Below are 248974 nucleotides of genomic sequence, written 5' to 3' on the forward strand. Positions count from 1 at the left end.
CTCCATCCCAGCCAAAACCAGGACAACTAGTAGCTTACAGAATCATTTACCTGGCGTCAGTGTGACCTTAAGGAGCAAATAGCCAACCTGCTCTGGCTTCCTAACAGTAATTGCTAGTTCTTTAGTAAGAAATACATTTCCTTTTTGTTGATCCTAATCTTTCTCAAAGAGATCCTAATCTCTCTCAAACCACAGCACTGGAGAGCTTACCTCTGAAATACTCAGGGAATGACTTGATCTGCAGAACAGGAACTTTCACTGCACCAGCTGACAAATCTGAAATGAAACAGCGTCAAGATCAGTAACTCATGTAGTAAAGGCATTAGCTTGAAGTAATGACAATTAAAGAACAGCAGAAAAAAGTAATTTCTGGGGGTTGACGGCTTTATTTACAGGTTACATTTGCTGTGACAGAACTGGGTGGAAGAAAGGACCAGGTATTCCTGTGCATTTGCATTTGTAAGCAATTCCAGCTGAGATCAGCATTGCAGAAACCAATGAGAGCCTTCCCGGTCCTTTTCAGGAGAGTCTGAGGGCAAGATCAAACCAGCACCCTTCCTCTAAAGAAAAGAATTACTTCACGACCCCTGCTCAGAGGGTGCCTACCTCGACATTTTCAGTCCCCTCTTTGCAGAGGATAAACCAGGTGCATGTTTTCTGCAATCCCTGTCTCTGCAGATACAGATTTATCTGCTGTAAGTCTGTCTGTTTTAGACAAAAGCTTGGTTCTTAAATCGCATTCTTCTTCTAAAGACTTAACCTCTGCTGGAAATAGCCTGTTTGAAACTTCCTGCCTGCTGCTTTAAGCAAGCTTGTCAGAAGGCCCAGAAATAATCACAGCCCCTCTTTGCCCAGTGGTGGTAGGAGAGGGTGCAGAATGGCAATGACCGTGTGGGATGTTCACATTAATAAACACAGGGGAACCTCATACTCGTGGCTCCCCAAGGTCTCTTACGATAGCTTGATTCGGGAAATCTGATCCAACTAATTGCTTCCATCCCCACAATCCAAGTAACCCAAAAATCAGGGGCTACTACCCTGGCTCTGCAAAGAGATCACATCACTCCAAGGGGACAGTGCAGTCACACCCATACTCTGCGTAGCCTAAACTATAGGGCAGCACAGTTTGGGGTAACAGGTGACAGTGTAAGTGAGGCTTGGACCCCAGAAAGCCTTGCTCCTTCTTGAGGCACAACCTTACCCCAAGATCCCTTGGCACTGAGTAGCTCCACATTACTGGGAGCTGCAATTCAACACACAGCAGCCCAAGACAAAAAACATCTCCAGGTCTGTGGACACATAGAGACCTCATTGGCCTTTGTCTTAAGTGTGATCTTCATCCTTCTTTGTGCTGAAGGTGATTTTCTTCTCTTCCAGCATACCTGGAGATATGAATGACACCCTACCAAGAGCAATATCAATAATATCAGCACAACCGTGGAACTGTTCCAGCTCATCATGTACACCCCCACATTTACCCTAGGATTGCTGTTTAATGTGATGGCTCTGTCATTCCTGTTTTTTAAGGTTAAAAAGCTGTCAGAATCTACAATCTACATGATAGCCCTTATTTTCTTGGATACTTTGCTGCTGTTTACTTTTCCTTTTAAAATAATTTCCTACCACCTTCAGGACAACTGGAACTTGGGGTCTGTGTTTTGCTCCACCTTGGAGAGTCTTTACTTTGTAAACATGTACAGCAGCATCCTCATCTCCTTCTGCATCTGTGTAGCCCAGTACATCGCTATCCAGCACCCCTTCATGGCTCCCACCCTGCGATCTACCAAGAAAGCTGCTATGGTCTGTGCTGTCATCTGCCTGGGCACCTCGGCCGGGACAGTCTTTACTTTCCAACTGCATGGAGAGGGCCACAACATCTCATCCTGCTTCCATAACTTCTCCAAGAGCACGTGGAAAAATGCAGGCCTGTTCAGCGCCTTGGAGACCACCTTCTTTGGCAGCATGGCAGCCATGACCTTCTGCACCGCTCAGACCATCAGGTGCTTGAGAAAGCACAGAAAACGAGTCAACCCCCAAACACACACCACTAGAGCAGAGAAGATATTGGTGACAAATGTTGTCACATTTTTGGTCTGTTTCATGCCTTACCACATGGCCTATTTTGTGTACTTTTTGGTGAAGAATAACATCATTCACACCAGTTTTCAGCAAGTGCTACGAGACATCTTTCAGGGCACCCTTTGCTGGGCAAACCTGAACTGCTGTCTTGATGGGGGGTGTTATTATTTTGTTTTAAAGGAGTAAATTCTGTTGCCTCCCTTGCCCTGATCATGTATGCTTGTGCTCACATACATGCACATCTGTCAGGTTTAGATTTGCACATGCTATTAAAAAAAAAAAATAAAATAATTATTGTAACTCTAAATCCAAAGGCAGCTTTAGGTAAACGGGTAAATGGGTATAGCAAGATCTCCATGCCATTCCTCCACTGGCTGACTTGCTTTGCAAGCTGCAACACTTGTTTTACCAACAGGTCCTGTGCCTACGACATCGCACTTCTAACTAATATTGCCACTAGCTTAGATTAATTGACTATCCCAGTTCCAGGCCTCCTCACCAGCTCTGCTCCTACTCGCAGGCTTTTCACGTATCTATTCCTTCCTGCTTGGTTACAAACTTAAGTTTCATGAACAGAGCCAAACCAACAAAAGCATGAAATAAGAAGTCCAAGTCCAACACAGTGGCAAACACATGAATCTGAAGGAACAACCCCCACCTTACCGAGGGATACTATAAGAGCAGCCCTGATCCCTAAAGCAGCAGCCAGCAACACAGGATCCCAGTGGGAAAGCAGCCTTTCAGACTTCAGAGCAAACCGAGTGCTACCACTTCCCAAACAAACAAGGCAATAAAAAATAATCCACCAGCAGGAGCCTAACATGCCAGTCAGTTACTTCTTATCAGTGCTCACAGGCTGGAGAGAGGCAGCTTATGGCTCTGGGGACCTCCACTGGTGCCTCTACCGCTACCCCGGCAGCTAACTGCCACTTTCCTGAGCAATGAGGATGATAACAACCAAAGCAATTAGTTTTCATATTCATGTTGAGCTGGATCCTTGCAATACCTCTTCTTGGCAGGGATACTAATCCCATCCTTTGAACTGTCTTTTCTCTGTACGCTTTTGAGAAGGATAACGCACAAACCATGTATTGATTTCTTCCCCGAGCTGGCGACTTTGCATATGGAAACTCCAGTCCGCAAAAGTGAAATTTTTTGGAGTTGCTACATCTGTGTATGAGGCTGTACCAAAGTCCAGTTGCTGAGGAGGGAAAGTCTGACCCAACATAGATGTAAGTGTGTGGTGGTGTTTAGACAGTCCTTTGGTGTTCAGGTGATGAACAGTGCTTTCGAGGATACAAGGGTTGTGCATTTACACTAACCATGTCCTGGTTATGTCCAAGTGCATGAAAATAAAACCCACCAGGATATTCCAGCAAGAATTCTCTCTCCATATCAATTGCCATTTCCATTGATTCCCTCAGTAAACTCAGAATATCTGACTAGTTTCCCTGCCAGCAGATACTGAATCCTCATCATATCCTTGCTCATAACTTCTCTCTTAACTAACCATGCTTCAGTAGACAAAAGGGTTTTACTACTGAGACTTCAGGCTCCTTTTGGAAGCAGAGTTAACAAATAATAGAAGAAAATAGTGCTGACGCAGAAGATTTATTTTACGTCTCAAAGCAGTGGGCCATGCCAAGAGGGCCTCCACTTTGATTGATAATGACTGAACATAGGGAACAGGGATTTTGTCAGTACCTCAGGAGGCAGAAAATGCGAAAGTACATGAGAAAACTATCTCAATTGCTTTTCTATACCCTGAGGCAGCTCTGTTAGTTCTACCCACATGACTTTGGGCTTACACTGCTATAACTGAGACTAGAAACTCACCTGCAGTTTTATGCTTCCTCTGTTGCTCAGCTGCATTTTTAAGTATGCCTGTTCTTACTTGTTTGTTACTCTGCTGTCCTTGCTCCCACAGATCATAAAGTAACTTGCACAGTAATTTCATTTAGAGTGCTGGTAGACAGCAGTGAAATGAGTATTAAATTTAGGACACTCTGGCTTCTTGGCTACCTACCTCAGCAATAACACACTGCTTAGAAGACCAGGAATGTTGACCAAATAAGCATAGTTAAAACTGTAAGAAGGACAAGTTAAAAGTGCTTGAGGCATTTCTTCTCCCAAGCCTCTCCCCTATGTTTCTCCAGTGTTTCTGGCCATTGATTTTTCTAGAAACAAACAGGCTGGGGTGTGGAAAAGCTAGTACCCGCCTATAGACAGGGTACAGCCAACCACTGTCTCAGCTCCCTGCCTCTACACATGATTCTCAGTGCCTCTGCCAGCTCTAAGAGAGCACTAATTATCAGGGCAGGGTAACAACTTTCATTCCCGATTTCTAGGGGAAATGATAATTTTGCAAAGGCAACAGTTTCTACTCAAAAGTTCTCTGCTGGATCTTATTGCTTGTAGGCCTCTGAACATTCACTTTCCAGGTCAAGTCTGGTGTGGTCTGATCCCTTCTTTGCTCAGGTGGGTAGCTGTAACAGCTTTTTCATTTCTAGGGCTTTATATCCAAATCATGACACCGGCTATCTAGTGAGACTACAGAGATTTCTCTTTCCACCAAGAGAATGTTAAAGACAGAGTGCTAAGAAAAAAAAGGAGAAAAAAAATCTGAAAATTTGCAATCTAAAGCCATCACAGGCTTTCCAGAATACAGGTAATGATTCATCTGGGGAAAAAAGAAAGCAAACCTGAGGATTTGTTTGGAAATTATTCACCTCTAAGAAGTGAGGACTCATTCTGAACACATACAGTTCTTAACTAAAAATCATTAATTTATTCTGAAAGAATGAGAATGGGGGCTAGAGAGCTGTTATGGAGCACTTTTTCCACTTGTTTTTGCATTTGGATAGTGAAAGGGAAAGGGCTTAAACCAGCAGTGAAAGCATAGTGGGTCATGGGAGATGGTGAAGGTGCTCTGCTGGGGAACTTCATCCTGTGGGCCAACCAAGCCACTTCATTTGAGAGGCCTTTCACAAAACGCACCCTGAGGCTGCCAGATTTCTTAACAAGAGACTTGTCTTGCAGACATTCATGCCTGTATTCACATAAGTAACTTTCCTACTCACTTATTTGCATGTTTCACTAAGAGACTGGGCATGTGTTTCAGCAGCTTTGATATTTCACACTTAAACAAGCCAAATATCATATTTCCTGCAGCCTCACTCACCTGGGAAAGCAGTAAAGCTCAAACTTAGGTATCAACTAACTCTGCACATCTGTCCTTTGCTCTCCACATTTCTTTTCTTCTAGTACAGCTATTATCTTTTGTTTCAGGCTCAGAAAGTATCTGTTTGGATTGGGGAGGAAAAAGGCTTATAAGAAAACATCACTGATGATATAACCATGGAAATCCCAGCCAAAGCATTCATCTCCCAAAAAGGAAGAATCAGCACAGGTACCAGGCATGCCGTATCTCCTACAGATTTCACTATTGCCTTTTGTGTTTTATGAGAGATGTCCACATACAATGAATGGAACAAAATATTTACCATAAGCAATGCCGCATCTGTGGTCAGTGATAATGAGAAAAACCTCAGCAAAGCAAGTCTCAAGAGAAATGTATAGGCTTTTATAGACATTTGCATATGCCTACACTTCTCAAAGTGTTTTTAGCATTTCTATTGTTACTAGAGAGAGTTAAAATTCTCCATTGTTTTCTCTACAGAAAGATAGCACCATGAGCTAAAGATGAATTTGTAGCACTCTAGATGCTAGGGAGAAGCCCTCTGAGAAAACTCGCACAGACAAATGTGAAATAGTTAATTTTGCTGTGAAAGTGGAGCACTCCAGCTAGGCATGTGCAGAAATTGCACCCCAGCTCACTTCACAGTTATTTCCCCACACAGCAAAGCTCTTTGTGTGCCATTTTCATCTGCTGCATTTACTGGTGGTATGAGATAGAAGTCTCATAAAGAATTAAAAATGTCCTAAGTGACACAATAAAGTGATGGAACATTCCCATTGCTGACCTTGGTGTGATACAGATGTGCAGAGTCCTGAATGTGTCCAGTTTCGGTGGGAGGATACTCTGAGACTCAAACTCAACTACAACTGGCCAGTGCAAAGCTACAATTCGATCAAGTGCTGCAGCCCACCTGCAGACCTGTCTTCATCCTTCCTTCCCTTTCATATGCCTCTGTCTTCAGCTTTTTGAAGGCACTGAATTCGCTAGAAAACCTGAGACTTTTCCCTCCATTGGGTTTCTTGCTCACTGAGAAACTTCTACCATAGCAACAAAGCCTAAGGAATCAGTGTCTTTAGCTGCTGTGAAAGGCAAAGGACACCTACAACCTCCTTCATTTTCTCTCATGTATCCTTCTTATTCTGATTTTTATATATAGTCAGTCCATAAGAATGACATTCACCACATCATCTAAGTGATAAAAAAGTTGCTGCACAATACTGATACAATCAAAAATCTATGAGGAATCAGAAATGTTTCCCAGGAAAAGTTGAATCAGTGCCATTTGCAGACACCAAAGGATGTAAAACCTCACATCTACTGTATGCCACAGATTCCCATTAATCAAGACAAAAAAAGCATTAAACTGGGATTATATTGGAGAGCAAGTATCAGCAGTTTAGAGATACAAACACTGCCAGGCAATCGTTAATCCAAAACTAAGCATTACAAACCCAGGAAATGCAGTTTAGATTACACTTCAGAGTACACCAACACAATCCCAGCCATTCCCTGTTAAGTATTAACTTTGTAACTACAAGTAATGCCACCTCCCAGACACCAGCATCTAACCTGGTCCCACTCGGCCAGCCATAGTATCTGAGATAATGAAGGACACTGTTTGAAATAGATTTACTCAGTTTAGAGAGGAGCTTCGGAAAGCATGAGAAGTTGCAGACAGCAGACACCAGTCTGACTTCATTCTTGCTAACAGGAAGCACAGTGGCTTTAAAACGTCACAGGTGGAAGGGGGCAGAAATAAAGGAATGGGACTTTCAACAGACCAAGGTCGGCATGGCTGTAAACACCCTGCAGATAGATTTGTTTCCCTCATGCAGAGTAAAATTACATGGTATTAATAATAAATATGTTTATGTAGACCATTTTATATGAGTAGTGAGAAGATAAAAGAAAGCCTGAGCTATAAAACAGTCTTCATCTCACTCTGAGCTCAGGCTCTTGCTACTGCTCCTGCCTGCAGTGGCTGTGCAGAGACCTGTTGGGACCTTGGGGCAGGACCCTGCTGTGAAACGAGGGGTGTTTGCTCCCATTTGAGATGCGCCAGAGTATCCCACCCAGCCTCCAATGCCAAATCAAATGGGGATGGGCTACTCCAGGCCCTTCTCACCTCTACCTCTCTCTCACTGCAAAAATCGAGTCAGACCACACTTAATTCAAACCTACCACCTGACACACCTTGCCTTATGATTCCTCAGAAAAACACATTTAGGCTGCCAGGAGTGGGAGGAGGTAAAGCAATGGGCTGGATACATTTGTATCTGTAACCAACTCAGTGCTATAATGGCAAGACAAAACTTAACCCTACATTTTGTAGCAATAGTGAGACATTTAATGCCCCCACGCCTTTGCAACACAAAATACAGAGGCCAGAATAGTATGTTCCCTTGTTTTGGAGCAATGGGGCACAAATCAAGCAGTATCACTGGGTCTTATCCTAGATTTCATTTCTGGACATAATCACACGGTTCACATTGTTATTATACTTCATGCTATTATGGGTTATTGCTCTCTCAAATTAGCCAGTGTCACTTGCCTTGGAATGCCTACACACACCTATCACAAAACATATTTAAAAGAGATCCCAAATCTCTCTTCCACTTTTTGGCAAAAAAAAATCTGATCCTGTGGGTAAATACACCCATTCTAACTTTTAGTCTATCAGGTTGTCGAACTTGCACAACACAGCAGCCAGACTCCCATACTGAAAACTACTTTGTTTGCATCAGATGAAGTGTTTGCTTTTCCAGAACTCTGCTGCATACACCCAAGAATCTTATTTTCAACATTCTTCCTAGTCACATTAAGTTTCCAATCCAGTTCCTACTCATGTTTACATGTCCTTTAAACACAGATGTAAACAGAATGACATAGGTCATACTCTCTCTTACCAAAGTTTTGGCAAAACTGTTCAGGGTACAAATTATTATTTTCTTGAATAAATACAAAATGTCAAAGCACTAAAGCTTGAAGGTCATCCTGACAGGGAGCCGAGAGGAAGGAAGCACTTTGCTGGGCCATTCGAGGACACCTAGAAAAGTCTTGCGACATTTCAAATATTAATGAAGGCAGCCCAAAGTACCATTCAGCAAGTTTCCAAAATCCAACGAAATGAAGAGGTGGCACCACAAGCCTATAGCAGGTAAAAAACCAGCTGTGGAGCAGAGCCATGTTGCAAGTGGCCCACTGGAGCAAAGGGGCAGCAGATCAGGCACCTGCAGCTCCAGGATTCACAGCTTCCAGGGAAAAAGTGGGGTTTCAAACATGGACAGAAACAGCACATGCAAATTTCAGTTCTATAACAGCTACATTTGCCCTTTGGAGGGCTCTGGGGAAGCATCCCTGTCAGAAAGGTAATTCACCAATGCAACTTATATTTTCTGTACTCCTGCACCCCACTCTCCATTACAACCACGTTCACTCAACTTCTACTGCATACTTAATCCACCTGAAGTTAGAAACCCTTTTCTATATCACAATCAGTTGCTGTGGAAATGAGCCCAGTATCCCAGAGGATTAGTCTGGAGGCTCTGATTTAATTGCACTCCCTGGACAGACTCAGACTCGAATTGTCAATGTCCAAATAAAAAATAAGTAATAGGGATGGATCAGCTCTTGAGAAACAAAAGGTCTCGTTTTCATGCTGTATTGGTTTTGTTTGGCAAGGTTTTGGTAGTGGTGGGGGGGTTACAGGGGTGGCTTCTGTAAGAAACTGCTGGAAGCTTCCCCTGTGTTCGAGAGAGAGCGAGCCCATACCAGCCGGCTCTGAGACGGACCCGCCGCCGGCCAAGGCCGAGCCAATCAGTGATAGTGGTAACGCCTCTGTGATAACATTTTTAAGAAGGAAAAAAAGTTGGGACGGAGAGAAACTGCCGCCAGAGTGAGGAGTGAGAACATGTAAGAGAAACAACCCTGCAGACACCAAGGTCAGTGAAGAAGGAGGGGGAGGAGATGCTCCAGGCGCCGGAGCGAAGATTCCCCTGCAGCCCGTGGTGAAGACCCTGGTGAGGCAGGCTGTCCCCCTGCAGTCCAGGGAGGTCCACGGTGGAGCAGATCTCCACCTGTAGCCCGTGGAGGACCCCACGCCGGAGCAGGTGGGTTCCCGAAGGAGGCTGTGACCCCGTGGGAACCCCACGCTGGAGCAGGCTCCTGGCAGGACCTGCGGATCTGTGGAGAGAGGAGCCCACGGAGCAGGTTTTCTGGCAGGACTTGTGACCCCGTGGGGGACCCACGCTGGAGCAGTGTGCTCCTGAAGGACTGCACACCGTGGAATGGACCCATGCTGGAGCAGTTCATGAAGAACTGCAGCCCGTGGGAATGGCCCACGTTGGAGGAGTTCGTGGAGGACTGTCTCCCGTGGGTGGGACCCCACGCTGGAGCAGGGGAAGAGTGTGATCAGCCCTCGTCCTGAGGAGGTGAAGCGGCAGAAAATAACGTGTGATGACCATAAACCCCATCCCTGTCCCCCTGTGCCGCTGGGGGGGCTTGGTGGTGAAATCCGGGAGGGTAGTTTGTGCCCGGGAAGAAGGGAGGGGTGGTGGGAAGGTGTTCTGAGATTTCATTTTACTTCTCATTACCTTGCTCTGGTTGATTTGTAATAAATTGAGTTAATTTTGCAAAATTGAGTCTGTTTTGCCCGTGACGGTAATAGTGAATGATCTCTCCTGTCCTTATCTCGACCCGCGAGCCTTTTGTTATATTTTCTCTCCCCTGTCCAGCTGAGGATGGGGGAGTGATAGAACGGCTTTGGTGGGCACCTGGTGTTCAGCCAGGGTTAACCCATCACACATGCAAATAGCATTTGTAAGGAAGAACAGTAAAGAAGAAATAACGAAAATTCAGAGACAAAGCAACAGAATCCTTCTGGGCTGAAGGTTTTTCAAGAGTCATCAGCTGCTCTTTAAACTGTAAACAAGATTTCAGAGCGTTTTTAGATTTGGTTTGCATCCCTAGGAGGGAGTTGGTAGATGCAACCAAAAGCAAGCATCCAATTTGCTTTAACTTTCTTTTTGTCACTTATCTCCTATTCACACCCTTAGATGGGAATGATTTTCAACACCTGTTACCAAACTTTTAAAGGAGAAAGAATCTTTAAAAAAGAAAGAATGAAAAAAAAGAAGGAAAGAAAAAGGAAGTAAAAAGAAGAGTGGTGGCAAATGACAGCAGCTCTCCTCAGCAGGTGCTGGCTGTGAAAAGCTCGTTTGGAAGATGCAAGCAAGTGCTGGTGAAGGCTGGTGGTGGGAGATGATGGAGGGCTGAGGGAGCATCTCGGAGCAGGCACAACGAGCTAAGAAGCAGTGAGGCAGCAGTTGGTAATGCCTGCAGCAGAAGGTGGAGAGCATTTAAGGCCTTGTGCAAAGGACTGCTACATCCATGGGGAAAACTCCAGGCTTAATCTGCCATAGAGGGAAAATGCCAAGAAAAGGTACACACAGTGACAGCTCTTTGAATAGATCATGTGTTTTGCATGTATTTCTCTCAACGGCTTTGCAATTTTTTCTGTGTTAAGTCCTGGTGACGTAGGACAGCCTTTTTCCTTTTTTTTTTTTTTCCCTTGCAAACTACACCATTGACATCAGAGCACAGCAAGAGCAAGTCAGATCCAATACCCACATTGGGAAAGGCTCCCTGCTACCCAGAGTTTGACTCTGACCATGCCAGCTACTCCTTTTACCACATTTTTCAAAATGACAAAGCAACAGCAAATGACAAAGAAATGCTGCCCCTCATGGTGCCGCACGTCCCCTGAGAGCAGGCTGCAATGCCTTGTTTAAAAAAACAAAGCAAAACCAAAAAAACCCAACCACCCTCAAATACTTTCCTAAATACACCACGACATTTGGGATTTTGTCTTCACAAGATGACCTGGGGATCCTGTTTTTGCAATGGCCCCTGACAAGAGACCAAGGGAGCCGGAGGGCAAGCCCACCTGTGGGCAGACTGCACCTCGACATGGTGGCCCTACAGGTGTCTTTTAAATACAGACAGCAAGGGATTTAACTTCTTTCTCCCCAAAGCCATTTGCCAAATTCAGAAATAGTTTGAGTCAGAAAAGTAGCATTACTTTTAAAAGTTTCTTGTACTGAGAGAGGGTTTTGCACAGAAACGCTCACAGCTCCAGTGACAAAACACTGCCCACAGGGCCACATTTCTGTGAGGAAACAATACAGTTTTCAACGTTGAACTATTTGTTTAAGCTTCCCCCACTTACTTCATGTCTGGGTGAATGCCAGGACATTAACACAAGCAAACATAAAACAACATGTGAGGAGGATCAAGGCGTGGGGCATGCAGGCCTGAGGCAGCAGCTCCTGCCTTCCCTCAGTGCTGCTGCCATGAGCCACAGCCCCCACCACGTGCTTTGGCCGGCTGAGAGGAGTCGTGGCCAGCACGGCCAGGAAAACTGTTGAATGATGGGGGGCATTTCATGAGTTAAAGACATGCTAATTTATGCAAGCAGCCCCATACGCTATGGCACAGGCACTGAGCAGCCCTCAGCCCTGCTCACTGCCCAGGACTGGAGCCGCGATGGTGCGGCCAGTGAGCCCTCAGAGGCAGGTGTCAGACATGGAGAGCCTTCTCCTCGCTCAAAAAATTCACTCTTTTTAGCCAAGCTCGTGGACGCAAGCAGCACTCACCCTGCCCTGCTACAGCTGCAGGGGGCTAAGGTTATGCTGCCCACAGGTTTCACAGCAAACGAACTGAACGCGCCAAGAGGTGCAAATAGTAGAAGGCGTTAATCGATTTTACAGTTTCTGCAAACAACCCCACATGGAGCTGCCCTTGCAGCAGTCATAGCATAAAAATAGTCGCGCACTTGCTATTAATAAAAAATTTTGGGAAAGAAGTGAACTGAAAATTTAAAGACCCACCAAGTCCCTATGGGCAAGCACAAAGCACTGCTCTGGCAGAGGTGGCATTTCAGAAACAGATACACTGGATGAATTCAGATTGTTAAGCAGGTCGATAACAAATATTTACCTTTTAGTGCAATTAAACAACTTCATCAAAAGCACTGAATGAAAGCAAAGTGCATTTCCTTTGCAAACCTCATTATGGAATTGACATGCCTTCCTCTCCCCGCTTAACATTTCAAGCAGCCAATTCAATATTTGGTACCTGCTGTTATAAAGGCAGCTAGGTCTGACTTTGTTGTTTGCTCATGCATTTCATGGCCTAACACTAAAATACTGGGGTGGCGAGAAAGAGAAACCATTTATATCCATGACATCTTGATTGAATCTTTTTTTAAAGCTGTTACAAAGCTCAGAGAGAGATGGTCGAAAATCTTCTTGCAAACTTGCCTCACACTTCAGAGGGGCCCAAGCTACGCTGCAACTATCCATACCTTTGTAGCACTCATGTTTCTTGGCGAAGTGAATAAGCATCAGTTTTAAAGGCCTCCTTTCTTTCCAAATACTATAAAATGCTTCTCAAAGCACTTTTATCAGGCTTTTTTTTTTTCTCCACTGCTCAGCAACCCAGCCTGCTGCCACCAAGAGAGTAGCCCCTCCTGGCAGTGCAGAGGACCTGGATGTCTTCAATTGAACAGAGAAGTGACAAAAATAGGGCAGGAGACAGAACATCCTTAATTGGCCCTCATTTCTTTCTCAGGTCCTGGGCTCAAGCAGAGGCGAGACTGACAGCTGTGACCCCTCAAATATGGAACTGTCCCCAAAATACAACTAAGTGCCTGATAAAGACCTACTTAAGGGCTGTCTCTGCAGCTGGCAGGCCAGGGAGGGAGCACACAGCCAGCCAAAGCACAGGGGCTTTGGATGAGGTCAGTACTCATTCCCAACAGGTCATCATCTTGCATGACAGAGGCAAACCAACAGCCTGCCCCAAAACCACTGCCATTTCACCGTGGCCATCCAAGCAGGTCCCAGGGGCTAACCCCACTTGTCCTGACCCAGACCCCTGACTTATGGGACAGTTTCACAACAACCTTGCCCACAAGGGTAACACAACGCGTTTAAACAGAGTTACTGCGATGGAGTGGGAAATCACCCGTTTGCGGTTCCCAGCCACACTCATTGCCCCAGGGAAGAGCAGATGAACCCTCCTGCTCTGCCTCATCTACACCACGGGGACCTGTGCACAAACAGGTGCTGCTTGTGGTGCTGTGGGATTTTTCCAGCATTGCTCAATAACTGGGTATGCTATTAGTTTTTAAGGAGGAGGTTGTGTTAGCATCTTAAGACCCCAGCTGGCAGCCTCAAATGCAGCATGCAAGCCCTTTGCAGTATGTACCCTACAAAGGGACTGAGCCCCCCAGCAAGCTGCTTCCATACCATGTCGCATCTGAAGGGGCATTTGAAATACATATCAAATGCAGAGAGTCTTCAGTAACGCTGGGGTAAGGCCAAGGATGGGGAGCGCTTTCTGAGGTTTGGAACCAGCATTCACCCCTCCACATCGAGCCCCCTACTCCCTTCCCCCCTCAGCTAGTCTGACAGCCCTAACTCACTCTGAGATCTTGCTAAAATCATTGCAAAACCAAAAGGAATCAGCTTCACAACCTGCAACATGAACAAGCTGGCAGCGTGGGGCTGCCAACCCACACAGCCTCCCCTGCTTCCCCCACTAGGAGCTGTGGCTGCAGGTGGCCATGCAAAGCCACTCACAGCTAATTTTAAAGCCAGCCTGTAGATGTAGGTGTCTGTGCATGGTTTATTCCATCCTGGGCATTTATTCCACTCCCCCCGCCCCCGGACATATATGTAGTGACCTCCAGTGCTCATCCTTAGCTTGTATAACAACAACACATCAGTCTACTGGACTGCTCCCAAATATTCAATCTACAAGATGATCAGTCCATTTGGAAATGAAACAGAACTCAGCCAAGTCATATAAAATGCTGCCTAAAGTTGCTCCTTTCAGCACTCAAAACCACAGCAGTGTCCGGTCCAAACCTTTACTAAAAGGTAACTCTATTGGTCTGTATTTTCCAATACTCCCCCACAGAGACCATTAACATGGTGCTGCTGGTTTAATTACCACAAAGACTGCTATGTGTTCAAAAACACTGAGCTATAATTTTCTTTCATTTCTCAAATCCAGCTTGCCAAATTTCTTAATGTTAAGTAACTGCCCACTTGCCCCCAGACACTTCCCAGGCCTCCTTGGTACTGTCGGACCCAGCCATGCCGCAGGATAAGGTACCTGGGGACCAGTGGCAGGCTGCACCCCCCAAAACCTCTGCAGACTTTGCAGAGGTCAATGCTCTGACAACACTGCTGACATAGGGGTGTTTTCAGAAGGCAGCCCCATGTATCCATAGCGCCAAAACAAGTAAGCTTATAGCTTCTTATTTGAGTTTTAACATGCAGTTATTTCTGGAGGAGGGAGAATGGCTCATGAGAATTGACTGTCATTCTACCAGTGGCAACCACAAAATCAGCATCTGAAAAGAGTGAGAAATGAGTTGGGGCCTGATCCAAAGCCTTCACTGTTACTTTACTGAGAACCACTTCCTCCATGAATTAACGAATGGGAGAACAGAGTGACATCCTAGAGAAATATCTTTAAAAGATGACAAATTTTCATTTGAGCATCAAGCTGTCTTCTTTTTTGAAACTCTTTCCCTGGTCAGACCATGAGAACATTTCAATCATTGCATAACAATATTTCAGTTCAGTTCAAATACAGATCTAAAAGTTCAAGTATGAAATTACATACTTGGCCTTTTCACATTAATTAATCCAAATGAGTAGAATAATATACAGGCTTCCAGTGGAGAACATCTTTGTGCTAGTGAGAACAGCTAATTAGCACTGGCACAAAAACCTTCCACGTTCACTATGAATAATAATATTCCCAGAGCAAATATTGTCAGCAAACTTAAGGAAACATGTGATTCTCGATTCTTCAACCCACCCATTTCTTTTACGATTTTAGCAAGAATGAAGGAGTTGAAGTGCTGGGAATTGTTGAGCAGCCCCTGCACTGTGTGCTCTTCCTGCCTAACGCACCCAGCTCCAGCCCATCCTTTGACATGACCTGCCTACAGAAGAGGTGTGTAAGTGTATATAATCAGTCCCAGTTGCAAGGCTGCCTTGCATGTTACATCACCTCTGCAGTATCCTCCCCTTGCCTCCAGCAGGCCATTAGTCACAGCCCAGTCGAGGAGAGGCGGAGGGCAGGGGCTGAGGCTGTGGGCTGTGCTGCACTGCTCCCATCTGCAGGCTTTTTGTCAGATGACACTTCTTGGGGACAATCCCCTGCAATGGGGCACTGTCCCATGCCACCTTGCTGAGGAGAGCTCCTCCCCACAAGATCCACCTGGGAGCTGTGAGGACCTCATGGAAAAGGGACTATACAAAAGGAGACTGTGGGGATGGGGAAGGTCACGTAGTGCAGCTGAAGCTGCTGTAGAGGTGGCTCCAACCTCAATCAAGAGATTTTCCTTTGATACAACAGAAACTGTGAAAGCAGCAGCCACAAGCCAGCATGCAGTGACACCCAACTGGTATTTCTGCTGAGTGCTTACCTCCTTACCTGCAGACACAGCAAGTCAGAGCCAACTGCATTTCAGAGCAAGCAGGTCTAGTCCTCACCCAGAGAAGCAGGAGTGTCCTACGTACAAGGGGCCATGTACACAGCAGCCAGGAAAAGCATCAGCCAGTATCACCCCATCCTAAAGTCAGTCTTATTTTAAAAAATACCAGTCATTAAAAATACTTGACACATAAGAGTGTTCATATTGTCTAACTTAGGAGACTAAAGTATGCAGAAACTCCTAAACTGAGCACTCAAAATCTCAAAATCATCCTCTAGAGATGTCCTTACTCTTTAGGAAGCCAAGGCTCCTAATTTCAGTGTAAGTTGAATGGTCCAAATGCCGCTCCATGCTTCAGTTCCCTTTTCAGTCACATTAGGCCCTGCTAGCAGTAAGGGAGGATACTGAATAGAAAATAAGGGACTTTCCCTGTTGAGGTATGAAGCAAATTTAAAAAAAAAAAAATAAAAATTGGATTGAACCAAAATTAGGTTCTTTATCTCAGGTTTTTTCAGCACAAAAAAACAAAGTAGTAATGTTTTGTTGACATTTATGAAAAGCGTTTGTTTTATTCCCATGTTACTTGACCATTTTAATTCAGCATTTTTAGATAAAAATTGTTTCAAAACAAGAAACAATAACTTAATTGCTAAAATATTAATACAAATGCTTCAGCTTAACATCAGGAATTTTTAGGTGCTTTCACCTACCTTTTTATGCTATGACTTTTTGTTTTCCCAGCTGAAAATATTCACTAAAGCTCAACCCATGTTTGTTAGCTACTCTCTCCCCCCAAACTCTGCTTTCTGTTAATTTAATCCAGAAAACATTCCCTCCAATAGGCCTGCAGCACCTCATTGATTTCACTGGGACATGAATGTCATCATCAGGAATTGTACTTACCAAAAGGATGAGAAACTGGCATTTTCCTGAGACCTGGGACGCTAACTTGGGAAGCTATTTTTGGTATATTATATAGCTTTTTTTCCCCTGGGAAGCTGTCACAGCATCCACAATATTTTCTTTTATAATGTCCTGGGTAGAAATCAGAATGATGGCAGCAAAATGCTCGGGAACAACTTGTACATCCTAAGGCACATACATAGGTACGTGTAAGAGTGAGAACGGGCTTTCATCAACTTAATAGATCAGACAGCTTTCCATGTTGAGCTAAACAGGCTGTAGTCAATTCCCAGTAAGGACAACTGAAAGTCTTATAAGCCATAATAAAATGGGGACCACTCAATTTTCAGACATGTGCATCAGGGAGCCATTTCGCAGGTTAACACTTGACAGATATTTTCACTCTTCACAGCATAGAGGTGGCCCAACAATCCCCCTTCATCCCCAAAGCCAAAAGGCAATTTGTGGAGAGCAGCTTCCTGCTGCTCATACCAAGACAGTGTGGGCAGCATAGCCTTTCAGACACCCAGGACACCCTGTGGACCAGCCACACCACATCCGTGCTGGCAGTGGGCAGCCAACCCCCAGATGAGCTGCTGCGTGGGATGCCTGCAAGCGCAGAGCTTCCCATGCCTCATGGCATCACCAGGCTGGCAGTGGACAAGTGCGCCCACTGCCTATGCTTCGCTGCCCCTTACCAAGGGACATAGGAGCCATCCTGCCACCTGCATGGAAGCATGCACAACACATCAACAAGATGCAGCCATTACCCCCACCAAAAATGGGCTCCCCATCATGCTGGTGAAAAAACAGGTCCTTCAGCCTCCTTGCTGGAGCCTACGTGGTCCATCACAGCCAAAACATTCCTCGTCCGAAGGCTGCAGAAATCCCAGTGGGCTGCACTTCATGGGATGGGTCTGGACTGTAAACATAGCTGTAGAAGACTTGTAACAAATAAAGAGCTCATTTATGTTTTAGAAGAGACACTGAGGTCCCTCCTCTCAACTGCCAAGTTAACAGGTTTCCATCACGTTTTTTTAAAAATCCACCAGAGCCTGGAAGTGGATGCTCCCAGAGTTAAAGCAAAACTTTGACTTACTGAACACTGCTTGGCAAAGCTAAACAACAACCACTGAGCCATACTGCAATATGCAAGTATGAAAAAGTAAATTATATTAGGTGTTAGCTGCTGTCACAGTGACCCGTATCTTAGGGTTTCAACTGCATCTCTGCCACACAGTCCTCCTAAAGCAGGCTTTATTACCAAGCTTTTATATGTGCCACTGTTCAATCAAATAAAGCAGCCTTCTGCCAGAGTGTGAGCAACATTAGGAAGTAGAAACTGACTGATTTGGAGTCTCCTAAGAGCAGGGAGCAATGAATACAACGTCAGGAAATGAAAAACTGAACCAAGAGTGAATATTCAAAAAGAAAATATGAACTTTCACAATACAAGCTTGTTTTCTTTACACTGGACAAGTCTCAAGGTGGCTGACTTACTGGTAACTAGATATAATGAAATGCATCAGTCATGTTCTTGATATCAGCATTTCAGCCTTCAAAAGGTGAACACGCCTGAAGGGGTCGGGTTTCCCATGGGCTGATGCAGAATTGCTTCCTCAGCCTAGTGCCGATGGAAGGAGAGGGCCGTCAGGCAGAGCTGGCTCAGCCAGTCCAGGAGAAAATGCTTTGGCAAACATAATTACTGTAAGATGCAGCTCTTCTGCAGAACTCCAATAATGGAAAAAGCATCCAGACACTGAAGAGGTAAATGCAAAATGCAGCAAAAATGACTGTAACAAGCAAAACGTGAACGTCTTCACTGATTGACCAGAGACTAATTGTGGAAAGAGGAACAGTGAAGTTCAGGAACAATATTCTGACACTTCCCTACCAGGATGAAAGAGGGGAAGAGAAAAGTCAGAAGAGCACTAAGGCACCCACGTTGCTGCATGGAGCAAGGAGGGAAGCCCTCCCAGGGCCTTCACTGCAGAGCCAGCCAAAAGGCAACAGCAGGCTTAGGCCACTTGCAGACAAATTTTTACTTAGAAGTCAGGCAGCTGGAGAAGCAAGGCTGACCATGAAGATCAGACACCCACTAGCCACCCAAGCTGCAGAGGTATCTTGCTGCTTCACAGACCTCAGTTTGGCAGCAACTTCCCCACCATGGGCTGCCCTTGCGTCTCCCAGGGAAGTGCAAGGACAGGGGAAAAGCCCTGCAGAGCCTGCAGGCACAGGCAGGCTCCACAGCAGGCGGCTCAACCATGTCCCCACGCAGCTCTCCCATCACCATGAGGACGGGCCTCCACACTGCAGCATCCTCCCACAGCCTGGCTCTAAGATGCTGCCAGGCCAGCCCCTCCAATCTGGCTGTTGACAAGCAACAGCTTCATGGAGGGCATGTGCTTTTCATTCTGAACAAACACACGCTTTACAGATCAGAGGTAAAAGATTTTATTATCCCATGGATTTTTCCTAAGAGGTAAGAGTCCTACCAGACAAAATATACAAAGCATCTTATGTTTTCTTTCTAGACAAACGCATTCTCATCCTATGAAACAGTGACCACATTAGTTCACCTTAAAGAACCAAGGTTTGTCCTTACAGCTGCAGGATTGCATGGAGTCAGCATATTCAATGACTAGTTAATTCATGCAGAATAAGAAGGAAGGGGAAGAAGGTCTGTATGCTCACCTGAGTGCAAGCTTATGTTCCTAGAAATGAAGAGAAATGTGGGGCTTAAATTTACCAGTTTGTGGCACTTTCATTAAGCGAACCAATTCTCTGACCCACTTCTTGTCATCCACTCCACAATGAAAGGTTAGGGCTAGCAGCAAGTTATCGTTGGAAAAATGCAATACTAGAAAAGCAAATACCCCTCTGGCAGTGGGAAATTTCCTTACTAACCTGCATGAAGTGCACCAAGCTTAAAGCAGAATGAAACCAAAGTGTCCTCCTTTACTCATTGAAACTTAATGTTTATAGCTGACCATGTTTTACATAAAAAAAGAAATTCTCAGCCTCTAAGGACATACTAACTCCTATTGCATTACATGACCATTTTGAGATCCCATTTTGTTTTCACATAATTAACTCCCAGTATTATTACTTGAAAGTTTTATTCTAAAATATATTCCCTTTTTTTGGTTCTGCTGAGTTAATGATTATACTTGCACTTATTTTATCCTTCCTCTTCTGAAACAACAAGCTCATTTCAACAGATGGTGAACAAGTCCAGATTTGCTGGAAACCAATTAGCAAGAATGTGCCAAGTTGAAACTCACCCCATTCTTTCAAGCCAAAAAACTGCCTGCATTTCAAGAACCTAATTAGCTTTAACTATATTTACAGAACAGAGGGAAAAATATTTAATTACTCTGCAATTCTTCTGTCTGATTATCAATAGAAATGCAGTTTCATTCACACAATTTCTCTGCAGTATATTGATCAGCTGAATCTTGCCTTGTATCAATATCTGTACTACAATGGTGCCTGCAGATAATGTGATACATGGCTGGACTACAGTAATTACTATCAAAACAGCTTTCATCAGAGGAGTTATACAAGAATACACACTCTGTTAAAAAAAAAAAATCTGTTTCCACACTTGCCAGTAACTACCAGTTCTGCTGCTGATACCCCTTTGTACGTAGGCATGGCACCCTATCTGCACACAGATGGGATCTCAACAACTCAGGAAGACAGACCCCATGTGAACATAACTCATCTTCCCAAGCAAGCAAGGCTGGCCAGGACAGACAAGGCTGGAGTAAACCACCCGGCTCCACTCGCAGCCACAGCCTATAGATGGGACATCAGTGGAGCTTTGGCACCTTGCATCAAAGATTCACCTCTTTATTTACTTGAGCAAAGTGACAGCAGATCTGCCCTGGATCCACAGCCGCTGCAACTGTGTGTTAAAGGGTACGCAGCCTTGCACTTCACCCTCTGTTTTTTGGTCATGGAGCAGGGACCTGCTGTGCCATTCCCAGCCCACCTCATTGCCCCTTACCCTGGCCTCCTACCCACACTGAACACTCATCAGGATACCCTGCATTGCCCAGTGGGTCATGCTGAGCCATGCCACATTCAGGAGGAGATGTGATGAGGGGTGAGTCCAGGAGCCAGTCATAAAAAAACCCCACATAGTGGTTGCTTCCAACATTTGAAATCTGGTCTTCAGGGGAACAGCACAGAGCAAGCTGGGACCACCACAGCATGGTTTGGGCAGAAACCCTCCCTCTGCTGAGCTTTCTGAACCACCCTGTCTGTAGCCTCACAACTCTTCTTAAGTGCATCTGGTTATGTATATTTGGTCATTACATCAGCATCAAAATGGTAACCCTCCCCTCTTGTGCATACACCTTCTGTCCCAGTGCCAAGGCAGCCCCAAAGCACTGTACCAGCCTGAAATCGCTCAGCCAGGAAAAGAGTACCTATTTCCAGCACTCCTGTTTCTCAGCCACCCCTTCAACACCAAACCTGCTTCCAAAAGAGATTTCGATCCTGTGGTGTGGGAGAAGCTGCATCTACTACCATGTTATCTTCGACCACTGTGTAAATTTAAGCCCAGCAAACGTCTCAGGTAGGCCTCATCCACTGTGAGGCCATAATAGGCCCAAGAGGTTAGAGCTGCACAAGCAGGGGAGTAAAAAAAGTAAGACAGATTACCACGTCTAAAGAGAGGGCTGAGAGCATGTGTGTGCATGTGTATGAAAGCAAAGCCAAGGAAGGTTACATCTGGAGAGTGGCTTCATGACTTTTTGCAGATAACAGTTTCAACCACAAAAGTGTTTTCAAAGTGACGAATATGATGACAGTTTCCAGCCTCGCGTCGACTGATACCTAGAAGTGATTGAAAGAGAGGAGAGGGGAAATTCAACAAATTATAATCTATAAGAGCTGCAGCAAGTGGAGAAGGAAAGCAGATGAGACGCAACAGCGGAACACTGAAATGCAGCAACAACATAGCCCATATGAAAAGCAGCATAATCTGGTCTTTGGAAGAATAGCCATATTCTCTAGGCCATGGTCCTGCAGTAAGAGCTGTCATGAGCTGTGGGAGCCGCCTGGAAACAGCTGGTTTCAGCTGACAGCATCTCAGTGTTAACTCAGAGACCAGAAAGCCTCACGAAACCAGCAGAAGTCACAGGCTGGTACAGAGCACAGCTCTGAACGCAGCCAAGGAGGGCTTAAAATCACCACTCCTCTGGCAGTTTGTATGTCTGCATGCACTGATCCTGCTATGGCCTCAGCCTCTCTGGGAAACAAGTAATGCTCCCCATGCCCTTAAACTGCAAGACCTCAACTCTGGGCAGCTCTGCCAGGCAGCCACTCCCCTCTTACAGCAAACCCAGTGGTGCCCTGCTGACAAACAGGACCATGCCAGGGCTCCACAAGAGCAGCAGCCAGTGTGCCAGCAGCCCCACACACAATTGTGCAGATCCTGTTGGGAAAGCAACCACGACCTACAGCCATGGTGACTTCTGCACTCAAATGCTATCAGCACCCTGCAGCTTCCCCAGAGATCCAAACCCAAACTGACTATAGGTTCATGTTTCAGGTGAGCCTTTAAGTACACCAGTATCTAAAACCAAATAAATACAAATACTGAAATTAAGGATATATAAGGATATATTAAGGTATGTAAGATACATATTGCTGATTTTCATTAAATCATTCTAGGGTAGTCAAATGTTCTATCTTCAGAACTTTTCCCATATTATTAGGAACTTTATTAAATAAAGGCAATTTGCAGATCTAATCTGCTCTGAATAGTTGCCACTGAAGCAGGCATTTCCATTAGGAAAATTTTCCAAACTGTTCCCAACAGCACTGCTATTAGTTCAGCCTCATGAGTCCACATGTAAATGAATTGCTGGGTCCCCTAACCATTTTCTCAATATTTCTTTTAGGCTGATAGATGATAGAAACACAGCAGCCTGAACCCATTTGCTGCAGCAGCATCCCGTATTTGGGTTTAGATTAATTAGATGAGAAACACTTCAAGAGATCTCCTGTGTGCTTACACCCACAGTGAATCCTCCCCTCTTATCATGAAGAGGCCAGCAAGGCTGTAACAGCAGAAATAATGATTGTGATGTGGGGGCAGAGCGAGTGAGGACAGCTGAACACAGGAAGGCTCTTACGTCTCCTCGCACTCCTCCGCTTCAGCCTGTAAGTCTCCTTGTCGCTGCAGAGATGGTAGATGAAGGAGCCGAGCTGCTCCATGTCACTGACATGCTCAGTTGCGATCATCTCCTCCTGGATTATGTATGTCTGAGGCAGGTATGTCCCTTTCTGAAACGACACAGTTTCCACCAAAATAAAGCACAAGTGGTGCCATGATCTCCTCCTTGAACAGAACTGTCTCACACAGAGCACCAAGAACAGCCAAACTGCAGAAAATTCACTGTTTGAAGGCTCAAACTCCACTTACTGAGGCCAGTTAACATGCTTCCCTGTCCTTGCAGTAAACTGTCTCATGCTACTAGCACAGGGCACACAAAACAAATTAGATCCAAGAATTGAATATTCACATAGATGATTAAGCCAACGTAGGATCAACCCTGTTATAAACTAACCCCAGTTTTCAAGGAGGGTGTGCGAAGCTGTAACTCTGAGAGCACAACAAACCCATCTGGAGAGGGATCAAGGCTCAACCAAAATGCCAGGAACTCCACTGAAAACGTGGATTTTACACTTACTTCAAAAGGCAAAAACCAAAAATGCCAGCCCTGCTCAGATTCCAACAGTTTCCCGAGTTTTTCACATTTCCCCCTCCTCCTTGGTCCATTCAGCACAGCCACAGTGATCTCCTGCCCTTATAGCCCAGAGGAACAGGGACTAGAGATGGACACCACATTCAGAGACACTGCCCTGCATGATAGTGCTAGGCAGTCAGGGGAAAGAGAGCTCTTGGCACACCTGCATCACCCAGCAACATAATTCAGTGACTCTGGGGCAGTACAGGAAGGCAGCTCACTCCAGGGACCGAGCTGAGGCAAAGCAGCACACACGAGCTCCCTGCTGTTGGGGTGGAGGCCGCTGTGAAGACTAGGGTGATGAGTGGGGTGCCTGGTGGGGGGACATGGCAGAAAGTAACCAGGGGCTGGAAAAAATGGGGAGAGAGAAAATGGGGTACCTGGGAGCACCCTGGGGATGGAAACTACCTCTTCCCCTGCAGGAAAGAGATCTGCTTAGCACTGAAGACTCTCTGCAAGCTGATCCCTGGAAGCTCAGGGCATCTCGCAGCTGTCTGGGCACCACTGTGGCAATAAGCAGCTGTGTTACAAGGACACCTTGGGCTGGGGGGCACTTCTGAGCAGGCTAGACGCTAACTAGGCCGTGAAGCAAAGACTCACTTCTGGCCCCTTTCGCTTAAGAAGAGACAAAGAAATAAAAGAACCAGCAGATCCTGGGTCCACTATAAATGTAAACAAGGGGAAAAGCAAGCAACAACAGCACAATTTCAAATACCACCTCTTCAGTTTCCACCACAGGGCTGGTTATCTCCATAGAGATGTGCCTGGAAACACGCTGTCTTAACTTCATGCCGTGCTGTTGGGCTGGCATAGCCTACTGGATCGCTAAAGCTCTCCTCTAATGCTGGAGGACTAGACTATCAGTGGAAGTTTGTACTACACTAACACAACAGTTCTGCAAGAAATTCAATTATTGATTCTCAGTGGGAGAGTGCAAGAGAGGGCATGCGATATGTGCAGTTACTGGCAGGAGCTATCATGTTAACTCTCAAGGCTGGGGCTCAGGATTTGCCATATCCTTGAACTGTTGAGAGGGCTTAGAGAGACAGACACATGCACACAATCCAGTTTCTTCATTGTTTTGGATTTAAATAGCTGTGGCACCTGAAGTAGTCAGGAATAATCGCTCCTCCATCTCAGGACTGTGCAACAAGGACAATACCTTCAATTCTCCACCAAGAGTTTTAAGAAAACTAAAGCTTTGAGCATTTTGTGTTCGCATAAGGTGTGGATTGTCCATCATTTAACTAGGTCATCTCCAATTTCCTGCTGCTGCATGAGGGGAGCATCCCTCCATTCTTTTCTCTCATATTTATGCAGCCCTAAACTGGCTAGTTCACTAAACTGGCACACCTATACAGAATATAGCCTGTAAGAAGGGACAGAGCTGCCATTTACAGGCAAAAAAATCAGACACAAGAGGCCTGGTAATGCATACACGGTGACAGCAGGGCCAAGACGTGAGCAGGGTAGACATGCCCACACACAGCAAGGATTGCAGAGCAGGCACAGGACATGTGACAGCCACACTGCAATGGGGCACCTCAGCACCAGACTGGCTGGGGAGAAAAGTGCAAAGGAGGTTCACTGACTCCCTGTGCTGCCACAGTCTGCTGGAGCAAACCGCTGGTGTTATTTGCTGGACTATGGTTTGGTCCTAGAAACAGGACTGAAACCACTGAACATCTTCAAAAGTAAACTTTCAGCTGGAAATTAGTCTCATTTATTAGGGGCTTGACTGGATTCAGAGATGCAGGGAAGGCAAAACTGTCCAAGTCCAAGGACCAATGCAGCATCCAAACAGGAGCACTTCTGAGCAGGGGGGCAAGTCATCAGGTAATAAAGGTCCCTGCAGCAGGAAGAAATTTGCCCTCTCTGCCTGACACAGGCCACCAGCAAGGCCCTACCTGTGGACATTAAGATCACGGGTTCACAGGCTAATTCAGCTGGGGAGGGACCTCAGGGCTTTACCCAGTCTAGTCTTGAAAACCTTTAAGGATTTCAAGGAGGCAGCACAACTTCCACGGGCGACCTGTTCACTGCTTCACTGTCCTCATGGTGATAAACTTTTTCTGAGCTCAAGACCAAACTAAACACTTAAAAACAATAGGTGCATGTTAAAACCTCCACAGACAGATTAGACCCTTACCCATCCCAATGATCAGAAAGTTATTTAAACCCATATCTGCTTTGTACTCCCTTTAAAGAATAAAACACGTAAGACCATTTTAATTGTATTTTTATCCCCTTTTTAAATTTAATTTCTGATAAAGACAAAGCATCATTTTCATTGACTGTGAGTTTATACCTGTTATTTTAGGATGTGATCAGCATTCCCAATCTCTCGGGTTTTTTTCTGGGGCTCTGTTGTCAGGTTGTACAATCTTGCCTTTTCCATTTCCCTCTGCCCCAGGGCCTGGTCACCTGCCATGGTGAGAAGCTGTGGCTGGTTTGGAGCTAGTTGTAAGTAATGTGTGTTCTACCTCAGCAGGGTTCCCAGCACATTTGCCAGATGGTCACAGTGCAAGAAATTGCAAGGAAAGCTAGGAAATAAACTGGGAGTTTGACAAGGACTGGAGATCAGGCATCTTTCAAGGCACAACTTTTTGCCTCTGAGCTTTTAAAGTTCATCACGCTGCATGTAGCAGCAAGTAAGCAAAGGGAATTTAAGAAAGAGAAAGAGTTAGATTGTTAGGGGTTTTTTTCTTTTCTTTTAAACAGACCATCACAGAAGGGAGTCAGAGACCCAGGCTCAGTGCTTTGCTTTACCTGGAAAAGACTGAGATAGATATGCACCTTCTGCAGTCTGGGGTTTTTTCCTGCTGCTAAGATTAAATAACACTCTATTTTAAGATCACTGTTTCCAGTCACTGCAATTGTGGTACAGGCTTCTGAACTGAACAAACCTGCTGGTACTAAACCCAATTAGTGCCTGCTGTGAGCAAAACTGCATGAGCCCAAGTCCGGTGTTGCAACCTGCAACACTGTGGGGAGGGCAGAACAGATTCCACCCCCAAAGGGTGACAAAGCTCTGCAAATGGCAACCTGCAGCAGTAACCAAGGCAAGAGTGGAAGGAGGGAAATTTTTCTTTTTTTCCTTGATTCCTATTATCAGTAAAAACCAGAGGGAAGGAATCTGCTGCTTCTCTGCATCACCCTGGTCAGGCTGATCCATCATGCCAGTGCTACTGTACTGCCTGCAAAATTAATATTTCAGCTAAACCCCCTGAAGGCCTCGCTCTATGTGAAGGCTCAGCTCTGTCAGGGCCAAGGCTTACTTCCACAGACACAGCAGTTTTGGTTTCCCATGAGATTCTAGCTGGCACTCAGGAGCCAACTAAAGAAAAGCATGCAAAATAAACAGGATCGCAGCTGTACCTTCACGTTAACCAGCAGCTCCCACAGGTTGCGAGGAGGCATCACAATAGTGGTGTTCAGCTCGATAACGTAGCACTTATCCAGCGTTATGTCATGATAAGCTGTCAGACCCTGCATTCCAGGCAGAGAAATTTAGGAATTGAGCTCTTTGCAATGAAACGTGGCTGGGAAGATGGGTGAAAAGAGGAAATTCAGGGAAGACAGGAAATTGGTTTAAGCAACAAACTTGTCCAAGGACCTCCCTACCAAGCAAGACGTGCAGGTTGGAAAATCTCAGAGAGGGCCTTGGGAAGGAGGACAGCTCAGTAACAAGATCATCGTAGACATATGTGACACGAGCACCATGCTGGTGCACCCCAGCTCAGTCCCGTGCTACGCCCCCAAAGGCCCCAAGAGCTCCTTACTCGCTGGAAATCATGGATGATATCCGCAGGGTCGCTCCCGCCAAACTGGGGCACTGGGACATTGATTTGCTCGTAGTTCTCCTCAATGTAAATCTTCACATCTTCGTGCAACTCCAGCTGCCCTTTGAATGGCGAATACAGCGAGTCTTCATAAAGGACGCCACAGTGAAACACGCTCTCGCGGGGCAGCTGCAGGGACAAGATCCAGGTGGAGATACAACACTCACATACCCCACACCCCATTAACAGCTACAGCAAACATGGGAAGAAATGTACCCGTACTATGTAAAAAAACTCTTTTCAAACAGATGCTTGAATATATTTCAAGATCAGTCTTTTTACCAGAAAATATTCTTGATGAAGATATAATGAAAAACACCCTTGTGAAATGACCACGTCTCCCCTCCTGCTAGACGGGTCCAAAGGGAATAAAGGATTCCCTGTGGGAATCCTCCTCCTTTCACGAGGAGGAATTCAGAAAGGCAAACTGACTGCCTTACATTTCATAACCAGGCTGTTCACATCCATCCATAGACATGGCTTCCAGTAACTGCATTTTTCTACATAAGGCATATAGGCTTGGGGCAAGCAAAGCACCATTTCTAAAGGCACTTGTAGCTTGGATATGGAAAATGCACCAAAACAAACCAACTTCACCTCACGGCAAAACAGGAGCTGCTGCTCTCCAGGGCTCCAGAAGCACAAGGTATGGGTAAGAGAGCTAACGCATGGTGAGAAATCAAGTTTGAGCATAAGGATCACAGGGACGAACTGCAGCCATCGGAGACTGAGACATAAAGGCCCTGTTCCCTTGGTCTCCAAAGCATCTCTGACCTCGTTGAATGGGCTTTGCTGTGTAATTGGGTATGAGCTGTCATTTGGTATCCCAGGCAGGCAGTTGGGGTGACAACAGGTGGCCCCAAATGGACCAGCGTGCATTTCCCAGTGCCGTTCAGCACACACCAATGGTAGGTACTGACTGGGTGATGGACTGAAATGCAGGCCATAAGCCGGTTGACAACCTTCCTCAGTGTCAGCGGCTTCATCTCATAAGGAAGTGTATACACCAAATGCCCTGCAACAGGGTGCCATCACGCTATCACAGCAGTGTGGGGGAGGGTTGAGCAGCCCTATGGTTGTCACAGGGTTTCCAGATCAGGTATAAATGAGCGCAGGTGTAATGGGTTTGTGTGGTGCGTGGGTTTTTTTTGTTAGCGGGGGAGGGTCCACCGGGCCGGCTCCTGCTGGCAGCTGCTGGAAGCTCCCCCGGCTCCAGGCCGGACCCTCCTCTGGCCCAGGCCGAGCCCATCGGTGACGGTGGTAGCGCCTCTGGGAGAACACGGGGGGACCCCACGGTGGAGCAGGGGAGGAGCGAGGAGTCCTCCTCCCCCTGAGGAGGAAGGAGCGGCAGAGACCCGGGGTGGCGAGCTGACCCCAACCCCCATCCCCTGTCGAGGCGGAGAGAACCGGGAGTGGAGCTGAGGCGGGAAGGAGGGAGGGCTGGGGGGAAGGTGCTCTAAGGTTCGGGTGCCCTTCCCAGGCTCCTCCTTTGGGTTCGATTGGTAGCAAATGGAATCGATCTGGTCTCTTCCCCAAGCTGAGCCTGCCTCTTGCCCGTGACCCTAAGTGGCGAGTGATCCCTCCCAGCCCTCATCTCGACCCGCGAGCCTGCCTTGGTATTTTCTCCTCATCCCGCCAGGGGCGGGGAGGCATGTGAGCGAGCGAGCAGCTGCGTGTTGCTTTGTTACCAGCTGGGCTTAAACCACGACAAAGGGTAATAAAGCACTGATGTATCTTAAAACAAAGATTGCAAATTAATTTGAAAGCAAGAAAATTTATGAAGCAAGGGAGTGTATAAAAAGACTATATTGCCGAGCGGCTAAGTGTTGGCTGCAGAGACAAAGGCAGCCAGTGGTCTTGGGAGAACTCAGTCACTAATAGCTGCTCTGCAGCAGAACGAAGGCTTCAGTGCAAATTGATGCTCTGGGGTTTCTTGGCAAAACACTCGGCAAGCCACAGAGCTCAGCAGTTTCCTCCTTAAAAAGCAGCTCTGCCCCGTCTCATTCAACTATGCTCTGAGTCACCACATTGCTGCCAGCCCAGCACCTCAGCTAGGCCAAGTTTTGCAAAGACTATGTGGAAGAAAAGGTGCTGAATGTAATGGACGTCAAGGGCTCACCTTCCATACCATCTCCCACTTACTTTTCACTTCTCTGCCTACTTTATTAATAGTGGCACCTATTTTTGTCACACCTACACAGTTTTGCTGTGCTATGGCCTAAAAAACCTACTGCAAAAAGTTGTTCCCTTGCCTATACCTCCCTGCTCTCTCCAAGGCTTGCTCTCCCCTCACAATAAGCCATGTTTGCAGACTGCCCTACCCCTGACAGCAGTGACGTTGGGTTTAAAAGGTAGAACTGGCAGAATATTTTTATGGAGTTAAAAAAATAAAAAAGTCAAAACAAAGCCACAAGGGAGGGCAAGAGGAGGGTTTCTAGAAGGCCTTTCCTAGCAGTCGGGACGGATGTGAGCCTGAGCCCACCACTTAAGACATGCCTTGACTGCAGTGCCCAGAGGACAGGCTCCCAAGTTACCACAGTGCAAAGCAATAAAGAACAGCACCATCTCTTTCAAAGGCTGAAGCGGCTTGTCTGGCTGCTCCAGCTGAAGAACCAGCAGTCCTTCCAAACTCGCCCCTACCTGGGTGATGAAGAAGTATCTGTACACATACATCGATGCAAAGACCAAGCCCAGGAGCAGTACAAGGAGACCCATGGTCAGGTAGCACACCCCGCTGAGCGATGACCTCCTGCCCTGCACCGTGGGAGCTGGCTCCTCCTGTGAGACAAAAACAAGAGTATCTGCCAGCTGCCACTGCAAGGGATCAGAAAATCAACTGTATTTTATGCAAAGGCTGTGCACAGGTTTGCGGTGTGCAACTGAAGAAGGCAGGCACCGTCCTGAGAAGTTACTTCACATCTGACAGCATGAATAAAACACTTCTTGTGCATTTTGATCTCCCACCCCCCCAAACATACATTTTTTTATATAATATATAAAATATATTAAAAAAAAAAGTGTATGTGAACATACACATATATATGTATACTCTGCTTCCTACCAACTGCTCAGAACAAAGTCAAGCTTTGTTTCAGTGGGCAGTAAGGAGCGACTGAAAAAAAGGAAATCAGGAACTAACAGTTCCTGGCTACTGAATGTAACAGAATTTATGTATTTATACTCAAAATTTTTTGCTAAAATGCTGCCACTCTAGCAGAATTTTTCAGGGGAAATTTCTGAGGTGGAAATTACTGGTCTCAGAGAGAGACCTCCTGGCTGTGCTGGGGTGAGCCTACCCAAAGTTGATCTCAACTTCATTTTCAAGAAGATCCCAATACCTTCCAGGAATATGGTCAGAGCATCAAAAGAAAACATACTCGCCATTTTTTGTTACAGCCCTCAAAAAGGCAGTGCAAAGGCAGGGTTACCTCCTGGGGACCATTCATCCCAGCCTACGATGTTCTTGGTTTTACTACAAAAATAACCCTCCAAAATGTTAAGCAGGAGGATGTAAGGCCTTTCAGCAGCAGATGAAAGAAGCTGGTTCAGAGATGCCCCAGTTTCCACACAGAAGAGCTGAAAGCTGCCCTCAGTTGAGCAGGCAGGCAGGGGAGAGAGGCGCCAGGGAGGACTCACGCAGATTAACTCCCTCTGTGCAGTACGTGATCGGATGTGTTTGATTAGAAAGACACTCTCCACAGCTAGCCAGAGACCAGTATGAACTGGAGGAACAGTTTTAAAAGCAAACAACAGCCTCTTATCACTTTTTAAAGAGATGTTACTCCAGGGTAACATGGCCAAAACCTGCAGGGTGGTGCAGGTGCTGAAGGCCCAAGGGGAGATGACCCTAGGTCCCTGCCACCCTCTGGTGGTATGTGATCAGCTCTGCCCAGCAGAGCTGGCAGCAAACACCTCTTTCCCCTTTGCCCACCATGGAGCTGCCCTTGTGAGAGCAGCAGTTCAGCCCCAGGCTTGGAGGTATCAGATCACTCCTGCCCTGAGACTAGAGCACCCCACCATCCCTGGGGCACCCATGGGGAGCCCACCAGGCAAGGATCCCCTCCACCTTCCCAGCACCTGAGCTCCAGCGAGGTATGGAACAGGGGCAGAGCCAGGGTCCTGCAACCCCTCTGCTATCTGCTTCACACCCAGCCAACGTGGAATGCTCTAGCCATTGACTTTTTCTTTTCTGGCCACATACAGACTGATAATTGCAAAGACCAAATTGCTTTGGGAGAGCTACAATTCCAGCACACCTCCAGGAGAAACTAATCTATATTTATTTCTCCTTCATCCCAGCTGTTGAAAGATCTGCAGCACCTTTGCTCACTGCCAGCTCTCTACACTGAAGGATCAGTGTAACCAGTTTGTTGCTGCTCCTCCAGCAAATAAAGGGATGAGCAAACTGAAGAATACCACATTTTAAGTTCACTTCCAATCTTTCCCTGTCTCTCCTCCTGCAGACGAGGGGCAGCAACTGTGAGAAGCCACAAAAAAAAAAAAGTCACATTACTAGAGGAAGTTTAAAGGCTCTCTGACATGAACTGGTAGGACAAGAGAGTCATGCTGCATGTCAACTGTTTCACAAAAACAGATTTCCCCAGATACATGTCATCAGAGAAAGAGTGCAGACAGTGGGGGTGAAGAGGAACGAAAAGATCTCCTGCTACTGACACTGAAGCAAGGCTGAGAAAATGTTTAATGCTCCACAAGCGAATTACATCCAAAAGATGCCAGGTTCCCATGATGGATAATGCACTGCTCACTTCCTCAGTGAACTGCAAGTGCTAACCCCATGGAAAGCTTGGGGAGAGGGTTCAGAAGGACACAGGGACTCAAAGAGGAAAACAAATACTCCCAGTAAAAAAAAACCCTGTGATTGAAGAATGGTAGGGAGGGGCAAATAAGCCCTTGGTGGTTTGCTATTTGCTAAAGCAGCTCTGTGCTCTTTGCACAGCCAAAGACAGAGTGAGACATCCCACCTCTCACTGCCAAAGGATATGAGTTCAGCTCCCTACAAAGGATTCAATGGCTTCAGGAAAAACGCCTGCATTTTGCATCTTGGGAGAAGGTAGGGGAAGTGAAGGAGAGCTTTGCCCTGGGACAAGTTACAAAACACCAGGAAAAATTAAAAAAAAAAAACTCAAATTCTGAGCGGGGAAAGAAAAACTCAGCAGCAACCATTCTGATGGAGCGGGGATTAAGGCAGTGAGGTTAAAAAATGCTGCCAGGCAGGCCAAGGGGAACAATTAACCACAGTCCTGCAAAATATTGCATAAAAATCACCTGCACAAACCGTCACTAAAATATGCATCTCCATCCCCCAGCCCAGCAGATTGAAAGGCCATCAGCCGTTGTCACTGTGAATGAATTACAATTTAAAAGCAACTACATGCGAGTTGGCACTTCGGCTTCAGGCTGGAGGCATTCTCCGTGCTGACAGCCTGTGGACGGTGCAGCGCGCAACCTGCTTTAGCAGCATTTCACCCAGGATAACAAATCTTTACCAGGCTGGAAAAATCCAAGAAGCTTCTTCCACAGGCTGCTGCACCACTCATGCCACAATGTACCTCCTGCCCACAGGACTGCCACTCCCTGCAGTTGAAATGTGGGTATTTTAAAAAATGGGCAATCCATTGCAGCTGATTTCCATCTGTTCTTGCCATAGGAACACCTGGCTCTCCAGCAAGGGAGCAGTTTTCCCCTAAGCTAACCTTATCACAAAGAGAACCAGGCAGTCCCAGCAGCAAGCTGCAGGAAAGCCATCCGTGCCAGAAAGACACCAGGACAAACCAGCAAACCAAACCACGCACCACGCTCATGCCACGTGGCAGACTCTGCAGATTTGGCAGCATTGCTGGTCTCCATGAATTTTGGTGGTGGGGAAAAGAATTAAACTCAGCAGCAGGGTTCTCCTGAAGAGCAGATCACACCTTCGAGACATGCATTTCCACTGAAGACAAAAAATCAAAATATTAACACACAAAAATGCTGCACATTCACCAGATGTTTAACAATATTCCGTAAGAATTCACTAACCAGATACTCTTCTTGCAACAAGCCATCCTACTAATTCTCTGCCTCAAAAAACTATGGATTTTTTTGGCCAAGAGAAATGGCAAAAGTTGGTGTCAAAACCATCCCTGGGAAGAGGCAGAGACAGGTATTTCAGTTCAGCAAATGGGCTTTCCTTTTGTTATCATTTTAAACATGATATTCCAACAGATGGGCATATTTTACACAAAAATCAACATAAGGTCCTTCCTCCTCTCTCTGGGCGGTGCAGAGGACAAGCACTCATTTGGTCCTCCATGAACAAACAGATAGAGAAGTGACAGCAGTGGAAGAAGAGCATGATGTCCCATGGTCCAGGCGCTATAGATGTACACAGAAGGAGGATGCACAGACAGATCCACAGCTCTGTGGAGTATCCTTCTGCTATTTCAGGGCAGGAAAACCCTGCCGCTCCATGCGATGATCCTTTCTTTGCTCCATATTTCTTGGCACCACCACATGCTCCAGCACCAGTGCAGGCAGCAGAAGCCACTGCTGTGCTGACCCTATAGAAAGGGCTGGGCTGGCTTCCTTTCCACTGGGAAAACTGAAAGAAGCCGTGGGCAGAGCTCCTTCCCCTGCACAACCCGAGGGGAAGGCACAGCTCGCTCTTCTTCTGCATGGGCAATGGGGGAAAGCAACCATCTCTCAAGAAGAGTGCCTGCGTATCTTGGTTTTCCGCCAGGCATTGTCCTGCTAATACTTCATCCCACTGGGTGGGAGACAGAGGAAGCTCCAGCATGCAAGCCTGGAAAACCAGACATGCTGACTCCGCTCCAGTTTGCGGGCATGATTGCTTCACAGACACTCAGCCCAGTGCCTGGCAGCAGACAAGATACTGGAATATAAAAAGGAATTCCTTTCCTTGGATAAAAGAGGCTCTTCACTACGCTTCAGCACCCTGCCTGCTTGCAGGGCTAGCACAGGAGCAGAGCACAGCCGGCAGATACCTAGATGGGAGAGGATGAAGTTATGATACAGACCATTTGGTAGAGGAGGCTTGAAATTAACCTGAGGGAGGAGAAAAAGTCCTAATTCAGTCTTCGTGGGTTTTCTTCAGAATTTCAGGTCTTGCTGAGGACATGATGAAAATGGCTGGTGTCCTGTTATCCCTATTTGTTACTGAATGGCTAAGGAACATCTCTACTACAAGGGGCTGGGGGACAAAAGCCTGGCTGTGCTTTACAGGTACAATGTCCGGTCCATAGCATGGAAATCAAGTCCAAAGGCCAGAGTAAGACAGAGCAGGGAAACCGTCAATGCCTGCCAAGCACTGCCAAGGGCACCTACTGCTGAGCAAACCCTCCTGGCTTCACGGCACTGAGCCTTTGGACACACAAAACTAGTAGGAGCTGCTAGCAAGAACCACACCCAGTGACATGCTGCCTTTGATATTTCTCATGAATACAGTACAGGGTTATGAAAAATAGATATTTGATTCTATTGCTTCTTCATCACCAATGTCTTCCTGAAGATTACAGAAGTGAGGAAATTAAAGGTGTCATATCATGCCTTGTTCTCTCCTGAGTTGCACACTGCCTTGGCAGACATGGACTCAGTTCATAGCACTTTCCTGCTTTGGGAACAGCTGAGTTCTCCACAAACCACTTTCCCTGCATTTCTGAAACACACAGGTTTGAAATCTTTCATTTTAGGTGTAGCAGGGCCTGACAAACAGGAGACAAAGCTCAGCAAGTGTCTAAATATACACCCCCAACAGGCAAAGAAGCTTGGGGTGACTAAAAATAGCAGATATGATTTTGATGACTGACAAGTGAGGAGAGAAATGCGATGCAGAGTAAATACTCAAAGGGACGTGGTTTGGAGATGAGTACTGTCTGAAAGGCAGCAAAATATGTCATCGCTCTCTGGGAAGTTGCTTGTTTCAAGGGAGCAGCAGCCTGAGCTCTCAATGTAGAAGATGTACTGACGTAACTACAGACACTGCCACAGGCAGCCACGGCTTCTTCAAAGGATGCAGGCTCGAAACCTAAGAAACCCACATCAGAAAATCTAACTAACCTCACCGTTTACTCATTTCTGGTAACTAAAGGCCAATATAGACTATGGGAAAAGAAAAAAAATCAGTTCAAAGTCTCTACCTCCAGCACATCAAGTCCCATATTCACAGTCAAAATCAGTTACTGCTTTACAAAATTTAAGGACTTTCAATAGCAGCATCTCCATTGACTTCAGATGGAAAAACCCCACAGCTGACTGCTGGAAAACTGCATTGCTGCTGCAATAGGCATAAGCTAGTACAGACTGACCTCTCCTCTGATGTGCTGAGCCTGGCTTTGAGTGTCACCTCTCAGGATAGCGACCCCCCATGTCCTCACCAGCACAGGCTGCTCTTCTTGCACATGAAGCAAAGCCCCCTCATCCAGCCACCCCACAGACAGCATCCCTACTGCCTGCAGGTGCTGGGCACTGCCAGCACCTACTGCTGCTGCTCTGTATGAGAAAAAGCACTGGAGAGTTTGTGGGATAAATTGTAGAGCAAGGAGATCCAGACCTGCCTCTCGGAGACAACCACTCCTGTATTTAGGCATTCAGATCCAGGGGAGCTTGGTGGTGAAGAGCCCCCAGGGATGGCCAGAGCACGCAGGGGTGGCCAGCTAGGGTTTGAGACTGGAGCACTTGCCAAGCTAGAGCTCTGGAGAAGGAAACTGAGAGACTATGCACAGGGAAAAGGCAGACGAAAGGAAGACAAGACGGGGGAGAGAAATGGAGAGAGAGAAATCATCGCAGCAAAGGCAGTTCATCCTTGCATCCACCAAAGCATCTCCCATGCTCCAAAAAAAAAGGCTCCTCTGCCACATGAACAAAAAAGGAGTCCTGTCCTCAAGAGCAGTTACACTTGGAGGGAGGAAAGGGAGTGAAATGAGGAGAAATACCAAGTGACACCAAGGGGGGAACAGTGCCTGGGCCATCGCCCTGGCAGAGAGTCACAGGGGTCAGTGCTCAGCACTAGCAATGAGATGCCTCTGAACAAGCCCGTCACCTGGAAGGAAAGTCCTTCCAGGTCAGAAAAGAAAATAATGTGTGCATGCCTGGGGAGGGGAGAGAGAGATACACACACATATATGGCATACAGTTTCCGAGGCAACTGAACTCCCTGCACACTGTACTTGAGCAGTGCTTGTGCAGGGCACACAGCAGCATTTCCACAGAGAACACAACTGATGGCTTTTGGACTCAAAGACGCCTGGAAGCCAAAAAAAAAAAAAAAACCCAAAAAAAACCCAAAGGCATGTAATTAAGAGACTATCACAGTCGAAGGCAAAAAGGTTGCAATAAATGAATCTAATCACATCTTTAAACGACAATGACACCACAGCACATGACTAGCAATAAAGCCACCTGCCTCAGGAGTCCCTTCGCAGCACTGGAAATTAGAATATCAAAACCAACCACTGGCTAATTAAAACCCGCAGCTTTGTTGCTATATGACAAGGACAGCAGGATGTTAAAAACACAGCCTAGCATATGGGAGCTCCTAAGTGCTCAGTGATCATATTTTCCTTCTCCCCTGTCAGCAAGAGAGATATAAGCCCCCCCTCTTTTCTCCTTTTTCCATCCTCTTCTGAAACTAGGGGCTGTTTCTCCTCCCTCTTTGCATAGGGTTGAGGAATTCATTTCCATATTTTTTTAATTTTATTTTTTGGCAGAGGCACAACAACTGCCAGCTGGAGTTTTTCCAGCCTCCCTCTCCTCTTTCCCAGGAGTAAAACCATTCACAGCATTAGCAGAACCAACAAAGCCCCCTGTAAAAATACAGCTATTCTTACCAGGCACACAGCTAAAGCCGCAAGTGTCACACTGAACAGGCAGAGAGGAAATAAACAGCTGTGATAGAGAGGCAAAAAATGTCCCAACCTGGGTGTTTAACAGCCTGACTGCCAAAATACGGTGTCTGATCAATGGCCTGATTTCCAGATATCAACAGGAACTGCACCCACTCAGTGTGACAATGGGGAAAAATCAGTCCCTGCCCCCGGGGCAGCTCCACCACCACAGCTGAAAGGCTCTGGAGCACCTGGGCAGACCTCACCTGGGAGAAGGAAGGAATCAGAACAGCCAAGTGAAGGCCAGGGGTTTTCTGCAACCCTGAAGTGGAAGGTAGCATTAAAAGAATAGGAATTTTCCTCAGCAGAAGAATGAAGGTTAAGCTTTGGCATTGGGTCTCAAAACCTATCTAGAGCAATTAAAGACAAAAAGGCAGCTCAAGCAAGAGTGAAGCACAGCAGCTGCTCTGGGAATAGGGGAAGCTCTTAAATTGAGGGGTTGGCAAAGTTAAAGAGAGACTTGATTCAAAGATAAAGACATATACAGGTGGGCAGACACCTGACTTCTTAAAAGACCTTTGACCAATGCCAAAAATATGAAAGAACATTGATAAACTAAGGCAAGGAAAGGCCAACAGCTTTCAGCTTGTTCTTCGTGTAGCTGAGTCTTCCCTCTCCTCCCAGGTGAAGAGAAGCTGCTAACAGCTGCCCACAAAAAGAGTCTGCTTCCTTCCACCTTCACATGTGGCTTGGGAAGAAGCAAGCCACAAGCTTGACTGCCCACCAAAGTGACAAGCTGTCCTGTGGCAGGAAAGTGGGACCATGTGCTTGGGAAGGAGCTGGACAGACTTCCCTTCCAACAGCCACACACTCACTTTTTCCTGGACTAAAATTGTACAATTGCTCCAATAGAAAACAAACATACCTACCAACCTGTGCAAGAGGCCCGGTGAATCCTGGGCATAAGCCAAGAGCTAGCGACAGATTTTTGCAAAAGGTGTGAAGGATCAGGTGCTCTCTCAACATATTTGAAAGCAGAAAATGTGACAGGGAAAAGACCTCCACACACACCAAAAGGTTTCACATGATTTCACCATCAGTGACAGCTTTGGATCCTAATGAAGCACCAGAGCAGAGCAACAGTTGGGCAGAGGACTCACTTGAACACCGCCACTGGGCTATAACCACTGCTTCCCTGCAGGAAGCTCCATGTCCAGATAGTTTTGGAGTCCATGCAAACATACAATTTAAAACGATAGCACCCACCTTTGAGCTTCTACAGTCAGGCAGGCGGAGATGGTCAAGAGCAAATTAGCCAATTTGGATGTCACCTAGGGCAAGCCAAGCACTGCTGATCTGGTTGTGGCCAATTAAGTCATCACTGTCCCACCTCACTCTTTCACTAGAGGTGACTGATTCTCAAAAGGCTGGTAGAAAGGAGGACACAGCCATGCCCAAGACGCTTACAAGCTGGAACAGCCAGGGTACTGTCTTCTGCTGTCTCTGCAGAGAGTGGGCATCAGAGCTGTAAACCCATACTGTTCGCTTCAAGCAGAGGGGTCAAAGTCCAGCGTTTCCTGGAGTACAAGCTGAAGCATCTTAACGAGGAACCAGATTTCAGGTTACAACATTTGCCTGTTCCCTGAAAACCAGGACTTACACAGTATCACACCACAAAATGAAGTCACTGCTCCCTTTCAGAACACTGACTGATTACCTCTTCTCCCAGCAGCAGCGTAGGAAAACCCTGACAGTCAGTCCTACACTCGAAAATTCACCACAAAGAAACAGTGTCTAGTTTAACAACAGCAAGAGAGAGGAGGCAAATTTACCCTTCTCTGCTTTGTTGCTCAAACTGACTTCAATGATAGGGCATGGCAGCAAGGAAGACAACTCTGCAATGCAAGTACAGAGGGATGAATTAAAAAAAAGAAAACAAAACCCCTCAACACTGTCCTCCCTCAAATGGCAACACTGTCATTAAAAAAAGAACAAAATCCCCATGCCTAGGTTCCCACACATCACCTTGGAAGAAAATACCCATCCAGAAGCGAAAATGCCTTTTCCATCTCCTGTAAACCCAATAATGAGCAAAGATTTGGTAGCACAGAAGTAGGAATTGCAAAACTGCACACAAGGACAACTCATCCTCTGCAGATGCTCCAGCTCTCCAGACCTAGAAGCAGGGCTCTGCTGTGGAGGAGCTCCCCTCCTCTGAGCAGCCATAGACACAACACCTGCCAGGCCACCTCTTCGCAAACCTCCACGCCAGCAGCACGCTGCAGTGACAGGGTGGAAACCAGCGTTCTGCGTATCACTGCACAGCACTGGGCTTCTTACAGCAGAGCAAGGATGTATTAATACATGCAGTGTGTGCAGCAAAGCCTCCACCTCATACTTACGTTTTGTTCATTTTTACCCTTTAAAGGTGCTTCTTTTTAAAGATATTTCTTGGTTTTCTGTGTTTTGCCAAAGAAATTGCTGCACCCAAAGGGGGTAAACGCAGCAGGTTCTTCCCACATAGAGAGCACCTACATGCAAAGCTGCGTTGGCTTTGGCTCTCCCCCAGCTTTGGGAAAATGCACACCTCTAGACAGACATTTCAAGTTTCTCCATCTCTTCAGTCTACATCTCCTTCATCAGTGAGCTCCATGTTTCCAAATTCAGTCACATTTATAACATTTTTGCTAGAAACAGTCATTCCCTCTCCTAACTGCCCCACCAGTTTTAGCCAGATCCTTTGTCATGCTCAGCTAGAATATCAAATATCCATGTCCAGAGTCCGGTAAGATACTCAAGTCTAGTATTTCACTAGAGCAGATCGTGTAAGGGTCCGGAGATGTTTTTTTCCAATTCAGTCCTTTTCCTCTGCTTCCAAGGCATTCCCAAACCACAGAGGACTGAGAACCAGTGGCAATGCTTCTTTTTAAGCTGCTGACTCCATACAGGACACAAAAAGAAGTCATCACTTCAGCCCACATGGATATGGGAAGGTTGGGCAAAGGCCAGGAAAAACCTTCTGTTACAGGAGGCAGCTTCCATGTTTAGGTCACTAAATCAAGACCTCAACATGGTGAAAATACCCACAGCTCAGGGGCATGAAGCCTGGACTCAAGCCAGCAAACATGTCAATGAGCATAAACAATCCACATTGCTGCCAGCTAGTTTTTCTCTTTCTCTCTGGATTTACAGCTTGCTTTGTGAAAAAGCCTGTTTAAAAGACTTTTCCTCACATCCCCTTCCCTCACCATCTGTCTTCCACCTCACAGCACCCTGCAAGGAAGTCAGTCACAAAACCCAGCCCTTCATTGGCACAGCAGCTTCTACCAAGCTGGTGTGATTCCACTTTACAGGGCTGGCAGAGATGCCTGCATGGCCAGCAAGAGCCACTGCCTCTCCACCTGCCCCATGTGCTGGAGCCCAGCTCTGGAGCATCACTGCTCATGATGCACCGGTACCTCTGGGAAGACCAGAAGCAGCATTGCTGCCTATCCTGCTCTGATCTGCTGCCACCTCCCATGAAGCACATGTCCTCTTGTCTTGTTCAGGCAGATGCAAAGCAGTCACGGCTCACATGCTTGTCTGAGTGCAAGAAAAGGCAGGGGAGTGGGAGCACAGCAACACCCCCAGCAGCAAGACACTATCTGTCTGCTAAGAGCTCTGCATCCACAGTGGACCTGCTCCTCACTGGGGAGTTTCACAGTGGCAGTGACAGGAAGGAGAGCTTCCCAGGCACCAGAGAAGCAGCCGCCCACCCAGACAATACGCTCCCCAAGGGTTTCAGGGCTTTCCCCTGCTATTTCTGTACAAACAGGGCAACAGCGCTCAGTGCAGGAGCTGCCACTGGCTGCCCAGGGAGCGGCAGCCCTGCAGCCAGGAGGTTGAGGCACCCCACCAGATGGTCATGCTGAGGTGCAGCCTACAAAGAGACTACACAGAGACAGAAGGGTTGGACAGATCCAGCGCCAGACAGCAAGGAGCTCCTTGTAGGAAGCTTTTCCATATGACCAGGAAGGACGTGATCCAAAGCCCACTGAATGGAAGAGTCTTGTCAAGTCTTGGGGAATGCGGACGAGTTGAAAGGCACGAAACCAAAGCCTTGTATTACCACAACCAACCCACAGAAAAACATCAGTCACACCCACAGGACACCATTGTATGCACCCTGGAAAGCCCCTCACAGCCCCCAGGCCTATGACCCACTGCCAAGGTGTTTCCAGCAGGCTTGCCAGGCCTGTAGGTATGGAGAGAGCTCTCCCAGTCCTCCTGCTTCACCCATAAAGCCCTTATCTCCCACCAGCCAGACCTAGCAGTCACGGCCTGAGCAGACATCGCCCTCCCTTCAACGTTCATCCTTCTGGCAAGCCAAAGATGAACACAATCACACACGCCATCTCAGCACAGCCTTTCCCAGATGCAGGACAATAGGTTTTGCTTTCTGCTTCCTCTACCAACAGGTTTCTGTGAAAGCAACCTCCAGTGCACACAGATGTCTTCCATCATGCGCAAACCATCCCAGTCTCCACAAACACCTTGTCTGTGCTGCAGCATTTGCTGTAAGGTACGATTCACTCCAGGCCAGCAGGGAGGAGTGTCTAGCAGAGCCCTTGGCCAGGGCAGCTGAGCAGCCAGTCTGCTACATACAGAGCAAGGGGGATGAGAGGTGCCTCTCCCCTCCAATACTTATCATTTACATCTCGTGAAGCAGAAGATTTTAATGAAACCCCTTCTCCTCTGGCTCTCACAGTCTCTGTAGAATAACTAGCTGCAAGTATTAGAGGGTTTACAAGGAATTGACCAAAAAAAGAACCCAAACCAAATTTTGACTGGAGAGCTCCAGCCATCAGTTTTACTTGATTCCTGTGGATTTCAACGTCCATCACAAATGCAAGGAGCATATTTCCCAGCACAGTTAAAGACACAGCTTATGTATTTATTTCCATTTCAGACTGTAAATCTGGAGTTCAATTAAAACTCACTGAATACTAGTTTGCATTTGAAAAAATATTTTCCAATGAACACAACAAATTTTTTTCTGACTGAATCTCAAACTGCCTTCTGCTCGAGGCTGCTACATCCTCCCAGCTCCTACAAGATTGTTTCTTTTATAAGTCATTAAAATGTTGCCATTGCTTCAAAATTACATGGATTTTTCTGACAGAGTTCAAACTGCATATTCTTTCCAATCCAAACTGAGCTGCACAGGGGGGAAACAAGGCTCAGCACATGTGAACTTGCTGCCAGGACTCCTCACCTACTACTTTTCAGGACACATTAGCATCACAGACATCTTCCTGCCTGCCACATCTTTGCATTCATGGAGCGCCTGCCAAAATTCACAGGCTGCGGAAGCTGCCGCTGAATCATTGCCCAGCTCTGGCTCCTATCACTGGGATTGAAATTGTGAGATCAAAGAGGAAAGGAATGAAGAGCATCTTGTTTGCATGTCACCAATGCCATTTTGCTGCGAGGCAGCTAGAGAAAGACACACACAGACAAGAATTATTGGCAGCAGGAGAGAGAGCACAGCAAGAAAGCCTGGCTACGGAAAGACCAACCCCACAAGTTGGGTGTTTTACAAAGCAGCACACTCCCGCGGTCCAGCTAAGTACAAACTACACCAAAGAATCCAGTGTCATAGGTGCCCTGAAAAACAGCATCAGGAAAAGGCCACCTTCTTGTCAGTGGATGTGCTGCTCCCTGGACACCCTCATGCTGCACTGACTCACCCCAACCTGCTCCTGCCCTTCTGTCACAGGTCTTACGCTGATTTTCTTACATGCCTATCCGCTGGAATTAAGAGACTGTTGAAGAGTCTTTGTTCTAAATTCATATTTTTAAGTTCCTCTATAGTTCACATGGGCTTAAAAGAACAACATTGTGCCCCCCACGAGTCAGAGAGAGGCCCAAGGCAACGTAAAGAACCTAAAATTTATTATTTGTTACCTAAGCCAATTCCATTCATCTGGCAGGACCTGAATCGGAATAATTTTGATTGCTGAGATCTGGCAGCACTAATGATGGAAATAAGCTTCTGTCACTTTTATTTTTTATTAATTTTTAAACCCCTTTTCTCACAGTGCTCGTGAGAAGGAGCTGGATCCTGCCCGAGCTTATGCACAACTGGCAGAACAACCGACTTCCCAGATGCGGAAAGCTGGTTTAAAGGCAGCATGAGCTGGAAGTCCAGTGTGATAGTCAGCTTTCAGGGTTGAATATCAAAGGTGGGAAGAAACCTGCCACCTTCTTTTGTTTGTAATTAGGAAAGATGAAGTCTAGAAATCACTGAGAGATCACAGCTGGCCACATTCCCCCATTACAGGTTTCTGTACAGCTTCTAGGTGTTAAAGTAATAGATGCAATCATGACAGACAGAGCACATTCAGACACTAACAGCACAACTGAGAGCTGCAAGCACATCTGTGCATGATGTATAAGCAACTCCCTGAACTGTCTGCAGAACTGAGCAATCTCCTGAAGCCCCTACTGCAGAGCAACTCTCCAGGGCAGGTAATTCCCACTCGCTTGGTAAGACACATGAGGAGGGACACTCTGCACTGCTGCAGGAATGGAGCAAAACCACAGCTCCTCCATAGTTTTTTGAGTCAGGGAGATACTACGGTTCATCAAATGGCCAAACTGCACGCACAGTCTGAGGCATTTGAGGAATACAGAACTGCCATTTAAGTCTCCTGCTCTGAGACAGAAGCACTGTAACAAGGCAGACTTGATGCTGTGGGTCAGGCCCACCTCTCTGGACAAGACCCTCCCACTACGCAGTGTGGTATTTACCCCAGCAGGTCCACCCTCACAGAGAAGCCTGCAAGCAGGGGGTTCTCTAGCACAAGAGACTTCAGAAACACTCAACTCCTGGCCAAACACAACAGTGTCCCTTTCACCTTCCCCTCCTCAAGAGGGGCACCAGCCATACCACCACTGCTTCATGCCCAGCACCGCCTGCCAGTGCCTGCCCGTGACTCAAGCCGTCTGGATGGGACTCGACATAACTCTACCCCAAGGCCCCAGCCATGCTCTGCATCTGCTAGGGATGCCCCAACGCCTTCATTCACCTCACGCCTGGCAGGATCCCAACCTCTGCAGCCATGTGCACTCGTTCCCCACTGATACCCATCACCTGAAGCCAACAGAGCAATTCAACTTCAGCATGTCAACTCCCATCTTGAAAACTGCAAAACATCCAGAGAGCTGCACATGCTCTTATCTCCTTGCTTCTCATCCTGCTCCAGCACCAGCCGTTTTGTTCCTCTCGCCTCTTCTCCATGCCAACCCTAAGCCTCCAGCGATGTTAGAATTTGAAATCCACCCACGAATGATCTATCCCAAATCACAATCCCCCAGGCAAAACCACCTAGACCAAAGGGATGAGTTCTGACGCCACCTGTCCACACTGGCCATTTACTTCAGTGCCTAAGGATGGCGGCTCCCTGTAATGGTGCAACTCCCCTGCCCCATCCCCTCCCTGCTTCTCCAAACTTCCGATGCCTTCGCACCCTCTAGGAGATGAACTAACATCCATCAAACCGGACGCTTTTATCTTTCCCTGGGCGCCTCTCCGAAGAGGAGCGAGCACCGAGCTGACACCCGACCCCGCGCACGCACCTTCCTGCTCTCATCAGCCCTAACTTCGCAGAAAAGGGAGAAGACCCGGCGCAAAGAGGGCTATCACCGGCGGCCCCCACGGGGGCCGGGTCGTACAGCCCGGGCCGCGGCGGCCGCCCGCCCGTCCCCGCCCGCCCCGCACTCACGGCGCCCGGGGGCAGCAGCACGGTGCCCGCCACCCCATCGCCCCCCTCCTTCTCCTTCTCCGGCTTGAGGGCCGCCGGCGGCTGCTGGACACCGATCTTCACCATGGCCCCGCGCCGCCGCCTCCCGCGCCGCCGCCGCCCGCGGCAGCGGCACCGGCACCGCCCCGGGGAGGGGCCGCCGCCGCCGCCCCCGCCCCGGCAGACTCCCCGGTGGGACCGGGGAGAGGGCTGTCCCCCCAACCCAGCCCCACCCAGGGCTGCGAAGGCAAACGGGCGTTTGCAACCAGCGGAGGGTGCCGGGGGGGCGGGGGGTGCCGAATGCAGCACCGTCCGAGTCTCGGGCGATAAAGCCGCCCTCGGGGATCTGCCCGCCGACAGCACCCACAGCTGCTTCCCGACCTGAGCCGAAAGCCACTCGCTCCCCCCACCAGCCACCGTCAGGTCCTGCTTTAACACAGCTTTCGGCTGCAGGTCTCGAGCCCTTCCGCAGGTGTAGGGTAGGGAGGGTGCAGCAGCAGCCCCAGGAAGCCCTGGCTGTTGGCGGTGCTAACTTTTTAGTACTGAAGTGCCACTGCTGAAATGGGGTCAGCGAACATTAGAGAACAAAGCAAAACAAAACTAACAACCCACCAAGCCTGAAGACGCATCAGCCTGGAGCAGATGCACACAGAGAGCAGAGGTTGCTCTGGGGAAAGCTGGGAAAAACCCAGCTGCTGTTCGTTTCAAGGCCTGAGACCAGAATCTGTAGAGGAACCGAGAGCATTCAGGTGGTCTCTCCCTCAGGATCAGCTCTGGGCAGCAGAACAGATGGATTACCTTCATCATAAGGGATGGTGACAATGATCTAGAAAAAGCCCTTCCTGACAGAAGCAGAGTGTGGCATGCGGGAGAGAATTTGGAGGGGTTGCTTTTGTGCATCTTCCACCATCAGATGCTGGCTGGGGAGCAGCAGGGAGCAGAGCTGCCTGCAAGGGGCTGCAGATACGAAGGCTCTCTGAACGGCAGGAACAGCAGGGCATTACCTGGCTGTACACAGGATTCACTGAAGCATTTGCACAGCAAGGAGTAAGGAACACATGTTGACAGTTTTGTTAAGGTAACAAAATAGAAAAAAAACTATTAACAAAACCCTCTCTGCCAGCAATGGGTAGTAATGAAAGTAGCAAACTGGCAGTGGAGAAACACAGCAGTACCCTTACATTGAATTGGTCCACTTAAACATAGTATTTATTTATAATAAAGGCGTTATGAGCATTTTCTTTCAATCCAGAAGGAGTCATTATGTACTGAGTGCTTTACATCGTGTTATGAGCTAACCCATTGATAAATTAGTGCTAAATTTTATTTGCAAAAAGGCATCTTTGGCAGGGATTCAATGTTGACTCACAATTGCTCATAGTGCTGACTTGCCATTGTTCAATATTTAGAGCCGCTCAGTCCACCTGGCATCCTGCCGTGTGGGTAAAAGTTACACTGGTATTGCAACTTTTATCTCACACAGAGATAAGGGGCAGCATTTCCAAAACAGCCCCTAATTTTAGGAGCTCAAACTGAGACAAGATGGTCCCGAGTTTCTCACATCAGGAGTGTTCACAGCCAGTTCAAAACATCTCACACTTAACATGCAAAATGAAGAGACACCATCAGGATCTTCTGTGACAAAAGCTATAAGGCAATTGTTAACTACTCTAATAATGTCTATCCTAAATGACATGTAGCCTGAGAGCAAGGAAACATCCAGTACAAGAGCAGAGGGGCAGAAATCCCTGTCCCCCAGTCCTCTCAATCCACCAGGTTATCCTGCTTTCTACCCCTTTCATCACTCTTGGGCATAGCCTTAGCCCTGCCTACACTCTGCCTCAGGAGCAGCTCTCTGTACAAGAAACACTATGTTACCTCCTTTGTCTCCGGTCCAGTGGTCCACTGGAAAACTCTCATCACAGAGATGAAATCTAAAGCCGGGATGCCAGCTGGGGAAAAGCAATACGAAGTCTCTCAATACATCTGATAAATGGCAGAGAAAGCATGACACAAAAAAGTCTTTAGTTTAAAGGCAGAAGTTGTAGAAAATTGGGGTTTGTTCTTTCCATTCGTGGCAAACGCCTTCAACCCCCATCTCCAATCAGTCTGTGGGATTGGTGGGACAAGCCTGCAGTCAGGAGAGCAAAGGATCCTCTTCTAATATTTAGGTCATTTGTGAAAGATACTGAGAGAAATCAACATAAGGCTCCTGATGTTCATCACGGCTCCTGACAGAACCAGTCTACTGATTTTTGCAGAGGTGAACAGACTGAAAGACAGCATCACACGATGCCAAGCCAGCAGCAGAGCACCAGCCAGCAGTGACAGTGGCTCTGCCCTTTCTATGCAAGTCAGGTGCTGGCCTGTCAACTACTGAATCAATCTGTACCTTCTCCGGAGTACAACAACTTATCTCCTGTTTTAAGTGCAAAGTAGTATTGATCAAATATACGAGACTGACATCAGAGCGTATGTGTTGGGAGAGTCCCCTATTCACATCTCAGAAGCAGCCTGCTTGGACCAGTCTGGCTTTTCTCCATCAGGAAGCCCCACCTGACAGCCCACTGCCCTCCCTCGCTGCTGGTCCTGCAACTCATGCCCAGGCACAGCTTAAACAACGTCACCCTGTAAAATATGAACTGGCCCCCAAAAGCACCTGCAGAGCAAGAACTGCTCCCCATGAGTTCAGGAATCCTGCAGAATGCTGTTAATGCTTTTTAAAAAAATGCTTTTTGAAAATATTTTTTTCTTTTTTTAATGGAAATATGCATAAGTGCCTCAAACAATCTACCAGTTTGCAGTACTTGTGAATACAACTGGAATACTCATATTAATTTTACTGTACCACAAAAAAAAATTTGCTGGACTGGCAAGGAAGGCAAGTTATTCCAGCATAACAATGAACCCAAAACAGGTAATTTAAAAATTTATAGGAAAACATCCAAATGATTATAAAATGGGTCAACATTAAAGTCTAAAACTTTAAGCATCTTTAGTTATTTAAGATTTCAAAATTTAGTAGCAGTCACAGCCATGTTGTTCTGAGGCATCTCCTGATTTCAATTACATGTCTGGATAAATGGCTTTGCAAGCATTAAGAAAAATCACCCTAGTCATCATATGCCCAGTTGCAGACTAAAAGAATTTTTCAATAAGAAATCTCCCTCCAGCTACAGACCCTTCAGTCTGAGGCTTAGAGGATAAACACTGACAATGAACTTAACGTTTCTCTCTAAAGCGGCTTAAAAAATGTGTCTCTTGCCTTGTGGTGGTGAAGTGACATGCTGCTTATAAAACATCTTGCTCAAATCTACTGTCCCTTCTATTATTAAGCAAGCAGGTTTCAGTTTAAAACTGCCACCTTACTGACTTCATTAAAGCCACCTGGTATTTTATTAGTCTTCAGTAACAAAGTTTCCATCTCTTGCATGTAATTAAGTTGAATCACAGGAACAATTTACTTGACTGATTTTTCATTAAGCATAGCAGCACAATAGCACTTCTCGAGTAATGGTTTGGTGGAAACTTTATAAACCTTTGTTAGAGAAACTGTCTGCTATCTTGCCACTTTTCACTTTTCAAAAAAGTACCACTTTATGTAGGAAAAAAAATATAGTGAAGAGAAAGCCCAAGATAACTGTCTTAATATATTCGAAGCCAACTAAAATGTGTTTGTCATTTACTGAGCTGCATCTATTTCAGAGGTCTGCCTGGGGTATTAATAGTCCCTCACTATAACAGGCTGGAAGAAAATGTGAATTTTAAATCATTCTGCTTTTCCACTGCAGTTCCAATAACAGCTTGTACTAGATAGCGTGCTGTAAAAATGAACAGAACTCAGGAATGTGCTGCAACTACACTTTTATTTTCCCCCTCCTATGCCATACTGATCAGCTGGGGTAGAAAGCAAGAGACAGGTTGGGCTAAAAAAATGGTTAAAAAAATCATAATCACTCTTAAAGAAACAGACCACAAATGCAGAGGATGCAGTGATGGTTTTTGCTATTCCTTGTATAATCTACTTCTAATTACCCTACAGAATTGCATGAGGCAAAGCAATTACCTGTAGCCAAAGGTAGAGAACCAATCCAGTAGTTTCCATGCAAAGTTACAGCATTCATCTGCAGCTGACCTGAGCTGAATTTCTTGTCACTCCTGGGTGCGCATGCCACAGCAGCTGGGGTAACATGTCAATCCCTACTGCAGCTATCATGGATCGAGTCTTTTGTTCCTTCTCTTCTTTTCTTTGAAACAAAACTGATGGTTCAGCAGCAGCGGGAAGCCCTGGGCCATCTAGAAGGGTAAATGGAAATCTATTACCATTATGTACTTCAAAAATAACAAGTGAGTAATTTTCTTCTAATAGTAAGAATTATCCTGGATTAGTCTCCCTCCTGGAAACTAGCGAGCTCCAGGTATCTCAGTTATCTCTCTTTTATAAACTCTAGTCTATAAAAGGCTAACAGCATCCTTAGCATCCTTCAGTCAGTATTAAAAAAAAAAAAAAAAAAAAGTAGTATCCACATTTCAAAAAGTATGTACAGACCATGTACATTCATAGTGCATGTACGATGGATTTGACCTGAACTATGTTCAGTTAACCACTGGTGGCAGGACTGTTTTAAGCCAGAGCCAGGAAGCTTGTTACCATTTGGTTGCCTGCTGTGGCACCAAAACCCCCTAACAGGTATGTGTGAAAAAGTAGGGAGGGATGGTGAGAAAGGGAAAGAAAAAGGTGGCTTAGAGACAGCACCCTAAATACCCAATCTGTATTTTTATGCCATAGGATAAGCAGGAAGCATATCAGAGACAACATAATTACCAGAAATGTTGTACAGTTTATACTTTTTGTGATTTAGAATGAGGTTTTCTATAGGGGTATCCTCAATTTAACTAGAAACACGTTAGGGGGCCCACAAATTAAAATACTTTGGAAAACTTTGCAGAGTACTTTGTATCACTTCTGGAAAGGCTGTGCCAGCAGGGAGAGCATTTGAGTTGGTGGGAAAGCACTAGTGAAAAGAATGGGATACAAGCGTAAAAGCCAAGAAAGCCCAGTAAGTGGCAAGGGCCCTATTCCTCACCTTTACATATGAATGCAAGTGTTAAAATACAGATTAGGAGCAAAAGCAGGAGAAAGGAAATGTAGGGGAGATGCTGGCTTGAGAAAATAAAAGGCATGGGACTAGATTTAAGTAGTTGTGGGAGAAGGCAGGTGGGAGGTCTCAGCCCCACAGAGTTCACAGCTGCATCCTTCCCCAGTTCCCAAAGAGTCCCAAAGGAGGACTCCAGAATACAAAAGAAGATGTAATCTGAGCTTTTGCTTTCCTTTTCCCTTCCGTCACCTCATTTCCAGTTCTGTATTCAAGAACTGGACTTTTTGCTCTACTTGCACCAACCTTGTAATACTCTTCTTGTCTGATATTGAAAGAGGCCAACTGATGTGGAAAAGGCCAGGGCATCTGTCTTCTCTGGAAGCAACAAACTGAACCAAAGCCAGGGACCTCCAAACCACAAGAGTAGGAAGGGATCTTGGGAGGCTGGCTGATACCCCCCTCACCATAAGGACTAGTATCATGAAGTCATTAGGCCCAGCAAAAACTATCTTCTGACAGGTGCAGGCAAGCATTCCCTCGTCATGAGCTCTGCCAAAGCAGCATTTGAACCAACAGGCTCATCACATGAAGTTACCTAGTGCAGACGCAGCATAGTTTCCGTCTTAGATGTGGGGAGTGAAGCACCATTGACTCCAGTTTCTATGGTGTCAGGTACCTGGCTCCAAGAAAACGAGCCTGCAACTACAGTTTTGAGCACAATGCGTACTTTAGTCAGCTACAGAAAAGCTGGGTAGTTTCAAGCGGTGTGTATTAGCTCACACCAGCAGCCCCCAGTTTTCACCAGCTCATGCCACCCATCATGCAAGTAACACACTGTGAGCAAAGGCCACTCCACCTTTTTGTTATCTCTCAGTTTTCCTCCTCTTCAGGGCTTGCTAAGAGTGAGTGGGCATGTTCAGCCTGAATAAAATGCTTTCTGGCAAGAGCAGAACACACTGAAGAGAAAGGAGTGTAACACTAAATGCCAGCACCAGTTCTCCAGCAGGTTTTATGCAGGGAAGGAGGAAAGAAAATGTCATCTCTTTCCAGGAGTTTGACTGCTGAAGAACTGGTTTTCAAAGCTCAAAGATAATTGCTGTGGTTTTTTGCGATAGCCACATCCTCTAGATGAGTCTGCTGTCTCTTTAACTAGCAGATCTTGACAAACATCTCAGGGTTTTGTTACACGCTTAGAAAACTACCATTACCTTGAACCCAAGAGGGATGAAGTATCACAGGACACTGTAATAATACTAATAATCCTTAGGAAATGGAGACTTCAATATTAACTGGCTGCAGGACTGAGCAAGACTCTCTTCCTCCCCCCTTTTGCCTCTTCTGTCTTTGTTGAAATTTTTGCCTGGTGCCCAGTTGTTGGCCAAAATATTTGCACAGCAGGCACCCTCCTTCTTGCCCTGGTTCCTTGGATTCAGTACTTCTTTTTGGTGCCTTGCCTTTGAATGCAGTACCGAAAATACACACCAAAGTGAGGACGAAAAAACAAGAGCAAAGCCATGGCCAGCATATTAGAAAGACATGCAGACAAAAATGTGTCACTGAGAACCCAAGCCAAATAACTGCTTGGACATCCTCAGTTTTGCCTTCTTTTTGGGAGTGTGACTCAGTAAGCAAACCTTTTGTTCAGACACCTTGTTTCTCACACCCAAACCTACTGCAAATTGGGTTGGGTCACACTGAAAGAGTCTGCCACCCCTCCTAGCAACACATGGCATCCTATATATACCTGCAACTTTTAATTAATACCTAACAAAATCTCGGTATTGCATGGATGACATAGAGTTTTCAGCACAAGAGACAGAACTGCTTTTATTTATAGCATCAGCACATTATACAAATTCAAGCAAGCTTGGAGTCAGCAACTGGCAGAAATCAATCTAGCCTTTGCTATGTAAGTATCCTCTTCTTTGCAGCCCAAATGAAATAAAAGCCAAAGCAAGCAAATTCAACTGCATCTACTAATTGCCATGCTCCTGTTCAGAAGGTCCCAGGAACAAGGCAACAAAGATGACATTTAAGACCACCTTCACCAAAAATAGTTTTCATTCAAACACTAAGTGTAGGCGTCTGTATCTAGGATAGCTGACTTCTGTAACCTCAGAAACCTCTTTTACTCTGAGGCCAGCTACCTTTACAGAGCACCAAGCATGGCCTAGTCAGCTCCACCTTCACCCTCAACTGCTGCCACCAATTTGGGTGGCTTGGCCCACTCACCCATCAGCTTTCCTGGTGAACAAAAAAAACCTGCTCTGTAAGCAGATCTGCCCACAAGCCACTACTCCTCAACTCTGAGAGAGGAAAATTATTGAGAAGAAAAAGGGTACCAAAATTTATTCTTAGTCTGAAGTGATGGGAATGATCTGTCCACTTCCCCTTGCACTCACCAGCTGAAACACGTTCAAGCATTAAAGAAGCTGAAGGGAAACACCTGGTCTAAAAGCCTTCAGCTTTACTTTGCTTCAGCTCTACAAAAGTATAAGCAATTCAGTATAGGGCTAGAAGCATTACCTATTGCCACCTATTAGATTTGCTCCCTCTTCGCTTATTATCACTATTAACTATCCTTGACAACTTTAAGATGGGAGGTGGAACATGAAATTCAGCTGATGACATGGAAATTGGGTTTATCTTCCAAGGGATTGAGGAAAAGCAGCTGGCTTTCCTTTGGGGAAAAAAAGGGTTGTAGCTACTCACTCCTATTTAGTGTTTGGTACACTCACAGGACAGGGCTCTGGCTTCACAAACATGGCAGCAGCACTTTAGTTTGGTGATCTTACAGGCCAGGGATTGAGATCAGGGTCCCTTGCAGAATTCCATCATGAAGGGTATTTTTCCAGGACTTTCATCCTCATCCGGCTTGCCAGCCATAGGCAAATTCTTTCTGCCAGTCTGCCTCCCAAGGGACTGAGGAAGAAGTAATATTTAATGGTGAAACACTTAGGTTTCATAGAAGCTTGTTCTACTTTCTCAAACACATACACATTCATTGCTTGTTGTTTCTTTGAAAACTGGCCTCATCTCACACAACACAAAGGGCAGCTGCTCATTCATTAGAAGAGACTCTTTCATGGGGACTGCTGGACTCCACCACAATTAGAAGCCAATAGTGCCAATGGACAAGCAATGAAAAATGTAATTAAATTAGCTCTAATCCAGCTAATTACATGGGGCCAATAGTCATGCAGCTAAAGCAAGCTCTCTACACTCTCTTCTTGTCCCCCTACACTGCTTGACACCTTTCTGCCCAGGAATAAGGGCAACCCAAATTACAAACAGATGCCCCAGATTACAAGTAGATGCCCAAACTCTGCTGCCATCTTTCTCTATCCACCCTATCTTCATAGCATAGACATAGCAAATCCAGATGATTTTATGTACAGAGCATCCTCCAATGGCAGCCTCCATTCCTCTGTGTTTCTGTCTTCAAGGCCTATTAAACTGTACCCCTCCCCACCAATTACCCCCATTCCCAAGAATGTGTATTCTGCTTTAATCCTACACATAAGAAAACATCAGCTAGCAGATCATATGGACACAGCTAGTCCCTGTTCTGCCAGTGAAGATGCTGGTCAATAGAGCATTTAAAGAATCTTGTTAATGCCCAGAGGCAGTATTTTCAGGTTTGTATTACAGCTGGAGTGCCATGAACATATTTTCTTCTCAGGCTTTTTCAAAACATATAACACAGCTGCATCAACAGCCATGCAGCTGGCTGTGCCAGGAGCAGGCAAAGCTTCAGTACTGTAGGACTGGTGGGACATCAGAGCACTCTCTTGGACATTTCAAGCATGACTGGAGTTACGCTTTGGGATATTTCCACAGATTTGCTTCTGATGAATGGGCTGCTGTATTCTAAAGCTCCCCATTTACATTGAGCTTTATCTTGGTGAAGTCTTGGGCTGCACACGCTGGCCCTGCTCCATCTTCATGGTAAGCCTAGAGTCTCCTGTGTAAGTGGGACAGGAAGTTGGCAGTCTCGTTTTTAATCACTTGTGGTTTTGATTTCATTAGTGCTTTCCAGATTTTTATTCATCCCCTGTAAAATTTTCCAAAAAGCAGAAAGTCTAGTTCAGCCAGGTCAGATTATGGAGGGTATACCAGTCTGCCCTTCCACAAGTCATCAGAACATACTCCCCTTGTCCCATCCTGCTCTGCAAAATGAACCTAAAAACCGCTCTTGCATTAAGTGTCACCGTATGTGAATTAAAAAAATCTCCTACTATCTTTATTGTCCAAGTGAAAAAGATGACAAACTGTGGGTAATGGAGAGGATATTCTGTGGGACTCCTGAAAACACACAGCCAATATCTATATAGTCATCAAAAAGAAAAATCAGTAGTCTTATGAGCTGATCTCCCACTCTCCCACTCTGTGCTCTTTTGACTTCTGAATCATCTTTCACAAGTCTCTATGAGACACACAAAAACATGCTGGTGTCTGAATCCAAGAAAATCTCTTACCCAGCAGCATATAAGGTTGCATCTCTGAATGAACATACTATGCTGCTAATGAGCTGAAAGCACCTCATGTCTTAAAATCACTTCTTTTCTGGGTCAAGAAAGAGAAGTTACAGTGTCCCACAATCTACCACAAGCCATACACAGAATATCCATGTCCCAGACACGACCCTGGACCAGCAAGTGTCTGCAGGTATGCATGATGGCATAAGTATATGAAAAGTCCATGTGGATACCTAAAGATATGTATCTTGAGTTGGTTCAAACTCCTCTGGATACAAGTCAAAATATCAGCTTCCCTAGTAAGGGACAGTCCTAAGACAAGAGTTCAGAAGGCGATAAGCAATATCATTACTTTTCTTCAAAAATCTGTATCCTAAGTTTGATGCTTGGGCATTAAAAAAAAGGGGGGAATAAAACCTTTACTTAAAAGTCTCGTTTTACAATTCTTGTAAATATTTTAATAGGGCAACAAACAGTTACAGGGGACACAGATACAAACACCTTAAAACATTCCTGTTTATTAAAATTCATATTTGGTGAGTAATGTAGCCTCCAGGTTACTGTAGCAGCAAGATCCATCACCTAGGTGACCAAGCACTAATGATGTCAACATTAACCTACCCCTACACACACTCTCACACTGTGCACATTATCAGACTTTTATTTCCTGCAAGATATGTGTCTTCATACCAACAGACCATATGGACAGTCTCCATGAGGAATGAGCTTTCCTGACACCATCAGCCTGCCTTATTAAGGAGGAGGGCATCACCTGCATAAGAGCTGGGCATCTTAGGCATCCAACATGTGCAACCTGATGTACTACCAGAGTAAGAAGTAGCAACAGAACTTGCATAAAAGCTCTTTGGAAAAGCTTTGGACAGACAAAGAAGTCACTTAACATACCAGAGGGTCTGAAGTATAGATCTGCACAAAACAGCGGGAATCTCTTGGAAAATGCATTGGCAAGGTCTTTCCCCAAATAAGCATTCCTTTTGGGAAGTCAAACTTTCACCGAGGAACACCAAACCCAATAAAATAAATTCCCAAATCAATACATTCTCTATTCCATGGGGATGATCTATTCCAAATAAACCTGTGCTTTCTATCTGTTTAAGGCCTTGCAAGCAAGTCTTCACAACACAACACAGCAGAGCAGTTCAAGAGCTTGCCCTGAACCACTAGCTGGATGACAGACCAGGAGAGCTGCACGAGGTAATCAGACTGGTGATGTCACTCAGAAAGAGTCTGTGTGTCTTCATACAGCACTGCATACTGTTGAGGACATGCCCTCCGCTACATGGTTTCACTAATGCTGTTTAACTCTGGATATCTGAGAAACACCAATGAGTACAGATGTGTTTGTTCACAACCAAGCAACATATCACTTTGATTACAAAGAAAGATTAAGCTCAAGATTCCTGAAAAATACTGATCTTTTTTTTGGTAACAACATTACAAAATTGGTAACTTCCACAGTCTAAAAGGGATTTTGGTTGGTTGGGTTAAAGGGAATGAAACAGAACTGGGATTTTTCCCCCCTTTTGTTAAAGGCTGTCTTTATATCCCAGAGAGAAATTAATGGAGGCAGAAATCTCTTTCCCTCCACTTTAATAAACAGGGATGATTCATTATTTCCCCATTTTGCTTTAAGTATCCTGTCATCATTGTGATTTGCTTTGTTCAGCTATTCTCTCAACTTCATACAGCACCCGCTGTGATGACACAGGAAGTCCTCTGTGGTTCTTTTGCCCTTTCAATACGTCTCTCTTATCAACAGAGTGCTCTGACCTTTAAACATCACTTACTTCACTTGCCCAGCAGATACTTACAACCCCCAAAGACAGTGTTTCGTTGATCATGCTTTCCTAGACAGTAGGAGATTACACTGTCTTGACAGAACCAAAAAATTATGCCATACCTTTGCAAGCCTTTACCCTTATCGAAGCACACTCAGATTTTGTGCTGCAGTTTAAATTTTCACAAGTACAGTGAGCTGTTACAGCTTCACTGATGCTTCAGTAGGTAGGGAAACCTCTTGAACCAAATTTATTTGTTTGAAACCTAAGTGTTTGCTTCCTTATCTTTTGAACATCTTTCACTGCCTATTGCCCCATGTTCCTTAGGCTGAGTAAAGCCACAGTGTCTTTTACCTGCTTATCCATGCATAGGTTGAGCAAAGACCATTAGAAGCCAAGCCCTTCATAATTCTGGGGAACAAAAGAGTAACTCTGTTCCTGATAAAGCCACTTTTCTTATCTGTCTCTCTCTGGCTGACAGTGGGATAACACCAGCAGAAGAAAACAAGATCAAACTAGTGCTGGATCTGAGAAGATAAAAGAAGAGACAAAATTCAGAGAAAAAGGAACCTTGGGCAGATGAGAGAAATAAGAAACACATTTCTACAGCAAAGGATATTTTACACTGCGGCTAGACGAGGGCTAAAGATGCTAGGAGAAAACAGGGCCTCTCTGTTTCAGGAAAGACAACATCTGCTGGGAGAGGGCTACTGGGCCCTAAGAGATTCAACCTCAACACAGAAAACACTTGAGCAGTGGAAAACAAAAAATAAGAGCATGGAAATGAATAAATGTTTTATTGTTTGCGGAGAACTGTACATTCTTTGTTGTGGATAAATGCAGCTTGAATTTTGCAAAGCTTTTGCATCTGCTTGCTTCCATCATGAAAACACCCTTCAGAGGTGAGCCACTAACCAGGAACGCCCAAGGGCTCCCACCCCAGTCAAAGGAGAGGCTGGAGCTGTCTGGGGGGGCTAAGGCTCAGCCCTGGCTGCGAGAGCCACTAATGGCAGTCCAGATTCCATGAGAGAGACACCAAAGGACAAACATGCCCTGATTTGCTGATACCAGGCAGTGAACAGTGTCACTTGGTGACTGTCAGATGAATTAGCCGAGGTGAACAGGATACAGCTATGTAGTTAATGGGCCAAGAAACTCTCCATGTTTTTTTGTGTGTGAATTATATGAAATAATGTTTTTCTAGTTTATATCCCTAACCATCCTCTTCAGAGGATTGTATATCCAAGGTCAGCATGTCTTTCTGGACAACTGAGTACCTTTTATGAATAACTGAACCTCAAACAGTGAATTTAATTAAAATGCATCACTTCACAAGTGCTGAATATTTTCTATAGTCACATGACGCAATATTGACCTCAGTGCAAAGACAAGATAAACAAGGAACATCTGAGGTTTGCATATCACTCTGCATGACTTAACTTCCTATTACTTTCTACCTTTTCCTTTTTAAATATGTATTTAGATTTGTATATTTAGAAGAGATAACAGGCTAACTGAACATTTCAGAACCGCCAACAGCTGCTATCGTGGTTTCAGCCCGGCCGGTAACAAAGGACCACGCAGCCGCTCGCTCACTCCTCCGCCCCCCTCCGGTGGGATGGGGAGGAGACGGAGGAGAGAAAAGAAAAAGGAACTAGAACCTCGAGGGTTGAGATAAAGGCAGTTTACTGGGACAAACACAAAGAAATTACAACAACAACAACGGCACTAATGAAAAAGTATACAAAAAAGAGTGATGCACAGTGCAACTGCTCACCACCCGGGACCCGACGCTCCGCCACTTCCCCCACCGAGAAAAAACGGAGACCACCCCCCGGCCCGCTCCCCATTTATATACTGAGCATGATGGCACATGGTATGGAATAGCTCCTTGGCTAGTTCAGGTCAGCTGCCCCGGCTATGCCCACCACCCCCAAGGTTCCTGTAAAAATTAACTCTATCCCAGCTGAACCCAGGACAGCTGCTCAGGCGGAAATCTTGCCATTATGAGGTTGCAACCATGCTCAACTCTTCAGAAACAATACTTGCTTCATTAAGCATTTGGTTGGTCCTTCCTGCAGGAGCAGTGAAATGCTGAGTGCTTCCAACTCTGTAACTCTGAGAAACAAAATGGGTCCTAAATGCTGTCATCCCATTTTGACTTCCATTTTTATCACTCTCAAAACCAAGATGGAACAACAGGAAAAGCCAGTAGCATTTTGTCTGTTGTTTCAAAGTGTAAGAGCAGCTCATGATGGCACCTGAAAGGCAGTAGCATAAAGCTTCATATTTTACATAACAACAAACAAGAGAAAAATTATTAATTTGTTTCTTTGTGGGAACGGCTCACGCTAGAGAAATCCCCCCAAACAGGATAGAACTGCTTGAACAAATCATGAAGGGAGACCTTCAAAGGAAGGGGGCACAGAACCTTTGGACTACTCTTCTTTCCCCTTTTTATAATGCACAGAGGACACAAAAGGGGGTTTTCGGTAGTTCATTTTTATTCTAAAAGGAATGTTTTGCTGCTTCAATTTTACATTAAAAATTCAAGTCTTGCTTTGAACAGAAGGCTCCGAGGCAAACAGCATCAGACATGCACAAGTCAGGATCAAGCACACTGGTAAGGACATTTGGTTAGTGCCCATCTTACACTGGATTCTCAAGGTTGCAGATGAAAGTCAACAAATTTGAAGATTCAAAAACAAAACTAAACCAAATCTGAATTGCTAATGGTTCAGCTTTAAAATAAAAATAATTCCCTCCAAAAATTCGCAGCTATCTTTGGGCAGAGGAAACCTGTCCTTCATGCTTGAAGAGAAATTAGTGATAAATGCCTTTTCATTGCCTTTGACAACAATTTATATTGATGGGTCTGTGGCTGAATATTTATTGCAATTTGGTCTGTAGACAGTCTCTCTAGGTGTGTCTGGAAGAAGTCCCTCTTAAGGAAAAGGAGTAATCAATTTGTTCATCCAGTAAGATCTCCTGTGCTATTGGGACTTTCAGTGAGCAGCAGTGTTTCAAAATAAGTGTTCTGCCCCGAAGCTGTGCTGACAGAGCACTGCTGGGCTGCTGCTAAAGACCAAGTGCTGGCCCATGACAACACGTATCCAAACCAGAACCAGAGCTGCTCCTTTTGTTCAGTTCATATCAAAGGCAGGCAGGCAAGCCAGTAGTTTTCACTGAAGCTAGAGAAGGAAAAGTATTCCAGTGTCTGGACAGGCTTAAAATACGCTAAAGTCCATGTTTGGGACACAAGTTTGAGATACTTGATCACAGCCTGTGAGCTCAGCCCTAAAAGAGGAGCCTGTATAGTCCACACAAAAAACAAAAAGAGACCCATCGACACACTGTGGAAGACACTTAAGCACTACCACGTCTTGAAGCACTTTACCTGCCTTTCTCCCTCTTCTCCTCTTCCCAGCATAGTCTTGCACTGCCAAGCCATGTTGCCTGCTTTTTTTCCAGGATGTGTGCTAAATCGGGCAGTGCTCTCATAAACAGGCTGTAAGTTACCTTTTGAGACAGGCTTGAATCCCAAATCCTTTTTCTGCTGAAGAGAATAGTACTTCCTCAGTCAGCTGGTCTCTCTTCCAAGTAGAAAAGCAGCAGAGCTGTGGGAAAAGGACTGGAGACTATTATTTCTTGTGCTTCAACAGAACCAACTTCAACATTTAAGTCTGTTGTGCCTGCAAACATGCCAGAGAATTTTCTCCCCAGCATACTTCTTAAAGGAGGAGGAAACCTTTTTCTCTCTGAATGGTTGTTGGTGAAACTATCTGCTTTAAAAAAAAGAAAAAAAAAAGGCATCTTATTTGTAAAGCAAACACTTCAGTTTTGAAAGTCAGTAAGAGGAAGCATATATGGTGCATTTGATGACATTTTGCCAGTTTCTTTCTCAGGGTAGGACTGAGCTTTCGTAACTGAAAATTATTATAACTCTTTTACCCTGTTCCGCATCTGTGTTTTTGATGGATTGCCTACTGCATGTTGAGTTAGGGATGGTGAGCACCTGCTCATGTTCTCAAATTCATGTGGCTATGTTGCCCTAGTTAGGATTAAATGATACATTACACCTTGAGTCGCCCTCTGCTAATGCCTGCTAGACGTTTTCTGGCATCAGGTTTTAGAATTGGAGCTGGTTGGGAATTTTCCACAGGGGAGATCTTCTGAAAGAGAATTCTGTTTCTGAGAAAACAGAAATTTTCTGTGAGGGGAAAAAAAGTTGTTTCTGCCAAAAAAAATTTTAAAAGCTTGGTTTGTAAAGAAGATCGAAACATAGTATTTAATTTCATTTTTAATTGACTTGGACTAACCAAACTGCACAATGTCCCAGAGGATCCACATCAATTTTGGGTACTTTCAGATGGAGACAGTCCAGCCAGAGAGCCCAGTCTCAGACAAAGTGAGGGCTGTGATTATAATTTTCAGATGGCCCTGTGTGACTGCCTCATTTCTGACAGCCATGGCTGCAGTGTCACAGGTGCCTGCTGTGCAGGGTGGGAGTTCAATAATCCTCCCCGGCTAGAGAGCGGGGTAGAAGGTTGCACCAGCCCCATGCAGAGATCTCCACCTGCAAGACACAGGCCCAGACACAAGTTTTCTGGTGAGGGAGGAGGCACCTCCCAGTAATCCCCAGATGCCTTCTGAGCTAGCATTTCCATCTCCATGTCCTTTCCTCCCTGCTGGAACCCTCTCCGCCACTGGAAGGGAGAGCACCCTTATCTCTCCCATCCCCTTACTCTCTCAGCTCCCATCCCTGCTCCCTCACCCCTCACACCCCAGCTCCCCTCCAGAGTAACATACCTGGCGGCTGCTGCCACTCACCAGCTCCACATTGACACTGGGAGTAGCTGTACTTGTCTTCTCCTTCCCATCCCACTTCCTTTGCTGGCTGCCTTCACCCCACACAGAGACACAAACTCTGCTTGGCACCACTAAACTGGGCAATGCACAGATGTAGAGCCACAGTGGCCCCCTCCATGCTGGTTCCCACCTGTAAGCCTGTCACAGGGAACATGAGTGGGAGACAAATCCACTGGAAAGCAGACTTCTCCAGTCATTTGCTCACAGAGCAAAAGTTTCTTCTACAGCTGGGAATGCTCCCAAGGCTTGGTTTTCATTAATTTCTTTTTGCATTATTAACAAAAATGCCTGACCTCTTACATTTGGCTAAAAGGTCGCCCTCCTCTGCCCACTGAGTACTGATCAGCAATGTTTTGAGACATGGACTATCCTGAAGGCCAGCTCTGAAGCCCTCCAAGCCACCAGTAATAATCTTTTACATTTCAGTGGGCTCTCGATCAGGCCACAATATGTACAGAAACATCAAGGAAGCCAGATCCAAAACCTGAAACTGATGTCACCATGAACAACCAGTGTCCGGCCTGGATCTGCTTCTGTACCCTCCACTACTGTGGAGGCAAAAAGGGACAGAAAATTACCCACTTTGGCACAGGCGTTTTCTTTGAGGTGTGGTGAACCTCAGATCAGAACTGCCATATCTGGGTGGAGATAGCTTCTCACTTACCTTCTGCCTCCTGAAGTTAAAGGCCACACTGTAAGATGAGGACAATCGAATTAAAACCATCTCCTGGCTGTCACAGGACTTTTGACCCTGGATTTGTGGATGACTCCCCCCCCCCCCCCCCCCCATAAACCAAAACCTTCCTGTACAGTGAATGTAAACCTGTAGGCATTGCAGACCTCTCAGAAGCAGACCACACATGTCCAGAAGTTCAGCAGCTACAGAGTGACCTCACTCCAGCAGGGTGCTCCAGACAGCGTTATTTCCAGCAGCCTTCAAACAGCTCTAAACTCTGCCAGAGGATAAGGTTGGAGAGGTGTGGAAATGTTGACACAAAAAGCAGTTTCACTCAAGTAACAAATAACAGTGACACAGGTATCATCACCCAGTGCTCTCCAGGAGAGGCTGCAGGCCAGTCCTGAGAACAGCCTTCGTGTCAGGCCATGAAGTCGTTGTCTGGGCAATGTTTTGAGCTCGTTTGTCCCTTTGGTGTACCAATTTAAACGCTGTTTGATTTGCAATTGCCTTTTCTTATCCTGAGAGTGCTAATGAATAAGACAGCAGTGGAGGGAAACAGGGTCTGGTTTAGCTATTGACGCTGTATGCAAATTGCAAGTGTCAGTCTGAACCTGGGCTCTAGGCGCATAGATTAGTCCTTAAACCTGTCACTTCTGGTAGCAGCACAGCAAATCAAACTGCTGCAGCAGAAACAGTCTTTTTAGGACTAATGAATCGAGAGAATAGGAAATCAAAGATCTGATCTCCTCTGCTGAGTTCAGAAGATTCAGTGCAGACTGTTGTCTAGTCACAGAATGATACAGATACCATTTGACTGGAGAGCAAGGTTCACCTGTAATAACACCCTGCCAGCTAGCTTAAGATCAGAAGGAGACTGTCCCAGCCACCTGCCTACAGCACAGAACTGACAAGAAACAATTGCGAAAGCTCACCCACTAACAGAGCCCATCACTGACATCAGAAACCTAAATATAAGGGTTTATATGAACAGGGCAGCATTTTGAAAGCAGAGGTAAAACACTGGCTGCTTTATAAATCTGTTACCAACTCCAGGTATTTAGTGCCCCACACAGCTGTGTGTGGGTGTTGATAGTACCTGGCTTCCTACAGTTAGTAAAGTTTACTCTAGTCAACGTATGCTAGTGCTGCTCCCATCCCTCTCCACATCACCATCAAAATTCTCGTGTGCCTGACACAGTGCTGTGAGCCCCATATGTGATGTATTCATAATCTACTCTTGCTTTGCCTAGTCACTATTTTCTAATGATACACAAATAGTGGCCTATAGGAAACCACGTTGCCTGTAGCAATGACAGTGTATGATAAACTCTTTACAACTGGAGAAAAAATCATTAGACGTAAATAACTGCACTTCTTACATGAGTTTCAGCAATTACAGAACATTTCCCAAAATATCCAAAACAGCCCCTTGTAAAAAAGGACTGAAAAGACAAATGGCAGAAATTGGAAGGCAAGAACAAGAGTGGAAAGAAGTGATTTGCCAAGAAGATTGGGATTTTTTAAGTGACGAATCAGACTCAATACGAGAGGGAGTAACTAACAGAAAACAGAACCGCAGAAAATGTCCTTTATGGACTTGGAAGTTCAGAAGCAAGGACTGGGAGCACCAGAAGAGATAAAGAAGATTTACAAACCATCATATGCCCAGATCAGAAACAGTTCGGCTTATGTGGCTGACTAAACACGGTTATCCGAGTCAAAGACAGGTAACACAAAACTGCTGTTCACACTGCAGTGCTATGTTACGAGAATGCTGACAGCTCTGCTGCAAAGCTGTATCTTTTCTGACCCTTTGCTTCACTGCCCTATCTTGCTCAATGTTCTTTTTCCTGGAGGTTTTTATCTAATGTGAAAGAAGTATGTAGGATTAGGCAACAGCCAGGTCAGCCAGGAGACTGCAGAAAGCTGACACCACAGCAAGGGGCAGCTATACTGGCAGCAGTGCCAACTGCCCAGGAACAGGCAGCAGAGCCTAAACAGCTGGTGGAAACGAGCTGAAACCACAAGCCACACAGTAATATTTCACTTTGGGTGTTACCTGCCCAGCAGATGTTTTTCAAAACTAGATTATGGTTTACTGCTGATTCTGAAGAGCCATTAGCCAACAAACATCAATACAATTATTAGCAATTCCTAGGTTTTGCACATCTTTATTAGTAAAATAAGAAGGACTTTCTTTTTGGAACTGGGATGTCTAAAACTGTCAATAACACACTGTACTGATGAATTTAGCCTACTTGCTTTTTCCCATATTAACCTTATACCAGAGCACACTACAAACTATAATATCACCTGTGCACAGCTGTCACGTGTTACTAATTACCAAAAGTGCAATGTGTAGTCAAGGGAAATTTAATTTACACCAGTCAAGGCTAAAATAAAAAACACAGCTCAGAAGAAATATTCAGCTGAAAGAAATGAACTCACAACTTAATGCTCTTTTAAAAGTTTCTGTACAGAAGTTTAAATTACCTCATGCTAACTTTCAGTTTATTCTCATATCAAAGATATAAAGAGGAAACATTTTAAAATTGTAAAGTAGCAGTAAGGAATGAGACATGTGCTTTCCCCTGATATTTTAATAATTTCATTTTTGTCACCATACCTCTCCCCTTCCACCTGCAGTTTCCACCCAAACTGGGTGAGTACCCAAGAGAAGGGAAGATTGGCATTAGAAACTGGAGAGCTGGGCTCCAGCTTCCCAAGCGACACCAAGAAACAAGGATACTTTCAGCCACTGTCCATCATAGCTCTTTCACTCTTTGTTCTTTGTAAAATATCTGTTTCTTACATTAGATAAGCTGAAGCCAAAATTCCAATCCTGTCTCCGTAGTGTATACCATATTACATGTATTGCACTCTGATAGCCTACAACCTAGTATGGCACACCATTTCATCTTTTAAATTAAATAGCAGATATTTACAACCTATTCACAACCTCCAATGAACTCAACTTATGCTTCTCTGTAGGTTTGTTACTGTTTCTGTTATGTTAGCTTTATCTGTGTTGTTTTTTTTTCTTTCTAGAACATTGCTCTGATATGACTTACAACCAAGATTCAACCCTAATTTGCAGGCCTGTGTTTCGTAAGTGCTCCTCAAACATGAAGCACATGCACCATCACAATGTTAAGCCTAAAGGATTTCCCTACTGTTTTAACAGCCTGAAGAAACATTACAAAAGCCTAGCTCTGCCAATACACTGGTGGTGTTTGTAAGATTGTTCTCCTACTTCTTTAAGAAATAACTTCTAGGGCAAAACCATTTTATGTAAAAATGTAGTATTACTGTAAATCCTTAAATGCTGTTTTCATGTAATTGCATATTAGCTGGCATGACCCACCACTCTAATTCCAGAGATGGAAAAAGATGAGAAAATCCAGCTGCTGCAAGCTAAGTTTTACAGCCAGGTGAACTTTTGCACCTTTTAGTCTCTCCAGACTGCATTTCTTAACCTGTCTAGATGCCTAGAAGGCTCCAATACAGCCTGATTTCTCTTAGTAACACATTTTCTTTTAATTCTGTACAATCTGTAGAGGCTGCTAAAGAGCTAAGGCCAAAAACTTAGCTTGCTCACATCTCAGTTGTTTAAACACTATACTACACATACTGCATGCCTTATTTAGACACCCTGAATTATATTTATGAAGACTTATTTATTAATGCTGGAATACACAACATTCTTAAACTTGCCAGAACAGTCCTAAAAATCTATACAGCTTCTAACCTTGCTTTTTGCTCAAATTAAATGCAAACCTAATACTCTCATGCAAGTCTCTAAATATTACTAAGCAATATTAAATTTGGTTCAACATCTGTTTTAATAGCAGAACCTTGTTAAGCAACTGACATTTTTACCATTCTGAGTTTCTTCATGGTGGGACATGAGGCATTCCCAAAGGCTGCCACAAGAGGAAGAAACAAGAACTGTAACAGGATCCTCCATGACAGTTCAGTACAAGGAATTTGCTGGGGAAGAAATGGAAAAACACCTGATGTTGATTTAATTTCAGGCAAGGACAGCAGACAACTCCAGTTGTAATCGTTTACCTTGAACAGTACATACACAGTTGTTCCAATAGATATAAACAGTAGCATATATATTTATCCCTTGTTTTTTCCAAACAGATCCACCACCCCCAAAACATATCTAAACTATATATTACACCACATTGTTTATCCTCCTTCACTCCAAACATGGCATCCTGATCAATCCTTTAGCACTACCATTATTAAGAACACATAGGGCAATTCAGTTAGTGTCACCTCCAGACATGTGACACCCTCCCTTGGAGGATATAATCCTGTGTATCGGAGTTACGCTTAGCTCCACCACAACACAACTGGAAGACTCTCCTGCAATAGATGGTGAGGAAACCTTTAGCATGAAGGGTCCATTTATGAAAAGTGACAGAAAGCCAGTTGTGGCCAGGGCATTTCTGAGCAAGAAAACAAAATTTCCTGACTTTTGCCGTGTAAGAATCTCCCATACAAGCCCTCTAAAAAAGAGCTTGCCTTTATGTTTTGTTGTAAATACAACACACTCACCAAAAATCTAATTATATGTCAGCTGTATAACTCAGGGTTTGGTGGTGGTGGTTTTTTCAATAGAGGTGAGTCAACAGATAATCTTTAAATAGGAAGCAGAACAGGTCTTTTCTATCATGAAATAGCCAATTTTCTTCAAAGAATGCAATATATTGAAGTATCCCTCTCCTCCCTCAACTTCTTTGCATATTTTGATTTTTTGGATATTTTGACCTGCCTCCAGTCACGTGCAATTTAAACTGGATGTACCCAGGTACACTTGTAAATACCAATTACATACACTGGAAACAACTCTTCACAAGTTCAGCATGCTCAGATTAAGTTGAACGCTGATTTAAAGAGATACCATGCAAAAAGAACAGCATTGTTTTTTCCTCAGTATGATACTAACCATCAACTTGAATTACAATATGCTGAAAAGCTACAAGAAACAACACTTAAAACAGCCTTACAAAGGCCAAAACCTTTGAAGAAAAGAATACAGATATATCATGAGAAATGACCAAAATGACAACAGAAAATAAAGGTAGTGCACCCAATAAGATGGCACCAGCTCAAGTGAACAGCCACGTAACGGAAAGCAATACAGACAGGAAACTTATTCAACAAAGCAGCCAGCAAAGGTGTAGAATAAAGGGGGGGGGGGGGGGGGGGGGGGGAGAGGGGCAAAGGTAGCAGCAAAAGGAAAACCAATGAAGTTGCCTGCTAGGAATAACTTGGCAGGCCACAAACAGAAGCAAACTTACTGAAAGCAGCTTTGTCCACGATCTGTTCCCATGGGCTCTGAGGGCAACTTTTACTCTGGTTCCTAGAGATGGTAGCTCATTAAGGCAGGTCCTGCTGATCAAGTCTGCCAGGAAAACAAATTTTAAGAAGTCAGTGCAACATCTCCTTGCATTTCCCATGCCTCCTCCCACCAGGGCCATTTCATCCAAACACTCAGTCAAGTACCCAACTTGACCACTCTTAATTAAAAGATGCAATTTGTTTGACTGCAAGTATAAAGTACTCCTTCCCCTTGTAACCTGTAATCTTACTGCCAGTGAGGGAGAAAAACACTAACATTTTATACAAAGGCTCAAACAGGTGTAGCCTCTAGTGGGGGCTATAAAAGACCAAATAGTTTTGTCTGCAAGGTAAGTATGTTCCTGGCAGGAAATCAGATTTTTCAGTAATTTTGCTAAACAAAACCATCTGAAGAATCTGCATCAAAAACTCCTGAAGGTTTTGGGGGTTGTTTTTTTCCTAATGTAACACACTCTCGTGATAGCTGCCACACTGCATAACTTGGGGTATTACCTGTGAAAAACAGACAGAGGCAGACAGCTTCAAAGGCAGAGAGACTACAGGATTTCCTAAGGAAACGGTTAGCAATTGCACACAATTTCGGCTCTTGAAATTCAGAGAGAAGGAAAAGGCCAAAAATTATCAAGGATTCACTTCCACTAATCCTATCAGGTCCTGTCTCTAGATGTGATGCAGGAAATAGCATCTCCTCTCTTTGCCTTGGTCATGCAAGAAAGGAGTAGAATCAGCAAATAATGCTACAAACAGCCAAGACAGGCTACCATCAATTAATTAAAATTGACTACATCTCTAATACAGCACTTTGTATTAATTCCTTAAAAATGTTTTTGCAAGCCAGAGTTTTTCATGATTTAAAATTATTTTACATTTAAAAGGGAGAAAGCTGAACCCCTCTAAGGCAATAAAGAAGAACGGATACACATTCACAAGAAACTCATCCTCTTCAGTAACACAGTAAAGAACACACATTTTTCTTCAAAACTTTATTTCAATTTAAATTATGGGGCCAGCCAGATTTTTTGGATAAGAAATGCATTTTCCTTAGAAGAAATGAAATGCTACCACCGAAGTAGATTTATAATTGTATACATCTCTTATTTAAAAAAAAAAATAAAATAAAAGGAAAAAAGAGCCAAACCAAAACCCACTCACATTTAAATAACTTTTAGTAATACCCTTAAGCCTTCAAGCAGATAAGAAACCACTTCCAGAACAATAGTTTTTTAATACGAAGAGCACGTCAAATGAGCTTTAATTTAAATACAACTTTTCGAAAGCCAACATTCAAATGTTTCCACATATTAAAAAAGTCACCATAGCCATTGTTTCCAAGGCCTAATATAGAGTAACCTCTATCCCAGTCCAAATGTTTTCACTTTTTTACATATATAAATCTTTAGCACGTCTACATTTTTCTGAAGAGGAAGCCTTATACGTTATGGTGAGTAACTTGGCAAATAATGTTTTCCTCCACTCAGCTATGATAAACCAAAATATAATAGACTGTTAGTACTGAACTATAATACCATCTCATGGCCAATTCTGTGTGCCTGTGATCTTCAGTAAGAGTAAGCTATTTTCTTTCCTGTAGGCAAAATGAATCGGTTTGCAAAGGACATGTTAAGAACCTTAAAAGACCAATTATAATGTTGAGAACAATCTTAAACAACTGAGTGAAAACACTCAATTTTCTGGAGCTGACTTCCCTTGTGAAGGCTTTCAAATCAGCTTAAACCTCACTTAGGAGTTTCATCTTGCTGATTGTGAAATATTTTAATCAGGAAGAGAAGAGGAAGCAACAAACATTTTCTATAGCATTCGCAATCAGATTCAGCCATGCAGAATTTGAACTCTCAGACTCCGATCTGTAAGTTTGCTTGGTTGTGATCTTAGCATTACTATACGATGGATAGATACAATTTTAATAACATCATTTAGCTATATTTAGTAGATTCCTTTTGTATGGTCACAGTAACAAAAACATGGTGCAAAATCAGTTGGTTTTTTTGTTTTTATAAATACTGATAGTTTGCAGCATTAAAGAACAAAATCAACAAAACTAAATCATTTTGTTACCCTAAGACATCTATGAAATTGTTTCTTGAAGTCAGAGGGAATTAAATCATTCACTTACAACACAACTACTGTACTGAGTTATTTACTGTAAGAAAGAAATGATGCACTGCAGGCTCCCCAGAAGTAAGAGGAATCGATATTAATTTGGCATAATCTTTGCCATTTGCAGAGCTGGTGAGCACAATGATAGTTTAATTGAATAAGGCCAATATTATCCAGTAATAACATAGTATAAAGGGTTCCAGTTCTCTATTTCAGCCTACCCTAATTGATGGCACCCCATTAGACAAGTGAATACAAAGAATTTGTTTGTTTTTCCTTTTAATGCTGCAGTACTTAAGATTGTTAAATCAGCATTTCCATGTGATCTGAAGTATTCAATTACATAGGAGCATTCATTTTGCAAAACTCAATATTAGGTAATAGTTACAGACTAATACAATAACATTCCTCTGCTGTACAAATTAAATCATATTTTAAAGAAATGAGCAGCCTAGGAGTTATATACAAAAGAAACCAGCAAGCATTGTTGAAATGAAATGCAAAATGTCACTGCTAGGTCTACTGTCTGAAATACCTTTAACGTAAAATTAACAAAAATCCTTAGAACATATTTCCAAGTTTACAGAAAAATCAAATCAAGTCAAAAAAAATTCTATAAAGCAGTGAAAGGCATATATACATTTTCCTTATGAACCTTGAGATTTCACTCTTTTAAAAGTTGCTAAGTTTCAATATCAGTTTATTTGCAAGACAACTGTTTAACCCAATAAGCTCACATCTTAGATACATTTCTCCTTTGATTACAAATAAAGCACTGCACTTTTTTTTTTTTTTTTTAAATCAAGGCATATAATCTTATACTATGGTGCCAGGTATGCACAGGTCACATTGTGCTCGTATCTCAAACAAGGTAAGTGCAAACATACAGATTTATTCAGATTTGCAAGCATGCAACCTGTTACTTAACTACATTAATACCTTCTCTCCTAAACCAAACTAGTATCTATATGTTTGCTTTCACGAACCTAGAATCTTTCTTTTCAGGACTCCTAAAACAAGCAGTGTCTTTGAATTCTGAAATGACACAAATATCAAGAAAGTCCACATTGTGCAAGAAAGCAGCAGCTATGTTTTTCAACTTGGACTAAAAAAGAAAAGATAAAAACAAAAACCGTTCACTGAACAGCAGATTAGCAGTAATGTTCCTCATGAATCGATAAGAGTGCCTGATGCTGAATATCTAACAGCAAATGCTGAATTTGGGTTTAATATTTTAAGGGTTTATTGGAGATTAAGCTTCTTGCTGTGCTGGTCTCTTCAAATCCCTGATCTGTTTAACTAAATAGGTCTTCTCATCATTAAATTGTTCATCCTCGGTCCTGTCATTCTGAAACTTGCTGAGGAACTCAATAAGTTTGGTCTGGTTCTTTAGAAGGATGTCTAATATAGGCTGTGTCTTATTAGGATTGGCTACAAACACCTGCAAGAAAATAAAAGGCATTTAGCACAATAGTAGGAAACAGAAGGCTAAGTTAAAAAACAAACTAGCCAACAAAACAGTGATGACAGTAATTTAAAATGATGTTTTATATATCCTGTATTCCAGTATCTCTACAGAAAAAATAATGGAGCACATGCAAGTTTTAAAATAAAATCACTCCATTTTTTAAATTAGAATAAAAGCTTTGCTTGCATGTGCGGCTTTTGCTATACCTATTAAACTGTCTTTGTCTCAGCCCACGAGTTTTCTCACTTTTACCCTTCTGATTCTCTTCCCCATCCCACCATGCGGGAGGTGCGTGAGTAGCTGCATGGTGCTTGGTTGCTGGTTGGGGTTAAACCAAGACACCACCAAAGACACCTCACTGTTAAGTTCTGTAGCAAATGCATGGTTTCATATTATATACAGCATCAGACAGGTATCTTAAGGTTCACTGAAAACTTTTATACCTCAAGTTATATGTCCAAGCTCTTAGCTATTTGCTTGTCTGCTGCAAAGTCAGAATGTATCTTGTGCAAATTGCAATTTAGGCTTTGCAATTTAGGTGACTTGACTAAAATACTCCTATCCTTCATAGATCATGTAGCATGATGAAAACACTTTTGAACTCCAGGATGCTTCATGGTTTCACATGAAATCATGCATTCCTCCTTATCTTACTGCACTGCACCTTTCTTAATTCCAAAATTTTCTGAGAGAAATTTACATTGACAATCATATGAAAGCCCCCAACTGGTTTCTAAACATTTTCTGAAAGATGCAAAGATAGCTATTTGTAAAGATGGATCGTAATAAAGACAAACGCTAGCTGTCTCTATTTAACCACTTAGCAGACATTAAGATAAGCTCCATTTAGGCTCAGCTAAGTAGTTTGCTCAACCAAACAACTTCTGGTGGGCTGCTTTTGTTGTTTATTTTATTAAGGTTTTTTTTAAACATACCTTAAACACATGAAAGGCCTCAAACTGAATGTTACGACTCTTGTCTCGTAGAAGGTTCATCATTAGTTTGAGATTTTCAGGTTTACTGATGTACTTCGTCATAATTGTGAAGTTGTGTCTGTCCAATAACAATTCACCAAGAAGCTAAAAGTGGAAAACAAGCCCAATGAAAAAATGACTGACATTGGACATAAGAAACAACTTTTTCATAACTACTTTCAAACAGTTGACACAGGTCTATAAATATAGTAACAATAGATCTCAAATGTCCTGAATTTCTAAGTGCAGGGTGCATTTTCCTCTTGTTTCGATGATACAGTCTTTCATTGTCTTCCCCATGACTTCATTATTTTTTTCATTTATACAGAAGCTATACATCACCAGTAAGAATGTGTTTTTAAAAAAAAAAGTTAGGACTTCAAGTGAGAAATATTTACACTTCTTTTTCTACCTTCTTTGTCCAGAAGGGAGTAGGAGGATATTCCCCACAAGTACCACCCTTGCTACAAGTTATGTATTATTTTAACATTCACTATTTCTTACCTACTTGAATGTAAGATTAGTATTGTTCTAGGCACATTATGTGAATCTTTATTAAATTATTTAAATGTGTCCAGATTTGTCAAAGGGGAAAAAAACCAACAAAAATAAACATACTTGCATATAGCCATTTCTACATAGGGAGAGAAGTGACTTGGTGTGTGCTGGACACTAAATAATGGAAGGACTGGACTAAAGAAAAGTAGCTGATCCCAAGAATTAAAACATATGAAAAATTAAAATAAACGCTATCCAAGGCAGTTACTGAAGCCATTTCAACTAAAGACAACCCACCTTGAAATTAAAGGAATTCTCTAATTTTGCATTTAAGAAGAAAATAAAATTGCCTTACCTTAAGTGACTGTCTCTTCGTCACATAATTTTCCGAATGAAGTAACTTCTCATATTCACTGAAGAACTAAACACAGAATAAAGAAAAGGGTTAGGACCTTCCCAAGTGTCATATGTGCTCTTCTTCCAAATGATTATACCAAACTGGAGGAGACACAAATCCGTAACAAAAATGTAAACAAAAATCTGAAATCTCAGTAGGTTCCTGTAAGTCACTACTGTTTAAACATTGTATATGCTTTAAAAAAAAAAAATTTACTCTTTTAAGAGCTTTTATAGTTTAGATTGCAAAGTGGTGGAAGTAGTTATCTCATTATTTCTTAAACTAGAATAGTTTCTGGTACTGAACACTGTTGATTAATTTCAGGAGTCCCCAGCAGGTGGAGGAGGTCTATGTTGTATTCTTTTGTTATTATAGGTTAATACAGACAAAAGAAAAAGACAAGGAAAGGGTTCCCTCTAGCGGAAAAATCAGATCTAGTTTTCACAGAACTAGATTTCTACCACCTCTTGTTTTTACACCTTTCTACATTCAACAATAAGGTCTTGATCTTAATTTTACTGCTTGGCAGAAATTACTGTAAGTTCAATTGGTTTAATATTCTGTGTAAATTTCCAAAACCAAAGCTAAACAAGGAAAGAAAATACTGATTTCTTCAAATAAGATACACAGCACTAGAAAATTCTGAATATTAAAATGTATCTGCTCACCCTATCATAATGTTGTTCCAAAAATTCTGCACTTAGCAACTTGTGCCTTGTAAGCAAATCCTGTAAAAAAGCACAAAACCAGTATTTTCACTAAAATATTTAAACAGTACATATACATACTCATTAAACAGTGAATACACGTAAGACATCCAATAGAAAATTTTGCTATTTCATTAAATGAAGAAATTTAGGACATGAATACAGTTACCTGGACATTGCTAAGGATCCTGGCATCACTTAGGAAAGGTCTGCAATGTGTTATGTTAATTCACACATGTAAATAAATAGCCTGTGGAATTATCACTGAAGAATGCCATTTACGGATCAAGGCTATGCTCTGCACAGAACTATACACAACCAAGGTTGAGACCCACTATTAATACTATTCAATATTATGCTTATAGTCCCGTAACTGGTTGGTTTAGGCCAACAAAAAATTTCCCCATCAGTATCAAATATAGTCAGGTTCATAACAGAATGAAAAGGAGTTTGCTCAATTGAGGAGTTGGAGGCGCAGATTTAAAAGCCCCTGGCATGGAAGTGCACATATATTCAGCTAAGGCATGATAGTTTAAATCTTGCTTTCTAGAATAAAAGTTATTGGCACCATAGTATATGTGTGTGTGTGTGTGTATATATATATATATATTTTTAAAGGGATGTCTTGCATTCTGAGAAATAAGGAAGAACAGTGTCCAGCCTACCCATTTGCATCACACCTATTTTCTCCCCTCTCCCTAAGCTTGTTTTGCCAAAGACTGTAACACACATCATCTGGGTTCACAAAGCAGAGAACTACAGAAATAATAATTCAGATGTTGTACGTAAATTACCTTGAATGTGGCAAATGCATCCGAAGCAATGTCAAATGTTGACATTTCCACGTATCTGAAGAAATCATAGAACTGTTCTGACCACAAGATTATTTTAGCAAGTGGCTCATGCCTGATGCATTCTCTAAGCATTATTCCACAATTTAGAGCAATTTCTGGAGATTCGTACCTTTTTAAAACAAACAAACAAAAAATCACAAAATCACAACCAAAAGAGTCTTTATAAATACTTTCACAAGTTAGCACTGCAACACCACATTGCTAATTGCAGTTTTCAGTTCTACCAAGTAAACAAAAATTCAAAAAGCTAGGAGATACTTATTTCTACATTAAACTCCACTTTTAAATACTTCTATAAAATTTTACTGAAATTGTTGCCAGTTAAATGCCAAATAGCCAATACAAATTACTTTCACAAACTGAGGAACAAGACCAAATAAAAGTGTTGTTTTTTTTTTTATTCTCAAAATCAGTTTTCTTTTTCATATTGGTGGGATTGCAGACATCTGGAAAAACAGTAAGTGATTTCTGTCTTGAAAGCTGTTTGCTTAAACATGACAGCAATTTACATAAAACTATCCATGATATGGGTATGAAGGGTTAATAATATTGGACAAATTCATATCTCCTCTTTCATTATACCATTTTTCAAGCATCACCAGCTGCTCTACACATCACGGGCATCAAGCCTGTAATGCTGACAACAGTGTCCTCTGATTGTAAGGCCAATATTCAACACCTTCTCTGCTCCTGAGTCTAGTGAAGTACCTGAACCTTCTTACAAGAGACCTCTGGAACATGTCCATCACTGATTTAATGGAAGTGACGAAGCCACCCCTGATGGCTTCATTTAGAAATTGTTGCTACACTTCCTTGGCAGGCTTTCTTGCTCAAATGCTACACGGTTCTCTCAGCTGATTTTAGCATACACCAACAGCAGCTGTCAAAATCTCACAACAGTGTATTTAAGACACGTTCGATAGAAATACACCTTTGTACTTGCTACTAGCTCCTTGTTTTCCTAAGCAAGCTAATAGTAGGGCCCTGGAGGAAGATGGAACTGCCCTTCCAAAGCAAGAACTTATCTCAGCATGTTGCAATGTAAGTTACACCAGTCTACAGAAAAGTTACGTTTGTTGTTACCTACCTGCTTCTGGAGCAGTCAAAGCCTCTTATATACCTTCCTGCCTCCCACCTATAGAATCCTTCATCCTATAGCACTGGAACCTAATTTAAATTCACCAGAATAATTCAGGAGCAAAGTATCATTGTGCATACTAAGCATTAACTATATTACTATACAAAAACATTTTCTTATGAATTACTTTTCAGGTTTAATCCTGCAATACTTTCCCATTTAACCTGTCATGGAGATTTGAAGCCTACTGAACTTTTTGCAACTCACCCCATAGTTTAAATTTACATAAATTTGACTCAGTGGGATACCATATGTAACATTTACATCACTAAAGCTAACTAAATGCCCATTTCAAACATCCTGACTTATGAATATGTGTTTCAACAATCCCTGTCAGAACAATGCTCTTTGAAGAGTGACAACACGGACTAAAAATTAGGATAAATATGTTACAGCCCTCATTCAGTCACATATCAATGACAACATGCCGAGAAAGTAGTTTCATCCCTCTGCATCTCAAACATCTTTGCCTACTTTTGAAAATTATTTTGAAGAAGTACTGAATCACTATTTTCTTTTGTGTTATGCCAAAATTAACAATCCTTTTGTCCCTCTAACATGTAAATCTCGCTTCTCCCCAAAATCAGGGCGGTAATGCGCGGGGGGTGGGGCGGAACCCAACAAAGCATTTCTGGCAGATGAGTGTAGATCTTAAGACTCATATGAACTGAAGCAAATATTCCATACTGCTTCTGGTGTTAAACCTTTGGAGTCAGCATGAAACTAAACGACATAAAACTCCCACTTTCTCCACAGAGAAAGTGTCTTGTACAATCCGTTTTCCAGTGCCTTACACAAATGGTGAAGATTAGGTAAATGTAGAGATGTTACAATAATGCTAAATAACCTAATACACCATGTATGTGGCAGGTTAGTCAGCATCTCTAATGACTACTATGAACTAGGAGGAGGGAAAAGGAAAGATATAATAAAGCTTCCTGTTTAAAAGTTAAAAATATACTTCATTATCCTCACATCTCAATGCTACCAACATAACACAGGCAAGTATCTCACCAAGAAGTATGGCCTTTTCATACATCCTCTAGCAGTCCAGTAGGTGGAATAAGTACTCATCAACTGCAGCAAGGCTACACAGCAGCTTTAACACAAATTATAAAACTAGTACTTGAAATACCTGCATTTTTAAAATGGTTTATTAATGTTGAACTTTTCTATCCCAAAATAACATGTTGGAATTGCCATTTTCAGAACTTCCTTAATTAATGTTATTAGAAACATGAGCAATTCTTTTTAAATGGAGAGAGCATAATCTCCATCTTTTTAATCTTATTTTAACATGAAAATTTTAACACCACCTTTCTGCTTTCATGTTTGAGATCCGCAGCTCTACATGTGCAACCACATGCAATCACTATAGCATGATTTGCCAATATCCAGCACATCAGATAATACAAGAATAGAGGAACAAACAGCTGTCTGGCATGTACCATATGCCCCAAATCATTCTTTGTCTGCTCAAGTCTGAGTTGGTGCATTTGTGTCACTACAGGAACATAAATCACTATGAATAAAACGTCTAAGACCAAACCAAGAAGGAGGGGATAGGACAGCAAACTGGAAATGACAGTGGTTAAAGGAAAAAAAAACCCCAGCCTTTAACTCTTGGTGAATGAGTAAATTCACAAGGAAACAGTTTAAATAGGATCAAGTAGTATACTGAAAGGAAAACATCTGCACTACCCCAGTAAGAATATTTTAGGTTACTAACAGTTCTCAATTTTCAGTCATTTATCATGCAAAAAATATATTTTTGGTGTTTTATTACTTAAATTTTCCTTTACTTAGGGGAATTACAGGCCCCAAGACAAAAAAAAAAACCCAAACCACAAAACAAAAACACGCTGCTGCCGCCAGCCCCCCCCCCTCCCCCAAAAAGCATACTGCAAAGGAAGAAAAAACATTTTAGAACTCACTACTTCTCCATGAATTTAAAAACTTCTTACTTCATGTAAAAACATATTTATGCTTCACAGCGTACATACCCTTTTAATAGCATGAACAATATATTCTGTTGAGTGCAGATGTATTCAACTGTGGGGGTTCTTGTACCAATCTGCCTTCTGAGAATGTTGTTGAAAATCTGTGCAACATCTTTTTTGCCCTGTCAAAAACATCAGCAGTTAAACACATAACATTCAAGTCTACTAGGCAAGTTAACAATTAATCATCATCATCATCTCATGCATTTATACCATGTGAGTTCTGCAGTTCAGTCATCCTCTGTACTCTGACCTTAAACAGATCAAATATTCTGCTTCTTTATACCCATTTCAAATATACCAAAGCACTCAAAATATTACATCATATTGCAGCCAGATCACAGATAATTTACATTAAGAAGTAAAGCCAGTTGACGTTTCACCAGATACTTCTATGTAGCATCAATCTCCTGAGCTTGTTTTATACTTGTTTTTGCTAATAACATACCAGTTTTTAACTGTGCTCTTGCCTGAAAGTGTGTTTCTTCAATATTCCATTATCCTCTCCCCTTCTCTAGGAATACGTAATGCCACCATCAAGAGTGTGCAGAGCATTTCTGACTGCAGTGTTAAAATCCAACTTAAAACTGTAACTTATGAAAGTTAAATAAATAAATAAAAACTACAGAGAGCAATCATCCACTGACATAAAATGCAAGTTTCACATTTTTCAATGGACAAAAGTATAAGTAAGACCAGGATGCTGGAATTCAGCACAGATTATACACAAAAAAATGCACAAGGATAGCACCAGACAGTATTAAAGAAGCTGGGAATGTTCTCTTTGTTGAATATATATATATATATATATATATATCTCCTATTATTTCTTCTGTCAGACCATAGCTAAAGATGACAAATTGGTATGGACATCTAACAAAAAGCTGATTATAAAATACAAGCACTTTTCGTTGTCATCCACATGCACCATTTAAAAGCCAGATTTCTGCAATTAAATTTCCATTTTGGATTGCCATAAAGACAATTTCAGGACTATGTGCCATCAGACCTAATCCAGAAAAAGCTTAGGCAAACTTGTACTAAGCCTGGACTTGCAAACAAAGGCCTGTTAAGCAACTCCACCTGAAGGTTCCCTGAATGTTATACACAAAAACCATTATCTAGATAATGTTTCTTGACAATCTCTAGCTGTACTATAAATGCCCTGAGTAGTACCAGCAAGCTTTTGAGTAAAATGCAGTGCATGTTTAATTAGCAAGAATTTTAAAAACAACAGCAATTACTCAAAATTATTTCAGTTTTCTAATCAACATCAAGATGACAGCAAAAGAAAAAAATCAAATGTTTATAAAAATGTAGGACTCTACTTTTACAAATGGCATGTTTGTGAATTACCATGGACAGTTTTGTTAGAGCGTTGTTTTCAGGATATAAGAGTTTGTTTGTAAACGCTTGTTTTCTCAATTACAATTCCATTGAAAGCCAGCCCAAAGCAACACCAGAACTCTTTGTTCTGAAATGAGTAGAGCAGTGTTTCCAGAAATTCTTTACTCAAACTCCACATAATATAGTCATCAACTCTCATTCACTAACATTGCCAATTTTGCACTGGATCTCACAATTTGCTTTGGATTCACCAGCAAGAACAGCGTTTCCTTATTATGCACATAATTGAACTGATAGTGGTACACAGTAATACCAAGGCTAGTTATTGTTTGAAGGATGTATTACTACGTGATCTCATGGCCTAAGAAGAGCAAACAGACACTGAACCCTGTGCCAATAGTCACGACTGCAAGAGGTGAGAGGGAGATTGTGCTAGTATTGTCTTCCGAGCAGGATTCAGGCTCCCTTATGCAAAAGGCATTTTTGTTTTGGGGGTTTTTCTTAATTTCAAAAAATAAGAACAAAAAAACGCAGTTCCACAAGGGATACCATCTCTCCTACAGACACACTAGTGCAAATCAGCAGGGACGTAACTGGCAGATTAAGTAATAAGTGGATGGTTGTGCTGACTGCTTTACTTGGAAAGAAAGCTTCCAGATAAGGATATCATTTTAAACAGGCCTTTACATCCAGCAAGGTCTGGACAGTCAGACTGTTTCTTAGTTAAAACATTAAATTTGTAACTTTTCTGGTTTTTACCTTGTTACTTCTCTGGGGTTTTTTACCATACTGTTCAGATTCAAATACATTTGAGACAGTTTAAGAGTCAGTGTGAACAGTCCCTGTCTATTAATTAGCTGCCTATTCCTGCTCTACAAGGAAAGCTTCTTCAGGAATGACAGTGAAGTTCTTGACAAAAAGAGATGATGTTTACTTCATTGTTGAATGACCTCAAGCTGTGGTGCGCACCAGAAGGAAGAAATGCTAGACTCATCAAGCTTAAGAACCAACAGGAAATCAAGTTTGTATCTCCATCAGTAATGCAGAAATGGTTTCCAATGCAGTAAACCCCCAACCATAGGGATTTGGGGTATCAAAGCCAACATTTGATTGACTTTGTAACAGCTGGGAAGCTAGTGCAGGTTGGAGCACAGGTGTGTTGACATTAATTCCGGATAACAACAATAGCTGGACACTCTGCCAGATCCCATCCTTAAAAAGCAGATGTGGTCCAGCCTAGAAAGCGGCGTGAATGACTTGTTCTCTCTCAAGGGGGAAACCGTCATATCCTCGTATAACAAAGCAGCAGAAAGTCCACAAGCAGGAAACTACTCACAATCTTTTCAAGTCCCCTTAGAATAAAATGAATAGTTCTCCTTAATGAGACCAAGCCTGTACAAATTGTTATCATTCTTCATTACCAGGAGATAATGAAGGTTTCCTTCGCTAATAACTGGGCTGAGTAAAGCTGATAAGAATCTAGAGGTCAGCAGAATCCAGATGACATTTCATGATTTCCTTTCTTCAGCAATTAAAGGCCATCATATTTCAGCATTCCCTCTCAGCTTTCCCAGGTCTCCTTGCTTATTTAACAACCTGAATGTTTTATGCTTGGTATAAACACTTGTGTGGGTAGGGAAAAAAATACCACCGTATTACAATTAAACACAAATCAGAGGGAGTTATGGGGTTTGGCTCCTTTCCTAGACAACCACACGCTTCTTGTGGGGCCTCAGGGAAAACAGGTAAATCCAATTGTATTGCAATTTCTTATCACTAAATAGTGTGATTTTTCACTGTGGCACTGAGAAGCTAAATTATTCTATGTGATGTGATGACAAACACCAGATAGAGGTTTGTATAGAGATACATTTGAATAGAATAAGTATTGATATTTTGAAGCAATCAATAAAAACTTGGGTTTGTTGTTTTTTTAAAAAAACAGAAAAAAAGATGAGGAAAACAGAAAAAACGTTGCACCACTTTTTTCTAAAGGGAGGGAGAAATACTGGACCATTAATAAAACTAACAGCTTTAACTTAAATATTTAAAATTCTTCATAAATGTTACAATCATTCTCTTACTTTTCCAAGTAATTTAACAAGATGAAAATACAGACATGCCTTGTAGTATTATAGCTTGTGCTCACTACTGTATTACTACTAAGAGATTAACCCTTCCGTGTATACAACAATTATGAATTATTCTATAATTTTAACAGAACTGTATCATCAGGACTAGGGTTTATCTACTTCAATTTTGTGTGGTTTATGCACCTAAATTCATAGATTTCATATTCTATATTTGCTTAATTTTCTAGGTAGTTTGGAACAATGAGTTCTCTTTCTAATGGTTTTGTCCCAGCCAGAAAAGAAAGCTGAAGATAGAAAAATGTCTTAACTAATTAAAGCGCCAGGAATTCAGATGTGTTTATTTTAACATATACAATATAAGAAATGTCAAACTTCTTTTCTTACCTCAAAATCAATTAGCTGCAAGTCAGCTACTAGGGTACTAAGAAGACCACTGTTGTACAGCTCTTGAGCAAGCTGTGCTACAGCTTCTGTCTGTGGTTCTTTTTCATTTGTGCCATACAAGATTTCTTTCATGGCAACAAGGTTTTTTGAGACCTCCTCAGTGGCCTAAAGAAAATGGGAAAAGAATACAATTAGAGCACAATGTCATTTGTCTTTGTGACTGCACACTCTATTATTCCTAACATCTGCAAACTTCCATTAAGGGGGAAAAAGTTAATCCGGAAATGACAACCTGTTAAAAAAACAATAGATAATCTTTCTGCAAATAAGACTGTTAGATGTTATTAAAAAAAAAAAAGCAGAGGTAAGACACACACAATTTATTTGACAATTTACCAAAAGTAAAAATCGCTTCCTTTTACTGCCTTTAAACATCCCATTAAGAAATCCCCTAAAGAATAGGAATGGGATGAAAAGAACCCAATAAAATTTTCATTCTGTAAAAGAGGTACACACGATCAGATTGGAAAACATAACAAGGAGACACAAGCCTGTCTCTAGTGAACTGCTCAGAGACCAGATGTATCCCTTCTACAGATTCTGCACTCATCAGGTTTTGTCAAATGCTAGGCTCCCATTCCCATCAGTGGGGATGAAATTTTTTCCTCTCCAACTAACAAAACCTCAAAGAGAACCTCCTCTAATTTTCAGGTTATCTCAGTATACAAGACCAAACTGGCAAACAGACCCAGAAAGAGGGGCACTCAAAAGAACACGGCAATACAGGAGACAATTAAAAGTCTAAGATGCTTCCTACTTGAAGTCCATCTTACAGAAGACAGACAGGTCTGACCTCTCACTTAGGGAAGCCAACATAAGGAATTCCTAAATTGCCATGATGGGCTGGAGCAGCATTTAGCAGTGGAAGCAGAGTTATCTTATGAGTAAAACTAAACACAAAAAAAAAAAAACCAACACAAAACCACCCCAAATAAAACAAACAAAAATCAACAAGAACACTTTTAAACACCCACCTCTGAATCTTAAAACACAGTTATCTTGGAGAAAAAAGAACTACTCCTTTCAACATATATGTTTACATAGCTTGGGGGCAAAATGCTGAAAATTATCATCATAAATAGCTGGTTTAATTATACTGTACTAGTTCTTCACATGTCTAAAAAGTATGAATAATTTGTAAGTGCACTAATTTTTAGTAATTAGATGAACCTGCCAACAAGGTATGCATACACTTTAATGTAAAGTACTTATGATTGGTAGCACATGGAAAATTAATGAAGTGGATAAATGATCCCTTTCTGGATATTGCCTGTCTTATACAGGGTATGTAAAAAGATTTCTCATTTGTGCATTATATCTAGAGAGGCTTAAGATCAGCATGAACCATGCACTATTCAAGCCAAAGCCATTCCAGCTTTGCTAGTTATGCAAGTTAAGGATTCCATGACCTTTAAGGAGGCTCCATATCATTTTTAGCTCCTCCACAACTTTCCACTGCCTGCTGCCTCCCTCTTCTTGCTAACTGCAGTTCCTAGTCCCAGTTGTCTCCTCCTCAACTGAAATTCCAAAGGATTTTCTGTGCACTGTTAGTTAGACACCAAGAAGCAGGTGTTTGGTAAGACTCCTTAGATTCATGACAGCTCCTGAAGACGTAGTGTGAGAAAGCCAGCTCACCATATTGTATTAGTAATATGCCACACAACTGTTCTATTTCTTTAAAATTCAGAAGAAGAATCTCTTTACTAGGAAAGGAACAGGAACATCTGTCAAACATGGAGATATGAAGAGATGCCTTTGATGCATGGCTACCAAGAAAAGAGGAAGCAGTAATAAAAATTCTATTGCAGTTTGTCCCTGCACACTAATTTAGAAAGCAAGAGGAAAGAGGAAGAAAGGCAGAGGTTCAAACAGCTACCTATTTCAAGTAAGACAGTGGCAATACTGAGGGCATGCCTGCAATTGAAAAGAATGCCAGTGGAGAATTTTTCATTTCATTTCAAAACCCCAGAAAATAGAACAAGCCTCCCAAAACTTTAATAATCACACTTGAAGGCTCTCCATCACCACCATCCCAAGAAAGACGCTAGTAATGGAAATGCTTACAAACCAGGCAGAAAAAATAGTCTTTCCAAGCATCAAGTGCCTTTTAAAAAAAAAAAAAAAAAAGAGCGCCTTTTGGCCTAACATGAACATACAACTCAGTAACTTCAAGAGGAGACACCACCAGGACTTAAATTTATTTCTCATGCTCTTGACAACTGTCAAGACCATCTAAATGTGCTTCACTTGAACTTGGGATGACATACAGCTTTAGTGGGAAATAATGGTTAGAGACAGAAGCAGAGAACAGCTTAGGTTGGAAGGTACCTCAGGAGGTCATCAGGGTGCAAGCACCTGCTGAAGGCAGGGCCAACCTCAAAGTTGTATCAGGTCGATCATGCTCACAGCCATCCATGCTCTGAACAGCTCCATGGATGGACACTCCACAACCTCTCTAGGCAACCTGTACGAATGTCTGACCACCTCCACCATGAAACAAGACTTCCTTATATCACTTCAACTTAGGCCAAACTATCTCTGGATACAGACTACAGAAATATGAGGTCCTCTGAAAGTATTATATCAATAACTCAGGTCTTTTGATGCACTACAATTCCATAAAACATGACAATTCTGTACTCCCACCTCTTCTACTCTAAACCTCAAAAGGACTAGAAGAAAACTCTTACAATCTTGTTCTAGAATCTCTCTACTCTTCTATGTTCCATGAACTCCTGAACATATTCCAAATACGTGATGTGCAGAGCTATTTTTTGCCATTTCAGATGCAGAATGGAATTTAGATAGCTACACTGAAAAACATAATGCTACATTAAATATCAATGTTAAAAGCTAAATGAAAAACTAGTAAAAAAATTCAAGACAAGAGAAGGCTGGCTAGCATTCCTTGCAAGATTTCCTAAGATACTGAGATCTAAATAATTACCTAATAAGCTGCTATCTTTTAACAGGGGGGAAAAAAAAAAAATCTCTAGAGAAAAATCAAAATGCACAATGAAGTTCATCCAAAAGCCCACGATCAGAAGTCAATTAAAACAATCAGACAGACACCATATATATATATATTCTAATACAATATATAAGCAGGGTATATTTTATATATACAGTATATATATACACAGAATATATATTATAGATCCTACATATTACAGTCTATAAATAAATATATATTTTATATACTAAGATTATATGTTATATATTTATATATACTACAATTTTTATATATATATTCTCAACACTGAGAAGGAGCAACCATGGAGAAATCAGAGTTCTAGAGAAAAATTCTGAGACAAGTCACATTTGAAATTCAATGGTGCCAGACAATCAATACCATTTGAGGACAAGTCAAACTATAAAAGTAAAATGTAAAGTAAGGAAAACAAAGAAAGCACTTATTTCTCTATTTTGATCAAAGACAGGAAGATATTATTTAAAAATAAAGACACCATGAAGTCACATGTATGACTGTCACACCAGAATAGCTGCATGTCTTTATAGCTATGAACCATTATGATTTATTCCACTCTCTAGGGTATTTCACTGATATTTCCAAAATTTATTATTTCCTTAAATGCTAAGCAGTGCAAATACCAAATACTTAATTTAGACTTGCACAGCTGGAGTATTTGAGTTTTATGAAGCAACACTTGTCTTTACTTAGAGGAACAGTAGAGAAAGATAAAAAACACATTGTCAGTCCTGCAGTATTTAAGATAAGCTCAGCAGGCTCCAGGTCTATGGCTAGGGGTTCTATCCACATCAATAACACAGTTAAACGAATTGCACTATTAATGAAAATATCCATCAAAAAGGTAAACTTAGCTATTGTTTTGAGACTGTACTTGGTGAATATTTTTACTAGTCTAGAGCAGTATCTATCATAAGTAACAAACACCATTTTAATAATTCTATTTAAATTGATTGGATTTCAAAACACAAAAACATACAATTCTGTAAATGTATGATTATCTACATCAGTGCCAACAGTTAATTTTAAAGGCCAAAAATTATTACATTATTTTTCAGCAGACATTTAGCAAGAAGATATCATTAAAGAGCTAAGTTCAATTAGAACAGAAGCATGTCTTCTCACCCATTACTTCCAGTAGCCCCATCTTTACCCTTCGAATAACAGCCCCATACCGTAGGCAAGGCAGATTACTTAACCTTAAGCCTTCTTTCAACCACGAATTAACTGTACACACGTGCATAACAAATTTTAAATTTTACTGCTTTGTAAATGACAGCCTTAACTCACTGAATAAAATCTGATCGGTGGCAACATGACACAATATTGCATTAGGACACTTGAATCAAAATAGCATATTGCATTGTCCCATACATATAGTATACTGTCCATTGCATTGAGCTGGTAACTTAAAAGAAGAGAGACCAGCCATATCTGCAGTAGTCAACCCATATGGGTTAACAACATGGCTGAAACATCAGAAAGCCAAAACTGGAGCTGTTATGAGCAGGTTAACCCAAGGTCAGAGGGTAGGGAAGAACAAGTTTATTACATGAGTAAATATTTACCTTCACGACAGTAAACGTGTGCCACAAACCAAGTGAACTGGTAGTATAAAAATAAATGCTGATGTCAGCCAAAGAGGAGGAAGAGATGTGAATAAAAGCCTAACTAATGGGCTAGCTCAAGGGTAGGCCCCATTTATATGAAAAGAGTTTTCCTTCCCTTTAGCCCCTCTTTCTGAAAAAACACATGTAATGGAAAGCTAACAGCATATGTGAGGAACACGTTTTCAGTTATTAAGCAGTTGACATTTCAAGTTTCCCTTCCAAAATACTAACAGACAGCAAGCTATTGCCTCTATCCTAAGTACAACACTGCAGCCAACAAGCACCCAGAGCCACAGTACACAAGACAGATTGTCAGCAGCAAGACACAGCCCAGCTTTTACAGACACTTCAGACCTCAGTTCCTAAGCAGGTACCACAAACTCAAAGAACATTTCAAAATGACCTGGAGAATTCCCTGGTTAATTTTTCTCCAGTATTCACAGAGCTCAAAAAAAGGTAGATTAAATAGAATTCACTTTTTGAATTTCAGGTTTTTATTTATAAAACAAATTTTCCAGTATTACAGGGCAGAATATTTCATAATTGAACAAGATGTATCACGACCACTCCTGTGCATGAATAAATGCATGCATAAATGAAGCACAAACTGGGGGACGGATGGGACTGTATTTTATACAAGTCTAATCATTAATAAAAAGAAGTGCTAAAAAAAAAAAAACAAAAAAAACCAACCCTAGCATTCTTCTCCCCTTTTCCTAAAGGGTAATAATTTTTGTCTTTTACATGCATTGAGTTTTTCTTTTTCTGTTCCACTACTAGCCACAGAACTCACCTTTTCATCAGCACAGAATTCTTCTCTAAAGGAAGGCTAGAAAGTTACACTGCAGAAAGGATCATAATAATGAAAGGCATAGCGAAAGACAAAAAGATGCCTGAATGTTGAGATATGGGCATGTAGAAATTTTTCTTCTTTTTTAATAATGGCTACTGCTCAGACTCTTGCTGTCTTTTAACTGCAAAGTTACTCCAGTCATTTCTATAGACTGGATAGGAAAAGGGCACAGATTTAGGGTGTTCAATCAGAGCTGTACCCTCAAAGATGCGACGCCAGGTCTGTAAGATATTGAAGAACTTTATCAAACCAGCAAATAATTTGAGAATCTGAGATAAACTGCCACAACCACAGTCACCTTCATGGAAGTCTTGGTTTGCCAATGAAACAACTATTTCCTGAAGAATCTCTGTATGCAGATGTGGACACCGGTGTTGTGAATGTTCAGATTCATCAACTGGTATCCTTTGTGAACAACCAGGATGACAGAGGCCAGTGCTACCATAGCCAGCTCAGGCTTGTGAATGTCAGTATTTAACCCTCTTCATTTTTAACCTAAGGAACATGGGTTGGCTTCTTTTCTCCTTCAGTCAGAATGTGTTGCTTCCTATATGACACACAAGAAACAATTCTACAGGCTTAGCATATTATTTCTTGTCAAAGCAGCAGCCTCACATAGATGAGGTCTTTAAAGAAGGTGGAGGTATGGTATTAAAGGCCAGTAAGAAGCAAATGGTACATAACAATCTTCAGCTACAGCATCTAGAACACAGGCATGTGATACAGCATACAGCTATGCACAGTGGAATGAAGCTGGTCTGTTTCCCACTAAAGGTCTAAGCAAAAAGAAAGAGATGACACAAAAGAGCACAGATTTTAAGATCAATCCACACCTCCAGGATTAATAATGAGGCTGACATGAAGGAGGCAGTGCCATGTCTCATCACAGACTCTTCAGAATGCGCCTACTCCTCCTCTCCTGACAGATGTTTTTATTAGAGATAGAAGAAAAGCAGCAGCAAATGAAAATCCTCCCAGCCTCCATACAGGCCTGCATAACAGGCCATAACATTTTTCTCTCCAGCAAGAGAGCAAAAGCATCAGGGAAAAATACTATGGTACACTGCAAAAGACCTGGAACATACTGCATGCTGGCACTGGGTTAGAAAATGCTCATTTTAAAGAATATCAGGATAATGATGACAATTCAGTCAAGATCCAGATTCTCCTGCACTTAAAGTAGTAGTGCCAAATCTAGGTGAAACTGGATGCAGAGAGGCTGGCCACACTCTACTTAAAAATACTGGTGAACATGAAAAAGATTGTGACTAACTCCTACATGCGACTCTGTAAGGACGCCAAAAATGGCACAGAACAGTTAAATGATGCTGGGAATGGATCCAAGGAGGATATCATAGCCTGCTTCAAAAGCTGGTAGATTCAAGAGGGAGATGTTTTGCTTGCTTGGTTTTTTTGGTTTGTTTTTGGGGGTGGTTTTTTGAAGTATTGAAATCTATGCCCTTGTGCTGAGTTTATCAGGAAAAACTTCATCTAAACAGTAAATATCCCTGCCATATGAGTTACTAGATGGGATGCAGCTGAACACAGACTGAACTTTTAGTATAGCTATCAAGACTACCAGTCAATAAGTAAATGACTGTTGACAGGTACAGATCCTGAAGTAGCAAACCATCCCATCTAAAGGGAACTGCACCAGCACAGTAACTTTTCACCACATCTTCCTGTGGGCTGAAGAAAAGGCAAGGAAAGGTAAAAGTATATCCTCTGACTGACATCCGCAGAGACACAAGTTTATTGGTTTCAGTAACAGTCTGCTCTGTGAACATTTGCATGGACAAGCACAGACAGAACTACTGTACAGCAGTAAAGCCACTATGGTGGACACAAGCACCAGAACACGGTGTGGCTGTGAGCTGCTTATTAAAGAATGCAATGACCTACAGTTCCAAACCAAATTATTTTAAGTACCACATCAGCTGCCAGTGGCATAAAAATGCCAAGCCAAGCAACATGAAACACACCTGTTCAAAGGTACATAGTAACTTACCCTTTATCAGAGTATAAAACCTCAAAATAATTCCTAATTGATTCAGTTTCAACAGCTGTAAATTTCTTCCCCCCCCCCCTTTCAATTACTCTTTAGCAATTAGAAAGTCCCAACTGTACCTTTTCTGCCTTTTTGTCAGAGATATCTTGCTTTTCTAGAACTGCCATACTTTCCTTCAGGTTCTTCACTATGTCTGCAGGAGACTTGTGGGACTTGCCAAAGGGGAATGGCATGATTGCGAGCCACAGGGTCTTCCTTCTACAGCTCCTGCTTCACCTGGAAAAAGAGGAGAAAAAATAGCACGTCAAAAATAGAAACATGAGGCCAGTATAACAACACACATGAAGATCAAGAGAGAGTAGCAAAGGTATTCATACGTGGAATAACCATCCTTGACAGTTGAACTAAAGTGTGCCATGACAAACTTAAATGCTTGCATTTCTAATTCTTTTAAAACACAAGATACAGAATCTAAGAATTCACATTAAGATCATCATCTTATGCTATGGAAACAAATTAAAGAGTACATTAATTATATCCAAAGCCACATACTGTACAAATGCCACATATGGGCAAGACTAATAAGAATAAATTATTCCAATTAATGCTGTCAAGCAAAATGCCTTTTTACATTAGGTGTTTGACACACAAGTCATCATGTCTCACTGGCTCTGCAACGACTGTGCAGGTACATGCTTTTACCCATATTCATTCCATTACAAATGCAAAGGAGACCGCAAAGCCTGTGCCTTAGTGCAGCAGCAATAAGCACAACGCAGATGAAGCTACAGATGGCAGTTTATTCCTATGTCAAACCACTTGGTATGTCCTGGCTTTTTCGTATCAGTATTACTGTAACTTCACACTGAACTACAGTCTCACCCCCACTCATTTTAGGGGAAACAAAATTTGTCACCAATAACAAGGACATAAATAAGGAACATTAAACCCCAAACACTAGATATGTATCTTTTTCAAAAAGATGAAACTTGTCTTATGGGAGCAATTTTCCTTTCCTAAAAATATTTGGCTCTTGAATCCAAATACATTCATTCTTCTGTGTATTTACACACATTTGCTTTTACACACACACACATATTCACTTCTGTATACAAAATAGAAAAGTATTACTAGCATAAATGAACATAAAAAAAGCTTTTGTTACTAAACACATACACTCCTAATTAAACAATAATAAAAATGTCTTACAAGTGAATTCCATAAAGCATACTTCTACATACTCGTACTTCATACTTCTACAACTCTAATCTAGACAGAAAAGGAAATCCTGCATTAAAAATGCTGGCAGTGCTACTTCTGCTAGACACAAAAGACAGCTGAAGCTGACAGAGCAGAGATTACACTGTCATTACAAAGAAGGGATATTACCCTGAAAGTTAGTAATTTCCATCTCCACACAATGTCCGTGAAGTTATTAACAAGTTAGCTATAACCAGTACATGTTAAAGTTTATTATGCACTTTGATCCTTGATTAAAATACCAGTTCATTCACCATGTACTCCAAAATGTTAATCCTGATCTTAATTCAATCAAGTTTTGATCAAGGATTAAAAATACCAATTTGATGCTGGTTTTGAGTTATTTTGATTTTTAACACAAACAAGTTGGGTTGGCCTAAGGGCAACAATTTAAAGGTGAAGAACAGAAGTACTCAGATCTTTAGCCAAGAAAATTTCCATAAATAGGTATTTCGGGTAACCAGCTACAGAGGTGATACTTTCACTGTTCCATGCCTGCAACTGACCTAACACAGCTGATAGAAAGCATAAAGCAGGTAGTTTTTAATTAGATTACTTTCAGATAACAGTATCAGAATGAAGGTTGAAACAACACCTTCCACCAGCCATTTCCATTCTTTAACAGATCACAAGGACTTTCTGTTGCTTTTATTTTGTAGTATAATAATTGTCTCATTATAGTAATCTCTTGTTCATAATCTGCACAAAGAAGGGGTTGTAACACTGAAATTACGAGTGCAGGGCTAGTACCCTAAGAGATAAAAAAGTGTCCAGGTTATTCCTTAGACAAGAGAATTTTATGCCTCAACTTTGACACATGTAGTGGAACAGAAACCTACCCTTAAGAAAAGCATGACTACTCATTGTTATTTAACAAAAACATAATGGCATTTAAAACAATGTGTAATGAAGATTATGTATTTTCACACAGGATTTTTTTTTTTCTAGAAAGAGATAGGTGTGAAAATAAGTACAATTTCCCCACAACACAGATTACATACCTCAAGCATCACAGCACCATTTGAAATGTTCCCTTTATTCTCTCTCCCTTTGATTACTACTCCTGCCAAATTAAGATGAGCCCTGAAAACAAAGCTGGATTCTTTCATGCTTGCATATCATCTCTGATAATAATAGTATCTAACAACTACTCAGCATATTCATTCTGGAAGATGGCTATGTCCATGTCCATGTAACAGAGCAGGATTGGCTCAGGAAGTTGCTAGTCTTAATTCCTTGTGTTATGTGATAGAACGGAATAAAATCCAGTAGGAATCAAAACAGTTTTTTGAGAGAATAAAAATACTATATGGAATCACAAAATGTGGTATTACAGCAATATACAAAGAAATCAAAACCAAGAAAATTATTCTGCACACTCATTTTCTGGATCCCAATTGTTAGTCCTAAACTAAAAGACTACATAGATAACATATAGAAATATAGAATGACAAACAATTGTCCTCATGGTATGCCCAATGTCTAGGTTTGCAGAACTTGATTTCCCTCCAGATAGTGCTCAATTTCTTCTTTAAATTAGAAATAGTCTATTACTTTGACTTATTCATGAAACCTTCCAGGTTCTGCATAAATCAGATATACCTACATGCATACACAAGTTTTATTGTATGTACTAGCATACCTAATAGAAAATAATCAATTAGTAGCAGTTCACTAGCATATATTTACACCAAACATTTCTTCACAATTCAGGTAAGTTCCTGTATGAAACTCTCATAAGCAGTTTAGAAAAAAATCAGGAAAGACTGCTGGCACCCGGAAGAAGGAAATCCACATCCTTGATTACTGAGGGTGACATTTTGCTTTCAAGGTGTTTCATTTATTACATAAAATGGAATAAATGCATTTTTCTGCTGTATCAATTTTATTACTGGAAGGAATGCAGTGGCACTGCCAGGAACATGATCTGGGGCCTTAGGACTGAAGACCCCACCAGCCCTGAAGCAAAACGCTATTAATGAGGAACCTGTGTCACATCCTGCCAAAAAAAAAAAAAAAAAAAAAAAAAAAAAAAGCAGGAGCAGTCCTTTGTCTCTCAGAGCTGTACTTCATGCAGGGAAGAGAACACAGACAGCTTGTTCCCTTTTCAGCCCAGCAAAACTACCCCAAGCAGCACTCTGTGCACAATAGACAATGACAACATCTGCATGAGATAGGAAAGAACTACAACGACCCACATCTGCAAAACAAGAAAAAAAGGAAACATCAAATGACATTTTCTGTAAGTAAGAAGAGACCTAACATCATGTCAAATGATAACTGTTTCACATTACTAGCACCTGGTTGCCTTGCAAATTCACGACAAAATTTTGATTGTGGCTTAAGAAAGGGATCACAGGACTCGAAGAGTTAAATTTCAACAAGTACATGGACAGCTCTGTGCTCTGCTGGGCTGCTTTGCTTTATCTTACCTTCCCAGAAAACTCACTGCTTTTATCCATTTGTTAAAAGAGACCATGAATGATATTGTACAAAACTCAGGCTTTCCTAGGCAAGCGTTTTATTTCACCAATACTCAGGCATGTCAAATGTAACAAAATTTAAGGTCCTCAAAGCATCGGTGTCACAGCCACATTTAGAAATCTTAAATGACATTATAAATCCAAACAAACCATCAAACAACAGTATGGCATGCAGCCAGAGATTTAAGCTCAACTGACACAGAGCGACTGACACACACTCAGGCACACTGGGACATTTGGACTTTTGTGATAACAAGAGATAGTAGTCCCACTGTTTCAGATAGTATGTAATTTCCTGCTCCATCAATGCAGCATGCATCCATGCAGTTTGCTTTATATATAAGGCTTTATATTTTTTTATTCACTGCATTGACCACATAATCAATTAATGTCCAATTTAAAACTAATGCATTCCATATGTAAGATTGTATTTTTAACTAAGCAGACAACACTTAAAAGCATTTCTCTATGAGGACAGCCTCTTGCAGAAAAAAAAAAAAAAACAACACTGCAAGAACAAATACAGAAGCATGATAAACAAATCCCTCTCTTTTAACAAATTTTAATTCTCTAAAGAATAGATTCACCAGCCTGGAGTATGCTCTGTCTTGTAATTGGTAACTTTTTCTTATTTGAAGGGTCAGAAAATGTGCTACCTATGTAACAGAAATGTGTGCTACAGTTTAAAACCTGATTACTTAACAGTGTTTCTGTTGTAGGTGGCATGTGGTTTTTTTCAATAAAGCATATTGTAAGACTATTTTCAAGAAAAACATTGGTACAAGAAATAGCACAATAACGTGCATAACTGCAGTGACATGTGCAAAGAGTTAGGCCACAGACAAATGAATTACCAGCACAGAAGTCTCACCGACGCAGGCTTTTAAAGCTATAACAAAGGTAAAAGAACACTAGCTGTATAAGCAAAGACACAAAAGCAAATTCAGTCTTTCTGTTTATGACGTACCATGAATTACCACAACATAAAAAAGTTCTAACTTTTTTTCTCTGCATAGAACTATAATCCATAAATAAACCATCAAACGAATTCAAGTATTCACATATTTCAGCTCAGAAGAGCAAATGTCCACCTTTTCCCCATGCAAAATGCTACTTAAATAACATACAAAAACCCATGTTCCCAATTTTGTGAAACAACCAGGTACAATAAACACAATTTCTTATTCCACTGTAGGCCTCACAGTTTAATTGCACTATATTAAGTCTTCAGCTAGATCTTGTTGCCTTGTTTGCACACCAAGAGTTTAAGGTGACTGTTTAAGTTTAAGCTTTTAGTAAGCTCCTAACGAGTAAAAGGAAAAAACCCTTCAGCCACTTCCTGGCTACAACTGCACATTACAAAAATCCAAGCCTAGTGAAAAAGCACATCTAACTGCTGAAGATCAAACAAAATCAACATAATTTTAGTAAGGCCAAATAATGAACTGTAAGGTTCCCCCAAGATGAATGAGCCAATCCAACAGCTGGCCGCCGCCGGCAGGGAGGTCCCATTCGCCCTCTACTCCCAGCACTGCACTCCTTCCCCACTTTTACGCCAGGGCTAGATGACCCATCCATGAGCTGATTCAACTCACTAAGCTATCAGAAAACTAACGCGTAAAAGGAAGGTAAGCAATGAGTAGTGTAGGGAATGTAGAAAAAACATCCTTTTGACCAGGAAGCAGTTGTGAACCAGCACCCTCATCTCATGATCTCACCATAGAGGCACTTTATGGCAAGGCTTGAACTGCATCAACAGCAGGACTGAAGGGGGAAGGTCACTCTCCATCAGTTATTTTGGGTGGTCTGATATTTGTCTGAATGCCCAGTGTGCCGACTGAACTCACCAAAATGGCAGAAGACAAACCCAACAAAAATGGGGGGGGGGAATTCTGAAAAGTTCTTAAAAGTACAAGGCACTCTCAGCTGTGAGCCAGAGCCAGCCCAAGAAAGGGAGGAGGAGAGGAGAGGCCTGGGGGAGGGGGGAGGGAAGGGCACACTGCCTCCTCCTCCTCCAGGTAGAGGGAGGCTGCCAACCTCTATCCTGAAATCGTATTGTGTCAATTACATTCAACAGTGTTAATAACACACAGGAGATTAACTTAAGCAATACAGTTAACTAAGTTAATCAGTCTACAAAGGCAAAACACCTAAATTCACAATAAACAGTTGGGTCTACTCCGTATACGGATTTTTAATTGACAATTTATCAGTCCATTTCTGACAAAACATGCTGCATCTTGCTAGAGAGAGGCATGTTTGTATCAAAAATATAATGCAGTGAGCTTGTGTTTGTCCTGAGAGAAATAATTTCCCCTTAGAACCTGTTCTTTTGTTGTATGCCTCTTGGATTAACAAGGATCATTAAGCCACTATTGAAAACAATAATGGAAATCAGTTTTCATCAGGTCTTACTGTTACAAGCAGCTGTTAGTTCAGCTAGAATTCACCCTGTGAAGTCTGGTTAGAATGATAAAAACAGAAATAGATCAAGAAATTATGCATTTTTAAAAGCATTGCCTCACTCTCAGACATGCCCAGCATCCAGAAGGAAGACTGACAGCTATTCCTTTGATCCAAGAACCATTTTTTATGCAAGCTACCACAGTCCTTGGGAAAAGAATATTCAAGTACTTCAAAGCCAGAAGCAGACACCATATTAGCTATTCAGCCCTCTTGTACAAGATTATAAAATTTTACTGGTCTTCAAAGTATTTAGCCAGACTTAAGGTACTGACTGTACTTTCTGTAAGAACCATTAGCAAGAAGAGCAGCAGCTGCCCTGTGCTGCACCAGGGCACATGCAGCAGCTGGCATGGCAGGACAGCACCCAGATGACACTCTGAAGCATCCGAAATGCCACTGCCAGCTCATCACTGCAAATTCCTGGCTACAGCACATCTTCCTGAAAGGCCTTACCACTTCTAACTGCAGAAGAGTAGTTGACCGAAGAGAGCATCCATCATTTCCTTCAATATGTCATTTAAATTGAGTACTCACATTCGTCATTAAAGCATTCTTCCACATTTTTCACATGCTCTTTTCTACTACATCTTTCAGTGTCCTGGTTCTGGATATGTGGTTTCCCATTAGATGAAACAATTTTCTAGAGCCTCAGAATTGTACCACAATAATTTTTCAATTTTCTTTTTGATATGCTAAACAAATTGAAACATGACAGCTCTCATCCAAAATATATGTCTAAGTAGTGTTGTTTATTAATACAACCTCACATGCAAACCCTTCCTATCATGAAGGAAATAAGACTGATAAAGAGCAGAAGCCACACCTCAATCTATTTCAGGGCTCCAGCATGAACTATGTAGTATAACCATGGCTTTACCCACATAAGCATGCCATTAACAGAATGGGTAAGGTTGTAAATGGTAATTACTGGCACTACCAGCTGGCAAAATTTAAGAGTATACTCCAGCTCTTTAAGAGTATACATTTTTGCTATCCTCTAAATACTTCTGCACATCTTTTCAGTATTTCTTTCAACATTAACTTTAAAACATGGATAGAAGGACTGCATCAACTGTGTCATATAAGAAGTAAAACTTCTGACATACTAAACGGCTAAAGCAAGCAATGTTCTGTTTGGATCTGTTGTGAGAAATGTAATTTATACATTTTATTGCAAGACAGGTATGTTCATCTCATACCTGGCATGTCCCACCCACCACTGAACACTAGCATCTTCCTTAAAATTCACTATTAACTTGTTCTATCAAGTCTGCAGCACACAAAAGCTTTAATCTGATTCAAAAGCAGTTTCACAACTCTGCATCACAGAATTATTCGTGGTGTGACCCACTTAAAGATTAAAATGGAAGAAAAAAATCCCCTAAGAATGGTAACTTAATTCAGAGAAAAATTAAAATCATGAAGAAAAAATTCTCTGCTGTAACACGGATGAACAATTAAGTGAACAAAAAAGATCAATTAACAGATTCAGAAAAAAAGGAAAATTGCAAAATAAATTTCTATATAAAAATGAAATACATTATGCAAGATAGCTTCTCGCTTTCTGAAAATTTCAAAGCAATTAAGTCCCCAGCAGTTCACAGGCCTGCTTCTTTCTTTAACACCAAATGCCAGATGACTCCTTTCATTAAGCAGGCTTCTTTCTTTCTTGCCATTCAATTACTCTACTGATCCTTCTGCCTCAAGAGCCTACTTCTCCAGCAGACACCTGCATCGTGCTGGGGGAAGAGAAGGGCAGCTACTGCCATTAGACTCTATTAGCTCACTGCAGCCTCCTAAAACTATGTTATACTTTGTGACTTGTACATTATTATACTCATTGCAGTTTAACACACAGCTACAGAGCCATTGCAAAAACTTAAGTAGAAATTGGTTTTAAATAAGGCTGCTGCTTTTAATGGGCTTCAGAGATCCAGCATAAGCACAGAAGATTGTTAACACTAATGCTTAGGATCTGAGATCCCAGCTCTTTCTCCATATTCAAGGAAACCTTATGACTCAGCTTTTTTCCCTGGTGTACTGTTTAGAGTTACCCCACCCATTCACTTCCCCATGAATCTTACTGCTATATTGCAATATGGTATACAGACAAGCATGTAAATGTGTCACCCATTCCTTGGTAAATCTATTTTTTAAAAAATATTAATCACAAGTTTCACCACAAGAAGTAACTACTATCTCTAACACACTGCGCATAAAAAAGAACGTACTTTGAGCTTCAAGAAAAGTTGTCAGATGATATGCCTACTTCTGGCCAGGTTGAAGCTCAAATAATTTCCTCATAACCTGGCATTACAGTCAATCCCCTGTTGGCTCAGATGCCTTTACCGCATCATCACAAAACCCAGAATATTTGTTATATGACAAAAATGCTGCAATTATGTACGTGCCATTCTACCCAGACTTGGAAGCAAAAATGCAAAGCAAAAGAGTCTCCTTCGTAACTATTTCTATTCCTCGCATCAGATTTCTGATATACATCTAAGGGTTAATTTTGAGAGTGAAGAAGTGGCAAAAGGAGAGGCAGAAAGTACACTGCAGTTTAATCTCTGACTTAATTTCACAGAGTACAATATGGTCTAGAGTTAACATGTTCCAATAACTGAAGATGGCTATATGAATATCAGAAACCACACAGGCAAATGACAGGAAACCCCACTAGCACCACAACGTCAGCATTTAGTTCTAAGCAGAAAGCTGGTGCAATGGACAGAGGAAAAATAGATTATCTAAAACATTAATTAGTTATGTAAGGAAGGAGGATGAGAATCCTAAGTACTAGCACAAGATAGGAAGGGAAATGCATGTGCGCTTTTGGGGTGTTTTGTTTTGAAGAGAAGTTGAGAACAACAAAAATGCAGGAATGGTCCTGGGATTGCTCCAGGTGCAATCCTCTAAGGTGCAATTTTCTTCAGAGAATATTATCTCAATAAACAAAAATTACACTCAGTAAAGCCATTCTCTAGAAGCACAAGTAACAAAGCTAGGGAAAAAAAAAGTCAAAATGGATAAAGTATTTACCCAAATGTAGTTTCAGTAAGAATCATGTCATAGTATTACTTTTGAAAGTAACATTTAAAGAAAATCAACAATATTTTTCCCATGGTTCCTTTACTTCCTTCGGAGGCCAAATTCTGTGGCCAGCTAGAAACTTCTAATGTTCAACAAAAGTTTATCTAAGTTCAACACATCATAGTTCTTCATCTAATTTACCAGATCTTACAATAGATCTTTAATAAACATAACCTACAAAGAAACAGTATCACTTAAGGAACGACAACATTAAAGCATAAAGTTAATGGGCTATAAAACAGCGATCCTGATGTAGCTCAGGAACATCCTAAAAACACTTACTTAAGAGCTGGGAAGATATATCAAGGAGTATCCACCTTCCCTAGCTCATTACTACTGGCCCCTGTCATAGGCAGAATATAACAAACTACAGCAGTCTCTGCTCTGACATATTATACCTGTGAAGGCTTCTCTTCCAAAAGAATTTGGGAGTTCACAATTAAAGACTATTTATGTTAAGACTACTGTACAATTCACCTCAGTTCCAACAGCCCTTCACAAACTAGCTGAGATGACATGCAGTCAAGCATAGCTTAACATCTCTGGGTTTACGTTTGTGCATTAGCTTGACATAACTAGGGCTGAAACCAACAGGCACAGAAAGCTGTGCTGCAAAAAGATGTCGTCAATCGGTCAAACTCCTGAAAGGTGACTCTGAGACCATGGATGACTCCTCAATTCTGCCGTTTTTACCTCTATTGAGAGATCTCACTGGCATGACACAAAGATTAAAATGTAAGTTGTTCTGAGATCAGCTCTCATGAATCCAAGCTGCTTCTTGCTACACAAAACCCAGAGAACTTGGCACATTATTCAAGGATTACATATCTCCTCTGCAAAAGGGAGTTCCTGACAAATAACCTATGGGAGTTATGTACTGAGTCACAGAGAAAGCAGGAGAGGGCAATCAATAAACAACTCAGAATCATGACTCCACCATTACTGTGAATCCTTCCTTTCTAGTCCATTACATCCTCATTCAGTAAAGGGAAAAAATTGTTCAGTTAATTTTTTTTTTCCTTAAATTATCTCTTTCTTAGCACTAGGAGCTGATGTACAGGCAATATCTGAGCTGATCCATAAGGTCATTATCCATTTGATGAATTTGCATTCTGTCAAACTATTTTTTGCCATGATCCCTGGCACTTAAAACACAGTTTTGATGACAGTACAAAAGGTTTACTGACACAGCTCTTAGTAAATCCTACCATTGCAGATACAGCTTATATTAGTAAAAAACACAACCTCTGACCATGATAACTGCAACTGTCATGGGGCTTTACTGGTTAAGTACCTTTTTAAAGAGTTCTCTTTCCTTCACACTGCCAGCCAACATCAGTACCACCATAAATCAAGTGTCTGATTTTCCCAAGCTAGCTGTGTGGAGGTATCTTTTAGTACAGAACTTTCAGCCAGCTTATCCTCAGTTGAGAAGTCCTGCTTCCTTTTGAGTACACTGTACAAAGGACAATGTGGCAGATGGGAAAACTGCATGAAGATTGGCAAAATCAGCGGCTAGGCAGGAGAAACCTCTCTTTTTCTCCTAAATACTCAAGATCAAGAATTAGTTTCCTGGGCATCACTTGAAACAGAAAAATAAAAGTCAACACATTATAGCCAGAACACATCTGTAATATTCAGATGTACATCTCATTGCTACCAAGACACCAAGGTGTTTTGTAAGAAATAAACTTATGAGAAGTAGCTGGCTGAAATTTAGCCTGAACAAAACTGTCATGGGCTCAGGAAAGAGAAAATACATTGATAATATTATCTCCCTTTTCAACTAAACTAGAAGTCATTACTGAATTCATGATCAAACTGTGTGCCATGATAATAAAAATTAAACAAACAAGCAAACAAAACAAAAACCTCAAAGGATAATTCACTCCATTCTCCCAAGAAAAGAACCAGCCACAGTGATATAAATTCCACATAAATAATTCCAAGGTCAGTATACCTGAAGAGGCTGTAAAAAAGTGTCCTTTACACAGTTCCCTTATACCACCTCTCTTTCTCCTGCCAGTTCATGTTTGGTCTAAATCTTCAAAGTCACTAATGGATTCGATTTCTGATACATAAACCACATCACACCTCAACTGCCAAGACAGGTGTGTTCCTTTGGGGCAAGGCAGATCACAGAGCATGGAAAGATATATTTAAGAGCAGAGATGATACATACCAGGGTTAGGAGAACTATCCATGGCACAAACCTTCAGAAGAGATGAGGTGAGAGCCAGAACTTTTAACACCACGCCATTGTATTTTCCTTTTGTAGCAAATATTTTGAGGCAAAGGGAGAAGCATTTCAACTTAACCCTGAACTTCACTTCATACCATGAAATGCTCCACAGCATAGAAATCAAGAAGGGGGAATGATCTGGATTGTCCCCAAAATGTGTCCAAGCTCTTGTCATGCCAACCTAGCTAAGAGTCCTCCTGATGACTCACAAGACACCAGTCTAAAGATCTAAGATACAGCAGAATATGTCAGCATACACACTCTGAAAAGCCAGATATTCCTGAAAACGCATGTGAAAGTCCTTTTAACCTCCTGAGACCACCTTAGAGTTCTGGTTCCTGAAAGTTACTTGTACTTTAAATGGAAACAGAATAGAAACAACATGCCAGGTGCCTGTGGTGATCCATCAGATACACATACATGCTACCCTTCATGTATTTTTTCCCTTTTGGGGACACTTGAGTTATCTTTTCAGGTAGACACCATCATGGCAAGTGAAATTCTCCGCTTCCTTCACAGTAACAAATGCAAGAAAATAACAACCTTGGAACAGGCAGGTAGAAGGTCCACATAAAAAGTTTAGCATTTAAATTTATTCCAGCCAAAGATCACAAGAAAATACCTTACAGTTCCTGCTTGCTAGAACTAAGACAGGTTGCCCCGAAGTTTCAAAAAACATTTTTGCATTAAAAAAAAAAAAAAAAGCGGGGGGGCAGGGGGAATACCATAACAGAAAGGGACCTTTCCAAAAGGAAGACTTCCCAGCTGATTTTACTTCAAAGCAGCTAGCAAAAGCTGTTGTAGATGTAATTCTCCAAGGCAGAACAGCCCAGAGGGTTCACAAATTGTAACTAAAACCAGAGCCATTGATACTTTCTATATAGGAGTCAGCACCTCTCCTGCAACACACCTAGAGGTCCACAAACCTAAAATGTTTGAGAGCTACCAGTCTAGAGACAGCAAGTAAAAAATGAGGCTTGTAACAAGCAGCAACTAGTATTAGGCCAGCTAACACAGTGGAAAAACTGAAGCATCTGTGAGGGACAGTTCCCTTATCTGATCTGCTAAGAGTTGGACTGGAAAAAGGAACTATCAAATTGTTTTGCAATACTAAAATAAGAGCTCCCAGCTTGCCTCTAATGCAATTACTGTGTAACGCTACCAAGAGAAACTTGAACACTAGCAGAAGATATATATCATGTCTACAAGTTTACCCAAGGAATGATCGCACATCATCTCTGTAACTACCGAAAAAAATCATTCTGGAGGACAGCAGATCTTCCAAAGTGCTGACACCAAGCTCAGGTGGAAATGCTTGCAATTTAGCTGATATTTACACTCCTACACTGTGTATTATTAATTATTTCAGCTACGTTAGTATCCTGTCAACCCCTTCTCTTCCTTAGGGCTATGTGGGGGAAAAAAAAAACGAACCTTTAAAATTGTTAATTTGTGCACCAGCTTAACACTAGTTTTATTTAAATAAGGGATTATAAAAATTACTTTGATAGTTTACAATAGTATAATGCCATTGCCTTCTACATCACCAAGAGACTTCGATCAAACCAAGAGCCCTTAAATAAAACAATCAAATACTCTAGAAATAAAAATTTGCAGCTATCAAAATTCACAGCCTTGGTAAACACAGAAGTTATTCAAAAGCCTTCTTTCAAAAAAAAAAAAATCTTTTCTATGCTAAAAGACTTGTTCTAATTACAAAGGCGAGCCAAAAGAAGTAATTCTCCAAAAAAAATTTTATACTGTAGTTCCATTTTCAACAACAAAAGTAATCAACATGAAAATGCTCAATTTAAGAAAGAGAAGGTAAGGTTATGTTTCAAGACTCTGGTTTAAAACTATAACCTAAGGTTTGACTGCAGTCAAAATGAACTATTGTTTATAAATTGTACAAGATAATCTGTAATGGTATCTTTAAAATTTCTGAAAATAACAAAAATAAAATGCATGCAGTGCCAATTTTGAAATCTGATCAACCATCCATTAGATACAGAAGTAAATCAGGGGACTTCTGAGGATTCAGGTAACTATTAAAATAACTTTTTTTTCACTGCTATGTCAAATGATTCAAATAAACAATGTAAAAGACACTATTTTGCTTTTCAAACTATCCAGATTTCCCTTTTAGCTCCTAAAATAGAGATTTTAATTTTCCCATTCACAATCATTTTAAAATTAGTTTAGTTTGGTTATCTAATTTGGGGACTTGATGAAAGTCCAGATTTTCTCAGTTTTGGTATAAATCTCAGAGGCTTGAATGCACAACACTGAAAGTTAAGAGTACCATAATAAATAGAAGTGACAAGTTGCAGAAACTTCTGCTGTACTCACTAAGACTTTTCAATGTTTGTAAGTAATTCTGAATGTCAAAAATGACCCATTTAGAGAGGAAATATTCTGTATTTCTGGCCAACAATCCTTCTCCTTGTTTGCTAAAGAGCTCAAGAACGGCTAACTCTGAAACAGATTTGACATTTCTTCCTAGATTTGATACTGTTAAGTCCTCAATGTGCGAAAATACATGAGGGGCAACTGCCAATGCCAGAGTGAGAGCAGAACTACTCTTCAGACTCCTCTCCAACAAACTCGACCACAGCAACGCTGAGACCTTATTCAGTGCAATTCCTAAAGGAAGCAAAAAGCCTTGCATGGTCAGTCTCAAAGGAAAAAACATAATACACCTTCTGTTGGATGTACACTATAAATTCATGCCTATATGGCTGTTAACATTTTTTATTTATACATATGCACACAAGCATATATACATAAAGTTCCCAAACAAGAATGAAAGCTCACTACACAGAGTTCATTTCTCTTTAAGATAGATAAAAACATATATATACAGGTAGGAAGGAATAACTAGAATCACCAGTTAGAAAGCTGGGGGGTTGGAGGCTGTGTTTTTCCCAAGGTAAAAGAATGAAGAAAACTGACATGCAATTCTTTCACAGAATTTAATACTTCAATACATTCAGAAGTTGTCATCACGCACAAACACCCTGAAGTTTTTGGGACTTTTCTGGAAAATATTCCATAATCCTGAAATAAAGAGGTTCTTTCGGATCTCAGGATGTTATTCCTCTCCCCATAACATGGGGGTTAAGAGTAACACCAGTCAGACTGCTCAGCTATGCCAGGACTCTGCTCAAAACGCTCTGTGAATGGATGCAGTTCCTAACAGAAACTGTTTACTCCAGCTCCACCCTATTACAGAGTTAGCAGAGTTTAAATATTGCTCAATGTCAATTATAGATGTAAAACGGAACTATGTTAGTCAATACTGATGAGTCAATACACTGCTTTTCTTAGAGATTACAAATCTAAATAATCACGTCCAGAACAGCACTTGTTTAGAAAACTTAGAATATTTTCAAGAAGCTTCCTTCATTGTTGATCCTTATTGATGAAATCCATGGAAAAAGACTAGTGACATGGTCACTGGAGCTTGTGTTTGCTTTCAGACCATATTTTAAGATAAGCTGAACTTCTCATGTTCGAGAAGTGAGGCCCTCGAGTCCAACACCTAACACGACGACATTTAAGGTTTTCTGATTATCTTGATTCTTTTAGTTTTCCTCCATTGTACTTTTTTTTTTTTTTTAAGAGAAGCCTTCATTCATTCCACTGCCAAACTATACTAGACTACAAAAAGGACAAATTTTCCATAGGAACTTTTCCTTATTTGATTTTCAATTTGGAAAGCATGCAAGAAAACCAGGTCCCTCAGTCAAGACTCTGAAGTACTGCTCCAGAAAGCAGAATTGTACCCCGAATCTTCCTTTCTCATTAGGCAACACACAAGCCAAGTGCCTAATGTGGTCACTACTTAAGTACCCATCCTCTTCTGGGAGTCCAAAATGAGATTCTGAGACTAACAACTAATAGTATGGCAGCAATTCAGGTGCCTGAATGACAAATGTCACTGAAAATGCACTAGAACAGCACAGCTGGTCTCCACCTGCTCCTTCGGAAAATCACAAACCTCCTACCTGTCGTGGGCAGATGCCTGGGTATCTAAAATAATACTATATATCTATGTCTAAGCAACTGAATCTCACATCACGAATGGATGCCACTGGAAAAAAAGCTTTGGAAGTGTAAGCTCTCAAGTGCTCCACCAGACAACACACACAATGTCATGCACTCAAACACAGGAGAAAATTCTCTGTGCTTAAGCATTGTTACTTGAAAAAAAAGGGGGAGAATCACCATGCTGCTGGAGAACACTGTAAAATGTACTTTCATTAGTATCTGTGAAGCAATGAAAAACCCATAAGGACCTGAATCCTCCTGTCATCAGAGAATTGCGTTTTATGCAATAAAGGAAAAGAATAAATACTACATTTTGACTAAGCAAGTAAATGCAAAGGATGCCCATTCACTGAGCGTTCTCTTGTGCACTGATGGAACAAAAGGTCCTGCTGAAAAAAACTGAGAACTTAATCAAACCTTTTGTACCAAATCAGTATAAGCAAAGTGAGGTTCTGAATACTTGTTAACTTTTGAGAGATTAACTTTGCTTTCTCAACATTTTCCTAACATAGTACTGAGCATATACAAAGTCTTTATCAAGAACTGTGCCTCAACTCTCTCCCCTACAAGGTATCTCTTTAAATTCCCCCGTAAAGTTTCTCCATCACTACCAATCTCCAGTCAGAAGAATCTTAGGACTTGAATAGCAGGTGTTACAGGTTAGAAGAAGGATGCATTCATAAACTGTGTGGGAGAAACTTCTCACTGCTCACTTGTGTTACATTCAGTGCATGTCTGTATCACTAAGGTCTCATTTCAGTAGAATAAAATCCCCTACATTTTCTTTTCTAAAATCCTACTTCTCTGTGAACAAACTCTTCTTTTGCTTTTAATCTGTCTATAGACAATATTCAATAAATTCAAAATGTTGTAGGCTAGTTAATTTTATAAACCATTACAATACACCTTTTGAAATAAATCAAAGGGAGTATCATCTGCCAAAGCAGTGAAGGGCATACTTTACATGTAACAAAGTAAAATATAATGACACAAGTAACTATTGCCTCATTTCTACAACTGTAGCAAAAACTCCTGAAACTGCTTAACCAGAGGAAGAGGTCAGACACTCCATTGCAGCAGGATGCTCTGAATGTGTGCCACCAGCACACACATCTACCGCACCATACAAGATGCTACTGATAATTCAATGTCTATAGATTTTTTTTAAAGCAGCCTCCACAGCAGATGAGCTGGGAAGCTGGCGTGGCTCTGAACGAATACTTGAAAAAAAGGTATCCATCCATGGTAAGCCTTCCCAGGTGAGCTCTTGGCCAGGGGAGTAAAGAGAAAAATGATAGGGCAAGTCGCACAGTTGGCTTCTGCCTGGCAAAATCTGAAGCGGCACCAGACACAAGAGCTGGCTGGTGAGACAGAGCGGCCTTCCGCAACTATCTTTTCAACAGGCCTTCTTTGTATTTCTATGCACTAGCATGCTTTACTTAAAAGTCAGTAAATAAAAACTTTTCAGAAAGGTGTTTCTTCAGATGTCAGTCGTTTGCCTGGGCACCTCTAGCAGCCAGAAACAGATTATTCGTTCCACATTTCTGGGAACACTTCTCAATTTTTTCATTTTATGTTTTAACACAGATAACCTCAAAGGAGATAAGGCATTTCACACACACAAATGTCTGAATATAAGTACTTCTCTCGCAATCACACATATTCAACTCCCTGAAAAGCTGACATATTAATTCAATTTGATTTATAACCAAGTTCTATCTTAGCTATTTTTAAGTGTCACGTTTCATGTCTTGCATGGTTTGCAGTTAAACTTTTATTTACATTCTTTTAGGAAGAAAAATGAATTTGTTATCAATACAAATTGATTTTAAAAAATGCACAACAGTGTAAGGATCAAAAGCAGCGCACAGCAATTTTTCACTGATGCAGCCATTTCACTGTGAAACACTTGACAGTATACCTAAACATTTTAAAATAATTCCAAGTAGTAACCCCTAAACAACTTCATCCCAAAGATGTTTCTGAACTTAGAAAAACACGTTACACTAATACTATGGTTTTGTACTAACTATAACTTCTCAATTTTTTAACTGTCTTGCTATATTTAACTTTGTAGCAATGAATTCTCTGAGTATTTGAAGGGGAGGGAAGAATTACAGAGGAAACAGATCTTTAGAAAGGAACTAGGTATTTTACTGGAAGTAGCGGATTTCCAATGAACAGAAAGATTAGCTACAGCATTCAGCGGTTTCCCCCGGAATTTTATGCCTTTGTGGACAGGCTTAAAATTTGCTTCCTTTCAGCGTATTTGAAGTCCAGAGTCAGTAGCTTTTTATAGTGTCTTCTGACTACATGAAGTATTAGATAGAATACTCAAAACAAGAGTTAGAAAGCAAACTGCAGTTGTTTAAGTAAACCTAAGCAATTTACTTTCTAAATAAATGTTGTCTAACAAAAACAGGCCAGGAAGGCTGCTGAGGAACAACCACAGTTATTCCTGTAAACACACAGTATTTTCGCTGCTTCCAGTTTGGATCAATCCTGATTTCAATCCTTTTTACATAGAGTATTTAAACAGGGACAAATGAATGTGCCATTTTATCTTAAGGTGGAATAACAAAAGCACATAAATCTGCTCAGGCTAAAGAAAGACCAAACTCACATGACACCAGTTTAAGCCTTAGGTCCTCCTGAAGCATGCATTTAAAAGCCTAGCTCAAGTCCGTTAAAATAATTCAAGACAGCCTCATCTTCTAATTTAACCTTTGTGTTTGCACTTGGGGGGGGTGGGGAAGGGAAGAGGGACGGATCTCGGCATAAAGTTTCACCTTCTAACTGAAGACATTCAGCTTCCTTCTGGCTCACATCTCTATATCTTGTGATGCAAGAAGCACAATATTGAGAGAGAAAAAAAGAGAGTGCCCAGACAGAAAGGAATGAGAGCTGAATTTGCAAACAATTCAGACTAATAAACACCCTAAATTAGACAACAAGTGGGGCAAGTAGCATTTTAAAAGTTCTCCTGTTAGAACAGCACAATCTTGAGCACTAATTGGAAAAGGTATTTTTCACGTTGCTTGAGGTTTATCTACAGCTACAAGAGTACAGTTACGGTGAACACTATGACTTAGGATCACTGAACAACTAAAAGGTTTTTGTCCAATATGATTAATACCTGGCTTCAACTTGCAGCTAAGAAGTGGTAAAAGTGCACACAGCCCACTGTTTCCTTACCAGAAATTGTTAAATTTACAAGATTTCAACTGTACGATGTAGAAAGTACAATATTCAAAATTCAACTCATGTTTTTGCTTTGCACATTATTCACATAAATAGCTGCAGGCTGTTGTGATACTATTAATCTTGAAGGAGCAGATGAGTTAAATCTTATTTTTGATAGAAAGCTGCAAGATGCTTCCAATTAGACAAAGGTAATCATACTTTAATAGCTGCTCTTGTAATTAAACCGTATTATAAAGTGTCAGAAGTACAGAAAAGGGCCAGAAGGGAATTCAAAAGGTCATCTAGGCTCCTTCCTGCCCCCTGCTTCAAACCAGCATCAAGTATTGGAGTGCCACTCCAAAAATCTACATGCCCTACAAAAAAAGACATCATTTTAGCAAGTATCTAAAGCCTTCAAGCACATTACAGAAATTATCAAAGCTTTCAGACAGATTTTACACAAAAATTAAGGCTGCAAACATCTTGTTAAAAAAATCTGCAAAAACTCAAGACAGAATTCATTCAGAAGAGAGGACACTGGTCGGTAATTCTAATATTTGCAAAAATGCCACAAAAAAAACTAGAAAGTGCAGCATGTACAGTGCAACAGTAAGGTCTCACTCGACTACCATCCATTAATTAATAAGAAACTAACGCATTAGCTTCCACGATAGAATGCAAAATAGATACCATTCCCTCCTGAATGTTTTATAAAAGCAATCAAGGAATTCCAAGAGGTGGAGTTTTCTTAATATTATCACTCGCCCACTGGGAATACACATTTGTCTGTGCTTGATAATACCCAAAGAGCATCATTATCACTCAAAGACATATTGTCACAAAGTATTACTTAACTGGCACTTTTAGTCTCCTTTATTTGCATAAATACATATATCTTAAAAAAAATATGAATTCTCTTTTCTAATTCTCCATCTACAACCATGCGTTAAATGCCTACAGAACACATCAAAGTTTCAGAACTCCAGGTCAACATAAGTAAGAGAATGTAATTAAATTGGGGGGAAAAAAAAAAAAAAATCAATGCTATCACCATTTAGAAATATTCAGCAACACATTAGTCCATACATACAAACCTACATTACAAGACCTTTATTCTGCTTTCTCCCAACACCATCAGACACAGCCTCCTCCGATACTAAGGTACTTTTTCTGTCTGACCAAGTAAAGTCCCCAACAACACATATATCACACTACCATCAAGAACACAGTTGAAATACAAGTAAATTTAAGCCAAGCGTACACTAGCTGGCTGACTCAATAGTTTCTCACGTCACAAGACAACCATGAAGCTAATTGTAAAATACAATATTCTTACAACAAGTCCACAACAGACAGAATCCTACCAAGACACAGTGCCATAGGGCATCATGCCACTCTTACAGATCAGATAAGCTGCCAATTTGTACAGGACAACTAAAAAAAAAAAAAACCCAAGTTATTTCTGACCCCAAAACTACCATGCTTATTCTAATTCACAGAATATTTCTTGGCCTTTTTTTTTTTTCTCTGTAATTAAAGGCATATGCCACAGCAACAAGTATTAGGTATTAACTAAAAGTACAGTGTTTTAAATAGTAAAAATCTATTATTTAAAAGCTTAAATGCCAAGGTGCAAGCGCAGGATGTTAAATTTCCTCTGACAGTATATTATTTCATGAGCTCTTCACATTAAAAAGGAAGATGCATTTCCTGATGATGATGAACTGCGCTGCTGAAAGAAAAACACAGGGCTTTGAATTAGAGTTTCTGACAGGTAAGTTTAAAATAACATACACACACACAAAACTCTACAATATTTTTTTGCTAATCAGATTTCATTTCTGATCTACATTTAAACTGTTCTTCCAAGCATTGTTACTTGCCTCACTGAAACTAAAGAGCCTAGGTCATGTAATTTAATCTTTGACTCATCATGCAAATTAAATCACACCATTCCCATAAAACAGCATAAAGGTTTTAAATAAATCCTACACACCTAGATGATCACTTACAAAAAATTAAATTTTCTTTGAAAAAAAAATTTAAAAAAAAACCAAAAAACAAATACCAGATACATCCTAGTTTCAATACTAGTAGGATTTCACAGATTTGTAGGGAAAACGAATGAAAAAACTTTTTTCTCCTATGGAACACAGAGATGACACTACGTTACCTTTCTATGGGGCAGTTTGCAAAAAAAATAGGATCTTAACAGCCCTCACATACAGTTATTTCTGCCCAGAGGCCTATTAGGACTACGAACATGAATAACAATTGTAGGAAGAGGCCTCAGACCTGGACGTTGAGAGGACTGCGCAAGTTAGCGCCTGCTCCGCACCTCCGATCAATCCACGTAATAAAGGACATAACAAAGACGAGGTTTTAAGCGGGTGTTCTCCTGACCAGAAGGCTAACCCCGGTGACGACTGTACACCCGCATTTCCCCCTGCCACCCGGCTGGGACAGAGCGTTCCCCCGCACTGCCCATCCCAATAAGTGCCGTGCCGTGCAGCAGCGCCTGCCTCCCACCCCAGAGCGGCCCCGTTTCTGCGGGCTGAGGTAAACCCCGCGCGGTTTCGCCTATCAAGTCGTTACCCGGGGACGACATTTGAGGAACTTCGGGATAACAGGCGCTGCCGCACCAGCGGAGCGCAGGGATGGCTCTGTGCCCTTCCCTTTCAGCCCGCCTCCGGCTTTTACACACAAACGCACGGACACCCCACACCCCCAGAACGGCACAGACACCCCCAACTCCCCAAGAAGACGGTACCAGCCGGGAGCTTCCCCACTCCCCAGGCCGCCAGCCAGCCCCGGGGAGGCAGCGCCGCCTCCGAGGCCAGTCTGGCCGGCAGGACTCGGCCGGTCCCTCCCAGCGCCGGCCGCCGCCGGGCGGGGAGAGGGGGCCGGAGCGCGGCGGGCACCGGTCGGGCCGGGACACGGCCTCCGCGGTCCGGCCCGGCCCCGAGCGGCCGCCCCGCACGCACCGGCCGCGGCGGCGCCGCCTCCCGGCCCGGGCCGGCCGACAATGCACGTCGGGCCCGCCGGCCTTCGCCCCCCCCTCACGCACCGCCCGCCGCGCCGGCCCTGGGCCCGAGCCACCGCCGGCCTCCCCCCGCCCCGCCGCGCCGCCTCGGTACCTCGGTGCGGAGCGCGGCCTGGCGCCTCCTCGGCGGCGTGTCCGGCGGGGCCTGCCCCTGGCGGCCCGACCGCCCCGGTCCCGGTGGCTTGGCGGCGCGGCTCCGGCGGCTGCAGGCAGAGGCGCGGCGCGGCGCGGCGCGGCCCCGGCTCGCCCGGCCCCCTCCCCCCCCCCCCGCCCCGCGCTCTGCTGCGTCGCAGCGGCCCTTCCCTCGCCCGGCGGCGGAGCGGCGGCGGCGGCGGCGAGCGGCGGGGCGCGACGACGCTTCCGCCCGCTGCCGCACGCCACCGCCCCCTACCGGCGCGGAGGGCCGAGGGCGGCGCCCAGGCGGGACCGGCGCAGCGGCGGGGGGCGGGGGCCGCGACCGCCCGCGCGAGTGGGTGCGCCGGGACGGACCGGCGGACGGCGCCGAGCTGCTGCCCTGTCGCCCCCGGGCTGGGGTGTTGGTGCCAAAGCACCCCCGCCCCAGGGGTTGTGTATTTAACGTCTATTGTCATGCCTTTTGTTATTTATTGTTATGTAAATGTTATTATTTGTCATGCTTTTCATTCGTTATTAGTATTCTTTTGTTCTTTACTGGCATTTAGTCTGCAGTATTCTTTTTATTACTCAATTTTTAGTAGCTAAATTTTACTATTTGGTATTTATTGGTTTATAAGTTTTATTTATTATTCTTTTTTGTTGTCTCCCCCCCCCCCCCCCTTTTGCCCCTACCTCCTGCACCCTCTGCACCATCAGAAAACTCTTTGTTCCATGTCCCGAACCTCAGGGCTCCGATGTGGGGTTGTGACGCAGCACCGTGCCTTGGACTTGGACTTCAGCTGGCACCGTGCGTCAGGTTGCCGGTGAATTATAGGCTGGAGGTTTTCTGCTAGTTCCCATCAGGGCATGGAAGGGCTTCGGGCTGTTTCTGTGTCCCTGGTAGGTAATTAGTTGTATATTATTCTCACCATGACAAATGCGGATCGGCCTGAATTGAAAAAAGCCCACATCTCTCCCAGCACAGATCAAGCTGACATTGTCCATTAGTGCAGTATAATACACAACGTGATTTTAAAGCAGAAAAATACATTTTTATGGAACAGGTCATGAATTTCTCACAAGCTACTAGGTGAAACCTTGCACCCACAGATCTGATGCATTACTGTTGTGCAGCAGTGTGGGACTTGCTGGCCTGGTTTCCTGAGATGTCCTGAAGCTTCTCATGCTCCGCTGCACTGTACGGCTCCAGCTGACGGCTTCTATCTTCAGCTTCTTCTTAATTCCGTGTCTCCACATCCCTTTCCTGCACTCGCTGGGGAGAGTTTGGGTCAGACTGCTCGATGCCGTAACTTTTTGCTGCTCTGAACTTTACATGTTGCAGTTGCCTTGCCTGCGGTACAAAAAGCAAGCGACATTGGCGGGTAGAGCTGCCTCCTGTGGACCCACGAGCTCCTGCTGGGACCCTGCACTGGACGCGGCAGCTCTTGCTGGGTGGATCGGGCAGCCAGGCATGGGGGGGGGGGGGGGGCGCTGAAGCTCCTCTCACTTTGTACTCACAGCTAAGCGAGCTTGTGTTATACAGAGTGAGAATTTAGCCACAGTGAGGTGACTGGGTGGGTGAAAAGCAAAAGCAGTTTCTGTAGTGGCACCTGAATTGGTGCATTGGGGTTTGCACAGGGTGCTGGACCTACACACTGCCCTGGGGACTGCAGGGTCTCCTCTCTTCCCCCAAGCCTGGGAGGCGTTCCCTTCCCCTGAGCTGCAAGTTTACCAAATTAAAAAAAAATATTCAGACATAAGCAAAGATAGTCTTCATACCCAGGCAACAAACACCATCCCCAGCTGTCCAAGAAAACACAGCAGTCCGGAGGTGCTTGGCTGACATGCCCAAGCAGCATGCTCAGCCACTGCACTGCCCCATGTGTTGCATTCTCAGATATATATCCCATATACTCTGCACTGGCTGTGTCTTTTAGCAGCCTGGCAGCAACCTCCAGTATTTCACAGTTCAACTTCTCACCCCTGTGAGATGGATTTTCATTCCTGGACCCTTTACACATCATCCACCTGCGGCATCCCGTTGGCTTCCCTGCTTAAAGTCCCCTTGTCCTCCTCCAGTTCCCACCCTGGTGGCTCCCTGGGCTTGGCTGTGAGGTCCTGCAGGAAACAGCTCCTAACAGCATAAGAAAAGAGATTCCTGGTGCTACCTCTGATGTGGAAAGATCTCACAGAACACGTGAAATGGTCAGCCAACAGGTCTTCCTGAATCAGCCTGCTTAGTCAGCTGAGTGCTACAGCTCAGACATAGAAAAATGTTTCTGACCACACTTGCTGTCATCCCTGTGTCCAACAGCATGGAAGCGCAGAAGAATTTGCACTGGGTGGTGTGGCTGGGCAGCTGCAGCAGTGCTGGTTCGGTCGGTGCGGATGCTTCCCTGGACCAGCACCGCAGCCTCTGGATCGAGCCTGGCAGCGTGCTGGTGCCAATGGGGGCTACCCCATCCAGCCCTGCCATGCTCAGCACCTCACGGGGCTGGACATGAGGGTATAAGCAAGTATATATATATATATACACACATATACACACAGACATAAAATTAAAAGATATAAGAGCAAGTGTGTGTACATATACATATATTGATATATACTTGCTTATATCCCCCAAATACATAGTTGGTCTTATATAAAGATAGAAAAGATAAAGCAGCTCTGGACCCAAAGCAGGCAGGGGGACACACTGCCTGCCTGAGGTGACGGGACCTTGGGGAATGGCTTGCCAAGCTTGCCTGGGCCCACAGCGTGAGGTTGACGAAATTTTGGCAGTTCATACATCCCACTTATGAGCTGGGAATAGTTGTTTTCAAAGCCGACATAGAAAGGGTGTGTATGTCTGAGTTCAAATTGTTAACCTGTAATTATGCTAAAAACATTCAAGTTTAAACAGACTACGAGAGAAGAAGGAATTAAAGGCAAGCGCTGGTACAGGGATTTGACACCAGTTCCTGGAAAAAAGACACTACTGCTTTACAAATGACCCTTGGAAAAAAGATCATGCAAGTCATGGGTTCAGTGTGATTACCATCCCCGTGTAGTATACTGCAGGGAAATCCCTGAGCAGAGAGAGTACAATTTTTCTAAGCTCTTAGAAGCAGGAATTAAACTCAACATGTGAGAGAGCTCTTAGTACACTATCAATTCACTAATTCACAGCCATGACTGAGACATCCATTGTGAATTAATTAATCCTTGCAAATTAGGAAGCAAATAAACACTAAAAAATCCAAGTTACTTCACTGGGAGAAAAAAGGTAGTTAGAAAGGCAAGTACTCAGGTGCTTTGCCTAGGAGGGACAGAGAGCTGAATGGGATCCTTGGGGTTTTTGCTGCTGGTTTGAGGCCCAGAGAGCCCTGTGGCTCAGCTTCAGCTCCTCTAATCACCATCCAACACCAACAAACGGCGAAAGTTGGGAAAAATAATAGCTCGTCCCGTGAAATTAATCCTCCTTCGAGCAGCTCTGTTTTGCTCACCTCTTTTCCCCCTTTGACCGTACCTTACGCAGAGCCAGTGTGCCCCGCACGGGATGCCGGGCCCTGCGTGGCAGCAGCTAGCTCTCCAGGGCCAGCGTCCCTTAGTTCTCCTTGAGGCCAAGAGCAAGTAGAGGGAGGCTGCCGACAGCACCACGGGCTCCTGCGGTTCAGCCAAAAACCAGGATGGGCCAATGCAGCCCTGCAAGAGCATCATGCTTGCAGGGCGTCATTCGCACCAGGCTGGTTTCCTTTAGGGAGTGGTAACATAACTGCCTCTCAAATACGATTTTGAAGGAGGTCCCCAGCAGCCTCGAAGGTCTTTGTCCCACCCTGTCCAGAGGGATCAAGGCTTATTTTTTAAGCCCTCTGCTGCACCCTCCTCTTCCTCAGTACTTCACACAGGGGAAGGAACTCATTGCCTGGTTTATCTTTTATCTTTTCCAGGACTGTAATGCAGTAGGACACGTGTGCACTTTCCCTTTGGAGGGCGTTTCTTCCTCTCCCTCACTACCCTGCTGCAGGGGCAGGTCCCAAGTGCCTCTTGTCATGTCCCGCACGGCATCTCCCCAGGTCTTGCAGCCTGCCACAAGCTTTTCGATGTCACTGTCCATAGCCCAAACAGGCACAACTCCAAGCAAGGTAAACGTCGCTCCTACAAAAAGCCCCGTGCCAAGTTTTGTGGGCAGTGGTGCACATGAGAGCTCCCCAGCATAAGCCCCGTTTGCACAGAGCCCAAACCATCGTAGGAAAGCGGGGCAAGGAGCACAGAGGCAGAAATAACTGCCCATACCTCGGGTATCTCACCGCCTTGCCGTGCAATGGGGTGGAGGTGTTCCTCTGACACCTACATGGCCATCTTAACAGGCACAAGACAGACTGTCTGAAAAAATAATCTGAGTCTTCTTGCCAGCTGCCTTAACAAATGTACGAAGAGGAAAGAAAATAAACCACATCCAGTTTATGTTTTAATTGGGCATGGGCATGCATTGGTGTGATTCACAGACCAGAGCCCAGGTTCCTAGTCCCTGACAAAGTGTTTCAGGGAAAAAGCTTTGGGGAGGAAATATTAGGAGTAGTGATGACTGCAGTTATGCTGAATATCTTCTACTTAAAGTTTGGAAGAACAAGCATCCCGAGTCTTTCCGTGGACTTTGGACCAAGCTGAAGTGGCTGAATTTAATCACCCAGGTTTCACAAGTGCCTGTGACTGTTTCCGAAACTGTGTTTCACCTGTTACGGGCTGGGGATGTTCACTGCAGACTCGTGAAGCTTTTCTGAAAGAAATATCTCTGGGTGAGTATTTTGTTACCTCTCAGTTCATTCAATTAATACATAATGAACAGACTCACACCCCCCAAAACCTGTTTACAGTAGAAAGCACAAATAAAAGTAACTGTCATCCATATCGGTTCGTTATTTTTCTCACAGGGATGCTATGATTTATCCTCAATTCAAGGTGGCATTTCAGAATTAAAACACATTTTAAAAATATTATTGCAAATCACAAGAACTAAGGGTAGCACGTAAAGATTGTCAGAAAAGAAAAACAATTGCCAGAAGAGTCATAGGAAAAAAATCTGTTGCAAATTCCTTTCCTGGACAGCAAGAAGAGCAGTGTGTCATTCTGCAGAAAACTTTTTATTACTGTGGAACGATTGAAAGTTATCTATAAAGTGCAGCATCCATTCTAGTGAGAATCTACTACTAAAGCCAAAACCAGATTTCCATCAGCGTGGTAAACATGAAAGGAAATAACAGAAGTCGCCCTGAAAAACAGCATGATAGAAGAATGTATTTCCTGAGTTTAAAAAAAAAAAAAAAAAAAAAAAGGCAAAAGAACAGTCAAATACATCAAGTAATTCAATAAAACTGGAAGCAAATACATCTTCAAATCCCAACTCATGCAGGAAAGACATGTAGCTGCGAACACTGGCGAAAAAATTTAAAAGGATATTCCATATATTGGCAGGAGCCTTTAGTTTTCATCCTTTTAACACTTGTACTGTATGCAATGGCAGAAGACAGCCTAGGTCCAGGAGCCCACACAATTGCCCCCCAGGCGAGCAGCCCACACGAGTGCTCTTGGTAGGTGATGTTTTGCTCCGCTGCTCACCCAACATGCCTGAATGACCCTCATCTCCGTGAGCCAGACTTGCTCCACCTGTCCATGCAAGGGCTAGCTGCCACATAAAAATTGTATGAGGATTTGGGAGAAGTGAGGCTGAGCTACCACAGAGGTACCACAGGAACTTTCTTTACTGACCTGAATTTACCCACCGATCTTTCTGAAAGGACTGCTTTTCTTCTGTTATTTCCCAGCACTTTTATTCTCCTGCTTTTACCGAATCACTTCTAAAATAGAAAATTACTGAAGGAGAAAGGTTTTTCCTGGTTATGCTGGTAAGTTGAGGTTGAAAGCCAGGCAAGGGGAACTGGAAATCAGTTGCTCATCCACTGGGGAGCTAGCTGCTTTTAGTGACTCTTCCTCAGGCTCAGCACTACCAAAATGACTGGTGGGGATTTTTTTTCAGATGCTTTCCCTGTTCTTTTATGTTTTAAAGAAATTATGAACCAAGTTTACTACGTCTGTTCATATCCAAGTAGCGCCCACTAAGCTTTGAAGCTGACACCCTCTGGATAATGCTACGCTTTACCCCTTCAAAGGACTTTGCAGAAACTAATTAATTAGCTCGTACAGCAGGAAACAGCTGCAGTGAATGGCATGGGCTTAGTGCGGCTGTTCAGCTGGATTCAGTATGAACTGCTGTGGGGCTGAGCTAACACAGGAGCCATTGACGTGTTGCTTGACACTTAAATCTATGTTGAGCCACTCCAGCAAATACCTGCAGGGACCTTCCCTGAGACTCTCCAGAGCATTTCTGTGCCTCTTCTCTTCGTCCTCCAACTCTTCCTGATGGGATCCCTGGCTCCTGAGGAGGGGAGCACTCCAGAGATCTGCCTGTCCCCACCTTCAAAGTCAGGCACTGGTTTGGGGAAGGGCTGAGCCCCTTTCCCCCAGCTCAGTGGGATCCACCTTTGAAAGAGAGTTCATTTATGTTCTATGGCAAAATTTGTATCTTCGGAAAAATCTTCTGTGAGCAGGTATGCAAGTGAGTTGCTCTCTGCATGTGTGTATATGTACGCACCAGGAACGGGTAGACAGGAGGAAACATCGCCTTTGAAACACAACAAAACACCCAGCTAATGACAGGTATTCTTCTGGAAGACTCCTTGGGGAGGTCACATGTGTCATGGCCTCTTCTGCTTTTTGACAGAGCAAAGCCAGGGCACAGCTCCTAATGTTAAAAATAGACAAGACAGAAAAAAAGGGTTGTGACAGTGGAGGGTTTGTTATTATTTTGACATGCCTCATTATGGAGAAGCTGAAACAAGTGCAAGCTCTGCTTTTCTCCTTCAAAGACCAGCCCATGGAACATCACCCACCTTCTCGTGGCTCCTGGTTGCTTTTCATCCCATCAGGACTCTGGTCTTCCTTCCACTGAGCAACTGTGCCCCAAGAGCTAGCAGGACTTCCTACACCCTTTGGTTCCTCTAGAGAAATAAGACAGCCTCATCCCTATAAAAAAGGACAGTCTCCTAGATATATTTGGAGGGAAAAAAAAAATAATTAAAGAGGAGAGAGAGATGGTTAAAACCAGTCAGTATTTATAAAACAAAAAGCAGAATAAAACTTTTTGCTTTAATTGCTAAAAATTTTAGATACAAAAATACATATACAAAAAAATTAGCTTAGAGAGCAGGATGTGATTTTTATGTACAATCCAGGATGGACTTGTGTCACAAAGACCAGAGACCCTGCAGCTCATGCCCTCCCATCCTAAACTCTTGCATTTTCTGCTGTCCCAGCAGCAGCCAGGCTGTGCCGAGACAGAACCGGCAAGTGCAAAAAACCCAAGCAATTGTTTCCCCACTTCCTTGGGTGCTGCAATCCCAGCCCTGCAGCACCAGAAACAAGCAGAATGTAGGAAATGCTGATGATGAGCCCGGTTGGTGCCTTCCTAGCCGCCCTGCTGCCCTGCAGCAGCAGCCCACCTGCCCATGGTCCAGGACAATGTCCTGGCACGAGGGCTGCAAGCCGCTCTCCCTGCAGAGCATTAACAGTGACTGGCCTCATTGCCTCGTTTGTTTTGACAAGGTATTTTGTGTCAAGGGGTCAGGATGTGGTGTCAGTACACTTATACACATGTACTATGAAAAGAAAACTGCTACTGGCACATGGCCAAGCCGGGATGAGAGCCACATTTACTCACAGTCACAAAAGAGATATTTGTCTCACAAAGGTGAAACTTAACCCAGATCCTTCTGCAGCCTGGGGAACCGAGAAACTAAGAAGCAGCAGGCTGTGCGGGATGTGCAGGGGCTGGAATATGGGATGTGCAGGGTTGAGATATGGGTTACGCAGGGGCTGGCTGTATGGGTGCTGAGCCCCAGGTTCCACCATCTGGGGAGCCATGCACCCATGTTGCCGTGAAAGTGAAGGTTACTGAATAAACCAAGCACTTGCAGCATTATAGATGAGGCTTGTTATCAGGTGACATCTGGCAACATCACACACACACAGAGTGTGAGAAAGTCCAGAGCTGCCCTCCTGAATGAAACAACTCCTCACATGCCCCATGAGGAAAGTTTGGGAACCCCCCTTGAATGCTCCCTCGAAGCCCCCTACACCCTCTCCACCAAGCTTGGTCTTCCCCCTCGTACCACTGCTTCGGCACAGGCAAGGGGTTAACCCTTATCCGCCTGTCACCACCCACACAGCTTATCAAGATTTTCTTCTTCCTATAAGGTGTTCTTGGCCTAGGAGCCGTGTTGCAAGCAGCAGCTCTCTGGCTGTGAAGCAGCAGATAAGACTTCCTCTGGGGCCTGGAGCACTGCTAACCCACCAGGCAGGAGACGGCTTGAGCAATGGCAGGAGCATCAGCTGATCCTTAATGCAAAGGCTGGATGGGGGTGTGTGAAAGAAAAGCTGAGAATTACTCAGCTGGTACCAGCCTTGTAATTATTTCCTGTCCCAGGAGTCCATTCCCAGAGCTGGTAGAGCCAGCTGGTACCAAGGAAGCCGAGCTGGGGCTAGCAAGGTTTGGTGCACTCAGTAAAGGAGCTGGATTGAGAGATGTCAACAGAATTTCCAGAAGATATCCCATGCTGCTTCTGGAGCTGGACTTCCCCTGTAATGAAAATACTGCACGTAGCACTGCAGGTCCAATGCCATATGTGTTCTTTCTCTCTCCACCTGTAGATGTCTTCGGAGCAGATGAACCTCTAACTGTGCTCCTGCCCCTATCTACACCATAGTGAATTGCACAGGACATCGCCTTAACACACCACTTGACCATAGACAGCAAGACTCATCTCCCAGATCGCCTCCGCCTCTTCCCCCTCACCCACACTGCTCTCACCCAGCCTCAAACCCCATCACCTCCCAGCTCTCTGCCAAAAATGGTGACCTGGTACAGATGGTGTCACCCCAGCCCCCAGGATTTAACTGATACAGCCTTCCAACGCAAACGGTGTCTGGAGTGGCCTTCCCCAGCACAGCTGCAGCTCCCCTGGCTGTAAGCTCTGACGGTGCTTTTGGTCCCGCATCCCATCATGGATGGCATCTGCTGCATCGGGGCTGTGCTCTCAGCAGACTCTCCTTATAATGGCAAATGACTGCAAATGCTCTTCTCCAGGCCCCGAGCACAGACAAAGCATCCTTCGCGTTTCTGCCCCAGCTTGTTTCCAGCGCTCTCCTGTCCCGGCCGGGCTGTGGGACATGTGGTCCCCCTGCGGCTCCTGCTGCACCAGCATGAGATGGGACACGGTGCGTACAACGTCCCGAACTGAGGCCAGTCTGGAGATGTAGCCCTGGTCCCCCCCGGGGCAATCCAGCAGTGAGCAACCTTCGAGCGGCTGCGGTTTACGTGTCAGCATGCCAGGAGCCAGCCTGCCTGCCCAGGCACCGCCTGCACCCTCCGGACCTGGTGCATCCAGTCACTGTGCTGGCATGTCCTGCTGCTCCTCACATTCCTCTCTTGCTGTAACATTTTGGGAGCAAACCACCCCTGGGCGACACAGGGCTTCGGGACGGGCTGCTTGGGATTTACAGCTATCAAGAAACCTCCAGATTTAAACCTTTCAAAGGAGAGCTTTACCCCTCATTTTTAAACCTCAACCTTGAACCAGAACTGACCTTCTGAAAAACCCAGACAAAACCCTCTTTATTCATAATGACTAAAGCCCCTGTAAAAACAGCCTCTCCTCCATGAGTGTTTGCTCACGGCAAGGTGGGTCTGGAGCCCGTCGCTGAGGGAGGGAGCGCAGGGTGCGGAGGCTGGGCTGAGGTTCCACACCAGGGCCGACCCACTCCCCATGCTGGCAGCGGCCGCTGCCCCTGCCTTCCCCTGCCCGCTGCCTGCCTGCTCCTGCAGCTCCCAAACCCACACTGTGCTCCTCGCTTCACAAACCCCATGCTGCTGCATGTGCCAAAGGCAAAGCCCCTGTGATAAAAGCAGACCCAGCAAAACCACACACAGCTAGGAAGGCTTGGAGGGGGTAGGACACCCTGAGCATCCCCTCCGGCCACCTGGCAGCCTGTCCGCCGGCATCTCCTGTGGGCCAGGGACCCACGCTTGCACACCCAGCCAGCAGAGACATTTCAGAATAAGGACAAGCAATCACTTAACTGGGCACAAATCTGGTCAAGCTGTGTTCCCAGGCTAGAGAGGAGCAGGGATGGAGTGGTTCTGCCATACGCCCCACATGCAGCAGACTGGGCAGCACTCAGGAGCACCTGCTCATCTCTCCCAAGGCAAATGCAGCCCTGCAAAAGGCTCAGCCACATTAACGAGGCCGTTTCATTAGCTAGCTAGGGGCCTGGGTTGGGCTCAGGGGCCACCCCAGTGCTGCACAAGCTTTCTGGTTAGTTCTGCCAGGTTGTGAGCTGGTGTCCTGCTGGCGGCAGGAGGGACCAGCCTGAGCGGGCAGGCAGGTCTCTGGTGACATGCAGCATGGTTCCTGCAGCATGGGGCTCCTCAGCCTGGCTGAAATGGCTCCTGCTTCCCAGCCGCCATGCAGGGAGGGCTCTGCTGATAGCAGAAACACGGGGATCACCCACAGCAGGGGTTTGGGCTGCTCGCCCCAGCACCTGAACTCCTGAACTCCAAAGAAGCAACACAGCTCCATCTCACGGAGCTTTCCCCTCCAGCCTCAAGCAGGGAAGAGGCATGGCTACCTAGCACAAGGCAGCCTCGCCAGCAGTAGTGACTCTGCCCTGCCCAGAGCCCAGGGAAAACAGACCAGGACAGCGATGAGGCAGAACAAAACTTGGAGGAATTAGAGGAATAATCACGGAGCTCCTCAGCTTTAACGGCAAACCAGAATTAGTTATAGGCTCCTTCTTGGCTCTGCTCCCTTTTCTCCACGTCTCACTTTTTTCCTATCAAGTGTCTAAACTAAAATATTACCAGCTCTCATGGCAAAAACTTACTTTAAATCATTTTATTTTACCAGACAGAGAGAAGGAGGAGAGGGTGAACAAAAGGTTAGCAGAAAATACTTTCTTCTCTCAATATTTTTGCTTCCCATTAAAAAAAAATCTTTCCTCAAAAGCAGTTTCACAAGGATCTTTCATCTGGTCCTAATTGATAAATTTGGGGGTTGGTTTTGCTATTATCTTGGCAGAACCTCTTATTTAAAAGCTTAATTAAACATGTGTACAAAGATGCTGTGTCTTGTCGCATCCTTGCTGTCCCATAGTTGCTCCTCTCCCACTGCCCGTGGCTGGCAGGGAGCTCGTTGTGCCTTGGCTGGTGCGTGTGGGACAGCCCGGCCCAGCCGCCGGGCAGATACCTGCCCTCCATCTCCTCTGCTGCCTGGCGGATGGCATGGGGCAGCCAGCTCCGGTGCAGCTGGGTCTGCAGACCAGCTGAGACCATTTAGCACCTGGAGAAAGATGGTCCTTGGCCAAAACTCTGTGTTGGATGCCCTAGAGGGAACAGGCGGGGGACAAGGAGCAGACACCGCTGCTCACAGCCCTGGGGACGCGGCAAAATTCCCTTGTCCCATGGCCCCCGGCTGCCCCAAACCCTTCACTGGCAGGGCTGGGGGCCGCTGACCATTTCTCTGCTGGTTATTAGATTGTTCACGGCTCTCAGGTTTGTTTGAATAAGGCCTTTTGTTCGCCGGCGCTTTCCCACGTCCCTTCGTTCGCTAGGCAGTCGCGTGTCCTGAGTCAAAGAGGAGCCCTGGCCGACAATCCCCAAAGAAAGTTTTCTTCGGAGCAAGACATCTGCGTCGGAGGGAACCTGCCAACATCTGCCACACTTTCCCCCTTTTCAAGAGCCTTTCTTTCCCTCTTAAAAAGTGCAGGAACAGATGTTAAAAGTTGTTTTCTTTCTCCAGGGTGTGAAATGTAGACAAATAGCAAAAAAGAAAACTCCAAGCAGCACTGACCCCTTTCTCTTTCCTTTTTTTTTTTTTTTTTTGGAAAGCCCAGGAAAAAAGGGAGGCTTTCTTTATGAAGGAGAATCCCCTTTTCAGTGAAACCTGGCAGTGGGCAATGCAAAAGGAAAACGGGAATTTGCAGAAAGCTCCCTTCAGTGCTCATTTGCATTGGCCTGTCGGATCCCTACAATCCCCGGCACAGATGTCAGCCTTCCCCCAAAGCCAGGGCAGCTTTCCTGCCTGCACCCCCCATGCCTCCAAAATAAAGGCCTTTGCCCTGACTGAGAGGTGTAAAATAACTGTTTACAGCAAAAGCGGCTCTTCTTTTTTACTGTGGCACTGTCTTACAAATGAACCTTGAAATGAGCTCACCCAGAGCAGATGCCAGTGGGCAAGCCAAGGGTTTCACCCCACTGAGGCTGGGGGCTCAGCTGCCCTGCGTGGGCTGGGCATGGACCCTGGCTGGGTGCCAGGGGCCACCACACTCTTCTTGGTCCCCCATCACACCCATCCATCCCCAGTACCCACCACCTCGCCACCAGCACACCCCACCCTGCTTGCTTTGTGGAAGCCACTTTGCAGGGGTAGCCTACGTGTGATCCTCTCACAGAGCATCCCCCTTGCCCGGGAGCTCAGTGGCACCTCACAGGGCGAGGAAAGCGGGAGGGAGGGTAAAGCAGAGGCAGCAAGTCCAGGCCAAGGAAGAAAGGGACCACAAGGGAGAAGGTGCCACCACCACAGAGACCAGAGAGACCTTTCCTGGTGGCACCAGGGCTGGCCAGCCCCTGGACCACTAACACCGGAGGCACACATGGCACACTGCAGCCATGCCTGGCCAGGGAAGGATGCCAGCGGGCACTGGACAAGTTTTTCAGAGCTTTTAGACAATTCTGCGCTGGCTGACACCTCTGCCATGCTCAGCTGGGCCAGCAAGCAAGACAGCTGCCCCCTGCTGCCCTGACCGCCTTTGGGAAGATGCCTCTTTCTGCAGAAGGTCCTGGTGAAGGGGTGTTTGGGGCGCAGGGGACTTCTCTTCCTCACCCAATATCCGAGCCAGATAAAAGCTGTGTGCCCAGGTGACAGGGAGGTGCTTCCAGCCTCGAGCACCCTAGCAAACTGCCCAGAACCAGGGGTGCGCCCGCTCCATGACCCCCTACCCATGTGCAGGGCAGAGCCCTGCCCCAGCCCGCCTGCGGCCTCTTCCATACCAAGCTGCAGGAGTCGCATGGCGATATGGGGGCTTCAGCTATGCCTTTTATAAATACCAGCAACACTCCACTTCCCCAGGTAGGCTGGAAAAACCAAAGGAGTCTTCACTTGTGAGCAGCCAGGGCTGGCTGACATGAGGGGCTCCTGCAGAGTGCGGTGAGACCTCCTTTGGCTGTCTGTGCGGGAACATACCCGAGATAAGGAGCCCATCCCTGCTGCCTTTTCCTGGCACAAAGGAGAGGTTATTAACCTTCCCCTCCCAAACCCTCCTCTCCCAGCACAAGCACCACACCAGCCCATCGCGGGCCCTTGCCAAGTAGGGCGCTTATAAAACCAGGTAACTGCACCCCAGCTCTGCATTTGACTGACAAACAACCTCTGCCTGCGAGATACCATGTCTGGGGACACGTTTTCATGATGAGCCCAGGCAACAGGGCGTACAGACATGCTGCAAGTATGTTTGCATTTACACACAGGCAAACACACACCCACGTGGCATTTAAGCAAGGGACGCGATGTCCTTGCTTTTATCGCTGGGGTACATCCCCACCCACGGCTGGAGGGCAGGGGAGAGGGCTCTGCAGCCACAGTGCTACGCCGGCTGCTGAGAAATCCCACTGGTGGGTCAGGGAGGCTTGTGGTACTTCTGAACCGCTGCAGCCAGCAGAGGAAGCAGGAGCGCTTCCTCTCCTTTTCAATAAAGTGACACATTCGACACCAACCCAAAGAGCTTCACTTGCGGGACTCAACAAGACATTGCCAAATCCCGCTCATTAGCAAAGCAACCATCAGAAAGCAAAAGCACGGTCATGAAAAATGCTCCCCCCCACCCCAGACCAGGCAGAAGTGATAAAGCATAGAAGTGCGTTCTCATCCCATGGCAAGTCTCCTCCGAAGGCCCGTCTACTTCTGCACTAGAGTTTCAGAGGAGTGAACAGAAAAACACCTTTCCCCACAAAGCCACCCAGGCCTCCTTGCAGCATGGGGGAAAAAAGTCAAAGTAGCAAAAATCCCACAGAACTAACTCAGCTCTAGGTTCATTTGCATCTGCAATGGCCTGTAAGTTTAATATTAAATTCTATACAGCAGCCAAAAACTAGAAGAGTCACGTATTTCCTACATCCAACTATGTGCAACAGATAATTCAGGTTCCCAAGAGGTAAATACAGTTCCCGTGTTTTCCCTAGAGGATTTCTGTGATGGAAACAATGTTCCTACAGGCATCTGCTGTCAACAGTTTTTAATCGATCATCATTACCTTGTAATAATAATTCCTGGGAGCAGAAACTCCTAGCTCAAGTACTCTATTATTAAATTAGGAGGCTGCTTCAAAGATGTAAAAGGGCTGGGGCTTGGGTTAGCAGGTAAAAAGAGGCATTGCTTCAAGGAGATAGAGGGGAAAAAAGATGGGTAGAAGGCATTTTCCCAGGTGTAACTCAACTGCTTCCCAGCTATTGTTTCCCTCCCTGGGAATCTGTGCAAATTGAGCGAGGAGCTGTGCAAGCTGCTCAGAGCGCGCCCATTTTCCTTCCCTTCTTCCCTAACAAAAGATCCCTCCAAAGCCCGGCGTCGGAGGCTGGACATCTGTCGCCATTTGGGGGGGCCGGCGTGGTCATTGAAAAGAAGCAGTGACCTGTCAGCTTTGATTGATGGCCACAAACCTCCGGGCTCGACCCCTCATGTGGGAAAAGAAGTCCCGCCAAGCAAAGTCCCCTTTCACATGCTAATTCTGGGTTATAAATACAGCAGAGGAGCAACGAGCAGCAAAGAGCCCATCAGAAAAGGGAGTGACCCACTGCCCGAGTGCCTTCTTCCCATCCCGTCCTCCCGGCACCCAGGGCGGGCAGGCTGGATTACAATGACCGCCGCAGCCACCCCCGGCGGCACCCACAAGCTCGCCAGCACCAAGGAGGAGAGGAAGGTAGGTCCCCCCCGCACTCCTGCACCCATGCATGCCTGACAGCAGCCCCATGCACAGCACATGAATGATGAGTGCCAGGGCTATGGGCAGTGCTTCAAGGAAAGAGAAAGGGGGCAATTTTTTTCCTCTTATTATAAAGATGCTTTCTCTGAATCTGAGCCATGTGGGTGTTTTTTTCTGCTTCCTTTCTCTGCCTTAGAAAGGCTTCTCTCTCTTTCATTTGGGTAAACTCTGCTTAAAACGAGCGGAAGTGGGAGAATGGAGACCTGCTAAGGGACAGGCTGTGACTGGAGTTAGACATGGCACACTCTTCCATCCATATCTTGTCCCTGCACTGGCTTCACGCAGGGGATGGGGCTGTCTGCCCTCGCTGAACTGCAGCAGGGAGAGGAAGAAAAAACATCAACTGCAATTTTTCCTCCTCTTTTTCTTTTCCCTTCCAGTTAAGGAAACCCCTCATCGAGCGGAAGCGAAGGGAAAGGATTAACAACTGCTTGGACCAGCTGAAGGAGACCGTTGTTGGCGCGTTTCATCTGGATGTAAGTGCTCATTTTTACGCAGCTTTTTGTCCTTTTGCTGGTGGGGGATTGGATTTGGGGGAGGGCGCCTCTCTCGTTTGAGAAACTGGGCATCGTACGCACCCTTCATCATCTCTAACTGCTGCGCTCTTTCCTTATCAGCAGTCTAAACTGGAGAAAGCAGACATCCTTGAAATGACGGTAAAGCACCTCCAGAACATCCAGAGCAGCAAGTTGATGGGTGAGTGCCTGGTTGGGGCAGGAGGGTGCCGGCAGGTATGATCTGCCAGCAGCTTGGCCAAAGCACCTTCCAAACGTGTTGAGGCCCGAGCTGCTGCTCGGGTTTGGCTTTCTCCACTAGATGGGGAGATGGAGCTGGGCACTGGTTAACCCACGGGAAGGTTTTTGGGTTTTTTTTCCTTCCAGAGCAGGTTTCTGCTTCTTGGCGTAGTTTTGCCCTTGGCGGTGGGCAGCGGGAGGCGGGGGCTGCCCGGGGGGGGCGGCTGGCATCCTGCATCACCCTCCCCCTGCGCCCTGCAAGCCATTCACCTTAGAGTCAAGCCCAGGCGGCTTCAGCGACAACCCCACCCAGGAGCCTGTGCACATGGGAAACCTGATGAATGCTTTCACGCAGGGACACACCAGGCAGCTCTTGCCTGCTCACCAACTCCCTTTGTCTCCTCTCCAACGCAGCCGACTCCAAAGTGGGTCTGGAAGCCCAGCAGAGGTACAGCACTGGGTATATCCAGTGCATGCATGAGGTGCACAACCTCCTCCTCACCTGTGAGTGGATGGACAAGACCCTCGGGGCACGGCTGTTAAACCACCTGCTGAAATCCTTACCCAGGTCTGGTGAAGACACCTGCAAAGCGGCACTGAGGTCTTCGAGCCCATCTCAGCAGCCTCTCCTGACACCAAAAAGCCCACCAAGCCCAAAGGGGAGCACTCGGGGCACAGACCCATCGCAGGAGAGCTTCTACCCCACAGAGAACAAGCAGGCTTCGAAAAGTTCCTTCCAGCTGCCGACGCTGTCGGTTTTCAGCCAGGTTGATGCCGCATCTCCCAGACCGGTCCTGCAGCCAAATTTTTCCCATAACAACCCTAGAATGGGGTCATTAGATATGTGGAGACCATGGTGAAGTGTGTTTTAAAATGTTTATCCTAACCTTAGACACTCTTATGTATGTATCTTATAGATATGTTTCTTTAAAACACTTGTGGAGCAAGTCTGTTCCTGTAGGTGTACTAAAGACCAGGGTACTTCAAGCCGAAGTAAACCTATGTGTAGCCTGCATTGTAGAAGGCTGCTATTATTTTTTATTTATTTAATACATCTAAATTATTGTATAGAATCCTCTCATGTTCTTTAGTGTATATTAATTATATAGCTTTCTTGCCTTACATTCTTAAAATAATTAACTTCCTATTAATAAATACAAGACAGCAAGCAATGACCCTCTCTGGCATCAAGCTTACCTCTCCGATCTCACATAAGCCAATGAGATCACTTCGTTGGATAAAGGGGTAAATGGCCGATCTCTTCTGCTTTTTATTATTATTATTATTATTATTAGGTCTGCACAGCTGTAGGAGGTTCCAGTTCTGATTCCTGTAAAAATGCTGCAGTGATTAGGAAAAAAGAGAGAAAGGGAGAGACTTGGTTTGGACTTTTTAGGCTCTTTAGAAGTGCTCTCTGGATTGCTCACTCTGGCTGTGGCTGTTCCCAGCCACCTGGACATCCTGACATTACTGTTAAGCTAGTGAGCTACATGTATATATATGTATGTGTGTGTATGTTACATATAGTTATATTTAGGGATTTTTTTGTTTGTTTCCATAACTGAAAGTTCTAAATAAACTTTTGGAAGATAACAACTGATATTTCTCCCAGCCTTGTCCTGTCTGCTCTGAATAAACAGTACTTGGGGATCTGCTTTTGTTTTCTTCTTTCGCAAATGTTTTTCTCCTCAATGCGCTTGAAAGAGATGGTTTGAGTTTTGCCCCTGATGCTTTGTAGAAAAAGCAGTGTTGCACCACACACATACAAACACAGAATCACCCAGATCACAGTGACGCTTAAAAAGTTATGAAAGAAATCAGGAGTTGGGTTTATCAGCCTGGATCAATGCTTTAGTTTTTACTTATAGGGGAATCGCAGAGATAATCTAAAGGGCAGAAGGTAAAATTCCCTGCAAACTGGACCAAGGAGACTGGGACAAATCTGCTCCACTTGGCAACATTTGGTCCCAGTTTTTCATCTCAAAGGCAGTTAAATGTTGCTCACAGTTAAAATAAAAGAGCAAGGAGCTCTTAAACAAACACCATGAATACTAATTAATGGTCCCGCAGTTCAGAGGGGCTCATTATGCAGCGAGATCTATTTGATGATGTGAAGGAGTAAAAACCATCACCTCTGGGTTTAGCATCTTTTTCTGTGAAGTTCTTCCTTTTATCCAGCCCTCTTGAAAAGCCATTCGGAGCAGTGGCATAAGGGTGGTAGGAGAAACAACTGGCCTACACATGGCTGCACGGAGGCAAGGCAGGTTTCCTCAGCTGTGGGGTCAGAAGGCAAGTAAAGACACAGAACTGTACAGATCTTACCACAACCTCAGTTTCCACCCTTTGCCTGAAAATTAGGACTTCCCCTTTACTGATGGGAACCTCCGGAGTGATCACCAATACAGAAGATACATCCAAATCATCCCACCACAAAAATCCAGGTGAAGGTGGGAGCTGGGGCCAGTCCAAGGAAAGAGCAGCAGCAAAGCGCACAGAATACTCACAGGCAGAGGAAACATTCAGGCAAAGCAAACTGCAAAATCCTGGAAGAGGAAAGACATTAAAGACCCTCCTAGTTTATTATCATGCATATTGCTGAGTTTAGATAAAGCCCCCATGCCACACAAGCCTGCATGGCTACACCCACCAGAGGAACCTCCAAGTGCCCAGTGCTGGGGACTGCACACCAGTGGGGCAGGTAAGAGGAGCAGATGGGGCCTGAAGTTTTCATTTACTTCCAGATGATGCCAGTAAGGCATCTCATAGCACTTGTGGCCACCTTATTGTTATGCTGGGAGAGGCTGTGATGAAAATGTTTTACTATAGTTTGACAGAGTCAACTTAAAAACATACTTTCCTCCTAAAAGCTGTAAGTCCCCAGTGACTATAATTATTGGTCATGGTTACCATGCTGAAAAGAGATCAGTGGGAAATATGTATTTCTCACCAGCTCTGTGTGTTTACTTCGCACATTTGAAAATACTTTGTGGTTAGTGAGTTTTATTATTTCCTGTTTCTAATCAGTAAGGCTTTTTCTGTTATGGGTGTGGAGGGAAGGGTCACATCGCAGCTGGCGAGAGAGTTTTAAAAATAGAAAGGTGAGACTGCAATACTTGGCCAACAATCTCCAGGAACAGTTTTAGTACAAGACACTCATTTTTCATTGCCTTCATTTCAAACTGATGGTGACCTTTCATATGATCTCCCTGTCACGTACCCAACTAATGCTGCAGGAATCTGTTGCGAGTCACTAGTGTTCAGTAAAGAAAACATTTCTTTAAAAAGGCAGAAGATGTCTCATAGCACTTCATATACACGAATTTCAGCTATTACATATGTTTGACAAAGGAACTCCATATTTACTTCAAACCCATCTGGTTTTACCAAAACCAGGACTGTACAAGAGCTATAATACTTTGCTCTTCAATACAGGCATCTCTCCACTGACAACCAAAAAACGCATAGCCAGCTACTACCACCTTCTCCCCAGGAAAAAGGAGGCATAGAGAAGCTCTCCCAGCCAGCTGGCTACTGCAGAGCAGACAGCACTGTCCTCATAAGTTGGTGTTTGAAGCTGCACCATCACACATGCTCTGGACACAGCAGCAGGATCCATACAGATGCTATTTTCACAGCTGCAGCAGGCGCCAGCAGCTGTGTCTCTTGGCTGCCGGGTGTGCCACAGCGCAGCCCAGGGCTTGGTCCCCCAGCACCCAGATGAGGCACTTTCAAGACTGCACCACTGCTCCCACCTGGGACTGCATGCCCAAGGCCCTAGGGGTTTGGAGGCACAGACCGTGGGGATGCTGCACAGCGAGGTCTTCACCTCATATGCAGACTGGAAACGGCCAAGACAAGCACCCAGACCAGATTCCTCGGCATGGGCAAGGCTAGACAGACCTGTTTGCTAGAAGCGGTCACAAGATGCATCACATCTCACCCAGCACGTGCAGGGCTGGGACAGCCTGCTGCAGATCTGGGCTTTGTCCCCTGCCAAAGTGCTGTTCCAGATGCGTATCTGTGAACAGAGCATTAAAAAGCAGAGGCTGGTTGCTATGTACACGGGGATGTGGGGAAGGCTGGACCCGAGGCTCAGGACCCCCACATGCCTTTAACAGAAAGCAATTACAGATTTATATAATAACGTAAGCCCAGGTGGACAAAATACCTACATGCATAGCAGCTCCCTTCATATAAACCACACTCCCAGACCAGCTCTCATGGAAACCAACAGGAAAACTCCCACTTATTTCTCAGAAAACAGGACCAAATCCTTTCCCGTTAGGAAAGTACAGAGGCTCATGAGTATGTAAGAGAACTTAGGGCCCTGCCATGCTGTCTTCTCCCAGACACAGACAACCCTCAAGGCCTCTGAGCATCCCTGCCTTTTCCCTTACTCCTCCTCCCACCCCAAGGGCACCGGAGCAACCTCTTTCTGACCCACACAGTCTCACAGTCACCCACAGCAACCAGGCCAAAATGCTTTAGGGATTTAGGAGTGGTGCTGAGCCCCTGCGGATCACTACCCAAGAGGACTGAGCATGCTGCTTAAAAAGGGAACACGAGCCAAATTTTCAGTTGACCTCTTCTTTGAGGGCTCACTTTGTCAAAGAGGAAACTCCAGCTGCTGGCATGACCTCTCCAGGAGCCGTGGAGGGGGTCCTAATCCTCCACACTCACAAGCAAGCAACCTTGTAAAACCTCATGCAAAAGCAATTCTGGGGTGAAACTTTTTCAAACTGAAGCGCACTGCTGTGGCTGCAAGTGCTTGTAGCTCGCTAGCAAAGTGCTTCTCTTGGGAGGGAAGTGAAAACAAATCCACCGACAGCAGAACACCAAAGACTTCACTTTCCCTTTATATATGCCATTATTTCACAGCTTTTAGTGTATACATACATTCCTGTCTTAACAGGGATATGCTCGTATTTCATCTCATGAAATTAATGTTTTGTTGAGAACCTAACCCAAAGTCTGTCATATTTTTCAGAGCTTTCACATACTCATGAATAACGCAGGAGAATCTGAAGCCAGCCCTGGATCTGATCTGCGCTGCTGAGATGTTTCATTTATAAATCTCAGCCCTGGTGAGAATGGGGCTGGCTGCCTGAGGCATCACCACAGATCTACCAGAGCCTGGGAACTCACTCTGCTTCTGAGACTCTCCTATGGTCCCTGCATTAGTTGTCACAAATCCTGCCACACATTTGGAGTTAAAAAGCATGTTAGAGCATTTTCACCAAGTTTTCTATGGCTAACACCACCAAGCAAATGGACTTCTTCAATCGATCCTATATCTGCTGCCACAGAGAGATCTGGTCCTGCAGAAACAGCTCAAAGGGGCTCTTCTTTGGGGCTGGAGGATTGTCCCTTCTGCTCTGCCGAACATCAAACACCCTTAAGGACAGCTGGGAATGATGCCTCCTCTCCAGGGTCTCCTTCCCAAGGAGGCCAGGGGAAATGGCAGGGCAGAAGCTTCATGGCCGTGGGAAAGCCACTCAGCTGGGAACAGCTTCACTGGGGTAAGAGAAAGGATGGAGAAACCACTGCTCAGCTATCCCTTCCTTCACTAGGAGCTTCCTAAAATCCTCTCCTCTCTCCATCTGCCCCTGCCTAGCACCCCTCATCCTTGAGCGTACCTACCCACACAGCAGAAGTCAACTGTAGGATGACTTCTCACTCAAATTGGCATAACAATGCAACCTTGTTTTAAACCCACACTCTAGAGCCCTGAAACTTTCTCTGCATAACAGGCCTAGATAGTTCAGCTGTAAATTTGTTTGCAGAGAGGAGAAACCCAGTGGCCGGACTTGCTACCCCATCAGAAATGCTGTCCTCTGCTGTAAAGAGCCGGTTTACTGCCTTTCATAGCCATCTAACGAAGTGCTTGCCTCTTCACTTTTATCTTCTATTTATACGGACATTTTCAGCAGCTCTTGCACGCTCCTGGCACACCCTGTGTATTTAAAAGCACAGGACTTAGTCAGCTGGATGAAGTAAGGCTTTACATAAACCACACAGGCATGGCGTGGCATCTGCTTCGCCCCCCTGCACAGGCTCTGTCGGGACCCCACTCGCTCTCACAGCCCAGCCACCAGCAGCTGGGCTTTGCGCAGCACCCTAACAGGATTATCCGGGGAACCGGCCAGCCCCTTTAGGAGCCAGCTGTCACAGCCCCAGTGTTGCCAACACCTGAGACAGCACACCGCAGCTCCACCACCTTCAGCTGAGATGTTAGTGTTTTCCAAAGCCCCAGTGCTCACAAGGAGATGCATTCCCATAGAGAGGTGGAGTTCATACCGTTCTGGGCCATGAGCATCATTTTTGGTGGCTGCCAAACGGAATGGAGCAAACCCTGCTGGAAGCACCTTCCTGCCCCTGTATGTCCCTCACCCTTCGCTCCAGGCTGCTACAGTAAAAATGTTTTTCAGCTGAAAAACTGTAAAGCCAGGAGTGAGCCCTACACAAACACAAAACTACAGGGTGAGGAAAAACCCCAGAAGGGCTCTAGAAGGCCACTCCTTTTTGTCCCAGACAGCCAGGGGATGGAGCATGGATCATGCCAGGGAGCAGGTAACCTTCTGCAACACAAGCCATATGCAAAACTGAGCTTAGCAAACTGCTTAGCTTTCCCCCAGCAAGCTCTCTACACGGTCACACCATCTCCCACTGCTCAAGCTGTTTCTTTCTACCTCCTATGGACTGAGGAGGGAGAAGGAGAGAAATAAGCATTTCCACACAGTTCAGAAGAGAAGATGTTAGGCAGGACGGAGAAGTGAGTGAGGAGAGCCACGGCTGAGCTGCTCGGGACAGAGGAGCTCCCACAGCAAGGGCAGAGCATCATTGTGCAGGAGCTGGGACTTTCCTGAGTCCCTCTGGGGCTGTGGGAAGAACCGCTCAGGAGCAACCACAACCACGTAACCTCAAACCTCTCTGCCCCCTGCCCTACCCTAGTTAGCCTACATGAGTATTAAAGTACAAAGCCAAGCACTTTAAGATACACACTTTTCCCACTGGAGAGGCTGTGAGAACAAGCAATCCTCAGGGGATAGCAATCACATCACCTCATGCACTCCTGAAAAGTGCTGAGATATTATTTTGATAGGTGTGATAGAAGAAGCGTCCAGACTATTGAACACAAGGAAAGCAAAACCTGGACAGACAGGTTCTCCAAACCAGACATGTTGCTATCAAAATCCTCTGGGGAAAAGGAGACCAAAGCCTCCTGGCGTTTCCCATAGTTTGACACTGCACTCATGAACACATACCTATTAGAAGACCTCTGTGGCAGACCAAGGCGCTGTCCTGCCTCGTCCATAAGAACCCGTGAGCAGACAGCACTTTCCAACACAGATCCGAGACACTAGAGTGTCCAGTACAGCTCATCTCAGCCACAGCTTTGGACTTGGTGTCAATTGCCCCGTGGATTTTCAGAGCAGACACAGTTACAGCAGCATAGTGTGGGGCATCAGCTAAGCATGGCCCCACAAGACAGCTCATCTTGTTCTAAGCCCAACTCTCACCTCCACCTGCTCCGCACCTGAATTTTCCCAGTCTCCTACGTGGGGGTGATGATTGTATTCATCTCGGAGATCTCTAGATGAAAAGAACTACTAGCAAGATGCCAGCGATTGCACAGATTAAACAGATGAGGCAGGACTTGAAAAGCACCTCTCCAACTGTCATATGAATCACTTCTCCATTGTCTTACCAACTCCAGCACTTGCCTCTTCAAAGTCCCTCCGTACAAACATACCCTTGCTACCAGTGGAGCCTTACCTACTGTGTGGGCAGTGCCTGACCCAGCCTTCCTGCTGCTCTCAGCCTTGTCTGATCCACACTCCCCACCAGACTTGTACCACCCAACTCCATCCTACTGTTCTGCCCTTGTATTAGCAATGGTATGGTCAACCAGGTCTTGCTACCTGATCAAAACTGCCTGGCTCACACGATGCACAGCATTAGTCCTGTCTGAACTCACCCTGCTGCATGAAGTGCAACATCCCCTGCCAGTTCAGGCGTTGCTTGTCCTCCCACAGCTGGCATAAAGGCAACATGAAAGCATGAAGCTGTGCTTGGGAAGATTAATTTGTAGCTGGCAGATGCCTTGTTTTTGCAGAGTGACCCTCTATTTCTTTCACGAGGAATTTTTTCCAGCCCTGGCCCCTTATCAACAGGCTGGAAGGCGATGCCCATGTCAGAGTAGCAGGCTCTGCTCAGCATCTCTGTCCCTTCCTGCTGGATGTGGTGCCTGGTCACTCCAGGCACTAGTGATTCATTTGGAAAGTGTGTGATTTGAGGCGATACCTGCAGCAGGGCAAGAAGGAGCAGGGAAGCCTTGGCATGAAGCCTGAAAAGAGCCGTTGTCTGTTCCTCTGACAGCTGCAGGGAAACTGGCACTGCTCTGAGCAGTCATTGGCTGGTTACACTGCCATACCCAGGTCAGTGGTAGCTGAAGGACAGAGCCCAAAGGCAGTCAGCTTGGAGGTGCTCCCCAGGGTATTCCCTGGCACAATGCAGCTCCTGGTCAGGTTGCTCAGCCCAGCTTCAGTGCAGCCAGAACACAGTGCCTGGCAGCTGAGCACCTCACCTTCCAAACCAAATGCTTCCAATGAACAAGCCCATCGTCTCCCACACCCTCATCTTCTCCAGTGGAGGTGCTTTTACAACAGGAGAGGGTGGCAGGCAGCCTCCCAGGATGGCTGCAGTTACTTTCCAGATGACAGCAACTCCAGGGAAACCCCAGCACCTGTCCTGATGGAGGTCTCAGCAGACAGAGGAAGAAACCATTCCGGCCATTCCCCAAAACACCTAATGTGTAAAACAGGAGCCTATGTTCTTCCTGATAGCCCAGGCTGACCCTGCCACAAAGGGGAAATACTCTGCCCTCATCCTGGCAGACCGGAGCCTGCAAACACTTCAGTGCAGGCCATACTGCAGTTGTAGGTGTGGGACACAAGAGTGATGACCTATGATCCCTGGAGAGCTAAACTTCAACACCCACTTGAGGCCACTACTCACCAAGGGCTCAATGTCATGTAAACTCAAGGGCATTGTCTACATCAGCAATTGTATGTGATAGAGAAGATCAGTTTGCTGAAGCAGTTTTGAGGCTCTTACATCTACCATGTATGCTGTTCAAGCACGTTACTTCCAGCTAGACTTAGTCCCCTGGACCAAACCCCTGGACACACATGTCATTCACAGCTGCCCAGAGAACTGGGTGCTGCTTCCGACCACCACATCCTCCTCCGCAGTTGGAGAACATCTGGTGCAAGCTCACACCAGAACTTCTGATACAGTTTCCACCAAAATGAACCCAGTTTGTGCTCACAAAAACCTGCGCTGCCAGCCGATGCAGTGCACAGAGAGTGAGGACAATTAGGAAATTTGCTTCAAAACCACACAACTGCTCCAAAATGAACCACCAGTAGAGTTGGAACCTATGATCTCTCAATGCCCACTGGTTTTGGAGGGAAATATGGCTACCCCAGATGGAGCCTAAAGTGTTTCCATAAACTTTTGGTTTCACAGCTTTAATCCTAGCCCCTCAGGGGGGATTTTACACACCTTACACCCTTCATCCAGCTGTCTGTGTCTATATCCAGCTCCTGGCATGCAGATCAGAGAGGCCTCACCCAGCACGCAGACAGCTCTCCTTCCCTAAACACGGGGCAGGCGCTGCTCCAGCTGTGTGTAGAAAGCTAGCCTGCAGTACTCTTGGGGATCAGGAAGCAAGTCTGAGCGGGAAGGGATCTGCCTGTCAAGGGCACTCCCCTCCACCCAAAGGGCCACTGGGCCAACAGTCTTGAGATGCTTTTGGGTAGCACCTACCTGTCCTCAGCTGGATGGGGCCCCATCGTGAGCAGGGGTTTCTGCTCCACACCGCGTACCCCTGCAACTGCTTGTGTGGTTGGGGTGGATCCTGAGAGAGGACAGGGAGCTTGAGGTAGGCATCGGGAAAGCACCCATGGCAGAGGAGCAAATACAGGCTGCAAGGTTGCCCTCGGATGGACCGACTGCTGCCAGCTTGAGAGGAGAGAATTCTCCATTTATTCAGGCAGAGATTCTGCCTGAAATGGGAAATAATGTTTTTAGTGGCTTTCACCAGTCAAAGAGGAAACACAGAGAGAAAAATGAACAACCAGGAGAGCAGGTACACAAGCTGTATATTTTAGAACAAGAGCAGGTTTACCCCAGCACCTACATGTCTCTGCCATCCCCAGCCAGAGGTCCCAAGTCCTTCCACAGCTGGGACATGAACAACAGTGAGGTGGAAAATATTTACCTCCTCAAAGGTGAGATGTCATTGTTCCAGCTAAGCCTTCATAGCTTCGATAATACTCTTTGTAGCCTTGTTACCTCTTCACAGAAAGTCAAAGGGCTGAGGAGGAATGGGTTCTGGCTGCCTCAGAGACATGAAACATCTGTGGCCAAATCGAGTCCCCAGGTGTCTGCACTGCTGCGTGGTCCAGGGCTGACCTAGTGGGGGTTAGCCATGCCAGGGCTTTGCACTCGCCACCTATTAAAATTCCTTCAAATATATGGGAAAAGCCCCTCTCAATAAACACATGAAGGCAATACACGCTCATTTTAAGAGACACTGCAGTAACTCAACAACTAACACAGTCTCTTTGGCCCACCATATATCTCCATACATGTGTTTCTCTCTGTGTGTATGTGTGTGTGTGTGTGTGTGTATATATATATATACACACACAGGTTTATGTGCATGCATGTTTGTACATACCTATACACACACACATAAAGAAATATCTGTCAGACTACTTGGGAAACAGAAAGATCAGGAGGCAGCAAAACATGAGGAGACTAAAGCCAGCACACAAAATAATTGCTTCTCCAAGAGCCTCCCTATGATTTTCCACAATAAAGTCAACAATATTGAGGGCAGAAGAACCAGCCCAAAGCAGCGGTGAAACCGGTAGCAGTGGAGCAGAGAGAAACAACCACAGACAGAGAAATAAATGGAGCATAAGGCAAGCAGCAAATCACCCCGTACATGCTGCCATCAGAGTTCTACCACGGCATTTTTTAGTGTGTCCTGGCTTCCTAGGTATTCTGAAGGAGTCTGAGATCAGCTCCTGGAGTGCCCCTCACACACAGCACTGAGACAGCTAACCTGGCACAGGGGGGAAGACAGGGCAGATTTCGTTTCAGGCTTCCAAAGGTTTACTGCACTCACAGGCAGGATGAAATAGCTTTGAGATTATGCAGCTTGTTTGCTGTGGAGAAGGGGCCTTGCCTTTTTTGAAGGAACACTTCACAGGTGTGAGAGCAGGAGAACCTTTTTTTTTGCCCCCCCTTTTTTTTTTTCAGGAAAAAGAAGGATAAGAATGCTAATTATTTCCATGCTCCCCTCCTTCTCCAGCACCCTCAAAAACATCAGCTCCTCTCTAGCATCCCCCTCTCCCCAACTCCAAAAAAGTCATTTCAAAAGGTTGTTCTGCCCTGGCCATTCCTAGAGACAGAGCACAGGTGTGTATACACTAAATGAAGGAGGCGCTGCGTTCCTCCGGGGGAGATAAGGAGGCAGAGAGAAGGAATGCTTTCCCCTGCATGTCTGTGCATGACCCAGACCCAAACAGAAGCAGCATGCAACTGGTGGTTGCCCAGCAGATGACTCTCAAAGTGCTCAAATGCAAGTCAAGGTGGCAAAAACAATCAGCCAAAAGGCTTGCCTGCAGATGGCCTGTGCAGACCTCCGGGACATGGTGGCAGGCCACAGCACAATGCTGTCTGAGGGCTCCCTGCATGCTTGAGGACCTCGGTTTTACAGAGAGCTCAGCTCAGGCTTTGGGTGCTGATATATCCAGCTCTGGGGCACTCTCAAGAGAAACCCTCAACCTCAAGGTATAATGGAGTATGGGCATGTGAGCATGGGTCCACACACGCACATATAGGGAGTTCCCTGACGAATACTGTTCCCAACAATGGGAAGCCACCATGCATTCCTGCTTCCAGATATGAGCAGGGATTTTCCATGCCTTACCCACAAGACATTGAATACTGGCTTAGGAAGCAAACAGCATCACTCTTCATATCACTGAGACAGCAGTCACTGAATGGGGAGATAGGGTGTATTGGCTGCCAATCAATTGATATGCATCCAGCTCCTCTCACTTGCACCTAACCAGTCTTGCTGGTGCAGCTATACTGGCAAAACTCCCCACCACAGCAAAATCCACCAGTGGAATCAACACATCAGACAAGCAAAATCAGCTTTATTTACCCAGCGCTTTTATGCTGGTATAACTGGTAGGGATTTTGCAGTGAAGCAGCATAATTAAAATCAAACAAACAAACAGACCTCTGTCGTCAACATCCTGCACTGACCAGACTTGACAGTGTGATGCTGTTTGATCCGGGGGTCCTCTGCAAAGGAGGTACAAAGGACTATTTCAATGGCCAGGGAAAAACTCCCATCTCAGGGGTAAAATACAGATGCAGAGGTGCTTTCCTGAGGTAAGGGATCAAAAATACTGTAGGCAGCTGGAAATGGAGGAAGACAGAGAAGCAGAGGAGAGCTCTTAGCATGAGGCTTTGCCCACCATTTCTCTGGGACTGATGTATTTGGCCTCTGGCCTGGACACCCTCTGAGTTGTGGGATATACGTGTGCAGGAGTGTTTGGTGTCTGGGTGCCAGGTTAGAGACAGGAATTTCCTCTGTTTGCACCATTGCTTCAAATACCTGTTATGATGCAAGAGCATAAGAATTGCTTTCAACGAGAGCAGGAGTCCATCTAACACAGCATCCTGCCTCTGATGGCCCAGGGAAAGAGCAAACGGGGCGAACACAGAGCTGTTACTCCATAGCACACCACCAGCACCCTTACTTTATTTTTTTATGGTTTCCATTTGCAGAGTGCCTAATTATAATCCTTGTATATTGAAATCAGAATTAAGCATGGCCAAAAAAAATGAAGATTATGGAGACCTGAATTTCAGAGAGCTAGTGCTGAAGTTCCTATTTTAAGTCCAGCCAGATTTAGGGCTGTCAATCAAAGTGTCACATTTGCCTTCAAAGACTGCTGTGTTATGAGGCATTTCCTGATGCTAAGCGCCCTGGCTTAGCTGCCCATTGCCGCTGCGGGCAGAGCTGAGAGATCAATCACTCCGACATATCAAATACCCAGCAGCTCAGTGCTTATTGTCTGGCTGATATAAAAAAGTATTTGCCCTAATGTCATTTTCCAAGTGATGCTGCAGCCTTAAAGTGAAGAAGACACTCTCCAGAAGAGAGATGGGGTGCAGCACCCATCTCAGGGCAATGGAGCCACAGTGTTGGTCTCTGCAGCAGCATTTCTCCAGAGGTGTCCCTCCACCTCTAGCAGCCCATCAGTTAGGACACCTGATGTGGTGAGGGCCTGTGTTTCTTTTCCACGGTCTCCACTCTCTCCAAGGGTTGTTTCCAACACAGCTAAGAGGGAGGAGATGGGTGAGTACAGACAGGAGGTCCCTGCACAGGTGTCCCCCGGAAGGGGGGAGCTCTGCCTGGGGCAGCTATAGCATTGACAGAGCAGCCAGGACAGAGATTTCCCCCATGCTTACCCTCTCCTCCCATTGCCTTGCCAAAGTTTTTACAATTACTTTTATGATTTTGCCCAAGGGATTAAAAAGATTAAGGCATGAGTAAGAAAACCAGAGGCATGTGGAGTCTGGCCACAGCGCGGGGGCCGGCTCAGGCTCCCACCTGCACTGGGGGGGCTGCTTTGATGCCTGCAGCATGCGGGAACTCCCATTTTGACTCACGGGGACCATTTTCTCCAGCAATTTTGCCACACCTTGTGCTCCCACCATGTTATCCTCCTTTGCAGATCTGCCTCTGGACAGGAGCCTATCTCACCTCATCTGCCTGGGGACTGCAAGCTCTTCTCAGCTCACATCAGCAGTGGCTATTCATAGGGAGAAAAGCCATTTTCAGAGTTGAGTTTTGGCACCCCACCCCTTTCCCAGACCAGGGGAATTTGGGATTCTGATTTGGTCCGAAGTCTGCATAACCAACCCCTTTACAAGATCCATGATTCCCCAGTTGCTTACAACTCATCCCATGGGGAGCCCTTACTTGCTTTTCAGGTGGTTTCTTCATTTGTGTTACAGGAACATAATTTGCAAAAAAGGAGGTGAAGTGTCTTCTGGAGGAGATGCAGCACAGGCAGGCCAGGTGAGGAGAAACTCCATGCTGGTCCCTTTGAAAGATCTCCTTTCACATGTAATTTTGGCATGGCTGACCACCAAACCTGCTTTGGGAGGCCAAAAATAATACACATACATCACACCTATGAGAAAAACAAGCATGGGAATGACTGCCATTAATGAAGACTTGCCCGTATGGGTCATGCTCCACTTAGGAACAACCTGCTCTGAGTGACCCCACATCCCAACCCCAGAGCATAGGAGTCAGAAATTTCAGATACAGCCAGAGCCTGCTGAGGAACTGACCACAGGCAGCTCTTTTCAAACTGGGATCAGAAGGGTAAACCAGTCTGTAAAGCCCTACAGTCCAGCTCCCCATGCCTGCACAGATGGCCCACTGGAAAGCCTCATCATGGGCAGGGTTTGCAACACCTCTCTGCTCGTATCTGAAATCAGAGTGCAGCAAGGGGCTCATCCACAGTGGTAACTGGTGGGGAACATCCTGCTGGGGAGAGGATTTCAGTGCAGTATGACAGTCTATATTTACGGGAATACAATACCCACAAGAATACATCAGGGATTCGCCCAGGTGGCGGAAACGCGGCAGCTCCTGCAATTACACTCAACATAGGAGAGACGAGATGCCAGCTAACACCTGCCTTGTGTTTGTACAACATCACAGTACAACAGCTGTTGCATGCCCCCTGCATCCCAGACAGCTTGGAAGGTAAATATAATACTAGGTATAGGATAACCCGGAATTTCTTGGCAGCTAGGGCAAACACTCAATGCACTTGCTGGGCTCTGAAATAGAAGGTCACATGCGCAGAGATTTTTACCAGCTTCTCTGGGAGGGAAATACCAAAACACTGATGCCCACAGGTTTTTTCTTCTCCAAAAGCTGCATCTCTTCCTTCTTCCCTTTAAGTCAGTGTGTTATTTGCAAAATCCTACTGAAACCCTGAAATCACATTTGAACAAGCTCTAGGAAACAAATCCACAGCTGACAGCTTAGCTGCAAGTACTGATTGCAAGAGCAACCAATGCCTCTAAAAGCTGAGCAAAGACAAATTTCAGCCCAGGTGAGCTGCTCTGAGGCAGTGCGGGTGTACACGTCCCTGGCTGGTATCTCTGTACAGAGCAGGAGCTGGCTGCTGCAGGCTGGGTGGAGGGATTGCGTGCAGATGCCATTCTGTTTTATGATCCAGAGAAAGGAGAAACACAGTCATTCAAGAACAGAGCAACCCTTAGGTGTCCTGAGGGAGAACACACAGTCCCACACCACCACACAGGACAGCTGGCCCCTGCCCTCAGCTCTGCTGCTGGTTTCCTCTGCGATGCTGCTGGGTTAACTCATTTTCCCTTTGCTGATCTCCTGCATTTGCAGCCCTCTCCCCACCTCCCTGGCGCAGCTGGGCTGGCACTGTCCCTTGCCCCTGCTCCTGCACATGTGAGGCAGGGAGTACTTTGCCCCGTTCTCCTCAAAAGTGCAAGAGAAAGGTTATCTCACACAACCCCAAACAAAAGCTCACAAACTTTCCCCTGGGTGTTTTTAATTGCTGCTTGGATGATTGGTTTCTCCCCCATCCTCCTTTGCACTCTGCATCAAGTGTGAAAGGCAATCGTGCCAAGCTCCAGACTCTTTCCTGTCTTCAGACCATCACGGGACCAGCTTTTATGCAGCACAGTTATACTTAAAGAGCAACAGAGAGAAATGGCCCGGGTTTGCTCTGAGCAGGCTGGATTCTGCTAAATGACAGTGCACAGCACTTAAACCACATGAAGTCCTCCTAAATTTAATGAAGCTAGACTCAGTGAAAAGCCAGGTAAAAGAAGATTCAGAAGTAAAGCTGCCAAAATACATCCCCCTGGGAGGCATGACAGACACTGCCCAGATTTCCATGGGACGACAGCTAATCTAAAGCCAGAGCTGATGCATGAAGATTTCAAGAGGATCTGCTGATTCCAGTGCATACCTTTAGTGCAGTTTTGGGAGACAGATTTCACCAAGGAAAAATGGATGAACTGAAAGAAAAAAAACTCAGCAAAGTGCTCCCATGAAGAGTGGAACCGTCAAGTATCCGTGGACCTGCACCACGATGGTGTGGGGTTCTCTGCTGTCTGAAATGGGCTGAGCTCCCTCCTGCAATGGGGATGCAAACAGGGTCTCTTTATTTCCACCCGGACACCTACTACTCCAGCCCGGGAGAGCAGGGGCTGTGCAGCACCTGAACCCACCTGCTCTGCCCATGGCCCAGGTGGATGCACAGCAGAGCCCCAACAGGAGCATGGCAAAGCGCCAAACGCTCCAACTTCAAAGCCGAGCCAAGCAACCAGCTTGTCTGTTGGCTTTTATTACAGCGCTATTGCTTGCATGGTGAATTCCAGGTGGGGAATGTAGCGACAGATGGGCTAGGATCACCTCGCTCATGATAAAGTTCAGGTACAATATGTAGCCCATAAAGAAGAAACCTCTGGAGTTTCATCCTGAAATCGCTGCTCTGAGTCACGAGAGTTTGCGTAGTGCGGATGCAAGGTGTGAAAACTGACAGCGTTTGTTGCCTTTGGGGAGAAGGTGGATTTTTAGCCCCATACTGGAGATCGTAAAAATATACCAACCAAGTTTATTCCTATTAACAGCTGGCTCATCTGTTGAAATCCTTGAGCAGGGTGTTGGTTGCAAGTAGGGTGAGTTGTGGAGCTTTGACTTCCAGATGGAGCTCAGCAAGCCAGCCTGACCAAATCTATCCCCCCTCCACCTCACCCCACAGGCTGGAAGGAAGAAAGAACAAGGGAAAGGGATTTACATAAAAGAATATCATGGTCCGTGTCTCAGGAAGGAAAAGTACAGCAGCAATGCATTCTGGTGGGTAGGGCAACAGAAGGGCTGGGTCGTTACTATATCTGCCAGCTGTCTACTGTGTGACTTTGGGGGAAGTCATGTCATTTCTCCACCTCTCTTTTCCAGTCTATAGAAGTATTTAGATGACAGTATTTGCAAACTAAAGAACAGAAGTCCTATATATATGAGGCCTGCTCAAGCCCAAATAACTTCTGTTTGCTGTATTCAGAAAAGTGCTGTTTTCTTTGGCCACAGCTCTTACACACTTCTAAAGCCCAAAGGTGTATACTGGTCTGTCAATCCTTATAACGTTACACCACTAAAGTGTAGAGCAAATAGCATCTAGAGAATAGCATCCAAATACTATGGAGAGCCAGAAATTTCCCCACGCTATACCAACAAGCAGGTGATACATGAGTAATTGTACAGCCTGAGTATTTGGGACTGCTGGCGCATCTCCATCAGACAGTGGCCCTAGGGGCTAACATCCCTTGAGGATTTTCAACAGCAGAGGCAGGGCCTGGCATAACAAATCAGTCACTGGATGATAGTACCACTCAGATGTGGCACTGTGGTGGAGATAGTAGCAGAGATATTAGTAGCCAGGTGTACACATCTGGATCAATGTACACAGGGATGACACTCAGACCCTTCCCTTCCTAAGACAGGCTGGGCATTTCTTGGATCTCTTAGGGTACCCATCCACCAAGACCAACACTACTTGCACTGACATACCCTCAAAAAAGTTGCAAATATGCCCTTGCTTTGCTGGAGTGACAGGATGGGAAAAGGACCAGGGAGAATGGGGAGTGCCTGAAGGCAGCCAGAAGCAAGTGTATGCTTAATCAGCTTAGCCAAAATAGATCAATAGGCCCTAAAATGGGAGAGTCCCCTCAGAGAGCCACGCAGCAGACAGAAACCCGCTGGAAGGAATGGAATGTGCAAATGAGCCACTCTTCCCAAGATATGATCTGAATCAACCTGAAGCAGCCCCAGCCAGATGCACCATCTGCTCAGAGCATTCCACAAGGACATCCCGGTTGACGGTGTCAAAACCAGCAGACAGACCAAGGAGCATTAATACAGAACATACCTCCAAGCCAGCTGGCAGGGAGAGATCACGGCAGACCTTCAAAAGGGCTGTCTGAGGACCATGCCTCCTGCTTGAGCCAGACTGGAATTTATCAATGGCATCATATACACAGAGGTGTGACTGCTGCTATAATGCAATGGCTCTCTTGGAAGAGGGGAAGGAATGGCAGGATGGACGTCAGACAGCAGCTGACAAATCATCCAACAAAAGAGACGGCTGCCGTGAGACAGTAGACGAGACATCCAATTTTAGTGCTCTAACAAAACAATCCAGCAGTAAGGAAGCCCTAACAGAGGATGTGGTTTCACAAGTATCATTGGTACACTTGCAAGCAAAGGGTCACTCAATCAGATCATAAGGGTAGCAATGAATTCACATCACACTTTTAAAGTTCACCTGCTTGGTGTCATCTCCAGAGAGTTCCCATAAGATGCAGGATGTGGCTGATAGAAACACGCGGCTCACGAGTGGCCCATGATCTGGGGATGTAGTCCAATCTTATGATCTGCTGCGTATCTCCGGAAAGGGCAGGTTACCTCTGCTTTGCTTTTCCTCTTGTCATCTCCTGTAACAACAGATGCAATTTTCGAGAGCTTGTGGGCAGACAACGCAACGCCTCCCGGTCTTGTGTCACACAAAGCAAGCCACTGTCCTGGAGTACCCACTAGAGCAAACAAGGCCAGCCAGCTGCAGGCCAGCGCTGCACGCTCCTGTAAGTCTCACCTCCCTGCACACTGCAGCAAGCACAGGTTTAGACTATCAGTCCTTTTGGAAACAGCACACACAGTAGCTCCTGAATCTCTAGAGGATGTAACCTGGAAGAGATCACTCTTGCCCTCACCCCAAGGACCCAGCAGTGCGCATGACTCCCTTCCAGAAAGCCTCATTTCCCTCGGCTCTCTGGCCACCGTCATTCCTCAGGTGTCGGAGGTCCAGCGGACAGAAAAGCAGCATGTCCCTACTCTTCACAATCCTGGCGGGCGTCGGGGGGAATACAGACCAGGTGATTTTCTCTCTGCACCTCAGCTCCTCTGTGTGTTTCATACACCAATGTGGCTGTCTGAGGTAAAGGAGGGAGTAGAGGGAGCCATAATACAAACCCAGCTTTCTTCCTTAAGGATTTTGAAAGGGGACAGGCATTAATGGGGAAGATGAGAATTATCCCTCTTTTCTTTATGGGATGGTTAAATCAGCAACAACATGGGTAACGTCTGAAACAGGCAGCGCAAGACGCTGCCTGGACATGTTGCTCATATCTTCCAAGTGAGATGACTCAGTGCAAGAAAAACAAACAAACAAACAAATGCTGGAGGCCAACCAAAGGCTAATTAGAACTGTACAGCATTTGCCAGAAAAGCCCCCCGCTGAGCTACAGCTTATCCTGGCAAAGGGAATTGTCTGTCTGTCCAGATGAATCACATCCCAGAACAGCTCATGGGCAGTTGACGGGGCAAGAGGGCTCTCCTGGGAGTGCCCCTCACACCAGCCCCCCAGGACATCCTCAGCAGCACCCTGCAGTTCCAGGTGCCCTTTCTTTTTAACTCCCCAAAGACAAGGCTATGCTGTGAAAACATAGTAAGGCTGAAGGAATGCAATTCACTAGAGGACAAGCCTCTTCTGGCAACCTGAATTTTAAGAAAGAAACTTGAAAATTTTACAGGTCTTCCTGGAAAAGCTAGAGTGTCACCAGCATTTGCAGTACAGCCAGGGGACACTGAGCCATCTCAGTGCCACCGAGTCTGCAGCCGCTCAGTAGGGCTCAACCACATGACATCTTCATGCTTGGCTTGTTTGGTTGATTTCATTCATATACACAAACAAGGCTGGCACTGGGAACTCAGAGTATTTACTGTGTTTGAGGTGCATTTTAAAAACTTGATTCCAACTCCATTAAAATTGAATAACTTGGCAGAGACTCTATAAAACAGACTGTATTTCAAGACATAGCAAGAAAGGAAGATGGTTCATGCAATTATGTTAACAGTAAAATGCTGAACTTAATTATGACTTCAGCAGTGATGACATATTTGTGATGATTAATTTCAAGATCTGCAGATAAGAGGATATGGGTAAACTGCTGGGTTCCCTGGACTCTCCTTAGGGGAGGAGAGGAGAGGAAAAAAAGAAATAATCCCGCTGCAAGCCTCAGTCTCCCCCTCAGCCCGTTAGTCCTCCCCAGTAATGTTTGGCTTCTCTAGCTAAATTTAACAAAGGACCAAGGAATTTAAAAACTATGAGTTCCTGTAAATTCTGTGAACAAGGGCATCTGGGCCAAGGTGAGCGGTCCTGCAACAGGAGTTCACCTTTTGCTGAGATGCACAGGAATGAAGGATGGGCACGAAGGAGAGAGGGTCCAACCAGACAACACAAAAACGTGGGGAATCAGGCTTCACAACTCCCAGAAAACCTTTTGAGATGGCAAGTGTGGAAGGAGACTTTCTCCTGGAGGCTCACAATACATCACAAAAGATATTAAAGATAGCTCCATGTCACTCCTCCTCTCTTTCACTGGCTGCTTGTATTGCACAAGTGCTAAAGAGGCAGCTTGCTACTGCTCCAGGTTCTCCTGCACACAGTGCTGCACACACACTACAAGAGGCCTTCTGCTCCCACAGCAAACTTTGCTTTGCGTCTATTCCAAAATTTGGAGTGGGTTCAAACGAAATTCCAGCCACCTCAGGATGCTAGAACAACTCCCTTCTCTTGCACCCACCTCCCGGTCAGGGGGCAAAAGTTACTCCTTTCCACATCCATCCCATTTCCCAAACTAATATTCTTCATACTACCCTAGTAAACTGGAGCAGACAGCTTCCACCTAGATCTGGGTTACTGTGTCAAACAGAAACCACCACATATTTAGATCCAGAAATTCTCCTTGAAAACTCTGACAGCATCCTGGCAGTCTTACCAGAATGAACAGAGTGAACAAAATGCTTGCAGGAAGGGACCTGTGGAGGTATCTAGCCCAAAACTCCTTGAAGCACAGCCATCACCAACAGTAGACCAGGTTGACTGTCCTTTGTCTAACTGAGCCTCAAAAGCCACCCAGGAGGGAGATTCCCTGACCTCTCTGGGCAACCTGTCCCAGTGCTGCACCACCTCCATGGAAGAGAGGGTTTCCCAATATCCAATCTGAACCTTGCAAGCTGCATTGTGTGGCCACTACCCCTTGGTTTATTATCTGCCACTGACAAGAAGAGCCTGATTCCACCAACTCTGTAACTGTTCTTCCAGTAGTTACGGGATGTTGCTAGAGTCCCCTCTGCCTCCTCTTGACCAGACTAAACAAGACCACCTCCCCCAGGTCCTGACCATGTTGGCAGTTCCCTACCAGACCCACTCCATATTCTCACAACACTTCTCGTCCCCGGGGTCCCAGAACTGGACATTACTGCACTTGCCGTTGGCACAAATCCAGAGTCCTGTCCATAGTCTGGCACTTAGCCTTTCTGGAGCTCAGAAGCAGGCTGCTGCTGGGTAGTCTTACATAGGCAATTTCTCTTCAGCAGAACCATGGAAGAGTTGTTGCAGTGAAATACTGGGCAGTCTAGGGTGAAAAGAGAACTTTTAATAATTTGTAATAAAGAGCAATACGATCATTGAGCATTGCTCCATTATCTAGTGATAAGCTGCTCAAATGCAAAACATGTGGGTCTAGAATGTCAGCCCTGCTCGCACTGCTGCACAAGGATGGCAATCTGCTACAAGTACCGACTGATGTTTCTCCTGCCCTCCCCAGGGACTTACCACGTACCATGATAGGGCCCCTCTAGCCTTGGGGAGCCTCAGGTAGTGGCTCAGTTTGGAAAAGGAGCACGAAACTCTGATTTAGAACAGAAGATTTGAAGATCAATTCCTCCTTCAGATGAATTCTGTGCAAATAACTTTATTGATACAACAGAGACAGACGGCACTAGAGTAAGCCAGTCAATTGCCCTCCCCACATGGGCCTGAACACAAACATCATAAAGCCTTTTCCTGGGAAACACAACACAAAAAGAATAAAAGCAGGCCTTAGAGTCAGGACCCAAAACCACAGTTCCCCGCTCTTAACCCCTAGCCCACAGCCCGTGTTCCCCTTCCCTCCTTGCTTTTACAATCCTGAGAGGTGGGTTTGCCTGGCCTAAAAGGAAGAATTGAAAGCAAGTCTCCTACTTGATGCAGGACTGGGCTCACTAAGAGACTATGACAGCAAAGGCAGTACCTATCCTGATGGAAGCAGTGCTGCTCACAAGTGCTGTGCATGCCCACCCATACAGGATGGGTGTAGATCCAGAATGGATAAGCGCCTGTCTGAAGCCTTAAATCAGCTCCGGGGGCTGGGAGTGTTTCAGATACACCCATACAATGTCTCCTACTGACAATTTCCAGACAGGTTCTTGCTAAGCGCACGGATTTGTTAGACCTCCCTTTCAAGAGACTTAACTCTCAGACATCTTTAAATGGCAGATGGTTAAGCTCCTTCTTGGAGCCTAACTCTTCTCTTTGCAACTTTTTTCTTCTATATAAAGCCATAAGAAATAAATGAATACGTAAAACCAAAATAGTCATCATAATAAAGGAGCTTTTTGCAGAAGAGAAAATTCTAGAAAACAGGAAGGGTTTTTGGAGAGAGGACTGTGTCAGCAGAGCTGCGGGGAGACAGTGAAGGAAACCACATGTTGTGGCACTCACAGTACCTGCTAAACATAACCCATACGGACAGCCAGAAGAAACTCGTGACAGCTTCTTCTGGCTGCCATTTGGATTACATGTGTCACCAGAAGAGTTTCCCCCCAAAACACCACAAGCTCTTGGCAGTATAGAGAATACTAAGGAATACCTGAGTAGCAGCTGATTGAGTAAAGGCAGCAGAGCATGACTAGAACCTCCATGCATCCGTCTGACCCAGCTCCAGAGGGTGCAAAGCTGTCCAGGAGAGATGGGAGGAAGAAAGGTGAGAAACTGCAGGAGCTCTGGTTGCCGCAACATGACATGCCCAGAACAGAGGCTGCAGTCACAGCACCAGGCAGAAACATGTTCAGTAGTCATCTACCACTACCACATGTCGTCCCCTGCCCTCCTGGGCTTATCGATCTTCACAGGAAGGAAGAGCTGGCAGGCAGCGGGGCAAGCATACATCCCACCCAAACAGAATGGCGCTCATCTTGTGGAGTCCAGTGCCAGGCCCAAAGGGCCTGCCTTCTTGCTCCATAAGGAACAGCATCAGCACCTCTGAGGACTCTCTTCCAGAGGATGCTGTGACCTGTTGATCCTCTGCTGAGAAGAGGCACATTCGATCCTGCACTGCCTTGGTCCAGCCTTGACAGTCTGCCACCCACGGTCACTTGTGCCCTTACTCTGCAGTAGTCTTGCACTCCAGCCACTACACTGCAGGTCCCTGCCATGCCCAGGGCTGAGCAGATTCTCCATTCTTGTCAAGGTGAGGCCAAAGCTCTATCCAGGCAGCTGCAGGAGGCAGCTCAGCCCTACCTGCCCAATCTGGGCTGTTTGAACTTCAAGCACTTGACAGGTAAGGACTTGCAGTTTTGCCCATGCTTTCCATAATGAAAGTCCCCAGAGGATCTGTTTAGATTGACATCTAGGGTCAAGCCTGAGGGTTGACTCCACCCAGCTTAAGCCTACCTCAGAGCTTGTACTGAAGCCATCCACTCTGTCCTTCCTGATCCTCCAGATGAGCTCTTCAAGGAATCAGTCTTGTCTCTCCTTCTGGGCTTGTCTCTAATTACGGGTGTTAGAGACAGGAAGTGGGCTCCACTCAAGACCAGGCAACTGTGGGTTTGGTGTTGGCCAACTGCTTGAGCTTGCATCTTGCAGGTGAATGGTTTGATCCCAGGCACACAACACAGAGGCGTGGGACTGATGAGTTGGTTCCTTCCCAGGTCCTGAGAAGTCTAGCAAAGCTGTGCCAGAAAGCCTCCAAGAGCAAAGCTAAGAGAAGCGTCAGAGTAGATGGCCAGCAGAGCAGGAGCTGGAGGTGTCTCTAAAGTCAAGCTTTAGTGATTTCCCTGCTATGGCCTGAAACCACATCCCTAACAAAGTTTGTGCTGTATACTCCTATAAGCCAGGGGCATTTTATAGACCACCTGGAGCAAGGGCCACCTTCTGCGCCATTTCCAGCACGTGCCTCTTGTGACACAAATGTGCTTAGGAAGTCACCAGCCACAACCCAAGAGCTCTTGCTCCCCAACATCTTGCTCTTTGAATTCCTTGTTACTCACCAAACACTTAAACAGGGTCATGCAGCTCTTCAAATGCCAGGTCTCCTACCTTTCATTGCCCTACTTTTATCCATAGACAGTTTAGATGGTACAGTTGTCAAATGAGCTTGCTGGAATCCGCACAGCTTAGCAGCTCTGGGGATAAGCCACCCCTGCTCTCATGGAGCCCTGGCAGACCACATACCACACCTCTGAACGGGGTTGGATGGAAGGAAGCCAAGAAGAGTAACTCAGAAGGTGTACCAAAGTTGCTTGCATTTTCAGTTGGTATGTTGTTTTTCAGAGCTGCCCTCTAATTACAGTTTTAGGCTGTATAACATTGGGATTTTTATTTGACACAGCAACATGCACTAGCCTCTAGTGGATCTAGTCCTATGACTTTGTTCAGAAGTCTCTGTCCGTGCATGTGTGCAAACTTGGTGTTTGCTTTGTCTGTTAATTGCAAGGACACAGAAGCTATGGCTGTGCTAAGAAATTTTGACTGGAGTTTAGAGAACTTCAAGTAATCCCCAGAAGCCAATAAAATGGCTTCCCCCCCCCAAACTAGCCATTTCAGAGTCCAGTTAAACTGGATCCTGAATTCATCCAGTAAATGAACCCCTTCCTAACATGCTCCACAAAACAAGGCATGCTGCAGAGGATAGTGTTGCCCTTTCTCCAGGGCTTAAAAAACCAAACTAACCCCCAAAATAGAATAAAGCATTTCTAATTCTCTAGAAAAAATAATATTGGTTTATATGAACTGGCATTTTTTTCTCTTTTAAGTCACCCTGCATAGCATAAATAAAAGTCCATATGATGTTCCTGACTTCCTGTGATTCCATTGCTCTTTCCTGAGCTTTTTTTCTTACGTGATTTGTGTCTCATCATGTGAGCTGGCTACAATGCTCTGTGCCTATTGATGGAGGCATAATCGTGGGAACAGCAACCACTTCTTACAGATTTTGGAGGCAGAGCACCTTCACTTCAGCCCTCCAAAGGTCCCTTCCATCACCACCCCATGACTGCTGAGAGGTGAGTGGAAGTACTGAGCAGCTCCACATGATCAAAAGTCAGCACATGGAAAACAGCAGGAAGACATTTTGCATTTTCCTGCAAACATCTATGTCCCACTAGAAAAAGACATGAAGAAAAATACTATCAAAGCAGACAAGTCACGTTCTCCTCTGCAAGTTGTAATCCTGCATCACATTCATGACATTTGGGAACCCATCAAGCCTTTGGGAACAAGACAGCCAGGCAGGTAACGTTCATTGGCCCCATCCAGAGACAATATGTCTACCTAGAGTTTGTAATGTCTTTGAACGCTTTTGTTTCCACCCCATTTCTGACACCCACAAGTAGCCCAGATGACATTTACTGGGACTGACTTGCCAGCTCCACACTGGTCTCCCAGTTGAACTGGAGGCAGTGGGCTTCCAGCCAGCAGCAGCCCCATGCTCTGTAGCTGACTGGGTTCAACTGTGCATTGCCTTTATCAGAAAGCTGTGAAGAAGCACCTCGTAAAGGTAATGTTTCTCTGTGCTGAATTCCCAGAGCTATTTCTCAGTCCAAGTATTCAAAAACATTATGGTCCTCTTAAACTGTGCTAAGCTTCTCCAGAAAGAAGGGCAAACACATACAGAGAGGAAGGAATGGCAGCACTCGTCACCTCTTTCAAATCTGCTCGCTAAGCTTCCTTCACACAACCTCCTATTGGTGCCTTCCAGCATCACTCTAAATGATGGCTCCTCACCAAAACAGATGCAAGAAGCTTCTGCAGCAGATTAAGGGACTCAACCACCAACATGAATAAGCTGAGTGGTATGCCAAGTAAATGAGCTGTGCAGGACAGAAAGGCTAAAATCCACTCTTGACTTAGAGCAGTTAAAAGACATTCTCTCCCATAGCACACAATAGACCAAGTCCTCAGAAGGGTCCTTTTCCATACCATTAAAAGGAGTCTGGGATATAAAGTGTCACCTCCTTGGAGAAACAACCAGCCCAGAGTGGGAGGATGGCATGGTTAAGACAAGATCCACAAATACCTGTTACTGTGGTCGTGTCCCATGTTGTCCATGGATACCTCCAGGAAACACATCTCTGCAATGTGAGGTATCTCTTGCAATAGGGTCAAACCCAGTATTTATACAAAACACCAAAATGGGTGCCAGGACTCTCACGTAAAGGGGATTGGTCTCTGCCTGTAAAATATTTCTCATTTTGATTTAGAAAAGACCAATGTTTACCAAAACTGACCATAAAATATATTCTGCCATTGCTAAAAAGGATCTCACAAACATCTCGCTGAGAGCACAGGGTTTTTCCCCCACCTACAGATATGTAATTTGCAATGTGAATGCAAACCTGTGAGAAACTATGAAAGCAGGCATTTTCTAGAGCATTTCACAAAACACACAGGAGCAAAGTTCAGAGCCTGATTACGTACATGTTAATCTGATAAAAATAAAACCCGTGTCCATCAACAAACTTGGGAGTGTCATTGCCAGGGGTACAGACTGGGAGTTACCCTGGCCACACACTGCATGTCAGAAGAAATATGCTCTTAAGGGCACACATTTAAAAAAGATTTCAGCTTTAGTTAGGATTGTGTTTAAGGGATTCAGCACCTTCTCTGAAGAAAATGTACTTTAACGAGGATGCCTGCAAGTCATTTAGGAACTAATAAAAATATCTTGCAGAGGAGGACCGGTGATATATATGCATCACTGTTACAAAGATAGGATAAAGCCTACGATGAAGTCAGCCCCATAATTAGGATAACTTTAAAATACCAAAAATATTAGAGAAATCAAATATTAGAGGCTTCCCCGGAAACACCATGAAACTGCTCCCTGAAGCACCACAGGCAGATTTGGGTTTTTTTTTAATCCAACTGAAAAACACTCTGTACTTGCTTCACATAGTCATTCTCACCTCCCTGAAATAAATTCCACAAACACAATGTGACCAAGCGACAGTCCCTCTAACCTCACAAGACACGGGACCCTGCCACAGTCACTGACAACAACCCCCAGGCTAAATAGTACAAGTTGAAGCAGTTTACAATGATATGTAAGTTTAGACATATCTGTACTGGAGCCCAGCTGGTTGAGGGGAAAGAATGACAAGGTAATAAAAGTGGCACACAGGGTCTCACTACTTTCTCAGCACGGTCCCGCACCATTTTTTGCATTTGAGTATCACCACAAGTACCTCTGAAATGGCAGAAAGCAGGGCCCATCCTCTCAGTCAAAGGGGAACCTGAGCTTTCACAGGCAGCAAACACAGTCTTGGGGCTCTTCTGTGAATGGACGTAAGACCCTTTTGAATGCTACTCATTAGCATTGTGGCTGGCATGAACTGTTCTTCTGTGCCCCAGCTGATGAACATGAGCACTGCTGCCAAGTCTGCTGATAAATAAAAAAGGATAGGAAAAGCCTTATGGTTTTTGAAAGGGCCAACAGAAACTCAGCGTTCAAGGCAGCAAACACAATTTGTAGTAACAAACAGATTCAAGCCCAAGAGCAGCTCAGTGGTGATATTCAACCCAATTTTTCCCTTAAACATCTGCTTTTAACAGCAAAGAAATTGATAGCACTAAAGGCAACTAGGATCAAGCTGATGGGGAATGCTGCAAACTTCTCCAAACAGCCTTCCTCATTTGCTTCATTCATCACCTACAGCCCTCAGCTTTTCCAGTTCCAGGCATGCTCCCCTCCACCTCGGTTCTGTGAGCGGGACTAATTTTCATCAGAGACAAGGCAGGAGACTAATTGCAGTACACATTTCATTTGTGAAGGGACCCCAGGGAGAGGAGGAGGGGGAAGATAGCTCTTTGCTTGCTCTGCCACCTAAACAGTTTGTTAGTGTAGAAATAAGTACAATGACAGCAAACTGATGCCTAAGAAGCAGAACCCATTAACCTAACATCCCCCACAGTTCATACTCACCACTGTTTATACGCACCATTAATATTTATAAGGATGACGTGCCTCTTTGACAGGAACTTGTGCCTCCGACGACAACAGATGTTATACCATTTATGAAAGAAACTACTCAAGCATTTCCAATGGACCTTGTCCATGCTCAACATGTCTTTATCCCATGCTCTGATTATATTATCCATGGAGAGCCTGGGTGACCTACTGACTCAAGCCCAGGAACATGGATGGCAGCACACTTGCCTGTAGAGTCCTTAAAACTTTCCGGAGTTGCATTATCTCTTTGTGGGTGTTCTTCTGGGAGCCAGAGACCTTTCAAATGCACCTGATAGCTCAAACAGAAGTGTGTGAGATATTATGTGGCTGACTCCCCCATCTCATGAGGATTTGCCACTTACCTGGGCCTCCAAAACGCATGGCAGGTAGCCGAGGCTACAAGATTGTCTCCTGCAGTTGCCTTTGCCACTGTCACCACAGCTGAATTAGTGGTCATACATGACCAACAAAGAATTAAAACCTGTTATTATATGCTGCATTATATTGCTCTATGCACGGACTTGCAGGAGAACACATGCAGCAAGGCACTGATCCCATTATCTCTGCTAAAACTATGCTGCTCCTTGGCTAAACTGTAATTTATATCACATGTGGGAGCACCAGCCTCTGGCAGGACAGAGCTCCCTGCTCTAGCAAAGGTTAAACTCCCACCCTCCATTTAGGAGAAATCAGTGCCCGTACACCTCCCCATCAGCAGACAGCAGGATGGGTTTAACCTGGAAAGAATGATACGGATAAGTTGATGGGTTTACCGAAATCTCCTTCAGGAACCACCATGCATGGGCAAGCAATGAGGTGTTAGACAAGGTATCTAAGTAACGTTTTCTTTTACTAGATTGCAGTTGACATTTCCATTAAAATGCATGAGGTTATCGTGAATCACTTCACCTGATGTGACAGAACTTGTTTAAAGTAGCGCAGAAATGTCAGATTATCCCTGTGGGCTAGAGCAGACAGCCTGCAGTGACTTCCCCCTCCAGAACAGAAGCTCTAGTAATGCCCTGATATGTATGGCACATACATTTTTATATGCCCAGCACAAACAGCTCCAGCATTTGTCAACTCATTTGACCTGCAGCTTTTCAAAGAAAACACAAGAAGACACGCTGCAGATCAAGAGCTAGCAACGTGTAAAATACCTTGCCATCAGCACGCACCAAGTCAAAACAGAAATAGGATGTTAAGCCATGGCCAGCTCTCTCTGGCCATTCTTGGCCAAGATTTGCTAGCCCCCTGCTGGAGTGCACCCAGAAGTCCTCACCCTGTGCCTGCGGCTTCTTTGCTCAAAAACATGCACATCTGAGGCTTGTGAGGAATCATTGCTGTTCAGCAGCCGCCGGAGTTTTATCACCCAAGTCCTGACACATTTGAACCAGGGCTGAGGTGAATTTGGGAGTTCCTCCATGTTTTCCTAGATTAACGCTGCAGCATGTCTAACCTAAGTTAGCACTGAAACACAACTGATACAAACAACTGCAGTAAAGAGGCCTGACAGATTTGGGGACTGCATCTGCAGCCACAGCAGTGCAATATTTCTTGTGTAAATCAGCAGAATTCACACCAGTGTAAAACCCACTGTTTGAACATCTCTGATTACACGTGCTAGGAAAAGCTAAGCTGTCTCTGAAGAGAAAACAAGCTCACAAACTCCTGGGGTTCACCTTTTACCACATGATTACATACATTCAGTGTGCTAACTGCACATTTTATAAGCGTCTGCGTGTGTGTATTTGTGTGGTTTTGCACATGTCTGCTGACCTTACGTGCCTAGTTTTGGTTCAGAACAAAGATGGCTCCTTCAAAATCGTGACACCCATTACTTCACTGTAGTTTGCACCTATACAATTGTCTTTTTCCCCTCCTATTTAGGCTAACTATGAATAAACTACATAAAATGCAGTCACAGGTGTCTCTACTCACTTAAAGACAAAAATGTTACATACCTGGCCTGGCCTAAGCATCATTGCTGCTTACTCTGCGTTAATGGTAACACCAAAAAGGGAGAGCCAGTCTCCACATTGCGTTACATGGAGCGTTGGGTGCATCAGAAGCAGGAGGACAGATTTAGTCATCCAGGCCCAGGTACATCCCACTGTGCTCCTGCCTGGTGCAAGGAAATGTGTCACCCGCAAAGCAAACTCTTTGCCAAAATTCAAGCATTGTTGCTTTAAAAGAAGCATAACAGAAGCACCTTTCTAAAAATAAAATCTCCTGTCCATTGCGATACAAAAAGCAGAGTGGTCTGATCTTAGGTCTCAGCTAAGATATCCCATGTGCTAGCTTTATCTCTGATGTGCTCCTCTGCAATGGCCACAAGAAGATGGTGCTGAATATCTGTATCCCGGTTTGCCCCTTTATCAGACAGGGATTAGTGTATTATTGCAGGCACAGATGTTTATATGGTGCTTTAAAGATTAAAAGTGGCATTAAGGAATAGTAGGACTGACTAAGAGCTACGCCAGCCTTTCTCAGAGTACATACCATTACCCACTGGACCACGCCGGACGAGTCAGACACCAACCTACAGATGCAGAACAATAAAAAGTAACAGAGCCAGGGGACCCAGGGCTCTCTGCACAGCTGTGGGCGCACCAGCTCACACCGGACCTCTTGACAAAGAAAACCTCAGCACCCCTAAAACCAGAGGGTTTTCCCTAGGCTTTTGAATAGCGAAACAAACCGGGAGTATGCCGGAGCAGGAGGGGAGCTATACCGGACACGTACAGGAAGGCAAGCGTGCAGCTCCGCACCGGCGATGCCAGTTCAAGCGGGGGAACGCATCTCCCATTTCCTCGGGCGGTAAAAATATGACATGCATTAGCGAGGAGAATAAAAGGAGGGAAACAAAGGAGTGGGAGCGAACACCTGTCGCTCTCCTCGGGGACGAGCCCTAATGCTTTTATTTGCCTCAGTCTGCCGGGGAAACTGCAGCTGCCAACTGTCATCAGCATCAAGTTACCCGCACAAAGCTGGCCTGCCCGGCTCTTTCAGCCGAGGGAGGCGGAGGGCTGCGGCGCGCCCAGGGACGGCACCGAGCATTCGGGGCCCAGCGCCCCGCGGTGTGAGCAGCGCACCCTCCCCCCCCCGGGCTGGGGAAGGGCTGCACGGCCTCGTCTCGGCCGACCGCCCAACAGCGGCGGGGCAGGACAAGACGACCAGATCCGTCATCAGTTGTGCGTGCTCGGGCCCAGCCGGTTTCGCGCTCCGGGCTCACATCGGCCTCTTTCACGCCCGGGTCGCCGCCGACGCCCGGCTGTCCCTGCCGCAGCCGCAACCGCAGGCGCTGCCGGCAGCGAGGGGCACCGACGACCCTGAGCTCGTGCTCCGGCTGACGAACGAAGCGCGCCCCCCGCCTTTTCCCAAGGCTTTTGAACCCACAACCGGTGGAGGAGTGGGGTTTGGGGCGGTTTTACTGAAGGTGACGGACGTGCCCCCGAGGGCGCAGCGGGCGCTGCCACGCTGCAGGCGGGGGGCACGTCGCCTCGCCAGCCCCCCCCCCCCGGGCCCTGCCAGCCTCCGGGCCGCGACGGGAGGGCCGCCCGGCCCAGGCGGCGGGGCCGTGCCTGCCTAACAATGCCGGCGGGGGCCGGCGGGCAGCGCGGCGGCTGACGCCAACCGCAGGCTCCGCGGCGCGCGCCCCCCTCGCCCCGCCCCGGCGCAGACAAAGCGCCCGCCTTCCATTGGCCCGTTCGGCCAACGCTCCTGCGGCTGCCCGCGAGGCGCGGCCAATGGGCTCATTGACATGCAAATCGGAGGGTATAAGTACGGCGGCGCGGGGAGCGGCGCGGAGCCGGCCGCCGGAGGGGAGCGAGACGGCGAGTAGCGCGGGTCCGCCGGGCCGCGCCATGGCGCCCTCCTTCCGGCCCGGCAAGGGCCGCCCGCCGCGGGGGGACGAGGACTGCGCGGAGGCCAGGGCCGACAGGAAGGTGAGCCGCAGGGGCGCCGCGGCGGGCGGGCGGGCGGACGGCGGGCTGACGGCGCTGTTGTCCCCGCAGACGAGGAAGCCGCTGGTGGAGAAGAAGCGCCGGGCGCGGATCAACGAGAGCCTGCAGGAGCTGCGGCTGCTGCTGGCCGACAGCGAGGTGAGGCGGCGGGGCGGGGGCCGGGCTGGGCGGCGGGGCCCGGGGCCGTGCTGACGGCCGCGGCGGCCCCGGGTCAGTTTCAGGCGAAGCTGGAGAACGCGGAGGTGCTGGAGCTGACGGTGCGGCGGGTGCAGGCCGTGCTAGAGCGCCGCTCCCTCGGTGAGTGCCGGCGGCGGGGCGGCGGGGGGGGCCGGCCCGGCCCGCGCCTCACGCCGCTCCCCTCTCTGTCTCCCGCGGTGCAGAGGGCGGGCGGCTGCACCGCGAGGCCAGCGAGCGCTTCGCTGCCGGCTACATCCAGTGCATGCACGAGGTGCACACCTTCGTCTCCAGCTGCCCCGGCATTGACGCCACCACCGCTGCTGAGCTGCTCAACCACCTGTTGGAGTCCATGCCGCTCAACGAGGGCGGCTCCCCGGACTTGATCGCGGACGTTTTGGCGGATCCTGCCCTCTGCCCCTGGCCCGGCAGTGAGGTGCTGGCCCCAGCGGCCGAGGCCTCCCTGGGCCTGGCTCTCCCTGCCTCGGCACCCTCGCCTTCCCCCAGCGAAGACACCTGCTCCGACTCGGACGAGGCGGAGGCTGAGCCAGGCCAGACCAGCACTGTTAGACTGGACGCTTCCCGGACGCGCGGCCTGCCTTCACCCGGCTTACCCAAATCGATGTGGAGACCTTGGTAACGGAGGAGTGTGCGGGAGTCGATGCCGACCTACCTAGCGGGGAGAGCAGCTGGGCCCCGCGCTTCCCTGCAGCCCTCCGAGCAGCGCCCCCGGACTGCCAGCGCGCGTGCAGCTGGTGTCGCTGCCTTTCGGGACTGCATCAATGGCACTCTTACACTGTCATGCCCTGACAGGTTAATAGCTAAGCACGTTAACATTTCATCTGTGTGTATGTGTGTGTGTGTGTGTGTGACATTTTGTAACTTTAGGGGTTGTTTTTACCAGAGGTTGGGGCAGGCGGGAGGAGGGAGTGGGTTTTTAGTAGCAAGGTGGATACACAGCAGTTATTTTATAACCCTATCCCTTTCTCTTGGCCCTTGTAAGTGGCCCAAATATAATTACTTTTTTCTTTAAAGAAAAAGGCTTTCTGCATTTTAAATCGTGATGGTTAACTCCATGAGAGGCTCGAGTTAAGTTTGCATGCACAGTTTTAAGTGTTCTAGTGATAGCAAAGATCCCTGAAAGGGGTTGGTGTGGTTAGCATCTGTACTCAGTAGCAGTCTAGAGTCTCACCTTCAGTGAAGGAGGAGAAAACTAGAAACCTGGTGGAATTAGATGAACAGTTAAAAGACTTTGGTGGCAGGGTGCCTTTTAGAAATGAGAGTGTCTTTACACACATTTTGCTTTTAGCACGTTTGAGTTTTTTGTGACTTTATGTATATTAGGGTGTCAAATATTTTTTATTTCTAATCTTTAATAAAAAAAATACTGAATTCACAACTGACTGCATGTATTGTGGAATGTGATGCACTTCTAACCGTTTTAAAAAATTAAAAATGTAGTCCCCTATTGTTAAGTATTAACAAAAGTATGTATATATTGTGGAAACAATGCTGGTAATTAAGCACTTAATTCTTGTACTAAGCATTGTTAGCTCAAGTATTGGAAATCAAATGTTCCTTTTGTTAGGAAGACACTGAAGTTACTGCAGTGAGCAAGGTCATCTGGTTTAAGGTTGATCTTGGGCCATGGATTTCTGTGCTAATTGATCTGGATGTCAGTCTCAAACCTAAGCTACTTGGTCTGCCACTGAAGGTGCTGCTCATACATCTCCAGTCCTAGCTTCAGAAGCACTAGGCAAATCCTGTCCTAGGGCATGACTTTACTGTGGGGTGGGTTTGATAAGTTGTTTTGTTTGGGTTGTCTGAAGTTGTTTCAGTTTAGGGTTTTTTTGTTTGCTTGGGTTTTTTTTTTCCTCTTGAATGCAAAGTTGAATAGACTGTGCAATGGATTTGGAAAGTATTCTCTAAACTTAAAAAGTTTCTAAGGGGCTGGGGGGGATCCTCAGCATTCTTGTACATGAGGTTTGACACCTCCCCTGTTCCTACTTCTGGGAGATGCCAGGTTATTTATGCTGTGATAGTACCTTTCAGAGAGCTGTCATTGTAAAGAGGAAAACAAAAAGGATTGTACAGCTACTTAATAGGTGGAAGTTCCCAAACATAAAACAAGAAAGGAAGCAATCTAACTACCAAGGGACTAGCCATGTAACTGTTAACAACCCTATGGAATAATAAAAATGGAAACTAAGATACTCATAAGACTTCTCCTTTGTAATTTTCTTTAACTGAGGTGGGTGTTCTTACTCAGAGATGGCCATTAGATTTGTTTGGTTCTTCTCATCCCCTTTTGTTCTAAATTCCCTTTGAACTGGAGGGAGAAGGACAAAAACCAGCTGAGCAAGGGAGGTGAGAGCTGCTGTAGTGACCTTTCTGCTTTAAGGGAGAGAGGTTAGCATTTTGAAGTGTAAATGAAGGAGCCTGGGACACTTGCACTAAAAGTAACAACACTACATACAAGATGACCTTTTGGACTGAGCCTGCACCTCTCTAGCCCTAGCTAGAGACCTAGAGAGCCCTAGCACAAGGCCAGGTTTATTTTTGTAAAGCTACTTTCTCCCCAGCTATCACATTGTTTGCTACTTCACTCTCTGCTTCTGCTTAATTAGCCCAGATAACAATACCTCAACAAAATCACCAAGGCAAGTTCACATACACTGTGACATATAGTGTCACCCTGCTACACTAAGACAGAGCCCCTTGCTTTTAACATCCAGAAAATACCCCTTCCTGTAAGGTGCTCTCAAGAGGGAAGTAAAGCCACAGCCTGTTTCCTTAACATGACAACAGCAGCCACAGCCCAGCCTGTGGCACACAGCAGCATTAGGCTGCAGACACTTGCCTGAGCTGGCCATCTTCAGGTGTGACATCTAGGGTTGATCCTGAGCTGGTGCAGCTGCTCCAGCCTCTCTGCTGCTGCAGGAAAACTAGAGGCAGGTTGTCTTGGCTTCATTTCCATGAGATGAAAGACTCCCAGGTCTTCTGTAATGCTCCTGTGAAGGAAAGTGCAAATCCTGACACTTCAGTGACAGAAACACAGCCAAGAGACAACACAGAAGTGTGGGGTGGGCTAGCAGCAAAGTCATCTCTGCCAAGCAGCACTGTAGCTGTGTCGCTTAACTTTTCCTGTACTGGCCCTGGAGAATCAGAACTAAAGCTGGCCTTCCCCATTTACCTACTACCTTTCCCATTCCTGTGTACATGGCTGCAAGTGCTGTTGCGCTTCCCACACCCAGGGTAATCCTCACAGGCCAGTGGGCCCACACAGCTCCCTGCACATCTTGCCGCAACAGCTGGAGGCCTGGGCACATCCCATCCCTGCTGCTGCAGAAGGAAAGAGGCAGAGGGGCTGTAAGCTTGCTGGTGGCCACAGCTGCCTGGCCAGCTGCTCTCCCAAAGCTGGGATGGTTAGGAAAAGCCACAGCAGAGGAGTAATAGGCCTTTCCCCTGTGCACTTGCAGTCCCATATCAGCTGAAAAGAAAAAGCCAGCTCAAAGCAGTACTATGAGGAGTTTTTTAAAAAGTGTCAAAAGCATTTTAGAAATGTGTTAGCAATATGGTTTTTGGTTTTTTAAAATCCACAAATTAGGTTCACAGAAAGTTTACATCCTCTGATTAGGTGTTGCTGGATTTCTCCATTTGCATTTCTGTACCTTACTGCAAAGGTGTCAAATCTGACACTTCCCTGATAAAGGCAGGAAGAGGTGAGCATTTCAGGGATGGGACTGGGGAAGGGGCAGCAGGGGGAAAGGAAGGTTTCCAGCAGCTCTGATGAAAAACCAGTGAAGCTTTTTAAAGTCCTTCTTTATAGAAACTGCCTTTATTCTTTTCCATTCCAAAGTCATACAAACAGATTATCTGATCTGACAGTGCACTGCCTTGTAAAAGGAGAGAGGAGCAGCACACTAACAGGAGGACTCTCGTTTGATATGCAGTTAAAGAATAGAAAGAAGGGCTCATTTTCACATCCTTTGCATGTCAATCACTCACACCTGTTGCAGGGGAAAACTGCTCCTTGTTAGACCAGGTCAATGGGGAGGACTTATGGCTCAAATCTTCTCCTAACCTCTTGGCAACACATACTAGGTTTTTTGTCAGAGCGCTGTGGTCATGAGGCAAGATCAGGCTTTCATGTTGTCCAAATCAACTTGCATCTTCTTTGTCTCTGACTAGAAAGTATCATGTAGCTCTCTACAGAGTTTTCCTCTCCAAATAAATAAATGTTTCAGTTTCTATTCCAATTTAAAAAATAAAACAAGAATAAAAATTCAGTCCAGCTCTCAGCAGTAGGTTAGGGGATGCACGCAGACATCATGAGGGAAATTTCTGCCAAGCAGACAGTTCATTCCTGTCTGTAACACAGAGAGCTTACATTTCTTACCATCCAAAATGCTGTCATTCACAGAACACTATCGAAACAAGTCACAAAAAAGGAGGATTTATTTCTGAGAAGTGTGCTGGGATGAGTTGCGTGTTGGTTAATCCTGGCATCCAGAGCCTTGCCACATTATGGTAAAGTCTTCACAGATAACATCCACAAGGAGCCAACCAGTCTCAACATCTCCAGCAGCTGGAGCCCAGTTTCAGGATTCTTCCAATTTATGGGCCCATCTCCAAGCATAGCTGTGCGCACACACACAGAAGCAGGTCTCCAGCCTGTCCTCCACCCTGCAAGGACATGGGTGCAGACACATTGGTTTTACAAATCTGGTGTTCAGCTTTTGGAACACACAGAGACTTTTGCCCAGGAAGCTCGCTCTTTTCTCTGGTGATGAAAACAACTGGGCCAACCAGCACATCTCCTGCTGCGTTTGCCCCGCTAGCCATGGCTTGGACCATGCTCCCTTGGACCACAGAAACACGCAAGCCAGTATGGATGAGACCCAGGAGGAGAACATCTTCTTGCTCTACAGATGGGCACAATGGTTTGAACAAGGTCATGCAGAAAGCACATGGAAAACTCAAGGATCCCAGCAATCCACTAATACACCTGTCTTAAATAGAAGTCTATCCTTCCTCTGCTTCCTAAGACGTTTTTATTTTCTTGCATGAGATGCCTGGTTCCAAGTTGCATTTATACTCTTTCTTATGAAGATTCCCTGAGTCCACAGTTATCTAAATGATAGTTTCACTAAATTGTGCACTTTAAGCCTCTCAGGCTTCTGCATGAGCTAAGCTAAAGAAGAAGAAAAGGGGGGAAAATAGCCTCTATCCTTCCATGGGATTTCTAGGTCCCTATATAATATTAGCATTTCATTATTGTTTCCAGTAAGTACAGTTCATTGCATTGCATTTTAAGAAGGTTAAAAAAAAAAATAAAATCAAAGCTGGTGCAGAACACATTCACACATGAAAATACACCTTACAGCAGGAGACTTTAAGCTTAATTTAGTTAAACAAGATGATGATTGAGGGTGATTTCATTAGTTATACTGCATGTCTTATATTATACATAAGTTACATCTCTCACTTACCAGCTGAGGAGGTCATGGGTTCAAAAAGTCTTTTAATCCAATGAAGTAGAGCGTTAAATACCAAGAGCTAGATAGTGAGTCCAAGCTGTTGAAATTAGAAGGAAAAAGATTGAAATTAGACACTGGAAGAAGCCATCAGTTTCCTTTCTCTTAATGTCATCAGGTCAAGTGAGACAGAGTATCTTTCCAGAAGCAAATACAAGTTCTTTGATACAAACAAAAACTACTTAGTAAAACAACAACATACAAGCAGTTATATTAGCTGATCCCTTCTGGCCTTAGATTGCTTAAGCATAAAATGACCGCAATTTGTGTTTTTTTAGTTTTAACATTGATCTCAGGCTAAAATACAGGTTGAAAGCATTGTGAGTAGTTTCTTTGCATCTGGGAAAGTGCAGACCAGAACATCTTCAAACATATGTTTGCAGATAGCTTCAGGAATTGCCCAGATTCATTCACCCTTAGCTGAATTCTGCAAAGCTCCTAGACCATTTAAGTACAAAGCAAAGCAGCCTAATTTAAAATCACCACCAAAGAGGCACACTTTAAAGTATCCTTAAAATGATGTGCCCATTGAGAGGAAAGGGAAATTACTGGGCATCACCAAGAGCCTGCATATCTACTCAGATATGTTTCAAATTGGGTTTCAGCTTCCAGTGGCCCCCTTTGGAAGCCTTGCTGTGTTTTGGGGTTTGGAGGCACTGACTGAGAGGCACACTAGTAAAACTTTAGAATTTCATTCTCCCTATCCTGAGTTCATCAGAACCAACCTGTGCTAAGCAAAATCACTATAAAACCCCTTCTACTGTCACCATGCAACAGCCTTTACAATCAGTGTTCCACAGATTGAGAAGGGGGCAAAAAGCCCAGAAGAGACACATCAACTCCATTATCAGCCCCATCAAACTTTTCCACCAACTGGGAAAGGTTATTCACAGCACCCATATTCCTCACCAAGGCCTGAATCACACAGGTTTCCAGCACATTTGCCTCCTTTGGGCCTGCAAATGCTATTTGGTGTTTATGACCAGCCTTCATTAAACAAGGGTGTCTTCATTACTCATGGCTGACCCCCCAACATGGGTGGTATCTACCCACCCATTGCCCCTTTCCAAAAAAACATACACTGATTCCTTTCCCGCTCAGCAGACCCTGAAGCAGATGCCTGCAGAGTACCAGGAGTCCAAGTCTACATGACATGCATCTGAGCCTGGTCCAGGTTCTTTCTATCCTTCATAGGAACAGATTAACCGGTCAGAAAACAGGTGTAATTGAATCCTGCCATCCAGGCAGAGGGAGTGCACTGCTTCTTACCAAAATCTAAGGATTCTGGAGAAAATCTCTACTGAGTAGCTGCTACTCTCACAGCAGCTGCAAGCCTCCCAACTCATTAACCCCTCCACTGAACCAGTAGTTTCTTAATAAACCAACAGAGGTTCTCAGAGAGGTCCATGACAGCAACATACAAGCAATGACATGCTCCTCAGGAGCTTTGGGATGCCTGTACAGAGTGCCTAGCATGTCCTCTAGTTCCTGGAAAGCTTTATATGAAGTGACACATAATTTGGAAAGCTCCTGAATGTGCTTGCTCTCAAAAAGAGGGTTATAAGACCCAAAGGTCACGACTACTACCACATCATACCTTACATGCACTGTGCAGATGCACAGAAGCAGCTGCCCAGAGCAGCACTATCATGTGGATGACAGGGACAACCAAGCGAACCAACAGGTCTACGCAGCTGCTTTTCTGCTGCGGTGTGTTATCAGCAGCACTTGGCTGCTTAGCGGTGACAGTGCTGGCTGTCACAGAGCCAGTCAGGGTGACTCAGTAAGAGCAGGACAGACTGCACTTTCAATTGCTGCAGGAAGCAGGAAAAATGATTCACATCCTTTCAGCCAACACTGAACCAGAACATCGTTCCAAGGCTCGAAAACTCCAGTGACAAAGAGAGTCTTCAAAATACAATGTGACAACCCAAGATCCTGATGCCCTGTGCTTAGGAGTCTGTTCCCATCCCCATTCCTTCCCAGAAGCACCACTCCTCTATTTGTGAAATTATAATCTACTTCCTGCACCCTTAAAAAAAAAAAAAAAAAAAAAAAACAAAAAAAACCCCAACAACACAAAGCAACAACAAAAAACACCAACAAAACAACACACACAGATTCTCACCTCTCCGCTTTTTGCTAGAAGGTCTACTGGCTGCATTTCTGGGGAGGGCAAGCAGTAATCTGTTTGCTTTAACACCTTGGAATTCATTTATTAAAAAAAAAAAATAATAAGAGATGCAAAGAAAATACCATAGCTCCAGTTGTTATAACAACCACCAATAACATTTCACTCTTGTATAGTTCTAGCAATGCTTCACAAAGAAGGGAGAAGCATTATCTCAGGGGATTTTTGAGGGCAGAAGTGGAAATAAAAGGAGAATTTGCCAACAAATTGTCTGCATCTTTTGTGGGTTTATACAGTTACACACTAATTTACAGCTGTTATAATCAATCAATTTATACCACAGATACAAGGGGGGAAATGCTGCAAAGGAGCTGATGAAAAAGGTTTCCTATTGTCAGAGGAAAAAAGGAAGGGGACTACAGTGAAGAACTTTTATTTAGACTAAGAGGAAGAATGAATCTGTAAGGCCAGAGCATTTCCTCACCTCTCAAAACTGTCAAGTCTTCCCTGAAATCCAGGTGTTTGCTGCCAGTTGTAGGAATTGAATGTAGCCAGTGGCTTCTTGTGCTTTCATTTGTATTATACATGAGATTCAAGTAAGTACACTCAAAGCAAGCAAAGGCTTCTCCGTTTCCTAGGATGGAGTCTGCCACCAGACACTCCTCCCTCCTTCCTCTATTCATGCAGTCTGGATTTAATTCCATAATTACATTAATGAAGAACTGGTCACATGTGTCTCAAGGTAGGGTTTTTATTGCCTAACTGGCAAAGTCAGCTGAGAAAAGCCTCCTCAAATTTTATGTTCTGCAGTCTCCTATGACTAAAATATTATGAGACTCAGTTATTGAGTGAAACACTAAGGTTTTCCATAAATAGCAAGCATTGATGTATCTGGAGTGAATGACAGATGCATATGCTGTCTCTTCTTGCTTTATTTGGTCACCCAAACAGGTTTTTTAAATTCCCTCCAGCCCTGAACACTTCAGAGACAAGTTCTCCTTGGCCAGCCTAGCAATGACCACTCGGACTCAGCCACACACATACATGTTAAATTAATAAAGATGAATGATATAGCCCAGATAAGAAATGAAATATGCAAAAAACCAAATAAAATCAGTGTTGTGTAAAATACAGATCAGGAAAGAAAAGTTACATGCATTTAAGCATTTTTTTTGTTTGGTTGTGGGTTTTTTGTTCTTCCCATTTTGCTCCCAAACAGCATGCTTCCAACCATACTGCCTGCCTACTTTGGGAAAACGGATCCTTGCAGTGCTAGCAATACCAAGGGAATTCTCAAGTACTACCTCCCTCCTTGAATACATCAGATGCCACACCAAGTACTTTTAAATCCTGTATACACAAAGAGGTTGACTCTTTAGTCTGGTAATCCTACTGTTGGCTACTTTTACAATACAGCATATACAGACAGTCACCACATAATCATTCAACACATTCAATCACCTTTAACAAACAGGTCCTTGCCACAAGAAAATGGTGATGGTTGGCCAAGGAAGAAGTTAGGGATTTAGCTGTGGATCCCAATTCCTTTCACCACTTCTAAGAAAACCTATCAGTTTGTGGGGATGTCTCCAGCTAAGTGTGTTGCCTTCACCTTTCCTTCCTTTCTTATTGAAGAGAAACAAAAACAGAACTGTTGCTCACAATACACTCCTCCTAGAAATGTAGCAGAATCCTATAATTTAATGGGGAGGATTCGGCTCTCTGGCCCAAATTAGAAGTTTTTGACACTGGTCCTTTCCATTGCTGAAACACGAGTGTTCAGCCTTGCTCCATTTCCTGTTAGAATCCAGCTAGTGGGCAGAGAAATCAGGACTGCTGGAAAAGAGTGGGGGAGCCTACCTGGTGCCACTGGTTTGTTTTCCATAGTGCTTGTAACCATAGCATCTGAGCAGTGAGAAATAAAAAACACACACCTTCAAAAGTGGAAGGGCTTCCACTTCCCCTGTCCTTCTCCTGAAACAAAAGAGTATAATTTTTTACTTGTTTTCTACTTACTGGTTTTGGTTTTAGAGAACATTTAATATTAAGAAACTGTTTAGACAAAGTTATACATTGCTTTGAATAAAACCATACACAGATTCAAATGGCCCAATTACTTATTTGGGGTTTGGTTTTCAAAGACACCAAAATCTGAAATGTCTAGACACATACATTTGACTCTGTTTCTAAATGTTACTTCAGAGTTCAGATCTGTACCAAGACACTGACAATTCAGGAACGCAGCTTAGCAGAGAACCCAGGTGAACACAGCCCTTCATGGGGTTGGGTTCTGCAGCTGTTAGCTTCTTTTGCCAAAAGTTCTAAACATCACTTTTTCTCCCCACCCCCACCTCCCCCCTTTTTTTCCTCTTCTTTTTGTCTAGACATGGGGCAGTTCCAGCCTTCCCTGTTTTGACAACTTTCTCATTTGTTGTGGTCACAGCCCATGGAGGCACACAGATTTAACCCTGTGCGTTCCTTTTGTGTCTGTATTTTAACAACTCCCTGTCTCCATTTAACTGAACTATTCCTCAAGGTCCAAATATCAACATGACTCAAGAGACATTCATATTCAACTCTTAAATTCTCTGACAAGGAGCCACTACACCTCACCCAAAGAAAGATAAAATTGTGTTTTGCTGTTGATAAAGCTATTTTTAAAAAGGTAGCATTAAGTGATTTCAAAGAGGAGGCAGTGCCCTTTGGAACTGTGCTCTTCCTGCAATTCTTTCATGAAAGTCACAAACCAAAGTGCAACAACCCAAATGTTTCCAGAGCAGCAAACTGTCACCTTCTCTATATAGCCCAGGTGTTACAGTTTGACCCTAGTCTTCTCTAACAGGCTGAGACATATGGAACACAAAATGCTTGGAAGGCTGTGGATACATTTAATTACAGCAATTTACTCACAGTAGGTTTTGGCAATCAACTTCAAGTCACTACTATGTGTGTTGATGAAGTCTGCAAAGTTTGGGGAATGCTGTTAGTCTCCATCCTCCTGGGAATGCTCCTGCAGGACAATTAATACAGATTTCTCTCTCTCACACTCTCCTCTCAATTGAAAAACAAGTTTTATATCTGAAAGTTTTGAAAGCCTTCTTTGGAAATGCTTGAATAAGCAAGGTAGACTGTATAAATCAACTAGGTGATAAATACCATCTCCATTTATTGACCCTTCTTAAAACACATTAGAACACAGTGCTGCACTTCCTGGACCCAATTTACTGCTGGCTCATTCAGACACGTGGAGGATTTACATTACGGTGGCCAAGATATCCTGACCTTCCTCTGCATTACTTCAGTTTGTCCCCTTGGAAGACACTATGGGCAGTGTCACTGTTCAACAACTTCCTGAGCATTTGGACCCTTTGATCCCGTCAAATATATTCAGAAAGACTCTACCTGTAAAGCCACTGCTGTCAGCAAAATGAGTAAAAGTTAACACCATAAACTTCACAGGCCTATAAACACTAAATTAGGTGACAAAGGCAGTCATATATCACTTGATCAAACTAATTCTGTCAGTAAGTGAAATCTGTAAAACCATTTAGAGTATGCAATCTGGTTCATTTTATATCACTGCTGTGAAATCGATTTAAGACTATAAACCGTTTACTCAAATTAGGATATAGGCACCTTTATTTTGCTTAGCTGTTAGCTAATAGACTATCAGAAAAAACTTAAAAAAAAAAACAACAAAAAACCCCAAACCAAAACAAAACAGATTTTCCTCAAAAATCCAAACCAGAAATCCCTGAAAATTCTATTCTTTAAAATTAAGATTTAAGCATCACTTCATAATGGCAGAGTACATATAGGGAAGGGATTTTAGGTGGACTGGTAGGACTAATAAAACAATGTTGGACTTAAGTGCTTTCATAATCAGGTCTTTATAGCTGATCTCATTTAAATTCACTGCTCATGTAATATAAAGGTAATTATTATTAAAAGAATATTAAATACACTGCCTGACTACATCCAAAGCTTTAGGAGCCTCCATTCAAAGTAGTTTGGTAACCATCTTCTCTTATATGCATAGCTAAAGACAACGGGAGAATTTCCGAGTTCTTCACATGATGTGAGAATCCTTCATTGTCGCCACGTGATTTTGGCAGTTACAAATTTCAACACAATTGTAAAATATATACATTTATATTTTGATTTGTCTCTGAAAAGGAGGGGAGGCAAAAGAACTTCAAGGCAACCAACAGGGAACAAAAGTCTTCCAGCCTGCAGCAGCAGCCAGGGAGGTGGAGTTTAGCAAGAGGTACGCATCTTCCTAGAAATCAGATCTGAACAGAAGGCACTCCTCCCCACCCTCCCGGTCCTGTACTGAGCATCTGGGACAAAGTCTTCACTATTCACAGGCAGGCAGCAGCTCTTTAGAACACAAAAAAGGAGGGGCTTGCAAAGACAACTGCATATAGACACTGGAAATAACTCCCGAATGCCACATTCTTCACATTGTCACTCCTTTCTGCGTTGTGTCACACCATATGCTTTTTTAAATGCACAAATTGCAATACGCTGCTTTTGAGCCCAGGCTGGTAACAGAGTCTCTGTATGAGGGCCTGAAGGCACAGGCAGAGCTGCCTAGGAGCTTGCAGGGAGCTCAGTTTGACTGCCAGGGCTGTTACCCAGCCTTCCACGCCACTCCGGAGATCATCCTGCAGCCAGAGGGGTTTCAGGTCATTCTTGGGTTTTCCATGCCCCGATGCAGACACATATTGTTTTCTTCAATTCCATTATTTCCTGGAGGTTTGTGTTTTGGTTTGTTGGTTGTTTTTTTTTTTTTTTTTAGTAAATTAAAACCTCATTTAGCCCAAACAGGAAAAGAAACAATTCTAGCAGATAGTTATTACATTGCATAATAAAAGAATACAACACAGTTCACTTAAAATAACATCTGATACTAAAATATACTGGTTGGTATAGTAAATTACACATGTTCTGTCACTGCAAGAGAAAAATAAAAATATGTTCTTTTATTTCTTAGAATTCTGTGTTGCTGCAGAAACAAAATACATATTTCAGGACTCTAGAAGCAACAGTACCTCCACGTTGCAGCTACTGCCATTCCTAATTACTTAGCACAAAGAAGTTGGTCTGCAACCTAATTAAGCGTTTTCATCATAAACCTCTGATTTTACCAAATTTAGAAATGCAACTGTACCATGAAAAAACAGTTTTCCAAAATACAGGAAGACAGATTTATCAGTATTCAAAATTCAGACTGGATGCTAGGGGAGATGGGAGAAGTTCATTAACACAAGCACAAGAAAAGCACTGAACCCAGTTTATGTATCAGCTTCAGTCTTTATACGTTCCAGTAATTTTGTACATGCTCCCAACAAAAATGCAAACACTTAAAAGCTAGAAAGATGCAGTCAGCAGAAGCACAAGTCACAGCATACAGAATGGACAGATGTTTCAGATTAAATCATTAGTATAAATGCCTGTGTACCACCCACACCATGGATGTGGTTCTTACCTAGGAAGTTGAAAGAACTGAGTCTGTCTCGCCAGGGCTCCACAGAACTGAGCCACACCAGTCCCAGTGCTCATTTAAATAGGAGCAGAGGTAAGCACAGGCCACCCAACCCTTCTTCGGCTTCCTGCAGCTAAGAAAATTAAAGATTAAAGCCAACTAGAGAAATGCATTTCCTAAATTTATCCAGCATTGGACCTTGCATGACTGGGTTCCTGGGTTTTCTGGTTTCTAAGTCTGGTTTTCTTTTGTTTCCCCTACGCAAAAAGGCATAAGAAATTTCAAAGGGACTCAGCTGGTGACAACAGAAGGGAAAGCAGTAGACCTTACCTTAGACAAGCAATGGCCAAACACATTTAAAAAAAAAAGTATGGCCAATACTTTCTTGGACAGAGGTAGAATTTTTGAAGTTGACAGTGCAACAGTAACACAAGCAATTTACTTAGAATATATTTATTACCCACTTTAAATTATTACAATGGTCTATCTTACTGTTTTAATACACAGACTACAGAAACACACCTTGATAAATCCTGGAATACCAGGAAATTCTAATCCATCCTCAGATTTGTCTCCTTTTGTCTAGTTAAAACAACAAATGAAGTGCAAAGTAGTACAGCCCTCTAAGGCTATGGTGTAATGGCTCCCCACCAAGCTGTGGCAGGTGCTTGAGAACTGTCACTACTAATTTCCCCATTCTCTATTACACAGAAATCATTGTACCCATCAATGGAAATGCATCACAGTTATGCCACAGCACCTGCTCATCTTGGTTAATCCAGTGCTGACAACAGTTGGGGGTTTTTGGTGGTGGGTTCTTGTTTGTTTTTACAGGTGTAAACGCATGTCCTGTGAGTAACACTAGAAGCAAAGGGTCTTCCACCTGAACTCCTCTTTCAGTGCCTCAGGACATTGGACCTCTTTCACAGTGTGTTCTTCAGCTAAAAACCAATTTTCTTTATTAGTGAATAGCAACTGTTTTCATACTGTCCACTAAGGTTAAACAGTATTCATGCACTGCCACAGCAGGTTCTTTTTGTCTGCAACTACTAGATATAATCCAGAGCCAGAAATACTGTAGAATGAAACCCCATCACACACACTCCTGTTGCACATGGCAGCCTGATGCAACTCCAATTTTTTTAAGCAGATGCCAAGACAAATACCCATGATTAAGAATTCAGTTGTCTCAGTTTCTACCCAGTCTTATACTTCTTTTCCACTTAGGAGGCCTGGCAGAAGTTGGGTTTCAGTTTGGGTTTTTTGCCCCCCCCCCTTTTTTTGGGGGGGTGGGGGGTGGGTGGTATTTTGGGTTGGTTTTTTTTTTTGGTCTGGTTTGGTTTTTTTGAAGTTGCACCAGTGAAGCCTACTGACAAAGTTGTTATACACCTTGTATACCACCCCTAAAAATACTGTCCTCTTCCAAAGCCCCAAGTGAAAGGAGCTGATGAGCTGTTCATTACCTCGTTCAATAAATCAAATATATTTCTCAAGCTCCTAACCACTAGTGAGCAAGTAAACACTGGAATTTCTGGAAGTTACACCTACAAACTTTATTCTCCTTTTAACTCATCTGTTTGTCACTTTGCCAGAAGCATGCCAGTCATTTCACCATGCTGAGTCAGAGGCTTATCAATGCCTTATGTTCTTTCCACCCTTGCTAAAGGGACAAAAGAACAACCAAGGATCTTAATTCTCAGTAAGGAGACCTTTTTTTTTTTCCCCCAGTCCAAATAAGTGGACTAAAATCTGATGCTTTTCAGTAGTCTGTTTCCCTTTCCCAAGCACAAAGCTTGTATTTGCATTCACTATCATTGGGCTAACAGCCCTTCATTATGAATTTTCCTCATCTTATCTGAAATTCAAGCCACAGATCTCTCCCTTTACATTAAATAATGTCATAGCAAACTCAATAGCCCCAAAATACAAGAAGCTGAATAGAGGAAAAACAGGGGTAGCAAAACTGCCAAATATAATCACAGGGCACCAGTGATGCCTAGGGGCTACTGAGGTGGGAGAAACTCTCTTTAACAGAAGACTGTTCCCAACAGTTCTGGTGTTTAAAGCAAGCCATTATCTTTGAGTGCTGACATAAGGCACATCACCAAGGAGGAGTATGTGAATACCTGAAACCACATTTAACTTGTACTCTTATTACATTTATGATTGCAAAAAGTTACCAGAAGGAAAAATAATTGTGAAATGTTACCTGGTAATTTATTGCACCAGCAGCACTTTAGTTTCCCCCAAGTTATATATCAGTTGTCAAAACTCACATCCAAATGCTAGCACAATACCTTCTCTACTGAGTTGCACAGATACCCTGTATATGTGCATGACACTCCGATTTGTAGTTCTGTCAACTGCTTCATCAATACATCCCTCCTCTGCATGTTTAGCTAAGCAAGGAACCAAGGTGCTGTTAGGACAAAAGTGTTTTCAGACTTCACAAACAGAACTGCTCATGTATTTAGGGTCAATTCAGAAGACTTCAAAGGGGCTTGGATGATGTGTTGAACAAGCATGCTTTAAAATGCACGTCTTGACAACAGAGTGCACAATACTACAATTCTACCCTTGGTGTGAAGGCAATTCACCTGTGCAGTGAACTGTTTTGTGGTACAGAAACACCTTGATTTTGCAGCTCACAGAAATATCTGGGTCCCTCATGACCAAACTACGGTTTGCACTAGGCTTGTTCTGTTTTAAAAAACTCACAAACCTCTCAAAACAGAGTCATGGAAAAAAAGACCTAATGAGGATCTCATAACCTGAGTAACCTCCTAAACTGGAGGGGCGGTCCAAAGCAGCATCCCACACCCACTAAACTACATCACTGCTCAAAGTGATAAAATAGAAATCTTAAAGCCTCCCCACTTTCTCCACTCATCAGAGTATAAAACAAGAACATCAACAGGGAAGTACACTAGCTTGATGAGTTTCAGCAATCTTCAGAAGACATGACACTTCACACAACGACAGAAGACTAATAATCACTGTACAAAGCAAATTCAAGAAGCATAACTGGAATTCTTCACCTCTAAGCTACCAGTATAAAGCCATAAAGGGCTGCAGGAGAAAAGGTACCCATAGCTGACATTAAACAAAGCAAAAAGGACAATGTGTCTTCTGGTGGTTTTGAACAACAGAGAACCCAGCTGCATATGCTCTTCCAGGCAATACATTTATACATGTTTTCAGAATGGCTAGTCAACATAAAGCTTCAATCTTCCATTTGACCATTAAACTGACAGGTCAGACAAGCTGGCAACAATTTTACTTCAGGACAGTAAGCCACAACTAACTTCATAGCTTGCAAGTTTTTCAGTTTGAAATACCAGTTCACATAGTATCAGTAATGCATATAGTTTTGCTTCTTACATGGAGTAGAAGGCTCAAGGAACAAAAAGGCAACTAAAAATATATCTGTTTTATTTACCAGTTTTCTAAAAAGCAAAGTCATAAAAATTAGTCACAAGTGGCAAAACCAAAATATATTGCACAGTGTACAGAAAACATTGTTGACATGTTGACAAAGTGCCATCACAAATAAGTCATCTTACAACAGTTTGGAAAAATTACAGCTTCAGAATCTTATCTATAAATGGAGGCATGTAGATTTAAAGTTACAGGAAAATATTTTAATACCACCCTGTAAATGCAAACACTTTAAGGATGCAAGATTAAGTCCATAAGTAAGCACATCCACAAAATGCTCTAAATATACTTTTCTCTTCCTTTCACTAAGTTATGGTTACAAGATGGTCACTGGGGGGGGGGGGGGGGGGGGGGGGGGAAGGAAATGAGAACAAATTAAAAAACACAAAAAAACCAACCCAAAACAAAACCAGAAAAAACCCCATGCTAAAGCAAAGAAGTTCAAAGTGGTTGAGGAGTCCCTGAAAATAATTTGTATAATTATGATGCACTCCTTTTATATAAAGCTTTTATTTTTCCCAAACCCTGGTCCAATTAAAATTATTTCTGTTTACATGTAAAAATGGAATATTTTTAATATGTTGGTATAGCTGCACTGTTCCATTTATGATTAAAACATATAATACATTTGACTTGAACACCAACATTTTAAAATCTCTCATTCAGTTTATATTTACATATATTTAAGTTTGACCTTGCTAAACTATTAAAGACCGGAATCAGATCTTGCTGGGTAGTGTTTCACACTACGTTCAAGATACTTATTTTTTAAATGGTTATTCTACTTGTTTCACAAGTTCACACACTCTGCTATCTGCAGAACCTGTCTTCAATGCAAATTTCCTCATGACACTGTCCAATTAATAACTAATTACTTTACACAAATTATTTCTTCCACTAAGCAAATACCAGTCACTTCTGTATGTTTTTGGTAGTGTCAGATCTAACTTCACATCCTCTTTATATGCAAAGAGAAATATTTTTATAGAATGAAAATAACCTTAAGTTTCAGTGAATAGAAATGTTATCCTATTAAAAAAGAAAATGCTTTCCATGAAAAATATTTTAAGACAAACATCAAAGTTAATTGAATTTCTCCATACGTTTTTCACCCCAAGACCTACAGCTGACATCTAGCAATACTGCAACTAAACATCCTTTAACTAACCAACATATTAAAGTTGCTCTTTTGTGTTCTCTTCCCACATCCAACATGTAAAAACAGCACAAGAACATAAAGTACACATATTCATGTCAATACAATCTCAGAGGCATTGAAATTAAATCCTTGACAGCAAAGGAATCCAGCCACGCTAAGTTTTAGACTATGAAATTCAAATATAGTGAAAGTCAATGCTATTCTCAAAATCAATTATTTTTTATAAGATCTTCAAATGACAAGAAGTGTCTAATCCTTTCTTGCCACATACAAGTTTGATATTCATTTAGCCACACAGGAAAAACTGATGGCTGACCTCCTGACAGAACAAATCAGAAATAAAGGTTAAAGTTATACCAAGCTTTGTCTAAGTCACTGGAGCATACACAGTCATCCTCTGTGGTCTTAGTTTTTTAAATCTTTAAGCATAAAGATTTCTTGTGTATAAATTCTCATAAATGATGCTTCAAGGTAATAAACAGTTCAAAGTATTGCAGTGCCCATTTAAATAAAAGGCTACAAAGTTGTCAGCACTAATCTATACCTTCTTACACATTCACATGAGTATTTTAACCCAAGACCACCTAACAAAATCAGTTCAACATTTCTTAGAGAAAAAAGGTTCCTACATTCAAAACTATAGGAAACAAAGAGGATAGGATCAACTGGTATGAGAAGGGCAAGTGTGAATTTATTTGCTTGAAGGTTATTTCTTCTACTATGCTGGACCACTTCAAATATTAAGAACAATGCTAAAGAGCCACTAAGCAAAATTGCTAGAACAATTTATAATGCTGAATCATTACCAAAAGGAGACTTGAAGAACTGTCTGTACGTAAGGGGATTTTCAGTACTCATTAACCCACTCTACAAAAAACAGTAGGCATCAATGAACATTTGTATAGTTTATAAATACTTGAGGCATGTAAGTGCAAAATAGGAGTCTTTCTTTTTTAAAGAAAAGCTACACCATCTTCAACAATGTCCTTACTGGGAAGAGATTGCCACCATTTAAAAAGAGATTCATTCACAAATGACTCTTCTAGAGCAAGAAAAACACATTTGTTTTTATGAACTGGATTCATCTTGCGGGATACAAGATTAAAACCTTTATGGATCATCACTGTAGTTTTGAAGCAGCTGTGAAAACAGGCTCAAAGGCTATGTTTGTTCTTCATTGACTTGACTCAGGGAAACCAAGTTGTTTTCCCCACTGTCTTCAATCATTTCATTAAGGTCCATTTCATGGATTTCTTCATCATATGATGTATAAAAATTGCTTTGTATATTGTCCTCACAAAAAATGCATTCCTAAAAAATTATAGAATAATATTTTATTAATATTATAATTAAAATTAAAATAATATAGAATAATATTATTATAAGTCAAATTAAAAAAAAAAAAGCTTTTCCAAACAACAGCCTATTAGCATGTGATCTCCGATTCCAAGGGAACCTTTACATCTGTGCTGCAACTACCAGATATATTCCACTCCCCAACTTTGCCCCACACAATCATTTTATAATGAGTAGTAAATCAATATAAGTACTTGAGAACTCTACAGGAAGCAGTTATGTCATAGATCATTTTTAATGCTGACATTTTACATGCACTTCCAATCACCTTTTCTTCCATTTGGTTGCTAACCCTGCAGTAATATGTTCACGTCAGTTGCAATACTTAAGAGACTGAAGCAACTGTACACTAACACAAATTGGATGCTATAATATTAAATGTGCCAGTAACGTTAACATCAGGATTAGGATTCCACTGCAATTCTGTTACACTGACTTTTGAAATACTCATGTGCAAAGAGAGCCCCTGCCTTTGATAACTTATGTGCAAAACAGCTACAAATGATGGAAAGCTTAGGGAAAAGAGAATGCAATCAGGCATTTGTGAGTGAATAAGTAAAATACACAGACAACAAATAAAACTGCAAGGATGCTTTGGTTTGGTTTCTATTTTGCTTTTCAAGCCATTAATCCACTTACAGAATCAAGGCAAGAGATGATCCTGCATGAGAAGTCTGACAGAAAAAAGGAACAGGGTGCTCCAATTATTTTTATACTTTCTAGAAAGCAATGGGGATAAATTTCTGCACAAAAAATAGATATTTTTATGTAGTGAAGTTTCTGGCTCTGTTGATAAAGGATTTCAAACAGATACACAGAAATTTAAAAATAGGAAGGAAATTTCTTATACTGTGTTCACCACTAACTCTCCCATTGGAATGAAGACTTATGGTAAATTACATCAAGCCAGAAACAACTGCACGGACATTTGAATTAATTTTTTTCTCTACATAATTGACCAAGCTTTCATAGCAACAGGAATGGAAGAGTCTAACATAGGCAGCTAATAATTTAAGCACTGTTACACATGCAAAAGTAACTCACTCATTTAAACTTACAGAATTAGCAACAGTTTTTGGCAGTCCACCTTGCTGGATCCATGGATGAACTTCAATAAGCTCTCTTTTTTGTTCTTCTGTAAATTTTGGCTGTAGTTTCTGCATTTGCTTTAATTTCTGCTTATCTTCTTTTAAAACTGTTTCCAAATCTCTAAAATAAAGTGTATTTAGAAATTGAGCTTCAACAGTTTCTGGGCTTTATGCCTATATAGGGTTACACAGTCAAATACTAACATTTTTAAAGACTGATTTTGTCTGGAATGTTAAGCTTACATATCTTATATTGGAAGAAAATTAAGTGTGGTTATTTCAGCAGCTTTCTGCATTTACAGACAACTTTAATGCATCTCTGCTGGCTCACTGTCTTTTCAAGTCCCATCAGTGAAAACACTTTTCTTAGACCTATTCAGGCAGCACCACTGGTGAAATCACCAAGAACGCCAGTTTTCCTCTGCTGCTGCTGCACTAAGTTCCAAGCTCCCCTTCACTGGGAGGACAACCCAAACCAGACACTAGATGCATATATGAGATACTAAAGCAGAAGTAGTAAGGTGTGTTTAAGAAGGTCATCATGAATGGATTAAACTTCAGGACTGAGAGGGAGAGATTTAGAAAACACTGCTCTACTTCAGCAACCAAAGTTCCCTCTCCCCACAATACCCCACCTTGATTCAGAAACTTGAAAAAAAATCCACACCACGCCAAACATTTACAAGCTGTATATCTCTGTAAAAGATGACAATAGAAAGCAAGTTCCAAGAAACCCAGTACTATATCTGTTCCTTACAGCACACCAAAGAACAGGTTGGCTTTATACTTCCCTTCTTGGGCATCACGCTCTGACAGCAAGCTTAACTCTTCTTAACACAAAATCCTGTTTTCTACTATGTTCTCCTTGGCAGGCTTTGCTACTCTTACAGTCTACTGGAATTCCCATCTATAGTTGTCAACACTTCAGGCTACAAAAACCTAAATGCCAAGGTATTTTTAAATCTAGGGAAAAATTCTAAAGTTCTCTACAATGTATTCTATATTTTTCCCCCATCATCCCTGTGCTTCTCTATTTTGAAAGGTTGTTTCCCCTCCCTTTCAAAAGACTTCTCTTTACTGAAACTTCCTATTCCTTTCAAAATACCATTCACTGCTCCTAAGAAATATAAGCAAGATTTTTTTTAATCTGCAGACTTGTCACCCCCTCTGTCTGCTCTTTGCCATTGAAGAAGGGAATTATTTTTTTTTAATAAAGTTTTTTTCTAACAGAAACCTTAGGATTTTTACCTTTTACTTACTTGTCCTATTTGAATGGGAATTTAGGGAGAAGATCGAACATGTGGAACTTAACAACCCAGCGATAAAAAACACAAGACAGAGAAAGCAGCGTGCTACTGAATGTGGCATCTCAAGGACAACAGCCGCGGAGTACAGATTTTCCATGCTACAGACCACCATTAGATCTAAGCATACTTGCCAGGATCTATTAACCAGACTACAAGGATTTCTAGCCAAGCCGTTACAAATCACTAACTGTAAAAAAACTTCAAAAAATACACGCAGCTAATTTCAACTCGGGTAATTGATACAGGTAAGCCTAATCAAGTAATTTTTACTTTTTGAGAACTTCTTGTATAGTACACAAAAGATAAAGGAAGCAAAAATTCTTCTTGACACTGAGCTACACATTAAAACCAATTTACTTCTATTGAGGCAGAGATTCGTATGTATCTTTTCTTCTATATACCCTGCTCCCCCCAACATACATACAGTTAATGAAGGACTATGACATTGGAATTACCGTGAAGGTATCTGGTAAGTCATCATAACAGTGTCATCTGTGTTTGCCATCAAAAGCCATATAGGATCCTGAAGGACATATTTGATGAAGTGCTCACTTTCTTCCATTTCTGCCTTCATTTTGGTTTTATGATGATTTTCTGAGGAATCAATACTCCCGAAGTATTTGCTGGTATGACTAGTTTCACTACTACCTTTAAAAAGAAAATTAAAGTTTCATTATAAATTGTCAAATACATAGGGTATCTGAATGCTTTTGAAAATAGAGAAGATTAAAGAGAACTGAAAGTATAAATAAACCACTATTTTATTTTATTTTTTAGGCAGAGGGAACTTCCACTCCTAAGTAACTTTATTATATTTTTAAAACTCAAATTCTCAAGCTAAGTCTCCATTAAATTTCAACAGAATAATTAGTTTAAAATTAAAACTTAAATTAAAAACTCTGAAATGAAATATGAAGGAATACAGTATTTTCTCTTCATTATTCTGTCATACCTACATATACCTTAATGGCTATTTTATGTACACTTTAAAAAGACTCTATACTGTAAATCAAGCACAATAGAAAAAATTTCATGTTATGTAATCATTATTAAAAAGAAAGCAAGAATAAACTATGCAATGAGAATTAAAGACAATAAAGATTTTTACATAAAGCAGTTGATGTTCACAAGTGGTGTTTGCAATACCTCACACTCCAACTCTTCTAAAATGCTAAGAGAGTACTCACTGCCATTGTTACTTGTTCTACTGCCTGACATGCCACAGCCATTGGATCCAGACCCCAGAGACTCAGCAGCTGCAGATACACCACTCCCCGAAGAAGCTGAACCAGTGCCTGAACATGCATCTTCTTGAAGTAAAATATCAAGCAGGACACTGGACATGGAGAGTGCATCACTATTTTGAGCATCCATTGGAGATTCAAGCTAGTAATAAGAAGGGGATGGAGAAAAAATAAAATTAAAAACCCAAAAGCAAGCCCAAAACCCAAGGCTATTTAGTATTAATCCATTTCACTTTATATACTAATGTTTACACAGTTATTCAAAGACAGACAACCACCCATAACACACGGCAAGACCAACTGAGGAATAATGAAGTGGACTGATAGGCAGGCAAGTAGTCCTTCAGTGAGACTGAGATTTCAATTCAATCCCTCTTTAAAAAAAGATACAGTATAGTGAGGAAGTAAGGAAGGCATTTGCTATTCAGTTTTGACAGCTCCTATTGTCCTGGACAGTTCAGAATTTACCCAAGCCACCTAAGACACACTAGCAGCTGCTCCTAACTATAATCTACCTCAAAGAGATTTGGATCAACTGTCCCTCACTGCTACTACTCTCAATGCATGATGAGAAGGAAGAAGGTGTTCCCAGATACAAATAAATTATCTTGCCTAGGAAGCTTGCATGTTTTTAAGGGAAAGAGTATTAACTACGCTGAATTCTAACATAAGCAAAACCTCACTGCAAGTCAGTTTGAAGATTAAGTATTACAAATTAAGGTTGAGAGAACTTAGCAAAATACATAATAATGGAAAGAACTAGCTTTATCCTTAACACATGCCCATATTGTCCTCATTTTTCAGTAAGTGATAAGGAAATTATAGAAAGTTACATTTTTCAGGTTTCTAAATAACAGGAACTAACAGTTCAAAAATTCAAGAGAATTTGCCAGGAAAATTGTTACTATTAAGTTTTGTTATCAAGCTTCTTTTAATCCAGCAGAGGCATTTCAGAGCATGCTGTAACTTACAGACTGTCACAGAAGGCACTGTTACACCATAGCACAATTCGGAATTCTTTATAGACATAAGATTTCAGAGATGTTATATAGCACACAGAATACGTTAGCCCAAATACAGCACTGGATGCATATATCCCTGAAAACTGCTCCATAAGTGGCATTTGCACAACTAGTGTGATAGAGAATTTTTCTAATGAAAACCAAATGTATTTGTTCTCAAGATCATGAGATAACAAGCATGTAATAACAGAATGTGACAAGTTTTTGCACTGTATCAATCAAGTCTGGGAGTTTCTCTAGAAAAACATAGATGTAACAAAATCCATTTGTCTCAGTTCTCCCTCCATTTGTCCCCCTTAAGAATCAATATCAAGAACTTTAGGTAAAATAAATCATCACCAGGGAGAAAAGTTTAACATGGAGATCTAAATGTTCCCCACAGTATAGGGAACAAGCATTTTCAGAAGCTTTTCCTTCCTCCTCCTCCTTTATGGCTTCTAATGTAGATACTTGCTTATGACTCACTGAACAAAGTAATCAATCTAATCAGCTGCTATCATCAACACTAACAATACTTTTTACTGATTACTTACAGTAGTTTAGATCTCAGATAGGCCTAAAAGCCACCCTTTCCAATGCCTGATTTCCTTTTATCAGCAGTGAACCCACAAGTTCTACTTTATAACTGCACCGTTAGATGCAGAGACCAGTTACAAAACACAGCACAAGAAAAGCACAAGGGATGAAGGAGCCAGTTTAAAAGGTTTAGGTTGCAACTCCATCCCATCAGTGACTTAGCATTTACAAAGATACTCTATGGTGCCCTTAGAACACTAATATTAGTCTACATATTTCTGTCATAAAACCTTTATGGACATATTACTCCATCTGAAGTTTCTGCAAGGTTATTTGTTAAACTGATTCATCAAATGTGAATGAGCCAAGAAATAAAAAACCCCTGAAGTTAACCAAATAGCTCGTCACAGTTTTAGTGCACCAAATAAAACAAAAATAAAGTTATGGTCTGCAAGCAATAATTCATTCTTCCTTTACTTTGGCTGCTTGTTTGTAAAAAAAGATGTGATTTTATTTTAAATCAGCTTCTTTCAGACCATTTAGAGATTGTTTCTCCTTCCACACAAATTCACTAGCCCAAAACATTTTGCTAAAAATAAAGTGCTCATATTATTTTAAATCTATTTCAGTGCTTTTCAATGGGCTTATCCATATTCATACTTTTTTAAAAAAAGGGGGAACAAAACTGGTTCAGGATGTATTTCCAAGCTTTCTAGTGTAACTTTAGAAGAACAGCAGCAAGGTGGTTTTACTTTTTAAAGGTTAAGACTTCTAATGATTGGATTTCATGTTTTACTCAGTCTGCTGAAGTATGAATTTACTAACTACAATTGTGAGTCCATCTCCTGGCATTATATTCACTGATTACTGTATATCATTAAAAAATAGGTCCCACAAGTGAAAGGATTGAAAACAATGTAGCAGAGACAGGAAAATGGCAGGTGGGGAAGGATCCACTTCAGGCATTTCTACATATTAACAACTTCATGTATGTTCAAGAATGTGAAAACTTTAATTAAAAAAACCAACAAACAAAAACCAAAATCCATCAGCATACTTACTGGTAAGGATCCCTTTCCATTACAGCAATCAGTTGTCATGATTTTGCCTATGGCTCCTTCCTCACTTAAAGCTCCACGTAAACCCGCAGGAGCTCCACTTTCAGCAGTTTTTGTGGTTTCTTCTAACTGGAGAAGATTCAGAGGAGAACTGCACCTTGACTGGAATAGAGGTGGTGAAGCCTGGTCTTGAGGACCCACTGACTGTGGAGTGCAGGAACGGGATGGCTCATTTCGTGGCTCTGTGACAGGAACCTTTTCACTCTCTGCTGGTGGATTATAATGGAATGGCTGTGCTGGAAAAAACGCCTGTTGTGGGAAAGAGCTGGGTGTAGTGAATGGCAGCTGTGCTGGAAATACTGTCTGTGAAGAGAAAGTGGAATGGGCAGGGAAGTTGGGTTGGCTGTGGTACAGCGTTTGAGGTAAGTTACTGTTCATCTCTGGGTAGACATAGTTGGGGAGCACAAGAGCTACGACAGGTGTCACGAGGGGTGCAGAGAACTGGGATGGTTGCCCAGGGCAAGTATTTCCGGAGTCTGGCAACTGATTAAATCCAGAGAGTGAAGTCTCAGGAGCTGGTGGCACAGTCCCTGCTGCTGGAAAAACAGGAAGTGGATATGCAGGCATAACCGTGGGAAAAGACATTGCTGAATAGCTCGTTTGTGAAGTGTCTGATGGCGACCAAGCAGTAGTATTTAAACCTTGAAGAGAGAACCGATGGGGGAATTTAGTTCCAGAAGTTGTACTGTCCGAAGACTCCTGTGGTTTAATGCGCTTTGATTTCCTGTTCTTTCCACTTTTCTTCCAAGGCTGATCCATTCCAGAAGTGCCATTTCTTTGTGCACGGCCACCTAAAAAAAAAAAAGAAAAAAAAAATCAGGAAGGATCCTACTTGCAATCTGATGTATCCCTTTCACCTTGCCATCCCTAGAAGTTGCTCAAAACTGCAGTTCTGGACTTAGCCTACCCAAACCGAAGCATTTGGGAAGGAGTCAGTTCACTTTTATCTGTATCACAAGAGCTGAGCTAAGTGGGCAATGAAAACCATGCTGACATACCATGGAAGACAAGACAGCAGCAGTGGATCAAATCAGGCTCAAATGTGTGTCAAGCAAACAGCACAACGTTGCAAAACAGTGGCTCACAGAGGGACAAACTTACAATTACTCCAGCTATTACAGTGAATGCAGTATGGGACATGACTGAAAGCATTTCTAGAGAGTTAAGGTCATGCAGGTCCATAATTGAAAAGGTGAGGGAGGGGAAAAAGCATGCTGCCTTTACAACCTTATTTTAGGAGAAATCTGCACCAAGCAACTCTTTCCTACATGAAGGCTGTCAGTTCATCTGATTACAAACATGAGGAAATCCATAAAATATCTTGTGGTACTAAAAGCTGCTCAAACTTTTAGTTTGTCTAAAGCTTATTTAGATAGGCTGAAATTTATCAAGCATAAAGAATTCAAGGGGACTAAAGAGCTCCAGAACAGGTTTCCTAAATCAAGGACCTGCATAACTATTTAAATAAAAAAATGCAAGATAATAATTTGCAAAAAATGCTTAGCAGTGTCTGACTTCTGTTCCAAGTCAGGACTGAAATGGGAACAAAGTCAGATCAGTATCAAGCAATTCTGAAAATGCCATCTGGAGTTCTAGTCCTAATAAACAGAACAATCTCACCATTACTGCTAGTCTGTGCCATTTCCATCCCACTGATCACATTATTAACTCAAAGGCAACCAATGATCAGATTGTTTCACTGATTATACAATAGTGGAATGGCGGAAACTGGATGTAAAGCAAAGGGGCTAGAAACAAAACAAAATCAGAAACCTGAAAAAAAAAATAATGGAAAGACAGAAGAGAAGCAAGGGAATGCAAGCATAGATACAGTAAAGCAAACATGCTAAAGCATGTCTTTTGTCCCTTGAAAGTAGATGCATGATTCTAATAGTATAGTGAACAGAAAAATCAAAACGTTACTAAAATGTCAGTTATTACATTAAAAGCTATATTCCACTCTCAATATTCAAGCAAGATTTAGCAGAAAGAATTTTTCTGTGGACATTAAAAATACTATGCAACTGTCACTATTCACAGCGGCCCCACAATAGCTAAAAATGGAAACATCCTCTGAACAGGATTTACTTCCTATATAAATACAAGCTGTATTGTGAAAACTATTGCCATACCACGTTCACCAGGCCATCCTTTCGGTTTATCTTGTAAGTAGTAATTGCACTGGGACTGAAAAATATTAAATCTCTTGATTTCTTTAAACTTATTCAAAAAGCTCTGCTCCTCTTTTTGCGTATGCACTGCAAGGACTTCCTTTGTAAGTCCCAGTTTTTTAAACGGCTCCTTTTCTTGATTTACATGCACAGAGCTAGATGGAGGGGCAAGAAGTTGGCCATCTAAGAGTTCTGCTCCACTTGGACCATCTTCTATCATTTCTACAGAAATAGGAGGAGAAAAATAAGATGAAGTAAAAAAAGCTCTGTATATGCATTGTTAAACTATTACAATTCTTAATAATTTTGCTGTAAATTTAAGATACAAATTCTGTCCCTATTTATTCCATTTCCACAGGAACATTTTAGCTGTAATAAAGTGTCAGTCACAAGCAGATACTAGCTGCTCACATGTCTGAAGTTTAAACTTGCTAGCAATCACCATTTTGAAGAAAAATTATTAGCAAAAATCATACCTAATTCAGGTTGTGGTTTTTTGTCTCCAACATGAACAATGGTGCTACTGTAGCTGCACTGACTAGTGAGAGAGACAACACTTTCAGGCTTGCCAGGTAAAGCCAAAGATGTTAAGTGAGCACCAACCACTGGGGGACCATTTGATTTACCAGATGCCTTCAACACAGCAGGATCTATTAAAAGAAATAAAGTTGTAGTTTACTGAACATTAACAAGAGCAAATGCAAGTTACGCGTTTCTAGGGTTGCAAAACAGTAGAGGCTAAACTGTACTTGTCAAGACACAAAATGAACATTTTACTTTATGCATTCCACCAAGAACATTTTAGGAATGGAATGACTTCTGAGCAACCACATCCAGTCCTCTACTTTCACATACAGCCAAAGCAAATCTTCTCAATTAAGGACTTTTTGTTCTTTCCTGGTCTTCACTCTCCTTTCAAGGTACAATTTTGGAAGAAAGTTTCTAGCCTCTTCCAGCCTAAGCTCCCACCCAGCTCCCATATTGTTGTACGCTAATCTCTGTCATTAGCTGGTTATCCTAACAGCCTTGCTCTGAGCATCCACCTATTTAAATTCTCTCACTTGAAAGCTATACACAATAATCCAGCAGAGGTCATACCACTGCCTTGTAAAACAGCATTAAAACATTCCTTCTCTAGTAGGAATACTTGCCATAACACATGTTTAATACCTTAAGTCTGCCTTTTTCCTGACTAGAGTATGCTGGTGGCTTCATTGTTCTCAGTCATCAGTGCACCAAAAAGCTAATGAACCAAATCTTTGCCTGTCAACTAAACCTGCATAGACTCTAAATGACAGCAGAAATTATGTTCCTAATTGCATGATGCTAGTTCCACAATTTGTTCCTCTCTAAGTTCTCAAGGCATTCCAATTTCTTCTACAGGACACTTTGTTCCTATGTATACTGATGCCTTATAATTTGATTCTAAAAGCTGCATTAAAACTTCTTTTTGAAGCTTATCAAAAGGAAATATAGACAAGATCATTCCCAAGACCAATTTTGGGGAAACTCTACTAGACACTTCCTCTTCAGCCCCATATAATGATGAGGTTGAATCAGCAAGTATCTCATTTATGTATAGTTATTTACCAATCTCACAATTCTTGTACTAACCAGTTACATTCTTCACTTTAGCTCCCCATCCAGACAGGGACCATATCAAATGCTATCCTTGAGTCCAAATTAAGTTAATGTTTTTACCTACAGCAGACTTTAGATAACTATGCTCAGTAATCCCCATCTTTTATTTTCATGGCTGGACATTCCTTTCAAATGGATTCTTGTGCCTCACATGACAGAGCAGTCTGATGCTGCATTTCACCCTCTCTTGTTCCTTTTTTTTTTTTTTTTAAACATCCACAAAGTAGTAACAGAAGTGTAATACGTGTATTTTTGTTGCAATTAATTAGCTGCCAGGTTCTTCAGCTGGTTGTTCCTACAAGTCCCAAGTGCGAAACGAATTTTTTACATTTGATAATGATTCAAGTCCTAAAACTCAAGATCCCACTGTATTTTGTACAGTATAAGCAAGCTTATTACATCTACAATCCAGATATTCAATCAACTACTCAGTATTCTGATTGTAAGGAAGATTTTGATGATAAAAGTTAAATCACCAAACATCTGACACTGAGAAAATGGCTATGAGGTCATGCCTAAGCTATACTTGTCATTATTCTACAAAGAGGTAACATCCACGTGGCTGCTAGCAAAAATCAATCAAGAAAAAGGTGTCATGTAGAGATACCTCCCAAACGCTGTAGAGCATTATCAGCTGGTTTTTGTTCATGAACTCCAGAATTCAGTGATGCAACACTTGATGAAGGTTCACATTTTCTTTTTGCTGTACCAGGCACATTACAACTCTCCAAGTACCTAAAGTACAATGATTTAACAATATTAGATATGCAAGTCTTAAGTCTAGAGGTCAAAAGTAATTTCAACACTAGTTGCTTACCTGATGACACTGTCTAAACAGCTAATCTGTTGATAAGAATATACAGGTTGTTCTTTCCAAGCCAACTCTTCAGTAGTCACATTTTTAGGAGCAGCTGTTACTGCAGTATCCTTTCCCATTACATCTTTCACCTGACCACCAGAACCATTTTGTTTTTCTGTGAAAAGAGATACTGCTATTATGCAATCATGGCATTAAATCCTTGCAAATTCACCTAAAAGCAACAGTAGAAGTTCTCATTTATACACATTTCTTAACAGGTCACAAGCTAACCACTGTAAAGCAAGTAAAAGGGTTGCACACTAATAGATAAACATTGTGTAAATATTTTCCTGTCCTTATGGATTCTTGGAGGTGTGAAGTTTAGTTAGGTTGACACATATGGATCCAAAGGGAATAGATATTATGGCTGTAAGAGAATAGATCTCATTAGACTTGAAACACACTCAATATGAGGGCAACCCTAGTGCCCGTAAGTTATAACAAATTATTAGACGAATAAGCTACTAACATATGCAGAATTTAAATCTGATTAGTAAGATTTTCATTTATCAACTGAAAAATTCCTGAGGTTACAATGCAAACAGGAAAGACAGCATTCATAACATTTTCCTCTACCTAACAGAAAAGACGACTTTTGACTTGTATAAAAACATGAACTACAATTAAGGTACTTCAACACCTTTAGGACATGCCTTAACTGTGTGTTTTACCATTATCAATTCAGACATAGCTGAACACAGTATTTTCCTGAACACAGATGAGACACACAGGACAATAAAATTTTAATTGATAAAAATGCTGTCTTTAAGCATTGATTAGAACTAAACTAGAAAAAATCCTACCGTCATATTATACGAGGCACCAGTGCAACAGACTAATACTTACTTAACTTGCTAATATCCTACCTGCAAAAGGTTCTCTCTTATATTCCAGTTTTGCTTTATTGTCAGTGAAAATACGCTGTCCTTTATTTTTGACCTTACAGGCATCCTGACAAACCTCCTGAAAGCAGGTCATTAAAAAAGAGTTATTACAAAATTCTGACATAAAACATCATGTACAGTGATTTCTCAGTAAACTAAATCTAACCTTAGTTAATCTCTATCTTACAATTAGTCTGATCACAGAAGAAATCCTGATGTATAGAATTTTATTGTACAGCAGCAGAATTTGGGGAATTGGAAAGATAAGATATTTGAAGTATGATTTTGTATGCAATTATTCTGTTTTGTTTAATACAGCTGAATTACTTGGATAGGAAAATATAAAGATACATTATGAAGAAGACTTCAGAAAAAAACCCCAGTATCATTTGGTAAACAAAATATTGCTGCTAAGACTGAGAACTTTTTCTGCTAGAAGTTTAACCAAGCACTGACAGGATGTTATAGAACTATACTATAAGAGTCTTCACTACCTGCGGAAATAGTAAAGGAAAAATAAATACTTATTTCCCTCAAAACCAAGATCTCCTTAAACATTACTTTTCTGCATAGCTCTGAAATATAGTAAGTTATCTGTTATAAAAAAGAATCCAGAGACTTCATCTGCTTAAGCCACTAGTGTTTTAAGGACTGTAAGCCAGGAAAGTGACCACCTCGGCGAGAGCAGCAGTCTGCCATGCCTCATCACAGAAGCAGAAATCAGATTTGGGAGAATTAGCCTATTGAAAAACATAACTAAGTAAAGGAAAACTTTGGCTTTCAGAATTAAACGCATCTCAGTGAGCCACAACAAATTTGGGAAGAACAACAGGAAAGCCAAAATTACTGGAGATGTTGAAAGGTACAGTTCCTTTGACTGCATCTGTATTCAGCTCCGTCTGGTTTACATTGCCTATGGAATAGTTCTATTAAGCATAGGCACAAATTTAACACTGCTGTATTGTTCAGACTAATGGAATTTTAAAAGTTACATCTCACTAGCAACTAGGTGTAGCAAATGGCCCAATCTACAGTAAAGTTGAGTTTTAAGCTCAAAAAAATTTTTTATTTTATTCCATTCTGTATTATATACTATATTTTTGCAACATAAAAAGTGATCAAGGTCAAGCAGATATTACTGCATATTATCATCTTAGTTTCATTTCGGAAAACAGTAATTACAGACTTCCCCTCCCAAAAGAAACTGCTTTCAAATATCCAGCTGGCTTTCCCAGAAACACAGCATATAACATGTAACAGATATTAGAATAAGTTAACACATCATACAGGTTTAAATTCTTTACACACACTTCCACACCTATAACTGTGCTTCAGTACCCTGAGACTTCATCTACACCAGAAATGTTTATTCCCCTAGACAGAAAGGTTTTTTCCATGTTAAAAAAGAAATATGACTTTTTCCTTATACTTTCTTCCATCCCTAATTTGAAAGAGTTATGCTAAAAGTAAAAAAAAACACCCCACTTTTACTAGTTTGTTTTATGCCACATACTTGAATAAGCTTATCCTTATGAGTGTCTTCATTATTATTTCCTGTGCTGTCACTGGAGGATGCCACACTCATTAAGTGCTCATGGGAACCATTGCTACCCAGACTTCCATATCCGCTGGATCCACTGTTGTGCACAGGCTGTTAACAACAAAATTAGATATCCACACACATCTCAGCACACCAGCTTTAAACAAAACTGAAATTGCTACCAGTAATTCCATGTGGAAAAAAAAAAGGATTTATTTTAGTTTTGGGTTTTTTGTTTGTTTGGGTTTTTTTGTGTGAGGACTCCATAGCTGCAGGAAATTTTTAAAATATCAACTGGAGCTTTAACATACTTCAGTAAGTCTTGTCTGGTAATCATGAGTGTAAGTAATGTCTAGGAATGTAGCCAAAAATTCCCATACAGTAGTAGACAGCTAAACAAAATGTCACATAAAGATAAATGCCCTTTCTTCAGTGGGAAATGAAAAGGGTAACATTAAAGCACACGCTGTACCTGCAATAATAGTCGATATATTTGCTCAGTGATTTCCTGAACACTAGGATGAAGAATTCTATCCTCTGTATAGTTGGGAGCAGCAAAGACATCTTCATTTAAGGGACCCCTGCATAAACCAAGCATATCCCAGCTCATTACAAATGCAAGTAGGTCAATCACAGAGGGATCACAACTTCAATTTACCACCTATATATAGTAATCTGATGCTTACTCTATTGCATCTACAACCTTTGAATCTCATTAAATACATACCCTTACTCACTTTAAGCATGGCTTCCCTCTTCTGAAGCAACTCTTGACAGTATTGGCAGAATTTGAAGGACTTCAAATTTCTTTTTAAAGCAGTTACTACATCACAAAACTCAAATTTAAGAAGGAAGCTATTTGTATGTGTGATTTCCAACACACCCCCCGCCCCAAAAATCCTTATGTCTTTCTTCAGGATCACTATGTAAACCTGAGGGGAGGGAAAATAAAAATTTAAAAATAAAAAAAATCTTAAAGTCACAACTGTTTATTGACTTACGTCCTAACTTTGTGTCTTCCAATAATAAATGAAACTTTTCGACTCCAAGGGTTGATGAAACTGGACCAGCTAGTGTCCATGGTTATATAATCTCCATTTCTAGTGCAAAACCTGATTGGTGAATAGTCAAAAGGCTGTCCTCCATACTGAAGTACTGTAATAAATGATGCAAAAAGAAACTCCTGATTAGTATTTGCACAATTCTACTTAATGATTCAGGGTTTTACAGTGAATTGCAAAGGAGAAAGATGGTATTTGAAGGAACAAAGACCAGATATGGCTATACATTTAGAAATGCTGGGCTACCAGAACAAGCAGACTTTCATAGTTTATTGGACTATATCAAGAAAATCACCTTCAGAACACAAACTAAAGATGACTGAAGAAACAGCTGTACATTTTCAAAGCTTAACAAATTAACATTGCCAGAATGGCTCTTATTTTCTTTTCTATGAAATAAGACTACCATTTAAAATATGACAACTTCTATCACTGCATTCTCAAGAAAATTTTCTTTATATACGAAATACTCATTTACAGACAATTTGTTTACAGCAGACATATGCTTTGTATCAAACATGAAATCGAGTGATTTCTCATTTTCATCTATTTCCATGAAGAATCAAGTTGTACAGGGTTCAGTATTTACTTGCAGAAAAATTCATAGTCACAGTTAATTTTCACCTCCTACGTGCTGAGGTCTTTGTAGTCATTATTACTAACTTCTAGAAAAAAAAAAAAATTATATATTTCTGCCACAGTAGGAGATTACATACTTTTTTTGTGAATTGCTAACATTAAGGGTCTGTCATTTGGGTGAAGATGCACCAAGACTGGTGTTCCTATTAAGTCCTGAGGTAGGTATCCCAACAGAGGTACTGCTCTGGGAAAAGAAAAACAAGGAAAAAAAAAATCAAGTGGAATAAATGTATATTTGATCTTTAAAATGCTTCCATTTTAAGTTTTCTTTGCTCTTTTTCCTGTAAAGAGAATGAATAATTTTAAGTTTAGATTTGGGGAAATAGCCATGCCAACTTAATAACAGTAGTACTCTTTGAATTCTTTGTTTGTGGCATTGTTGGGGATTTTTAGTAACTTTACAAAACAATGTGATCAGACCAAATCAAGGCATCTACTACAACAATTCTGTCATTTCTGTGCTGCCTAGCTCTAGAGAATAAATACTTACCCTAATTTTAAAAGACTACTAATAAAATTTAATTGTGTAAAGCTCTCGCAAATGTAAATAGTACCTCAATCTATGCACTGAAAGCCAAGGCTAAGGATCACAGGATTACTATAACTGAATTAGCCACAGGGTAGTTGACTAGGAATCAAGAAAACTCTCACAGGCAGGTTAAGACTTAAAGGAGCAAAACTCAAAGGAGCTGCAAGGAAGCAAGCTTATTAATTAAAATAGAGAATTAAAAGTAATGTTACTGAATTCCTGTGCATTATCAATGACCATTTCTGATGATGTAAACAACTAATTCATGTAATGAAATAATTGTCATTGCTCACTTGAAGCATTCGTATTAAGTAGAAAGAGCAAAAGTTCATAAATGTCAGTTTACACTTTACCCTGAAAGCTAACTGCCAAAAATATGCTTTAGAAAATAAATGCATGAAGTCATTACTACTTAGTAATGTTTAAGCAGTTGCCAGATGCTAACAAGTCATGTTGTAAACTCAAAGCACTGTAAACCTTCCCCCCAGCACCATTCACTGACAAAGGCTCTGGAGCAGAAAGATAGTCAGGTATCTTAACTGTTATAATGAAGAACTTAGCCACACTGCACCACAGACACAAGATCTGTGTTGTGTTGGAACTGAAAAGCATTATGGGACAAACGCCTTCAACACTGCACTTCCAATAACCCATTGCAATTGGATCAGTTCCCCAAAACATCAAACATACCCTTCTGGCAAAGACACAGATATTCAGGGGAAAATGAGGATAGCAACTAATGCCTTATTATTGAAACAATTAGTTAAATAATGAGTCTTAAAAGCTTGTGGATGATCTAAAGCGACAACTTCACAAAGCTGAAACTGGCATGAAACTCATACCAAATCATACCATTTTGACACACCGACATTTAAAAACGCTGCCAAGTTCAAAGCACGTAAGAAAAGTTATGCCACTAGAGGAGTTTAAAATACCAATCAACTCTGAACTGCTTCAGTTAGGAGTTCATCAAGTAATGTAAGAAGTAGAAGAAAACATGAGTTTTCGTTCACACTGTTCCTGTTCTTTGCCACCTGCTTTATGAAAGCCTAGCAAATTCTACATTTGTTTGTGCTGCAACAGAACATCTAGACTAAAAGGGATGAAATTTTAAACTGTTATTTATTAACCTAGTTATAAAGAAAGATGCAAATTCAGTCACTTCTATGCAAAAAAAAAAAAAAAGAAAAAGAAAAAAGAAAAAATCTCCTACCCATTTTTATACTGATATGAAGATCACTGGAAGAGTCAGGGATCTAGAATATAAGACCAATGAGTAGAGATTGAGCTGAGCTTGCCTGTTCTGATGAAAAGGAAGCTAAGGGATGATCCAGAAGCTTCCCACAACTACTGGAAAGAGGAGTTACAAAGGTGGAGTTAAATTTTCTTGGTGGTGCCAGACAATAAAACTATGGACAGTGGACCCAAACTACAGTCTGGAAAGCTTTTGCTGGATGTTAGGATGAGGTTCGTTAAAAACTAAGTAGTGCAACACAGGAACAGTTTCCCATACAGACCATGTAATCTCTGTCCTTAGAGGTTTTCAGGCATTATTGAGACAAGGTCACAGCTGACCTAACCTAGAACTGGGCAATGGTTTCATTTCAAGCAAAGCGATGGAACAGAGACCTCCAGCAGTCCCTTCCAAACAGCATTTCTGTGATTGTATAATGCTGTATTTGAGAATATTTAATTCACTATCTACCAGAGGCAGTACCTCAGCATCATTATGCTTTCCCATAATGAATAACTCAAAATAATTCAGAATTTAAGTTAGTAAACTCATTTTATGAATGCAAATGCACGTATGGCATAAGAATAGCTGATAAGGAAAGGCAGCAAGTTTAGTTTGTGTTTTGCAGAATGACAAAGTGTCAAAACATGAATATGAAGTCTATATTATATTGCAAGTTAAATAGGAAATTGCTTTAAATTCATTTACTAAGATCACTCCACTGTGAACTATATAGATCTCCTTACACCCATCATACACATCAAGGACCAAAGACAAATATACACAGGAACAATTCATTTAATTTCAGGAAAATATTTATATTTACTTAATATGTTCTGTGCAGATATCCACTTGCAGAGTTAGCACAAATAAGAATTTTTCCAACCCATGAACACATACTGATTACAGAATTAACTTTATTTTATGCAAGTCAGGCAACAGTGTCAGTGTTGTATTATGAACAATTCTCACTTGACAGCAGGTGTTCAATTGTATATTTTTAAATATTAGACTCTGCTTTCTCTAAGAATCTATTGGTTTATGTATTCCAACTAACCCTGGAGAGCTTAAGAGTAATAAACTGCATATCTATACCTTGGCAAACATTCATCTGGCTGCCAATGCTCTTGGGAGTTAAATAATTAAAAGCGAAATCAACCACACAAATTGCAAGAACAGAAATAAACGAAGCAAAGTCCTAACATGAGACCAAGATGTAATCAACCCTTACTGTGAGAGTTCAAAAATGGTATTTGGAGAGTAAGTGGTAACACCAGACTAACAGGAAAGAAACTTCCATAGTAGCCACACAGAAAGGATTTACTCTACTTCACCCAAGCCCAAGAATAAGGGCAAAGCTCTCTATTCAGTAATCTTGCCATTTCTGTTAAATGAATACTGGAAATAAATGAGCTGGGGGTGTGTGGAAGAAGGGAACCTTTACATTATGCCATTAGCCTATCTGAAAAGATAAACCCACCCTGCAAAGTTGCAGTTGGCTTGGAGCATGTGTGGGAATGAGAGAGAGAAAAATCCATGAAGGTGACAGAATTATACTGGACTAAGTAGTTCTTTTGTCAACTTCAGCTATTCAGAGAGACTGTATAAATCATACCATTGAAAAACAGTTTGTCAGCATTACCTTGTCTTCTATCCTGCAGGAACTCTTCACACTAAGCCAATGTCTGCACAAGTTAGCCAAAAATAGCTGTACCTTTAAGTCCAAACTTATCCTCACTGATTAATCATTGTCGTCTTCTATAGTGATCTTCAATAGCTACTTTTTGCTATTCTCATTTAATAAAAAACATGTACGCTGCAGTAATACTGATCTGCCTGGCCTCTCTGCAGATAAGTTGTCTCAAAAGTCAAACAGTAATTTTTTTTACCTTATTGACTGCAGCTTAACCGAACTTCTCAATAACCTCCTTTCCCCCAAACCTTTTCTCGTGCTGCAGTTAAAGATTTTGCTAAGAACAGCATATTTCTTCAGAAACAAGAAGATTCCCACCCAAAAGATACCACAGAAATCCAAAATTGTCCATTATACTGCTACTCTGTCTGCAGACAACCCCTCCATCTAGGCCTACATGCTTAAACCTTAGAATGCTTAAAAACAAGAGCAGGGCAGAACCTCAGAAAACAGACACTACTATTGCAGTCAACTTAGTTTTCACTAAGGAGAAAAAAAAAAAATCCTAAATAAAAAAAAATCCTAAATAAAATAAAATCCCACATATAGCACATCAGAAACCATCATGAAGAAAATATCAAGTAAAACAAGGGAAGAGGAAGAGAAAGAAAGGGAAAAGGTAGCCTGCGTTTTCAACTCAGGAGCAAGTAAATTCTCTTGTCAAGTCTTCAAAATACTATGATATTCCAAAGTGCATCCCTGTCCTTAAAAGCTTGTTGATATTATTGTCTCCTCAGCCAAGTAAATTCCTAACTCTGAAGGAATATCTTCCATTCTTTTCATAGATCTCACATTTTCATCACCTAAACATCCTCTGAAGGGCCCCAGGCAAAAGCAATCCAGAAGACTGAAGTAAAGCCTGGTTTGCACCTTAGTTCCTGAGCCTCTGCATATGCCTTAAGATTACAGGCAGCATATTTGGTTATACCCTGAAATATGAGTATGTACCCTAATCAGCTTCCATGATTGTCAAAACAATGTGAAGTATTCAGCCAGTAGAATTTGAGCAGTTTTTGTATACAGAACTATGAAGACTGTAGTTTGAACTGAGAACAGACTTTTTTTTTTTTAAGATCTAATGTTGCATTTAAAAGACACACTTCTAGTTGTATATTGGCCAGCAGAAAGTGACAGAAGCATATTGTTTTTTATTAATTGGATCAAACTTAAAAACAAATAAAAAATAAAAATCTCATACAGGTAATGATTGTTAGCACAGAAATTTTCCTGACCATGGGTTTCATTCACTGAATTTATGTCAAGATTTGCCCCAGATGGAAGGAAAATGGAAGAACAAGTTGTCAGCAGGCAAATAGTTTTCCACTTAAACACCACAGTGTAACATGTTGTCATGCCTAGTGAAAATTGGGGGATGTACTTTTCTTGGGTTAAACTCTCTTCAGTAGTCACATAATTTTTTAACCCCCCCAGACACATCTTAATTAAATCCTAAAAATACCTGTAAAGATACTGGATAGCTTGCTTATCAGTAAATTGAAAAATAATATATTTTGTAAGTTACCTTTCATCTACATCCTGGAACAAACAGGTTGGTGTGTGTGTAGTTGTAAAAATTCTTTTGTCAGGAGGAATTCTGGGTGCTGAGAGAAAAATAGAAGCAGATTAACAAGTGGGGTTTTTTGCATACATAAAATACTTCAAGCTACATGTTTCTTGTAAACACTGAGTAAAGTCTAAAAGTCTAAGAGCATATAGGACAGCAACTTGGTAGCTCACAGCTCACAGCAAGGGCAGAGGACAAAACCAATTATCTTTCACTTTAATAAAACTTGAGATCACTGATAGTAACTCTCACAGTTGGCAGCCTTAGGCTGAAATTCAGTTGTGCTACACTGCATGGAAATTCCTGTAGCAGAACACATAACAGTTCTTAATATCAGGAGACCAAACTAGTCTTTGTGAATTCAAAGGATTACCTTCATAACCAGAATGTACTTTTTCTGCAAGCAACACACAGCAAAGCTGTTCCTCCACTATTTCTGGATCTTGCACTTTGATAAGGTAAGGAGTCATCCGAAACGGGTGATAGCAAATCTCATTTTCACGCTCCTTTCCCGCACTAATAATTAAACAGAGTTAATTATTTCAACAGATTCATCTTATGCTAAACAAAGTTTTAATTTATTATTGTAATTTACTCATGACACAAGGACTGCATGATAGCTTCTAAAATAGCACCCAAGAACTTAACTTCTGAATTCTTTTTTTTTGGTAGAAGAGAAGCTAATTCTGATGGCACCCCTCGCATACCAACTGCAATAAAGAATATCTTGTCCTATCTACTGCCTGAAATGAAAAGATCCACAACTGCTTTAAATGGAAATTTAATGGAAAAAGAAAAACCCACCTCCTACGATAGATTAAGTCTTTTGTTGATCCAATAATCTTAATCTGTGACATTATCCATTTCAGAGGGATGAATTTATAGTTGTATTTTATGAAGACTGTTATATACCATCAGCTAACATAAAGAACTTCTTTTACTCAATATTTATCACAATTTAAAGAGAACAAAGACTCAGAAATTCTTACCTATAAGAAGTTGTTTACTTAAGAACCCAAAGCATAGTAATAAAAATAACCATTTACACAGTGACCCCAAAAAATAAAAATTCAGTTGTAATAAGTTTATAACAGCACAGCTTTATAAAACTAAAGCTTTTTGAACCAGTGTTAGTTGGACAAAAAAGTCTACAATAATACCAACAGTACTTTTGCAGTACATCCAAACCTACGCTCTGCAGCTGTGCATTGCTTCTAATTTGTCTAAAGTTTACTCATACCTTAATGGTAAGTATTTATTTACTCCAGAAATAATTAAGTAATAGGATCCACAAATTTTTGTTTTCAGAAGTGCTACCAGAGAGGCAATAAGCAGCAAGAAATCAAATTGTACAAGAAAGAACGCAGAGTAAGTTGCCAGCATTTCCTAAATAAAAGCAACTAAAGGGAGTGGGAGCAGGAAAAGAAGGAAGAAAAGCAAAACTAGAGGAACTGTTTCATCTAGTAGCAGCAAAACAGACAAGTCAAGTTATCATCATGTATCTTTCTTTACTGGACACTTGAGATAAATTTAACATTAGACATTAGTCTTCTAAAAGAGACTCTGTAGCAGATGCTGAAAAGAAGTGTTCAATTAACATGAACTGAAGACTTTCCATAGCAGTAGAAGATAACCATATCAGCTTGCTTTAAGGTGCAAAGGTCAATATTCAACACTGATTAACTTCTAAGATGCAACTTTCTGAAATCACTTTGCAGTTTTCTCCATAGATTCTAGAAATTAATAAACTAGAGGCCATGCATATGTTTTGCCTTATGTTCACATTATGCAAAAGTAAGACACTTACATACTATATGGTTCTTATAAAAGTCAAATACTTTCTAAATGTATAGTTTTGTAATATAACACTAAGCTTTATAATATTGTTGCCTTACCTGATGCGACAGAAAAAAGATTTCTCTTCCATGCAATCTTGGGTGGAAGACTCTAGAAACATTAAACATATTTCATAACAAGTTACAAATTACTACGAGATTATGATATTTAAAACAAGATTTTTTTCCTAAAGGCTGAATAAAAAGTTTATGTTCCCTGAAGTCTCTGTATGTATTTGCTAAACAATGTACTTCATAAGCAACTAAATCTGAACACCACTCAGATTCTGAAGCTGGGTGTGTGTGTGTGAGGGGGTGCGCATGCAAGGCTGTTGTTGAAAATGTATCTAACTGGTTCTCCGGTTTGAGCTGTTTACTCTTATCAGCTTTTCCACTGTACTTCATAGTGTTGACCAAAAATATTTGATTATCTGGGACCCAAAAACTTGACCTTTTTCCTAGAAAGGCACTAGGACAGCTAGATCATCAAATCCACTTGCCATCCCATACCACTCCAAAAAAACCCTACTTTTAGTGAAGTCTTCCTCTTACCTTTTAAACCTATTTCCCTCCTTTTCCAGAGTAGCCACAGACTGATTTTCAAGGCAAGCTCTGGTCTTTCAAAGGCCTCAGTGCACAATACTTTTAGATATTATATTCTATGGCAGCTGATACATGGGATAGTGTGCATAGCTCCACTTACTGCTTTTTTAAAATTTGAAGCGATATATAAACATAATAAAACCACAGAAAATGTTTCAGAAAAAAGTTTTCATAAATGAATAGTATCTGTAATTAGGATCACATGGTCAGAATTTACCACTGACCTTGTTTTGAGCCAGAGGTTGGACCAGAGACCTCACAAGGTCGCTTCCAACCTGCTTTACGTATGCATTACTTAGTATATATTTATTGCTAATTGTTTTTTCAGATTAAACATGGTTCACACTTTGACTTAACTTAACAGACTTAGTATATAATGGACTGGAATTTCAAACATTAAGAGCAGACCTTGAATTTCAAGTGTTTGGTTAAAATAGTTGGCAGCTATTTCTCAATTCCTAACAGCTGCAGCTACACTAGTAAAACAATCCTCCCACAAACAAATATCAAGTGCCCTAAGACCTCTGATCCTTCACCATTATCACTGATGATTGGCTTAACATCATTTTTCTAAGGCTAAAAGAATAGAGATATGATTACACTTGGTGAATGCACAGTGATGGTAGCTGAAGTACATCTTTCTATAACTGTAATCATGTTGTCCAGTATTCAAATCATAACCATTTTGAAAGGAAGGAGGCAGAATATTATCCCTCTTATATGTGAAGAAAAGAAATTTTAAATAAAAACTGTGGTCATTTGATTGCTAGTAAGTGTGGAAAGCAAACCCACTATTCAGCATGAATACCTACTGTGTTTTCATTAATCATTTGGATGAAAGGGGCATGAGAACCAATAAACAATGACATTCAGAAGACTTTTAGACAACGGACAATCCTTGCTGATCTATAAAGGTGTGTTATACTTCTAATATTGCTCAGAGATGTTCTAATACTGCATCTGTGTTATACCCTCAAAAAGTGATGGAGAAGGATGGAAGGATACTAAAAATCATTTCAAGTATTTGCATGACTGAAAGACGGACAGAAAAATACCTGCTGTTGAGATCACTCACCAGCTCTGTTGCAAATATTCCATGATGGTAATCTGTATGGGGTAGTAGAAGTGTAGAACACACTGACATCCTGAGGTGCCAAGAACTCCACAAATTTGGCATTTTTAAAATAACCCCTCTTACAGCGGAGAATAGAAGCAGCTTGATCAGAGATGTACAAAATTTTCCCAGTAATCAAAGAAACAGCTACAGCAAACATATCCTAAAAACAAAAATCTCATTATTTAGATGGTTTAAAACATTCTTCAATCTAGTATGTATTTCTCAGAAAAATACTTAATATATAAAAGCATTAAAAAGTTCAAATTAAAAATTAAGGAAGTAGTGTTAAGCCACATCTGTTTAGAGAGCAATAAAATAAAATTAATCTGCTTATGAAGTAGACACAGACAGTACACTTTTTGAACTATGCAGTAAGAATAATACACTAGCATCTTTCCAGGTTACAAGACCTAGATATCATTGCCTAAAATTTTATGATGCAGAATGAATTTACAAATTAAGAATTAAAAAGCTTCCATCTATAAAACTGCACAGTTTCCTTGTGCTTGTTACAGGCATATTTTGCATTTCTGAAATTCAACTGTTTTGTGAAAGGCTGCTTATGTTAGCTTGTTCATCCACTACAAAACAAAGTGCTCTAAACCACTTGGTAAAATAATGAGTAGACAGGTAGAAAAAAAAAGTCCCACACAACAATACACACACCCCACTTGTATCGTTTCACATTTTCTTCTTGACACAGAAGAGCTTCCTGCATCATAACCTTTAGTGCTCTATCCACTAACACTATACACAAACTTTAAGAGCTGTCATCAGAATACCGGTTTCACAAACTCAGATGATTCAGGTCAACTGAACAATGTTTATCATACTTGGCTAAAGTTATCAGTTGTACTCTAGACTTCCTATTTATTTTACTTCGTGGGTAACCTTTACTATTCATAGATACAACAAAACCCACCTACTTCCAGCTAACAAACATCCCCCATCATGACATTATTTTATTGATTTTAGAACTTCATATATTCAGGTAGAGGCTTTGGGGGGGAAGGGGGAGCTGGAGTGAAAGTAGTCTAATAAATTTATATGCAATTATTTTTTGAAAACTCCATAATATATCCCTAACACACTGGGAATGTGGAAAATAAATAATAATAATAAAAAATCAGACTATCATTTTACTGCTAAAAACTATGTTGATCGTCATATCTCTTCTTATCTAGACAAGACGACACAGTATCACTGAATCACACAGTAAGCCTATACCAGTTGCAAAGACTAGACAAATACCACAGAAGGACACAACACACAGTGATTCTAACACTTTCATCACTTTTCAGTCACACTAACACAAAGAACTGGTAAAACATTCAATAACCCCTACTGATAAGGATAAGCTGAAACAATTCAGTATGCCTTGACTAAAATTTGGAAAGAGTTACCCTCCAACTTTAGCAGGTGTTCCAAAATGAAAACTAATGATGTCTTACAGTGTATTATATCACATGGATGTTGAGGTATGTCACGCCATCATCTCTGAGCATGAGGAACAATTCAGAGGACCAAGGAGTTTAGACTACTTCTTTCCCACCTGACAGAAAAAAGCTTAGATCACAGTGCTATTGGCAAAGTCTGCAAAGGCTCAGAGTTTCTACTCAACATCCCTTAGAAGGCATGTCGTGGTTTAACACCAGCCAGCAGCTAAGCACCACGCAGCCGCTCACTCATGGGGAAGAAAATCGGGAAAAAGAAGTAAAACTCGTGGGTTGAGATAAGAACGGTTTAATAGAACAGAAAAGAAGAAACTAATAATGATAATGATAACACTAATAAAATGACAACAGCAGTAACAAAAGGATTGGAATGTACAAATGATGCGCAGGGCAATTGCTCACCACCTACCAACCGACACCCAGCTAGTCCCCGTGTCTAGTCCCCGAGCCGCGACTCCCCGCCCCCTCTCCCAGTTCCTATACTAGATGGGACGTCCCATGGTATGGAATACACCATTGGCCAGTTTGGATCAGGTGCCCTGGCTGCGTCCTGTGCCAACTTCTTGTGCCCCTCCAGCTTTCTCACTGGCTGAGCATGAGAAGCTGAAAAATCCTTGTCTAAACACTACTGAGCAACAACTGAAAACATCAGTGTTCTCAACATTCTTCGCATACTGAACTCAAAACATAGGACTGTACCAGCTACTAGGAAGACAGCTAACTCTATCCCAGCTGAAACCAGGACAAGGCAAAAGCCAGCTTCTTCAGCTTATTGGCCTAGTTACCAACTCTTACCTTGTAAAAAAAAAAAAAAAAGGCATGCCTGAGAATTCCTGTTCTAGAAAACATTTTCAATACATACTGTAGACTTGGGTCACCATACTCACCGCATTTTTCATGATGTATTCTGAGGTTATAGTCTCAACTTCTTCCACTGTGTAAGATGACACATTGAGTCCAGCAGGCTGGGATTCATTAATCATCAACAATTGGTAATACTCCTCATTGGCTACATAAGAACATTAAACAACTTATATTCAGAATTAAAAATGTCATCAGTAAACATCCAGCCCGGAAGCAGTAAAACAGCCAAAATCTTTTTTTGGCATAAGGACAGAATGGGCAGTTAGGAAACCTAGGTACTACTCCACATTAGTTTCTCCTCAGTAGAGCTTCCTCATCAGCAACCCAAATAGATTTACTCATCTTAATATACCCATATGTGCATGATCATATATTTTGGTCTGACAGTTCAAATAGTATGAAATTAGAAAATTAATTTGAAAACAATTTACAACTCAACAAAATATCAGTAAAATATCAAGCATCTAGAGAGCTGCTTTAACTTCCAAAGGAATACAAGTTAGCAGAGCCAACAAATGGGAATGCATCTGTTTAGAGATGTTTACAAACATAAACTTAGCTTTACACAGACAACCACATATAAATCCCCATTTTAAATGATTACTTTTATCCAGGTTGGCATTATCTAGGTAGTATCATACTTTATTACCTTTAACTTGTTTAATGCTTTTAAGGGCATATTTCAACGTCGTTAGGACACTAGATTTGCCTTTCATTCTCTTTTCAGAAGGAACGTGAGCTTTCAGCTCTTGTAATGTTTTCAGCAATTCCTTTTGTGTTTTGGCTTTAGTGGACTGCTCACTACTGTAAGATTAAAGACAAAAAATAAAATGTCACTTGAATGCTTGAAGTGACACACCATCCTCATAGAAGCCCAAATACACTCTGATACTTGTCACGTACCTAAATTTGTACAGCTAGCCGCATTAACTTTTCCAGTACTTAGTATCAACATTCAGAACTTACAATAATTCTCAAATTAGCTAGAATCATTTAAAATGAAAGATTTACCACCACCTGAAGTCTTATTGTAAAATGTACTCTGTATGTGCAATAGTACATATAGCCAAGCACCAGAGAACTTTTTTTTTTTTTTTGCCAGTCTCCCTCCTCCCTTTTTAGTGGTATTTTCCTTAGTTCCTTTCAAATTCAAACTCATAGAAATGTTCATGGACTTCAAAGGAGAGAAGCAGGAGGTCCATTCAAGTCTTCACCTCCTGTTCGAGCAGGTTCTCATAACAAAGGTCCCTGAAAAGGGAATGGCAGTGGGAGAGCATCAAGTTAACAAAACAAATGGAGAAATCCTTGGAACAAAGTATCTCAGTTAAGCATGGCAATACATTAAATAAGATAAGGAAACTTGACTAAATATGTAGGGTAAAGAATCAGAGGAGGCTGGAGACAGAAATTGCATTCACATTTCTCAGGTGCATGTTCAGAAGTGCTGTCTCAGTGTAGAAGGGCAAACTACAGAGATTATCAGTACCACCATCAGAAAATTATCACCTGCCTTTGCAGTTCCTGATCTCTTCCCCCATTATTAAGAGGTGCTGACAAAATCAAAAAGGAAGAGGAGGGAAGGGAAAGGAAGGGAGGATGACAAAGATGGGTGGTAGGTGGGTAGGAAGCAGTTAAAATGAAAAATCACCTTGTCTTTCTCATTGGAGTAGATTTTAAAAGCTAATCAGTCACAACAATCAAAGAGATTCTATACCTTTTGTTAAGCCTTCCTGAAAATAAATTCTTTCCCTTCAAAAGGACAATCTTCTCTTACCACCTGACAGTAGTCTCTAAGTAGTTACCCTAACAGAGGAAATAATAGTCTTGGCAACTGCACTGCCCTGTCTGAAGTGCTCAATAAAGTGGCTTCAGCTTCCAGGTAATTTTCAGGAGGATTTCCGAACATTTTTCTGGGAAGTTTGAGAATTTCTTCAGGTAGATCAATTATCTGACAAATGTTGGATGTATTTCACCAAAAATGCTTGGAAAGCAACAAAGCTGGCTTGTACTAGAGAATACACATTGTTCTTGCTTGCATCATAATGTACTATGAGAAACAGCATTCACTTAATCAGTGGTCATTTTGTACTGAGAAATAACAGCAAGGGATAAGACAAAAGAGTATATTACTCGCTTGGGAAACATTATGTTCATGCTGTATATTAAAATCACATCTACAGCGTGGCTTGACAGTTTGGACTGATGCAATCAAACAGGGCCTTGTTAACAGAAGAACCCTCTATGCTGTGTATGCTTCATGAGAGTGGCCAGACTCTTGCAAGAAAAGAAGCCTTTGCAAATTAGCCTACAGCAGCAGCAAAGATAGAAGATGAGCCTCCTTAGAAAATAAGTTATACAACTCAAAAATGTTTTTCCAAAGATCAGTAGTGTCAGCCACAGTAGCCAACCACAGGGAAGGTGTTACTTGCAGAGGACAGAATAAGCAAGTTCTATAAAGACAGGAGCTTTCCATTTTGCTTTATGTAGACAGTGAACTGGAAAGGTACCTACAGATAGTAAACTAAGTAGTTAGTTGGTGCTGATATTGAATCCAAAGCCCAGTAGTCTTTGAATCAAAGACTAAACCTATAGCTTATCAGCCTACTTTAGTCTTCTCTTTAAAGATCATTCTGTAGATATCCTCAGTCTCCCATTCCCAAGAGATGATCAGATTCTGCTCTGTAACCCTCTAGCACTGAGCCTGAAAGCTGGGGAGAACACTGTACCATCTGGATTCCTATTTATTTCTGAGCAGAGAGCTATTAATGAAATTTAAAATAAAGAGGTATCAGAAAAACTGTAATTAGCAGCCCCCCGCCAAAATCTTGCAGTGAAGAAAATGGAATCAATGGCAAAGGAAGATTAAAAAAATGCCTTTGGCTCACTCTTTCATGTCTTTCATACTAAGCAACATGAGCTCCAGAACACAATTTCCAATTGAAAATACAGCATGGAACAAGATATCCAGGTGCCTAGAAGGCAGACACAGAAAAAAAATTCATCAAGCACCAAATGGTGCAAAAGGGTAATTTTTATTTACCACTTTTCTAGGAACTGCATCAGGCAGAAACACTGTCAGGTAGGTACATGTAGATAGGGGTCTTGACATCTGTATGTGATAGCTAGATATCCTTGATCTGCTCAGGATCAGGTTTTGGTCTCCTGATCAGAAACTGACTTAAAAAACCCAACAACTACAGTAGGGCACTCTAAAGTGTCCAGATTTGAGCCTTCAATGCCATCAGGTTTCTCAAGGCTATCAGGGTCAGAAGCAGAGTTCATACAGAGTGATTCCTGCAGCTGATGTTGGTTTATTCTTACAGACTTGAGGCTTGAATCCTGGTGAATGGAACACAGGAGAGGCAGATGATATGGCTGCTGGACGTCAGAACACATCCAACTCAATGGGTGAATTCTGATGTTAAAACACTACTAGGTTGTCCCCAGGCAAGGGCTTCAGACTAAATTCTGAAGAGCAGAAAATTTAAAGAAAAGCTTCAAAAAACCACTAGAGCTGAAGCAATATTTAAAGTGAACCCCAAAAATAAAATTACAGAGTTAAGCTACGAAATCAAAACAAAGTAAGATGACTTGAAAGGTTATCGCACAACTTGCATGGAGCAGCAACAAAAAGCTCTAATTTAACCAAGTGGTTAATAGGACATGCTACCGATTATGGACAGGAAGAGAATCAAAGGATTTCTTATGTACTCCTCCAGATTTAGCCAAAACAAAAAACTAAAACACAACACTATTTAGTTGTCAGCATTTAGCATTACATACATGCAAATTACTGAAAATACATGCACATTAATTTACCTGCATCCACTGCTAGACTGATTGTGTTCGGAGTTTGCAATCATCAGACTAAATGCATTCGAGCTTGAACTAGGATAAGGAAAGATAGAAAGAGATTAATATTAGTAAACCTAATAACCAACTTTTAGTTCATTTCAGCTCTATATTTTCCTATTAATGACTGGCTATCTAGAGAAAAACCAACTTTAAAAGCTTTTGCCTCATACAACAAATGGAAACTAGCTGTTACACATTTGTTTAAAAAGGTTCTTCTTACTGTAGCTTTGCTTTGTACACTAAGTTATTATTTAAAAAGATTAAAATAGCACTCTTGCATCCTTACACTTCTAGACTGACACTTTTTGATAGACAATTATAGAAGTTGGTTTACAAGACAATATATAAATAAGGCCAATTAAACACACAACAGTGAGAAGAAAGATTCAAATTAAGCTGGCCCCACAGAACACTAGAGACCTTCTTTTTTATGAATTACAGTATATTACACAATTTACATCATACAAGAGTACAAGTTAAGTGACCACTGAGCTTCAATCTGAAGCTAATACTTTATACCATAATTATTCAGAAATCAGATTCAAATGGAAAAAGCCTTTAGTGACAAAAGTAAAAGTGAAATTCATTTAATATTAGCTGCTACCTTTTATGACAGTCTGATGATTCCATAAGCATTGCTGAATCTTTCCCATTTTCATCAGATTCATGGCCATGAGAATCATGCCCACTTGAATAGTTTTCATTTGTGTCATTTCCACTGAAGTCATTTCCACTGGATCCACTGCTCATTTCAATATCTTCCTGAAGAACTTCATGAGAGTGTTCAGGCTTTGTCTGAATTTCTGAATCTTCAGCAATCATCTGGCTATGGTTATTTGCAAGTCCAGAATAATCACTCATTTTCTGTTGCTCTTTCAACGAGAATGACGAAGAAGTGTTTTCACTGATACCAGGTTGCTGCTCAGGGTTCTGCTCCTCAGGGCTAGAGTAGAACCCCCTGAACTTGATAGAGTCCATGGGACACTCATGAGAAACACTGCCAAGATCAAGAGCAAATCAAGCCATATTCAGAATTTTCTCTCTGTACAAACTCTGTTTGGAAGTACAGACCCACAAATCTGAGGAGGAAGGGAAGGAAGGAAAAATTATTTTCTTGTTTGCCTTTGCTGACAAACTGGAATTCTCACTGACTGATGAAATTAAACGTGGCAAGTGATATTCATGGTTAATATATTCAGCATTTGAACAGTGAAAAGTTTAAGTTAAATATAATTGCAAACCTAACAATGTTTTATTGTGGAAAAGGTATTTATTTTTTAGTAAAAACCCACACAAAAAGAGAAAGTGGAATAAACATTAAAAACTCCCTAGAAGTTTAAATATTCTCTTGTTTTCTGTTTTCCTACTTAATACTTGACAATTTTACTGCCTGGATTTAAATAATAGCTATTATTATTTTCAGTGAAACCATTCCCCTGGCTTCCCATTTACCTTGTTAAACAAAAAGATTCCATTTAGACATCAGAGGATTCCTTACTTGGTTTGGAGGTTGTTTGGTTGGGGTTTTTTTTAAATACTTAGTCTTGTTTTTTTCTTTTAAGATCAGTTCTGCCATTTTGACCAATTCTTCATTTCTTTCTTTGTACAAGAGCCACATAGGTAGGTTGACTGAACACACAGCAGGAACAAGCAAACTAAGTACACAAACCCGCCTATTTATCAACAACAAAAATTCTAAAACACAAATAAGCCTAAGAATCATTTTATCTACTGATTACCACTAGTTCGGGAGGGCCGGGGGGGTGGGGGGGTGGGGGGCGCGCAATATATGCATTTTTTAGAATAGTAAGCTTAAAACAAACAAACAAACAAAACCCCTGCTTTAAAATCAAATTCTAATGCACCAGGCTTAAAATCAGAGTGTATACGGAAGCAAATTAAGAACAGGCTAAGAGAAGAACTAAAGAGCCATTGAAGAACTACTAGAGAGCAGTTCAACTTTATGAATAAAAGAGATATTTAATCTGACTAACTTCCTCATCTATTTCAGCAGCCCACAGAGACAACAATACTGCAAAACCATGAACTAAGCTTCTCTATACAATGTAATTCATCACCGGGGAAAAAAAAGTGTTGTTTTTAAAACAATGGAACCATGTTTGTTCCTTCCTCTTTGTTCCTTTAAAATATTCAAGATTACAACTGTTGTCTAATATACCTCTGACTGGAATAACAGAGTCAAAGAAATAAATCTGCAACTAAGTTTTGCTAATATTAACTGCAGCAGCTTCCTTTTAAACACAAATAAATATATATTTTCGAAAGCCTGTAACAGAAAACATTAACTTAATATTGATTTAAACCACAGTGATTTAACTCTCCTCCCCCCCCATAAAAAAACATTGAAACTATTTTCTTACCCTCCTAATTGCTGTTTTTCCAGACATTTACATTTATTTTGAGTTTTTCAGAAGAAAATACTACTCCTCTCCTCGTTTGGCCAAAGTAATATGCAAGTTATCTGTTTTCATTTGAAAGAGGAAGTGTAGTTTAAGGACATTCATTTAAGCTATCAGTAATGGTATACAAATATAAATAACTTTTTTTTTCTTTACAAGATTATTCACTAGTACATCATTATAGGTAATAATAAAAAAAAAGCCCTTCGGTTAGAGTAAAATATACCAACATTTCACTTCTGTGTGTATTCACTTCAAGTACTCTAATCCAGACTAAACAGATATCCTGTTATGCTGTTGTATAGAACAGTAGCATACAGGCAGTAAATTACACTTTAGTAGCTCTAACAGTTTTTTCTGGACTGAGTAAGGCACTTCTGTATTATAAATTAGATAACTGGAACACGCAATAAAAGAATATTATTTCACAATGCCACATACTCTGGTGGCCTATGAATAACTAGATCAGATGGTTCACCTCTGATTTCATCTCTCTGGTAGACAGAGCTCACGCTTAAACTTGCCTTACTTAGCTAGACATTTTAATGACATTCTGTCCCTGTATGTAGTCCACTCTCACCACACGTGCTCCTAATAAGCCTTAGTGGTACCCACGATACTACCTGCAGTACCACAGCCCATGCTTAGCAATGCAAGGCTAGCCATGACTCATTTTGCCTGAGAGTGACTGAAAACATCAAAGGCCTCAGGAGAGTGAATATAGAAGGTGGCACTGGGAGTACCTATATGGACAGCACATGAGATAAACCTGTTACTCTAGAGGTAAGGAGCTTTTTAGAAACATGTTAAACCATTCTCACCCGGGAAATTATCTTACTAGTACTTCAAGTATTGCAGAAGTAAAAGCATCTGTGTGGTTAAGTAATGGAACCCACTCTCAAGCCATTTCTCACGTCATCTGTACTATTATTTCTCAGAGGGCACTGAGGTTGTAAAGTTCTATAGAGGATTCAGTGAGCAAAAGTACTCCAGCAAACTACTCAGCTAGCAATGGGATGGGCTTTTTACCTTCTCTGTGAAGGTTAAAGGTAACCTTGGAGATCACCTACAGCATTTTGTCCACTTCAAATAAATGCCTTATGCACAACAAAATTACACAAGTTAACCCCATCGTGATTAAAATGAAGCTTTTGGGAAAAAGACAGCCACAGCATCACCTGAAAAGGAAGTCTGACATAGGAATTTAGGGCGAGATTGAACATTCCTCATTCTGTGCCTAAGGTAGGGGTTTGCTCCCATTTTTCTGACCAAATGCTACTTAGAAAGAGCTTTAGATACAAGAGAAAAACATACTCCCATAACCAAAACAACACTATCTGCTAGTAAACTGTTACATGATTTCTTCAGATGTAGAGGAAAAAGCGCTCTCAAAAAAAAACCCACAACAAAAACAACCCACCAACACCCAGCCAAACAAAACCAAACAACATACCCCACACACTGTGGGCTGCTATACTTAAATCCCTTAAAAAAAAAAAAAAACAAAAACAAACCAAAATACAACTATATAAATCACTGTTGTTAGGTTCATAAGCATGACCTGCCAGAAGACAGACTCTCAGTGTAGCCCTACATTCTCTAAAGATAATTAGCCCAATATTACAGTAACACATATATCAGGAAAATTGTGCTATTTATGGGAAGAGCAGTGACTGTACCACAGCTTTCCTACTCTGAATGCAAACATTTTGTATTTCAGTCTTTAAATGTAAGAAACCTCTTCTCCTGAATTCTGAAGCCAATGAGTATTACATATGCCATAGTATTTTCAGCCTTAACAGTTGTCCACAAATATTTTTTTGGAACAAGCTTTCCTTGGAAAAATATTTCACCAAAGTCTTTTCTGTAATCTTTGGAAGTTTAACAGTCAATGATATTGTGCCATTGCTGGCAGGTAGAGTCTTACAGTTTGAAATTCTGAGCTGTTAAACCACTGATGAGTAATTTTTTCCACCTCCAAATACCATCTATTATCTCATCTCCTCTCATCTTTCCCTGACACCTAGGCTAGCTTCTGCTAGGTGTTTGTAGGAAACTTCAATAGTGCTTCCTTAGGTGGGAGAGAACCATTCCCAAAATATATATGTGTATGTATATATATATAAGCTGCCCAATAACTTTTGAGGAATTTCTTGTGCCTCCTTGAACAAGAACTCAGTAATTCAATGATAGTCAAGATTTTAGGGTTTTTTTAGAATTATATTTATTTTAAGCAATGAGTTCAAATTAAGAGAATCACCAAGAGAAAAGGCATAGGTACTGGCCTATAGGAGATAACGTGATTTTCTTCCTCTTGATACCTGGCAGAAACTTGTGTCAGGAAACACTTAAGTTGTGTTACTTCTGTCTCTAACTAGCAACATGCCAGAGCTTCTGCAGCTTTGCCCACAGTAAGTACCTATGCAGTTCCAACATAACTACGTTACAGTGACTACAATTTGGAGCCCAAATACAATGGTTCCAGAAACAAAAATGAGTATCCCAGTAATAGAGAAGATACAAATTTGACCTTTCTAAAGGTATCTTTCAAGAAGAATTGGCGCAACTTCTTGAGGTGGAACAGTGTTCTTAGACAGGACTGGAAGATTAATGTCACTGAAAGTCAGTCTCACACAAAATTTCTTCTGTTTCAAAATCTCAAAAGCCTCAGTGCCAGAGGCATATACCAGAGTAAGGAATACAGGAAAAATAAATAGGAAGGAACAAGAACAACATTATGATAGACTTCCAAGAGCTTCTGGGGAAAGAAGGAAGAGGGAGTGTTTCTAAAGCAAGAACTTGTATACGAAAGAAAAAAAGCCAAGATCCCCCAAAGTAGCAATGATAATATATGCTGTAAATTTGGAGAGATTTGCTAAGAAGAGATTGGAATAACTGTAAAAAAAGAGAGAGAGAATGGCAATTACCCTACACCATGCTCTGTGCCTGTAATTTTAGATAAGAACTGATGCATCTGGCTAGACTTTACTCTCAGACAGAGGAAGACTAAGTGGAACATCTGCATGCATAGCAAGCACCATGCAAATACTTCAGGAGCACAGAGGGTCGGTCAGTCATCCCAGAGAGATTAATTAATGTTGAAACTAATCTCAGTCAAAATGCCGTAATAAATTGCACATATTCATCCCACTTATATGCTTGAATAAATCTCCAATCAATACCCAAACAAGAATGAAAAGATAAAAGCTAGCATGCTGTCCCAGTCAGAGGTTCTCTACCGTTACCACAGTTAGAGGAAGGTAACTGCAGCTCACACCAAGTTCAGTAAGCAAGTGCAGTGATGTGGAAACAGGAAGAGCTCTTTTAGGTTTGATCTTGAGACAAGTAGGGTAAGCCAAATTTTTTTTCTTTATTTTCTGCTCCATCTTTCTAAACTTTTCAGGGAGGTTATCTATTTTGACTCTGTAAATAAAAACTTCTTTTTAAATCTTAAATTGGCATCAGCTAAGCTTGATTTTAAGGCAAATAGCTTACAAAACATTCTACTCTTCTATACAAAGCAAACCTCCCACAGTCACTCTGGCAAAGACTAGAACTCTTTAAGATCCTGATACAGTGTATGAAAAAGGCAACACAATTCCACCGAACACTAAGGACAAATATAGGCATTAGTATGCCGGGTTAGATGTGCAGAAAATGTCTTCTGGTTATTCATTAGCTACAGTAGCTCCCTTATCCTGCACTAAGACAATGGAAACAGCCTGTAGTGTCCCCAGAAACACACACCAAAATGTGTATGGACAAACACTTGAAGAAATAATGGGTTTATGCTTTTGAAAAACCCTCTTAAGAAGGAGGGCTGTAGAACACCAAGGAGGCAAATTTCTTTTGAAACTATGGCATTTAAATTCAAAAATCTTGTTTCAGTGGAGATCTGGTTACATTCAAAAAACATATTTTTCCAGATTTCTTTTCACACAAAAAATATCACATCTAGTACTGGCATTTAAAGAATGAAAAACTAAAAATACAGAGTCAAAATTATCTATTTCAAGAACTGAGTAAGAGGAGAACATCTGAAGATTTGAATCTAAATTTGCAACTAACATGAACTCACCAATATTCCCAAATGAGGCAAGAGGCACACCATTGTTTATGACTATACTTTAGACACGTGAGTATTTAGGGACTCTTAACTGTACTAGCACCAACAGGAAACATTCCTAATGGTCAGGATTCGATTTTACTGAAGATCTTAAGAAGAAGAATTTCCACGTCTTCTGTATGATTGCTTTGCAAAATAGTAAAAGTTCTTTCATTTGTATGACAAAGAACTAGCAGGGGTTTAATTATATCATGCCATTTTAGATAAAATTGAAAATTAACATCTATAATGAATGCATTCTCCCTGTGCAATTAGACAATAACTAAACACTTGGTAGCAGCAAAACATTAGGAAAAAATGTTGACAAACAAACAATAATCCAAGAAGTGACTTGTCTAACTGTACAACTTCACCAGCAGTAACACTGAGAGTTTCACTTTTTTTTGTGGCAAGAGACAGAACAATTAACAGAATACCTTCACTATGACACTATCTAGGAAAGGGGGGGAGGGGGAAGATGGCACTATTCTCAGACTTCACTATAAGAAAAAAATAACAGAAGATTCTTAGTTTCCTGCAAGACTTTTTAAATAAACAAACTTCCTTTTTTAACAGATTCCTCATCTCATTGCAAGTCATTAACAAGGGATGAGGTATAAGTCAGTTTTCTACTTATGTAGATAAAATTATCAGCATCTAGATATCACAAGTGCTTCCAGAAAATCTGAATTTCACAGCATTCATTTCACAATTTGCTGATAAGAATTCATCTTTCAGTTCAAGAGAATCCTGAACACAGGACTGTTACTTAAAAAGAAGTTACTGTTATCTTTATAAAGGTGATCCTAAGTAACCACTGCTTACATCTGCCACTTTACAACAGATCAAGACATAACCTTGGTCTAGAGCCATCCAAGTGCCACCCTGAATTTATAGCACCACCTATACAGGAAGAGGTTAGCATAAGCACCAGGCCAGGGCTGGTAAGGATGCTTTTAACCAGATTGTTTCCTCAATGAAGAAACTCAAACCTGAATTTAAGAATAAGAATGGGTTTAGTCTAAAAACGTTTTAGCTTCAAATAAGGTAACTCCCAGTTTATATGCAAAAAATAGTTCTAAGTGAGCATATATACGACTGAAATCACAGTTCTAAGATAAAACAAACACAGAACAATGTATTTTCTGCATAAACTCTAGGTGGGCAGGAGGGGAAGCATCTTTCTGCTAACATGAATCATAAAAATTATTCATGTTTCTTACCTGTTTTTTCTATGAAAAGTTGGTAAAAGTGTTTATCAAGCTCCCTCCCAGCTAGCATCAAAAGCATGAAGTGCCTAGGTCCAGAGTCTCCCACATGCATTTAATTCTTGTTTCATCCTCTTCTACTGGAAATCTTTCACCATTACAGAGTCCGGACACCTCTATAACTATAAAATATAAAAGAAATACCTGGGCCCCCCAACAGTGTCCTCTTCAAACAGATACCAGAGAGATGCTCACAGTTCTGCCATGCCTATGCATATAAATTTTGGTTAAACATGAAATTGTCATCCAGCAGAGGAATCAGATACAAATTTGCATTTTAAACACTTTTGGTCTAAAATAAGGTCTTAAAGAGTTTTAAAATAACAATCTTCTACACTAGATAAAATAACCCAATTCCCTATTGGTATGGTATGATACTAAGTATACCCATAGTACGTACATAATCCGCATGGGCTGACACAGCTGCTAAGAATGAAGGACCAACCTCTCCAGTAGATAATAAAGCAAAATGCCTGATGTAGTCAACAGGAGCTCCAAGTGCTTAAGAAGTTTGGTCAGAATACCTTTTTTACACCTGAACTAAACTCATCTACATCACTGTAGGCTTGGTATGAGCATTAAAGAGTTTATTAGGCAGTTACGATAACTTCAATTCACAGAACCACAGAATGGTTGAGGTTGATAGGGACCTCTGGAGGTCACCTTGTCCAAATCCCTGTTCAGACAGTCACCTAGAGCAGGCTGCCCAGGACCACCTCCAGATGACTTTTCAGTATCTCCAAGGATGGAGATTCCACAGCCTCTTTGGGCAATCTGTTCCAGTGCTCACTTGCCATCACAGGGAGGGGCGGGGCCAGGCGGTGTAAAAAAAAATTTTTCTTTATGTTCAGAAGTTTGTACTAGCATAGTCCATCAACACTATTATTCTTCCCTAATAAAAACAGTTTCCCAAGAAAAACACTGGGAGTTTCAGCAGGAAAAAGGGAATCTGAAAGCTCTTCTATTAAATCTAGGAAACCAAGAAATTAAGTCTGTTGGTACATGTTACTGCCATGTAACACAAAAAAATAGTAGAATAAAAATAAAAAGTTTAGAAGATCAACATTTGTGTGGCAAACAATTACATTACTAAGTGCTTCATTTGAAGAAGGAATGTCTGGAACAAAAATTTGGAACAGCATTCAAATCCCAGGCTAACCATTTTGGAAGACAGCCCATGTTAACATGCCTTAATTTAAAATGCTGCGTGTCTACCAACTGTTAAAAGTAATACTTGTGTTGGCCAGACTTAAGGAAGAATTTATTCACAACATTCCATTCTGCATAACGTCGCAAAGCCGATACGAGTTCTACAGGTCTCAGATTATGATACAAATCTGCATACATCAGTTTTTTAAGTGTTGTGCCTCTATCGTAAACTGATAAAACAGAATTTAAATTATAAGCTCTCTATCTCTGACCATGAGAAGTATTAGAAATTGCCATATCTGGAGCTACTTGCAGATTTCACAATTTTTAGCTTGGACACTGAAAATGTGGAATGTCTTTCAGCACTAGTTAAATCCTGGTTTAAAGACAGCTCTTCCAATTCCCTCACACTAACTCATCTCCCCATAATCTGTATGTCCTTAATGGAGTTAAGTTTCTACCTTCACTAGTTAAGTTTCTACCTTCACTAGTTAAGTTTCTACCTTCACTAGTCTGCAAGAAATTAGCCACAAGGTCTTGCCTGACTACTTGTGAAGTGACATAGTACTTCTCTAGTTTGATGACCTCCATCATGACATTTTCATAGATAAAAAAGTAAAAAAGGCTTAAAGTCTTGGTTTGAAGAAGATATTCACAGTAGCAGCATGTACCATTTTAATTGGGTATCATATCTGCTTCATCTACTTAATGAATTTAGGAAGACATTAAGAAAAAACAGTCCTTGTAAACTACGTAAAATTCTCATAAGCCTTTCTACAATTTAACTGAAAGCCAAGACAAATCTACACCAAAAGGAATTTTATCTGAAACTAAATATAAGTCATTCAAACCAGGCATTTTATCAGTGTGTAGAATTAGAGGCAGTTAAATCTAATCTTCTGGTTTTCTATTATTTATCAGAGGAAATGTACAGGTTACTGAGTATGCCCAAATCCCAAAGAATTAAAAGAGTTCATCCATGTATGGCATCTCAAAAAGGTTTTTTCCACCAAAGGAAGTCTAATTTGGTCGGTGTACAAAAAACATAGAACTTGTGACATTTCCTTTGATACTTAGATTTATCTATTCTAAGCGTGGAAGACTTCATATATTAGAAAAGAATGAACAACCTGCTTTAGGGAACACACCTGTATTGCAGGATCCCAACCAAGTTCACTTTCTGTAGAGAACTGAAGTCACCTGCAGCACTGAAAAGAGAATGTTGTCAGCTTTAAAGAACCTATTCAGATCACATTTTGTAGCCATAGAAAAACAGTGATTTTTTCAATCATTTAGACTAATCAGACCCTATAGTATTAATCCTCAAAAATCTCAGTTACAATTTCATCTGTATTGCAATATTACAGTACTATTCAGAATTGCTATCCTCCCCTTTCCTGCCATCATCAGATCACATATAATAAAACCACTTGGATAAATTTTCTTTGCATCACATATGACATGCCTCCACCATTCTCCTTTGAACTCTCAGCCGTTTCCTTTCTTTGCTCCTATAACCATCAACTTTTCTTAATTTTCAAAATACTTGCAAAATTCTGTCTATTCTGCTTTATTAATCCACCATGCATCCCACCTGAGTTGTAATAAGCTTTTTTTGTCATCAGCTTCTCACACATTGAACATAAACTTGCCTAAGTCAGTATCTCTGATGCCATGTGTTCAGCTACTCCAACAGAGATTTAGAATAGTATCAGCCTGTTAGCAAGTAGAGCACAACTGACCAAAAATACTGTTGGAAGCTATGACTTGCTTTCTAAATCAAAGATTAGAAGCATAACATTTCCTTTCTCCTCCTGAGCTATCATCCTAATTATTGTAACTACTTTGTTTCTGGACCCCTTAAAAAACACCTGCAAGAGCAAAAGACTGGAAGTTATTAATAACTTCTACACAGCAAACAATGCAGATGTAGCACTTGATACTGCCCACTACACTAAATTTCAGTTTCCTAAAGATTTAGAGAATCCACATAATTTCCATGTGCTTCATGATTTACACACAGGTCTTTAAAAATTTAATGCCCTGAATATCTTTTTATTTTTCAGCATTCTCGCATTACAGCTCAAAGGAAGCATACAAAGCAGCAACACCAAAAGATTATTTCAGACTCACTGAGAAAGAGCTGGTATTATAAAACACTTTATTGGGGAAAACATAAAGACACTCACCTTAGTGAATGTACTAATCATGATCTTTCCAAATCTGAAAGTGTCATCAATATATTCCTATTAAAAAAAAAAAAAAAAAAACCACTCAGAAAACCACACCAGGTTTTATAAGCAAGATAAAAAATTATTTATGAAACATAAATCAAGTCCACTTAGTAATGCAATACAATTCCAACCACGTAAAATACGTATTCCACAGATGAACAACAGTTATAAAGACTATAAATATAAACTGAGAGGAAATGCAAGAAATTTTACTGATAAAAATATTTACTATTATTATAACCTAACTTCTAAATTGGCTCCTTGAGCAATGCACAGAACACGTTTTCACTGAATTCTATTCCCTTTATAAACATAAGAAACCCCCCAAACCTCCATCTCCATGATCTTCACTTATTGTTAGAACTTTGTTTAGATAATACAGATACCAACGCAGTGTATTTCAAAATCAACCATTCATTCATCTGAGAGCATCCAAGCTGAACAATGAGTATTATCTAGTATAAAATTTGGGATCACATATTTGAATTCAAGTTATGTTTCTTCTTCCACAGATTACAATCTTAAAAAATTTCACCACCAAAATAGACATTCCAAATTAGCCTTAGTAGATTAAAGACTCCAGAGACCTAAATCAGCTAAGCAAAAGTATTAACATCATGAGAAAGACTGGTTTCATATTCCAAAATACAAGTATGCATTCTTAAAGCAAAAGCTGTTCCCAGCTTGCTAAAACTTATGCTTCTTTTACTTATATCTGTTAAAAAAAAATAAAATAAAAATCACAGAAAGAAGCTTCCTTAGCTATGTCCTAGAGGGCAAAACAGGAAAAAAAAAATCCCTCAGTCCTCAAGTGATGGCTCCTAAATGGACATAAGCTTATGTCACCAGTCACTTCTATTCCTGAAGCACCCACAGCACCACTATTATTGGTTTTATGGTTTTTAAAGCTGCTTTATCTCCCCATGGAGTAACTAATAGCAAAAAGATAGCCTGAGGTAACAGGACAAAGTCAACTCGGTTTTACTATGAATAGCACAGTACCAACACATTGTTGAACTCACCAAGTTCACCTCATGGAGGGTCAATCTCACCTATGCTGTGCCAACCAACCTGGGCCAGCTCCCAATTCATCATTTGCTTTCCTGTAACTGAAAGAAGCCAAGTACCAAAGTAATCTCCCCTTCTCCCCGCCCCTCCCCCCCCAAAAGCAGTCAGAGCCACTCCTCCATCATCTAGCAGGAATTGTTCTCTTTTCTGCCAGACCAAAAGCAAAGCTTATTTTACCCTTTCAGGTAATTATTCCTTGTTCTGTTAAGCCCACCACCTGTGCTCAAGTCTCCACAGTGGATCTTAACTTATCATCCCCAAGAGCCAACAGAAATTCTCCATCACGTTTATTCCTTCACCTTGAATAAGCCATGGCCCAGAGCTAAGTTTAATTGCCAACAGGTTGGTATTTGCCATAAAGAAAAAAATAAAGTGAGCATAGACATACACCCCTGACAGACAAAGATTATTGCAGCCTGTGCCAAGACCATCTTGTGAAGATGCTAAACACAGTCTCCCTTTACCTGCCTCATGATAATTTATAGACATCCTTCCTTTCAGTCTTACAATAGGTACCTTCTTAAAGGTGAACTAAAATTCTTTGTATTAAGTCTGAACTTCAAAAGACATCAGATTTTCTCTGTAAACAGAAAACGCTATTCTCTCCCCGAGTGGAACCGGAAAAATTATTAAGCCGGAGATCAGTAGTCAGAACTCTTTAATATTTGCCTATGTCAACTCTTGTCCTTTTTTGAACAAAGTAACAAAAATGATACATTTGAGGAAGTGTGGTCACAGAAAGGAGGGAAACATTATCACACCCCACCACTCAGTCATATATTTCACCTTTATTACAGGTGAAACTAGATCTGAAGTATCTACAACACCATATTTCAACTTCAATATTTGTTGGCATCTCCATTAAGCAGTGTATTTGCACACCTATTGCTCCCCTCCCTTAAAAAAAAAAGGGCAGAATTTCACCATGGGGTATTACATTTACCCCAGGCTAATGCTGCTCTTTAGACATTGCTACAGTTCATACCCAGTTAAAGATTTCAGTCAGAATGAAAGTCCCATTCTGGAAGGCTCTATGCCAAATAAATTCTCTGACTATTACTAATACAGCCTCCACCACATCAGTAATACACTCCACAAAGTGTGGCAATCTAACAACATGATGTACTTGTCCTATGAGTTGGCTAAGTACTGAGAAATAAGAGCTCATGTCAGAGGAACTCATGGTAGAGATGCAATTGAAATCAAAGAAGTGCTTTATATACTGAAGATCTTTGCACAATTAAAGAAACTAAGTAGCAGAAACATAGAAGTACATGGAATAAGGTCAAGCACAAAAAACATACTAAGATACAAAAGCTGCAAGGAATAAGGAGGATAGGAAGCAAAGCCAACAAAAAAAGAGAAGTACTGGACATCCTCACCACTTCATCTTGTCTCCCTAAGCTTCAATTATGAAAAATTACAGGCATTATTTAACAGTGAAGCGCTTCTGTTTTAGAACAGGGTGTTTGAAAGGCAGTGTACTTTTAAAAAGCCAGTTCTAATTTTAAAAAGCCATCTATATACAAGGAAATCTGTAAGAAAAAAACAAGCATTAAGAATTACCACGGTATGCTCAAAAACAGCTGGAAGCAAAACCCCAAAGTCTTTCCCAGACATTTTGACGTACAAATGAGCTCTCTTTTCCACTATCACATCTTTTCAGGATGAATATTGGTACCGCTAGCACTGAACTTCTGCAGCCTGCTCACACAATTTGCAGAATAACCTTGTACTCTTGCCCCAAGAAACATGCTCCGTGTACTTCAGTCCTCTTGTCATGTAAACAGCATGTTGAGCCTCTACCCCTTCAGGACCCCCAATAAAGTTTTGCTTTCTATTGGGAGAAAAATGAAGAAAAAAGGAAAACCATACACCATGATTATATATCTCAAGGAAGGTAAATTTAGTCTCACTTCTTATTGTGTTCTACAAGCAAAGTTGTCTAAATCAGACTACCAAAAAAAGTCAGAGAAATCAGAAGGCTTCTCTAGGACTATCACACACTACTTCAGCAGCAGTTCAGGACCAGCTGAAAACATCTGTACAAGAACTTTTCTTGACCTTACAATAGCTTTCACACACACACAAAAAGTTCTCATAATCTCACTTGCATATGTGGATAAGCAGGGAAAATATGCTCTTCAGAACCACTGCCTGTGCAACTTGCATGAAACTTAGTACGCTGCAGCTGTCCCTCAGGAACTCTTCAAGAGGGAGAGAGGACCAAGTAAGAGGATTCTGTACTGGATTGGTACAAGTCCAATGCAAGCATTTGGACATAAAGACCCTATCCACACTTAAAGGATAACCTTAGAAATACAAAAGAGAAGCACAGAAGCCTGGCCTGCCCATGTCCTAGCACTTCTGGTAGGCATAGTACAAGCAGGCTGCACAAGCACACCTGGTGATCTACTAAGCCACTTACTAGCATGCCAGATCACTGTGCGTACACTCAGGCATGTAGATTCCCATGTGTTCAGGTGCCTTCCTGCTACATATGGTTGCTGGCTCACTGTCAGCTTGAACAGAACATGCTCTAAGGGGTAGCTTCAGAACCCCTCCACAGCCTTTGCCCGCCTAACCTAACCATGTGACCCTTCTTCATTTTGGTCTTCTCTGCCATACTGTATTTCACAAAGGTGGCCTGGGGCCACAAGAAATACCAGCACAGATCGCAAAACCATTAGCCCATGAAGCATGTTTTCGACTGCTGCCTTATCTTTTCCCATGCCCTTTAAATTTACTTCATTCTGTGAAGTATCTCACCTGTAGCTAAGAAGAAATCACCCCCCAAAACCACTCTACATGTCAGAAGGTGGAGTTGTTCCTTACTAACCAAGAACTAGCAATCAAAAGGTTCATCTTACTACCAACAACACATACAACATTAACACCCTGGCCCCCACTACAGCAATAGTTAAATTTAACACAGCAGTTAAAGCAGGAGAGGGGACAGACACCTTTTACACAGTACACAAAACATCAGCGGCATTACTTTCAAGATCACCGTTTTCTGCATCCAAGCTCATCGGTACCCAAAAGTGCAAGTCAAAGCCCTTCAGAGTAATAAACTTATATCGCAAAGAATAATACAGGTATTAATTGACCCATTTGCTGTTCAGCGCTTGACAAGCTAGGTTACCATAATAAATATTCAAGCAGTTTAAAACTTGTACAATCAGGATATAACTGGATGTGGAAAATATGAATGCAGCAAGACAACCCAGTTAAAAATCTCTGTAATCCACCATCCTCAGAGGAATTCTAGGCCATGCAACCAAAACTGGACACAAAAATTCCTTTTCAGAAACACCTGATTATCTAGTAATTAGGATGTGGTAACATTGTGAGTATAACAGAGTGTCTACAGGACATTCATGCCAAGTATTACACAACACCTTGCTAAGAACATGATGTTCCCTTTCAACATAGGCCAACCATAGCAACCCTATATAAAACACTACAGTTGATCTAGTGATAATATACTTGTTCTACTGGCTAGTGGTAATCTACTTGCTTTTAAACCGCACCAAATATGCCTCATCCCACAGTACCTTGCTGATGTGCTTCTACTTTAAGGGGTTAAAAAACCTTTTCTGCTGTAAAGCACACTTTAATATTGTAAAGATGTTAAAGAAATAAGGGTGTGGCAAGAACCCAGGGAAAAAAAAAAAAAGGGTTTATCAGTCTGTATCTAAACAAAACACTTCCTGGTCACAATAAAGTCTGAGGTGGAAGAAAAATCTAGAACTTTTCCCATCAGTTTCCCCATTTCACTCTATTCTCATACTATGGCTAAACTCCATCAAAATCCCAGTTTACTCAAAAAAATGTGACTCTTCACAGGGGAAGTTTATTACTATAAAAATGTATTGTCCTGGGACAGGCTCAAGTAAGTTTATTTGATAAATGGAGTTGCTACATATTTTAATCTTATGACTGGGGTGGGGGGGGAAGTGGAAAAGTAAGGTATTATGTGAGGAGCTGCCACAATATGCTGTCTCTTTGATGCCTCTCTGTGGAAATCCAAAAGAAATACGAGTAAGCTGTGAAAATGAAGATTACTTAGATTTTCACAGATAGCATTCATGTGTTAAAACAAATATAGGAAGCCTACAAGTCCTACCAACTGATAAACAAACAAAAAGCCCAGCAGAACCATGTAATCTTTGGATCATTAATGAAACCAGAAAACTTGCTGAATCTGAAGAAAGTGCACAAAAGCCAAAACCCTGCTTTCCATGCCTTTACGTTCTAGACTAGATCAAACCGAACTACACTTTACTTCTTCACAGCACGAGACAGGCCACACTCTTTCACTGTAGTGTTGGACGCTTATGCCAGCTACCCAACTAAAGCATTCTACCCTCTACCTTGAAATAAATACCTGAAACCACCAAAACTGAAGGATATTATTTTTTTCTTCTACTCTAGGCCAAAGGCCCTCTCTTTTCCATTATGTCTTACTAGTGAAGTAAGCAACCTCCACAGTCCAGAACAAGGACTCTACACCTCAGCCTTGGATGAAGTGAGAACACAGTCCAGTTCTCCAGTGAAACTTCCTCACTTTAGAGAAATAATGCAAGTTTCAGTACGAAAGAACAAAAAGAAAGATCACAAGATCATGCAAACACACACAAGCATGAGCAAGAAAGAACCTGATGTTACAGCGCAACAATGTAGGCACTCTCCCTAACATGAATCAAAACCTAGGCCCTGCTCCCAGATTTTGTATTCAAGAGCTGCTGTGTAAAGTGCATAAACAGTGCTATGCCCAAGGCTGAGAAGATCAAGGACACATGCAAACACTGAGGCACACTAGAAGGTATGAAAATTTTCATCAGGTTCAACGCCCTCAAACCATCTAATATACAATAGGATCTGTTTATGGAATGGGGCCACACCATCAAGGCCTTAGCTGTCAGCTTGACATCCTTAAGTTTTACCAACAACCCTACACTATCAAAACTAACCATTTGCATTCAAGAAGATACTCCTCACTGCCATCATTGTGATGAATTTTGATTTTACCTTGACAATAAGCAAAAGCCAGCTCCAAAAGCCAGCTGCAGTTTTGACAAATGTTAACTAACCAACATTAACTGTCATCTGTAAACAGACTCTGTGGTTAAATTGATGCTGGCAACTTGAAACAGTTTCTCACTTTACTTTTTACTTGACCAGACAATCTTACCACTAGAATCATTACAAGATTTCCACCCTTTCCCCTTTACTTGTAAATATGTAAGTGGTAGCTACTCAATCTCAGATGTACAAGATGGTAAACCTCAGAGTCTTACACTTGGAAAAGAAAAAGACATCTCACAGCCTAAAAACATAAACCAATATGTTTCTTCAAAATCCTTCACATGCACAGTCTCAGCCAAGTTACTGTTTCACTGGAATACAGTTTCAAAGTGCTTCAGTTTCCAAGTACCAAGACTTCATACTGACCTCTCTGAGGGCTTTTTTAGCTCCTGTGGTACACAGAGAAACGCTGTACCCTATCCTAACCTATTACAAAAAGTCAGTTGTAAAGTATCAGTTTGACTGTTACCATACTGCTCGTTTATTTGCATGAAACTGTGCTTACATAAACTGTTTTGTAATCAAGCATGTAATAGCATGCAACTAATGTCAACTGCAGCACGACCACATTGACTCAAGCAACAAAGTGTCCTTGCAACTATAGCCAACACAAAAGAAAAGAAATCCACAGCACCTGTTGCCTATGCTACCTGTAGCTCACAGATCTCAGTAACGCGCTGAGATTCTGTTGCTTACCGCCACACAATTCCTCACGTCAAAAAAGCCACCCAGCCAGCTGCGTACAGCACTGTCCCCTCAAGAGGAGGACAGCGGAGTGCGGGGCCGCGGTCCACGCTCACCGCACCGGGACCCACGTGTTCCCCAAAGGTGCTGCCCGCACCAGTTTTCGCTCCCTCCGGACCCCGGCGGTGACCTTTCACACAGATGCGGCCGCAGCCCGCGTCCCGCAACCGCCAGGGACGCCAGAGCGGAGCCCGGCAGCAGCGCCAAGGGACCGGCCCCGCCGCCACCGGGCCCCCCGTCGGCCGCGGGGTGGGGAAGTCACAGCCGCCCCGCCGCCCTCCTCCTCCTCCTCCACACCGGCCTGACCGCGGCCCCGCGGCGGCACCACCCCGAGCCGGACGCGGGCGGGGGGCACTGCCGCCCCCCTCCCGCTCTGAGGCGGGAGCCACCGCCAACCCCTCGGCGCCCCAGCCCGGCCCCACACCGGCGGGGCGGCGTGGCACAGCCGCCCATCGGAGCCCCCAGCTCCCGCCCCTGCCTGAGTTGGGGGGGAGGGCGAGGCGGGAGGATCTGTACTCCCCACCCCGGACGCCCCCTCCCGGTCCGAGATGGGCAGGGGACGTACCACACTCACCTCCGGCGCTCCCCACCCCGCGGCCCGGCCCGGTCCGAGGAGGGAATCAAATCCGGCGCCCCTTTCCTCCGCTACGATCTGAGATGGGGCGGGGATGGGGGTGTCGCGTCACAGCCGCCCCCTCCCCAGTTTGAAAGGAACCCCAACCGCCCCCTTCCCGGCGGGAGCAGCGGGCCGGACCCCCGCGGCGCCGCCCGCCCCACCGGCGGCCCAGTCCCGTCTCCCCGGCAACGGGAGAGCCCCGGCGCGCGGGGGTTACGTAACCTCGGCCCAGCGGGCGGGGGAGATGGGGGAGGACGGGGAGCCCCTCTGCCCCCCTCCGGCTGCCGCCTGCCGCCCCCCTCCCGCCTCAGCCAGGGCGCACGCGGGCCCCCCCCCAGCCCCGGCCGGTCGCGGGGAGAGCGCCCGGCGGAGCCCGACTCACCACGCACACCGCGTCCACTCGGCACGGCGCAGCCCGGCTCCGACTTCATACAGGCAGAAACGTGACTGAGCCCGGAGAGCCCGCCCCGCCCGCACGGCTATTGGCCGCGGGTGCGTGACGCCAGCGGGGGACAGAAGAGGGGGCGGTGCGCGCGCCTCCCCTATTGGCGGCGCCGGACGCCGCTCATTTTACATAAGCCTCACGTGTGGCACCATGTTTCCACCGGCAGCCACGATCGCCTCCGAGCCTGCCCCGCCAGCCCGCCCCTCCCCCCCCCCCCCCTCCCCCGCTGCGGCCGCGTCCCCGCGCGACCACCGGAGTACTCACCGCCGGGCGCCGCGCCGCCTCCCGCCTGGCTGCCGGCCACTCTGCTCCCCTCCGCCCGCGCTGCCCCTCCGCCGCCGGACCGCAGGGCCGAGGAGGGCAGAGGTTACACCACGCCTGAGGGAAGCGGCTCCGCCCCGCCCCCTCGGAGCCGCCCGTGACGTCAGCGCGCGCCCGCCCGCGGTGTGGGCGCGCGGGAGATCGTTGGCGTTCGGCCGCGCGCTCGCTAGCCGAGGCGGGGCGGGGCTCGCCACCCGGCCGCTGACGGCCGCGGCGCGCGCTCGGTCCCGCTGAGGGAGAGAAGCGAAAGGGCGGGAGGCGTCGCCCGGGTCCCCATGCAGCGCCCGGCCGCCTCGGCGGCGGAAAGGTGGGCGAGGGGCGGCTGGGCCGCCCGCCAAGCGCGATCCCAGGCGGGGGGCGGCGGCCAGGAAGGGTGGCCGGCAGGAAAAGGCTGCTCTAGAAGAGGCTCCTGCGCGGCCTGAGCGCCGCCGCCGCTAACGGGCTGGCGGGACCCCAAGCTGAGGGGAGCGGGAGAACAGCCGAGCCGGGAGAGCCCCGCGCTCCCGGTGAGAGGATATTGACGCGCTGCTGGCGGTGCGGAGGCAGCAGCTGGAGCCTTCCGAGATTGCCCGCCGGGGCCAGCCAATAGCCTGCCGGGCGCTCCGTTCGCTTACATAAGGGAGAAGCGCCCATATCCCGTTTCCTGGTGTTGCCGGCCGTGCTGGGCGCACGCCCTCAAGTTTCGAAACTGACCCCGTGTAGTGTTCAGAAGTTGCCGGGTCGCAAACCAAGGCGTAGAACAGGTGAGCGCAGAGCTTCACCCTTCTCCAGCACCATCCAGTTAGCATCAGTTTGAATAACTACAAAAAGGGTTGAACTAAGAGTTTCCGAGGCATTAAAGGAACGTACTGTACTCTTGTGGAAAACTAGCTCCTGATACGCTGATTATCTTGTGATTACTTTCTGTTCCAAATATATAAGAAACAATTTTTCATATTTATTCCAAAAAATTATATCTTTTCCCCTTCTGTTGAGGCAAAACATTTGGAGAGTATTGGCATTTCCCATCTTAAAGTAAAAAAAAAATAAAATTCTTGTGACGTTGGTCATACAGGTTTTTGCTCAAGTCCCCATGCCATCCTAAATTGTGGTGAGAGAGAACCTGAGATTTGAGTTGCTACAGTTTAGCGGTGAGATTACCCTCTGTTAAATAGTTCAGCATGTTCAGTGGCACTGTTCTAGCCTCCACATCTTCCAAGGAGAGCAATCAGTAGCTGAGAAATTAATGATAGCTTATCCATATTCTGAACTTCCATTTATCTTCATAGTCGTACATGGAAATGCAAAGAAGGAACAGAGGACATGCCAAAGCTCTGTCAGTCTTGGTGTGAATATAAGCAGTCTGGTGTAACAGCTTTTTTGCACTCACTGCATATGTGTAATTGCTCCATAGGATGTAATACAGTAGAGGGCCATCAGGGCTTCCACTGTTTATCTGCAAAATGAGGTTAATGCCGCTTCCCTCCCTCGCTGTGGTGTTAGGGATAAGTCCATTAGGTACATAGATATTTAAGCTATGACTGTTACAGAAACAGCCTGTGAGCAAGTACTGTGGAGTATTTAACTCCTGGTGAGGAGTGGGGGTGGGCAGCGGAAGCATTAGGACCAGACTCTGCAACTGGATTTGTTGCAATGCACAAGTCAGCTTATCAGGATCCCATTCTTGGTTTGTACTCCTCTGAGGAGTCTAATTTAAAGACTAATCCTAATTAGATCTTCTCTGTGTAGTTTGGTCAACTTGCTGCTAGGACTTCACATCCAAAATTTCATCATCTTCTCTGTTTAAGTTCTCTGCTTTAGGGTTGGAGGGATGTAGAATGACATTCTTGATTTCCATGGGATGTTGTTTTTCATGTTACGTGCCAAAAATACCCGTCTCTGGTTGTGTCCTAAGGGCTATACCTCTTAACCACAGATTTGAAGTAAGGCAGTTTAATCAAGGCAAAACTTTGAGGTCTTCACCTGCCCTGTGAGTCTGCAAGCATGAGGAGCTGGAGGCAAACTATGGCACTACACTAGAGCTGAAAGAGTTTCCAGATCAAACAGAATAGAAGACACATTCATCACTGTAGTGGATCATGCCAGTTCTAGCAGGCAAACTGTAACCACCACCACCAGAAATAGCAAGTACCTTTTCCATCCTAGTAACTACCAAAGGCATTACTTCAGTTCTGCTTATTTTAAAGGGATACTAAACAGTTATTTTGGTCAAGCTTACCGGAATCATTTTTAAGTTCTATTCCTGCCACCTTTTAGTGTTTATAGCTTTCTATTTAATTTACCAAAACCAGGGGAAAACAGTGTTACTCAAAATGTGATTATGCATCTTTTGAACCAGTTCAGTCTAAATTCTTCTGTCATGCCAATTTTCTGAATGCTGCAATCATGTGTAGATACAAGTTATTCCAGGCAACGCCAATATGAAATAAGAAGGCGCTAAGCATGTGGCTTCTGGAGGAGTGAATATTACTACTGACTCAATGGCTTATCTGCTAAGAAACAAAGCAAAAGAAGATGGTTGCGAAATGCTACAGGACAAAATTGTTTTGATTTTAAAGTCTCCCTACCTAGTAAGTAGCTATAGCATAAGGGTGGGTTTTAATAGCAGCATGAGTAAACTATGTGTGTGTATGCATACACAAAAAGTTTTGAAGAACACAAAGACTGTAACAAAACCATTAAAATGGTTGTGGGGGTTTTTTTCCAGCTTTGTTTATTTTTTTGTATTCAGTTGTAACTCTTGGAGCATGGTGAGAACAAATCATTCATAGATAAGGCAAGCCCTTTATGTACATCCGTTTCACCACATAACACACCACATCTCACACTAACATTCATCCAAAGGGGCTTTTGGTTCGTGAGGTGGGGCACTGTCCTGCTTTAAAATCTACCTGGCTCCCTCATTTGGTTTTGCAAGGCAAATATAAGTCTGTATGAAACACCATGAAGACAGCAGGCCTTCTTAAGGAGGGCCCATCCATAAGCAGGCAGGTTTGGGTCTCGCTGTTTTCTTTTAACTGCACAGCTCAAACTGAACTGCTAATACATAGTTTCCACATGCTATTGAATTTCTTTCCTGCCTAGCTTTTTTTCCAGCATAGTATCTTTCTGAAATCACAAAAGATGAATTGGTAGAACTAGGTCTTTCCTTTTTTTGTTTGTTTTTTTTTTTTTTTTTTACTGCAAGGATTTTACATGGAAAAAAGTCATTTAGAAAACCTTTTTTTATTAAACTCCCCCTGCTTCTCACACTTTCCAGTATTACCAGAACTTTACATACACACACACATACAATCTGAACTTTTTCCTAGCATACTTAAAAAATAGAATTTTTGCTGAACAGAAGTATTTCAGTCAGTTCTGATAAGCAGCAACATATTGACAATATCAACATTTTTATGGGGGAAAAAAAAAAAAGAATCAAGTCTTTCAATGTGGAAAAAAAAAAAAAGAAAGAGAATTTGAGACTTCCTGAAAAAGTACATGAGGATGGCTCTCTTGGGTTTGCTACTGTTAAACCAATAGGGCTCATCTTTTTCAAGTAACTATGCTTCCCTATCCATTTGTCCACTTGCAGAAGTTACCTGTTTCAAGTTATACCACACCACTGATGGAACTATATATTGTTCAAAAAAAAATAATAAATCAATATTTTGCAGCTGGAGCCCACATCTAATTCTTCATTTCCTAAGCCTTAATTACTCATCATTTACAATGATGCTGGCAGTCATTGATTCTTGCAAAGATCCAGAAAGTCTTTTTTGTTAATGAGCAAAAGACATCACTGTTACTGTCTGTACAAAGGATGAGGAAAGGAAAAAACACACTTTCCGCATTACCGGTGAATATATGTACAGGTTTTTCTAAAAGCATTACAAAGTGTAGGAACAAACTATAACAAGCAGAAAGATAGCAATAGCCATACAGTCTTGAAAACTCTTTGATTAAGATGTAAAGGAATATAAGAAACATGATAAAGAACTCCAATTCAACCTGCAGCTCAGAAGTCCTTTGCAAAGGTGTATGGCTATCCCCAACCAGAAAAACTTTCCTAAAAAGTTCTGGGGAATGTAGTTTTTCATTCTGCCCCCTTTCTTACTGTTCTCTAGTTATTTTTATTAAATTCAGTTTCTGTTGGCAACTTCAGTGTAATTTTAAGTTCCAAATATCTTGAGAAGTGACACATAAAGGAGCCTTGAATTGTTCTGTTTTAAAATGACTAGAAAGATACAAATGGAAGGGATGTACCTCATCACTGTAACTACATGTGCTGATCCCCAAGTCTGTTAATGTGATTTCAGAAGCAAAATACAGCTCTGAGCACTCTGGGTCTGGGATCCTGCTGTTTAGTGTGTATTAACTCATTTTCTGCAGTTGGCCTCACAGAAGGCTGAAGAGAGCCTGAAACTGATCCACAGTGCTAAAAAAGGGTTTTAAGCTTCCTGTATAACTCAGAGAGTGCTAGTTTGTGATTTTGCAGTCTAAGGTGATTGAAGACCTTATACATCCACCAAAAGGAACAGTCCTACCACCTCCACTGAGTTAAAAATTAGAGATTATGCAACTGTACTGTCAGTCAGACAGGAAACTGATTTGACTGAAAACATCCCATGGAAGAAGTTTTTGGTTGGCTCACATCACAGCTGCAGGACCACAAAAGCCAAAACAAAACAGGATGGAAGAACACGTTTTGGGTTGGAGCAAGTGTCCAAGACCTATTGTACATGGAATTACAGAGTTAGGCACTTAAAATGAAATTTGCATGTCATTAGACTAGCATAAGTGAGCTAGTGAGAGATGCCAAACAGAAAAGTGCATTCTCATTTCTGCCTACTGTGTTGGATTTATACACCCTCTTCTGCCCTGAAGGAAAGTGGCTACATCAGGTTGGGGCTCACCATTCAAAACTATCCAGACTTAGATGCCAAAGACAGCTTTCACAAGGCTTCTGAGCTGATCTAACATTCCGCTTTCATCAAGTGGGGGCAGTGCTGCTCTCCACCCATCCCTGTCACCACTACCACCTTGCTGCCATGTACTCATGGTTATGTGGTCTTAACCCTTCCTTTTGCCCACTCTGCTACTTACTTGGCCCCTCAGTGAGCCAGTTCAATTTGTTAATCTGTCAGAAAGCTTTCTGTGTTAGTTTCCTGCCTGTTAAGCAATTGAATGCTTGGTGAGAAAGTATACTTCCAAGTCCACGCGTGGCATGGACAGGGCATGGGAAAGGTCTTTCAAAGGCAAGGAGACAGCAGAATAACATTTCCACAGCTTTTGATCCCTGAAGCACACTACTTTCTGGATTAAACGTGGCCACACATAGCAGATGTCCTTGAGACACCTGGATTCCTCAACACACACCTAAGCAGCCAGGCCTATGACCTGGTGCTGGGCAATGTAACACAGTGCATCCCAACCTTTGACTCCCCAGAACCCCTGGTTCCTATGCACGCTATTGGTATTGGTTTAAATTGGTTTAAACTCTGTATGTACTGACCAGAGTCAGTTTACTGACCTCCATCGCAGTAGGTCTTGACACAGGATTAGAGCTGGACTTTTTCTTGTTCCCAGGTAAGCTCCCAATCATTGTGCCACGGAGTCACACTGCTGCTTTTAGCTACTAGGAATCTAGAGGCACAATTCTTCCTTAATTTGTTCTCATTTTTAAGAAAGAGATTATAAAATTAACAGATTATAACAGAAACATTCATAAGAAATTGGATGCTAAGTAGCAGAGTAGCTAGAATCTGTTCCAACACACCTACAACTCTGCTCATCACAGTCATACGCATAACTTAAGCCAGACCATCAGGCATTCCTTCTACTAAGAATGCTAATTATAGATCAGTGATTTATAGTTGGTGAGGAAAGAAGAGCCAAATTTTAAATGAGAAAGAGCCTCCTTCTGTATAATTCTGAAGTGTCTCTTAATTAAAACCACTTCATTTTCAGATTGAGTTTCCCATTACTGTTCTGCCTCAATTAGTTTTCCAGCATTAGTTCACACACGAGCTGTTTTGAACTGAACATTGCTGCTACTGAAGTCAGTGGAAGCTTGGTTTTGTTTTCCAGAGAGGGCGTATACTGACTGGCTGAGTTTGCTTCATGAAGAGAAGCCTGACATACCTGGCCACACCACTGGAAAACAAAGTAGGGATTTTAATAAGCCTTTCAAGCACTGCAGAAGTCCCTTGTAGACTAGATCAATTCAAGATACTTCACTAAATAAAGTTTCACAGATCATGTCCATAAATAAATTAGAAATTTCTGATAAGCAATCAAATTCTTTTCTTTTAATCTTAATAAATTAAAAGAAAAAGGACAACTCATTTTGCACACTGTCATTGATCCACAGCATCAAGGAGTGAAGGATTGATACAAATTCTATTAGAATAACTCCCTTTGTTTTAAATAGCTTTGGGAACTTGCTCTAAAGAAGACAGTAACTGAAACAAAGAGGGCAGAAATCTTTCCCATCTTTGTGGATTATCTGGTGTTTAATTGGTGTGAGCTTAACTACAGCCCTTTCCTCAGTGCAGCTCTAGGGAGACTTTCCTCACCTACCTGGTTTCCCGGGTATATAATTTCTTGGAAATTATGTAGCTGAAATATCCTTTGGACTTCTTCCTATCCATCACATTTGTAGATACCAGCCAATAAATTTAAAATTATCAGGTGAATGGGGAGAGGGAAGCAAGCAGACAGAATCAAAGCGATCTCATAAGCCTTATTTACATTAAAAAAACCCACTAAAATATAGCACTCATCGTCATAATGAGACATATTCTATCCACTTGTAACATGTGATACTCCACTAGCCATAAGAGAACTTTGGAATTCAATGCTTCTGTTGTATAACTACACAATAAAAGAAATTAACCAAACCATTTAATTCAGTCAAAAGGAAACAAAACAAAACCAAACCAAGCCCTTACATTCTTTGAAGGTGAAAGGTTAAAGGGCATAAAAGGGAAGCAGGAGTTAGGAGTCCTAAGTAATATTAGCTAATGGTTGCTCATTAGAGGAAAGGCTCCGGTCACCTTAAAGCACTGTGCTACAGGAAAGCTAAGGAAATACAGCTGGGGAAAAAAGGTGTAGTTAGAGCAAAACAAAAAGATTGAAAGAAATCTTACCTTGCCAAAAAAGCAGAGCCATGAGATATGCCTCCTGTAGGCAATTATAAAAATGCTGTAGGGCTCATGGTTTCCTTGGTGTCTAGGTAGAAAACTGGGTAAGCATCAGGATTTCTTTTTTCCTAGTGTGTTTGAAAAACATATTTGGCTGCCTGTCAGCACTTTTATCAATGTGGGTAATTTACAACGATTATTTTGTGTGCCCAGCCCTGCTCTTTCACGATGCATTACTAACCAGCTATTGTTAATAACGCTGGTAGCTTTTGCTGGCTTCATTTAACACTGAAGAAAGCAGTGCTTCGTTATGGAGGCCAATTCCTCTCATGCAGTAATAGCATTATTGTTCTTTTTTAAATGAATACAGCACAGGGAAAACAGTGACTTGGAGCAACCTTAGAGTACATGTGCATTGTAGGGACAGACTATGAAGGCATATTCAAGCCAGCTTTAAAATACTGGAAACTCCCTGGATAGGTACAGAGCTCAGTGTGGATGCAGAGCCCACCCAAGGAACTTGGTCAGTGCTGAGACATTTAGCCCATTCTGCTACAGCATTCCTCCAGCTGGCTAGCACAAAGGTTTGGGCAGGCTGGTCTCTACTGCAGTCTTTGCAGCTGGTATCCTCCTGAGTGGTGGAGCCTAACAAGTGTGCTGAAGTATTTCCTTATGTGTTCTCCTGCTCATGTGATTACTAGAAAGAGGGTAATTTTCCTCTGCAGAAAAACTTTGTACCTTTACTTTTTTAGTTTGCATATGGTCCTATCTGGGGTTCACTAGCAAGAGTTCCCTAGCTCATGTTAAGAAGGGTGATAAAAGCAATGTGTTTTGACTAAACTTAATGGCTCACATTTAAGCAGTAGGCTCATCTACTTCAGCTGTTAACCAAAATTAGTTGCTAAGTTTTACCATCTCTGCTCATCTAACCTGAATTAGTCCAAGGCATGTACACATATCTTGCAGTGTGGAAGGAAAATCTGAGTTTCAGCAGAATTTCTGCCCACCCCCCATATAGTAAGTTACCTACTGTGGCATTTAAGCAACTTTACCAAAACTAAAAACGGAATAACTTTAAGCTGGCAGTTTTTTCTTACCTGCAAGTCAAAGAATTTACAAATCAGTCAGGCCAATTTAAGCCTTTCCTTGCCTTTACCTCTACAAGGAACAAGGTAGGTCTGAACACCAGCAGAATTTGAGGTGGTTTGGCCTAGTTAGAGTGGATGCATGTGCTAGTCTTCCAGGCACTTCAGAAAGCAAACCAAAAAAGGGAGAGTTTTTTAAATGACAGATTTTATACTTCATTGGAACCTAATAACCAATAAATCAAGATTTCTTGTCATATACTGACTGTCTACTGAGACAACATCTCCTCTTCTCAAGCTCTAAAATGCAATCAAAGTGCATTGTGTCACTATCTAAAAGCTATTACCTCACTGCAAACTTGATCATTAGAGCTTGGACTCAGGTCCCTGAGAAATACAGATCAGTGCTCAAGACCAGAGACATGGCACTCCACAACTCATCATGAAGCCGTTACAAGTAACTATGCCTCAAATCTTGAGATGGAGCATCTTGTAATTCACACTGAGTTAATGTGAATGTCAGTTACAGAAGCCAAATCTATTTAAACAAACTCTTTCCCCAACTACATGGTGGATTATAGTACAATGAATTGTATAGGAAGACCATTAACAAAATATACTTGAAAATTGCACTGTGCCCATCTAGACACAGACATTACTGGTAAAGTGAATGCACTCCATTGTTTCCAATTTAGGATGCCACTGCAAGTTAATTACATAGGATCAGTCCACTACAAGCAAACTGAAGCAATAGCAGAAGACCTAGTATGAGGACTAGTGTGTTGCATATTCAGAAAATGATGCTGCTACTTGCATGCTCTAATAGCTTAATCTGAGATGAAGTCTCAGCTCCACTTATATAATCGAGATTTTCTGTTGTTGTTGTTGGCATCAGTGGAGTTGAGATTTTATAATATCAAAAATATGTCACAAATAAAGTTCAAATTTTCAAAGTTTACCCTGACAGGTTATAATTTCTATTATCTACTTTCTCAAAAAGAGCTTTACCAAAGTGATTATTGGCATACCACAAGGTGGAGAAGCAAAGGCATAGCAGGAATTAATTTCATAGCCTCGTGTTACAAAAACTGAGTGTGATAGTTGAGCACTCTTGGGTGTTAAGTCACATGACCAAGCCTTGATGGCTTGGTCAAACTAGACAGCTCCTTATTTTTGCAGAACCCTGTTCTCATCTCAACACAATTATTATTATGATCGTCAAGGATGATGCTCTGTCCTCAGCACACCAACATTTTGTATTTTTAAAGCTTTTTGGTTTTAAGTCCAGGACATAGAACTGTTCATTCATTAGTATTGGTATTAGTATTGTTAGTATTGGCATGTCAGTATCTGCTGCTAGAGGTGATTACATTGTGAGAGCTCAGACATCATCAGAGAATATGTAATTGTGGAGGGACAATTGTTTCAAACATGCTCCTGCAGCACAGTAAGTGGCATGTGAGAACGCTGTTCAGAGCTGACTGAAGAACTCTTTGTTTTCCTTTCAGTTCTAGCTTACTGACTTTGGTGAAACCAGTTACTAAAAGGGAAGGCAGGGAATGTTCTTAAATGAGTCATATTTGTTCTATGACTGTCAGACTACATCCATAACTGGTTCAGTAGCTCTATTCAACTGGTGAGGTCATCCCCATGCAGCACATGACACAGGGAGCCTTTGTACAGACAGCTGCAGGCAACATGCTTCACATTGGCTCCCGACTTAAGAGATATTCCATGAAGGGATCAACAGGTACTTCTCCACATTGATGTGGTGTTTTCTGATGCTTGCAAGAGTACAAGAGCTAAAACACTTCAGAAACTTAGAGCCTTTCCTTCTAAGACAAAGGTGCATTTATATTATATACTTGTTTTTTAAACAGGAGTTGAAAGAGCTTATTAAGGACAAATGAGACAACATAATCAGTTACCCTGAGCAACACTAAACCAAAGAATGCCAGTACGTAGGAGGCAGCCCTGGAAGCATCAGGACAATACAAAGATGATGATGGCTTAGTCAAAGTGTGCAACCATCGTGGCTAGGCACAAATCTTCTGATTTCTTTTTTTCATAGAGAAAATAGGGAACATAAGACTTAAATTAAATTACTTGGGAAGTAATAGCTCTTGTAGACAAGAGGGAAAAAAACATTTCTCTTTCAGCACCACGAAACATAGAACAGGTAGGATGAAGCAGAGAGAGATAATGAGACAATGCCAAAACCACAAAGGAAAATGCTGGTAAGTTTGAGAAATTTGAAGCCTATGTTGGGAACACCCCAGTGTTCCTTGTGGTATTACAGTTTCAGATGCTTGCTTTCTGCATCCTATTCACAGTTAAACTAACTCACTGGATTCTGAGCTGAGAAGAGGAACTCCTCTCCACCGCCCTGGCCATCTGACACAGACTAGGAAGAATTTTTGGTGTTCTCTCCTCTGTAGCTTTCTTGGATCATTAGGAAGTTTAACAAAGCCTGGGTTGGTGCAGAGCTATATGATGCTGGCAACACCTTTGATCTATCCAGCTCTTTCAGTGAACTGTCGTTATGGCTTACTTACTTCCTGGCGAAGCTGGACTATGGAGCAGGTGTTCTCTAGGCTAATCCAGAGAATATGTAAATAACTTGATGCTGTATTGTACAACTTCTAGTAAAAAGAACAACCTGCCAGTTATTAGATAGTACTAAAAGTTTAATTATCAAATCCACTAACTACATTCAACAGAGTAAAGCTGCATTATGGCCAACAGAAGGTAGAAAAGCCAGGCTTACTTGTCTTTGTAAAGCAGTTCACCTAACAGCTGTTAGATTATAATTAGATTGTTCAGATGCTAAGGGAAAAGACGAGGGTGTTACTTCTGCAGAATCATTCTAAAAGCTGCCTTAAAAGTGTAATAACTCAGTGCATTTGGTACCAGGAAATTCCGATAGTAAAATGTATTTAGTATGTCTACCACATCATGGTAAGAGCTTTTGATGATAGCTGCCTAAACCACAGGTGGTGTCACAAGGTTATGTTCCCCTAGATTTGAAACACCTGGGAAAGCAAAAAAAGATGGTTTGTTTTTATAATAGTCATCATCACTGCCTAGCTCACTCTCATACAAAGCTCTAGCAGTCTCAAGATTACCTGCTTTTCTTCTCAGACTGCAGTTGTGACCATCTTTAGTCATGTGAGACATTTTCTTGAAATTTTAGATGTCAGGAGCACTTAAAAGCTTCTTCCTCATTCACTTACCTCCATGTACTTCAGCTCACAAAGCAAAGCATATAGACAGTCACTCCAAGGTTTGTTTTATCTTTGAACTATCTTCTCTTGACTTTCCAAAGCACATCTAAATCCCAGAGCTCTTCACCCCACATAACTTAGCAACCCCTAAGAAGCAGTCCTTCCTTTTACTCCGTGAACTTCCATGAATTATGCAAATCTGGTATCTGAACAGCATGCAAAAATACATTAGATTTTTCATATAATCTTACTGATTCTACCATATCCACCTTAATCTCCCCATTACGTTACACATAATTTCATTTTCACTTGGTTTTATCATTTGCTAGAATTTTTTGTAAGCTCAAAAGTCAGAAATTGGGATATTTTGTTTCAACAAAACTGTTCTAACTACACAACCTGACTATAAGAGTGCTAATGGAGTATCAGCCCATTGTGCTCTCTTAATTATTAGCATAAGCCTCCTTTTGGGTTTGATCAATTTCCTGTGTTCTTCAGTATCACATTCATATGCACTGATCAGCCTAATTCATCCACTCACTTAGTCCTTAGTTGCTATTTCCTGTAGACCAGAATATGCATTGTATGAAATCAATGATTGCTTTTTCCCAGCTCCTCCTTATAGACTCAAAGTGCCCCCAGTTTATTGCCAGGTAGGCTAAGAGTTACCAAGGAAAAATCTATAGTTTTACTACTAAAGCACTGTCATACAAGAAGGCATCTTGACATTACCTGGTTTAGGTGGGAAGAGATGATACTGTGCCCTTTATATGTGCTGAGATCATCTGCAACAAAATAGAAGAGCTGTTGAATGAGAATAACACCCCATATGCGTGAAGGTACAGAGCTACCCAGGAGTTTTGTGATGCTTATATATTTTAAAATGTAGGTGGAGTCACTAGGAGGGGGAGAAAAACAGCTTCCAATTCTTGTCCCTTCAAAGAGCTTAATTACTCATTAAGAATAATGATGGCAACAGTTGCCATGCCCCATTAAGCTATCACACCAGTGGCCAGCATCAGCTGTTTCAAGTTAAGGCAGAAGATGACCCTGCAAGAGAGTCTGTATCCCTCTCACAGAGAATCCTTCTTTCTTCATTTAGAAAAATGTGTCCAAAGTACACCAAATTTGTGAACTAACAGTATCTTGTGGCAATGAGTTCCCCATGTTAACTGTGCCCTATTAAAAGGAAAACATATGTTACCATTAAGAACATTAAGAATAAGGTCAAATGCACTAAAAGCATTCTCCCATCTGCTCCTCTTCACAATTCTTTAATGGTTGTACCACTGTCTCCCCTCCCCCTTTTTGTACAGAGTTCATTACTGTTTATACAACATAAGTGTTTGGGGTTTCTTCTCTTTTATTAGACTGAATATATAAAAATTCAGTGTGAATTAGAAAATCTTAATTTCCAGAAGTCTTCAGCACTTAACACAGAGAGGGAATCAAATTTGAAGCTGCTTAACTGTCCTGAAACTGTGTGTACTAGGAGCAGAAATGATACAAAAAGCAACCTTCTTAAAACAAGATTTATTGGCACAAACATACATATTACAAATGTCTATGATATTCTTGGAAAAAATGTTCACCACTCCAAAAAAATCACCATCCACAGAAAAGTACAGTAATATCAAACTTTGTAAGTCATCACAATTTTAGCATCAAAATGCATGCATTCATCATTTATAAATGGAATTCCACTGACCTCCAGGTAAAGCACTTTAAGAAATTTCCTAGTCTCCACAACATTATTTTTCCTCCCCAGGTAGCTCTAATAAGATGCAAATGGAATGTTTTCTGTAGAGGCACAAATCACAATTTCTTGCTCAGTACAGCTGAGTCTATGAGGTGAGAGGTGCTCTTCTCAGCACAGAGTTTCAGATCCTTTCTGAGTGTATTACTACATACCTTAACACTACCATGTGGCCTTTAAAAGGATGCAATTAAAGATTTGGTCTGGAGTTTAGTTTTTAAAAGGGCAACTGAAAACTTATTTCCGGTTATTCCTATTAGAGGAAGTAAAGCTCAAAGAACTAAAAGGAAAGAGGTAGAAGAAAGAGTTTTGTTTGCATTGCAATTCAGCAGCATTTGGAAGAGGGGTGGCATTGCTAAGGTGAATTGTGAGGAGAAATAGTAATCTCAGTAAATCCTCTTCTTTGGTGCCAGTCTAGTAACTTAGTAGCCAATCAAGGTTTTGTCACTGACCTCAGACAGTACAGAACTAGACTTTACCAGATGTCCTGAATCTGATCCTATGCCTATCCTCAGCTTCAGTGTCAGAGGAGCAGACTTCACATACACAGAGGGGAGAGAACGCACTGATACCCTCAGTGTGATCAGATCTGGCTTAGTCCAATGTAAATGAGGAAGAAGGAAAAGTTCTTGATATCAGTAGAAGCTCTTTGAAAAATGAGGGTTGCACTTACTCCCACTAGATCTGAATTTGACTCTAATCAGATCAGTGCACAAAATAAAAAAAAAAGCAAAAACATAAACCACATACACTTATGAAGGTGCATACTGCACTTTTATAAGCCTTGGTAGGGTAGAGAATATATCCAATGGCAGAATTCACTGTGGAATCACCAGCCTTGGAGATTTTCAAAATTCAAGACAAACCCTGTGCAACCCGATCCAACCTCAAAGGTAGCCCTGCTTCAAGCAGGAGATTGGACTAAATAAACCCCACGGGTCCTTTCCAACCTAATTTTTCTATCATTGAAAGGAAAGGCTTTTCCTCTCCTGAATTAGAACATGGCACAGATTCCATATCAGGCCTGGGTTTAGTAAGGACAAATGATGGGGTTTTTGTTGTCCTAAACAGAGAATGGAAATTCTCAATTATGCTTAAGCACATGTTGAAGGCTCTTCCAGAACAGGGCATGCTTTGCTCTTCACTCTGGGCCAGAGAGTCTGAAATACTCAAACATCTGTCCATTTTAAGTCTACAGTGCTGAATTGATTAGATAGCACCTCCAGAGGCTGCTTTTCTGTGTGAAGATTCACGTGTAAGTCATTAAGGAAATACTAATTAGCTGGCTACAAACTCATTTCCTGCAGTGACTAAAGCAAGTTTATAATAAGAGTTCATATATTGCCACTAAAAGAACTTTTTATGCTGCAAAACAAACTAGACGTTGTTCACAGGAGATACTGTACTTGGAAAGAGAACGTATCGCCCAAATGGCAAATGCTTGTCTGTGTATATAAGCACTTCTTTCAGAAAGGGGGAGGAAAAAAGAATAGGAGTTGTCAAGAAAAAATTTAACCTCCACAACAGTTGGTGTTTCCCCCTCAAAATGTATTTTTGCAACAGATAAAGGATGTTTTTAAGCCCTGCTCTTGAGTAGGAGGTACTAATTTCTAATCTTTCAGTGGTGCTGATATACATAATGTGACTAATATTTTACCACGTATGTGGTCGGGGGAGGGAGGACTTTTCATTTACAAGACAAAGTAATGATGTTTTTCATGACAAGTAGTGGGCTATCAGTAACATTTTATTGTGAAGACCTGTGAGTGTGTCTTAGCTACATGGCATTTTATTTTATTTCCAATCTGAGGAAAAAGTAAATGGAACATAGACTCAACTTAGCATTTCTAATGAGAAAAAATATTCTTTCATCCACAAAAAGGCTTTGGAAGCTAATTATTCAATTATTTGTATAACTGCTAATCGCTTAAATAATAGATAATACTTAAGTAATGATTAAACTGTATACCCATGGTCTTTACTATACATTTCTACTTTTATTCAGGATCATTTTTCCCTTTAAGTTTCATGAAAGGCTGAACTTGCATTATTTAGTACACTGTAGCTTGCTAGCAGCACAGTAGTCACACTGACCACTGAATTTTCAGGTTCAGCCAACACTACCGTGACTAATGGAGAAATTGTTGCAACCTTTCAGGTCAATACTATAAATATTGATAGCTGAACTTCTGAAAACAATTATGCATTGTGCATCTATGAATTTATGGCTCCATTATATGCACTATTTCAAACACTGAACAAAGAAAACAACAGCAGCTGCCTTTATTTACTCTTTAAACAAACCGGTAGCTTATCAGGGGGAGAAACTAATTTCAAAGGATAGATTAAAACCTTGAGACATCTTAATTCTTTTAAACTCTTTTCATTACAAAAGTTCAGACCACCACCACGTGTTCAAATATACATGACAGGAATGTAATGGATTCAGCAAAGTGATTTTCCATCCTCTCAGATCATTTATTGGTGGACAAGCATAGATACTGGAGTGGAACAAGGGTAAGCAAAATAATCATGCCATGTCAAAAAGACTTCATTACTGGCAGACTGAAGTGCTATACAACAAAGTGAGCATTCAGTATGTATCCATGCATCAAGCACTCTGGAGCCCTTATTTGACTGAAGTCCTCGACCACTGCTGCAGCTGACAACAGCAGCATGTCTTTGGACAGTACACCCCAAATGGCGTGCTCCGCAAAAAATACTAGATCATCCTTCCTGCATATATCTCCTGCGTTTTCAAGAAAAAAGTGAAAGGAAGTACATTCAACTACCATTTGTCATAGTTCATTTTAAGTAGTAGTCCATATGCACTTCAATAGACTAGCATTGCTTAGTTCTAACATACGAAAGGTGCTCTTGGGTATAGCCACTTATAAAAAGGAGTTTACTGCATGTTGGCTATATCTCACTTAAAACCATTTCCCAATTTACTATGTTGTCATTATCACACTATCCTTATTTGCGGTTTCCTCTCTTTTCCATCAAAATTGATGAAATTACTGTTACAAGAAATGTTAAATACGTTTAATTAAAATTCCAGTGTTACAATTAGTGTAGCAAAAATGTTGTTGTCTAGCAGTCAAGAGCCTTCTTTTGTACCACATCATGTTAAACCAAATTAAGATCCAAGAGCCATATTCTGCCTCCAGTGTTCTTGTCCCATCAGTGGAGGTTGGTTTGAGGACAGCAGGACATTATGGGGAGGAGGTTCTGCTCCACTCAGGCCTGCCTCAGCTCTGGTTGAGGTCAACAATAACAATATGGTAGAAGGCAGGGAGTCAACTCAGAGGGCAGGAGAACAATCGTAGCCCCAATATGCTATGTTCTAAATACACTACAGTCCAAAACCACAAAGACTTTCTAAGAGAATGAAGAGAAACTTGAAGAATAATGGAGAAGCCAGACACTGTGAGAAGAGCTAAAGAATGACAAAGCTTTCTTCATAATTATCTTTGTTGTTTCTGATATTTTCTCTTTGAGAACAAGTACTTTGCCCATTTAAACTTATAGCACATTACTTCTTTGGCCAAATAGAGTGTTACGTATGAACCACGATGCTGTATTCATGTTTTAAACCAGTACAGGTTATAATTTTTGCTTTGGAGAGTTAGCAGATGTGATACAGTCATGACAGAATGAGGTTACTGCAGAAATGGCTCACTGTTGAATAATCAAGTGTTTACTCCACCAAAACTGCATGTAACTGGACTGCCACAGTTTTTTCTGCTTTATTGTAAAGATGTAGATTTTAAATGTCAGTGCATCAGGAAGAAAAGTAAACTCCTTGGGTGGCTCACATCTCTTTTTATGCATGTGTTTAAAGGCAGACAGTCTTCTGGTTCTCAATGGAGAAAAAAAGCTACTGAGCACATCAATGGAAACATACATTAATGAAATAAGGGAGGGAAATTAGCTGAAGAGGAAAACGAAGTCCTTTGTTGAAGTGGAATAGAGAAGTATTTCTGAAGGAGACCAGATGAAGCAAGAACAACTGATGTGAGGTTCTGGTTTGATTGTTTTATACATCCTGATCTAGTATCCCTCCTGAAAACAATGTCACCATCTGAGAAATCTTCAGCCAATCATTTCTCTAGATACAATTCATTTTTTTCAAACTACATTCTTCAGCCTTTTTGGGTTTGCTTTTAAAGAAGGTAATTTGAGGGTGCTTGTGTTTTCTCCTGCATGAAGAAACACATGCTCAAATGTATCTTTGTCTAGCAAGAGGGACCTAAATCAGGTGAGAGGAAGAACTGGCTGGAAGAGCATCTCACTATTCTGACTACACAGGGAGCCCAAAGGTTATGATCTGTTCTGGGTCTAAAGTTCAGATCGGGACATGAATCCAAACCAAAGAGACTTTGGTCTCTTTGAGGCCTTTCTCCAATACTCACTGTGTACACTGGGAGTGAGCCCAGTGCCTTATGTGGCTACTGGTTTAGCCCTCTTCCCTGTTTAAAGGGCAGGAGAAGCAGGGTTGAGATCTAAATCCTGGATCACATCCAAGTGCTCTCTAGTTTCTTTGTGAAGGCCTAGCACCAACATGTGTGATCAAGGCACTGTCATAAAAAAATAATAGATTATACATACTCCCACTGGGTGGATAACCTCTCATGGAATAGAGAAAAACTCACTCTGTAAAAGCATGAAAAAGAGTTGAGTAACATCTGAGCTTCTAAAAGTTCCTGAAGTTTGAGTCTCTCATGGTAGATGCACTTCTGAGAAGCAGACATCACCATTTTACAGGTACATTCTAACACAGATGTCAAGTCAGGAGCTTGCTCTTCAGAGCTAAAATATACTGTATTCAGACAAGAAGTAGCTCAGCTGTTCATAATGTTACAGTTATGTGAAGCTCTGTCAGAGGAGCAATGACAGAAATGAGACACAGATATAGGAGAATTTCAAAAGGTCTTGCTACTGGACAAAAACATGGCAGATTGTGGCTGTTCTAATTGATTCCTTGCACAGTTAATACTGTCCTGTTCTTCGGTCATTGTGAGTGCTTAAGTCACTTATTGCAGGTCACCATTTAAAAAGAAAAAAGCCAAGTATTTTACTTGCCTGAACTGTTCCCGGGGCTAATGTTATGCAGGTTCCAATAGAATTCAAGTGCCAGCTTTAAAAATCAAAATGATTACATTTCTAAATCACTTCTTGTCTTACAGACCCTAGGCTACATTCAGAATCTTTATTAGATTCTCCCCTCCTCCTTCTAATAATATTGGATTATGTTGGACTATGTTGGATTGACTGTGCTGTTACATAACATTGTCAAGTGAAAACCGGGTCAAGTGCCCTGTTTGGGCTTCCATGCTACTTGCTCCTGCAAGTTCCGTATACCAATTCTTTTAGGCTTAAAGACACATTTATGCTACTGCAAGGTGAGATGAATTAGAAGGAAGAAGGCGTAATACCCAAGCAGAACCTTACTAGCCTTACTAGACCTAGGATTGTGGATGCGAATAACACTTCTTCAAACTCAGAAGCTGATGTGCACTCATTGGCAAGCCAAACAGCAGCTGTGGTACAAGCACAGACCAGCTCCTAACCACCCCATTTCAGCTATGCTGTTTCTGAATGGCGTATCACCCTAGCTGTTCAGCTGTAGCCCAGAAATCAGAGGAAAAGCAAGTGCTTCTCATAAGGATAGAATATGCAAGTCTCAAACAACATCTAACTCTGACTAAAGCTATCAAAATCCTTGCAGCCAGCCAGAGAAGACTTCAGTTCAGTCCCCAAGACGGCAGTCAGAAAGCAATCAGCCTTGCAGTCCCAAGGGTTTGCTGGGGAGTGGGTAAAAGGAAGCCCTTTTGTACCTTTTTACCAGCCCAAGGTAAAAGCCTAGGCAGTAGTTAGTGATGAAGAGCAGTAGTTGAAATTCTACCCAGTAACTGACATTCTAATCAGTGCTGACTAAACAAGAATGAGTTAATCTTCTCATAGGAAATTTACTATTACAAGTAGGCAGTTGTAACTGCACGGACATTTTAAATGTAGAGGCAGAGAGTGGAAATCAATCAATCCTGGCTTCAACACAAGTAAGATCTCCAACTGTGTTTATATAGATTGTCCTCTGTACCAGTCTACATATATGTGATGGTGTTGCACAATCTATGACCCCGAACAGTCCTATATTACCATTATTCTCCTTGCAGAAGAATTAACCCTCTGCAGGAGCAGTTCGACTCTGGCTCTGTGTATCAGGGAAGGACATCATTGCTTCCTGAGCTGAATTAGAAATGTTAAGTGGCTTATCTTACTGATTGCAACCAACCAGCGCAGCACAACTAGCAAACATCAAACATTCATGAGCACAGTATATGCAAACAACTTTAAAGAGTAAAACACATTAATTTAGCATATTTCATTAGCACACAGGAGGAAATTGTCTCTTCACAAACATTTTACAACCCACCAGAGGCTAGGTCTCTTGACTAAACTACTCCTTGCAAATTCTCACCAACATTTAGCAGTCATCCCCATTAGTTGCTGTTTTGAGGGAGAATGAGTAACACATTCCACAACCAGTAGTTTCTGTTCTCCACTCTCCCCTAAAGCTCCTACTTTGATTATTAACTTGCTTGAGATACGTTAGCTAGAAGGATGTAGGCTTTGCATTCTTATAGCAGTTTCATTTGGAAACTTTGCATCTTTGTAGCTAGAGGATTCAAACTCCTTGATGTGTATTTGCAGCTGTATCAGCTAAGCAGTCAGTTCAGACTCATAGGAGAAGGCACCGTCTACTTTAAGCATCCGTATCAGCATATAACCTTCCTGATGGTACCATCTCCAGTGAAAGTTGTATCTTCATCTCATGAGTCTTTTCAGCATTCCTGTAGAGAAGCCCTGTGAGGATCAAGCCATGCTCAACATGGGTATGGGTGGCAGGGTCTCACTGTTGGGAGATAACTCTTTCATATCAGCTAGCCAAATATCTTAGTAGTTTAAAAGGGGTCCTGAATTTGGATGGCTTATTCCTTTTCCAGTGAAGGCTCAATTATACGTAGCATTCAGTTGTGGCACCTCATGGAGTCAATGTCCTTCATGACAGCAGAGTTTTCTGTCTGGCCCATAAGGATTTTAGAATTTTTTATGTACTCACTCAGCTGAAGGATTGAAGTAAACAGGGCATACCAGGGAGTCTGGTAGCACATTAGTAACTTTGAAAGTTAAGTTTCATTAAGACTGTGGCCACTTACTACTTAATGATATGAAACAGTACATATAAATATGAAGTAATAAACATATAAGGGGAAAAAAAAATGCAACTGGAATCTTTCAACTGATCATTGCTTATTCTGTCTGCAAAATTCTACTTAAGCACAATTTGTATATACACCCACTGCAGCAAACTGGTCTGGGTCTCTGTTTTTTTTAATATAGGACCATGTCAAGAAAGATGCTCCACAGTGGGAATATTTACACCACTATTATCACCACTGCTATTCCCTAATTAAAATGCGGACACACACAAAAAAAGTTGGTTGTGTTTTTTTTTAAATTCTACAAATGCTTCTTAGAAATTCAGAAGGAGTTATCCTAAAAAGACCCGTTCAGAATTTCCTGGCTCAAAATTTGATAATTCATTTTTTATTTTGGTTAACTAAGATTAAACTATTCAGTGTTTAAAAAAAGAAAAAACAAGAAATCAACATTTGGGAGAAACCCTACAACAACAACATACAAGAACTTTCAAACTGCAATGTATAATTTCTCTTAATTACATCAAAAGTTAAAGTGAGTATGAAAAATATCTCAGCTGAGCACTTTACAAAGACGACACTATAGTTTATGAACTACACACACACACAAACACAAATTAAATTAAATTTTTAAAAATCCCATTAACACCACCACTTTGGAACAATGTTTCTCTGCCTTCCTCTTCTCCAAGAAAGCTTTGCTAGGCACCCTTCCCTTCCTCAGCCTCTCTCGACTGTTCCCTCTATTTACCCATTCCTTCTTCTCCTGATTTTTGAGCAGTCCTCACAGTAGGGACCATTTCTGCAAAATGCTGCAGAGGTTGCTCCCTACAACTGTGCTGGCAAGCCACAGACATGACCAAAGTTGTTCATGTGCTTTAAGTTAGGGCCATAAGTATTGGGGATTGGCATTCAAGAGAGTCCCATGAAGTCTGACAAACAGTGCCTTGAGTTTTTAGCAAGAGTCTGTACCTTGGTCATTTATGGTGCCTGTATTAGAATTTTTGCATTTTACTTGGCGTTTTGGTTTTCATACAGTTTTCTTTCTGGCTTTCATATTGAGGTCATCCTGCTTGTACAGAACACCCCATAAGGAAAAATTTAAATCCATAGAAGATGATAATCCAGTCCTATTTATTTCCTGCAGACAATGTTTTTAGATTTGGATACTACAACTAATCTCAAAAAATCTGTGTTTTGTTGGCCAGGTTGAAAATAA

General features: G+C 42.6%; 5 protein-coding genes, 3 long non-coding RNA genes and 1 pseudogene across 43 annotated transcripts; 3 read left to right on the top strand and 6 right to left on the bottom strand.

Moving 5' to 3' along the window:
* Positions 1-277: 277 nt before the first annotated feature.
* Positions 278-2265, top strand: LOC126039852 (G-protein coupled receptor 55-like; annotated as a pseudogene).
* Positions 2266-19144: 16879 nt separating this feature from the next.
* On the bottom strand, positions 19145-45066 carry ITM2C (integral membrane protein 2C). 2 transcript variants are annotated; one of them, XM_049803403.1, is made up of 6 exons: positions 44912-45066; positions 29944-30081; positions 27244-27432; positions 26840-26950; positions 22847-22997; positions 19145-21542 (listed from the first exon to the last, which is right to left on the bottom strand). In XM_049803403.1, exons 1-6 carry the CDS (start codon positions 45014-45016, stop codon positions 21451-21453), a joined length of 786 nt encoding a protein of 261 aa, XP_049659360.1. In that variant the 5' UTR covers positions 45017-45066; the 3' UTR covers positions 19145-21450. The 2 variants fall into 2 exon arrangements, with proteins under 2 accessions (XP_049659360.1, XP_049659361.1); XM_049803404.1 differs by lacking the exon at positions 29944-30081.
* Positions 45067-46806: 1740 nt separating this feature from the next.
* Positions 46807-67278, bottom strand: LOC126039789 (uncharacterized). Of its 3 annotated transcripts, none has more exons than XR_007506411.1 (6): positions 67169-67278; positions 65733-65843; positions 59825-62127; positions 52741-52950; positions 48996-49225; positions 46807-46881 (listed from the first exon to the last, which is right to left on the bottom strand). It is a non-coding gene; the product is annotated as an uncharacterized LOC126039789 (long non-coding RNA). The 3 variants fall into 3 exon arrangements; XR_007506412.1 differs by having other exon boundaries at positions 65725-65843; XR_007506413.1 differs by lacking the exons at positions 46807-46881; positions 48996-49225; positions 52741-52950 and adding an exon at positions 58209-58566.
* Positions 67279-68377: 1099 nt separating this feature from the next.
* CAB39 (calcium binding protein 39) lies at positions 68378-110785 on the bottom strand. Of its 3 annotated transcripts, XM_049802558.1 has the most exons (10): positions 110642-110785; positions 108869-108938; positions 88847-89003; positions 81208-81372; positions 77387-77505; positions 74186-74354; positions 73353-73412; positions 72643-72708; positions 71751-71894; positions 68378-70788 (listed from the first exon to the last, which is right to left on the bottom strand). In XM_049802558.1, the coding sequence occupies exons 3-10, from the start codon at positions 88958-88960 to the stop codon at positions 70600-70602; spliced, it is 1026 nt and encodes a 341-aa protein (XP_049658515.1). In that variant the 5' UTR covers positions 88961-89003; positions 108869-108938; positions 110642-110785; the 3' UTR covers positions 68378-70599. The 3 variants fall into 3 exon arrangements, with proteins under 3 accessions (XP_049658515.1, XP_049658514.1, XP_049658516.1); XM_049802557.1 differs by lacking the exon at positions 108869-108938; XM_049802559.1 differs by lacking the exons at positions 108869-108938; positions 110642-110785 and adding an exon at positions 110275-110446.
* Positions 110786-112540: 1755 nt separating this feature from the next.
* On the bottom strand, positions 112541-158294 carry LOC126039492 (uncharacterized). 10 transcript variants are annotated; one of them, XR_007506334.1, is made up of 12 exons: positions 154780-158294; positions 154027-154220; positions 150236-150541; positions 149433-149518; positions 145007-145175; positions 140605-140779; positions 136810-137055; positions 136356-136594; positions 117594-117746; positions 117296-117445; positions 116413-117183; positions 112541-115423 (listed from the first exon to the last, which is right to left on the bottom strand). It is a non-coding gene; the product is annotated as an uncharacterized LOC126039492 (long non-coding RNA). The 10 variants fall into 10 exon arrangements; XR_007506336.1 differs by having other exon boundaries at positions 154027-154223; XR_007506335.1 differs by lacking the exons at positions 154027-154220; positions 154780-158294 and having other exon boundaries at positions 116413-116501; positions 116993-117183; positions 150236-154019.
* Positions 121152-127384, top strand: LOC126039491 (transcription cofactor HES-6-like). Its single transcript, XM_049802703.1, has 4 exons — positions 121152-125727; positions 126171-126266; positions 126408-126486; positions 126939-127384. Exons 1-4 carry the CDS (start codon positions 125527-125529, stop codon positions 127382-127384), a joined length of 822 nt encoding a protein of 273 aa, XP_049658660.1. The 5' UTR covers positions 121152-125526.
* A 295-nt stretch (positions 158295-158589) lies between the features above and the next one.
* HES6 (hes family bHLH transcription factor 6) lies at positions 158590-160328 on the top strand. Its single transcript, XM_049803070.1, has 4 exons — positions 158590-158737; positions 158807-158893; positions 158971-159052; positions 159136-160328. Exons 1-4 carry the CDS (start codon positions 158657-158659, stop codon positions 159567-159569), a joined length of 684 nt encoding a protein of 227 aa, XP_049659027.1. The 5' UTR covers positions 158590-158656; the 3' UTR covers positions 159570-160328.
* A 668-nt stretch (positions 160329-160996) lies between these two features.
* Positions 160997-172437, bottom strand: LOC126039630 (uncharacterized). Of its 5 annotated transcripts, none has more exons than XR_007506374.1 (6): positions 172089-172436; positions 169508-169607; positions 166595-168571; positions 164422-164506; positions 163329-163615; positions 160997-161940 (listed from the first exon to the last, which is right to left on the bottom strand). It is a non-coding gene; the product is annotated as an uncharacterized LOC126039630 (long non-coding RNA). The 5 variants fall into 5 exon arrangements; XR_007506373.1 differs by having other exon boundaries at positions 162940-163615; XR_007506375.1 differs by lacking the exon at positions 160997-161940 and having other exon boundaries at positions 162745-163615; positions 166595-167417; positions 168458-168571.
* A 4952-nt stretch (positions 172438-177389) lies between these two features.
* On the bottom strand, positions 177390-227411 carry PER2 (period circadian regulator 2). Of its 18 annotated transcripts, XM_049802160.1 has the most exons (28): positions 226954-227045; positions 219008-219064; positions 217967-218026; positions 215625-215877; positions 210258-210358; positions 209329-209505; positions 208481-208955; positions 207841-207909; positions 204671-204825; positions 204045-204166; positions 201662-201863; positions 200044-200095; positions 198522-198664; positions 198107-198185; positions 193206-193312; positions 192430-192583; positions 191901-192009; positions 191402-191539; positions 189871-189967; positions 188963-189119; positions 188753-188880; positions 186981-187154; positions 186466-186726; positions 184277-185124; positions 181621-181819; positions 180889-181081; positions 179097-179247; positions 177390-177993 (listed from the first exon to the last, which is right to left on the bottom strand). In XM_049802160.1, exons 7-28 carry the CDS (start codon positions 208852-208854, stop codon positions 177844-177846), a joined length of 4062 nt encoding a protein of 1353 aa, XP_049658117.1. In that variant the 5' UTR covers positions 208855-208955; positions 209329-209505; positions 210258-210358; positions 215625-215877; positions 217967-218026; positions 219008-219064; positions 226954-227045; the 3' UTR covers positions 177390-177843. The 18 variants fall into 18 exon arrangements, with proteins under 18 accessions (XP_049658117.1, XP_049658125.1, XP_049658121.1 ...); XM_049802168.1 differs by lacking the exon at positions 209329-209505 and having other exon boundaries at positions 215814-215877; XM_049802164.1 differs by lacking the exon at positions 209329-209505 and having other exon boundaries at positions 208481-208873.
* Between the last annotated feature and the right edge of the window lie 21563 nt (positions 227412-248974).

The sequence above is a fragment of the Accipiter gentilis genome, chromosome 6 (genome assembly GCF_929443795.1).
Source record: "Accipiter gentilis chromosome 6, bAccGen1.1, whole genome shotgun sequence".
Taxonomy (NCBI): Eukaryota; Metazoa; Chordata; class Aves; order Accipitriformes; family Accipitridae; genus Astur; species Astur gentilis.

Excerpts from the sequence above, each read along its gene's own strand:
- ITM2C (XM_049803403.1), bottom strand. The coding sequence starts at position 45,016 with ATGGTGAAGATCGGTGTCCAGCAGCCGCCGGCGGCCCTCAAGCCGGAG. Across the intron at positions 27,433-29,943 it reads GATACTTCTTCATCACCCAG|CTGCCCCGCGAGAGCGTGTT; the intron begins GTAGGGGCGAGT and ends TTGTCCCTGCAG. Across the intron at positions 26,951-27,243 it reads TCATCCATGATTTCCAGCGA|GGTCTGACAGCTTATCATGA; the intron begins GTAAGGAGCTCT and ends CCTGGAATGCAG.
- LOC126039491 (XM_049802703.1), top strand. The coding sequence starts at position 125,527 with ATGCTAATTCTGGGTTATAAATACAGCAGAGGAGCAACGAGCAGCAAA. Across the intron at positions 125,728-126,170 it reads GCACCAAGGAGGAGAGGAAG|TTAAGGAAACCCCTCATCGA; the intron begins GTAGGTCCCCCC and ends TTTCCCTTCCAG. Across the intron at positions 126,267-126,407 it reads TTGGCGCGTTTCATCTGGAT|CAGTCTAAACTGGAGAAAGC; the intron begins GTAAGTGCTCAT and ends TTTCCTTATCAG.
- CAB39 (XM_049802557.1), bottom strand. The coding sequence starts at position 88,960 with ATGCCATTCCCCTTTGGCAAGTCCCACAAGTCTCCTGCAGACATAGTG. Across the intron at positions 81,373-88,846 it reads CTGACAAAAAGGCAGAAAAG|GCCACTGAGGAGGTCTCAAA; the intron begins GTACAGTTGGGA and ends CATTTTCTTTAG. Across the intron at positions 72,709-73,352 it reads TGGAACAACATTATGATAGG|TTCTTCAGTGAATATGAGAA; the intron begins GTGAGCAGATAC and ends TTCTGTGTTTAG.
- HES6 (XM_049803070.1), top strand. The coding sequence starts at position 158,657 with ATGGCGCCCTCCTTCCGGCCCGGCAAGGGCCGCCCGCCGCGGGGGGAC. Across the intron at positions 158,738-158,806 it reads AGGCCAGGGCCGACAGGAAG|ACGAGGAAGCCGCTGGTGGA; the intron begins GTGAGCCGCAGG and ends TTGTCCCCGCAG. Across the intron at positions 158,894-158,970 it reads TGCTGCTGGCCGACAGCGAG|TTTCAGGCGAAGCTGGAGAA; the intron begins GTGAGGCGGCGG and ends GCCCCGGGTCAG.
- PER2 (XM_049802161.1), bottom strand. The coding sequence starts at position 208,854 with ATGGACTCTATCAAGTTCAGGGGGTTCTACTCTAGCCCTGAGGAGCAG. Across the intron at positions 181,820-184,276 it reads ATGGAAAGGGATCCTTACCA|CTTGAATCTCCAATGGATGC; the intron begins GTAAGTATGCTG and ends TCTTATTACTAG. Across the intron at positions 179,248-180,888 it reads ACTTACCAGATACCTTCACG|AGATTTGGAAACAGTTTTAA; the intron begins GTAATTCCAATG and ends ACTTTATTTTAG.